Below are 243,793 nucleotides of genomic sequence, written 5' to 3' on the forward strand. Positions count from 1 at the left end.
CAGCCATCAAAAACTTCAGAAACTCAAGCAGGAGCAGGACCATTGTATCTAATGATGGGGAAAGTACTGATCAGCCAGGGAGAATACTTAAAGGAAAGGGTCTACCTTGTTTATGTTGGTGTCCTGGAGGAATTGGCTCTAACAGGGGTAGTGGGATGACAAGGGCTTAGAATGCTACCCTAGTATAAAGCTAAGACTAGCATGGGTGGCCATGAAAAGTGGGGTATCATGTGGTAAAGGGGCTGGCAAACATGGCCATCTCATTAGAGAATCGAGATAGAAAGCCCCAATTCTATAAGGTTAGTATTCTTTAACCACTAAGCAAAATAAAAGACACAAAAGTTGGAACCAAAAGAGAAATCATAATGGCCTTATAATATAAAGTTAACCACATACAGTTATTGTTATAATTTTATCTGTGTATTTTAATTCAACAAATCAACATATTTCCAAGATTCAGTGAAGGCAGTTATGTAAATTTGCATGAATATAAGATCTAGGGCCAGAGAGTATAGGCTCAAAGACTTCAGTCTGAAAGAATAGTGAATACAAATGTTAATGATGAATGAAAATTATGTGCTGTTAGCCCGAGAAGCATTACTTGACCTTTTGTGCACTCATAGTATGACAGTGATGATGTAACTACCATGGACTGAAGCAGACACACACAGTAGCATTTGACTAGAAGTCTGTTTCACTGCCTGTAACATGCATGGCTGATTACAGGCATTGACATCAGCCGCACTCATGATTTGAATGAGATAAGCAGATTTGATGGCTACAGGAAAAGCACCATGTTTTCCTCCTCTATACGTCGACATCGTCAACTTTGCCTGGTTTCATTTTCCTTATTAGAAAAAAATGAGAAAGTTGTATAATATTATCTCTAGTACCCTTTCAGAAGTAAGGTTCTGATTCTCTGACTCCAAGGACTATCTTTCAATATCCATTAAAATATTGAAAACTCGAGATGCTTGCTGAGCTCTTGACTGAATGAAGTTTGAGAATAGGATGGATTGCTGCAGGTTTTGCAGGCCAACATTTGTGTAGAATGGTAATCTTCAAAATTTTTGATTTTGCACCTCTATTATTAAAAAATTGAGCACAAACTACTAATATATGCATATTCATTTATAAGTTATATACATATATGGTCAGATTTATACTTCATAAAAGAGAGACAGAAAATTGGGAAAGTATGATACAAGAAAAAGAAATCCAAAGCACTCCATGGGATTAGCACATCCCACTTTGGAGATTATTTAGAGAGACAGGTGTTAGCTACCTTACACTAAAGACATAGTAATGTGACTAATAACTTTTACAACTTAGCAATCATTTTATTAGATGAGAAAGTCTTCCTAAAGCCTAAACATCTTAAATTAGGAGATAAAGACAAATTAATAAAGCATAGTTATTCCTTGCTTTTCAAAAAGACAGACTCTTCAAGAAGCATTTTGACAGTAACAATTTGAAGCCTAATCTGATTTTTACCAACATGGTAAATCTGACTTTGGCAACATGAAGTTTGCCCTTATGTTGTCAGCCATCTCTCTGATAAGGCCGTTTACATTTGTGGTTTTAGATTATGTAGAATAGATTTGCATTCTATTTTATTATAGACAGGAAAAATTATGGAGTCTAAGCTATCTAAACTATTAAAGCATCTTCAAATCCTTTTTCTAATTCTACTGTCAGAACCAAAGAGGTAAAAATGACTCTCTGACTAAACAAACACCAACTGTGTATAGCAGAAAAAAGGCTTGTTCTATAGGTCATTTCTTTAAACAAATCTAAATTGAGTAAGCTTATTGCTTACTCAATTCAGAAGTAATTCCTTTCTACTATAACAAATATAGGATGGCGATCTATGCCATCTCAGGAATAGCTTTAACTTGTTGGTCCTTTATTCTAGAAAATAACAGTTTAATATCAGATTTATTAAAATAAATTACTTTTTAGCCAATATTCATCAAGAAATTAAATAAATTCATTCAAGTTATCATTTTTGTTTATTAAGATTCATCCCGGGCCAGGTGCAGTGCCTCACCCCTTGTAATCCCAGCACTTTGGGAGGCTGAGGTGGGCAGATCACAAGGTCAGGAGATCAAGACTGTCCTGGCTAACATGGTGAAACCCCATCTCTACTAAAAATACAAAAAATTAGCTCTGTGTGGTGGTACACGCCTATAGTCCCATCTACTCGGGAGGCTGAGGCAGGAGACTCATTTGAACCCAGGGGCAGAAGTTGCAGTGAGTCGAGATCACGCCACTGCACTCTAGCCTGGGAGACAGAGTGAGATTCTGTCTCAAAAAAAAAAGATTCATCCCTAAAGCATGACACAACTCACTTGCAGCACAACAGAATTGACAAGAGAAACTAGAACTTGGTCTGCTGGTTCCAGGGATCCTGTATTCTGGGCCACAAAGAGAGCAAGGTCAGTTCAGGAACCACAGAGACTTCCAAAGGTCCTATCCTTCATTCTGAACTACCCTGACCCATCCTTACTCACTGCGGTCTATCTTCCTCCTTCTCTTTTAAGAAAGATGATGAGGGCTGGAGTAGTTCAAGTACTTTCTACTTCAGGCAGGATAGATTAAGGAACTGAAGAGGGGACAACCCATAGTACTTAACATTTTCTAGACAAAATAACATCTTCCATATTCTATGAAACAGAACTTAAAGGTCTCAATTGAAGATCCGTCTAAAAACATGAATAGAATTCACTCTCTTTGGAGGAGTATGCTATATACGGTCTTTGGGCATTTGGCATCCATTTATATCTTGCTCTCTCTCTCCCCCTCCCCTATACTGAAAGCCTGGAAGGATAAAATTTTCATTTCTCAGATTCCTTTGCAACTAAGATTCTAGATATATTGTGATAGGTACTTGGAAGAGATTTAAAAAGTGGAAGAAAGTTGAAGGCTGTCTTCCTGCAACAGTGGCAGCTGACAACCAAGATCTGGACTCCACACTTCTCTGTCTATTCAGCAGCATCATAAGTAGAAGGCAGCCATCTTCATGGCAGCAGTAGTATTAGCAGTAGCAATAACTTTCTGAAATCTGGTGCACAGCAGACCTTGAATGCAAAAGACCTGTTGCAATCCCCTGACTTAGGCTTTTCTGGCTCTTCTGCTGATTGTGCAATCACTTAGTTTCCTGCATCAATTCTCTTTCTACGGGAAATACCTAGAATTTCTGCTGCACTATAGCCAGACAGAAACAGAGGGACTTTTGACCCTACACATTGATACCTCTGAAAGTCACCTCTGTGGGTTGGAATGGCTCTCTCTTTGGGCACATATACAAGCTTCCCAGACAAAATATCAATTTCACCACTTCGGGTCTTCATTGGGAAGTTAAAACTTTGAATGCATGTTGTCCAGCACCTATTAAAAGCCAATTTACAAAACAGATATTGAAAAAAGATATGTTAACTCTTCCTTCCTCTGCATATTTTAAGCTCTATTTCTGCAATATAATTTTAGTTGAAGTTATTGAAAGTTGCATATGAGTTTTTCAAATGACCCTTATATAAGAATCCAAGAGACCAATTTCTACTAGCATTTATTGCCAGAAAAATAACATTTTCTTTTTGCTCAGTAATCTTGATAATAGGAATAATGTAATCCATTTTCTTTCCTTGGTTTTGTTCTGATTTTCAGAAGCTCAAAGTTATATTAGGAATTAAGTATAGCATCTTTCTGGACAAATTATTTTTTATCTTCTTTCCTCTTGGTTTCTGATCATTTATTTCTATTTTAATTATGTACATTAGAAAATGTGTACATAGAATTTACTTTGAAATAAGGGATATCTGTACAATACATAAATAAAAATGGACCCACTTCCTCCCTACTTTGTATCAATAATTGCTATTAGCCTCAGTGCTGTTATCTATGTATTCTATTCCAAAAAATATCTCTCATTTTATATTTCTTAGTCATTGATGCAAAAGCCTCTTGGATTGTTTGTCTTATACACAAAATAATAGCTTCAAAGAAAATCTTTTAAATTAATTATTTTCTCAATGCTCTATAATAGTTCGAAAGCTGATTCACAAAAATCAATGAGCCAAAGTGAAGCAAGCAAGAATACTGTAAACAGCAAAGAGTTAACTTTAAAAGTGTGAGTAAAAACAAAACACAAAAATTGCTCTCCGCTTTTTTCCTTCTAATATTCTCCTCACGCAATTTCCTGTTAGGCTCTCTGACTTTTCTAAGAGATATTATTTTCCTTTCCAGTACCAATTTCAGCAGTGATGGCCTAAAAGGTTCTGGTGCCCCAAGTGAGACTAGATTACAGGACTCCATATGGGGTCAAAGATAGGAGGGTTCTTAAAGATTTTTACCAACAAAATAAAAGCGGTGGGGTTTCACTTCACTTCAAAGTAAGGATACCAATAGAAGCAAATTCTCTTCTTGTCATATTGATAGAGATGCAGAAAGATCCCTTCTGTCATGTCAGTGGGAACACTGATGGCCTGAGTGGGGAATTGAACTATAAACTGGAGTGTTTTGTGAAATTCTGCATCATACACATACACACACACAGAGTGGAGAATGTATACATATACATACACACACAAATATCTATCTATCTATATATATAGACACACCCACAGCAACCACAGATATTTGAGGTTGAGAAAGAGATTTTTATGTATTAGCAGTACACGTCTTTCCCTCTAGTAAGTTTTCTTTACATCCAATAGATCTCCAGAAGATGTAACATAAACACAGAGGCTTCCAGGATGAGTTTGACATCAACCTTAGGTTTCCCACGTGCTAAGAGAAAGGAGTCAAACGATCTTACTGGGGAGGTCAGAAGCAGTGAGAAACCCAGTCTCTCCTATCTTTTTTTTTTTTTTAAGAAGTCCTTATCTGGGAGTCCCAGTATCCTGTTGTCTGGGGACCAGGAAGCAAACGGGGATAGATTTCTTGTGACTTTGTCTTAGTACCTATTGTCTGAATACTTACAAACTACTTCTAATGATTGTTAGTGATGTCGTTCATAGGACAATTGTAGTTTTGAAGGAAGGAGTAAATAATTAATGCTTTTTAGGATGCTGGAGAAGTACCACAGAATATTTGTATTCAGTTTTCCATGTTGATGTCCTGAAAGTCACATAAGAGTTCCAATAACTTAAGAACTTTCACTTTCACCTAATAGTATGCTTCTCAATTCCATGATGGGTAGAATCAACACTGATTCAGAGAAGACTTACTTTCTTTAGAAAATGCAATGTTATTTCTTTGAAACCAGAGGAAATGATGCTTAGGGTTGTGACCAGAGTCTTTCTGGCTGTGCTCTTAGGCAGCACAGCCAGGCTTTGCATTGTAATCACAGATACTTGGTTGGAGTTCTGGCCACTTCCCATTCTAAACCTCAATATTCTCATATGAGAAATAGGTGCAATAAGAGAATTTATCTCATATGACTGTGAGGATTAAATAAAATGATGCATGTGAAGTGTTCAACCCAAGGCCTGGATGTAAAGGGCTCATTAATTACGAGGTTCTAAGGCAGCTTTAGAAACAAACTCTCCTGTTTTTAAACATCCTCCCAGGGGCTCTCTCCTGGTGTCACAAAGGGGAAAGTAATATGAGAATCCATTTATTACAAGATACTTTATTCCAGGACATTTAGGAATGACAGTCATTATGAATACTTCTGTATCTTCCTATTCAATTAGAGTAGTTTTGCATATTGAGGACTTAGATTAGGATGGTAATTTGCACACTTAGATCATTTTTAAAGACAGTCTAAGAAAATCCTGTTTCCACCTGGTCGTATCTAATTTCAGTGACAATTACAATGCTCTTCGTTGAGGCTAACACAGCCAAACTCAATCCATGAGTATCAATTATTTTGTAAACTTCAACATATTCTCTCTTTAGAACTAGCTGTAGCCCAACACTTGAAGGGGAACAATGCCAGACTCTGCTTCCTAATCGTGTGTAATTTCTAATTAGCTGCAGAAAATTTTCCACTCCAAATGGCCCCAAGCACCCAACAACAACAGCAATCCAAACTAGCTTTTAATTTTTTGGAAGTTATGTTAGTAAAGTTCTTGTCATGTCATGTGAAATTCTACCCAGCTGTTTGCCAGAGATGTTTAAAGGGAGCCTGCTACTTTTTGGGTGGTTAATACCTGCGGCAAAATTTAGAAAAGAAACATGAAAGTTCTTGTACTACTTGAGGTTAATTAGCTGTGTGGTGAGGCTTAAGTATTCAGCTTATGTACAATACTGATCTGTTCATTTCTCCATCTTGAAGGGTGTAACTTGAACTGAAGGTATGTTCTTTTCAGTGGAGTTTTGGGTGCAGATTTCTATGAGTGCATATGAATGAATGAAATTTTATTTTATTTTAAAAATGCATTTTTGTATAACACAACAGCCAAGAAATCAAATACGAGTCAGTGAAATTTCACATAGGTGAGAAAATCCAAAGCATCTTTATGCTAGTGTCAGGATAATTTCCATTTATCTGAAAGTAAAAAACCCAAAACACAATTTTCTTAATGTACTTAATGTCTAAATGTAACATATTTAAAGGAATTATGGAAACATATAATAGTCATTTTAATTGCCATTAACTGCTCTTGATTTTTACTTGAGATAGGCATTTTTTTGCTGTTGCATTTATGAATTTAAAGTTGAAGTGGCTACATTTTAGCTTTAGTTTGGGGTCAGGAGTTAAAACATAGCTGGATAACTATGCAATCAATTTAAGATAATTTATCAGGTTACAGGATAATTATGAAACCAATGAATATTTTCATAAAACAGATACAGAATATAAGCTCCTGTAGAAAGTTATATGTAAATATTATCAGGAAGGTTCTGAGTTATCTACAGAGAAAGTATTAACCAAATCAGCACAAAAAGGTCTTGTTTGTTCGCCTTTTCTTAGGATGGAGAACTGAACCAGGAATGGGAGCTATGTGGGCACAAACTGGTCCCCCTACTTCCTCCTACCCTGTGGCTAACAATTTATGGACGATACGATAGTCACATGAAAACTAATACAAGTGATAGTGATTATGTCTCATACCTTTGCTGAAACTCAGTCAATTTTGAGTAAAATGGTTCATATATTGACTTTGTGAAGAAGCAGCAGTGATCACAGAACTGATGACAATTAGGATTATGCCAAGTGTTCAGAGCTTTCTAGGATTCTTCCTGGAGTATGTTGATTTTACAGAAGGGTGTGCCATGCCATTTGAGTTGGATTTTAAATGTATAGTTTGAAATATTCAGAATCAACTGGGTATGATGTTTCATGTCTTAATACCAGCACTTTGGGAGGCCAAGGCAGGAGGATCTCTTGAGGCCAAGAGTTCAAGGCAGCCTGGACAATATGCAAGACCCCATCCCTAAAAAGAAAAAATTAACTGGGCATGGTGGTGCATGTCTGTAGTCTCAGCTAATCAGAAGGCTGATGTGAGAGGATCACTTAAGCCCAGAAAGTTGAGGCTGCAATGAGCGGTGATTGCCCCACTGCATTCCAGCCTGGGGCAGCAGAGTAAGACCCTGTCTCTAAAATAAAAAAAAAGAAGAAGAAAAAGAAAGAAATATTCAGAGTCCTCTTTAGTCTGGATATGGTCTGTGAGAATGTCTCTGATTTGAATAAGAGATGGGTAAATACCTGCTCTATTGTTTCATGTTTATGGCAGGTGAACACAGTAACTTCTTAGCTAAGTAGGTAGAGGGCTGAACACAATTTGGTGAAATCCCACTGCTGTTCTCTATGGACATTGGTATCACCAAAACAGTAGTGCTCAGCTGAAGCAACTGGGGAAAATAGCCAGTGCTACCTAAGGAGTAGGCCTTGGTCAGGAGGGACAGGAGAGCATAATTGAATTTGTTCCTGTGACCTCCAGAAATCCCAGTAACCTGAGGTCTTTAGTGTTAACTTTTCCATTTTCTCTCTCAAGATATCAAACCTGAGAAGAACCAATTTACAGATGCTCCCATTAGTACTGATTCCTTTGGCGAAATGTATAAGGTTTTCGGATATAAAAGAGCCTGCCCAGCATGGAATTGGGTGGAAGGGTAGGAGAGGGCAGGGAAATTGTTAGGTATGTTCTTCTGATTCTTCCTGAGTGTTATGAAATAGTCATTTGGATAGAAATAGTGACAGGCAAGCCTAACAGAGAAACCCAACTGAACCCAAAATAATATACATAAACACACAGTACCCAATAATCCATTTTTTTCTACTGTGTTTAAAAGAGATATGAAACAAGAAGTTACACAGTCTGATTGTATTTTAAAAAATGAAGCAGAAGAAAAAAACCACAAACATATCCTAACGAACAAACTAAAAATAAAATACATGGGAAACCCACAGGAATTAGTACAGATTTTCCTGCTTATCTTTTCTGTGTCTCTTCCAGCTTCCAGAAAAATGAGGACTATCTAGTCTGAGAATCTGACTAGACAGATAGCTTGGCAGTAACGATCTATATCACAAAAAGGAAAGTCTTTCTAGTCTGTCTGTGCATCTATTTTAATTCTCTTAGCAGAGAAGGAGCATAGGAGAGCCAACTGTTCTACACTGTTCACCATTATCACTTGATAGTGCTTTTTGAACACCCTCCGTGTGTATGAGGCTCTACTAGGACTTGGTAGAGGTCAGCTTTTTCAGAATCTTTTTTTGTGTGTGGGCTAGGGGTCTTACAGAATTTACGTTCTGAAAAGTGCACATTAACTAGAATGCAGTATCAACCCAATTCCTCTTCTCCTCCCTTCTGCCTTTGCTTTCTCCAGAAAATACTCCCATCAGCATATGGTTGTCTCCACCTACTCCAGTTCCCCAGTCTATCCTCACCAAGGTAGGGATTATAGCAGCAGCTCTTTAGTGGAAGAGGGAGGCTTTGTAACAGTAACTTGCACCAGGATCTTGTGGCACAGACTTCAGCCGTAGTTGTTATCAACCAAGCTCCCTGGTACCCCCTGCTGTCCAAAACACACCGAGATTGTGGTCTTTGAGCCTCCTCCCTGACAATTAGATACAGCTGATGTTCTTCTAGGCCTGGGGCCTCATCTGGACTCCATCCATCTCATCTTGAAACTCTACTACTTAAGAATACATTGCCTATGGAAACCTGCCTGTCCTCCTGACTCCTGACCACAGAGCTCGGGATAAAATTCCCTTTCTCTGAATAACAAGGGCACTTGATCTTTTTCTTTATCATTGAATTTATCACATTATGCCTTGTAACTATTCAAATTTTAAGATGTCAGTTACTTAATAGCAATACTTTTTTCATCTTTGGTTTACATGCAGTACCACAAAGAAAGGAGCTAAAATTCTCTTGAGTCTTCTCCAGACCTAATCTGAACCTTGCATGAGTAGAGATGCAAAAAATAATTGTTAAATAAATTATTTATTGTGTCCTAGCATTCTTTCAGCCTCTGACCTTCAAGCCTTGCTAGTAGGTGTAAGATAGTCCTATATGCAGGGTTGTAAGGAAATAATTAGATGTTTGAATGCATGCTATGGAAATGAAATGTATTTTCAGACTCTTCAACCAGCTACCATATTGGAGGATTCAAGAGTGAATAGTTGAATGCAGTCAAATCTTCATGCTTTTTTTGTTTTTGTTTTTGCAAGAAAAAGTAAAAACACTATAAAATTCATTGTGGTATATAGGCATGCATTCATTCACTCAATTACTCATGATAAATGACATTCACAAGCTACTCATGAAAAATAATATTAGATGGTATTATATAATATATTCATCACAAGTTTAGTTTAGTACTTCAAGAAATCCAAGAGTTATTAAATGATTCACCCTGTGCTCCATGTAACAGTTATTTTTCCTAGAAAAGTACTTTCAAACTTTAATATGCATACACATTATCTGGGGCATCTGGTTAAAAATGCAGACTCTGATTCCATTATTTGGGATGAGGCCTGAGATACTGTATTTTTGACAAATTCCCGGTGATCCTGATGGCCCACAGATCACACTATAAGAGTGAAGGCATTAGGAGACCTTGTTCTTGCTCTGAATGCCTGTGCTTAAGAGGTCATGTTTAACTGAAAGAAGACCTATGCATAATCTAGATTCTTTCTTCTCCATGTCGTGCCTTGGGTAAAGGAGCGTCAACATTGTGAGCATTTTTAAAACGAGATTATAATATCAACTCCACCTCTTTTAAATGGGTTGTTAAGATCATATGAGATGCACGTGAGAGAACTCTACAAATAAAAAGCAACATGATTAATATTGATAATGATAATTACTAATTTCACACTTTAGTTGAAATGTGGAGTCTTGAGTAATAGTAATCTCAAATGAGAAAAGGAGAAAAGCTTTTAAAACATATATATCTCACTGGTCTGATTTCTTAACCTACAGAAGAGTTGGGTGGCATCTGACTGAGGGTGGCATCTGGGTGAGAGAGATATTAAACATGGTTTCCAAGATGGGAACAATACATACTTGAAGGGAGAGAGAGGGAAACTACCTATTAGGTACTATGTTTGCTATCTGGGTAACATGATCATTTGAAGCCCAGCCTCAGAGTTATGCAATTCACCCATATATCAAACCTGCACATGTAACCCCTGAATGTAAAATAAAAATTGAAATTAAACAAAGAAAAAAAAATACCGTCTACAGAAAGCTTTGCCGTGTGTTGAGTGGGAGCGATGCTCCTTTGCTGCCCTTTAAATGGGACTTCGTAAAGAAACAAATCCATGCAAAAGCTTTGGTATCTAATTTACATTTGCATTTTTACCTCATTTGACTTGCACATTCACCCTAAGCATTGGCATTATTTATTCCCATCTTAAAGATAAGGTCCTAGGAGCTCCATGAAGGCAAAACCTGCATTGTTGTGCTCAGCATAGCATTCTCAGCAGTAGTACAATGCTGAAACAGAGTAGGCACCCTGTACCATTTGTTTAATGAATGAATCAAACATGAGGTGTCTTGCTTAAGGTCCCATCCTATTAAGTGGTGGAGCAAGGCATTGTCCCAGATCTATTTGGCTTCTAAGCCAAATACTGTAAATAGCTTGATCCCAAGTTTCACCTGAAGTCTTTGTTAGAAATACAGCTCCTTGGCTTCTCCAGACCCCTGGAGTTTCTCACTCAGCTGCCTACGCTAAGCCCAGTGATTTATATTTTTAATAAGTGACCCATGGGATCCCTTTGACTAATTTATGTATTGAACATATATTTATGATGCATACAATATATGTCAGTCATTGTTCTAGGTGCTGGGGTGCTTTCAGCAAACAAAACAGATCAGAAAACTTGCTGTGGAACATCAAGCCAGTTTATGCAATCCTGCATTAAACCGTGATGACACTGGATTCTGTAATTTAGTTAAAATTAGGATCTAATGGTGATTTCCTTCATCCTTTCACTCAGATTTGTTGTAAGCAGTAAGAGCATCTTGAGCAGATGAAAGCAATTTCAAAAGGTCGTCTTTTGAGAAGGAGCCTGGGCTTTTTGGGTGGGGTGATTTTTCATCGTATGAGCTTGTTTAGCATCCCTGACCCTTTGCACTAAATATCATGAGCACTACCTCACTGGGACAAATGAAAATGTCCCAGCTCCCCCATCCCTTCTTTTCCTGTTGAGAAACGCTGAAGAGACTGAGGTAGACACATGCCGGTAAGAGGATGCTCTGCTGAGCCTCAGCTCCACCATTTGAGGGCTTTTTAGCCAGCAGAGAGGATTTCTTGATTCCTTCTTCTGAGGATCAGGCCCTATTTAATTACATAGAGATATTTTATCAAGACAACGTTGTATTTTAATTATCTATGATGCTTTCAGAAATCATTCGTTTTAAATTTTTAAACTATTGCATGAAGAATCTTGATTGCTATCATTTAACATGCATTGCTCCTCTTTTTTTTTTTTTTTAACATGAATAGAAATTTCAGGTAGTTCAAGGAAGTAGGTGAATGACTCTCTGTGTTTAAAATGTCTGCTACTTTAAAAACCTGTAGTTACTTATTCACTTAAATGAGTAACCTGCATAATTGCCATATTTTTAGTTCTTAAAAATCTGTTTCTGTAATGGGAATCTTCATGCAATCAGTATAATCAATTGCAAAATTAATAAACTAGAGCGATCTATAACACAGCTTTTTCTGCTTTGAGAAATGAGAGGAAAAATACCTCCATGTGTGGTTTAGTCCTGAAAGACTTTTAGTAACAAATTCTCAATTGTATGGCCTTACTTTGAAGTTGCTGATGACGCTCATTTTTCTGTCATTTTCTTAAACGTTTTCTGTGCCAAACTCGGCATTTAAAATGGGCGGAAGGCAGTAACTTAGGGAACCTCTTAAGGGGACAAATTTTTCTCAAAGAATTTTGCATTAAATATCTGTAAGCAATTCCCTATTTTAGAAAAATAGCGAAGCTACTTACATGTTCATGGAAACATGTAGAGACGTGGAAAATAAACCATTTATCTCAAAACTTTCATCTTGTTAGATAAGAAGTGTACTCCATTTGTTATCAAAATATCAGGAACAAAGTTAACACAGTTGCCATACAACAATCCAGCAGGCTCAGATTGTCAAGAATTGTGGCTTTTCTATTTGCAATTTGAGAAAGCATTTAGTGGGGTTTGTGCTGGATGGGCAACTTATATTGCTCTAAGAAATGCAGTTAGTTGTTGAAGTATGCCTGTTCTAATATTCACAATAAAAACTACCGCAATATTTTTTTTAGGAGGACAATCTTTAATTGATGTTATTAGTAATGTCATAAAAGGGGCAAGAAATATAAATGCTTAGTCCTTGTTAGGAATTGTCTGTTTTGTGACTATTTATTTTTCATTGCATAATATAAAATGAGCCAAGTGTCCCTTATTGAGTGCTTCCTCATCATGTTCCACTGAATTTGCTAGCTATCATCCTGGAGAGCTTGCTTTTGAGTAGATCTACCCCACTTGAAACCATCCTAGGTAAGCCAAGTTCAGTAATTTCTAACAGTCCATGTGTGGTCTGAAATCAAAGCCTGCAGAAAATTTTAGACATCTAAATATTACAAATCCAATCAAAATCTATAATATTTTGATTAACAAAATATTTTTAAACATCTTTTTTATCAAGTAACCAACAAAGCATGGTGCACAAATGAACTTTAATTTTTTTTAAGCTTTTGTTGACTTTTAGTCACTCTAAATGCAAATATAAAACTAAATAGGGAGAGCTACATTTTCTGTTCATAATAAGCCTCATTTTGTTTTGTAAAGCACAGAACTTCCCCCAGTTTAGATTTTGTTCGTGAAAAATAGAGAAGTATAAAAAGGCAAACTCAGGAATAGTTTGCTATGGCAAAACCAAATTAAAATGGGTTATATACAAAAAGGAGTTGTTTGTATTTTTCTTGGATAGTGAAAGAAAGAGAAAAAAATTAATAACACAACTCTTAAGCTCAGTTGCTGTTAATATTGGTATCATAAAAGTTAATTACCTAAGTAGAAGTTTGCAATACATATGCATGTAGTTATGATATGTTTTACATAGTTGAGATTTAATTTTGAATTATTTTTCTATTTTGTGCCAAATAAAAAACACAGCACATTAATGGACAATAACTTTAAAGAAAATTGTCCTGTGGATTTAAAAAAACCTGTTCATACCATTGACAATGTAAGAGTAAAAATATGGTATTTTATAGTTTGTTTCTTTATTTCTTTCATATCCTTGAAAGTGAAATTGTTTTTTCATGAGCAGCAAAGTCATAGGACACAATGAAATACAAGCACTGTGTAAAGACAGACACACTCATTTAACAACTAGCTGCTATAAAAATAAATTACACGTATGACTCAGAGAAGTTGTTAATAATTCTACTTTGTTTACATTATGCTTAGAAAGTAACATCACTTAATGAGATCAGATATGGTATATCTTGGAATCATAATGTTTTCAAGCTCTGCCAAAACCGTAGGCAGATTGAATGTGGGTAGTTTACACTGATAGTGCTTTCAAAAGAGGAAATGAATAAGGCCCTGTTCAGGATAGAAGCTATGCATTCATTACCTAAGAAAGAATATTAAGTACACATAAATTACTGAGTTGCTTTGAAAGGACACAGCTCAAATAACAAAAATGGGGAATAGCTCAAGAATCTTGGAGGGATATTTAAGAACTGTGGATAATAATAATAATAGTAAACCCATAGAAAACCCATAATAACAAGTGACCAAGTTTCCAAAAAATCATGTGGTCACATTCTAAAGCAGGTGAACAGTGTTTAGAATTCCAGTTTTCTAAAAAACCAAGTTTCTTCCTACTCCCTAAAATCTTTGAATGGGTTATTTACAATGAAGTGAGACATACTCAGTTTTACATTTTTATGACTGAAAAAAACATTAAACTTCTTAACCTTAGCCTACTTGATTTTTAAAACAATATGATATTCAAGTAGGTAATGCTCACACTTATCCACCCTTTTTAAAGGGCACAGCTGATTGTTAACATGCTACAGCAATTTCTCCTCATCTTAGTGAAAAATATAAAAGCAAAAGTTGTAGATTGTGGTTTTACTTGCCACAAACTTGGATGGCAACAACATATAACAGGCAATGAGCACCAACACCGTGGCACAGAACATCTAAGAGCAGATTCTTTGCTCAACTGTCTGCAGGCTTGTTTTTGTCCTTTCAAAATCAACTTAGTATTGCTTGCTCTCTTGTCCTACACCCAAGCTTTGCAAAATGCCTGAAGAAAAAAAAAAAGAAGAAGAAGCACTCCCAAATCCCCACTTTGCCAAATTACCCAGAAGGCAGGATCTGGAAAATTTAGAAATTATCTGTTTTGCATCAGTAAAACACAACACTGCCATTTCAAGCATATGTACTTTTTCTAAGGGAAAGGTACAGCATGTGTCAGAACATTCAACTTTATGTAAAAATAAATACATTTCAAAAGACATAAGACAAGGGTAACAAGAGAAACATATTTTGCAAAGTTTACTGCTAACTAGTGAGAAGATGACATGATGCTATTTTGTTCTTACATCCAGAAAGTGGCACTATTTCTAAGGGTAGAGGGAATGCATTTGGTATAATTAGAGCTAGATCCAATATTGAAAGCATTACATACCTTGAAGATGATGGCTATCAGGTAAACATAAGCCAACAAGATCTTATGCCAAAATAATATGGTTCAATGGGTAGATTATTGAGCCATATTATTTCCCAATTCTTTCTATGAAACCAACTCAAATTAAAGGAGCAAAATGAAGTGAGCATTATAATGGTCAGTTCTTTATTCCTTCAATTTTTGTCTTGCCATTGATTATAGACGTCTCAGGGAAACAAATCGACAGGCTGTTTTTTTTTCTATGTCATAGGGAATGGTTCCTGGTTATAACTGCTGCATAACAAATCACCCCAAAAGTTAGTAGCTTTAAAAAACATTAATCATTATTGTAGTTTCTGTGGATAAGAATTTGGGACAGATTCAGGTAGATCTGCCTTGGGGTCTTTTACATAGTTGTAGACAAATAGCAGCTGGTGCTAAAACAGTGATCTGGAGCAGCTGGAAACTGGCCAGGCATATCTATCAATCTATCATCTATCATCTATCTATCTATCTATCTATCTAACATCTATCTCTATCTAGACATCATCTATTTACCTCTATCATCTATTTATCTCTGTGTATCTTTCTATGTATCTATCTACCTATCTATGTACTATCTATCTATCTATGCGTCTGTCCACCCACCTACCTATCCATCTATCTGTGTATCATCTTCATATTGTCTCAGGCTTCTCCATGTGGTCTCTCCTGGTGGACTAGTTTGGGTTTTCTCATAACACGGTGGCCTCAGGACAGTCTGACTGCTTATGTGGCGGCTCAGTACTCCACTATGAATGTTCCATCAAGCAAGGTAGAAGATATAACTTTTTGTCTGACTTAGGCTTAGTAGTCACACATATTGTCATTACATCTTATTGGAAACAAGGAAAGAGAAGAATTAGACCGAACTGACTCTTTTTTTTTTTTTTTTTTATTGCATTTTAGGTTTTGGGGTACATGTGAAAAACATGCAGGGTTTGTTGCATAGGTACATATGTGGCAGTGTGATTTGCTGCCTTCCTCCCCTTCACCTATATCTGGCATTTCTCCCCATGCTATCCCTCCCCAACTCCCCACCCCCCTCTATCCCCCCCTCTCCCCCCAACAGACCCCAGTGTATAGTGCTCCCCTCCCTGTGTCCATGTGTTCTCATTGTTCAACACCCACCTATGAGTGAGAACATGTGGTGTTTGATTTTCTGTTCTTGTGTCAGTTTGCTGAGAATGATGGTTTCCAGGTTCATCCATGTCCCTACAAAGGACGCGAACTCATCGTTTTTGATGGCTGCATAATATTCCATGGTGTATATGTGCCACATTTTTCCTGTCCAGTCTATCATCGATGGGCATTTGGGTTGGTTCCAGGTCTTTGCTATTGTAAACTATGCTGCAATGAACATTCGTGTGCATGTGTCCTTATAGTAGAACGATTTATAATCCTTTGGATATATACCCAGTAATGGGATTGCTGGGTCGAATGGAATTTCTATTTCTAGGTCCTTGAGGAATCGCCACACTGTTTTCCACAATGGTTGAACTAATTTACACTCCCACCAACAGTGTAAAAGTGTTCCTATTTCTCCACATCCTCTCCAGCATCTGTTGTCTCCAGATTTTTTAATGATCGCCATTCTAACTGGCGTGAGATGGTATCTCAACGTAGTTTTGATTTGCATTTCCCTAATGACCAGTGATGATGAGCATTTTTTCATATGTTTGTTGGCCTCATGTATGTCTTCTTTTGTAAAGTACCTGTTCATATCCTTTGCCCATTTTTGAATGGGCTTGTTTGTTTTTCTCTTGTAAATCTTTTTTAGCTCGTTGTAAATTCTGGATATCAGCCCTTTGTCTGACGGGTAGGCTGCAAAAATTTTTTCCCATTCTGTTGGTTGCCGATTCACTCTATTGACTGTTTCTTTCGCCGTGCAGAAGCTGTGGAGTTTGATCAGGTCCCATTTGTCTATTTTGGCTTTTGTTGCCAATGCTTTTGGTGTTTTGGTCATAAAGTCCTTGCCTACGCCTATGTCCTGAATGGTTTTGCCTAGGTTTTCTTCTAGGGTTTTTATGGTGTTAGGTCTTATGTTTAAGTCTTTAATCCATCTGGAGTCAATTTTAGTGTAAGGTGTCAGGAAGGGGTCAAGTTTCTGCTTTCTGTATATGGCTAGCCAGTTTTCCCAACACCACTTATTGAACAGGGATTCCTTTCCCCATTGCTTGTTTTTGTCAGGTTTGTCAAAGATCGGGTGGTTGTAGATATGTTGTGTCACCTCCGACGCCTCATGATTATCTCAGTTGATGCAGAGAAGGCCTTCGACAAAATTCAACAGCCCTTTATGCTAAAAACTCTCAATAAACTAGGTATCGACGGAACGTATCTCAAAATAATAAAAGCTATTTATGACAAACCGACAGCCAATATCATACTGAATGGGCAAAAACTGGAAGCATTCCCTCTGAAATCAGGCACTAGACAAGGATGCCCTCTCTCACCACTCCTATTCAATATAGTACTGGAAGTTCTAGCCAGAGCAATCAGGCAAGAAAAGGAAATAAAGGGTATTCAATTAGGAAAGGAGGAAGTCAAATTGTCTCTATTTGCAGACGACATGATTGTATATCTAGAAGACCCTATTGTCTCAGCCCAAAATCTCCTGAAACTGATAAGCAACTTCAGCAAAGTCTCAGGATACAAAATCAATGTGCAAAAATCACAAGCATTCCTATACACTAATAACAGACTTAAAGAGAGCCAAATCAAGAACGAACTGCCATTCACAATTGCTACAAAGAGAATAAAATACCTAGGAATACAACTAACAAGGAATGTAAAGGACCTCTTCAAGGAGAACTACAAACCACTGCTCAACGAAATAAGAGAGGACACAAACAGATGGAGAAACATTCCATGTTCATGGTTAGGAAGAATCAATATTGTGAAACTGGCCATACTGCCCAAAGTAATTTACAGATTCAACGCTATCCCCATCAAGCTACCAATGACCTTCTTCACAGAACTGGAAAAAACCACCTTAAACTTCATATGGAACCAAAAGAGAGCCCGCATAGCCAAGTCAATTCTAAGCAAAAAGAACAAAGCAGGAGGCATCACACTACCCAACATCAAACTATACTACAAGGCTACAGTAATCAAAACAGCATGGTACTGGTACCAAAACAGAGACATAGATCAATCGAACTGACTCTTAATATGGGAGGTTTAGAAGATCTTATGGAACTACAGATATTGTCAATGGTCATTTTTGGAATATATTGTCACAGTGCCTTTAACTCTGAGATGGTTTGTCAGATTGGTGATGTGATATTTTGGGTAAAAAATAGATGTTTCCTTTGTTAGTAGATGACTGATGATGACCTATTATGCTAAAAAAAAAAACTAATAATCTTTTGACTTCTTAAATCAAGATATCTCCTTTGTCAATGACATCTCCAATCCATGGAAACTCCAGTAATTTCCCGCAGCATTAGTAGGCCTTTGTTGTTTCTTTAACCTCAGGCCTTCCAGAAGGTCTGGGATTATACTTTTAGTTGAAACAGATTCATTTTTATTATAAAAATCCAGTGACAGTGGGAATAACAGAAAAGTGGAGGTCATTTGGCTCAGTTAGGTGAGAAAAGAGGAGAAATGTGATGCCAACATTGAACTGACAGAAGGGATGGGGTATTTTATGCTGCCCTGGTAATCTCTCCTGGTATTACTTTCCCCTTCTATAAAATAGAGAGCAGCACTTCTACCTTGCCTCACAGCAAAGTGAAGCAAAGCTAAGGAAAAAGGTTGGGAAGCAATTTTCAAATACATGGTTCTATCTGGATGCCAACTGGGAGCTGCAATTATGGTACCTGGATTGACTTGCCCTCATGTTTATGGCATGATGGCATGGCCTCCGTCTTCAGAAGGTAAGACTGTAGACCTATCAGTCAGACATTTGCTTTGAATGTTTTTTTTTTTTCCTCTAGTAGGGATGGATTTCTGTTGAGCTACCCACATTCCTACCTGGTCTTTCTGTCCAATAGTGGAATGTCCTTGCTTAGTGGCTGGCAGGGTTAGCTAAACCTCTGCTAAAAGAAATAAAATACATTAATTTGTAGTATTTTGATGTATTAAAAGCAAATTATAGCCAAGAGACAAAAACAAGTCTGATCTCAAAGGTCTGCAAAACCTCTTAGGCGAATATTTATTGAAATCTGACATAAATTCTTGAGAATCTGCAATAAATAATAAATTTTGTGCCCTTGAAAATAGAAGCAACACTCTGATAGTGTAAGCAAGATTTTTAGTCAACTGGCATCAGAAGTTGACCTTAAAAGGGTAATCCCAAGGGACAAAGATTGTTTTACAATGGAGAGTCAGGATAAGCTCATCTTCTGCTAAAGATTTCTGTGGTGCCCAGTGACAGGGTCACCTCACTGGTTTAGTGCTACAGAGTGTTTGATTTTGAAGTAATTTCTTCAAGATCAATAGGGCTGACAAACTGAAGCCCTTCTGAACATGATCTTCTGAGATGAACATCACTGCAAAATTCCAAACCTATGGGATATTTAAGGCGTGTTTATTGCAAGACATCAGGAGCAGGTTTTGGTTGTGGACAGCTCCACACTGCAAGGGTAGAAAAGGTAATATCTCTTGGTGTTTGAATGGTGATGACTATTTATTTTTGGTACTCTCACCTACCTTCCTATTCCTTTTGAACAATTCCTGACTGTTTAGATACTGGGAAGAAATTAACCCCCAACTGATTTTTAAAAAGCATATTAGAAATATAGCAATTATTCCCTGGATAAAGAGATAAGAAAAGTTTCTAACAATCCTTTAAGTCAAATTATTTACTTGTGAGTGGCTCACCTGTATGGCAAGCACAGCTTGATGCTTTTGCAAAGTCCTCTAACTCCCTTCTGAAAGAAGCCGTATTTAAGTAATCATCCATTTATACCATTTATACCGGCAGATAACTGCACACCAAGCAACACTTTGTACTTCTCAGAGAAAATTTGAAAGAAACAGATTTTCCTAAAATGGGAGTTCAGTGATATTTTGGGTTAAACACAGTTGCTTCTATTGTTTCTGTAATTTAGAGTCTTTACTACCAGTGAGCAAAGAAAAGCAACGATTCCAGAGACTTCTGTAAGGCAGATAATATAGACGGTATTTCACACTATGGCATTGTTCTTGGTGAATAACTTCCACTGGGCTAATTAGTCTTGGAAAGAATTTCAAATGTCTGTGTACCACACTGTTGAAAACTGGGCCTAACAAGAAGCAAACTACCCCTTGAATAAAATAACATTTCATGAATTCTAGGTACATCAAGGAAGCATAACCCCAGACTGAAAGACTGAGTTGCTCTGGATGGAAAATTGATATAAATGTAGGACTTTGTAACCAAAAACCTGTCTGACTTTTGCTTAGCAATTGCTTACTGTGGTTTCTTAATGTGAGCTTTGTATAAACAGATTAACATTGCTTTCTAAGTGTTTCCAAAGGGCCTGGAAACTAAGAATTAAGCATTGCTTCTGTCCATCCCTCAAAAACCAACAAACTCTTCCCCAAGCTCAACACCTGTAACCATACAGTGGCCTTCACCTTCTGTGCCAACAGATGTGAAGATGCCGAGAGGTCCTTCAGATGTTTGTGCTTCTGGGTCTCATGGGGGCACCAGCAAGGGGAGGGAAAATGATCCCGGAATTCTAAAGGTCACTGCTCGACTGAAATAATGAAAATTGCCCACATGTTGGGAAAAATACAGATGTGATTACTGGAAAGTCTGGCAATCAGACCAAGAGAAACTAACAGGGCTAGAATTTCAGAGAGAGAGAAAGAGAGAGAGAGAGAGAGAGAGAGAGAGAGAGAAAGCAAGGTGTACCAGAGTGAGAGAGAAATAATTATACTCCTCAGCCTTTAGGCTACCACAATCAACTTCAAACATAAAATGGAAGAAATATTTACTTGTGCCAAAAGCAATACAATGTCAACTGTCACCTAAACAAGCACTCACTTCTGAAAACAAATCTAAAAATTTAAGTAATTAAAGAAAGTGAAAATCACAGTTTTGTTTTAAACAAGAGAAGAATGGGATATACATATATTTGAACTTTATTTTAAAGCACCGATTGTGTCTAACTACCGTTTCCTAACAACTATTTTATTCTAAGGACAGCTTTTCTTTCTGATGTATCTCTTCCCACTCTTCACTTGAAGGTATTGAAACTCTCTGTATGGTGATGCTAATATGATTATATTTGTAAAAAGATGCACTTTGTGCCCTAAATAATCTTGACAATTATATGTCACAACCTCTGCTTTGTACTCTTTTTACTTTGGGTGATTTAGTAGGAGACCTAGAGGCCGCATGGGGTAGTAGAGAGCTCAAGGGGTTTAGAGGTTGAGTCAGAGCTCAGCTCCAACCCCAGCTGTATGGTCTGGGGTCATTTATTTTCATTATTTATGTATTCCTTCACACCTGGGGAGCAATAGGCTCCACATATGTACTGAAATTAGAGAATACACCCTACCCAGGTGGAGCTTTTAGGTGGAGAGTCCCCTACCTGAGTCCTGTGGGTAGGATGAGGGGTGGAGGAGGTCAGGAAACGCTCCCCAGAAGGTGTAAAGGCTGGCACCAGAGGCTCTTGTAGGAGTTAGCCAGTGGAAGGGCAGGGGGTGTTGTAGAGAGAGTGCTGTAGACAGAGATAACCCCATATGTAAAGGCCCAGAAGCACTGGATCTGCAAAGACTCATTCCAGTGGTCTTTCAGCCCCATATATATTAATTTTGAGACAAAGAAAGATGAAGGGTTTTGTCTAGAGCTAGAATCTTTAAAGACAAACTTCTGAGATAACATTACCAATGGTGTTTGTCATAGTTATCAGTGGGTCTCATTCAAATTTTCTCTTTTTAGCCCAAAGGGTTTCTGGTAACGTACACAGGTGGAAGCCTAAGGCTTTACTTAGAGTAATGAGGAGGAACTTCTTGGGTTACATCAGCACCCTTGAAGCTACTGAGGTTGCAAACCTGGGCTTCCCCAACATCAGATGCATGTTCCAAAATAAACACGTATTTTAGCGTGATGCATCTAGAATGCTGATATGCATAAAAATCACCTGGGGATTTTATTAAAATGCAGATTTTGATTCAGTAGGTCACGGTGGTCCTGAGATATGTCATTTAAAGCAATCCCAGGTGATTGCTGTGGTCTGAGGACCCCACTTTAAATAGTAAGGTCTCAAAGCAGGTAAAGAAGTCTCGATTCAGGGAGATCAACTTCTTGAAAGTTTCAGCATTTTAAATAATTTACTTAAAACACATTCTCTGATTCTCTCTTTGTCTCTATGACTCTGTCTCACCATCTGTCCCTCTCTCTGTCACACACAAAAACAGGTGTATATAGTTTAAATTCATTCTGCTGGCTATACACAGATGTGTAACAACTCACCAACCAATGGAGAATGAGGCAAGTATTCTGGTTATTATTGTCAGTCTTAAAAATGGATTAAACAAATATCCCATCCACTATCACACTTTTTAATGAGCTTATGCACTTTTATTCTTTCTGGTGTGTTCTAGAATAGTAATGAAGTGTCAGAGTAACACACTCAGATACATGTGGCCTCAGATACACAATCCAAGAAAACCTACCTGGTGTTGTTTCTCTTTCTTGTTTCTCCTACTCAAATACGTGTGGCCTCAGATACACAATCCAAGAAAACCAGGTTTTCTTGGATTGTGTATCTGAGGCCACACGTATTTGAGTGTGTTACTCTGACATACTCAAATACACAATCCAAGAAAACCTACCTGGTGGTGTTTCTCTTTCTTCAAGGTGGGAAGCCTAAGGTTCAGCAATATGTCTCTCTTCTTTAGCAGGAATATCACAATATGCTCCAGAACACTGGTCTCATAGAAACTTCCCCATGGAGCAGGGCCCTGAAACTTTCCTGGCTTTATTTTTCTCTCTCCAACACACGTATCTCATTAAGGCATTTGAGGTTCTTGCTTTTGCTCACTCATCAGATCCAATTAGTATAACATCACAAGGTAATGAATCAGGGTGATGTTCTGTGGAAAAACAATTCAATCAAGATTCCTGTGAAAGTAATTCAGAGATATCTGGGGATTCAAAGCTACCAGCCTTGCCTGTGTGTGTCCAAATATCTCACCCCAATCATCAGAAGGCAAATTCTTTTTAACCTGTCTCCAATCTTAGTAAACAGAGATCTGGTGGTTGGTATATTTAAATGAAGTGCAATTCCAACTCTTACAACCAAGCCTTGGCCTGATTCTCAGTCACATCTGCCTGAAGCTACAGAGATAAGGAAATCTGTAAAGCACCACAGAAGATCTCTGGTTCTCCCCCTTTTGTGCTAGACCCTTATTGACTCCAATAGGGATGGCACCAGGTTTGAGAAGCCAAATAAGAGACCCAGAGCTAGCCAACAAGACATGGGGTTTGTTGAGGGAAACCTACATATAGCGTGGTCCAGTGACAGCAGACTGGACAGGAGAACTGCTGCCACTTGTAAAAAGCATGCGAATATCTTGTCTCCTGTCACACTTTATGTAGCAGTTTATAAAGCACAATCACTTAGCACTCTCCTCCTAATAAACTCCACCTGGCAACCTACATTCAGCCAAAAATAAAGGACCCTGATCCCCATACAAACTGCGTTCCACAGGCCAGGCCAGGGTGAAGTGTGGCGGGTTGTATGTTCCTCATGGATAGGAAATACATCTCTAGCTTGGCCATGGTCTGTACTCTGAAGACATATTCAGGTGCATCTGCCATACAGGGTCATTCTCAGTGCATGCTTAAATCATTGCCATCAGGTGCATCTACCCTACCATACAAACTTAACCCTTAGGTTGGAAATTCAAGCCTTTATGCTTATATTTTTCTTTAAATACACTTTCAAGGCATTCCACTCTATCATTTTTAGTAATCACCATTGTCGCCATAGCAAATTAAGAGCCACCCTGTCTGCTAGTGACTTGGTCTCTACATTCACTTGATGCCACCTCTGGTGACTATCTGAATGACCATGATGCTACTATATGCCATGGATTACCAGAGTTTGCTGTCTTCCTGGCAAGGAGGTTTTCTGTGTACTATTTAAATAGGAGAAACTCAATCCCAGAATCTCATTTCAAGTATCTACTTGTCATATCTCATTCCTGATATCAATTACTGATTTAGTCAAAGTCCCAGCAGAAATCAGGGCATAAGCACTTCTAAATTAAAACAAGATCAATCCAGTTGTTTTAAGAGCTGCCCATCAATGTGTGCTGGCTAGAAAGAACTTATATTTTCTTGTATTCAACCATATAATATTACCTTTCACAGGCAAGTTTTATAAGCCACCTGGAATTCACCTTTCATTTCAGACAAATTTATTTTTGTGCATAAAATAAGCTGGTTTGCTATTAAGTTTGCTAAAAATTCGTTACTTCCCCACCCATTTGTAATGCTACCTTTATCATATGTCGCATTCCCACTATTTCTAGACTCTGTATTGTATTCCGTTGGTCTATTTGTCTGTACCTACATTGCTTTTATTAATCTGGCTGTGTAGTATGACTTAATATCTGGTAGGCTATTCATGCACCTTATGTTCATCCATATACATGCAGATTCAGTATATTAAGTCCTTCAAGCAGTCCAGCATGCTCAATTACCAAAGACTGCTACCCTAGGAGAATCAGTCTCGTTATCTCCAGCACTTCTGTTTTGCTGAGCAAGGTGCACATTTTGAAGATAAGTTGAATGACTCATTTGTCCCTGGCAGTTTTCCTTCTCCACTCATTCCTATACAGTGCTCCATGTCTCCTCCCAATAAATATTGACTGGTGTTATGGGCCGACTTGTGTCCCTTCCAAAATTTATTTGTTGACATCGAACCTCCAAATATCTCAAAATAAAACTATATTTGTCTATTGGATTTTAAAATATGTAACTAAGTTAAAATGAAGTTATTGAGGTTGGTCCTAATTCAGTATGACTGGTATCCTTATAAGAAGAGAATATTTGAACACAGGATCTAGAGGGAGGACCATGTGAAGACACAAGGAGAAGACAGACAGCCATGAGCCAAAGAGAGAGGCCTTAGAAGAAGTTAACACCTTGATCTTGACTTCTAGCATCTAGCATTGTGAGAAAATAAGTTTCTGTTATTTAAGCCACTCAGTCTGTGGTACTTTGTTATGACAGCCCTAGAAAGCTAATACAATCAGGCATTAAAAGAATATTGATTTAAAGGAATGTATCACATTTTAGCTTAGTTCTCATGCCTAAATTCCTTAATCTAGCCCTTCCAAATCTATGGCTACAATTTTGGTCTTTTTTTTCTTTTTTCTGGAGAACAGGCCTGCTTGTCAACTGTATTTTTGCCATTACCTATGTATATCTAACTGGCATCTGGAGTTCAAGTGCTCCAATCTAAGTTGTGATGTTTTCCTTCAAGTCTATCAATCTATAGTGATCTCTACTTTATATAATGGCTATGGAGAGACCTAGGAATCACCCTAGACCTCTGCACCCCCGATGCATCCCTTTTAATACACATTGAGAGTGTCCATTTATCCTGATTATTTCAGTTTCCCGAATGTTTCTTGCCCTGACCTGTTCCCAGCTGATTACCATTATGCTGGTTCAGGCCAGCATTGCTCCTTGCCTGAACTTTGCTAAAGATGTCTTTTAATTTTGCTACGATTTGCTAAAGATAATTTCTAATTCCTTTGCAGGACATTCAGGGCCTTTAATAATCTGGACTAACCTGCTAGCTGCACTTCTTTATTACTACACCTTGCTCATGCCAACCACCCTTTGTTCCTGCCACATCAATCATTTTATACTTCCTCCAATACGAAACATATTTTCACACTTTCATGGTTTTGGTCATATTAGTCTCTGTCTGCAATGTCTTTTACCCACTATTTTACTGTTAAAAACTCAGCACATCTTTAATTCCCAAATAAACTGATATTTTTCTCTAGGAAACTGCCATTGGTACCCCCAATTGTGATTGGTAGTTTTATACATGTGAGCTCAGCCCCGCAACGGAAACTTTTGGATCCTATTTCTTTCACACTCATCACATTTTGTCTTAGTTTTGTATCACTGGCCTTCTCCAACAGGTGGTAATCTCTGCGGAAAAAAAGAAAGACAGTATTTTTGTTGATTTTTCTGTACCCACCCAGTATATTAGCATAGGGCTTTGTACATTCTAGGTGATTTTAAAACACTTGGATGAATAAGGTGAGTTTTCTAAGTATCAATTCTTTTTTTTTTTTCTTTTTTTTTTTTTTTTTGCTAAGTATCAATTCTATAAGTATTTTGAGTTTGGAAGCATGTCACCAAGTTTACTTAATTTTAGTATATTCATTTTGTGGAAAATATGACTTATTCACTTGCAGACCCAAAATATTAAAAGGCTTATTTTTTTCTCGGCTATAAAATAGCTCTTAGAAAATATTATGAAAGGTGAAGCACTCTTTTAGTTGTGGTTTAAAAAAATCCAACCAGAAAATTTGACAGGAGAAGATGAAATATTAGGCATCATCCATTTACTCATCGCTGGAGGATTCCACTTCATCACCCTGAACCCATAACTGTAGAAAGAATAAGGAAAATCTTGTTGATGAGAGAAAATTCAAATAATGCTTATTTCACATAATCCTTACAATATCCCAGTGGGGTAAATATTAATCGGTAAAACTATATAAAATTTCCATTGTATAAGTCAAATATGGTTCATACCAACAATTTCACATGGTTTAAACTTTATTCTATCTTTATTTTACAGAAGAGAATTCTGAAGTTTAGAGATCAAATATCTTACTGAAGTTTACAAAACTGTTAAGTAGCAGAGCTAGACCTGGAATCTAGAAACCTAGGTATGTCTGCCTGTAAAGGCTTGTTCTCTATTTTACATTGCTAGGGGTAGAAAGCAAGTAGATGAAGAGAAAAAGAAGCATGCCTTTTTTCCCCTTGTTCATTGATATAGCAGAGAGATGGGTAGCTTTTTTTGCTGTAGTCATACTTGAGTCATTAAAACAGATCCAGACTTATGCAAGTATATACATTCCAGGTTCCTCTCCTATAAGCTTTAACTGTGCTAAATAAACAATGGTGTTACAACTCCATTGTATAATGGGGATAAAATGACTAAGACATGGATAGCAATGATTCTAAAATACAGAATGTATTAAGTCATCAAGGCTGCAAGTAGCTGGAAGACTCTCACATTGCCTTTGGGTTGTCACATCTGTTCTCTCCCTTAGACTGTAAGCTGCTGAAGCACAGGTTATCTTTTTTCCATCGAGATCTCCCTCCATTAGCATAAATAAATAATTACTAACCTTCAAGACAATGGTATCAGGCTGGAAGCAGCCATGGGCCAACTACAGACAAAAATATTGCTGCCTAGATAGAACTGCTCAATTAAAAAGTTATACGCATGTAGCCTAATAATGCCCTTGCTCCAAGTAGGGCCTACTAGTATACTTCATTTCACTAGTTTTGCTTTATTTCTTCCAGGGTTGCTTATTTCTTTCTCTTTTAGTTTGGCAGCTTTGTAGCTGCAGTCAATTCTCTCTACGCCTGTCCGAGTTCTACTAGAATAAGGGCAATTGTTTTATGCACCAAAAATCTGATAGTATATAAAGGTTATTCATGGAGAACTAAGAGGTCTGTTTAAACAGTGGTGGTCATGCAAATTAGTGTGATTGCTGGCCCATGTCCTAAAAGAAATTAAATTAAACTGAATAGAAACTAAGCTATGAAAGAATATGATTTAAAATAAGGTTTGAAAGTATACATTCCCACCCTGGCACTAGATTTTTTTCATGTCACTTGGGCATTTCTACCAGTTGCATGGCATTAATAAATATGTATAACAGAACTACAGAGATTGGTTCAGGTTGGGGAGACTGATAGATGTTTTGTTGATAGATAGATAGATGTTGTTGACTGAGAGATGCATTGTTGGCAGACTGATAGATGTTTTGAATTTATCTTCACTGTTTTATTAGACAACATGAAATAACTTTGAGATGTAACTTTATTTTTTTTTTAAATTCTCCTGCATCAGCTTCTCCCCTTCTCCCACTTCATAAGGAACCCTGACATCAAGAGAAGGAGCATTAGGGGAAGCCCTCTCTGGGGCCAGGATCCCTGTGGCCATGTCTCTCTGTGATGGTTTGACCAGAGTTCTTTTTAAAGGTGGTGGATTATTTCCTTTTAAACTGATCTTCCTCTGCCTTTGGCTGTTTTGCCCTACCTATTCCAATAATGAACAACTTGGGCATATGATAGGGCGAAGCTCAAGAAGTTCTGGAGTTGAGTAGTGAATAACAGGAAGTGGTACAAGACACCTTCTGATAATCCCTTCTGATAATGAAGTCTCAGCTCTATTCTATTAATTTCCTTGTCTCATTTCTACTTGGCAGTCACTGCTCAGCTTTACCAGGGAGATGGTAGTTGGATTTCATGGGACTTCCCTAAATCTCAGTATCATGGTATCATTAAGCTCTCTGAATTTTATTTCCACTTATACTTACCCTTCATTTTCAGTGTAGGATGAAATTAATTAATAACACTACAGGGATCTCTGTTTTGGATCAGCTACGGAGGACAGGAGGAAAAACAACAGCCATTAAGTTCCTACCAAACGGATGGCCCCCTTTTGTAAGGTGACTTAATTTTTAAAATATATGAAGAGTGCATACAATGTAAATGTACAATAAAAATAAAAAAAAACAGCTATGTACCCACTGCTCTGCTAAGAAGATAGACTATAGCCATTCCTTGAAATTTCCTGATATAGTAAGCCTATTCTCAATCCCATCTCTTGCCTCTCAGAGGTAATCACAATACTGAATATTGTGTTATTAATTTCTTATTTTCCTTTTTAGTTATACCACATATTATATGTATCCTTAAGTAATAAATCCCCTAGTTTTGTGAGCTTATAAACTTGACATAAACTATATCTTCATGGATGCTTCTGTGACTTGCTTTTTTTGGGGATCAACCTTATGTTTTTTGTTTTGTTTTGTTTTTTCTGTCAGCCTTTTCAGGTTGAAAGTTGGTGTATGTTGAATTTGTGATAATAATTGCTGTTAATTGTTATGCTGTTAATTATTTAAATGTATCACAAACATTTGAATTTATTAAATTTTCTAATGTAAGTGATGGACTGGTAATCAGCAGTTTTGACTTTTTATCCAATTTGCCAGTCTCTGTCTTTTGATTGGGGCATTTAGCCCATTTACATTTAAGGTTAATATTGTTATGTGTGAATTTGATCCTGCCATTTTGATGCTAGCTGGTTGCTTTGCCCATTAGTTGAAGCAGTTTCACCATGTGTTGATACTCTTTACCATTTGGTATGTTTTGGGAGTGGCTGGTACTAGTTGTTCCTTTCTATGTTTAGTGCTTCTTTCAGGAGCTCTTGTAAGGCAGGCCTGGTGGTGACGAAATCTCTGAGCAGTTGCTTGTTCGTAAGGGATGTTATTTCTCCTTCACTTATGAAGCTTAGTTTGGCTGGATATGACATTCTAGGCTGAAAGTTCTTTTCTTTAAGGATGTTGAGTATTGGCCCCCACTCTCTTCTGGCTTGTAGGGTTTCTGCCAAGAGATCCACTGTGAGTCTGATGGGCTTCCCTTTGTGGGTAGCCTGACCTTTCTCTCTGGCTGCCCTTAGCATTTTTTCCTTAATTTCAACCCTGGTGAATCATTTCAACCCTGGTGATTATGTGCCTTGGGATTGCTCTTGAGGAATATCTTTGTGGTGTTCTTTGTATTTGCTGGACTTGAATATTGGCCTGCTTTGGTAGGCTGGGGAAGTTTTCCTGGATAATATCCTAAAGAGTGTTTTCCAGCTTGGAGTCATTCTCTATGTCACATTCAGGTATACCTATCAAATGTAGATTAGGTCTTTTCACATAATCCCATATTTCCTAGAGGCTTTGCTCATTTCTTTTCACTCTTTTTTTCTCTAATCTTGCCTTCTCATTTTATTTCATTGAGTTGATCTTCAATCTCTGATATCCTTTCTTCTGCTTGGTCGATTCGGCTATTGAAACTTGTATATGCTTCGTCAAGTTCTTGTGTTGTGTTTTTCAGCTCCATCAATTAATTTATATTCTTCTCTAAGCTGTTTATTCTCATTAGCATTTTGTCAAACATTTTTTCAAGGTTCTTAGTTTCTTTGCATTGGGTTAGAACATGTTCTTTTAGCTTAGAGAAGTTTGTTATTACCCACTTTCTGAAGCCCGTTTCTGTCAATTCATCTGACTCATTCTCCATACAGCTTTGTTCCCTTGCTGGTGAGGAATTGTGATCCCTTGGTGGAGGAGAGGCATTCTGGTTTTGGGTGTTTTCATCCTTTTTGTGCTGGTTTCCTCCCATCTTTGTGGATTTATCTCCTGGTGGTCTTTGTAGTTGGTGTATTTCGGATGGATTCTCTGAGTGGAAATCCTTTTTGTTGGATGATGAAGTTATTTCTTTCTGTTTTTTAGTGTTCCTTCTAACAGTCAGGCCCCTCTGCTGTAGGACTGCTGGAGGTCCACTCCAGACCCTGCTTGCCTGCAGTGGCTAGAGAATAGTAAGGGTTGCTGCCAGTTTCTTCTTCGGTTATCTTTGTCCCAGAAGGATACCTGCCAGATGTCAGCCTGAGCTCTCCTTTATGAGGTATCTCTTTGGATATACAGGGGTTGGGGAGCTGCTTGAGGAGACAGTCTGTCCCTTATAGGAGCTCAAGTGCTGAGCTGTGAGCTCTGTTGTTCTGTTCAGAGTTGCTGGGCATGTACATTTAAGTCTGCTGCAGTGGAACTCATAACTGCCTTTTCTCCCAGGTGCTCTGTCCTGGGAAGGTGGGGCTTTATTTATAAGTTCCTGATGTGCTGATGCCTTTTTTCAGAGATGCCTTGCCCAGCAAGGAGGTAGCTTAGTCACAGTCTGCCAGCAGAGGTGTTGCTGAGCTGCCATGGGCTCTTCCCAGCTGCTGTGTGAACTTCCTTGCAGTTTTGTTTATAGAGGTATAGTTAGAACTGTCTCGGTAATGGTGGTCTGCCTCAGTAATGGCAGACTGCCTCTGTAATGGCGGACTTCTTGGTAATGGCAGACTGCCTTGGTAATGACAGACGCCCTTCCCCCCACAGAGCTGGACCGTCCCGGATCCAGCTGCGCTTGCTGCGAAACTCTCAATCCAGAGCATTTCAGATTGCTGGTCTTTCTGCGGGTGGGACCCACCAAGCCAGATCACCTGGCTCCCTGTTTCAGCCACCTTTTTCTCAGTTGAATGGGCGGCTCTGTCTCCCAGGTGTTCCACGTGCCAGTTGAAACAGCTGACCAGTTTTGTTTGAGTTTTAGTGAGGAGACCTGCTGCGCCAGCTGAACAGCCATGCTGGAAACTTGTGGCACTTTTCAGCCCAGGAATCTCCTGGTCTGTGGGCAGTAAAAACTCATTTGGAAATGTGGTGATCACTCACCTGTGTTGTTCTTGCTGGGAACTACAATCCAGAGCTGTTCCTATTCAGCCATCTTGGATCCCTGACCTTATGTTTTTAAGACTAATTTGTGTTGCTGTGTATAGCTGAGATTCATTTATTTTTTATTGTGTATAGTATTCTATTATTTGACCTCATTTTTTCTCCTGTTGATAAATATCTGGATTGTTTCCAGTTTTTTTTTAAATATTAGAAACAATGCTACTATAAATATTCACATGCTCTCAATTTCTGGGGCACACACACAAGTATTTCTTAAATGTATATTCCTAAGAGTGGAATTACTGGGTTATAAAGTATGCACATTATAAATTTGAGCCAAATATTTTTAATACTGTTTATATTATTTTACATTCCCACCAATAGTTATAGATTTGCTGTTGTCCACATCCTCACCAACATACCTTTTGATTTTATCCTTCCATTTAGTGTGAAATGGTATCTATTTGTGGTTCAAATTTGCATTTTCCTGATTAGTAACAATGCTAAGTGTTTTTTCATGTTCATGCGTCATTCATACTTCTTTTTTGAGATGCCTATTCATGTATTTTGCTCATTTTTAATTGGGCTGCTCATTTTATCTTTATTACTTTGTAATAAAGATTACATTTTATCTTTATTTTTTTGGATATAATCCTTTGTTGATTACATGTTTTACAAATCTCTTGGCCTAGTTTGTGGCTTATATTTTCATTTACTTTATAGGTGTCTTTTGATGAAAAGTATTCTTAATTTTATTATGGGAAAATTTATTATTTTTCCTTATGGGTTTGAGCTTTTTTTAAAATTGATATATTATAGTTGTACATATTTTGGGAGTACATGTGAGTTTTTGTGAATCTAATAAACATATTGTGCATCCTTAAGAATTTAATCCATCTGAAACTATTTTTTGTGGCCAGCTTGAGTTAAATCTGTTTCCATTTTTTGCATTTTGTTAACTGTTTTCCCAGAATAATATGTTTTGTAGAACCCTGTTTCTTCAGTTATCTGCAATGCCAACTCGGTTGTATGCTAATTTCTATTTATCCATGAGTCTATTTCTGGAATCCTATTCAATGCTGTTTATGAATTTGTCTATCCCTGTATTAATATATCCTCTAATAATTACTGTAGATATAATAAGTCTTACATGGTAGAACAAGCCCTTCAATCTGGTTCTTCCTCAGAAATACCTTGATTATTCTTTGCCCCTTGACCTTCTACATACATTTTGGAATCAGTTATGCCTAGTTTCATAAAAATTCATGTTGGAATTTTTATTAGAATTATGTTACATTTATAGATTAACTTTGAGATTTGAGGTTTGCCATCTTTATGATATTGAGATTTCCTTTACATGATTATGGTATATTTCTCTATGTATTTAAACCTTTTAAAATATTTTTAATTTAGGTTTTATAATTTTCTCCATGAAGATTTTTTGGTGGGTCTATTCCTGGACATTTTACTTTTTATTGTTTTTGTAAAAGTCACATGCAAGTACATACATAGACACTCACATATTATGCAACACTAAATAATTTGGAGATACATTGTTTTAAGATAGCTCTGTACCTGCTTCTTCCAACCTCATAAGGAAGCTTGAGACAAAGAAACGTAAGCAATTACTATGTTTTGTAGTAGTCAGGTCAAGATTTATATTCTATATATATCTACAAATGTATATACAGTCATCCCTTGGTATCCAAATGGTTCCAAAAACCCTGAGAATACCAACATCGACAGATGTTCAAGTTCCCTATATGAAATGGGGCAGTATTTGCATATCACCTTCATATGTCCCTGGCATACTTTAAATCATGTATGAATAACTTATAATACCTAATGCAATATAAATTCTTTGTAAATAGTTGTTTTACTATATTGTTTTGGGAATAATGTCAAGAAAAAAAGTCTGCCCATGTTCAGTGTAGATGAAAACAATTTTTTCCCATTATAAATTTTTATGGGTACATAGTAAGTGTTCATATTTATGGGTCATTTGAGCTATTTGGTACAATATGTAATAATCGTATTAAGGTAAAAGGGGGTATTTATCACCTCAAGTATTTATTACTTCTTTGCATTACAAACATTATAATTATACTCCTTTAATTATTTTAAAATGTATAATAAATTATTGTTGACTGTAATCACCCTGTTGTGCTGTCAAATACTAGCTTTTTCTTTTCTTTGTTGAGATAGTCTTGCTCTGTCACTCAGGCTGCAGTGTAGTGGTGCAATTTTGGCTCTTTGCAATCACTGTCTCCTGGGTTCAAGTGATTCTCCTGTCTCAGCCTTTGGAGTAGCTGGGATTACAGGTGTGCACCACCACATCTGGCTAATTTTTGTATTTTTAGTAGAGGTGGGGTTTCACCATGTTGGCCATGCTGGTCTCAAATTCCTGACCTTAGGTGATCCGCCCTCCTTGACCTCTCAAAGTACTGGTATTACAGGCATAAGCCACCACGCCCTGCCCTAGGTCTTATTCATTCTATGTAATTGTATTTTTACACCCATTAACTGTCCTCCCAAGCCCATTACTCTTCCCAGCCTCTGGTAACTATCATTCTACTCTATCTCCATGAGTTCAACTGTTTTAGATTTTTAGCTCCCACATATAAGTGTGAACATGCAGTCTATCTTTCTGAACCTAGCTTATTTGACTTAACATAATGTCCTCTAATTCCAGCTATGTTGTTGCAAATGACAGGATCCCATTCTGTTTTATGGATGACTAGTACTCTATTGTGTATATGTACATTTTCTTTATCCATTCATTTGTTGATGGTTGCTTGAGTTGCTTTCAAACCTTGGATACTGCGAATAGTGCTGCAATGAACCTGAGAGTGCAGATATCTCTTTAATATACTGATTTCCTTCTCTTTTTTCTTTTTCTTCCTTTCTTTTTCTCTTTTCTCCCTTTCTCCTTCCTTCCTTCCTTCCTTCCTTCCTTCCTTCCTCCCCTCCTCCCTCCTTCCCACCCTCCCTCCTTTCTTTTAAATTTCTTTATTGACCCTGGGTTATTCAGTAGCACATTGTTTAACTTCAATGTGTTCATATAGTTTCCAAAGTTCCTCTTGTTATTGATTTCTAATTTTAATCCATTGTGGTCAGAAAAGATACTTGATGTAATTTCAACTCTTTTGAATCTTTCAAAGATTTCTTTTTTGTGGGCTAACATATGGTCTATCCTTGAGAACTATCCATGTGCCAAGGAGAATAATGTGTATTCTGTAGCCATTGGATAAAATGTTCTGTTAGTATCTATTAGGTCCATTTGATCTATAGTGCAGATTGAATCTCATATTTCTTTGTTGATTTTCTATCTGGATGATCTGTCCAATGCTGAAAGCAGGGTGTTAAAGCTTCCAGCTATTATTTTACTGGGGTCTATCTCTCTCTTTAGCTCTAATAATATATATCTGGGTGCCACAGTGTTGGGTGCATACATGCTTACAATGTTATATATTCTTGCTGAAATGATCCTTGTCATATAGTGACCTTCCTTTTCTCTTTTTATAGTTTTGTCTTGAAATGTATTTTGTCTGATATAAGCATAGTCACTTCTTTTTTGGTTTATGTTCGCATGGGATATATTTTTCCATCCCTTTATTTTCAGTCTATGTATGTCTTTATAGGTGAAGTGTGTTTCTTGCAGGCAACAAAGCACTGAGTCTTGCTTCTTCTTTTTTTTTTTTAATTCATCTGCCACTCTACATTTTTTCACTGGAGAGTTTAGTCCATTTACATTTAATGATATTATTGATAAGTAAGGACTTACTTCTGCCATTTATTATTTGTTTTCTGGTTGTTTTGGAGTCTTCTCTTCCTTACTTCCTTCCTTTTTGTGAAGCTGATGTTCTTTGGTGGTGTGTTTTAATTTCTTGCCTTTTATTTTTTGTGTATCTGTTGTGTGCTTTTTGATTTGAGGTTACCATGAGGTTTATAAATAACATCTTAAAACCCATTATTTTAAATGAATGACAACTTAACAGTGGTTCCAAAAACAAATAAGAAAAGAAAAAACTAATAAAAACTCTATAACCTCATTCCTCTGCTTTTTAACATTTTGTTATTTCTATTTATATCTTCTAATACTGCCTATGTCTTGAAAAGTTGTTGTAGTAATTATTTTTTTGTAGGTTCATCTCTTAGTCTTTCTACTCAAGATATAGTTTATATACCACAATTACAGTGTTACAATATTCTATATTTGTGTAGTTATTATTACCAGTGAGTTTTCTAACTTCAGATAATTTCTTATTGCCCATTAACATCCTTTTCTTTCAGACTGAAGCACTCCCTTTAGCATTTCTTGTACGACAGATCTCATGTTTAGGAAATCCTCAGTTTTTATTTGTCTGGGGAATTCTTTATTTCTGTTTCATGACTGAAGTATATTTTCACTGGATATACTAAGATGAAAGTTGTTTTTCTTTCTGCACTTTAAACAAACATTTGAAAAAATGCTCAAGGCTGGGCGTGGTGGTTCACACCCATAATCCCAGCACTTTGGAGGGCCGAGATGGATGAATCATTTGACCCCAGGAGTTTCAGAACAGCCTGGGAAACATAATGAAACCCCATTTCTACCAAAAAATGCAAAACTTATCTGGGCATGATGGCATATGCCTGTAGTTCCAGCTACTTGTGTGGCTGAGGTAGGAGGATCATCTGAGCCTTCAGAGGTCAAGGCTGCAGTAAGCTGTGATTGAGCCACTGTACTCCATCCTGGGCTACAGAGCGAGACCTTGTCTCAAAAACAAACAAACAAACTCAACATCACTAATCACCAGAGAAATACAAATCAAAAGTACATTGAGATATAATTTCACACCAGTCAGAATGTCTATTATTGAAAAGTCAAAAACAACAGATGCTGGCAAGGGTGTGGAGTAAAGGGAACGCTTATACACTGTTGGTGTGAATGTAAATTGGTTTAGCCACTGTGGAAGCAGTTTGGGGATTTTTCAAGGAACTTAACACAGATTTATAATTTGATCTAGCAATTCCATTACTGGAAAAAAGAAAATAAATCATTCTGCCAAAGCACACATGCACTCATATGTTCATTGTAGCACTATTCACAATAGCAAAGACATGGAATCTACCTTGATGACCATCAACACTGTGGAATACTACACAATCATAAAAAGGAATGAAATCATGTCCTTTGCAGCAACATGGATATGGCTGGAGGTCATTATCCTAAGCAAATTAACACAGGAACATAAAACCAAATACTGCATGTTCTCACTTACAAGTGGGAGCTAAATGTTGAGTAGTCATGGACATAAAGACAGCAAAAATAGTCACTGAGGGCTAATAGATAGGGGAGGGAGAGAGAGGGGCAAGGGTTGAAAAACTAACTGTTGGGTACTATGCTCACTGCCTGGGTGATTAGATCATTTGTATTCCAAACCTCAGCATCATGCAATATACCCATGTAAGAATCTTGCATATGTACCCCCTGAGTCTAAAATGCAAGTTGAAATTTAAAAAAAATACGTAAAATAAAACCAAAAATAAAATAAGTACGTCATGTTACTCTCTCTTGGCCTATACACTTTTCACTGAAAATTCTGCCGCAAGACGTATTGGAGCTCCATTGTATATTATTTGTTTCTTTTCTCTTGCTGCTATTAGGATCCTTTCTTTATCTTTGAATTTTGGGAGTTTCATTATTAAATGTCTTGAGGTAGTCTTATTTGGTTTAAATTGGCTTGGTGTTTTATAACCTTCTTGTACTTGAATATTGATATCTTTAGCTAGGTTTGGAAAGTTCTCTGTTACTATATCTTTGAATAAACTTTCTACCTTTAGCTCTCTCTCTCTCCCTCCTCTTTAAGGCTAGTAACTCTTGCATATGCACTTTTGAGGCTATTTTCTAGCTTTTTTTTTAATAGTCTTTCTTCAAGCTAACTAATTCTTTCTGCTGCTTAATCAGTTCTGCTGTTGAGACACTCTAGATGCGTTCTTCAGTATGTCAATTCCTGTTTTCAGCTCCAGAATTTCTGCCTGATTCTTTTTAGTTATTTTAATCTCTTCGTTACATTTATCTGTTAGGATTCTGAATTTCTTCTCTGTATTATCTTGAATTTCACTGAGCTTCCTCAGAGCATCTATTTTGAATGCTCTGTGTGAAAGGTCTCATATCACTGTCACTCAGGAATCTGTCATTGGTGCCTTATTTAGTTTGTTTGGTGAGGTCATGTTTTTCTGGATGGTCTTGATGCTTGTGGATGTTCATCAATGTCTGGGCATTAAAGAGATATGTATTTATTGTAATCTTCACAGTCTGGGCTTGTTTGCACCTGTCTTTCTTGGGAAGACTTTTCAAGTTTTCAAAGGGAATTGAGTGTTGTGATCTAAGTCTTTGTTCACTGCACTCATATCTGCATTAGGGGGCACCCCAAGTCCAGTAGCACTGTGTCTCTTGCAGACTCATAGAGGTCCTGACTTACTGATCTTGGGTAAAATCCACAAAAATACTCTGGATTACCAGACAGAGACTCTTGTTCTCTCTCCTTAATTTCCCCCAAATAGAGTTCCTTTCTCCATGCAGAGCTGCCTAGAACTAGGGGAGTGGTGACACAAGCACTCCTGTGGCTGCTACCAGTGAGATTACACTGGGCCAGTCATAATGCCAACATGGCACTGGGTCTCACCCAAGGCCTGCAGTGACCACTGTCTGTCTACTGCCAATGTTCACTCAGGACCCATGTTGCTCTTTGGTCAGCAGATGACAAATCTGTCCAGGCTTGTGTCCTTCCTTTCAGAGTGGCAAGCTCCATGCCCTGGCTCAAGGTGAGTGCCGAAATGCCATCTGGGAGCAAAGGCCTGGAGTCAGGAATCTTAGGAATCTACTTGGTGCTCTATTCTACTGCACTGAGATGACACTCAGCCCACAAGACAAACTCTTTTCCACTCTTTTCTCTCCTTTCCTCAAGCAGGAGTCTGCTTTTATGGCCACCACTATCCAGGCCCACAGTAAATACTTCCCGTCTACCCCCAATGTTCACTCAAGGTGCAAAGGCTCTTCAGTTTGTGGTAAATGCTGCCAGCCTTAGGTTTCTGTCTTCAGGACAGTGTTTTCCCACCCCACCTGGCTCAGGGAAGGTCCAGGAATGCCATCCAAGGGCCAAATCCTGAAATCAGGGGCCCCAGAAACCTGCTGGGTGCTCTACCCCACTATGGCCAAGCTAACGCTCAAGCTGTAACACAAAGTCCCCTTTACTATTCCCTCTCCTTTCCTCAAGCAGAAAGAGCCTCTCTTTACAGCCACCACAGCTACGGATGTGCTGGGTCCCATCTGGAGCCACCATAGAACTGTGTCTCACCCAAGGTCCATAGTGACTACTGCCTGGCTATTGATGTTTATTTAAGGCCCAAGAGCTCTCTTGTCAGCATGTGATGGACCTTACCAGGACTGGATCCTTTCCTTCAAGGGAGCAGGTACTCTTCTGGCACAAAGTTTGTCTAGAAATATTACCTGGGAGCTAGGGTCTGGAATGGGGGCCTCAGGACTTTCCCTAGGGACCTATTCTCCTATGGCTGGGCTGGTATTCAAGTTGCAAGAGAAAGTCTTCTTTACTCTTCCCTATCCTCTCTTCAGAGGGAAGGAGTCTCTCCCAGAGGTGTGAGCTGCACTTCCTGGGGTAAGGGGAAGGGTAATGCAAGCACTTCCTTAGCCGCACCAGCTGATATCTCACTAGGCCACCTGCAATCCAAGTCCACTGGCTCCAAGCCCCACACAGCACTAGTACTTGCCCAGGAATTATAGTCATTGTGGTCTAGACTGCCTTTCAGGCTTACTTAGGACCCCAGAGCACTTTAGCCTGAGGTGGTGGGGCTAGCTGGAAAACAGATTCTTTCTGTGTGCCATGTGGCTGCTGCCAAGGGATAGGGGAATAGGGGTGTGGGAAATTCAAGACTGTCTTTCCTACCTCTTCAGTATCTCTTTCAGTTATATGATGTATAACCTGGTACTGTGCTGGCTTGTCTGGTTTTCTTATGAAGGTGCTTTCTTGTGTGGATAGTTGTTCAGTTTGGTGTTCCTTAGGGCGGTACAGTTGCTGGAGGGTTCTATATAGCCTCCTGTTCCACCTCCTCTCCCAAATATGTTTGATCTGCTGTTGGTTGAATCTCTGAAAGTGGAATCCATGGATGTGGAACCCACAGATATGGAGGGCTGACTATATATTTGTGTGTATGTGATATAAACACTTTATATATGTAATAATTTTCTCACTGTTGTATAGAAAGTCACTTGCATTTTATGGTTATCTTTTAATAGCAACCTTCTAAATTTATTTATTCTAATAAACTATGCATGATTTGCTATTGTCTCATCATTTGCAAACAGCGGCATTTGATTCCTTCCTGTACCATCTTTCTACTTTTTGTTTCTTTTTCTAGTGTTATTGTGCTGGTCTAGACTTCTAAAAAATGGTGAATAGAAATGGTGATAGTAGCCAACTTATTTTACACTTGGTCTTAAGAGAATGCTTGATAGGACTGTACCATGAGTCAGATGCTTACTTTTATTTTTTTGTGCATACCCTATTGCAGGTAAAAGAAACCACAATGGGTGAAAAAAAAAAAGCACATTCTATTTTTAATTTACTGAGAGTCTTTTTTTCAATTCATGAATACATGTTAAATTTTATCAAATGTATTATTTTGCATTTATTGAAATAACATTTTTCTCTTTCAACCTGCTGGTGTGATAATGATGTATTATATTAATACATTTTATTATGGTAAACCAACCTTACATTCCTGGAATAAATTTTACATTATTATTACACATCATCATTTAAATTATATCATTGCCTTTGATTTACAAATATTTTGTTGAGAATTTTTTTCATCTTTGCTCATGAATGAGATTGGCTTATTATTTCCTTTCTAGTGTCTATCCTTGTTTGGTATCAGGTTTTTATTAATTTGACAAAACATTTTGGGACAGTGTTCACTCTTTCCTCTATTCACTGAAAAATTTCATGTGAGATAAGTATTATCTACCCCTTTGACATTTATAAACATTCCCTTTAAAATAATTTAGTTCTGATATTTTCTTTGTCAAAAGATTTTTCCTTTTACTACTGATTCATTTTCCTTAATGGTTGTAACAGCACTTTATAACTTTTTCATGTTGTAGTAACTGGGTACAGACAAGCCCAGACTGTGAATACTACAATAAATATCTATCTCTTTAATGCCCAAACATTGATGAACATCCAGAAGCATCAAGACCATGCAGGGAAACATGACCCACCAAACAAACTAAGAAAGGCACCAATGACTAATGAAAATGACATTATCTATACAACATATTGGAGAAAACTGGTGGGAATTTGGTAATATCCATATGTACTCATTGTAAACACTCATTATAATTAAGTTAGATAGTTATAAGTATAAAACAGAGAATTTAAAAATATCTAAAATATTAAATTTTATATTAACATTACCTTAAAATATTAAATAGAAAATTTCTAGACAAAATATTTTCAAATTGTTTTAATCTGATTTTCCTTTTTATTGAAATGATTATATGCAATTCCTAATCAGGACTTTCAAATTATAATCTCTTAAAATTCTTGATAATCATATTTAACAAGAAACTTTTAAATATAATTTAGTGATAAAAGCTTTTCAACCATTTTTTAAAAATGATATTATTTAAAAACCTGATCACTATTATTTTTTTTTTCATGGACAAGTGTTTAACATTGAAGTTTTTGTTATTTTGCGGAAGTGCAAAAAGAATTCTAGTTCAGTCAAACTTTTCTCTAGTTTGTAGACTGCTTGGGCATTATCATAGGAGCCACTTTGAAAGGATAGCCGTGATGTGCCACAAAAATGGCATGTCAGCCAAAGACAGACAGAAGTACACTCCATAGTGGGCTAAGTATCTCCCCCAAAATCCATGTTCACTTGGAACCTTAGAATATGACTTCGTTTATAAATAGGGTCTTCACAAATAAATTAGTTAAGATGAGGTCGTACTGATTACAGTGGGCCCTAAATCAAATAACTGGGTTTCTATAAAATGAGAGGACACAGAGAAATATATAGCCATATAGGGAAGAAGTGATGATGGGGTCAGTGATTAGAGTGATACAGTTACAAGCCAAGAACACTAAGGATTGCTGAGAGCCACCAGAAGCGAGGAAGAGGCAAAGAAGTATTCTTCCCTACATGTTTCAACAGAAGCATAGCCTGTTAATTGCATAATTTCAAATTTCTAACCCCCAGAATTATGAGAGAATAAATTTTTGTTGTTTTAAGCCACATAGTTTGTGATGATTTGGGACAGCAGCCCAGGAAGACTAAAACACCCTCTCTGAATGAAGATGGATGAGACACACTTTGCGGAGCTTTGTCTTTCAGGAGAACTTGCCTGGTTTTCCACCTTCCACACCCTCAAGCAACTACATATTGGTTGCATACTGCTATAGTTTGGATATATGACCTTTCAAAATTCATGTTGCAATTTGATCCCCAGTGTTGGAGGTGGGGCCTAATTGGAGGTGTTTGGGTCATGGGAGCAGATTCCTCATGAATAGTTTCCTGTCAGCCTCCTGGTAATGAGTGAATTATTGCTCGATTAGGTCCTGTGAGAGCTGGTTGTTAAAAAGAGCTTGGCACCTTCCCCCTTTCTCTTGTTTCTCTTGCCATGTGATCTGTGTACACACCGGCTTCCCTTCATTGTCCGCTAGGTGGAAGCAGCCTGAGGCCCTCACAGGATGCAGATGCCTGATCTGTCTAGAATCATAGACCAAATTAATAATTTTTCTTTATAAATTATCCAGCCTGAGGTATTCCATTACAGCAACACACACGGAGAAAGATACATGCCATGTTCCTTGGGCATCAAGCTTAAGATCTCCTCCATCAACTCCACAGGCTGATTATTATCCACAATGGTCAGTCTGCAGTTGGCTGCTGGAGTGGATGTTCAGGTTGTGGAGTTCCTGCTGGGCTGCACTCAGTGACTTTAGGCAGTGGAGAGGGCATGATAACATTCACAGGGCTCATCCTCCACAAGAACTGTAGGACCACCACCACTCTGTCTGAGGCGTCCTCCTCAGAGTCCTGAGAGAGACCGTGTTTGGACAGAGGTGATTAGCCAGGTGGAAGCCTTGATTGCCCCAGGCCCAGCTGATCACCCCAAGGGCTGACGCAATCCTCACACTGGTTGGGGAACTCAGATCTCACTAGCAAGCCTCAGCATGTACCTGTAGGTCAAAAGTTGCCTCCGGTGCTTGCTTACCACTGTAGATTTTTGTTTTCTCTTCTCTGGCCCTTGAGAGAAGGGATCCCTTTCTCACTTTTGCTACAGATTTAAAAATTATTACATATTTTATTCAGCTTATTTACTTGTTCTGTACTGGACGGTTTTCTATGAAAATTCAGTCCATCTTTTTGGGGGAAATGGAATGAGGCTGACTTTTATTTTATCACAGTCTAGGTCTTCATGTGTTGCTGTGCCTTGATATAGGATGTTAGTATATCCTCCTTGTGAAATAGGCTTGTGAAAGCACAGGAAGCTTATGTCCTTGATTTATCGGAACCTTACATTGACTACATTTTCAGAATCCTAAATTAGGATATATGGGCAGACAAATATGACCATATATTTACGGACAAAAGGATAGAATCTTTGAAATTTAAACTTTTATGGGAAAAGCAACTAATTATCCAGTCTATCATTAGACTCTCTTACTTTCAAGTCCCCAACCAGCCATTATTTATCAGCAGTGTGACATGAACAAGTCGTTTACATCCCTTACCTTCAACATCCTTATCTGTAAAATAATACTACTTGCTTCATGGAACTGTGGTGAGAATTAAATAACATAATCCATATAAAGCACTAGATCCATAAAAATCCATGTTATATTGAGCAATACAACCCTTGCTCAACAAACAGCTCTTGCTGTTATTGTTACTGGTGCTGTTTTGCTACTCATGTCAGGACTAGCCTTTGGTAAAATTAGTAGGAAAAGAAGGGTTGGGTGGACCCTCTCTTTCTCCTGTTACATGTTGTCCTCTCTCTACTTCACATGCTCCTCTCTCTTAGGCTTGCTGGGGCTTCCCAGTGAGATCTAATTCCTGGTACTCCCCATCCCTCCATGACAACAGTCTGCACTTTGTCTCCCATTTCTGCCTGCTTTGGTTACAACGTAGCTGGGTTTGCCTCATCCTCAACAGATCTTTATTTTTCCAAACTATTCTGAAAACAATGAAAGCCAAGGTAAAAATAGAGGAAAGGGTACTTAATGATAATTCGCCATGCAGAATGAAACAGTGGTTGTGAGTGTGTCCATTTAAAAAGTACTTAATAGGACGGTTATGGGTATGTAGCCAAGCCCTTGCACTGTGAATTTTTAGGCAAGAAAGTTTTTAGTATCATATAGACATTATCCACAGAAGATTAGCAAAGGTGAGTTAGGGTATGAAAAAGTAAATATATAATGTCATTATTCCCATTTTGCAAATGAGAAAACTGTTGCTTAAAGGCACATATGCAATTTGCTTAGGTCACACACATATTCAATGGGAAAGATCTGCGTCAGCTCTTTCTAAATATAGAGTTATGGCTCTTACGCACAAAGCCAGTGAGCATAAATCAGTGAGTAAGGTGTGTATGGCAGTCCAAATCCAGACAAGTATAATAGGAAGAAAAGGGTAACAGCAGCAATCATGGCAGAAAAATTTGAACAATAAAAAATGGACTTCCAGAAATTTAGAAGGTGTTTGCAAAGCCATTGACTAACATGCTATCCACAAGTAATGCTTTACTATGTAAGGCCAATTGTAGAACCCAAGAATAACACATAAGAGAGTTAATGTCACCACTGAGTCCTTGAGCCTAGCCACAGGGACTAGAATAATTTAGCTGTCTTTTGCAAGGAAGTTAGTGGTTAACTAAGAATCACACTTCTTCTAAAGAAATATATATGGATTGTAATTTGCTGGCTGTCCATATTCATTCTTTAGTTTACTAGTCACGTGTCTAGGTAAACCAGTAATGCTGTTTGAAATCCAATAATAATAGAATTGGCTTAAGTGCAGCAGACTATATATCAATCAGCTATCTGGCAAATTTGTTTATAGTTTATCCCGACCTCATTCTGTGTATTAGTCTCTTTGACTACAAATTTCAAAAATAAATAATTTCTTTCAATTGTTGATAAAGAAGAAACACTTATACCTGACTGAAGGTTTAATTGATTTCAATGTATAAATTTAGGATTATGCATGAATTAATCTACCAGTTAAAAAATATCTGTAACAGAGAATGTCCCTACTTTAAGTATAGTCAGGTAGCCTAATTTCATGAAGGCAGATTTCTTTTTTTGTTTGCAGAAAACGTAAGTGCTGGCTCCTTTGTTCCTTCTGAATATTTTGTCAAAGACTATTTATAACGAGGTGCACCATTATTTAGTTGCTTTAACAATAAAGAGCAAAGTTGTCACTAACCTCACAGAAATAAGGGCTAAGTTAAGACTCTTGTTTTCTGAACTCAAGTAGCCAACTTGATTAGAAAATGAAAACTAAAGGCTCCACTTCTTTCTCCTCCTATTTCTCATCACAGCTGTTCAAAATCCTTTCTCCCATACAACCCACCGAGGTGGACTGATTTGCATGAAATTGTATAGTGAGTGATTAAGAGGTGAATCTCTGATGTTTAAGACCTAGCTGTGAAACTTACTAGCTGTGTTACTATGGCATGTTATTTTACCTCTTTAAGATGAGATTCTCTCATGTATAAAGTGGGTACAGTACTAAGTTTTACAGGATTGGAGTAAAAACTAAATGGAATTAAATGAGATAATACATAAAAAGTGATTAATATATTACATGGCATTAGTTTAGTGTTAAATCACTGTTGATATGAAGCTGTGACCATGTGGCCCAGTCTTATATAGCAGTATAGCAATCAAAAAAACATGTCCTGGAAATTTTTTTAAAAATCCAATTTGCTCAGGTTCTTTACTTAACATACATTTAACAAGCCCCTTGAAGAGGATACACGGCCTTCAGCAATGCTTCTTAAACCCTCTTTACTCTCACACCCACTCAGTCAGTTACTTGACTCCTCCTTCAAAATCTATACTTAAACTTCTTCTGTAGCCATAGACAAAGAGCCTCTCCTCCCTTCAGTCTTCCCCCGTCTCCCAATTTCAAATCACAAAATCCCAAGGGAGGACACTTACTTGAAGAAATCCAGGGCAGAAATTGAGTGGGCAGAGTAAAAACTCTCTTACTGTGTTACTACCCACTGTTTGATGGTGGGAAAATAGTCAGCACACTAATACACTAAAAACACTTTCTCTCACAGTGTTACCTAATTTTCTCCATTCTGGTGCCCTTTTAAATATTATCATTCATTCACATTGTAAGGTTCTGCAGCTGGATAACTGAATCACTGACAAATCAAATTCAAAGGGATGGCAGTTTGGATGGTTCTGAGGGCAGATCATTTTGGAGTAAGATGCCTCAAACACCGAGTAACAATGATAAGAACGATACCATTTAAATCATGATCTATATTTGTACTGCACTTGGTAATTTTATAAGGGTTCTCACATGTAATCTATCTAATTCCCCACAAAAGTACAAGAGTCCTGTGAGGTTGGTAGATGAACGGAATTATCTCCTGTTTAAAAGATGAGGAAATGGGAGCTACGAAGACTGGTACCTCGTGAGGTGCTGTCGGGGCTGGGATTTCAGACGCCCAGAGTGCTGTGAGAGCCCTAGTCACTTGCGGGGAGATAGACCAACTAGAGGTGTCAGAGGGGCACAGAAAGTGAAGGACCCTCTCAGCTTCCCTTGCCATTGACCCCGGGGAGGGGCACAGAAAGTGAAGGACCCTCTCGGCTTCCCTTGCCATTGACCCCGGGGAGGACATCATCTCATTTGGTACTGATGCCTTAGCTTGTTGACTCTTTCCATAAATCCTTTCAGTCACTTTATGCTATGATGTTGTTGACACCATAAAGAAGTATACTCTGCAAAACTCATTAGTCTAAGAAAATTCTATTGATGCTGCCTTCCTTCTGCTATGACATAAAAAATACAAATGAGTAAATCAAAGAAAAACTATGTCTCTTTTATAAGAAACAGGAAAGAATTTGTTAGGTTGATTTTTAATAACAAAGGATTGTTAAATATGTCTGTTGTGGTTTGAGAGCACAGGAACACTATAGCCAAGTAGGACCTTTTATCCCTATGTACAGAGCAGTGGTACATTTCATTCAATACATTAAATTACACAGACATTAGCCACAACATGTTGATTCAGCTTCACAGGAAACGAAAATCAATACCATCTGTGTGCATAACCACTCCACATCACCATAGCACACACGGTAATGTGTTCATCAGCTCCAAAACCTCACTCCATTAGAATGACATTATTGTAAATTTCTTAAAAGTTACTTAAAAAATATATATATATACACACACACACACACACACAATATATATATACACACACATATACAATCTAGGTCAAGAAGTTAAATAATTTTGAATCTAAATTTTAGCAGCAATATTCTCTAGCTGTTTTAATTTGTCTAGCGTTTGATAAATTCTGAAATTGTCCTGGGATATATATCTTCAAGCACTGTGAGACATGACCCAAGTACCCAGCACAGAGCCTGGTACATAGCAGGTACTCAGAAAATACATGTTGCTCTTTTGATAAATGACTAGCTTTCAGCATTCACTTTGTTAGAATTCGCTCAGGCTTCCAAATAACTCTGATTTGGGAAGAGAAGAGGTACCCCGGTTGATTTGGGGGCAATTGGCATCTAATATTTAATTTGGGATCCCTTATTTAGCAAGGAGGGTTAGTAAAGTGGATGATATACTATTTTTGGAAGATAAGCATGGAGAGTTTTAAAATATTAAGTTTGGGCACTTTTGAATCCTTAAAAAACACTTGCTCCTTAAAGTAAATCAAGGGGAACAGAAAAGTCTGCTTTCCAGCATTAAAAAGTTCTGAATGATTTGTGAACTGTTTAGACATGCAAATTCTCATGCATCACCACAGAGTCACATCTTAAGTACCATTAGAGTAATAGATTGCTCAGTTGGCCAGCTGCCCACTGAAATTTATACGGAATTCTAGAAGGCATGCCATATGGGCAGGTCTATTAAGACAGTGTGGTCCTTTCACCTAGGAGGCCCAGAGACTCTTCCAGGTGCCTATGAGGTCAAAACTTGTCATAATGACATTGGATATTACTTAGCCTTTTTCATCATTTTCAAATAAACAGCAGAGTTTCCAAGTAACTATGTGACTGGTACACAAAAGAATGAATAGAATATAGAATGCATCAGAATCTAGATGCCATTTATTAAAGACTTCTGTGTCAGTTTTAATTTTTAATGCAAATATTGATAATTCACATAAAACTCTTTGAAGTCTTTAGTTTTTCTGAAAACAAACTGAAATCCACCTAGATTAGCATATTAAACAAATGTATTTATAAATTGAAATAAAGATGACAATAAAAATAATTTGTTGAATTAATGAATCAGAGCAAGATCCATCATCAATTTAATGACATATTCTCGGGCAAAAAGAAACCTTAAAGTAAACTTACTTTAAGTTGATTGCAAGACGCATGTTTATATTTGAAATGTGAAAAGACTATACGTTAGAATCTAAGAAAATCAGTAATTGTTCTTGGAGAAGCAGATATAAAGTGCTCTGGAAGTTTGTAGGAGAAAATAGTTATTTTCAGGCAGATAATTTTATCTGGAGGGACTGTTCTTTGAGAGCCATAGAATTTCTGTGTAAGAGGGGCTTGGAGGTTACAATCTGGTTGGAAAGAAGTTGGGTGAGTTACTAAGGGACCTGCCTTGCAAATGCTTTGTTTAGCCAGAATACTGATTTTATTTAGATCATATGTTTATTTGGAAAGGCTTGGTCTAGGCTGAGGGTGGGGAAAGATTGACGGCAATTATGTAGAATTTTAAAATTTCCCATTTGGGGTATATAGGAATTTATGTCTAGATACATTTCTCTATCTGTATATACTATGTTTGCTTGCCTATCTCTCTCTCTTTTCTTGAAAGCAGTAGTCTCTAATTGTTGTCTGTTCTTATTGAAAATAACCCCTTTGTTTATACCTATCCTATGTTATTTTACTTCATTAGTTTTTCTCATATTCAAGAAATTTTCCAAGGAAGCATTTTTGTCTTATCCATATCCATAGCCACAGCATCAGATAGAGCCTAAGTTTCAGTAGATGTGAAAGTTACTTATTGAAATGAATGTCCTCAAAAGGTGCAGATGGGAGGGTTAATGCTTTTCAGCACACTAGCATACCAGGTCAGCCTCCATTTTGTGGAGAGGATATTAAAGCAAGATTAAAGGCTCAACCTGGAGTCCTAAGTAAAAGTCAGAAGAAAACCTGAGGTAGAATCCAGAGGATCCCACTCCCAGTACTGCCTTTGCATCATCTTCTCCAAATTCTGGCAAGTCACGTGGATGTTATTATGTACCTTTTAATGTTTCATATGTGCTTCGTGAATTAACATGTACCATTTACATGTCCCCTTTGTGGGCTTGGGAGTTGGGGCCGTTTACTATTTCATGCCTTTAAAAGTCAGTGTACACTTTAAAATTATTTTGGGGGGTAGCTTTTGATCTTTCTTTAAGGTTTTGACCTTTCTTTCCTCACACTCGCCTTGTGATTATTGTCACAGGCACATGCACGATGGCTGTGAGAGAGAGGTGTGCATCTGCCTCCATGTAATTACATGCTACGGAGTCTCATCATTTCTGGTTCTTCAATCCAAATTTCTTAACCAACTATTTTAATTGGATCTTCAGTACATTTATGTCAATACTATAGCTTTAAAACAAAATCTTTTTTTAAAGCAATTTGAACATGGAAAAAAAAATGAACAATTTCTGAAAGCAACAGCAGGTATTTTCTTCAAACTCAAGTAACTGAAATAACTGAAGAGATTTAGTACAAATTGCAAATAAATTCGCCTTTGGATTGAGATGAAGGCAAGAGAAATATCAGACTCAAAGGTCAAAAGGAACATTTTGGAGTAAGTTATAGACCAGAAAATAGGGATTTAAAATGGAAACATTGAACTCAACAATAAGATTAGGTCATGACACTTTGGCAAGTATTTTTTTATTATTATTTTTGACTGTGTTAACTCAGAACTTTATTTCCAATGACTCTAATTGATAGTATTTTAGCGATTTTTTCCTGTATGTATACATATGTATTTTTAAGGATGGGAAGTGATACTTTGTATTTATTATGTCTTGGTTCTGAGAAATTTAAAGCATATAGAAATCTTAGGTCAGTTATTGTCTATATTCCCTGCCCTTCCCTAGAACATGTATTTCAAAAATAACCATTTCTTGGTGGGATTATTCTATGGCTGTATGGTCTCAAACTCCCAGGGAGAAATAACTATTTAGAGGAACTAATTTTCCAAGTGCCCAAATTTCCCCAGCCTCAACCAATTTTGATGTAAATAAATCAAAATTGCAAACTTAAAAAAATAGGTAAGATGATGTATCTGCCCATAAGTAATTAACAAAAGCACATTTAAGATTTATTAGAAAGTGCAAGAGCAATTGGTCCAAATTTTGTTACCCAACAGTTCTACATTGGAGTTAAATTTTGTGTTCTCTGGAGTGAAAAAATTCTGTAGTATGATATTCATCATTGTTTCAAATAATTTTATTGTGTGGGAGTCCTCTAATTAGGGATTTGTCCTCATTTCAGTTGATGCTGATATCTTAGTCCATTTGAACTGCTATAACACAACACTAAAGACTGGATAATTTATCAACAACAGAATTTATTACTCACAGTTCTGGAGGCTGGGAAGTCTAAGATCAAGGTGCCTGCAGATTTGGTGTCTATGAGAGCCTGTGCCTCAGTCTTCTTGCTGCATGTATCCTCACATGATGAAGGTGGCAAGTGGGCTCCCTCAGGCCTCTTTAATTAGGACACTAATCCCATTCATGATGTCTCCACCCTCATGACCTAATTACCTCTCAAAGGCCGCACCTCTTCATATTATTGCACTGAAGATTAGGTTTCAATATATAAATTTTGGTAGGACACATTCAGACCATGACAACCGAGTTAAAATTTACTCTTTCACCAGTTTCTTAAAAAGTGTTTCTAAACCCATTTAGCAGTATAAAAAAGACTTAGGAGAACATTGAAAAATATCTTTTGATTGAGTGAATGAAGAGGGTTGGGTCAGAACATACAGTGAGTTCACTATTCTTTCAACTCAATGGGTCTACATTATGTCAGGATTATACGTTATCTCCCTGCACTGGAAGTGGTGTAGCTCTTCTCACACTATAGTTATTGGCCACTTTGGCCTGATTGGCCAATCTCATTTTCCAATATATTTCCACAATTGTACTCTAGGTTCTAGCAATATCAAGTGGCTTATCTTTCTAGTACCTGTCTCCGTGCCTGTGACCTGCTGTTCTTTATCTGCCTAAAATATTCTGCTCATTAATCTCCCAGAAAAGTCTTATCCAGTTTCAAGTCAGGACTTAAAAACTACTTCCTAAGTAAAGGCTTAACTGAGTGTCCTGGGTAATCACTTTTCTCTTACCCTTCGGTGAAGGCAGGTAAGGCAATCTTCTATTATACTTACTGGTTGGTTGTGTACCTTCTTCCTCAATGGACTGAAAGATCTTGGAGGGTGAGTGCTTTGTGTGCCTGCAATTTTGTAACCCTAATACCAGGCAGAGTGCTTTACACACAGTACATAACCTTCAAATATTTACTGGGAGCATGAGTACATTCTTTGGTATAAATCATAAAAAACTTATACTTGGTTATGTGTCTTATTAGACTCCTCATGACTATCCCTTTCAGGTATAATTTTCTTGACAGAGGTGACCTATGCCTAAACACATATTTTTAATTTGGGGGATTTAATCACAAAAGTAAACAACAGAATTATCAACAACAGAATTTATTACTCACAGTTCTGGAGGCTGGGCAGTCTAAGATGAAGGTGCCAGCAGATTTGGTGTCTGTGAGGGCCTGTGCCTCATGGATGTGTCTTCTTGCTGCATGTATCCTCACATGATGAAGGTGGCACATTGATCCCTGCCACATTGTCCAATATGATAGCCATTAGCCACCTGTGGCTATTTAAACTTAAAGCAATAAAAATGAAACAAAATTAAAAATTCAGTTTTCTAGTAGCACTAACCACATTTTAAGTGTTTAATAGCCACATGAGGTTGGTGGCTACTGTCTTAGTTGGCACAGACAGAGAACATTTCTGTCATTGCAAAAAGTTCTGTTGGACAGAACTGTCTTAGAGAAACTAGCTAACTTTGGTAACATTTCAAATTCTTTTGCAAATCAAATAATCACATTCAAACTAATTACCTTTGAAAATATGGATACTAACATAGCCACGTTATTTAAATGTTATGCTATCTGGTACAGCCTGCCACTTCACAAATATTTTAAATATATTGAAATATAATTTTAATATATTGAAATGTAACATATACTTAGAATGAAATATTGAGACTAATAAATCAATGTGCTATCTTAGGCATACCATTTTATTACCTCTCTCTCCTGAGGTATCAGTAAAATCATAGCAAACAAAATGTTTTCAGTGCTGTAACGCCACAAAATAAAGAGAATGGACAAAGGCCATCCATAGACAGGCAGAAATCTAAAAAATTCTGGGATACAAAAAAAGTGATTACATTAATTGGAGAAAGCAGCAGCCTATATATGTGTGTATATTTATATTATATCTATAACATACATATTACATATTATATATATGATCCTGTACACACACACACACACACACAATCCTGTATATTGTGCCTGGAGAGGTAGAAGGCTTCAGTCTTTATACTTATAAACAACAGATACAAAGAAGGTCAGGAGTAACCTGTGCAACAAAACAGAGGGTTTTATTAAAAATCTCTATATAGAATTCTCAGTTTGAGAGGGTCCACTGCATACTTGGCACAGTAAAGAAAAAAATTACCTATCTCTATGTCATTGAGACATTTTAGAACATCAGGGTAAAGAGAATATTGAGAGAGAAAGGGTCACCTAAAAAAAGAGCAAGAAGCAGCCTGATAAGAAACTTATCAGCAACGTGGGATGCTATTATAGAAGAGCATGGAGCAAGGGTCTCAATGATATTTGTCAGGTATGAGGGCAGAATAAAGACGTTTATAGACACATATAATTCAGAAAGTTTACCTACCATACCCCCTCCTTAGGAAGTTATTAGAGGATGCTCTCCAACAAAACAAGGTAGTAGTGAGTAAAATATAAGTTCCTGTGGTGGATTAGATGATTGTTCCTTATTGTTCTCCTCTCCCCTGTTGTCAACATACACATCCATGCCTTTGCCAAGTGACTTGGTCTGCCTCCCCCTAGAGTAGGTGAAATATTTTCTCCCACTCATTTGGTGTTGGGTTGGACATGTGATTTGCTTCACATGATTGCTTCAGCTAGTGGACTATAATGGATGCAACATGAATAGAGGCTTTACATATGCTTATTTGGCTTGTCTTGGTCTCTCTCTGTCTTCTCTCATTTTCCACAAGAGAAACATGCTCCAGACAGCTGCTGGCACTAAATAAAAGATACATGAAGTAGGCTTGAACTCAACCCATAGTATGAAGCAGGGTAGAAAATGTTTGTTGGCACTGAGATTTCAGGTTGCTTGTTATATAGCATTATGGTTACACAGCATTTTTGTAGCAATAAGTAACCAAGAAGTTTTCAGGAACAATCAGTACAATCTACAAGAGCAGTGACATCTTGTTCCAGAATGATAGCTGTGCAGTAGACCTAAAAGTGACTGGTCCACTTTGGAATATGAGGATGAATGGCTCTGGGAGAAGGATCTCCAGGCAGTGAGAATTAATAGAATAGAAATCATGATAGAGAACTTCAGAATGTAGTAAAGGCAACTGCAAGAGCACAAAACCAAGAAAGGAAATCCATCCCACTGGATTCTAGGAGTACAGCAGTCATGACACTGGAACTTGTAGAAAGTTATCTTGATCTTATTTTACTAGCCCTGCAGTGAACTATATTTATATAGGTATAATTAAGCTCCACTTACAGTTTTTTTCCTTTTAGAATTAAATATTAGACAAATCACAAACCAGAATGTAAAGGTTTACAAAAGATTACTATGAAAGTATCACTGAGAGAACTTACAGGAGTGGGGAGGATGGGGGAAGGATGAGAGTTCTAACACCAATTTTACAGAGTGAGAGTCAAGGTGGTAGTACAGAAATGGAGATGTAGGTATGTCTTAGGAGATTGTGATTATGGAGGCAACCAAAGGAGGAATGAGAATAGTGCTACCTTCCAAAATTGTGAAAGACCTAAATTTTCATCAATTGTGACAGAACTCCAATAGCCAATACCTAAAATTGCTAATTCAAGAAAGAATGATATAACATTTTATTTAAAGAAGTAGCCACAGGCCAGGCGCAGTGGCTCACACCTATAATCCCAGCACTTTGGGAGGCAGAGGCAGGCGGATCACAAGGTTAGGAGTTCAAGACCAGACTGGCCAACATGGCAAAACCCCATCTCCACTAAAAATACAAAAATTAGCCAGGCATGGTGGTGGGCACCTTTAATCCCAGCTACTCAGGAGGCTGAGGCGGGAAAATCACTTGAACCTGGGAGGTGGAGGTTGCAGTGAACCAAGACTGGTCCATGGCACTCCAGCCTAGGAGACAGAGCGAGATTCCGTCTCAAAAATCTCATTTTTGGCTTCAAGAACACTATAGTCTTAGGAAAAAAGAAGGTGAGGAGGGATCTCAAATAGCTTTTTGTTTATATGAGTCATAGCAATTAATATTTACCATATTAAAAATTAAGGCCAGGCACAGATGGCTCATTCCTGCAATCCCAGCACTTTGGGAGGCCAAGGCAGGTAGATCACTTGAGACCAGGAGTTCAAGACCAGCCTGGCCAACGTGATGAAACCTGTCTCTACTAAAAATACAAAAATTAGCCAGGTGTGGTGGTGTACACCTGTAATCCCAGCTATCCGGGAGGCTGAGGCATAAGAAATCTCTTGAACTGAAGAGGCAGAGGCCTCATTGAGCTGAGATCATGCCACTACACTTTAGCCTGGGTGACAGTGGGAGACTCTGTCTCAAAAAAATAAAAATAAAAATATAGAAAAATAAAAATAAATTGTAACCTGTAGGTGCTTCAGTAGCCTTTTTATTTCTAGTTTGAGAAGCTACAATAACTTTTGACTTTTAACAGGCTCATAATGTTTACACTTACAATATTTAATTCCCTTTTAAAAAAAAATTCTCAATGATTGGTCTCAAAATGATGCCACAACTTAACTGGCATCATGATACTATATGAAAATTTTCCATCATATAACACAGTATGGATTATTATTAACATCTATAAAAGCTGAGAGGAAGACGTTTTCATCATTTTTCTTACTTACGGTTTTGTCAAATTTCTTTGGAATATTTCTCCCTTCCACAAGCCAGATAATTTGCTATGTCCTTTTTGGTATCTTTAAATGTGGAGGTTGTGGCTGTGGATGGGGAAAGCAAGTCTTCTACTCCTTTTTAAGCCAACAATCTATCATGTTGAGTGTCTGTATTATTCACTTTGGGTGGGGTTCTGAGAGCTGGGCATGGCACCAGCACCCAGAGGAGGGAACTGAGAATGCCTTTCATTTATTCCTTCTTCAACACTCTGCCTTTGTAAATGTAGGTCTATGTTTCTGATCTATATAATTTCCTTCTCTCTAAAGGATTTCTTTTAATGTTTTTTTGCCAAGCAGATCTACTGGTAACAAATTCTCTTAACTTTGGTTTGTCTGTGGAAATTTTTATTTCTCCTTTACTTTTGAAGGGTAATTTTACTGGATGTAGAATTCTAGGTTGGGTTTTATTTTTCTTGCTTGCTTGCATCGTTTCTGAAAGGAAGTTTGTTTCTCTCCAGATAAGGTACTTTTGCCCCTCTGGCCTCTCTCAAGATTTTCTCTTTGTCTTTGACTGTCTGCAGTTTGAATATGATATGGCCAGGTATAGTTTTTTTAGTATTTGCCTGCATAGTTTTCTGGGATCTTCCTGGATCTATGGTTTTGTTTCTATTATTATATTGCTTTTTATTATAAAATGTTTTATCAGATTTAACTTTAAAAAATATAACATATACAACTTATATATTTTAAAAATAACTCTGGCACTTTCTCACCCAATAATCCTCTGTAACCTCTTTTCATATTTAGCATTCTTTTGCAGTCTTTTAAATGATCCCTTACATACAAATATCTACATCAACACCTAATTGCTTTCTTATTTCTTAAAAAAAGGACAGTCTGTTCAAACTCTCACAGTAATTGAGTCTGAGTCAGCATTTCTATTACAAAACAACTTTTAGCTTTTTTGCAACAGCTAGCAACAACAACAACAACTCTCCAGGATAAACCTTGACTTAACTTTATTTTAGTTGCAAAAGAGTAGAAGAGAAATTATGCCGTTTGTTTGTCAGCAAATGACATATTCATTAAAATCAAATTATTCTTTTGGTTTTAAAAACAATTGTTTTCAGTGTTTCAAAAGATAGATGATGGGCATCTCATGGGAGCAGGCATCTGGATGGGAGATAGGCTCTTACTTAGGTCTGTTCAAATGGAAGTCTCCTTCTCTCTAAGGTTTTCTGTCTGTAAAATATGTATAGTTTTCTCTGACTTCTTGGCAGAGAAAGAAAAGCAAAATCCAAGATTTGGGGAGTCGAAGTAGCTTTGAGAGATCATTTTGTCTTTTATGACAAGAAGACAGAGGCAAAAGTGGGCTGAAAAACTTGTTCAAGGTCATATATCGGAGGGACACATAGAATTACTGTATTTACATTTGGCATTGACAGTACAAAGCTAATATTTTTATTTTTATAACTCCAGTGAGTCCTGTGTAAACTCATAACAGCATGAGCTTTGTGGACCACTTACATTACAATATCATATTTCTAGGACAGAAGTCTCCTGCTGGTATGGAAAATGCTTGCTTTTTAAGTGAAATCAATCCCCATTTACATAAACTGTCCAATAACTGTATTATCAGTTCCTACATCTTGCCTTTTCTGATGTTGCCAAGTTCTTTGAGCATATTCTTTATAAGAATTATAAGCTGAGTCAGGATCTGTGAGCTGAAACTTAAAGTAGCAGTTAGCAAGATGGAAAAGAAAGGTATTCAGGACAAAACAAACACAGTGGACGTAACTTACCACGGTGTAAGAGTGGTGTTTGCAACATTACAAGTAATTTACCACTGGAATCTTTGCCAAAGCCATTCATCTGCGCTTGCCTTCCCAGAGTCACAAAGAGAATCTGGCAGGTGGCTGGGATGGGATAGGGGAGCATTCTCGATTTCTAATCTTTCTCACATTTCAGTAGAAGTCCTGGTGACTCTGCTAAACATTTCTGAAATGTGCCCTCTGTGTTGTTAACAAGGCCAAAGTCTTAGTTCAGGTCATCATCATTTTTGGCTTAGATAACTAGTTACTAGATTCTAATCAGCCTAACTAACTAACTCACTGCCCTTACTCAATTTACTGTCCACATTGGGGCTGAGTTATCTTCATGCAACACAAATATGATCATGTTTCTCAGATCTTAACAGCTTTTAACCTAAAGGTGAAGCCCAAATTCCTTAGCATGGCATTTAAAGCTGATTCCTGCTTCCCTCCCTGTATCAGCACTCTTCCTGCACCTCTGTACTCTTGCCCTCTGAGCATGCACACGGCTCCAGTTTAAGGCTCTGCAGAGTCACCAGCTCTTCCATGACACCCTCCTCATCCTCGCCTCTTGCTCACTTGGCTAATGACAAATTAACCTTTTCCTCCCTACCTCCCTGCTTCACTTTCTTCATTCCATAAATATTTATCGAGAATCTTCCATGTGTCAGTCACTGAAGATACATTAATGAACAGGCAAGAGCTCTGCCCTTATAGACCTTATATTTGTGTGTATGTTGGGGGAACAGAAAACAAATGTAATACAAATGCTATGGTCTGAATGTGTCCTCCAAACTTAATTGACAATGTGATAGTATTATGATGTGGGGTCTTTAGGAGTTGATTAAGTTATGAGGGCAGAGTCCTCAGGGAATGGGGATTAGTATTATTATAAAATAGATTTCAAAAATCTATTTTTGTTTGCCCTTTTTTCATCCTTCCATTTCTTCCACCATGTGAGGACACAACATTCCTCCCCACTCTGGTACTATCTCGGAAGCAAAGACTAGACTCTTACTAGACATTGAATACCAGCATCTTGATCTTGACTTCCCAGCCTCCAGAACTGTGAGAAATTAATCTCTGGTGTTTATAAATTACCCAGTCTCAGGCATTTTGCTATAGCAGCACAAATGGACTAAGACACATAAGTAACAGAGCATGTTAGAAGATGACAAATGCCGTGAAGAAAAATAAATGATAAGTAGGAGTGGGGAATGCAGAAAGAGATGCAGTTTTTAAATAGTGGTCAGGGTAGGTTCCACAGAGAAGATGAAGTTAAAGCAAAGAGTTCAATGAGGTTGGTGAGGAAACCACTGACTTATTTGAAGGAAGGCTGTTCCAGGAAGAGGGAACAGCCAGTGCAAAGGCCCAGCATGTTCACACAGCAGCAAGCCAGTTTAGTGCAGCTGGAGCACAGTGAGTAAGGAAAAATCACAGAAAAAGAGACCAGAGAGGTTCCTGCGGGATCTCACTACTGTCAAGCCATGGTGAGAACTTCAGTTTTAATGCTGTGTGAGAGCCAGTAGAGGCTCTTGAGCAGGAGAGTAACATTATTCAGCTTATATTTTCAAAGGATCACTCTGCTGAGAATTGAATGTGTAGTAGAGAGGAAGTAGAGAGACCAATTAAGAGGCTATTATAATAATGTAGATGAGAAATATGGAGACCTGGACCAGGGTGGCAGTAGAGGGTGATGAGGATTGATCAGATTCTGGGAGTGTATTTTTTTGTTTTGAATTTTAAATAATTTTAAACAAATTATTGTATGGTAAAATTGACTCTTTTTGGTATATAGATCTACAAATATTAATGCATGCATTGATTTATGTAGTCACTCCCACAATAAAAATATAAAACAGTTTCCCAAATTCCTAAAAGTTGGGCTGCCACTTTGTGGCCACATCCCTCCTTCCAACCCTAACTCTCATCAAACACTTTGACAAGTTTTGTATTTTCGAGAATGTCTTATAAATGAAGCCATATAGTATGTAATGTTTTGAGACTGGCTTCTTTCCCTTAATACAGTGCCTTTAAGTTTCATCTAAGTTGGTGTGTCAATAGTTTGTTCCTTTTAATCAATGAGTAGTATTTGATTACATGGCTGTACCATAGTTTGTTTAGCCATTTGCCTGTTACAAAAAAACAGGTGTTTTTTTTTCTGTTTCTTGGTGATTATGAATAGTGTATAGGTTTTTGAGTGAACCCGCATTTTTATTTTTATGAGATAAATCCTCAAGAATACAAAAATGCTGGGCCATATGATAATTGAATGTTTAACTTTATAAGAAACTACCCAACTATTTTCCAGAGTGGCTGTACCATTTTGCATTCCCTTCAACAGTGTATGACAGTTCCAGTTGCTTTGTGTCCTTGTTAGCATTTGGTGTTGTCAGTATTATTTTATTTTAGCTATTCTAATAGGTGCATAGTAGTGTTCATCATGATTAAAATTTGCATTTTTCTAATATCAAATAATATTGAACATCTCTTTATGTGCTTATATACCATTTGTATATCATCTTTGTTGAAGTGTCTATTCAAGTCTTTTCCCCATTTTTCACAAATTGAGTTTTTCCTTTTACTACTGTTGAGCTTTGAGATTCATCACATATTCTGGATATAATTGTCAGATCGTTTTTGCAAATATTTTCTCTCAGTCTTCAGCCTGCATGTTCATTCTCTCAACTTTGCAGAGCAAAAGACTTTTGGAATTAATTTTTTTATTATAGATAACTGTAGATTTACATACAGTTCTAAGAAACTATACAGAAGGGTCTCATACCCTTTTATGTTGTGTCCCTCAATGGTAACATCTTACAGAATGTTGACATAGAAACAGTCAGGATACAGAGCTGTTCCATCTCCATAAAGTTTCCCTTTTATGGCCACACTCACCTCCCTCCCATTCCAACCTCCTCCTTAACCCTGGCAATTGCTAATCTGCTATTTCTATAATTTCATTATCTTAGAATGTTATATAAATGGAATCATACAACAGGTAATCTTTGGGATTTGCTTCTTTTCACTCAGCATAATTCTCTGGTGAGAATTATCAATAGTTTGTTCCTTTTCATTGCTGAGTAGTATTCCATGATGTGCATGTACCATCATTTAACTATTCATCTTTTGGAGGACATAGTGGTTGTTTTCAATTTTTAGATACATGAACAAAGTTACTATGAATACTTAGGTCCAGGTGTTTATGTGAACATAAGTTTTCATTTCTCTGGGACAGATAAATGCTCAAGAATGTGATTGCTGTACAGCACAGGAGCTGCATATTTAATTTTATAAGAAACTGCCAAACTGCTTTCCAAACTGGTTGTACCACTTTACATTCTTAACAACAGTATATGAATGATCCATCTCTCTGCATACTTGTTAATATTTTATGTTTTCACTATTTTTTTTAAATTTTAGCCATTCTGGTAGGTATGTAGCGATACCTCTTTGTGCTTATAATTTGAATTTACTAACTGGCTAATGTTGCTGTGCATTTTTACATTTGTATATCCTTTTTGGTAAAATGTCTATTCATGTCTTTTCTCTTTCTCTAATTGGTTTGTTTTTTTACTGTTGAATTTTGAGAAGTTTTAATAAATTCTAAATACTAGTTCTTTGACAGATATACGGTTTGCAAATATTGTCTTTAAGATTTTAACTTATGATTTCATCTTCTTAATAGTATTTCATAGAACATTTTTTTTACTTTGATGAGACTCAATTTATCTATTTCTTTATGAATTATGCTTTTGGTGTCATGTTTAAAGCTTACTGCTTAACCTCTGGTTATGAGGACTTCTAAAATTTTTATAGTTTTATATTTCACATTTATGTCTATGGTGAATTTTGAATTAATTTTTATGTACACTGTGAGGTTTAGATTGAGGTTCATTTTCGAGCATATGGATATTCAAGGATTCAACACAATTTGTTGAACATTCTTTTTTCATCCAATTGTCCTTGTGACTTTGTCAAAAATCATTTATTTGACCACTTGTGTGTGTGTGTGTGTGGCACCTAGTTTTATGTTCTCTATTCTGTTTCATTGATCTATGTGTCTATGATCAATCTCTTCATTAATACTATACTGTCTTAATTACTATAGCTATACAGTGTCTTAAAATTGAATTGTGTGATATTTCTAAGTTTATTCTACTTTTCGGAAGTAGATTTGCCTACTCTATTTGCTTTGCTGTTCCAAATAAATTTTAGTGTCAGCTTTTCTATATCTACAAAAAATTTTCTGGAATTTTGACTGGATTTTCATTAAATCTCTAGATTAGTTTGGGGAGAATTGACAGTGTTAGCAAATGAAGTCCTTTTTCATAGCTCCAAGAAAAATGAAAAAATGCCTAGGTATAAATCTAACAAAACATGACAGAACCTATATGCTGAAAATTACAAAAAGCTGATGAAAAAAAATCAAAGAAGAACCAAAATAAATGTAAAAACATACCATGTACATATATTGGAAGAATTAATATACTAACAGTGTCAGTTCTCCCCAAATTAATGTGGAGGTTTAAGTAAATTTCAATCAAAATTCTAGAACTTTTTTTAGATATAGAAAAATTGACTTTAAAATTTATTTGAAAAAGCAAAGGAAGCTTAATCCAATTTTGAAAAAAATAAACAGAAGGAATCACACTACCCAATATGTTATTCTACAATTTTAGTTTCTAATTGTGCATTGCTAGTATATAGAATATTGATTTTTGTGTGTTGAACTTAAAGTCACTTATAGTTTCAGGAAGTCATTTTGTTTTGTTTTTAACATCTTAGAATTTTTACAGAGACAATCATGTCATATTGTAATAGGAATAATTTTATTTCTTTATTTGTAATGTGTAGAAATACACATTTATTTCTTGCCTTATTCCAAGGCGATATGAGTGGTGAAAGTTGATATCCTTGCCTTGTTCCCGATCTTAGTGAAAAAGTATTGTCTTTTACCATTAAATATGATATTAGCTGTAGGTTTTTGTAGATGCCTCTAATAATGTTGAGAAAATTCCTTTGTAGTCCCTATTTGCTGAAAGATTTTTGTCATAAAAAGATGTTGAATTTTGTCACATGCCTTTTCTATATCTATTGATATGATCACATGGGTTTTCTTCTTTGGACTGTAAATATGGTGGATCACATTGATTGATTCTTAAACCAGCCTTAAACCAGCCTTGCATTCCCGGTTTAAAACCTACTTGTTCAAACCAGAGGTATCCATCACATTACATGACTTTAAACTATACTGTAAGGCTACAGTAACCAAAACATCTTGCATGGTACTGGTACAAAAACAGACCTATAAACCAATGGAACACAATAAAGAATTCAGAAATAAAGCTGCACACCTACATCTGATCTTCAACAAAGTCAACAAAAATTTAAGCAATGGGGAAAGGACTCACTATTGAATAAATGGTGCTGGAATAGCTGGCTAGCCATATGCAGAAGAATGAAACTGCCTCCTATGTTTCATCGTATACAAAAATTAACTCAAGATGGATTACAGATTAAAGTGTAAGACTTCAAACTACAAAAATCCTAGAAGAAAACTTAGACAATACCATTCTGGACATTAACCTTGGCAAACAATTTATGACCAAGTCTCAAAAGCAATTGCAACAAAATCAAAAATTGACAAGTGAGACCTAATTAAATTAAAGAGCTGCTGCACAACAAAAGAGACTGTCAGCAGAGTAAACAGACAACCTAGAGAATAAGAAAAAAAATATGCATTTGACAAAGATCTAATCTCCAGAACCCATAAGGAACTTCAACAAGCAAAAAAATGGATAACCCCATTAACAAGTGGCCAAAGGAGATGAACAGACACTTATCAAAAAAAGACATTTAAGTGGCTAACAAACATGAAAAAAATGCTCATCACTAATCATCAGAGAAATGCAAATCAAGACCACCATGAGATACCCTTTCAAATCAGTCAGAATGACTATTATTAAAAAGTCAAAAAAACAACAGATGCTGGTAAGGCTGTGGAGAAAAAGGGAATGCTTATACACTGTTGATGGGAATGGAAACTAGTTTGGCCACTGTAGAAAGTGGTTTGGAGATTTCTCAAAGTTCTTGAAACAGAACTATCATTTGACCAAGTAATCCCCTTACTGGGTATATATCCAAAGGAAAAATAAATCGTTCTACCAAAAAGACACGTGCCCTTGTATATCTGTATATGTATTGCAGCACTATTCGCCATCACAAAAATATGGAATCAACCTAGGTGCACATCAACAGTGGATTGGATAAAGAAAAGATGGTACATATACACCATGGCATACTACATAACCATAAAAAGGAATAAAATCATGTTCTTTGCAGCAACATGGATGCAGCCATTATCCTAACTGAAAACCAAATACTGCATGTTCTCACTTGTAAGTGGGAGCTAAACATTGAGTACACATGGACATAAAGATGAGAACAATAGACAATTAGGGCTTTTGTGAGGGGAGAGAGAGATGTGGGCAAGGACTGAAACACTGCCTATAGGGTACTATGCTCAGTACCTGGGTCATGAGATCAACATACCCCAAACCTCAGCATCATGCAATATACCCATGTAACAAACCTGCACATGTATGCCCGGAATCTAAAATTAAAGTTGGAATTATTTTTTAAAAATGTACTTGTGTGTATTGCATTATTATTTTTACCTATTGATGGATTCGATGTTCTAACATTTTGTTGATGATTTTGTGTCTATATTTATGAGAAGGTAACTTAGGAAGCCATTTACTATTTCTGAATTTCAGGTTCCTCTGTTCTAAAGTAAATTTTGTTGTCCTTAATTAAGTTACAGAGTAATTGTAGAGACAAAATAGGGACCAGCTAAATGATGACATGCTTTGTAATGTGTAAAGCACTACATAAACGCAAGGAATGAGAAGGGCTTGTTCAGTTTTTGTGCTGTCTCCTCAGCTACATAATTTGTCCCTCCTTTTTGCCTTCTTAGGTGTAGTCTTATTTGCTTTCATGGAAAGGAACCTATGGAAGTGATAATATGCATGAACTTCTCAGAAAACTTGGCACATTAAGTCAGGTCATCCAATATCACAAATTAGTGTAGAGTTTTTTTTTTTTTTTTTTCCCCAATTACTTTGGAACTCTTCCAAGACCAGGAATAATACTCCCAAATGAAGAGGGAATTCTGTGGCCCAGCCTGTCCTTTAGAATACTGTGTCACTGCTAATGCAGAAAACCTACCTAAAGGTAAGAGAAAGCCAAAAACAAATACTTTAATGTGGTACCTTGTCTGGCTCCCAACAGGGAAAAACTTGGTCAATGCGACACTGGGCAGTGTCTCTCAGATACCTGCAGTCCAGTCTTTGTAGCTAGAACTCATTTCTAGATCTTTATTCAAATGGATTATTCAAATTAACAAGAACTAGGATTTGATTTGAGCCCAAAAGAGTTTAATCATCATGGGGGCATGGACACAGGTCAGTGTAATAGTGGAAACTGCTCACATTAAAAAAATCTCTATATTCCTTCTTTCACCAAAATCAAAGCTTTCAGGAAATCAATGCAGAAAAATAAACTCTTCTAAGACTTGCACCACTGCAGTTGATGGGCTCTAGAAGCTGCTGCAGCAGGAACCTTTGCTAATAACACTTCACTACAAGCTGTTTTAAAGAGTGGCAGAATGTATATTATATTTACCAGAGTTTGTACATTATTATTGTTCCTTCTCTCTCTGAAATGATTCTAAATTGGCACTTTGATGTCCATGCCAGTTCCTTCATTAACCTGACTGGGAGGACTGGTATACAGTCTTTGCAACATCATTAGCCACAGCATGACCAGGAATTAAAAATCGACTATCATTAGAAATAAAAATGATCAACAAAATAATGCAAGACATAAATTCTCAAGCTTATGGGATAAGGTAAAAGAAGATAAAAATATAAGTTAAATTTGCCAAAAGATTTGTTGGGATATGCCTCTTTTTGGTGAAAATAAATAATCCTAAAGAAAACTAGTGCTTGCAAAATAAAATTGAATTTAATATTATTATAATTGTTATTGGTTGGGGGAAAATGTTTCCTCTTGCTAGAAAAAAACACTTTATCTTCTTAGCTTCATGATAAATCTGGTTTTATATTTCACTATGTATAAATAAGGGAATTTTGAGAAGAGGATATGAATTTTTTCTAACTTCCCTAACTGATTACTAGCTAGAATCTATATCTAGGTCTGAGTATCTTTCTTTTTAAAAACATTTCTATCTTCTTATGTCTTCCATTTTTAATTAAATTTTACCTTTTTCCCTTGCAAATTGGCAAAAAAGATACAACATCAACAAGTTTATTGGCCAGGTGCGGTGGCTTAGGCCTGTAATGCAGCACTTTGGGAGTCCGAGGAGGGCAGATCATGAAGTCAAGAAATCGAGACCATCCTGACCAACATGGTGAAACCCCATCTTTAAAATAATAATAATAATAATAATAATAAAACAAGTTTATCAAAATTATCTTTGAGAAACCAAGATCCAACAGGGAGGCAGAGTGATTAAATTAATTGATCAGAGTTTGATAGAAGAAGGGATGTTTCCAGATTCACCTCATATGAGAATGCCAACCAACATGGCCATCCACCTAAGAAATATTTTGCAAAAAATTTCTTTTTTAAAGCCCTATCTTAATGCATAGCAACTTGGTCATTTTTTGGTTATAAAGAGTAGAATGACTTCTTCAGTATGAAAGAGTATGAAAACTACATGCTCTGATGCCAACTCCCTTGTAAAGCAATTCCATGTTGGAGGATGGAACCATCATTGTTCAAGGGAGCCAGGTATATGTGGTTGCGGGGAGCCTTTGGAATGTCAGGCCTACAATCAGTTTCTTGTCAGGTGTGAGGGGGTTCAGGCAGATCGTGACAATACACAAAGTAGAGAGTGAGTAAGTGGCAAAGTGAGGACAACATTTTTTTGTACTCTTGATTGGAACTACAAAAAATGTGACAGAATGTGCAACTAAGGTTTTAAAATTCAAGTAAGTTGGAAAGAGTTCAAAGGAAAAACAAGAAGTTGATAAAGGTTTTATATGTCAGCCTCTAAATAAAGGGTGCGGAGGGCTGGGAATGTTCACTTGAAAGGAAAAATAAAACTAAAATGAGGCATAACAGTCTCTAAACACGTAAAAGGATGTTAAACAAGGGAAATCTCAATTACTCTTATTAGTTATTAATGGGATTAAGCTTTGGGAAAGTCACAAAATGTATAATATTTGAAAATCATTCTCTTCTACAGACTCAAAAGTCAAAAAATAATTTCTGTGGCTCTCCAATCAAATTACCAAAGTGAGAAGCTACACATACAGTATTGGATGTTTTCAACACATATGTGATGAAGAATATTTACATTTATGCCTCATGCCTAAATAACCTATTTGAGTAAATAGGCATTGTGTTGCTAAAAACCACACTTTGGAGAAAGGAGAAATACAAATTAATCATCCATGGTACTGACTTAAAATCTTAGAAAGAGGCATAGATCATTAAAAATGAGGCAAGTGCATTGATATATTAGTACAAATCAATGATAAGATGGTTAAGAAATAGGAATAAATGAAATAGGCTGGAAACCATAGGATCTTGAGTACCCCCATAAAGGACAAAAGAATTTATTCATTGTAGAGAAGAGAACCCTTTATAAATTCACTAAGGTGACTTAAAAGTTAATGATGCAAAAATCTTAGACCTTTGCAAGAGTTCTGAAACCTGGTGATGGCTGTGAAAACCATGATGAGAAAACTGCACTAATTATCTACAGTACCCTAGATTGTCGGGAAAGTCAAGAAAGATGAACAAATCACAATGAAACAGTCGAAATGAATCTTAGAAGCCAAGCAGAAAGTGCATCAAAAAATTGATCTTAACAGATGTGTCAATCAGATTGGAAGTATCTAAACAAGTGCAAAATGAAACCATAAGAACGTCACAAAGGAAAAACTAAAAATCAAAAAGTTTTGAAAACCCTACAGGATGCTATAGAAACGAAAAGATATTAATACAGACCATTACAAAGGACAAGTCTGTAAAGCTGACCAAGATTACAAAGAAAATCTCTCTGGAGTGGTAACGGTGAAAAAGGGAAACAAAGATGTGAGGATATGGGCTCAGGGTGGGTAGGCAGGAAACTTTAAGCAAGCTCACCACATGCAGAGAATTAAAGAGAGGGTGGTTGACAGAAAAGAATAAAATGTTATTAGGGAATGTGTCTCTTTGTGCCAAGTGCTATCTCCTGAATCCAAACAAGTAGATGAGTGAAGGGAAGATTTGTGGTTGGATGAAGAGCCTTTAAAAGGTACATCCCTGAATCACAGAAATCAGGCCCTGGCAAATGCCTGTTGGGTGACGGAGTTCACTGTCTCGCTGCACTGTTACTCCCAGCAGGTGGCTGGCAAATGCTGTGTCCAGTTGGGTTCCAGGCTAGCAGGACAGTCTTGTTGTGCACAGCAGGCAACCTTTCAATTGCTATATAAAAAACTGGACGTTAATACTCATGCATTAACCATGTTTGACAGACAGAATAGAAGTTTAGACCCTTTGGAATAGTAGTCAAGAGTCTCTGGGAAAAGAGCTCAGGGAGACAGTGTATACTCACTGTGACTGGAAGTGAAGACAGATAAAAGACTAAAAGCTAGGAACAGGGGAAAATATGTGAAGGAATGGGAAGAACTAAGGGCTTGACAGTAGGTGCCTTAGTGAAACTAAAGGTAGATAGATGCTCAGTACAGCAGAAATCACTCAATCAACATTGACACTAACTCAAATGAAAGACTTAGGCATATAAAATCTAATCTGGGATGCTGATGAGTTCTATTATAGCTAGTCCATGTTCATTTAATATTGTTACAGAGAAAGTATCATAATATAGTGCTTACTGAAAATGATAGTGGGACAGAGTGGGATCCTGATGTATATTTGTAGAATTCCAGTTTTCTTCTGGTACCAGTAACCACTTCTATTCTGCACAGAGAGAACACAGAAGGAACTGGTTACACAGTGCTCAAATAAAACTTAAGGCAACAAATAAGAGAGGGCAGGCATTTCCAGTCTCTTATATAACTAGGGGCAGAATTTTCTGAGGAAGCTGGGAAGAAGCAAACATCTTAAAAATACTATTAATAGATAATCCCTGCGTCAAAGGCACTTTGAGCAACTGCAGCTTGAATGACTAAGAAAACCCACCAATAGTCATAAGAGCCCTGATAGAAGAAAGAGATCAGCAAAACCCAGAGGAAAAGAGAACTCAGATTTAAGAGTAACTCCTTAATTACATCTAGCTAAGAGTTTCACCATTTCCTTGGTGGTGAGAACTGAAATGATCAGAATCTCTTTCAGAGTAAAGGGAAAGTAATTATTCATAACCATACACTGTAGTACATGTGTAGTTCTCATGCCTTAAGGACACTTTTGTTGCCTTCACAACGAAGTCACCTATTGCTGCAAATAAATATCCAAACTGGAGAGACTGATGATAGCAGTTAAAATTGTAATACGTAAAGGTGGAAGAGCTTACATAGGGGTGAGGTTACAAGTTATGCAGTGACAAACAAACCATGACTAAACTCACAATCTTGCCAATGTGAGAGTTTTTAAGCAGAGGAGAGCATAGGTTTCTTGGGGCTTTATTTTCACTTTTAGCTATATTAAAAATCACGTGAGAATAATTTAGAGACACAAAATTTCTCCAATTAGAATTGAGTTTGTAGCAGAATTCTTCTGTTGGTTATACCTTTATGTATTTATCTTGTGAGGTCTAATTGACCATTATTTGCCACACCTTTCCAGGAGACAATGATCACAGCCTATTGTCTGTTTTTTTGTTTGTTTGTTTTGAGATGGAGTCTGGCTCTGTTGCCTAGGCTGGAGTGCAGTGGCACAATCTTGGCTCACTGCAACCTCCACCTCCTGGGTTCAAGCAATTTTCCTACAAACTCCACCTCCCAAGTTCAAGCGATTCTCCTGCCTCAGCCTCCCTAGTAGCTGTGATTACAGGCATGTGCCACCATGCCGAGATAATTTTTGTATTTTCAGTAGAGACAGGGTTTCACCATGTTGGCCAAGCTGGTCTCAAACTTCTGATCTGAGGTGATCTGCCAGCCTTGGCCTCCCAAGTGCTGGTATTACAGGAGTGAGCCACCACACCTGGCCTACAGCCAATTGTCTTGACTTATACAGTCACAGACTTTATTCTTAGCGATAGACCATACTAGCTAGATAATGGGTTAAAAAAGAATCTAAATATGTGACTTAGTTTATGTATTTGTTAACTAGATATAAGAAATTGAATATTTCCTAAACTTGGAAAGCTGCAGTGAAGATTAACAGGTATATGTAAAGCACTTTTAAATATAAAATCAGCAATCATAATAACTGAAATGGCAATGTGCCAAAATAAAACCGAAACCAAAAAGAATATTGTAACATTATATTTTTTAAAACTACAATGGAGAGAAAAAAATCTCTTTTATTTGTTTAAGGGAAGGGGTGTATTTCACCCTTAAAACCATGAATGTTTTCCCTGAGAGATGTCCCATGGCTCATTGATATGAGTCATCGAAATGTAATGGCAGCATCATGATTCGATGTTCTTCACTTTTGTACAGTGTTTATCAACTTCAGGTTTCTAGATATACCCGTTCATAATATCTTGAGTATTATAATATTAGGCAACACAGAATCCAATGGCTTTTGACTGGTGAATTCATCCTCAACTGGGAAGTAAACATCTAAGATCAGATTAGTTGACAATTCTGATCTTTGGTATTCTATCACATTAAGTCATGGTACTATTTATATTCATTCAACAAACTTTTCATTTTATTAGTTTTCCCATTTATAAAGTCATCTAAAATTTATGAAAGGTGATGAGGAAAAGCATGTTTTCACAAAGAACCAAAATGTTAATTAACAGTCTTCTTTTTTTCCCAAGAAGTTTAAGGAGGATCACAAAAACAGGTAACATCAAGATAATACAGGTTAGTGAGAAACCTGTAACAAAAGGAAAAGATAGGAACAATAAACAAATCCAAGGACAAAATAGAAGCAAATGCATGTACTATTAAGCCCAATCTTATTGTCAAAAATGGGTTTCAGATTAAGTTTCGTGCTTTTTAGTGGCCAACGCAAAGGAGTAAAAGTCCTCAGTTACATGCACCTTAGAATCTTTATGACAATATAAATATACTGTCTCAGAGAAGCACAATTATTCTTGATACTAAGACTACAAAGAAGTTTCTCAAAGTGTCCTCATGGAAATTGTCCTGAACAGCATGCTTACTTCAATCCCAGGGACAAGTTTCACAGGGCTTTTCCTTAAAGCTCCCAGTGGAATCAATTTAGTAAAAGCAATTTTGTAGAGAAGATGAAGAGTGAGGGTCAGTTTACTGAGGTCTACTTTCTCAGTGCCATGAAGAGTCACAAAAAATTGCTATATAAAGATATGAATTTTTGCCAATGAAATCTTATAATAGTAACAACTTCTATATACAAATGGCCAACAAGCATATGGAAAAATGCTCAACATCACTAATCATCAGGGAAATGCAAATCAAAACCACAATGTGATTAACACCTCACTTCTGCAAGAATGGCCATAATAAAAAATAATAATAATAATAGATGTTGATGTGGATGTGGTAAAAAGGGAAAAGTTTTACTCTCTTGGTGGTAAACTACTGTGGAAAACAGTGTGGAGTTTCCTTAAAGAACTAAAAGTAGATCTACCATTTGATCCAGCAATCCCATTACCAGGTATCTACCCAGAGGAAAAGAAGTCATTATATAAAAAAGGTACTTGTACACGCATGTTTATATCAGCACAATTTGCAATTACAAAAATACGGAACCAGCCCAAATTCCCATCAATCAAGTAATGGATAAAGAAAATGTGGTATGTATATAGATGTATATACATGTGTATATATATATGGGTGTATGTGTATATATATATACACACACATATATAGATGTATGTATATCTATAAACACATATATATAGATGTGTGTGTGTGTATTCCATGGAATACTGCTCAGCCATAAAAAGGAGCGAAATAATGGCATTCACAGCAACCTAGATGGAATTGGAGACTATTACTCTAAGTGATGTAACTCAGGAATGGAAAACCAAACACTATGTTCTCAGTCACAAGTGGGAGCTAAACTATGAGGACGAAAAGGCATAAGAATGATACAATGATCTTTGTGGACTGGTGCAGGGGAAGGATGGGAGGAGGTGAGTGATAAATGACTACACATTGAATACAGTGTATACTGCTTGGGTGATGGGTGCACCAAAATCTCAGATTCACACTAAAGAACTTATTCATGTAACCGAATACCACCTGTTCCCCTCAAACCTATTGAAATAAAAAAAAATAAATTAAAAAACAACAAAACTAATAGTATAACAACTTCTTATGCATATGGATTATATTTAATATTCATTTTAAAATGGAAAGTACTATCACTGTCTTCTTGAAAATCTCAAATATGAGTTTTTGGCTTTTTTATATATTGTCTGCTTTTAAAGAATTGTTCATAAATGCATTAAAAAAGAATAAACAGAGGTCTTGTGACTCTGCTTGATTAAAAAAATAATTCCCTTTTCCCAGATAAAGAGAATAAAGTTAGGATAAATAATCTTTAAGATATTTTACTTCATATACTTAATGGTTTTAATGTATGTCACGATAATACCTTGTTTTTAAAGCAAATAAACTTTGTTTTCTCAGAAGCCTCAAAAGGCAAAGGAAAAATCAGTGTATTGATCCCTACAATGGGATTTCAATGTTATTCTAGCTTCAGAAGGTGTCCAGTTACAGAGAAACATTTTAGTAATCATAAGGTTCAGACAGACCTTATGTGACCCTATTCATTCCTGACCAACAAATAGTTTTTGTTTAACTTCGAAATAAAGCAGACAAACCCTGCAAGGTTACTTGTAATCATGACACCATTCTTAGAATTGCCATGTGCTGGGAACATGCCTTCTTGCTTCCTCCTTCTATCTACGGTATAAATCTGAAGGACTTTGTTATGGCTCTTATACTTGGCACATCTTAGGCCTATTTAGAACATCAACACCATCAATCACATAATATGGGGCCGACCAGCTGGATGAACCCTGGCTATCATTCAGGGGTTATTTGTCATCTGGGCATGTCTGTTTGGTATATAACACTCCTTCAGTCCCAGAACAATTTTCCTCCTCCAAAAGTATTCTCTTTGATTCAGGAAACACGTGATTAATAAAGGACAAGGGTTTAAAGCCTGAGGTCAAGGCTAAAAGTCTTAACCAAACAAGTGCATTGCTTACTAACGTTTGCATCAACAGTCAAAAATTCCCTTGAAGAGCTCCCACACTGAAGAAACACACATCTATTCATAAATGCCATAAATTTCAGGGGACTTCAGTAACTATGATCATCTTGAGAGATTTATTTTAAAATAATGTTGTGCATCTAGAAATGTTTTGCTGCAGAATAATAACACTGCATCAAGCATTTAAAAGCCTCATTACAAACATTTACAATTTAATATAAAAAATTAAAAGACAGTTTTACCAATATGATATGCAAAGAAAATTTGTACTATAACATTAGGACAATTTACATTAAAAATAAATTGTTTTCTAAGATGTCTATATACACTAAAATGGATTTAAAAGCAATATTTCTTTCCTCATATTGTTTGGCTTGTTTATATGCCAGTCTACAATACTTTATAGTACTTTTCCATTAGACAGTTTTTCTTTTATACTTGTTTCCCTTTCTTTTACCAAAAGAAGCTTATTTCATATTTTTATAATATTTTCTTCCTTCTAAGCAACTTATAGTTCCACCCCGTAATAGTATTTATCTGATATTATGAATTGTTTGGGTGTATGTATAATGACAGAAAAAAAGCAAATTTTGAAAACATACATTTAAAAAGTAATTGTTGGTTAAGGTTTTAAATTGTCCTAACATTGACTTAACTGGAACTGACTTCATTTCTTAATCTAAAAAAATTGATTTAATAGTGTTTATTTCATTGGAATTATAAAGGGAGTCACAAACTCCCAGTGGAATTCTAACAGAGTTTCTCAGAAAGTGATAAGTAGATTATATTACAGCATTGATGATGTTGCAAGGCCTAAGGAGCTCACGTCAGTTATTACTTTATCCAACTTGTAGAGACTTCTAAGTTCCTGAACACAGGCCACTTTAGGTAATCAGACTTGCTAGAGTTCATCTTTCTTTACCTCCTACCTCTCTGCCAAATACCAAAGGAATAAAAATAGAAGTTCAGTGCAAAACACACTGTATTAAAAAATAAGTTATCATTGAAATTCATACAGGCAATGCATTTATCCTGTAGACTGCCTTAGAATCACAGATTTGCAAGCAAAAAGGGGTTTCCATGTCATCTGGTCAGATTGCTCATCCTACTGCTGTGGAAACTGAGCCTTCAGGAAGGAACTGGCAGAGGTGAGCCTAGAACATTGGTCTCCCATGGCCTTGTCCAGTGTTAGAATCATAAGACACAAAGCCCTCTTATGGCTCAATGGCTAGCAGAGAATCTTTGGGTTAATCTGACTTGCTTACAGCTTGGCCATCTGTTGCTCCACTACTTATGCTAATACGTTAACATTATATACGTGACTGTTGATGGGGCCTTCTTGGCACTGTACATGCATAATGCTCTCAGTTAACTCAGTTGACCCTGTTAAACAATGACAATGTGTGTGAGGCCCGAGTTTGTTCATATTCCTTGTTACAAAAACAGGGTTACTGACCTTGTCATATTTAACAGTGTTGAGCAGACACAGCAATGTGGATCCTGAGGGCAAATAAGGAATTTCACTGGTGATGTAAGAACTATGCTAATTAGTTTCCCCTTCCATTCTGCTTCCAGACACTGTATAGTTTAGCTAGAAGGCTCACTGAGCCCTAACTAATAAAACCCAATAATTATTATAAATAATAATTTAAAATAATTTAAAAAATGTGTTTGAAAATGCATTTCTTTTAGAAATGTGTTCATATGTGTTTCTCTTAGAAACAGTGGCTTTTGCAGAGCAGTGTGCCTGGGGAGAGTTATTAATCTATTTTTGCTGTTGCATCTCTACTGCATAGAAATGAAACAACGATGTAGACTGGTTTTTTAAAAAAGACATAAAATGGAGCCGGGTGTGGTGGCATGTGCCTGAGTATAGTCCCAGATACTCAGGAGGCTGAGGAGGACTGCTTGAGCCCAAGGCTGTGGTTCTCTGTGATCATGCCTGTGAATAGCCACTGCACTCCAGGCTGGGCAATATAGAGACACTCCATCTCTAAAAGAAATAAAAAATGAAAATACAATCATCTGTTTATATTCTCTAAGAACCATTTTCTTAGCTTAAGGTAAAAAAAAAAAAAATGCTGCCACGCAATGACTAAGGAATTATATGTGGGGCTGGTTCACATATCTAAGCACTGGATATGAGCATTCTTACCTTAGTAGAAAAACAAACTAAGTTAATTTTTCAACAATGCAATATTACCTTGGTACATCTTGTTCTGTCTTTCCCTCGGGGTCTTATATGAATGAATCAGAAAATTGTTCCCTTATGTGAAGCCGGAGTCTGCACCTGTGTTAAATTCACATGGAACTGAAATGGGGGGTGTGGGGGTGGGGATAAATGTCAGCAAAGCTAATGGGATGATATATCTAAGTTTGAATTCTGAAGTTGACTAGCATCCAACACAAAAAGCATTGATGAGGATATTTTTATGGGCACATTGTTTCACATTTAGAACTGAAATTAAGAACATAATCATGTTGACCAGTTGTCCTCGAGTTTATGATTAGAAGCATCTGGCTCTAGATTTTAGGAAACTCGGATAACTGGGTCTTCTGAAAATCTTGGCATGCAAAGTTTTTTACTTTACCTTCTTTGGGTCCTGGATCACCTTTCAAGTAATAAAACAATTTCTATGTCATAGACATTGTAAGAGAACTCATGAAAGGTAAGAAAGTCATTGAAGCAAAATATAGAAAACAACGAAGAGTTGAAGAAAGAGGAGATTAATGACTTCTAGATTTCCAAAAGCAAGCAGAATTGTTGATGTGCTGGACAGGTGACTGGGTGGAAGGTGGAGAGAGGATGAGTCAGTGTAAAAGTAAGAGGAGTTAAATGAGGAAAACAGATATGGAGAGAGAGTTTTGTCTATGTTTTAAGTCTGCTCTTCGTCCATGAATGGAAGTGGTTGGGAAAAGTCAGTTTCCCTCACAACGAAGTAAACTTGTTAATGGAATTTCTCATTTGCTTGATTTATTGCTTGATTTGGTTTTTAGACAAAATTAGACAGTGTATGAGATGCATTCTGGATGAAGACATCTCTCTGAAAGATTTTGCTATCAGAGGAAAGAAGGAAATGAGAGAGAAGTTTGGGGGTCTGAGAATAAGACACCTCAGTTTTATCAGCTGTGAAGTCTACACTGAAGAGGACAATTATTTGCATATTGCAATGGGGGCTGGTTAAAATCCAATCAATTGAATCCAGATGTGAGTTACATGTGTGTGTTTGTGTGTGTGTGTATGTATGTGTGTGTTTGTGTTTAATGGAGAGTTGCCAAAACGTCTTGGGAGTAAAGACCACAAGCTAATATAAGCCAAAGGATTGACAAAATACAAGGAACATTTTTGGCTTATAAAAATCCTTTTTAAGCATGGTGACTGGAATAATAAAATAAAAAGGTCTATGATAAATTAGTTAGTGGATATTTGCAAACGGCTGGCCCTTGTCTAAACAAAATCTTCCAAAATAACTCTACAAAAAAGTGTTCCTCATATGGTGATGTCCAATCACATGTTTAGGGAACACCATAACTGGTAGTTTATGCTCTTTTGGCAGGAGGTAAACTCCAAAAAAGCAATCCATGAGGAACCACCTCCTGTCACAAGAGGATCATGAATGGAATTTTGATAAAATGCAAAGATGTGTTTAAGTTCTGGGCTGCATGTGCAGAATGTATAGATTTGTTACATAGGTAAATGTGTACCATGGTGATTTGCTACACCTATCAACCCATTACCTAGGTATGAAGTCCAGCATGCATTAGCTATTTTTCCTTATACTCTCCCTCCCCTACCCAGTATGTGTTGTTCCCCTCTCTTTGTCTATGTGTTCACATTGTTCAGCTCCCACTTACAAGTGAGAACATGTGGTGTTTGGTTTTCTGTTCTTGTGTTAGTTTGCTAAGGATAATGGCTTCCAGCTCCATCCATGTCCCTGCAAAGGACATGATCTCATTCCTTTTTATGGCTGCATAGTATCCCATGGTGTATATATACTACATTTTCTTTATCCAGCTATCAATGATGGGCATTTTTGGGTTAATTCCATGTCTTCTTTATTGTGATAGTGCTGCAAAAAACATACAAATGAATGTATCTTTATGATATTAATAGAATGATTTATGTTCCACAAAGGTGTGTTTTTAAAGAGGTATAAATGTCCATAGAAACCCCAGTTCTCTTAAGAAACTAACAATAAAATCTTTTATCTTATAAGTTGATTAATTATAAGAATATTAGGAAATAATTCTGTAGGATAGTTTTGTTGCTCCTATGTTTTCTTTTCAAATGAGACTAATTTTGATTAGTCAAAACCTAACCTTTCCCTTGGAACCAGTATTCTTGAAATAACTGCTTTGGGATTAGAGTAACTACCACTATGATACAAACATTTTGTTTTAGTTTATTTTCTGAATGTATGAACACTTAAAAGTAGATAAAAGGAATAATTTCTCCACAACTTCATTCCCTTGGCAAATCAACCTGTTTTCATATATCTGGGTTCTCATCAAGTCTATATGCATGCATATTTCTTTTTACAAAGTTACAGGTGTGCTAAAATGAATACATTTTTGGAAATAATAAATTAATAGAAGCCTTATTGTTTGAATAGTTAAATATCATTCAATGTCTTACAATGATGGAGTTTAATTTATGTTTTTATTAATGTGGCTAATCATTATTTGTTAAGAAAAAATTTTGTTTGTGTTAGACTAGAACTTTTTTCCTGAAATCTTAAATAGAACCCAGAATTTGTTTAAACTAGCGCTTTTCTAGAGCTTTGACTTTTTCCTGTATTTGTTTTAGACTGCTTCATGTTACTTTAAAAATATATAACCAAACTTGGGAATGAAAGTTTATAAATGGGAAAAATGCTTACTTGGAATAAACTGGATCCATTTCAACTTCACTGAATTTAATTCAACCCCAAACTTATTTTCTATGTGCTAGATATTATAAAGGAAATACCATCAGATGAGACCTACCTGTCTGCTAGGGCCTTCTAATGTATTGCATAGACATATTTATGGGTTGCGCTTAAGGCAGGGTTTAGAGTAGGAACAAGCAAAGTTCTTGGAGAACTTCTATACAAGGGCATGGAAAAGCTATTCCAACAGTGAGGGCTTCTTAGAGTAAACAGAACTTTAACTGGGCCTGGAAAAATGGGAGGATATGCTTTACTTTTGTTTGGATCCTTTGATAAACTCATCTTGATAAATGATAAGGTGCTCTGAAGGCAGTAGATTATGCATGGGTGATTTTAAGCATCTTTTAATGAATGAGAATGGAGAAAGAACAAACTCTTTTTCTAAACTCATACCATGTATGAGTCAGTGAATCAAGTAAGTCTTTCTTAGGCTACTTCGCAATGAGCAGGGGTAGCTTCATGGGTGCATGATCAGCACAATGGAACAAGACCCTGTGCTCAGAAGAACCTTACACGCCGGGTCTAAATGCACTGCAGTTACCCTCTCAAGATTCTTAATAATTGTTTTGTAAGTGAAGGCTAGTAAGACAATGGAGCATGCATGGGAGGCTTGGAGCCTTGGCTTGCTTGCTATTTCATCTCTGAATCCCTCACTACCACCTCTACTGCCTGCTCCTGTGGAAAGATTCTCAGCCTCCCACTCCACGTCCCGGCCCTGTATATAGAAAATAAAGGCATCCTCTTCCTGGGGTGCCTGCTGAATTGTGTCAGCAGGGGGAGATCTGTGTTCCATCATTGCCCTCAGTTTTTGCCAGGGTCCTAACCATGAGCATGAGGAAGGACAGTGACCTCAGAATTAATGTGGAAAGTGTGGAGAGGGTTAGGGTCAGGCGTCCAGTCCCCATGGCATGTCAGCTATAAGCAAGGCGGTATCTGGCAGCACAATAGTGATCCAGGTACCACACTTTTCTCAGAACAGAGCTTGTAATTTTTTGGGGGTTGACAATTTGCTGTGGTTTAGTAGATTGACTTTCCTGCCCCAGCCAGGGCCCCACATTTTTATTTTGCACTGGGTTTTGCAAATCCTGTGGCTGACCCTGACCGTAAGGCAGGTGTTATTGACCTTCTATTACAGATGGGAAACTGGAGCCTAGAGAAGGGCTGGTAAGTGGCAGAGCAAAGGAGTCTCACTTCAAAGCCCATCCCTTTTCCACTTTGATGTCTGGCACCATCTCCCTTGAGAAACAGTGGGGTGAGGGAGAGGCACCTTGGGGTGCTGAGTGCTGTGGGTGTCCTCTCCTCTGGAGTGGCCTGGAAGTGACTGATAGCCATTTCTTAACAAGATGAACCGGAGCTTAATTGACTCTATGGTTTCTTATAGTGGACAAGTAGGAAAATTTTAAGCTCCAGGCCGACTATTATGACTGAGTTATGGCCCCCAAATTCAGAATTTAAAGCTATACCCCCCAGCACATCAGAATGTGAGTATATCCCAGGGCCAGGAGTATGCAGTAGGCCACAGAGGATAGTTCAAGCTGTTGAGTTTAACACATAACATCTCTGTGGTTGGAGGTGAAGAGACAATAAAGCTATGAACTAGGGCATGACTCAGTGCCAGAAGACATCTGTGTACCCAGGATGGGGGTGCCAACTCAGAATGACTCTTGGGATTCTCTCTGGGATGGATATGTGTGGTATAATCTTCAATATGGAGGTGTAGGAATACCCTGATAAAGGCTGAGTGTTTCATCCCAATTTCCATGTTTCAATTCAAGGAGTTCCTGCCCAGTGAATGATGGCACCTTATGTTATGGCTGCATAAAGCAACTGCTGAGACTTGCCTAAGAATAGCCAAGTTAATTTTATATTGACCTAGTAAATACTGGTTTTTGGTTTAAAAAATAAACACTTGGCATGATTTATTCTAATAGTCAAATGGATGAAGAGGTGGACACATTAAAGAACAATATTTTAAAATTGTAAGCATTTAAAAATGGGTTAAATATATACTATCACTAGACTTTAATCCTTCATCCTTAAGTCTAAAAACCAATGATTCTGAATCCCTTCCTATGTTTTGAAACCTTCCAGTCTCTGTTCTCTTTGGCAAAACTTCATGCCTCTTGGCTTCAGGCAGGCAATTTGTCAAGAAAGCTTGCCATTTTGGCTTTCTTCTCCTTTATTTCTTGTTTCCACCATCCATTCAGCCTTCAAAATCCTCAAATAAGCTGTTTACCTTAATTATTCCAGTTAGGACTTCATCTGGTCTCAGGTTCTCCCACTTCTGAGGATCCAAAGTGTCTGTGCCTTCCCTATTAGGAGAATCTTCCTACTTTTCTGAAAAATGCATTCCCACCCTGCTTGCTCTGTGTCTAGTGGTTTCCATAGTCAAGGCGGGCGGGGCGGGGGGGGAGGGGAGGGGAAGAAAACCGGCAGTAGTCTTAAACATCTGATTCTGAGCCACATCTGTCCCATTTTAGAGAAAATAAAAATTTTTTACATAGCCCAAGCAGAACCCAGGGTTTGAGCTCAGACCAGAATTTGCAGACTAGTTACTAAGAACAAGACCTCAGCACAATCTGGGCTTTGTTCACCACTAGAATCGATGAGACATTGGAGGAATGGTGAGTTGGAGTACTTTTTCTTTACCAGACCTCCTTATCTACCATCTCTTTTGCCTCATGAGCACATAACGTCAAATTAAGCACCATGTAACTTGAGGATGATGTCTAGCAGTTTTGAAACTGGTTCAGGTCAAGGCACTATCAACCTTATGAAGGAGAGGTAGAGATTCCCTGGGTGACCATGTTGCTACACGCCAAATAATTAAACGTGTGATTTTGGGTTTCCCTAGGCTATGCATGGAAACCAGACTCATTTTACAGATGTATTTAATTACTAATGAACTAACTCTTAGAACCTTGATAAATAACATTCTTTGTATTTAAATTTTTACTTATGAACATGTGTTGGCAAAAAGATATTGTCACTAGTTAGGTGCTTGATTAACCCCAGAAACTATCTTCCTCATTAGGTATAATCATTAGGGTTGACACAGCCTGAACATTCACCAAATGGAATCTACCATGAAGCTTTTGAGTGCGTTGGTATTACATTTGAACTTGGAATTGACTAAGCCTTAAGCTTTCCAAGCCTCAGAAAATAAACTATAAAATACATCACTTAGACCTCTTCAGGTGTCATGGACCAGGAGTCTTATTTGCCACCTTTAAAACAGAGTTCCCTTCTTGGTCCACTGTGAGACTGTTCAGCTGGGGCAATCTGAAGGGTGGCCTGTCAATCACACACAAAGGAAAGACTGAAGATTATTTTAAGTGTGATGGTTTATTTTACTTGGAGGTTTTAATCCACTAAGTTCATTAAAAATCCTCATATATTTTTAAATTTATTTAAAATTCAGATTCTCTATTTCTCATTTTATCACCACTTTAATTAGGCATAACAGATTGAAATTAGGTATCATAGAATAACTTTGCATGTTGAGACTAACAATACTGCAATTTATTCCATGTGATGATTCATCCCCTCCCTTGATACTTGTCTGAGTCACAGGCATAAATGAATATGCAAAGAACAGACCTTCGTACTTCTGGATTTTCAGATTCTGAAATAAGAAAACCAGTCATCTGTTTCTGAAACTTGTGAACTAACCCTAAGTGTAGAAATCTTCACTTTGTGCCTAATGACTGAAAAGCAGGTTCTGATGTGCTTCTTCAGAAGCACTTCATAAAATAACTGGTGCATATAAAAAATAAATAAATAAAAGGGTAAAATATGCCACAAACTATTTGCATATGATAATTTCATGAAACATTCCCCTTGAGAAATACCTGAGTAAAATTAATTCACAATCAGTAGAAACCCAGTGGGAATGTGTTCATCGAAATAAATAACCCAAAATTATTCTTGGGCTGTGAAGTTTGTTTGCTGCCTTAATGGAAGTGTGTATCAAACATAAGTACATTAGCATTGGCTGTGGGTTGGGGGAGTCAGGCACATCCTTCACCTCGTGTTTTTCATCCATTCTGCTGTTTATATTTTTTGGCAACAGGTTCAAACCACAGGGGGTTTGTTCCAGTATTTTGTGTGTGTGTGTGTGTATCTGTGTGCATTGTGATGGGCATAGCACCTTTTCAAGGGGAGTCTCCAAGGTGTGGTTGAATTATTGAAAGCTGCATAAGAGTTTGCTAATTAAAAAAATTACTTTAAAACTTAATTCCATTATAGGCAAAGAGCAATGAGCATTCTCAGTCAAAGAAATAAAGAGTGTTTCTTCGCACTCAGAATTCTCAGGGCTGACTACTACTCCACTCCTGTTCAGCTCTCTGTTGTCACCTCCTAATACTGCTTGGTGGTTGTTGCTGCAATGTTGCTGTAAATGTTTAAATGAAATAATACACTGTAAATTCTTAGTTCCTGGCATATATTGGTGTCAAAAGATGTTAGTCATTGTCAACAAAGTTTTGCCAGCATCAGGAAAATCTGGGCAGGGTAAGGCACTGGTTACTTTTGGGTCATCCTTGGGAGAACTTTGGTGAAGGATGAGCTGAAGCTGATTACTAAAATAACAATACATTAGTTGTAGCTTTGATCATGAAGATCAGCAACAATTCTGTTTTTTTCTGATGCATATGAGATGTCACAGTGGCAGCAAACACATTAATCTTGTTCTTACTTAAGAGCAAATATTCACTGTCCTCAACCATGAAAGGTGCATAATTACTTCTCAGTTATTTACCTTCCCATGTGTGGGCAATTCAGATAATATCTTCAGGATTTGGACTTCTGTAGATAAGGAAGAGTGAGCTGGGCAGTTTTTGGGTTGGAACTGAATTTTTATGCAGGACAGAGAATATTGGGAGTTAGAAGAGAAAGACAGTGACCATAATTTGTATATATTTCTAAGATTTCTATTCAGTAATGGTCATTTCTATTCAGTCATGGTCATTTGTATTGCTAGCTGTGATAAACCTATGTGTAGGCATGTCTTGTTTATATAAACTTCTTGTGCCTGGTGTTGGGCTACAAATAACTTGACAGACATTGTTTTGCAATGGTGTTGCAGCTTTGAAGAGGATTTGAACCTAGGTCTGTCTGGATTCTAGAGCCAGTATTTGTAACCATGATGCACTTCTTTCCTCATATTCTTCTCAGGCTGCATAATTCTCCTTGCAGAAATCTTTCACCTTGTTTGACCTTTTCCCCTTCAAGACTTCCTTCAATGTCCATTCTTTTATATATATATAAAAGTGTATATATACACTTAAGTATGTAAGAGAGAGTGTGTGTGTGTATGTATATATGTGTGTGTATATATATACAGTCCTAGGACACAAGTGCAGAACGTGCAGGTTTGTTACATAGGTATACGTGTACCATGGTGGTTTGCTGCATCTATCAACCCATCATCTAGGGTTTAAGCCCCACATGCATTAGGTATTTCTCCTAATGCTATCCCTCCCTCTTCCCCCACCCATTACAGGCCCTGGTGTGCATTGTTCTACTCCCTGTGTCCATGTGTTCTCATTGTTCAACTCCCACTTATGAGTGAGAACATGCAGTAATTGGTTTTCTGTTCCTGTATTAGTTTGCTGAGAATGATGGTTTCCAGCTTTAATGATGTCCCTGCAAAGGATATGGACTCATTCTTTTTTAATGGCTGCATAGTATTCCATGGTATATATGTGCCACATTTTCTTTATCCAGTCTATCATTGATGGGCATTTAGGTTGGTTCCAAGGCTTTGCTACTTCAATGTCCATTTAACCATACCTGGCCTGTATAGAAAGGTTGCTGGGTAGGATTCATACCCATAGTGAGACTTATGTGGATCTTACAGCCAGATGGATAGATAGAAGGACGAATGGGTGCATGAGTGGCCACACTTATTTTTTTGAAACAAAGTGGCCTAGGAGATGTGTAGGCATAATGCCACATTCATAACATGTACTGACTAGTCATGGTAGATAACACACTGCTCCTTCAAGATGTCAATGCCATCAACAATAGGTAGTCCCAATAAAAGATACTGAACTAGATGAAACGAGTCTCCAGAAAGACTGTAGTGGTTAATAGGATGGAGTTTGACGCCGGAATGCCTGAGTATACATCCTATACTGATGTGTAATCTTGGGCACGTTATTAATTTTTTTCTGTGCCCTCATTTCCTAATGTATAAAATGGGCATAATGATTGTACTTGCCTCATAGGATTGTTGTAAGGAATATGAATATATAGATTCAGTTCCTAGCATATAATATGTGCTATTCAGTGTTTTCATTTTTTCTTTTCTTTTTTTTTTTGAGACAGAGTCTTGCTCTGTCACCAGGCTGGAGTGTAGTGGCACAATCTCGGCTCACCGCAACCTCTGCCTACTGTGTTCAAGCGATTCCCCTGCCTCAGCCTCCTGAGTAGTTGGGACTACAGGCGTGTGCCACCACACCCAGCTAATTTTTGTATTTTTAGTAGAGATGGTTTAGTAGAGGGGTTTCACCATAGTGGCCAGAATTGTCTTGATCTCTTGACCTTGTGATCCGCCCACCTTAGCCTCCCAAAGTGCTGAGATTACAAGGGTGCGCCACCACGCCCAGCCCATATTTTCTAGTATTACTAGTAGTATGATGCCTTGTATTTCATAATTTCTCCTTCTGCTATTTGACTGTGGCCCCAGGTACCTGAACTCAACTGACATATAACTCTTGGTATATCCTTAGCGCTTTTGGTTTACTTTGTACCCAATTTCCCTACTATCAGCCCATAACCCAAACATTCCTGAATTTGTGGATGATTTTAAAATATGTGGTAATGAGTCATTTCTCCATCCCCAAACTAAGAGTAAAAGCTTGGCTTCAAAATACCTTCAGGGCTGGCATATTTCTACCCTATGAAAAGTAAAGCCAAAAAAATTTAATTAAAAAAGAAGGAAAAAAGGAAGGAAAGAGAGAAACAGAGAAACAGAGGGAGGGGAAGAGGAAGGGAGGAAGGAATAAAAAAAAGAAAGAAAAAACAATGTCAGGGCAATATACTAGGGAAGTCAAAGACAGAGGAGAGCGTAATGCTTGGTTAAGTTTCTATAACAGTCTTTGATGTAAGATGCTCAGAAACAAGAACTATTTGTAAATGAGATTACCTGTATTTTTCCATGATGGTGCCCTCCAAGTTGGTGGAAAAGGGAAGAGTTTGAAGGGGAAACCAACTCTCGGTGATGCAAGATGTCAGTTTTTCTTCTCGGTTATTCCTTGCAGATTCTTCCCTAAATCATAAACTTCCATTCAATCTAATCACAAGAACTGTAGATTTTATTGAATAAACCTGATTTCACAAATTTAAGGAGCTATCTGAATTTGCAGTTTGGAAGTCCTGGAAGTATCAGAAAATTTATTCCAGGTGTCTTATTCTTATTGACATTCAGTTAATTTCAACACTGTGAAAAGGCTCTCTAAGGAAATTCCATAATATATTTTTTACAAATATGATTGCCCACAGTCTCAGTGGATAACTACATTCAGAACAACTGTTCCACTAAATGGTTCTCTTTTCTGCTACTGTTCATAAAAAAATCTAAGCAGCAAAAATGGAAGAAAAAAATGATGAAGGAATAGTTTCTTTTTATGACAACTGCATGACTAGACTTTACACTTAATTTCTATAAAATTGCACAAAGGAGCTTTCTTAGTTAATTCATGTCTCTGTATTGTAGCTTACTCAATCATGTAAAAAAGAAACATCATGAATTACACAAGTGAGGGGTGGCATTGAAAATAGAACACATCCTTTCATTAACTTACAAAAATACAATTAGTAATTATTAGTGATTTCCTGGAGAAAGTCCAGAGCTGAATTAAAAATATCACTAACCACAAAGATTTTGAATGGTCCCTTAGAGGAAAAAATACACAGTTATGAGGCTTATCTATTGTACTTGCTTTGGAAACATAAAAGGACTAATTCATAAAGCAACCACACAACATTTGTAATGTGTTTTACTTCTTTTGCATTCTCTGGGAAATGCAAAGAATGTTTCTTTTTCTAAATAAAATGCCCTATAGCATTTTGTCTAGAATGAGAATGGTTATGTTTTCATTCAGAAGTCATGGATATTCTGCCAAAAATGAGATCATTTTCTAAAAAGGCATATTTTTCAGTTTTGGCATATTCTTTTCTAATGAGCAACATGTTTATGCTGATTCCAAAAGGACGAAATCAAATCTAAAATATCTAGAATCTCTAGGACCAATCTTACTCGTTGTGTCAAATATTATTCAGAATCATGTGATCTAAATATATTAAAATTATTTTAAACCATATCTAAATATGTTTAAATTATTTTAAAAGAGGATTATGTAATCCCATTAAAAAGGGGGCAAATGGCGTGAAGAGACATTTCTCAAAAGAAGATATAAAAATGGCTAACAAGCATATGACAAAAAAATGCTCAGTATCACTAATCATTCAGGAAATGCAAATTAAAACCACAATGAGATACCACTTTGCCCCAGCCAGAATTATTAAAAAGCCAAAAAACAACAGATGTTGGTGTGGACATGTTGGAAAGGGAATGCTTATACACTGTTTACGGGACTGTAAAGGCTCCAGGTATCAAGTAGATCCTTACCTGTTGATATTTTGGACTCTTCTTCCTTGCATCCAAGTTTAGAGAAACACATGGTATCAGCCTTCTTCTGGGTATGGAGGGGAATGAACTCTTCCTGTGAAACATATGGCTCTTTGAAGACAGGTGTGTTTTGACTGGACAGAAATAGGGTCAGCAGAGCTCTCAGCTGCATCAGGAAGAAAGGGAAGGAGGCCTGGTATGAGGAGCATTTGGAGCAGGACCCCAGAGGATTCTCCTACTTTCATTCATCTGCTTGCTATTTATGCAAAATTTCAATCTGCTTGATGGTTGCTTTTTTTCCCTCTCTCTATTGCCTTTTAGAAAAGCAAGAAACTTAGTGCTGAGAAACTGCTGAATGAACTGTAAAATTCAATCAACTCCTGATTTTTCAAAATGCAGATTACCTGATTTGCTGTCTCTCGGGCATCAGGTTTTGTTCTCAGTTTATATTCTGATGTCAGCCAGCTTCCCTGATCCATCTCTCCTCTTGAAGGTGGAACACTTAATTTAAGGTTAGACCAGGAGTTGCCAGGAACTTAAAATGTTTATCATAAAAAAAAAAAAAGGATGTGACAGGATGTTCCCCTGATGCCCCTTCACTCATTCTCATCCTGACCTCTGTGAGATGGGGTCATTTTGTTTTATGATGTTAATCCAGGAAAGCCCATCATTGTGAATCCTATGAGAGCCCATCAGTGTTAGTAAGAAAACTCCATCTCATAAATCCTTCACTCAGTAATTTGAAGGTTCCAGGACCACTGCCCACAACACTATGTGGCGACATCATCCCCCTCCAAAAAGGAATCAGAAACACTGCTCCCCATGGTCTTGAGTATGTGAGACAGTTGCAGGAAGAGATAGGGGCCTAACCCAGTGATGGTGCAGGGCAGAGGGATAGGAAAGAGAAGAGGGAAGGCGACCAGGGGCCACAGGGTGCCTGGAAGCCTGCCTGAGGCCAACTTGGTATGAAACAAAACATAAACAGATGGGAGGTTTTACACTGTCCGCTGAACCTTTGGTGCATTTGGAATTGGGTAGCAGAAAGATTTCCTTTTTGGAAAAGGACTGCACTTTAATGTACCTCTAAGCATTTAAAGGCATTAATGTAAGTGCAGATATATTTTCAGCCTGGAATTTGAAACTAAATATTTGGGATTATCTGTTTTACATGCACCTTTGTGGGCAAGGAATTTAATAGTTAAAAGTTAAATCTATGCTAAGGTACACTATACATACAGTAAACAAAATAAAACAGAGCATTGGGTGGTCATGGGTGAGATTCCATAGTCATAGCTGAAAAGCCAGGTATTACCTTTTGAGAAGGAGTGCCTCACTGGTCTAGACACAGCCACTGGCAAATGAACAGGAGAGGAGTTAGAGACTGTGTTTAGAACAAAGGCCTTTCTGAAACTGCAAGTGTTTTTGGCTTTTTGTTTTTATTTTTGTTTTTGTTTTAATTCTAGGGACCAAAATTAAGGTTTTCTTAGAGTAGTTTTACAATTTTGAAAGAAAGGATTGTTCTAAAGCCACACCTGGGTTACTTTCTCGGCAATCATTACAATGAGAGATTATCATCAGATGCATGTTCAGGAGACATTCTCAGATTGTAGTTAACTTGGATCACAAGAAGGGATGGGGGCACTGGTGTCCTGGGACAGCATACTTTAGGATCTCAGGCACAGTCCCCTTGGGCATGCCCCCAATACGGCTGCATGCCCAGACAGAACAGATCCCTAGTGTCCCAAGCAAGAGATTTCCAATTTCAGTTTCAGAAATGAGAAGGTAGGTCAGGGGGAGCTTAGTCATTTTTGTGTTTCTCTCTCTCTCTCTGTCACACACACACACACACACACACACACACACACCCCCCACATTCAGAAATCTGCAGTTGCTTTGAGTGGGGAAAACATTTTATTTTTATCATGTAGACATGGCTAAAATGTTCTGAACCCATTAAAAACTTGGAAGAAGATGTAGCCTCTGTTCCAGAAGTACCTGTTCTTTTTATTCCTCCATGGAGATAACTGTATACAAGGGTCCTTAAAATGATATGACTGTTTCTCCTTAGAATAACTACCTGTTTTAAGGAAAAGGAAGAAATATTATATAAGGAAAGCAGCTTCAAGATTCCTGTGTGGATTGTTATGAAAAAAAAGTGCCTGAAGAGGACACATCTATTCTAGGTAATAAGAGACTTCAGTTTAAGTTCCAGTTCCACAATGCACTGGCTGTGAATGGATATTCAAAAAAAAAAAATCTTTCTTAAACTGTTTCCTTATCTATAAAGTGGGCACACCAAAGCCATTTGGCTGCTTCCCAAAATTGTCATGAGAATCAAATGTAGAGCACTATACAAGAAACATGAAAGTAAAGTACAAGTATATAAAACTATCTAGGGTGAATTACAAAGAAGTCTGTGCCCAGTTATATCTTAATAATACATAAAAATTGTTGAAAAGCAAAACTGGCATTTTGCTCTACCACAATGAGCTAAAACCTTGAATCATGCAATGTAGTTATAGGGAAACAAACTTTATACCTTAAGATAAACATACAAAAAATTTCTTCAAACTGGGTTACTTGTCTACCACTAGTCTACAAAATAGATAAAAAAAAAAACTTTTTCTGTGAGTTACTGACTGTCTAGTAAAACAACTTTATTCCTGATTTTACAATCCAGATATATGATGAGCCCTGTAGGTACTAGTGTAGAAATTATGTATTTTATTATTATTATTATTATACTGTAAGTTCTGGGATACATGTGCAGAACGTGCAGGTTTTTACATAGGTATATATGTGTCATGGTGGTTTACTGCATCCATCAACCCATCATCTAGGTTTTAATCCCCGCATGCACCAGGTATTTGTCCTAATGCTTTTCCCACCACCCTGACAGGCCCCAGTGTATGATGTTCCCTTCCCTGTGTCCATGTGCTCTCATTGTTCAATTCCCACTTACAAGTGAGAACACGCAGTGTTTGGTTTTCTGTTCCTGTGTTAGTACGCTGAGAATGATGGTTTCCAGCTTTATCCATATCTGTTCAAAAAACATTAACTCATTCTTTTTTATGGCTGCATAGTATTCCATGGTGTATATGTGCCACATTTGTTTTATCCAGTCTATCATTGATGGGTTGGTTCCATGTCTTTGCTATTGTAAATAGTGCTGCAATAAACATATGTGTGCATGTGTCTTTATAACAGAATGATTTATAATCCTTTGTGTATATACTCAGTAATGGGATAGCTGGGTCAAATGGTATTTTTATTTTTAGATCCTTGAGGAATCACCACACTGTCTTCCACAATGGTTGAACTAATTTATACTCCCACCATCAGTGTAAAACTGTTCCTATTTCTCTACATCCTCTCCAGCATTTGTTGTTTCCTGACATTTTAATGATCACCATTCTAACTGGTGTGAGATAGTATCTCATTGTGGTTTTGATTGCATTTCTCTAATGACCAGTGATGATGAGCTTTTTTTCATATGTTTGTTGGCCACATAAATGTCTTCTTTGGAGAAGTGTCTGTTCATATCCTTCACCCACTTATTGATGGGGTTGTTTTTTTCTTGTAAATTTGTTTAAGTTCCTTATGATTCTGGATATTAGTCCTTTGTCAGATGGATAGATTGAACAAATTTTCTCCTATTCTGTAGGTTCCCTGTTCACTCTGATGCTAGTTTCTTTTGCTGTGCAGATGCTCTTTAGTTTAGTTAGATCCCATTTGCCAATTTTGGTTTTTCTTGCCATTGCTTTTGGTGTTTTAGTCATAAAGTCTTTGCCCATGCCTATGTCTTAATGGTATTGCATAGGTTTTTATGATTTTAGATTTGACATTTAAATCTTTAATTCATCTTGAGTTAATTTCTGTATAAGGTATAAGGAAGGGGTCTAGTTTCAGTTTTCTGCATATGGCTAGTAAGTGTTCTCAGCACCAATCATTAAATAGGGAATTCTTCCCCATTGCTTGTTTTTGTCAGGTTTGTTGAAGATTAGATGGTTGTAGATGTGTGGCATTATTTCTGAGGCCTCTATTCTGTTCCATTGGTCTATATTTCTGTTTTGGTACTGGTATCATGCTGTTTTTATTAGTGAGGCCTTGTAGTATAGTTTGAAGTTAGGTAGCATGATGCCTCCAGCTTTTTTCTTTTTGGTTACATATGAAATTTAAAATAGATTTTTTTTTAGTTCTGTGAAGAAAGCTTGATGGGAATAGCATTGAATCTATAACTTACTTTGGGCACTATGGCCATTTTCACAATATTGATTCTTCCTATCCATGAGCATGGAATGTTTTTCCATTTGTTTGTGTCCTCTCTTATTTCCTTGTGAAGTGGTTTGTAGTTCTCCTTCAAGAGCTTGTTCATGTCTCTTGTAAATTGTATTCCTAGGTATTTTATTCTCTTTGTAGCAATTGTAAATGGGAGTTCACTCATGATTTGGCTCTCTGTTTGTCTATTATTGGTGTATAGGAATGTTTGTGATTTTTGCACATTGATTTTGTATCCTGAGACTTTGCTGAAGTTACTTATCAGCTTAGGAGTTTTTGGGCTAAGAAAATGGGGTCTTCCAAATATACAATCATGTCATCTGCAAACAGAGACAATTTGATTTCCTCTCTTCTTATTTGAATACCCTTTATTTCTTTCTCTTGTCTGACTGCTCTGGCCAGAACTTCCAATACTACGTTGAGTAGGAGTGGTGAGAAAGGGCATCCTTGTCTTGTGCTAGTTTTCAAAGGGAATGCTTCCATCTTTTGCCCATTCAGTATGATACTGGCTGTGGGTTTGTCATAAATAGCTATCATTTTGAGATACTTTCCATCAATACCTAGTTTATTGAGTGTTTTTCGCATGAAGGGGTGTTGAATTTTGTCAAAGGCCTTGTCTGCATCTATTGAGATAATCATGTGGTTTTTGTTATTGGTTCTGTTTTTGTGATGGATTATGTTTAATGATTTGCGTATGTTGAACCAGCCTTGCATCCCAGGGATGAAGCCCACTTGATCGTGGTGGAGAAGCTTTTTGATATGCTGCTGGATTTGGTTTGCCAGTATTTTATTGAGGATTTTCGCATCAATGTTCATCAGGGATATTGGCCTGAAATTTTCTTTTGTTGTGTCTCTGCCAGGTTTTGTTATCAGAATAATGCTGCCTCCATAAAATGAGTTAAAGAGGAATCCCTCTTTTTCTGTTGTTTGGAATAGTTTCAGAAGGAATGGTACCAGGTCCTCTTTTTATCTTTGGTAGAATTTGGCTGTGAATCCATCTGGTCCTGGACTTTTTTTGGTTGGTAGACTATAATTACTGCCTCAATTCAGAACTTGTTTTTGGTCTTTTGAGGGATTCCACTTCTTCCTGGTTTAGTCTTGGGAGGGTATATGTGTACCAGAATTTATCCATTTCTTCTAGATTTTCTAGTTTATTTGTGTAGAGGTGTTCATAGTATTCTCTGGTGGTAGTTTGTATTTCTGTGGGGTCAGTGGTGATATCCCTTATATCATTTTTTATTGTGTCTATTTGATTCTTCTCTATTTTCTTCTTTATTAGTTTGGCTAATGGTCTATCTATCTTTTTAATCTTTTCAAAAAAAACCAGCTCCTGGATTCATTAATTTTTTGAATGGTTTTTCGTGTCTCTGGTCCGCTTCAGTTCTGCTCTGATCTTAGTTATTTCTTGTTAGCTTCTGCATTTGTTTGCTCTTGCTTCTCTATTTCTTTTAATTGTGATGTTAGTTTGTCGATTTTAGATCTATGTATTCTTTTAATTCAGTGATCCAGTCCTTGAGAAATGTCCCAAGTTGGGGTAAGGAAGGCACTCTTTGTGTCCTTTGCATTGACCACCACCATAGGTAGGCTTCTTCCAGGGAGCAGGCATGGTTCAAGGTAAAGCAGCTCCCTTCTGTGGAGGAAAAATCCCCAAGGAGAGACACAGTCGTGGGGCATCAGCATGCAAGGCTTCTGGCAGCTGAGCGAACTTGTGCTTTAGTGCTTGAGTGGGATTCCAGAGGCATATCACAGTGACCACAGTAAACAGTTTCCCGAAAGTTGGATTACTGATGAAAGTATGAGTTTACATTGCAGTACAGGTTAGCAAATTGTTTTTAAAATGTTGTATAATGTGCACTTCCATCAGCAACATATGAGAATGTCTGTTTCCCTCAATACTCCCCAGTACTTGGTATTATTACTTTTCCAAATATTTAACAATCACATACTCTTGTTATTTTAAGCATTTCCCTGATTATGACTAATGCTGAATATCTCTTTATTGGTCATACTTACTTCTGCTTTGGTAATATTTTTGTGTATGTATGTGTATGCCCTATACTCATTTTTCTGTTGTGTTATTTCTTTGTATACAAATGCCATTAGTTCATGTGAAGTGTTGTGGGAGAGTCTCTTAAAATCTGTTCTCCATTTTGTTACCCGGGCACATGGCTAGAGCACAGTCAGTCCTCAGTCTCTTTTGCAGTTAAGTGTGGTTATATAACTAAGTTCTGAACAGTGGGTTTTCAGCAGAAATGCCTTTGTTATGCCTCCTATTTGCCTTTTATCCTCTTCTTCAGTGGACACAGTAATGGCTATGGTGGAGCTTTGAGGTAGCAGGAGACTGGATGCCTGAATCACCATGTTGGGTAGCTGTCTGCAAACTGTGAACTCCTACTCTGGACTATTAGATGAACAAGAAACAGACCTCTGTTATATTTGAGTTACTGTACATTTTTGGGATGCACTATTTGTTTTAGCAGTTTAGCCCACCCTAATAGAGCTGTATTGTCTAATTTCTTCTTAGTTCATCATATGTATTTGACCACATATCACGATGTCTTTAAAGGCTGTTTAGAGAAAAATGCACATGCAAAGGAATAAGCAGGAGGGACAATAGGATATGCAACATTGTGGAAGCCAAAGAAAAAAGTATTTCAAGAAACAAGCCACGATCAGTCATGTATCATACTGTTGAGAGGCTAGGCAGAGGCTAACAAGTTCTTGATGATTGGTTCAGTGCAAAGATGCCTCTGGAGTCAGGATTCCATGACAGAAGTATTAGAAAGCTTTCCTGTGATGAAGGCACCTAAATATCTAAAAAGTGAATGATCTACTGAATGTCTATCTTCTGCCAATGAATGTGCCAAATCTGCAAACAGTCTGGAAGTTGCCCACCCATGCCCTTGAACAGCAGTAAGAGCACTGTTCAATCTGAAGTGTTGATCCACACATCTCTGCAGGCCTAGATTATCTGGGCGATTCCAGCTCAGCCCACTAGAATTCATCTGCAGGCAAGTCCTATGAACCACCATTAATACTCTTAGAAAGCCGCGCTGGCCATTCACACCGGAACTGGCTGTACCCTTCACAGAAGTCACAACATTCATGAGTAGCAAGTTCTTACCTACTACTCCCTGCTGTCTGACTGTGATATGTCAACTTTCAATTTTTCACCTATACTTTATTCAACTCTCTTATTTTCTCAGATGAGACTCTAAAAATTACTTCTAGGGACAGAACATTCTGGGTTACAGAATCTCAGGACACAAATAAACTCTCTCATTTACAAGAAAAAAACACGGTAAAATTTTATTGCACATCCCAGTTAAGGAGTTAAAATAAGACAAAATATATTTTGTCATTTTCTTCCTCTCTCCCAGGCTGGAGTGCAGTGGTGCAATCCTCAACCTCCCGGCCTCAGGGGATTCTCTCATCTCAGCCTCTCGAGGAACTGGGACTATTGGCACACACCACCACACCCAGCTAATTTTTGTATTTTTAATAGACATAAGGTGTTGCCATATTGCCCAGACTGTTCTTGAACTCCTGGACTCAAGCAGTCCACCCACCTTGGCCTACCAGAGTGTTGGGATTACAGGCGTGAGCCACTGCACCTGGCAGTGAAAATTAATCTTTTAAATTAAATGACCATGGAGACAATTTATCCACCATAAAAGTGAGAGATGAAAAGAGATTCAGACATGTCAAAAGACATCAATACATGTGCTTATTAAAAGTATATGGTGCTGTGCTTTAAAAACCTGAAACTGAAGGTGACTTTTATAATTACCTATGACATGTGAAGTCAGTTGTCCTTAATACATTCAGAATGACACATTACGAATGAATAGATATTAGAGCTTTCTGCTCTGCTGCTTATAGAAATATTTGATGAAGGACAAGCACTTGGGTATGTCACCTATGTCTTAAGAAAAAAATAATGAAAAGACAATAGGAAAAGGTAGCATTATTCTATGTTTCATGTTTTTAGTAATTCTGAGCATGAAATTATTTTTTGAAGAAAATTTCATGTTTCTTAATTTAAAATATGTAACAAGTTTAAGCTACAGAGTTTTAAGAAGCTTCAGTCTTACTTGATTCAAAATACTTATTAGTTCCTGGCAATTAAACAGCATACATGCTATCCATTTTAAAGTAATTTATCTCTAGTTCCTTCTTAGGAAATTATTTAGAAAGCCAAATGGAATTTAGCAGTAGAAATGGAAATAGGGCCTATTCTTTTATTTCTGCCTGCCCATTATATAGTATTAAGGTTTTAAGGCATCTATTTTCTTTCATAATCAATTTTATAAAGTACTCCTATTAATTAGCAAAGAAATTAAGGGAATATTCACATTCTGAACAATGGAAATTAACCAGAATTCCAAGACACTAATTTATTCCATATAATTTTGAATGGATTACATATGAAGTTGTTTTGTTTTTGCACCTACAGCATGAAAACATAAAGATCCTTAATGTTATCAAGGATGTCTTCAATGTGTAAAAAAATATTATTTATCTTTTCAGATTTTATTGCTGTCCTGAACATTTAAGTAGACCTTTGTGTCTGCCGAGTAGAATGTCATGGAAGGGGAACCCATGATAGCCTGCTGAGTCTAGATCTGACACATGTATTACGTTGGTAAATAAATACCATCCTCAGAAATCCATTGCACTTAGTCTCTCCTTCTCTTGCAGTGATTGCCACAGACTACTTTGTTTTCTTGTTACTGCTGAATGTTTTCTCTACTTCTTTGGAGCATGAGTTCTTCCAGACAAACCTGTTTTTTAGTCTTCACTGCATCCCCCAAGTGCCCTGCATGTAGTTGGCTCTCAGCACAATTTTGATGAATAAATGACTTCCAAGTGATCTAAAGCATGTTCCACTTGGCTTTTCTTTAAAAAAGTTAACCCAGCCGGGAGTGGTGGCTCACACCTGTAATCCCAACACTCTGGGAGGCTGAGACAGGTAGATCACAAGGTCAGGAGTTCGAGACCAGCCTGGCCAGCATGGTGATACCTTGTCTCTGCCAAAAATACAAAAAATTAGCCGAGCATGGTGGCACATGCCTGTAGTCCCAGCTACTCAGGAGGCTGAGGCAGAAGAATTGCTTGAACCCAACAAGCAGAGGTTGCAGTGAGCCATGATTGCACCACTGCACTCCAGCCTGGGTGACAGAGTGAGACTCTATCTCAAACAAACAAACAAACAAAAACCATACAAAATAGTTTTGTATATGAATGATTTCCCTAACAGATGTAGTAAAACGCTGCTTCCAGCCCTAATTAATAGACTAGGAGCAAGGCAGAAAACCCTGGTAAATAGGCATTATTAGCTTTGCCACCACAGTGGAGGGCAGTTTACTTAGGACTGTAGGGAAACCTAACTCATGGAGCTGATTATTGGTCAATACATTTCTACATTGGTCTTTAGAAAAATCATAATCAGACCTGCACAGTATGCAGAATTACTCTTCATGATTTGTGGTATTTTCTCTAAATACTCTGCTAAAATATTACTGGTGTTATACACATACAAAATAAAAATGCAGTATTTTTTAATTTAATATAATTCTTTCACATTTTTCTACTCTCTTCTTGGTCAAAATATATCTCTGTCTCTATCAGTATCTCCACATACTTGACTTTGTAAGCTCTCTTCCATGCCCAAATCTGGCATATTTCCGTGTATGTACTTCCTGAAGGCCTTCTATAAATATTGCAACTAGCTGATTAACTATGCAAGAAGGCTTCCCAGATGTTGCTAGTCTGAAATTTTACTCCCCTTATGCCTTAAATGCTCATTGTAACACCACTTTTTGTGGAATAGAATCACGTGTGATGATGTCTTGACAGACCAATAAAGAACCAATAAGGTTCTTTCTAGCACTTCTTATAAATAAATGCCATTGGCTGGGTGATATTGTTTGGCTCTGTGTCCCAACCTAAATCTCATCTCAAATTATAATCCCCATGTGTCAAAGGAGTGACCTGTAATCTCCATGTGTCGAGGAAGGGAGGTGATTGAATCGCTGGGGTGTTTTCTCCCATGCTGTTCTCCTGAGAGAGAGTGAGTTCTCATAAGATCTGCTGGTTTTATAAGAGGTTCTTCCCCCTTCACTTTCTCCTTTCTCTCCTGCCACCATGTAAGATGTGCCTGCTTCTCCTTCCACTATGATTTTAAGTTTCCTGAGGCCTCCGCAGCCATGCAGAACTGTGTCAATGACACCTATTTCCTTTATAAATTACCCAGTCTTGGGAGTATTTTTATAGCAGTGTGAAAGCAGTTTAATGCAATGTGTCCTAATAAAAATGTTGCCATTTTACTTCATGACAAATTATGGTATAGTAAGGCTTTGGTTCTTTCATCATAAAGTAATTGAGATTCTTTCTGTTTGACTGAAAAACAGTGTTGTGTTGATGGCCTTAAAACTATTTTTCTTCAGTTGCATTTATTACATTTATAAGTTGTGAGGACATTTCATGGAATTCCAAGCTGTATGAATTTAGAGGTGAGCCTCTGGGAAGATAACTGGTCACCAGTGGCAGTGAACCATTCCTTTGTGCATCTTTAACAGCTCAAAAGCTTATAGTTTCAGGCCTGGATGGAAGCCTGAAGGTAGAGTCACCCCACCTGCTGCTTGAATAATCCAGTTTTCACTTGACAGTCCCAACTTTCAAATATTTAAAGACATCATCACATCGTGCCTCCTCTCCCCAGAAACTCCTCCAAATCAGACTAAGCTAAAATTAAGTTAGAATGATTGATTTTTCCTCATGTGATATAGTTTTAAACCTCCTCACCCATCTGAGTTACTGTCTTGGAGCTGGATTTGAATGCTAGCTGCATTAATGTATTATGTATGTAAAGCTGGACATGTTTTAAAAACATTTTGAACTTCAGCATTTTTTTAACCTGTAAAATGGGGATAATAATACTAATAGAACTGTTAGGATGATTAACTGAAATAATCAATGCACATGGCTGGTGCTTAGTAACTATTCACTTCCTTCTTATTTTTAAAGTGATTTGTGGAATGGTCATATTCCATGAAGAAAGGTGTTGTGATTAAATCAGTCAGAAAAATAAATAGGGTTAAGCAAAGTTACTTAGATTTTCTAATTACAAGGTTTTCAGAGCCTTTAACAGGTTGACATGCTTTGTGAATCTCCAAATAAATATAGTTTGAAGCACTTCCCAAGTTTATTTGACCACAAAACCCTTTTTGAGTAGTACACAGAATAACATCTTGTGTTTTTCTGAATATGATGTGAGAAAGGTTGTCGTAGTGGGATCTTTGGATGTGTTGCTTTGCCCTCTGGGCATGTCTGGAAGTATGATTGTCCCTCTGGGTCCTAGGAGTGGCCCATGCAGGGAAATTTATTCTGAGCAAACACAAAGAGGGAAAATATTTTCCGTCTGCTTCAAGTAAGAAAATAGAGTCAGCAATGAGCTAAGGGCTTAGGTCTTTTTGTTTCATCTATGATGTTGAGGTACAGTCCTCAGGTTTGGGAAACTCTGAGGGTAATGAAAATACTATGAGAAATAAATTACTAGGAAGGAGGAAAAACTGAAAATATTGTGTGGTGGGCTAGGCAGAATCCAGCACGCTGTCCCCTTGCATGAAATTAAGTATTTCTGTTTATATGATGGAAAATCTGTGCTGATTCATTCTCATTAAGGCTTTACCAAGTTCATCAGAAAAAGTTTATAGAGACCTTGGGGAAAACTTAACAGGGGGGAATTTCCTGTTGGGGGCTGGAGGTGGGGAGCCAGTATTTTCCCTTTATTGGGGTTTGCTTTGTTAATTGGTGTTTGAAGAAACCCCATTTCTTTCATAGTTGAAGCTAAGCAGAATTAATGTTAATTAAAAAATCATGTTAGCATTCCCAGAGCACATTCAAGCCATTAGCTGGGAAAAGGCTTGTCTAAAACACTTCTCTCATGGCTTTGTTTGCATGGGGAACTGACCAGTGAGAAGTTTCACCAGGACAAGAGAGGGAGCTGCCAGTTTATTTCTGGAACATAGAAGGATGTGTTTCAAAAGACATTCAAAATAAAGAACACACCAAAATGTACCAAAAGTGGTTTGGTTTTCTGTTTTTTTAAAGCAAGGATGGAGCCACGCTTGAAACCTGTAAAACAGGATGCTTTACACAAGTGTGTGGGATGGAAATGGGTGGGGAAGCGTGAGCCTGAGCCTGTGATTGTCAGTATTCTATAGAATGCACAGTTTTTAAACTTTACTATTTGAAGCAGACTATTTTTTTACTTGCTTGTATAAATCTGTACTGGGGTCTTTCCATTTTATCTTTTTTAAGGACTATTTTACTTCACACACAGAGGACCTCAATAAATAGATACATTGCCATCAAATCCCTGAGGTCTGTGTATTTCCTTTGGGTATAATTAACTTTAGTAGCTCACTAGACCTAAACAACCACCTCAGACAGTACAGTGGGGGAAAAGCAAAATCCTGAATATATTTTTCTGTGGATTCTGGAGCCCACTAATTATTTTTGTTAAGGTATGAGTTACATGTTATAGAATAAGAATGTCTAATATTGAGTTACATTTAGGTAGAAGTCAACTGTCACTAACAGCCATTCTGAAATGTGAAATGACTTTCCAACTCAATGAAAATAATCATTTGATTGTTTATCCATTGATGTATTCCTCATTTCTTTTTAAAAACATCTGAAGAGGCTTATAACGAAGATTATATAGAAAATTAGTTTGATAATGTAAACCTAGAAAATTGCAAATGGGATCTGTAGAAAGAGGTGGTAGCAAACCTGCTAACCTGGCAGGCTAGTGCGGCTGCTCCAACTGAGTGTCCATTTTGATTCTGGGCTTCCTGAAAGGCAGAATTAAAAGGGAAACATTCTTGAATTATTTCCATTAGAATTGAAGAAAAACAAACAAATTCTTATTTGAATGCAAGTTTTTCTGGCACTAAATTCTAAAGAAAAGAAATTTCGTCATGTGCTTTTATAAGCACGTGATTTCTCTTTTTTAGGCACACAAATGATTTATGAATACATTTAAACAACACAGAAGTATGTAGATTAAAAAGTTCAGGTTCTCCTTCATCCTTGCAACTTCACCCTCCCACCAAGAGTCTGGTGTGTGACATCTCTGAACTTTTTCTAAGACCCCCTTCATTTCCTACCACTTGCCCCATGTGTACCAAATACAGCATATAAAGGGATCATATATATGGATTATTCTTCAGCTTACTTTTATTTATTTATCTATGTCTTGATGATCATTCATATCAATATAAATAGTGCAATCTTGTTTTGTAAAACTACTATGTGAATATTCTAAGATTTACCCAAACATTCTCATATGTTTGAGTTGTATGCAATTTTTCTTCATTTGTTTGTTTATTTTTTGAGACAGGGTTTGCTCTGTTGCCCAGGCTTGAGTTCAGTGGCATGAACACAGCTCACTGCAGTCTTGACCTCTGAGGCTCAAGTGGTCCTCCCACCTCAGCCTCCCGAGCAGCTAAGGGTGGCTAACTTTTAAATTTTTTGTAGAGACCAAGGTCTCACCATGTTTCTCAGAATGGTCTTGAACTCCTGGGTTCAAGTGATCCTTCCACCTTGGCCTCCCAAAGTGCTGGGATCGCAGGTATGAGCCACAGTACCTGACCACAATTTTTAAATATTAAAAACAATGCTATAATAAACATCTTGTGCATGTATTTAAAATTTTTTTGTTCAGTGGATATAATAGACAGAAGTCAGAAAACTGGGTCAGAGGGCATATGCATAACAAAAATGACAAAGGGAGACCTTGTGATTAAGGGCAATGAGTTCTCAAAATCAGTAATTCTCAAATTCTTGGTATGAGTGTGCTCCTGTAGGTGCTCATGATCCTTGGAGAACATTCTTACCTACTGCTGATGATAATTGTATCATAGGAACACTTCTCCTATCATATCAGGTGACATTTGACTTACGCAATATGATGAAGAATCATAATTTCACATCTCAAAGAAGCCAACTTGGCACACCAGGATCAGCTGCTCCTAAGGATGTTTGTTTTCAATATCTTGTGACTTTTTCATTTTGTTCTTGACTATCAGCATTTATGAGCAGATAAATAATACCTGTAAATAAACAAAAAAGTACTTGAGGTTTTTTTTATTATTATTCAGAGTGAAAAAATATCTGTTGCTGGATTTTAGAAGTTGAAAAATCTAAGTTTGGCATGTTGCAAAGGAAAATTGTTTGAGAAACACTGCTCTAGATTAAGTCAATGGCAAAAATAAGAAATGAGTTGTTATATATAACATCACCACTGAAAGACCAATGTTATATATAATACCACCACTGAAAGACCCATGTTAAATTTTTAGCCAGTATTCCTTCAAAAAGATATGCTGTCCAAAAGGACTTTATAACAAATTTTAGGTGAATTCCAGGCTGATAATATTTTTAAGCTTTTCTAACTTATTTATATAGTTCTGAAATTTACTTCCTGCTTCCAAATCAGTTCATTTGAACATATACAATCAGGTTTTTCTTCTGTTTGAAAAAACTCATGTCTTTAGTTGATATTTCTGACATTTTTTAAAATATTATCTGAGAAGCAGAATGACTCCTTCCAGACAGGGATCTTAACAATTCTAAAGCAATACTGAATAAACAGAGAGCCGCAGAAGCAGACTACAGTGTGTTTAAAAATTCTGAGGTTGTTCCTGGTACAACATGAGCATAAAGGAAACAGAACTTCAGTCTTAAGGTAAACACTGGCATCTATCAAATGCACACATCTTATCCTCTCTGAATTTTATGCCTTCTGAAAGGGAAGATTTAAAGTGAGTTGTATTCTCCAGAAGGCTTTGAGATTTAAGGCACTCAACAATTCCACTGATCTAATGCCCCTCTTTCAGCCCCCTTTTACCAGCTTCCTAGATTAGCCTCATTCATTAATTATTCTGGTCATAATTTAAGTAAAAGAGGAGAAAATGCAATGGCAGCCAATCACTTCAGAACTATAGATTTTACAAAACAGACAAATGATGAGTACCCCCAATAAACATGTTTATTTACAATACCCATAACTATAGAATACCTACAAAAATATGCCTTTGGTCTTTTTGTTTTCTAAGTGGGCATGCAGTTGATTAGATGCTTTTAAGGATGTTAATATGTATGAACACTTCTGTCATCCTTTACCCTATTCATATGTCCACATGATATTTTCAGAGATTCTGACTTGGGGGATCTGAGGTGGGGAAATTCTGATGCAGGGTCATTGACTTAGAGAGTACCTTCATTCTCAGATCTCTGATTTCTTATAGAAATCATACTCCTCATCTGGCCAGTCTTGTAAGACCAGAATCTAGTGATGATCACCAAGAATGAACAAGAGAGAACTGTGTCACTAAATCCCTGTCTTCCCAGTTTTCCTTGGATTTGCACTCTCACTTGGTAATTTGAACCCTATGGCATGGCATTGCATTCCTGAAAACTGACTTTCATATCTGTATGCTGTTATTAATATTATCTATTTCTGGGCACAATGATGCAGGCTTGTAGTCCAAGCTACTTGTGAGGCTGAAGGGGAATGATTGCTTGAGCCCAGGAGTTCAAGGTCAGCCTGGGCAAAGTTGCAAGACCCTGTCTCTTTTTTTTTTTAACTTTTTATTTTACTTTAGGTATATACTATATCCAGCATTTCTCCCCATGTTATCCCTCCCCACCCCCCCCCACCCCCTGCTTACCCTCCCCTACCCCACCTCAACTGCCCCCAGTGTGTGATGCTCCTCTTCCTGAGTCCACAGGTTCTCACTGTTCAACACCCACCTATGAGCGAGAACGTACAGTGTTTGGTTTTCTGTTCTTGTGTCAGTTTGTACAGAATGCTGGCTTCCAGATTCATCCAAGTCTCTACAAAGGACACAAACTCATTTTTTATGGCTGTGTAGTATTCCATGGTGTATATGTATCACATTTTCTTTGCCCAGTCTATCATTGATGGGCATTTGGGTTGGTTCCAGGTCTTTGCTATGGTACACAGGGCTGCAATGAACATACGTGTGCATGCGTCTTTATAGCAGAACGATTTATAGTTCTTTGGGTATATACCTAATAATGGGATTGCTGGGCCAAATGGAATTTCTATTTCTAGATCCTTAAGAAATCGCCACACTGTCTTCCACAATGGTTGAACTAATTTACACTTCCACCAACTGTGTAGGAGTGTTCCTATTTCTCCACATCCTCTCTGGCATCTGTTGTGTGCAGATTTTTTAATGATCACCATTCTAACTGGCATGAGATGGTATCTCAATGTGGTTTTGATTTGCATTACTCTAATGACTAGTGATGATGAGCATTTTTTCATATGTTTGTTGGCCTCTTATATGTCTTGAAAAGTGTCTGTTCATATCCTTCGTCCACTTTTGAATGGGGTTGTTTGTTTTTTTCTTGTATATCTGTTTTAGTTCTTTGTAGATCCTGGATATTAGCCCCTTGTCAGATGGGTAGATTGCAAAAATTTTTTGCCATTCTGTTGGTTGCTGGTTAACTCTAATGATGGTTTCTTTTGCTGTACAGAAGCTCTGAATTTTAATTAGATCCCATTTGTCTATCTTGGTTTTTGTTGCCATTGCTTTTGGTGTTTTAGTCATGACGTCCTTGCCTATGACTATGTCCTGGATGGTTTTGCCTACAATTTTCTTCTAGTGTTTTTATGGTGTTAAGTTTTACGTTTAAATCTTTAATCCATCCGGAGTTAATTTTAGGGTAAGGTGTCAGGAAGGAGTCCAGTTTCTGCTTTCTGCACATTGCTAGCCAGTTTTCTCAACACCATTTATTAAACATGGAGTCCTTTCCCCACTGCTTGTTTTTGTGAGGTTTGTCAAAGATGAGATGGTTGTAGATGTGTGGTGTTGCTTCTGGGGCCTCTGTTCTGTTCCATTGGTCTATGTCTCTGTTTTGGTACCAGTACCATGCTCTTTTGATTACTGTAGCCTTGTAGTATAGTTTGAAGTCCGGCAGTGTGATGCCTCCGACTTTGTTCTTTTTGCTTAGGATTGTCTTGGGTATGCAGGCTCTCTTGTGATTCCATATGAAGTTTAAAGTGGCTTTTTCCAGTTCTGTGAAGAAGGTCATTGGTAGCTTGATGGGGATAGCATTCAATCTATAGATTACTTTGGGCAGTATGGCCATTTTCACAATATTAATTCTTCCTAACCATAAGCATGGAATGTTTTTCCATCTGTTTGTGTCCTCTCTTATTTCCTTGAGCAGTGGTTTGTAGTTCTCCTTGAAGAGGTCCTTTACATCCTTTGTTAGTTGTATTCCTAGGTATTTTATTCTCTTTGTAGTAATTGTGAATAGAGTTCGCCCTTGATTTGACTCTCTGTTTTTCTGTTACTGGTATATGGGAATTCTTGTGATTTCTGCACATTGATTTTATATCCTGAGACTTTGCTGAAGTTGCTTATCAGTTTGAGAAGGTTTTGGGCTGAGACGATGGGAGTTTTCTAGATATACAATCATGTCATCTGCAAATAGAGACAGTATGACTTTCTCCTTTCCTATTTGAATACTCTTTATTTCTTTTTCTTGCCTGATTGCTGTGGCTAGAACTTCCAATACAATATTGAATAGGAGTGGTGAGAGAGGGCATCCTTGTCTAGTGCCAGATTTCAAAGGGAATGCTTCCAGTTTTTGCCCATTCAGTATGATATTGGCTGTAGGTCTGTCATAAATGGCTTTTATCATTTTATGATATGTTCCATCGATACCTAGTTTATTGAGAGTTTTTAGCATGAAGGGCTGTTGAATTTTGTTGAAGGCCTTCTCTGCATCTATTGAGATAATCATGTGGTTTTTGTCTTTGGTTCCATTTATGTGATGGATTACGTTTATGGATTTGCGTATGTTGAACCAGCCTTGCATCCCCAGGATGAAGCCTACTTGATCGTGATGGATAAACTTTTTGATGTGCTGTTGCAATCGGTTTGCCAGTATTTAATTGATTTTTCCATCAATGCTCATCATGGATATCTGCCTGAAGTTTTCTTTTTTAGTTGAGTCTCTGCCTGGTTTTGGTATCAATCAGGATGATGTTGGTTTCATAAAATGAGTTAGGGAGGATTCCCTCCTTTTGTATTGTTTGATACAGTTTTAGAAGGAATGGAGCCAACTCCTCTTTGTACATCTGGTAGAATTTGCCTGTGAACCCGTCTGGACCTGGACGTTTTCTGGTTGGTAGGCTACTGATTGCTGCCTCTACTTCACCCCTTGTTATAGGCCTATAGAGTTTCAACTTCCTCCCAGTTTAGTCTTGGTAGAGTACAAGTGTCCAGGAATGTATCCATTTCTTCCTGGTTTACTGGTTTATGTGCATAGAGCTATTTTTAGTAATCTCTGATGGTGGTTTGTATTTCTGTGGGATCAGTGGTGATATCCCCTTTATCTTTTTTTAATTGCATCTATTTGATTCTTCTCTCTTTCCTTTTTTATTAGTCTGGCTAGTGGTCTATTTTGTTGATCTTTTCAAAAAACGAGCTCCTGGATTTATTGATTTTTTTGAAGGGTTTTTTTGTGTCTCTATCTCCTTCATTTCGGCTCCGATCTTAGTTGTTTCTTGCCTTCTGCTAGCTTTTGAGTTTTTTTGATCTTCCTCCTGTAGTTCTTTCAATTTTGATGATAGGGTGTCAATTTTAGATCTTTCCTTATTTCTCATGTGGGCATTTATTGCTATAAATTTCCCTCTTGACACTGCTTTAAAGGTGTCCCAGAGATTCCGGTAAGTTGTGTCTTCATTCTGATTGGTTTCAAAGAGCATCTTTATTTCTGCCTTCATTTCATTGTTTATCCAGTCGACACTCAGTAGCAAGTTGTTCAGCTTCCAAGTGCTTGTGTGGGTTTGAGTGTGTTTCTTAATCCTGAGTTCTAGTCTGATTGTGCTGTGGTCTGATAGACTGTTTGTGATGATTTCTATTCTTCTGCATTTGCTGAGGAGTGATTTGTTTCCAATGATGTGGTCAGTTTTAGAGTAAGTGCAATGTGGTTCTGAGAAAAATGCATATTCTATGGATTTGGGGTGGAGCGTTCTGTATATGTCTATTAGGTCCACTTGGTCCAGCTCTGCATTCGAGTCCTGGATGTCCTTGTTAATTTTCTGTCTCATTGATCTGTCTAATATTGACAGTGGAGTGTTGAAGTCTCCCACTATTATTGTGTGGGAGTCTAAATCTCGTTTTATGTCATTAAGAACTTGCTTTATGTATCTGGGTGCTCTGTGTTGGGTGCGTATATATTTAGGGTAGTTAGCTCTTCTTGTTGGATTGATCTTTTACCATTATGCAGTGTCCTTCTTTGTCTCTTTTGATCTTTGTTGGTTTGAAGTCCATTTTATCAGAGATTAGGATTGCAACCTCTGATTTTTTTTGTTCTCCATTTGTTTTGTAAATCTTTTTCCATCCCTTTATTTTGAGTCTTTGTGTCTTTGTATGTGAGATGGGTTTCCTGAATACAGCACATGATGTGTCTTGACTTTTTATCCAATTTGCCAGTCTGTGTCTTTTGATTGAGGCGTTTAGGCTGTTTACATTCAATGTTAATATTGTTATGTGTGAATTTGATCCTGCCATTTTGTTACTGGCTGGTTTCCTTTCCCGTTAGTTGACTCATTTTCTTCATTGCATTTTTGGTCTTTGCGAACTGGTTTGCTTTTGCAGTGGCTGGTACTTGTTCCTTTCCATGTTTAGTGTTTCTTTCAGGAGCTCTTGTAGGGCAGGTCTGGTGGTGACAAAATCTCTCAGTAATTGCTTGTCCATAAAGGGTTTTATTTCTCCTTCACTTATGAAGCTTAGTTTGGCTGGATATGAAATTCTGGGTTGAAAGTTCTTTTCCTTAAGGATGTTGAATATTGGCCCCACTGTCTTCTGGCTTGTAGGGTTTCTGCCGAGAGATCTGCTGTGATTCTGATTGGCTTCCCTCTGTGGGTAACCTGACCTTTCTCTCTGGCTGCCCTTAGCATTTTTTCCTTCATTTCAACCCTGGTGAATCTGACGATTATGTGCCTTGAGGTTGCTCTTCTTGAGGAATATCTTTGTGGAGCTCTCTGTATTTCTTGAATTTGAATGTTGGACTATCTTGCTAGGCTTGGGAAGTTCTCCTGGATAATATCCTGGAGCATGTTTTCCAGGTTGGATTCATTCTCCCCATCATATTCAGGTACACTGATCAAGTGCAGATTAGGTCTTTTCACATAATCCCATATTTCTTGGAGGCTTTGTTCACTTCTTTTCCCTCTTTTTTCTCTTGTCTTGCATTGTCCTTTTATTTCATTGAGCTGATCTTCAATCTCTGATATCCTTTCTTCTGCTTGGTTGATTTGACTATTAAAACTTGTGTTTGCTTCACCTAGTTCTCGTGCTGTGTTTTTCAACTCCATCAAATCGTTTACATTCTTCTCTAAGCTGGTTATTCTAGTTAGCATTTCGTCTAACCTTTTTTCAAGTTTTTTGGTTTCTTTGCATTGAGTTAGAACGTGTTCCTTTAGCTCAGAAAAGTTTGTTATTATCCACCTTCTGAAGCCTGTTTCTATCAATTCATCGCACTCATTCTCGGTCACATTGTGTTCCTATGTTGTTGAGGAGTTGTGATCCCTTGAAGGAGAAGAGGTGTTCTGGTCTTTGATGGTTTCCTCTTTTTTGCACTGTTTTTTTCCCATCTTTGTGGATTTACCTGGCTGTGGTGTCAGGGAGCTGCTTGATGAGGTCGCTTTTCTGCCTGTCGAGGCGCTACTGTGTTTCTAGGGACTCCTTCAGGTTACTAGGGAAGCGTCCTGTGTCTTTTTTGTTTATACTGGGAGATCAGACCCACCTCTTCCGCTGACCTGTAGGCACTGCTGGTTGGTCAAGAATGCTGTCCTGTTGCTACGTAGGCTTCCTGTGTTTTTTGTTAAAACATGTAGCCCAGTCCCGCCCTTCTGATGGTGGGTTGTGCCCTTCCTCCACTAGGCTGGATCATTCAGGGTTCAGTTCAGACTGTGGCACTGGTTGCATAACCCACTAGAGTCAGAGCTTCAGCCCTCTGGAGTTTGTGGGGGAGGGTAGGGACCCGCCCAGCCACACCCAGCTGTCTCCCCCTTTCAGCTTCCTCTCTCTCCGCTCATGGGGTAGGGGCCCACCAAGCTGCTCTGTCTGTCCTCCTGCTTACAGCTCCCTCTCTCTCCGGGCAGGGGGAGGGGGCAATAGCTCGGTCTACAGGCTCTCCTGGCCGCCTTTTGGGCTTATCCGTCTGTTTAGGTCTATGTGCCAATCTGGGACACCATCCTGATTATTCAACTCCACGCTTGTAATTCCTGGCACTTGACTGGCAAAGATCCCCTGTTCTGTGTATTGCTGAGGTTTTGGGGGAAGTGCTGTAACCAGACTGGAGTGCCAGAGGGGGAGCCTCCGACTCACCAGTCAGGTGCACTTTCTGGGTGAAGCAGTACCCATCCCCACCTCGCTCTGCCTTGCCTGGGCTTTGCTCACCCTAAGACCAGACCCACTGTAATGCCCTTGGTACCTCGGTTGGAGCTAGGAGATCTCTGGATTTCTGTGTCTCTCTCGCTGGGTGTTGTGCACCAGAGTTGTGTCTATTCGGCCATCTTGGAGATTCCCCTGGACCCTGTCTCTTAAAAAAATTACCCATGATTACCCTCCTACCCCAGCTCTTACTGATCCATCTATACAGGCAAAAGCTGGTCTGGGATTTATTCTGGATTCATTTTGAATTCTAGGTCATGTTTTCCATATGACCTAGTACCATAGTACCACAACCATAGTACCAAGATTGATAGGGATCCTAGCATATCTTTTATATCTCCTTATGAAACTGACTCTATGGCCAATTAGCAAATTCCAAAGTTTCCTCATCTATATAGTGGAGCCACTACTGACACTTCTCAGAGATGTATTGTGAAGATTAAATGAGGTAATATATACAAAAAGCTTAGCATAATTCTGTAAGCCAGGGTAAATATCTGGTAGTTATCTAGGAGGAAAAAAAGCCATATACAAAACAAGTCTTGAAGTTCATTGAAGCAGACTTACAATGAAGGCTTATTTGCTCTTCTCTCTCCCCTCCTTTGGTTTTAATTCTTCTTATGTAATATAAAAGTGGGAAAATGAGGTTACAAAAAGGCTAACAGTTCTCAACACTATCACTATCTATAAATGCTCCCCAGTTTATAAGATGAATAATGTACATTAAGCATCTACACCAAACAACTTCTGCAAGGCACACAAACTAGTTGGAATCCAGTGTGAGAGTGAAAAAGCAAAGCTACCTTTGCAGAGTGTACAGTTATTGTGGTTAGAATGACATTAGGAATGATACAATAGACTGACCTCCCTCCATCAATTTATAAAGGATCCCTTTAATATTATCTTGATTTACTTTCAGGACCTGGCCCAATATATTGTGCATGTCTACATGGTTTTGGTTAACCCTCAGTAGTACAAGCAGTACAAGACAGGCTGGAGAAGTATTTACCCAACCAGTTAAAAGTCCAGTTTCTGAAACACAGCATCGGCCTGCTGGGCATCCAATTAGACCCCACAAGACCTCTACCCTCCGATGACTTAAAGCCTAAGGTGGTCCAGTACATTCTAGACTCATTGATTAACTCAAACAGTTCTTATCCTACTTCTCCATTATGACTGCATTCCCCAGCATCAGAATTACAACGTTTTTTGGTAGTCCAAGGCTGCTAACATCTGAAGATCTTTAAATAACCTGTTTGCCTCTGGTTCATTCCCTCTCTACCAGGATCTACAATGTTTATTCTTGGTAAATGTTGATACTTCTAACATTGTAACACGGGCAGTCTTACCACTGAATTGAACCGAGTTTCAATCTTCAAAGTTCTTTATTTATCATACATTCTTGAATAACAGAAAAATGCCCTGGAAAAATACTTTTTGGCAACTGAGATTGTATTAGAAGCTGATATAAACCATTCCATGCTTATGTCCACTAAATAGCTTAATAGTCTATCCAGTGGGTGTTAAATATGCTGCTCCTCAACCTTACCTAATTGTACTTTCAGATCCTGTACCTCTCAAGCTTCTGCAATCAATAATTTTGTGTCTTTCACAGGCTACTCACTGGGACAATGTGAGTAGCACAGATGAGGCACAGAATGGAGAAAAGATTCCAAGGGCTTCTGGATCAGGAGTAGGTCTATAAGATCCTGTAAGATCAGGAGACACCTTCATTGTATAATCTGTCCAGAGGCAATGTTTAAAGGACTGAACTATTTACTCAACACATTCGTTTAACAAATAGTTCTGGAGAGTTTATAATACACAAGATACCATATTGAAAACTGAAGATGAATGAGTACAACTAGACATAATTCCTTATCTTCATATATCACAGAGTCAGGAACACATATATTAATCAAATACAGCTTAAACATGTAAATGCAGACTTGTGATAAGAGCTTCAAAGAAAAGATATATGGGACAATGAGAATTCAGTCTTCTTCAATTTCTATTTCTATCAGACATCTAATGACAACAGACCACCATCATCACAGACTTTTTATTATCAAAATGCCTTCTTTTCAGTTAGCCCTAACTAGCTACTTCAGTGATACTTCTCTTTTGGGTATTTAAACAGGTTTTTGTTTGCTTGTTTATTCATTGCTTTTTTTTTTTTTTTTTTTGAAACAGGGTCTCATTCTGTTGCCCAGGCTGGAGTGCAGTGGCATAATCACAGCTTATTGTAGCCTCTACTTTCTGGTCTCAAGTAATCCTCTCACCTCAGCCTCCTGAATAGCTGGGACCACAGCTGCATGCCATCACACATCGCTAGATTTATTATTATTTTTTAATTTTTTAATTTTTGAAACTGAGTTTTGCTCATCACCCAAGCTGGAGTGCAATGGTGTGATCTTGGCTCACTGCAACCTCTGCCTCCTGGCTGGGATTACAGGCATCCACCACCACACTGTGCTAATTTTTGTATTTGTAGAGAGATGGGGTTTCACCATGTTGGCCAGGCTGGTCTTGAACTCCTGACCTCAGATGATCCACCCACCTCGGCCTCCCAAAGTGCTGGGATTACAGGTGTGAGCCACTGTGCCCGGTCTGGTTTTTTATTTTTTGTAGAGACGAGGTCTCACTATGTTGTCCAGGCTGGTCTTGAACTCCTGGACTCAAGCTATTCTCCCACTTCAGGCCCTTAAGGTGCTGAGATTACAGGCGTGAGCCACTGCATATGGACTAAACAGGTTTTAATGCATTCACTAAATACTTTATTTTGTACCATGGTAAGCATGATCTCAGGTAACCATAATTACTTGAATATTTATAAGAACATCTTCTATTTTTATGAAGGTTTGTATCCCTTGGTATGACAGGGTTGTGAAATAAAATATTCTGGTAAAATGAGGAAAGTCCCAACTTAAAGACCCATTCTGAAAAACTAAAAGCTACATTAGTCTCAGGCATTGGTGTAAAGAAATGCCTGAGACTGGGTAATTTATAAAGAAAGGAGGTTTAGTTGTCTCATGGTTCCACAGGCTATATAGGAAGCACAGCTGTGGAGGCCTCAGGAAACTTATAATCATGGTAGAATGCAAAGGGGAAGCAGGCATGTCTTACACAACCGGAGCAGGAGGAAGCAGGGGAGGTGCTACACACTTTTAAACAACCAGCTCTCGTGAGAACTCACTCAATATCATGAAAACGGCACCCAGGGGGATGGTGTTAAACCATTAGAAACTGCCCCCATGATCCAATCACCTCCCACCAGGCCCCACCTCTGACACTGAGGATTACAATTGAACACGAGATTTGGGTAAAAACAGATCCAAACCACATCCAAACACAACTGATTTCTGCTAGAGTAAGTAGATAAACCAATTATCTTCTGCACCAATGCCCACTAGTGTTACCTCTTGGCAAGAGAATAACTATTACAACTTCCTTAGCTTAATTTGTCTAAACCAATATGATCTCTCCCTCTGAGCAAAATATTCTCTTCCTAAATGTTTCCCTACTCCCATACTTTCCACCTTTTATTGCCCTTTTAGCCATGGAGACCAAGTTCGTGGATTGAATTTCAGTTATTCTTCCAGAAGACAAATTCATTTATTTATTTCCTTGTTTTCCCATTAATTCACTCAACACTTGAGGGCTCAATATACATTTGATATTTTGCTAGTGGCTAAGATTGCAGAAGTAAGACTTAGAACTTCTCTCAAGGATTTCATCATCTAGGTGACACAAACCCTTACAACATTTTATCAAGCAGCAGGATGGGCCTTAATAAAAATATTTATAAAGCACAGAGGTGATAGGACAGCAGAAGTGGAAGTAGGGGTTAGGAAGATTTCTTGGCAAAGAAGGAATGTGAAATACTGTAGGAAGCCAAAGGTTACATTTAGGGAGGGACTTACTAGGCAAAGGCACAGCAGCATCTGCAAAGACTGAGGCTGAAAATAGCATGGTGAACTATGGATGAAGAATGAAGTCTACAGAACAAGTGCACCAGAAGAAACAGTCAAGAAGGAGGCAAGGGCTAAACTATGGAGAGTCCTATTTGTCATGTGACCAGTCCAGAAGTTACTTTGTAGGCAAAAGGGGAGACATGGAAGGGGGTGAAAGGGGTTTAAGCAGGAGAGTAAAACATTGACACTTGTGTATTTAAAGGATTATTTTGGTGGCAACTTGAAAATGAATTGGAAGTGAGGAAGGCTACAAACAAGAGGTCCATTTAGGCTGCTGTCAGAATCCCAGGCAGGAAATGGTAAGCATGAACTAAGGCAGTGGCCAAAGGAATGCAGAGAGAAGGTACATTTGAGAAAAGTTTATAGAATCAAGAAAACTCAGCTACTGATTTGATGTGGGAGATGAGGAAGAGATAACTAGGACTATCCTGTGTTTGGGACAAAGATGGATATGAGTTCTAAAACACAAAAGGTAGCTCTGAAAGAACCTTGTCAGAAACCAGCTGTAATTTTCTACCTAATAATTTAATAACTTTTCTTCTACATGACCTTGTAAGAAGCTGAGTGAACCCACGATAGACTCCTTATCACCCAGACCAGCACCTAGTTCAAGTTTTCAACTTGACTGCATACTGGACACCTTTAAAAAAATACTTATACCTGGATCTGTACCCAATTTATGCAGGTGCAATCTAGACATTGGTGTTCATTAAGATCTCTGTGACTGTAAAATGTGCTTGCTGCTTGGAGGTTTCCCTAGATTTAAAGCACCTCCTACTTATTAAATGCTTACTCTTCTAATTGGCCAAACACCATACCCTTCTCTTACAGTAGTAAGCTATGAAAGAATTTGAAATGTAGGTATTTGTGGGCCCTTGGCTCTGAAGGAGAAAAATCTCGGCCCTTAGAACCCAGAAAAGATGTGTCCCAGAAGGCCAGGCCTGAAGTCTCTGGTCATGCTAGAGTCTCTGAGGACCAGCACTCTCACCAAACTGATCCGTGGCCTGGTGGGATCGAAGGGTGAGGCTTGAGGGGAGTGTCTTGCCAGCGACATGGATTGAGGACGTGGACTGTGAAAGTCTGCATCTCAGTTGACTCATAAACCTGGCAACCACACAGCTGAAAGTCCTTCAGACAGCAAGGTGTATTGGGTTCCTAGTGCCACCATAACAAATTACTACAATCTGGTTGGCTTAAAACAACAGAAATTTATTTCCTTACAGTTCTACAGGTTGTAGTAGAAGGTTGTGGTAGTCTACAGGTTGTAGTCTAGAGGTTCAAAATCACAGTTTTGGAAATGCCATGTGTCCTCATCAGGTTCTAGGGATGAATCTATCTTTGCCTCTTCCTAGTTTCTGGTGATTGCTTGCCAGGAGCGTTCCTTGAAGCCGTGTATTCCAGCCTCTGCCTCTAACTTCATGTGACCTTATTCCTTGGGTATATCTGTGTGTCCAAGTTTTACACTTCTTCTTATAAGGATACCTTAGAAGCCCTAATCCATTATTACTTCATCTTAAGTTAATTACATCAGCAAATACCCTATTTCCAAAAACAGTCACATTCAGAGGTACTGAGGGTTAGGAGTTGAACATATTCTAGGGGTCAAAATTTACCCACAACACAAAAAGACTATTTGTGTTATCTGTTTCCTGGGAGAAATTCCTCCTGCTGCCTCTCACTGACATCTTGACTTTTCAGGTTTTGACCTCAGCTTGCTGACTACATAATTGTCTATCCTGCCATCCCTCAAACCCCTACCAGCACCTCCATATCTCAGGTCAACAGAGATAGATTTTTTTCAGAAGCAGAAATAATATTATAAAGGATGTCCACTGTGTACATGAATTTACAATAGATGCATTTTATGAACAGGGAGAGTTCTGGAACTCTTTCCCCCACAAGTCTGTCTACTCAGGAAGTGAGTCTCTGACTTTATTCTTGTTCTAACTTCTGACCTGAGCATACCACAGATATCTCTGACTCAAATTCTTACCCCTTTGACCACCTCTCTCTTCTTTTCTACTTTGTCTTCTCACTTCTCCTTCTCTTTGGTTGCTTTTCACCAATACACCAGCCTCACTTCTGAACCAGCAAAGCTTCTTAAACCCTAAGATGGAAGTCTTGGCCCACCTTAAACTCTGACTTAAACCCTGATTTTTCCATAATGAATATAAACAGAGAATCACAAAGATAAAAATTAAACCATATCTCTTTTCCTATTTGGTGACCCTTTATGCTGTCATCTTACTTTTCTGCACAGACATAAAAACGTACCTCGAGGATGTGGATCCATCCCATAATTTGTATTGTTACTTTCCTTGAATCCAGATAGGATCCCTCCAAGCCAATCACACTTCTTCCTTAATCTGAGAACCTCTCCTCCAGTTGCTGTGCAGAATTTGATTGGAGAACTTGGTACTAACTATGCGAAAAGCAGTCTTCTATTTTTATATTTGTTCTTTTGCATTAGAAATCCTAAGGGATGGTTTGTTCATGTCTCACTGGGCCCATAACTGAAATACTACTGGGAGATTTCCCCATGTTTACTGACCATTAGATTAACTTCTGTCTATTTCTGGCCCTGAGGTAATTTTTTTTCTATGACTTGAACAAATAACCTCTATTTTCCTTTCCTTATAAAATGATATACTTATTGCCTACGCATGTTGTTAGGCTTAACAAGGTTGTTACCAAGTGATTACATATGAAGCTGAATCATAAAAAATTTTATGCTTATTTTTATTGGCTATACTACAGTACACTTCAGAAGGCATTTATTTATTGCTTACCTACAATGTACCTAACGTTGTGCTACATGTTATTGGTAGTCTACAGCTTGTTAGGAAAATAGTAATGTTCAATGCGGACCTGACTGATGAACATGTAAGATATGGCCCCTGTTTTCAAGTAATTGACAAATTCTATGGTCAGGAGTACTTTGTATTTTGAGGAAAAAGTAATTAGTTAAATAAAATGTACTTAGACAAGTGTAGGCATTCACAATGGTAAGAGCTAAAAAAAGGAGAAAGCACTTAATATGTATTCAATATTTTACCAACATTATTCTACTTTATCCTCACCACAAACTTGTAAGGTATCATCCCCATTGCCAGAAGAAGAAACTGAGGCTCAGAGAGGTGTGGTGATTTGCCCAACTTTACACCTACTAAGTGGGGAATGAAAGTTTAATGGCAAATGCATTGAGTGTATGTCAGTTTAACTATAAAGTTTGTGTGTTCATTGCTACATTAGTTTGCTAAGGGTAGATGCCAAACCCTGGAGCATGATTCCTTGGTTCAGTCCTCTTTTCTTTGTTGCTGTTGAATTAGAAGTCTTCAGATTCTTCTGCCAAAACATGACATGTCTCTGGGAGGAAGAGCTTAGCGTGCCTACAGCATGATCCAACTTCTTAGCTGTCCAGTGAAATCTTCCTTTCTCATTTTACAGACTGCTTTTTGCCTGCGTTATCTACTCCAGTTGTTATCTCTATGCTGCTTCTTCCCATAGCTCCCTTCTGGACATCTCTACCTGGAGAGGTTTCAAAGTTAGCACATCCCAAATCAAACTCATTATCTTCTCACCTCTCCTCCTTTCACTCCTAAGGTTGAGGAAACCTTGCTTCTTCTCCATCTTCTATATTACCTTCTAGGTCAGTGTCATCATCAGCCAAAGTCATTTAAGATAAGAACCTTGTATAGTCCCACAGTCATCAAGTCCCATAGAGTCTACCTGGACACCACCCACTCCTGCCCCAGGCTCTTATAACCTCTCACTTAGACAATTATAAGGCCATGGGTCTCCCTAGCTGTGTTCTCATTCATTCTCCCCTCTGGCTTTGCCCCCTCACATCCCCAAAACACACACACACACGCTTGGATGGCAGAACTTTGCCTTAGTCAACTCTAATCTGTTTCATCAGCTATTCCCTCTACCCTGTCAGCTCTAGACTCCAATGAAGTCTCTCACTCTTTCTACAAACTGTCTTCTTAGTCTCCAATAAATATCACTGTTTTTCTCCCAACTAAACTTCTACATATCCGTAGAAAATGCACTTGAGTGTAACTATCTGGTGAAGTCTTCCTTGGCTCCTCCTGACTCTTTGAGACAGGGTTAGTTCCATCTTCCTCTATTTTCCTTCCCACCTCATACACCCCATGCCCCTATTAACACTTTTAATATATTATTGCCATTTTTACTGTACTTATAATGCCCCTATAATCTGAGTGCTTCTTAGCAGGAGGGCCATTCATCTGCATCCTTTTTATCATGAAGTATTTCAACTATTCATAAAAGTATAGCAAAGAATATAATGAACACCAATGGATCCACTTTCTGGTTCTGTCATATAAAAAAGACCTTTTTTAATAATAGAATATTGCAGATGGGTTGAAAACCTCTGTGTCCCTTTTCCCATTCCATTCCCTCTCTTTCCAGAAGTATCCATCACCAGGGATGTGCTGTCCCTTCACCCATGTGTGTTTTTACATTTATTACATACATATGCATCTATAAACAATAATGCAGGGTTTTTAAAATAAGTTTTTAAAAATGATGATATCATCCTGTGTATATCGTTCTGCAACTGAAATTTTCTTTTTGCTTGCTATTGTTTCTGGAATTTAGCCACATAGGTAGATGCGGGACTCATTCATTAATTTTAACTATTGCATAGTATTGTTTTATGAGCATAGCTCAATTTATCTCTTCCTTCATTGCTTGATAGGCCTTTTCTGATTTTGCATGTCCATGCTTCCTTGAGCAGCTATGAGAGTTTCTCTAGAGTATACACTGGGTCAAAGGATATGAACATCTTTCACCTCAAGACATCCCGTCACCTTCTTTCTTGCAGGAGTTATACTTATTGATACTCCTACCAGCAGGGTAGAGCATTCCCGTTGCTCCCTACTACCCAATTGCCTAGCAAGAATCTAGCACACAAGAGATGGAGAATACCTCCTAACAGCGACTGAAGGAATGAGTGACTAGTGCTTGAACTTAAGAAAGTGAGCCAGAAGAAGCAGAAATACAAGTACTTTTACTGAAATCACCAACAATAGGAAGTCTAGACCTGTGCTATTTAAATGTAAGTTAGTTAAAATCAAATTAAGTTAAAAATTCAGTTCCTTAGCACATGAGCCACATTTCATGTGCTCAACAGCCACTTGTGGCTAGTGGCTCCTGGCTGCTACACTGCACAGCACAGATGTAGACCATTTCCACCATGGCAGGAAGTTCCAGTGGACTATGCTGGTTTAGATAATAGGCCTTTCTCATTTCTTCTCTTCGGCCTCTTCCCACCTACCTTAAGCACCTAGTATTTTCATAGTACCTTCTAGATGCCTAGAATTCCCATCAAGTGTGCTTTCCTCAGCTGGAATTCATAATTCATGATTCCTCATCTGATTTCTTTAAAACATGGTGATAAAACATACATAACATAAAACTTAACATTTTAACCATTTTTAAGTGTACAGTTCAGGGGCAATAAGTACAATCACCTTGTTGTGCAACCATCACCGCTATCCATCTCCAGGACATTTTCATCTTCCAAACTGAAACTCTGTTCCAATTAAACACTAAACTTACCATGGCTGCCATCCTCCAACTCCTGACAACTACCATGCAACTTCCTTTCCCTATCAATGTGATTCCTATAGGTACCTCATATCAGTGTAATCATACAATACTGTCATTTCGTATCTGGCTTAGTGTAATGTCATCGAGGTTCATTCATGTTGCATCAGAATTTCATTCTTTTTAAGGCTGAATAATAATCCATTGTATGTGTATACCACTCCTCACCGGATTCTATATTTTCTTTTCCACTCAGGTACCAGTTGGGTGACTGCCTAGCTAAATGAATCCAATCCATAGCATTAACAAAGGCTACAGGCTTAAATTGATGGCCCCTAGATAATAACATTACAGTGTGGAGCGTTGGGCAGAACAATGGGACAGGAATGAGAATTTCTGGATTCTGGTTCCCAGACTGCTGGGTGACAGTGGTTCCCAGACTGCTAGGCTTCCAAAGTTACCTTAATTTTCCAAGTGTCAGTTTCCTTATCTAATAAGACTTTGTTATTCTAAAATCCTGTGGTTTTTGTAGTACTCTTCAATGCATTGACTCAAGTCAATAAGGAAAGTGGATATGAGGTCAACAGCAAAATGAGTAAGGGAAATATTTTAGGGAAGAGTGGCCTCTAAAACTCTCCAATTCTATACACACACAAAAAGGAGGCAGCTTACGCTAAGAGTAAGGCCATATGCATCAAACATTTCTGTGCCTAATGTCTCCCTGTCTCGAGTCAAGGCCAGAGTCTTAGAAAATTCTTACCTATTTTACTTAATATTCAACTTTCTATTAGGCCTCTGGGATATTCAAAATCTTGTTTGACTTTGTTTTGTTTTACAAACTTGGTTTCACAGAATATTTCAAAATAGAAATTAAATTCAATTATTTTTCGTATTAACTACTGAGCATCTTCTATGTTCTTATTCTCTAGTTTATTTCCTTAGTGCAATTTATTTATTTGTTCTTCTGTTGATGGTTAGGCTGTTTTCAATTTGTCATTGTATATTTCTACACAAACAGATATAAGGGTACTCTCAAAACCTCACTGCTTGACCCAGGTTTAGGAAATTTGCTTGCCTTACTTTTTTGGGACAAAATTTCTATGAACTCCAAAAAGTTCATTCATTGAACAGATTAAAACTGAGTATCTATAGAGTACAGAGATAAGAAAAAGCAAAGATAAAATCCCTATTCTCAAGAAAGGACCATTGGAATGGATAATAATCAAATAATAGAAAAAAATAAGTATAATATTACAAAGGTAATAAATAATTTGAAGAAAAGGTCCATCATCTTGTAAGAGCATAGAACAGGGAGACCTTCTTGATTCAGGGCATCAGTGTTGGTTTTCCCACAGTCATGTTTGGTCTGAAAGGGGAAAGAGGAATGAGTAAGACTTGGCCTGGTAAGAAATATGGGGTCTGGGCTGGGCTGGGATGGGAAAGCATCAGAAGTAGAGGGAACAGCAAGCAGACACGCCTTGGGCTGGAGGAGGAAGTAGATAATCTGGAGAGAAGGCCCATTTGGCTGGAACAAAGAGTAGAAGAAAAAGCGATGTGAGAAAAACTCAAGAATTAGATGGGAGAGAGAACACAGGACATTTGACTCATCCCCTAAAATGAGGGAATGCCATGAGCTGGTTTTAAGCTGGGAAGATACACTAGCAGATTTGGGTTTCAAAACAACAAACTCACTGGCTCCTGTATGGTGAAGGCTTTCTTGGGATCTCTGTTCCAGTTTATGCTGAAGCCATATGGCTGAAGCTAAGCCTCTTGTAGTCACTGGCAGGACTTAACCATTTCCTCGAAGATTGATCTGAAATGAGGGAATGCTTTTAAGTAGGAGCATCATCTTTTACAGCATGATGCACAGCGGAGTGAGAAGAGGGTTGACATCATTTATAAAGTGGTGAGAATCTTTAGCAAAAAAGAAAATGTATAAGAGAGGTCAAAGTAAGGATGAGTCTGTTCACAGAAGAGAAAAAGGATGGGGAGAGAGGAAGTAGCAGCTGAGAGCCTAGCTCCACGAGAAGCCTCTTGGTCATGCCAGTGAGTAAAGAGATCAGACTATCAGAATAAACCAGGCAAAACACAGGGATAAGGCAGTAGCAGAGACTTCAGTTAAAATCTGGAGGGAAAACATAGCTCTCTAGGCTGTCCAAAGTGTACCAAATAGCCCACAAATTGCACAACACAGCAACTAAAATCCTACAGTCTCTTGGAGGCCTGAGTGTCCCTACACTCAGCCCACAATTAATCCTCCTCCTTCTTAGAAAATCAAAGTCATGATCTGTGACTTGTGGTACCAACATTGTCATGGCTCCTGCTAAGTAACTCATGGGCACCATTCTATGCTCCCCAGGCTCCAGCCCCTGTCTCAGCTTGAAAAACACTCTTGACAACACTATCATGACTCTTGAAGAACCAACGTTTACTTCCCCTATTGTTTAACAATGTGTTTTCCCTTCTCATGCTTTGAGTAGATGTTTAGTTTCTAAGACAAGGGGAAAAAAAAAGAATTCTGAGTTTCAGTTTGCAGTGGGGGAAATGCTTTACAATATGAGGGGAGGGAAGAACTTTTCTGGAAAACAATGGTTTTTATTTGGCTGTTTCAAAAAGTACATATTATCATAAGAAAGACTTAGATGCTAACAAAAATACAGTCTCAGAGAAGAGCCTGATTGAAGCATAACTTGATTATGTTGGACAATTACAAATGCCCTTATTAAATAATTGCATTCAAACCACGATAGTTTTATAACTGACTTATAAAAACAAAATTGTAAAAGTTTAAGTGACATAATTGTTCTCAGTATCACTACAATTTTCAAATGAAGCAATTTAGCCTTAGAAGCAATTTTACTTTTCATTCTGATATTATTTTGGTGTCAGGCTGCAAGCTTTTGTTCCACTCCAGAGTTCTAGGAATGATGATTAACCCCTCTCTCTCCTTAGCTGAGACAATGATACATTTTTCTAATGTACTAGTCCTTCACATTTTGCTGCAGACTCAGCAGGTTCTGAAAAGAATGGTTTGTAGGCCTCCACTTATTTATATGGTTTCTATTTAATGAAAATGCAGTAGTTTCTGTAGGGGTATGGATAATGTAAATCTTTCTTAGATTAGGTATCTATGTGAACTCAGAATAAAAATGGCACATAAAAATGGCACAAACAATACCCTCTTGTGTTTGAGGATATTGATAAATAATGGTAAGACTTTGCACAGTTTTCTTTCAAAATTGCATCCACACTGGAAACAACGTGGCAAATGGCCTGGTATCTCAGGCACATCTCCATAGAATGTTAATCAAAGGTCTATATTTTCAGGTATATGAATAAAGGATCTTCGAACATTCAATGGATAAAAGCCAAAACCATTAACATTCCTATATTTAGTTTCTGTGAATTAAAGGGTTTTATGCAACTACTGTCTCTATATTACACACAAAACTTGCAAGGCATGTTTTACACTGGTAATAAGAGCTAAACCTGCTGTATTTCATTTCAGTCTTGCTGATAGCATTTATCAGCAAAATCTGGCTAAAAACACAATATGCAACTTAAGCCTGATCATAACTGGGCTGCAGAGGAGGAAAGTGGGGGATTATCTGGAGACTGGGAGCACAAATATAAGATTGTATTGTCATTGTGTGCTATAGGCCTTTTGGCAAACTGTAGTGTAAGCCCCAGCTGACAGGCCTTTTCACAACTGACAGAGGAAAATATGAAACTTAAATTCTTCATGACAGATAAATCTGCTGAATGAAAGGAAGACCAATAGGATAACAGTGGGACAAAAAAAAATTGCTTCTGGGTAACTCCCTTAAATCTACCTCTTTTGTAAATATACAAAATAGGCATTCAATGAATATCTTCTAAACTCCTACCTATCAACTTTGCTAAGCAAGCTGTTAAATTGGAATGATAAAATAAGCATCTTTTCTTCAGCAGATGAATACAAAGTCTTATAAAACAGGGGTGGCAGATTAAATTTAATATGTGGGTATGAAAGACATTTCCTGGATGACTATCAACTGGAGTGGATTTCTTGAACCAGGTTGACATGTTACTATTGTAGAGGGCTTATTAATTGAGATATTAAATGTACCTAATCCATCATGATTGGGATCTTTGTCAAATTTTTAAAAAATATGACTATAAGTAATTGCTCTTTTCTGTCAGTGGGCCCTGCGTCCCTGAAATGTAATTAGAGACTATTTCTTAGGATTAATATCATTGGCCTTTCCACTGCCAATACATACCTTTTACCCTTGTCAAAGGCACTAGGGCCTCCAGGGGTCTAGGGTTCTTTGCTTTTCCCCTGCTGGTTTGGCACTGGCATTTTTTTCATCCTGGGACAATTTCATTCTGGTTGGCTCTACCAATTCTATCCAATTCCAGTGGCAGCCTATGGAAAACTACCTCAAACTATGAGTGGCCAGATTGAACTGAAAAAGTAAGGTTTCTTGTTGTCTAATGTTGAAAAAAAAAACAACTCCTATAACTATTTACTATTAACCTCCTTGCTCTTTTGGCATCTCCTGGAGCAGCATACTTCTGTGGGGAAAGGAGGGATTCGTATGGGCTCCTTAAACAGGCTGCCTCTTTTATTTGTGAATGGCTGGACTGCCTTGGCAAACCCCAGGTCAAGTTGATAGACACTGTCTTGTTGATAAAGCAAATTTCAGGACCCAAGAGCAGATCTATCTTGAACTGTCATTTTCCCTGGTTGCCATGGCAATTCTTGGCTAATCTCCAGCACAAAAATCAAAATGAGAAAGAGAAAGAGAGAGAGAGAAAATGAGAATGAATGAGAGGAAGGAAAGATGAAACAGATAAGAGGGCTTTGGGTCATTTTTTATTTATTTATTTATTTATTTTCTGAGACTTCATGTTCCCACCAGTGTGGGTTCGTTCCCCAGCCAGCCAGTCCCAGAATGTTGGCGGCAGGACAAGGCCAGAGTCTCAGGCCATGGGAATCTCTGACCAAGTTGCAGGGAGGAAGAAGAAAGGCAGTTAGAGAGTTAGAGAGACTATGAAAAGGAGGTGGAGGAGGAGGGGAGCCAGCCTGGAGTCTGAGAGAAGAATCCAGGCGCCACAGTGTAACAGCTGCCTCAGGTATGCTAGCCAGTTTCAGCTCGTTCCCAGCTCTTTCTGGCAAGCCCCAGGCTTAGGCATGTGTGCACGCACACATACACAGACACACACACACATACACAGACACACACACACATGCACAGACACACACACACATGCACATACACACACATGCGCCCATACGTGCACAACTGAGTTGTATCTGTTGGGAAGAAATTGCTAGGCTGTCCCCAATAATGTCTTTCAGATATTTGCTGTAGAGCTGGGCTTGCTGGGCACCACTTTTCATAATTGTGGTGAAACTGCCTAAGACCTTGGTAAATAACAAAATCTACTCAAATACAAACGGATTTAACTTACTCTAAAGATTATTCTGTTTTGTTCTGCTGGATTAAAATTGCTTCCAGAGTTATTAGAGAAACTTAACATTAGCACTTGCCTTTCTATAAAGAAACAAACCACACACACACAAAGGTGCAGCATTATACGGTAATTATCCAAAATGCTACCGCTTGGAATAATAAGGATGTTGTGTGTTTACACAGCATCTTTCTTTTCCAAAGAATTTAAATAGCGACACCACCCGCATCCCATTATCCCTATAAACAGTCTTCTATGAGCCATGCGGGTGGTGAGGAAGATTATCTACCTTACATAGGAGGGGTAACTGAAGCACAGAGAGGCTTTCAAGATTCCACAGTAAGGAAACAGCAATTCTAGATTTACCATGTAAAACACTTATTTGGAAGAGTTTTGCTGTTTAAACAAAATACATATTCTTTTCCATCTTGATTCTGTAAAAGCAATTTGCAAAGAGTTGTTCCTCTTTAGGGACTCTCCCCTGATGCCTTCCTTGCATATAGTCTTTATCTTAGCACTTATCAGTGTCTTGTAATACTTCATTGATTTGCCTGCCTTTTTCCTGAGATTATACTGTTCTTGAGGGATGAGATTTACTCATCTTTCTGGCTCCAGTGCTTGCAACATGGTTGATGTCTCTTAAATGTCTCTTGCTTGAGTGAATGAAAGAAAAAAGAATGAATGAATTTTTGGACAGTCTTCTAAGAAGGATTTCTAATGAAGTAACAGTAAGTGCAAATTTGGACTTTAAAGATGTCTCATCTCATTTTATCTTTGCTGTGACAAATATGTCCACCTTACAAACCTTCTTTTAAGAATCCAGTGAATACATTAAGAGCTAATTCCTTCCCTGCCTGGGCTGTTGGGTTTATTGTTTGGAACAATAAACTTAAACTTGTGGAAATACTAGGGCTCCAGGTAGTCTACTGTAATTATTTTCCTCATAGCCTTCTTTATATATGGGAAAGCATTTAGGTGTGGAGGTTTTGGGAAGTGTTAATACATGGTTATTATGCTGTATCCAAAACCCTTTCCTGTATGCACTGAATCTTAAAACTAGACTATTATTTGTGGGGAGGAGGTGTAGACCCCAAAATAACAATAGGAACAATGATTGCTGTTCAAGGAGACTACAAATTTAACTCTCTTTTATACATTTTTCAGTGATCAATACAAAAAAAGGCAAGGTAATATATGTTAATCTTTACTAGATGTACTTTATGTATCCCCTTACATTGGAAGCCTAGCAGGAGTAGAATGTCACAACAGACACTTACTGAAATACCTGGGGAAATGTAACAAAAAGTGTTAGAGGAAAATGGTCTTTCAGCTAAATTACCTAATATATTTGCTAATGGTATCTGATTTAAAAGCCGTAAAAATACCAAGTTAAAAGCACATTAGAAGATGTGTTATATTTATAAGTGTTTGTCACCTTGGCAACAAAAGCTATATTCCAAATCTAACACTAGCTATGATGGGCCAAGACCTTTTAAAATTGGTAAATACTTCTTTATGGCAATGATCTGCTTTCAGCTACTGAATGTTAGAACTAGAAAAGGCAAGTTCTTCATTGCTTAGCAATTTTTTTGCCAGCTTTCTACGATAGATAAGCTTTTGCTTTTTTTTTTTCTATTAGTTACTATGGTTTATTCTTAATGAAAAATATAATGCATTTTCAAATAAAGTATCGGTCTTCATGGATAAATACTATAGTTATATGCTATAAAATCAACTGTATGCTACAAATACCTATCCTCCTAAACAGCTGGATGGAATATGTTCAGTTTAGTAGGAGGTCATACATGAGGAAAATTTTCACATATTTTTACCTCCCCAGTGAGCTGCATGAGGACTGAAAATTATCCTTTACTATGTCTCACTTCAATTCTGCTTTGTGCTGTTGCATCTAGTAAAGATGAACACTTTCGTGGTGGGAACCCATGCTTGAAAAGGTAGATTTTAGGTGGACCTCAAAGAGGTTTAGATTTGGACTCTTACAGTTCTTTCCTCATTTTCTAAGCTCCAATCTGATTTTCAAATTCTATAAAAAAATGCTTGGGTCATGTACCAGTCAAAGATTATAATTCCAAGAGTCTAACTAGATTCCCATGTGGTTGAACCAATTTTCAGAAGTAAACTGTGGAAAAGGTCTGGGTAAACACACATTCTCTGTGGGCTGTGGCTGTTCACTGGGAGCCTAGACAAGTTGTCTCTGCAGCCAGCTTGGGAAAACCCAAGCCCAACTCGTGATCTGTAATCATGCTCAGCAGGTTCTCAGATACAGGGGCAACTTGAAGGGCCTAAGATCATCATTTCCAAGTAACCTTCTCACACAAGGAAATTATGTCTTTCACCTAAAAAAATTCAATGAAAATTCCCTACCATGCCAGACCACACTAAACGTTGCCACAAAGTACATCTTAGCTTCCTTTATATTTTCTCAGAAACAAGGTTTTCTTAGTGAGTATTAAAAATAAGGTTTAGTCTACAAGACAGGGAAATTAATGGTATACAAGGAGAATGTTCTAGAAGAGTACAAGATAAGCCTCCACCCACAACTAATAAATTAAGGTAGCAGCTTTGAATTCAAATATAAACCATGTGAACAAGGCTGACATCATGTATTAAAACATAGTTAAACCAGATTTACCTTCCATTGACTGAAGACAAAGAATCACATGGATTGACATGTATTCTAGTACTTAAATACACAGTTTTCGTGTGATTGATAAATGTAACTCATCTCTTAAGAATGTTCTGGCTATATCACGTTACCACTAAGTCCTTTGTTTAACTCCTAATTAATCAATTACCCAGTCACAATCTGTTGGAAAATTTTAAAAATGCTGTTTATTTTTGCCTCAACATGACTTTTATTTTTATTTATTTATTTATTTTTTGAGACAGAGTCTCACTCTGTCACCCAGGCTGGAGTGCAGTAGGGTGATCTTGGCTCAGTGCAACCTCTGTCACCCTAGTTTAAGTGATTCTCCTGCCTCAGCCTTCTGAGTAGCTAGGATTATAGGTGCCTGCCACTGCGCCTGGCTAATTTTTGTAGTTTTAGTGGAGTTGGGATTTCACCATCTTGGCTAGGCTGGTCTTGAACTCCTGACCTAGTGATCTACTTGCCTTAGCCTCCCCAAGTGTTGGGATTATAGGTGTGAGCCACCATGCCCGGCCTCAATATGAATTTTTAATAGCATAGATGGAAAATTATAGCATCATGTTTAAAAATCGTCATATACCATATTATTTAAAGTATTAAAATTCCATAATTTCATTTCACTATCCAAAAAATACAAGCAAAAGGCTAACTGTAGCCTGAATTTCACCACATATAAAGACACAGGATACTTCATAAAAACTACCTTAAATGAGTGAAAAATAAAACATGCAGTATCACTAAATTATTTTTCTAAAAGAATAAAGGGCTGATGGGGAAAGAGATTGACTCTTTTTCAACTTTATATCTTCTGCATAGGAGCTAAGTAACAAAATATTTGTAGAAATTGAAAATGAATTTTCATTAAGTCTATTTCATATGTTATTCATAATATGCACAAATTAAGGAATGGCTATCTACCTAAATATGCAGCCAAGAAAAAATGTTGAAGAGTAAAATAAAAGAACATGATTCACTTCCATTTTGTTGAAATTTACCTGAAGATATATTTGCCTTATATACCTAAAAGATGAGCAGAAATTCAACAAAGAGATGGAGCCACAGTAACATAACTAAAGGCAGAAAGTGAGAATTAGCATGGCAGGAACTTTCAGCAGGCTTGCTTTGTTGAGTGCAAGTTGTAGGTTCAGAGGCAGGAAATGTGTTTAGGTCAGGTGGGGCCAGTTGTAGATCAGGAAAGGAAGCTAACATTTGCTGAGTGCCAGGTCTTGCACAGAGGTTCCCTGGGGTCACTCCTCATGACAACGTGGTGACGTAGATGTGATTATCCTTACTTACAGATTGAAAGAGAGTCTCAGAAAGTTTAAATGACTGACGCAGTGGCTCTCTGCAAGTATGTGGCAAACATGAGGCATAGTCCAATGTTCTTTTAAACACACTATGTTGTATTAAAAACCAGGCAGAGAGATGTAGAGATTAACTTACATGGAAAGCAACAACACATAAACCAAGTCCAGAGAGGTGGAATCTAAACAAACAATTTAAAAACACAAATGGCCTAATATGACCCCTAACTGCTTTGGGAGTTTCCCATGTGTAAAACGAGCAATATCATCACATAATTATGTTCTTATTCTGATCAGGACCAACTAACTGATTAATTTTCAGTTACGAATTTCAAAGTAGTACCGATTAAGAATTCGTTGCTTAGGGTATTACTGTTCATTATTCCAGAAAACCCCAGGTGCGATTTGGAAAACATAAAATATTCTAAAAGTGCAGGAATTTAGACATTGCCTTTTACTGGAGACCCTACAGATCTGCCACTATACTCTTCCCTTTGTGGTTTACATGCTGCTTCCCCATATACGATACTGGCATCCTATTCGGAAGTTGATTGTTGTGTTTTGGTTTATGTTTCATACAACAACAGCCTTGAGCCACTTCTAAGAGAGGATAATAATGACAAATTTGAAAATTTCTTCCCAGGAAAGGAGGCTGTGGTGAAAACAAGAAATGGCATTTAAGCAGCTACCATTAAAGGCATCTTAATTTTCTGTTGACAAACACGAATTCCCAAAAGATTTGCAGGGAGGTTTCTGGGCTGACTGCCATAAAGTCTGTCTAGGACAATGTTTTCTGGTTCTACAGAAGTGCTAATGAAATCTTCATTCTTCTGTTGATTACTTTCAGTGGGAGTCTTTATGTCTTAAAAACCACAGCACTCTAGATTGCTGGTTCCCCAGCTCTTCTCACATTCTTACAGAGTCTCTTGACCTCCTCTCCTGGACCAGGCTCTCCTAATCTCAAACACCAGTGTAGACTTGAGACAGGAGTGCCGGAAGGAGCTCTGTGCTTTAAGGAGCATTGACTCCACAAGTAGCACATCCATTCTTTCAGCAGAAGCAGACTTGTTTTTAGGCCCCATTTCTGCAAACTGGAATTTTAAATTGGTCAGAAGGCTTAATCTCCACTAATTGACTTTAGTGAACATATTTTTGTCTTAGATGCCACCTGTCACTTTAGCTTTCCAGAGCACTGTAGGCTTGTAGTTGCTAGATAGATATGTAGTCACTCTTAAGAGTGAAGCTCAGTCATCATCTTAAATTTGTCCTTCCTGGACTCCTATTATACTCAGGGTTTGGAACTTTCTTGGTGCTTAATGCCTGCCTTTCTGTCTCTGGGTTTTTCAGTTTTGTTTTGCCAGACTGTATCATTTTATACAATACCCTTATTTTACAAGCAAGAAAATAAAAATGTAAGAAAGTTGGGAGATTTGCCGAAGGCTTCAATGCTAATTAGTGGACCTCAGGTTTACTAACTTTGAAACCTATATGCTTTTAGATAGTTGGGCTAAGGTTATTAGATTCCTCTTTTAAAGAGATTTTTTCCCTGGGGTGGTGTGCGGAAGGGAGCAATGTCCTGAATGCACCTGTTTTATTCTTAGCTGTGCAGATAACACAAGCCTTCTGGCCTGGAGAGGTTCATAGCAGAGCTGTGTCATAGACAAATGCAATAGGCATCATTTTTTTGTTACTCTACAATGACATAACTTTTATTTTAAATATATTTTATTTATCCTTATTTGGGGGAACTTCTCCAATTTTATGGACATTATTGTTTCTCTTGACATGTATCTGGCAACTTTGGGCAGTTAAGCACCATACTTCTACTATAATCAACTAGAAATTACATTGGTTTACCTAAGAATCTTAACAAAAATCTCCCTTTTCCATGATATCAGTTCTCTTTTCTTTTTCTTCTCTTCTCTGGCATGTTTTCTCTTTTCTTTTTTTTTTTCCCCCTCTCTGTATAAAAAAGCCAATCTGCCAGAAGTTTTAAGGTGGCCAGGTTTATTGAGGAAGGATTTACATACAACAAAACGCATTCTTTCTAGGTATAGTGTTGCATTTGACTGGTCTGTTTTGGGGTTCCAGGTTAGCCTTTTTCACGATGTCCTATACATGGAATCATACAGTGTACAACTCTCTCCATCTGACTTCTTTCACTCAGGATAGTGCATTTGAGACTCATTTATGTTGTTCCACATATGGGTTCCCTGATATGAGTAGAGTCCATTGTGTGGATATGCCACCATGTATTTAACCACTGACAGGCATTTGAGTTGTTTCCAGTTTTTTGAATTTGTGAATAAAGTGGCTATGAATATTTATATTAAAAAAGAGAGACTATTCCCCTTTATTTGGATTTTTATCTACGATGTCAAGAAATATTTGGGAGAGCAAATTGTCCTCCAACTTTTAAAAAAGGTTAAAATAAAAAGCAAAATACCTACCCTTTTTCAAGAATATTAGCCTATGGGTGGTCTTCTTTATAAAGTTTTAAGAAACACTTCTTTTTTTAACATGAGCTTGTTTTATCAATCATTCTGTTTTCAAACTGTTGTTATGATAGACCTCTATTTTATTAAGATAGTCTATTTTCTTTTAGGAGAGATTTTGCTACAATATAAAAAGTGAGAAATTGATTGGCATTTCAAACACTTGGGTTTTGTTTGCTATTTTGGTCTATGAATTCTAGCTGAGTCTTTGCCCATCTTTATTTCTCCACTTCTGTGTCTTAAATCTTCTAACATATAACAGTTCTTTCATTCCAAGGAAAGATTTTTTTTCATCAATTTCTTCCCTAAGCCCTTAAAACGTCAATAGGGTCTTTTGCCAATCCATTATACTTTAAGACATCTTATATTACATTAAAATACAATTAACTCCTGGGGATTTAAAAAATCAATAGTTATTTTGCTGTTTTAAATGTCAACAGGTATGGATGCTAGAGCTGTCCTGTGCTCTACAAGGGTTTTTATCAAACAGAATTTATAGTAAGTTAAGCAATAAAGCTCTACCACTGAGTATTATCTGATGAAACACAGAGATAAGATGTGACAGTGAGATCTGAAGTAATGAGAGTGTGTTGAGTTTTATGCTTGCCACCATTCCACCCACGCATACAGGCCTGGTCTATACATTACATCTTAACTGTGTTCCATTACATCCCAGTCATTTAGATGTGACTCTGCTGCCCCATGATTACCTGGAAGGACAAATCTCCAAGACACCTGACATTTTTATCTGACTAGACCTCTGAATATTCTAGGAACTAACTACAGTCAAAGTCAATGGTATGTTTTTTTATTTTTATTTTTGTGTCTTCTTTAAGAATTTTCTACCCAGGCTCGCCCAGAAGCCTTAAAGATATTTAATTGTTTTGTCTTCTCAAGGTTTTAAAATTTTGAAGTTTTGCTATTGATGGTCAAATCACTAAACCATTTTGAATGGTGTGTGTGTGTGTGTGTGTGTGTGTGTGTGTGTGTGAATAAAGTACGGCTATTCCCCCCGACGTGGATAACTAGTTTTCTCAGCATGTAGAAGTAACTCGTTCACTCTTTCCCCTTTGATCCTTATTACCAGACTTGCTATATACAAAATTTCCATATTGTGTTAGTCTCTTCCTGGACATTCCATTCTTTTCTATTGGTTTCCTAAAAGTGATAATATCATTTTACCTTATTTATCATTACTTTAGAATAAATTGCTATCTAGTAAAGTATGTCCCCTCATCTGGTTCTACTATCTCTTCTGTTATACTTGGCTGTAATTAATTCATTGTTCTTGCTAACGTATTTTAGAATCGGCTTTTCAATGTAAAGAAAACTGTCTGTTGTAACTATATTAATAGCAAACAAAAATATAAGAATATTTCATTAACTACTTCGTAAAATTCAAATTGTTTTTTAATCCATCATTTATCTATGTCTTACAAATTTTACAGTTCCTATAGTCTTGACTACCTAATAACATATCTGTTGATGATGATACAGAGGAAATTCAAGCACAACATTATTTGACCACTTTTGTACTATATTGCTTTTATTTGCAACTTTCTAACTGGCTCATATGTCCTTTTCTATATCACTTATAAATTTTTATCAGTTACAGTTCTATATTAGTCAGAATTCAATGCAAAAGGAGAACACTTCAGGTATTACTGGCAGGAAAATTTTTTATTTTTATTTTTAACTTTTTTTTCTTCTTTGAGGCAGAGTTTCGCTCTGTGGCCCAGGCTAGAGTGCAAACAGAATTGCATGAACTCAGCTCACGGCAACTTCTGCCTCCCAGGTTCAAGCAATTCTCCTGCCTCAGCCTCCTGAGTAGCTATGATTACAGGGGTGCACCACCACACCTGGCTAATTTTTATATTTTTAGTAGAGACAGCGTTTCACCATGTTGACCAGACTAGTCTCAAACTCTTGCCCTCAAGTGATCCACCTGCCTTGGCCTCTCAAAGTGCTGGGATTACAGGCATGAGCCACCATCCTGGGCCTTTAGCAGGAAGAATTTAATACAAAGAATGATACTTACAAAATCATTAGATGTGTCAAAGGATCAGGCTGTAGTCTGGGTCTCTAAAAGTGACTGCAGAATGATACAGAACCCATCTACCAGCTACCTCCACTGAGGCACTAGGAGAGCTGTGCCTGGGTCAAGAACCTGCCACCTCTCTGCTGCCACTGCTTCTGGGTATCAAATGAGGTATAATGCAGGGATTAGGAAATCTAATCAAGTAATCTTAATGAGTAAAGGCTGCCACAACTTCTTTTACTCATCACCAAGAAAGCCTTAGTGTGGACACTGGGATATTCCCACAGAGAAATCTCAGGTTTTCACAGCCATGTTTTTCAGCAGACACAGCCAAAAAGGAACAGGAAAATGGCCATGCCTCACTTCAGGTTTCTAAATCTTATATATTGTGTTGAACTGATGGAACTTAGTTTGCATCTAGAACCCTAGCTGTGAGGAAGTATGAGAAATGAGGATGTTGGCTTCCAAGTTGCCCAAGTTGCCCATAGTGCCCAGCATTTGTTTTTTGTTTGGGTTTGTTTGTTTTGTTTTTGTTTTTTATTTTTTTTGCTTGTAAAAAAAATAAAACTATGGCCAACATAAGCAAAAAAGCAATTTATTGGAAAGAGAGAGTGGTTACATAGACAAAGAACGAACATTTAAGTCTTAGAAAAGGTGGAATGGAGGGCAAGTCTGAGAACTTAGGTAATGGAACCTAAGAACTAATTCTCAATCTCTCTCTCTCTCTCTCTCTCTCTCTCTCTCTCTACCATTGTATGGCTCAGCTCTAACTGCTTCATGTCTGTTCACAGGATTCTATCCCTAGGAATCACCACTTAAGATATAAATTTCCAGGAGGAAGAGTCTCATTGCCCCAGTTAGGGTCAAATGATCGCTTCAGCGGTGGTGATACTGGTGGGAAGGTAGACTCTCCCAGTTGACAATTTCCTCAGAATCTCCTACAGTCCAGAAGTAGCACATGTACAGAAAAAAAAAGAGGCTGGACAGACAAAATATACCAGTTGTCTCTTCCAGTGAGCCAGTCTGATAGTGGCATTGCCTCGAAGTCACATACCTATTGAAATAGATTCTTATACCACAAAATTTTTGTAAAACACATTGAGCCTTTACATTCAAAATGTAAATATAAAAGTCAAAATTATAGACTTGAATATTTTAGTGTTGATCTTTTAGTTATATAGGTAAGTTTTATTACATGGTTGAAATATTTCATTTTGTGGATATAGAAAATGAGATCCCTCAAGGAGTATAAAGGGTTTCCTTTGCATAAAGTCACACAAATAGGTATAGAACCAGATACAGAGGCCGCTTTTCCGGAAATGTTCCTATACATGCCTTAATGGTGAAAGTGCTCTTTGTCTTTAACTGGCTTTGTTATATAGGAGGTATATTTTGGGTTCTCATCCATATATAGCACTTATGCACAGTACATTTCAGAGAGCAACCTGACTTACACCTACCTGCCTTATCTCATGTTTGCATCTGTAAGGCCCCTGAGCTGTCACGATGACAGCATGATTCAAAAATTAATGACACATGGAAATTCACAGGCCCCCAGAAAAGAAACTTTCTCCCACACTGCTAAGGAAAAAAAAAAAAAAAAAACACTCCATGCCAATATACTGAAAAGAAAGTTGCTGCAAACCATGGGATTATGACCCACAACAGAATGTGTACTGTAGAGTTACCGTGTTACTGGCAAGAATCTTCCCAAATAAATTATAATGAAGCCCCAAGCTGCAGAAACAATCAGATTTTGAAGTGTTGAAACCATTACCAATATGAGTTTCTCATTTGCATGGCTGTGAGTTGGGGAATAACTGAAGGAGATTATTAGTCTCTAGGTGCCTCAGTCTCTTGCCTGTCTTTCTCATTCTATTCTCCCTCTTCTGTCTCCCTATCATGATGGACTGATAAGTTCTTTCTCCTAATAATATCATGCACACTCTCACTAGGGTCTCATAGTTCTCTTTCCTACTAACTCTGAGGGGAAAGTGGGGGATGAGCACTTGATGAGCTTGTGAGATGGAGTTTGCCCTCTTGCATCTCTACGTTTGCCCTAAGAAGAACATACCCTAGGTAGGTGCCTGGTCTGAGGAAGATGAGGAACAGAGCCTCCTGGCTGACTTGCAGACCTGCATCTTGAGGCAGAGAAGCTCAGTAGATCCCAGTCAGCCCAGGGTAACTGACCTCTAGCTAGTCTGCATATCATACATATGCATGAGAAGCCTCCCAGAGATCCATCGAGCTGACCCATAGATGCGTGATAAATGCATGCTTCTTCTTGTATGCTGCTAAGAGCTTGTGATTGTTGTTTGGTGTTACTGCAGCAGTGGCTAAGAGATTCACTCCTAATTCCCCTTCTCCTCTCTCCCCTTGTCTCTTGCTCCATCTTCCTCATCCTTGAAAAGTCTCCCTCCTCAGCTAGTGCTGGTCCCTTAGGTTAATTACCTGCCTGCTAAATAGTAAGTCGCAAGTAATCTACTTTCAAAGTTTATCACAACAAAGGAAAGGAGTCCATATAAAAGGATATATGCAGACAATACTTAGATGAGTTAGCAATGTCTTTTTTCTAAGAGGCATTTTGGAAGTGTTTTCACATTTGCTGGTGTATGTCACTATTAATTTGAGTAATTGTCACTGTAACACCATATATTATGAATTGAAGCACAGAAACAAATGGTGTTGAGGGTAACTCTGTCTTGCAAGCCATTCATCATCCCATAGCATGGGATTTCTTCAGGAGAAAATAAATAGCGAGAGGAATCTCAATTCTCCTCCACCCCTAGTCCTATCCCCAGCTACCACCCCCACAAAATATATAACATCTTTTCTTCCTTAGTCTCCTGTTGGCCTTTTTTTCTTTTCTTTTTTCCCAGACTGTCTATTATGGAGTGATATACTAGGCAGAGTCACCATCCCTTTTTCTTCTTTACTGTGTAAATGTCAGTTGAAAGTATGCCAAGTTCCAGACACAATATAATCATAATACTACCACTGTGTTTCTGGATTAATTAATCATAATGAATGAAATTTTTCTTGATTCTGTATGCCAAGCCTGGAAGCATAATTAAATTTCATCTTTGACTTCTGTAGCCTGAAGCAACCACTTAAACTCAGCTGTCATAAGGCTTTTGGAGGGTGATCAAAAAACACTAAAGAGAAAAAAAAAGATCCAACTTGCAAAAAGCCATAGAAGGAAACAGAAAACATTCTTTTAATATACCAAAAGAAAGGCATCTACATATATATTAAAAGGGCAAATAAAATATTGCTATTTTCCAAATATGATTATAAAATGTGATGACACTGCCTTTCAAAATCCTTGTTTTCTCTCCTAAACCATGTGAAAATAGTATTGGACATGAGCAAAACACACATTGGAACAGTGAATGGGGACATTGAAAGTCTCAGTGAAAACTAAACTAATTTGGAATCTATCAGAACTTGATTTCAGCTTTAGAACCACTAAATCATTAAGAAAACATCTAAGTTACTGTTTTTGAAATCATATAACAAGGACTTTCTGTTTTGTTTGTTTCTAATATGGATCCCATCCCCTTGGGGACCCTTTATATGTGAAGGCAAATTGCTTGTAGTTTAATTTAGAATATATGACATTCATTGTTTTCATTCACTGTGAAAATAAAGCTGACCATAAGGAACAATATCATTCTTCTGTAATCTTAGCACTCAGAGGTATCCCCAGCTAATATTTTAATGTATATAATTTTATTCTTTGTTCCCTGTTTGTGTGTCTGGCATAGTGTAACAAAATGATAAATACACAGTGTATTTACCTTTAACAAGATAGCAGGAACATCCTTTCTTGTCATAATGTTCACATCTCTCTTTTGAATGGCTATATATTTCAATAATTTTCATAGGACCCAAAACTGAGATCACTCCAGAGAGGCCATATTTATGATACTGATAGACATCTAGCAGAGAAGAGGAAACTACAATGGCTTCAGAGACGACTTAAGTTTATGCTTGCATTTTTATTGAGAATGTATCTTAGCTCTTCAGTAGTTTTTGAATGACATCTACACCATCTTAAACTTCATGTTCATTCACCATGATTACAAACTGCTGGGCACTAGAAATTAGGAAGCCTGGTGTTTCTGGGAAAATGGTTCCTTTGACTCTGAGGATGCTTTTTCTGTACCCTCTGATGAGGGTATTTCTGTATTCTTTGCCACCTTGCTGCTGACACAGTTAAACATGACCTTCATTATGACTCAAAGCATCCACACATCCCAGGCATCCATTCCATTGTGACATGACAAAAGCCCTAGTTATTGAAATGAACAATCTTCATCCTTCTTAGTGGCAAAGACCTGAAAAGAGGCAGTAATAAAGCTGCTGACAGTACATGCAAAACATATTGAACAGTCAACACCTTCTATTCACATGCAGAATCATTCCTGAGCAGACTTACTAAGGAAGAGAGAAGAGGCAGTGCATGCAAGTTTAAATCTGCAACAAAAGAAACGATGCAGAAGGAGATGAGCAAGATGGGATGGGAATAATTATTCAATCAGAATGATGAAAAAATAACACAAAAGCCACAGGAATCTGTTGAGGTTGAAGGGGAAAAATGTGAAAGAACCAAATGAATTGCATTACAGGAAAGGGCCTCAATCCAGAGATTACAGGTGCTTTGTTACTAACTGGGAATCCCCAGTAAAGCAAATCCACTTAATCTTTGATTAGCACCTCTAACCACAATAAAGTCATGGTGGATTTGATTTTAGGTTGGATATGCAACTTCAGGACAAGTTTTAGTTTTAAATTTTTACCCGATAAAAATTTTCAATAATCATTTTTTAAAATGGTATTAACCTTGCCTAAACCCATTATCCACTGATGCTGGCACACAGGGCACTGAATATAGTAGACATTTACTCATACTTTTTTTAAAACATGAAAAATAAACATAAGGCTAATCATAGCTACGTATGTGTCCAATTTTCCAAGAAAAGAAAATTCCTACTGGTTTATAAATTGGGAGACAACCATTGTGATGACATTTCCTATGCATCAACCCCAAAGTAGCTGTGAACTAATTCATTGTCCACTGATGTTGCAATTTTCATTATACAGAATCCTGTGGAAATCTGGAACTGATTCCCAGTTATACCCACCTTATGACTCCATATGAAACTCCAAAACAAGCCCCACACTGAGGACTAGGAAAGTCTTTCTCTGCCTCTGAATGAGATTATTTACTTACACTGAGGTTTCGATCTGTTTCCAGCAGAAAACAGCAGCCAACAGTGTCTTTAACTGACTAGTTCATCGTTGTATGCGAGCTCTTCCTGCTATAGCACATTTACAGGCATTTCTGAGAGACTGCATCCATAATTGAATGGAAAGCTTGGGACCCTATTTTGCCCCATAGTGAATGCCTGGTAGCAACTCTGGTTTTGTGGTCCAACCAGACTCAGCACCAAGGTCTGCCAATAGAAATGCACTCTGATCTCACACATAGTTTCAGGGGCTGTATCTTCCCCATGAATAAACCTACAGGGGGCTCTGTCTTTGGAACATCCAGAGAATTGGACTTTTTATTTGATTTCACTTGAAATGGAATTTCACTCTTCAGTTCTTCAAGGACGGGTGCCATAGAATAGATTTTCCAGCCACAATGGTTGGCGTGGGCTGACTTACAATGTACTCATTGTGGTTACTCAAGACTTACGAGCCATGCCTTCCTTTAACATCCCTTTCTCAGCCCATCCTGGGAAAAAAAATGCTTGCTAGATTCTAGATAAGTCACTCTTTACTGTTTCTGTCAGATGTCATTCACTGGGGGACAGTAATGTGCCTTATGGAGATAAGGTGAATTGCCTGTTTCATGGCACTAATCTGAAAGCATCCTTGAATTCAATTCAACAGTCTGACTGCCAGACAGCTCCTGAAATCATGTAAGATGAAAAGAAAGAATGGGATTCTTATCTGGAAGTGCCCTACTGTAAAACTATAAGCATGATGTTCTGACTGACTGATGAGTGATGGGATGGTAGATTACATTAACACACAAAAAGCAGAAACAGATTTGTTGGAAGGAAAGAAAATCACCTTATTCATTAAATTTGCCTACTTTTATGTTTTCTACTTTTTTAATAGGATTTTTCCACTTTTGTTAATGAGGTAAATGGTTTTATCACAAACAAAACTGTAAAGCAGTTGAATTGATTTCTGTTATTCACCCTTTATCTACTAACCCACTCTCCCTGATCAGAGAAGCCACTAGTCCACATCATGTTTTGTGTGTCTCTCCAACTTTATCTATCTTCCTCTGAGTTAAATATCACCTGAGGGGGCTAGGCACGATGGCTCACACCTGTAATCCCAGCACTTTGGGAGGCTGAGGCGAGAGGATCACAAGGTCAGGAGTTTGAGACAAGTCTGGCCAACATAGTGAAAGATCGTCTCTGCTAAAAATACAGAAAATTAGCCTGGTGTTGTGGTGTGCACTTGTAATCCTAGTTACTCAGGAGGCAGAGGCAGGAGAATCACATGAACTTGGGAGGCAGAGGTTGCAGTGAGCCAAGATTGTGCCATTGCACTCCAGCCCAGGAGACAGTGCGAGATTCCATCTCAAAAGAAAATAAATAAATTTAAAAAATAAAAAAAATCAAATGAGGAAAGCAACTGATACTTTCATTCATGCTGGATGTAACAGGCTTCTAGAATGTGATCTTCACTAGTGCAGAGTTTCTTTTGTTGTTGTTGTCTATTTCATTCATTGGTGCAATACGAGCACCTAGAACAGTGCCTGGCACATAGTAGATATTCAATAAATACTTGTTTTTGAATGATAAAGCTCAATGTTTTACTGACACAAAGGTAAATGTACTTTAAAAATTATATGGATTATATATATGTCCTCCTATTGGGGGTATAGGGAGAGGTCACTTCTATCATTTGACCATTTGTCCTTCTGTTCTTTGAAGAAAGAAGTCATAGGATAATTACTGAGCAAAACCTCTGCTTCCCCCTCCATTTAACCCTCATTTATTCTCATCTCTCTAAGAGGAGAAGGGCAGTACAAGAAATAAGTTTCTATTCAGAGCAAATTTTCAGAGACTGAGGCAAAGGCTGAAGTGCTATCCTCGTTACTCCCTAAAATATCCACATATTGGATGCAATTCATATTTATAGGACAGAAAAATAAGCTACTGAGAACCAGAGTCGAGAGAGGTGAGGAGCCTGCACATCTGACAAGCAAGTCAACTCCAATTTTAGAGAAGATACATGCAGATTTAACATAAGTCTCTGTTAAGCTTCAGTACATAACATTGTATAGAATATTGTGATTTGATCAGTGTACTAGTCAGGGTACTCCAGAGAGAAAGAACTAATAGGATGTATAGAGAGACAAATAGAGAGACGAGACAAGGTTTATCAGGGGAATTGACTCACATCATTTTGAAGGCTGAGAAGTCCCACAATAGGCTATCAGTAAGCTGGAGACCCAGTGAAGTTGGTAGCATGGCTCAGTCTTAAGTTAAAGGTCTCAGACCTAGGGAATCCCATTGTGTAATTTTCTGTATTAGTCTGTTCTCACACTACTATAAAGAACTACCTGAGACTGGGTAATTTATTTAGAAAAGAGGTTTAATTGACTCACAGATCTGCAGGCTATACAGGAAGCATGTTTGAGAGGTTTCAGGAAACAATCATGGCAGAAGGCAAAGGGGAAGCAAGCATATCTTACCATGATGGAGCAGGAGAGACAGAGTGTGAAGGGGGAAGGGCTACACACTTTCAAATAACCACATCTCATGAGAACTCACTCACTATCATGAGACCTGCAAGGGGGAAATCCACCCTCATGATCCAATCACCTTCCACCAGGTCCTTCCCCCAACACTGGGAATTGCAATTCGACATGAGATTGAGGTGGGGACACAGAGCCAAACCATATCACTGTTCACCCAAGTCTGAAAGACTGAGAACCCCAGGGCCTACTGGTGCAAGTCCAGGAGTTCAAAGGCCAGAAAACCTGGAGTTCTAATGTCCAAGGGCAGAGAAGGAAAGAGGAAAAATCAAAACGAAAGAGAGAGAGAGAGAGAGCACAAATTCACCTTTCCTCTGCCTTTTTGCTATATCTGGTCCCTTAGCCAATTGGACGATGCCTGCCCACACTGGACCATGCCTGCTTACATCTTACTCAGCCCACACATTCAAATGCCAATCTTCCAGAAATACTCAGAAATAATACTTTATCAACTATCTAGGTATCCCTTAATCCAATCAAGTTGACATCTAAAATTAACTATCACAGTCAGTCAGCTGAGTAACTTTTTTATTCTAGGGAGAGACAGAGATGAGACAAAAAGTAACACCATCCACCTGATAAATTCTAACCTCTTTTATTCTTAATCTAATTTTTTAAGAACATTGCCCTCATCTCTGAAAATTCCCAAACCCAAACCTCAGTTCTCTTTCCGCAGAAATACCATCCAATTGAACTTTCTAGATTCTCCCAATTTTAATGAATGAAGAAGGCAAACTTCTTGGGTTGTTCTTAGTTTTGGGATGAGGAACCATGGCTTTTTCATCTTAGTATTTTTCCTTACCCATAATAGATACTCAATAAATGTCTGACAGATGAATCACAATGCTTTCCATTTAGTTACAAGGCCTCTTGCACTATCAATGATTTATTGAACCATTTTAACAATCATCCCATTTGTCTTATTTTTATAAACTTAATACATTTATTCATCATAAAGGCAGCTAACATTTGGGGACTCTAGAACAAAAATGTGCTATCTCTGCCAGATAGAGAAGGGACTTGAAATTGGAGGTTTGCAGTTACAAACCAACACATGCCTCTTGGTGTTGAAATGCATTTACACTTGGCAAATCATTGCTTCTTGTTTGTAGACTAAAAGTCTCTTTAAAAGGCTCGAAAAGCTTCTTTGACATCAACTAACTTGTAAAAAACACCATTTTGATTATTTAAATTTAATTAAATAAAAAACACGTGGGTTAAATTTCTCTCAAAACAAATGATTTTTAGAATGAGAGAAAATGAAAAAAAAAAAATGAAAAAAAAATGAAAAAAAAAAAAAAGAATGAGAGAAAATGGTGCTTGGCAAAAGACAGCTTGGGTTTTATTGAACCCAGAACTTTAAAAAAATAGTTTATGCTGCTTAATGAGCCCAAACCATGGTTATTTAAAATACAATTTTTAACACTGAAGTCCAAAAGAGATATTTAATAAAAATACTCAAATTCTAACTTTCTATAAAATACTGCTAATAAACATCCATATTTCAATTGCCAAAGTAAGTTACCAGGCCAAGCTGACATCAACCTACATAGGGAGGAAATCAATGGACTAGTGATATATCTGCCACACCATATGTAGACTCAGTATGGCATCAGAATAAAAATGTGTTATATCCTAGGTCTATTCTTCAAAGAGGTGGCTAATCTATATCTAAAATTTATATGAAAATCTCCTTTCAGGGTTGACTGAATGAAGTGCTATTGAGCTGGTACTTGGACACCTTTGTTTAGGGAAATATTTCTTCTTGGGTAGATGCTTTTCCACTAGTATCTCAATTGTTCCTCAACGCAATGTTGAGGTGTGAGATTTTCTATTTGTCATCTACAGTACCTTATATCAGCACTAATTTTTCTCTTAAGAAGCTTATATTTAATTAATACAGTCAACAAAAAACCCTATAAAAAAAGACTGCTTTTCCAATCTTTCCAATTTAAATTTTCTCTTTGAGAATCATTGTTATGCTCAAGCTGAACTTACTTTATGTTTACATTATTTTTTAGATATTTCTGTGAGGTTTTTTTTCTAAAGCAACGAAAAATATTCTTTTTTTCTTTTCCCATAACTTAACAGGCTTTAACTGATTTTGTTCATTTGCTTTGAAAAAAAATCATCTTTTGGCTTAAGCCAGGCATGGAAAATTTTAGCCCCAAAGGAACATTTTGGAAGACAGTTGTATAAACAAAAGAAAAAAGGACTTGGATTAGAAAGGCTTTTTTCACATTTAGTACAATGCCAGCTAATTTAGGGCCACAAAATAAATATAGAGGATATTAGTTTGTTCTCAGTGATAATAAAAATAGCTAGCAATATAAGTAATGATAATAATAATAAAGTAGCTAAATTTTATTTCATATTATATGCCAATACTGGGCACATTATATCATTTAATCATCACATCAATCATGTGAAGTAAGTACCATTATTATCCCCATTTTGCCAAAAACAATACCAAATGAAACAAGAATTGAGGTTTTGAAAGGCTAAGAAATGCAACCAAGATAATGAAGTTAGTAAATGGCTAAGTAGGTCTAACTGATTCTATAGTCTAAAACCAAACACTGTCCTAGTCATTCTCAAATGTGATCCCTGTAGTAGCAGCAGCAGCAGCAGCTGGGAACTTGCCAGAAATCTACATTCTGAGCCTCCCCTCAACTAACCTAGCAATCAGGAACTCTAAGGGTTGGGCCTAGTAATCTGTGTTTTAACAAGATCAGCATTCCAAGTAATTCTGCAGGTTTGATAAGCATTGTATTATCCCATGCTTGTTTCAGCATTTTTTTTCATTAAACTGCTGTCTGTCCTCTTTTTCTTTTTACTTTTTAATTAAAGTACGGCATACATTTAGTAAAAAGTATAAACTGCACTATCTTTTGATTTGGGGTTGTCTAGGAATTTCTGTTTACTTGCCCATTATTGTGGATGTTATGTTGTTTAATGCTGGATTTTGTTGTCTTTCTTCAAAGAATGTTGAATTAGATCTGACAGGTATAATCTGCATTTTAGTGAGATTCTTATGAGACTGGTTTTTAAGGGGTTTTAGAGTATATCTAGAGTAGCCATTAATGTAGAAATAGTTTAGCCCTACTTCAAGAAACGTGACCCTTCTGTGATCTCTAGTGAATGTCCTGATCAACCAATGAGGAATCTCCAGTTTTGCTGCTGGGAACTCGATACCAAGCCCTGTGTGAATTCTGAGTAGTTTAGCTCATGGATCTTGATCAGTTGTTTTTTCTTGAGCATGAAGAGTTCTTATTCTACGTATGTAGGTCTTAGTATTCCTCAAAACTCCAAGGTGAACCCTATGGAAATTCCTGAAACTCTTTTTTCTGTTTAGCTACCTCTTTTCTGAAACTCTTCACTATAACATACCACCAACTCAGATTCCCTGAACTCTCATCTCTGTCTCCTCAGCAAGGCTGCTGTGCTCTTTATGACATCTTTCCTCCTGTTTCACAATTTAGAATGGGCATCAAAGCAGTCAGTTGAGGTGGCCAGTTTGTTTATTTTCCTTCTCTTGGGGACCACAGATATGCACTACTTGTTGTCCAGTGCTGAAAAAAATGTGTCCAGATTTCCATGTACTTTAGGAAATCTAGCCCCCGTTACTCCATCATGGGCAGTAGTAAACTTTCACCACCCTTTTTTTAAATTGACAAACTGATTCTAAAACTTATTTTAAAAGCAAAAAATATAGAATAGTAAATATAATGTTGAAAAAAGAAGAACAAAGTTGGAGGACTTACACTATCTCATTTCAAAATGTACTACAAAGCTACAATGTGGTATTAGCATAAGAACAGATTATGTGTTCTCAATAGGAGTGATGGCACTCCCAAGGGGATGGAAACTGGTTCTTGGAGGGGAAAACTCTTTTTTTTTTTAATGTATGAAGCACATATATACATGTAACACATAAACAGATATATATCTCTAATATCAAAATTCATAAAGGAATGGGGAAAAGATAGTCATATCAAGAAGTGTTGCTAGGAAAACTAGATATCCACATGCAAAAGAATGAAGCTGGGTTCTTATGTAACAACATACACAAACATTAACTCAAAATGGATCTGTGACCTAAATATAAGATCTCAAACTCTCAAATTCTTAGACAAAAATATAGGACAAATTTTCGTAACACTGAATTTGGCAATGATTTATTGGATGTGACACCAAAGGCACAGGCAACAAAAGTAAAAATAAACGAATTGGACTTCATGAAAACTTAAAAAAAAATAGTACATCAAAGACATTAACAATAGAGTAAAAAAACAACCTCCAGGATGGGAGAAAATATTTGCAAATTATGTATCTGATAAAAGATAAATAGCCAGAACACAGAGAGTATTAAATCTCAACAACAAAAAATAAGCAACTCAATTCAAAAATGGACAAAGTACAAAAATAGATGTTCCTCCAAAGAGGATATACAAATGAGCCAAAATCACATGAAAAGATACTTAACATCACTGATCATAAAGGAAATGCTAATCAAAACTACAATGAGATATCATCTCACATCAATTAGGATGGCTATGATTTAAAAAAAAAAAACAGAAAATAACAAGTGTAAGCAAGAATGTGGAGAAACTGGAATCACTGTGCACTACTGATGGGAATGTAAAATGGTACAGCCACTGTCGAAAACAATATAGCGGCTCCTCAAAAAAGATTAAAAATAGAATTACCAGCTAAGTGTGGTAGTATGTGCCTGTAGTCCCAAATACTCAGGAGTCTAAGGTGAGAGGATAGCTTGAGGCCAGGAGTTCCAGTCTGTAGTGCTCTGTGATCACACCTATGATTAGTCACTGCACTCCAGCCCGGATAACATAGACCAAGTTTCTAAAAAAATTAAAAAGCAATTAAAAAAATAAATCTAGCAATTCAACTTCTCTGCATATACTCAAAAGAATTGAAAGTGGAGTCTTGAAGAGATACTTGTACACACATATGCACAGCAGCATTATTCACAGAAGCTAAAATGTGGAAGCAAACCATTTTCCATAGATGACGGATAAGCAAAACGTGGTATAAACATACAATAAAATATACTCCTGTCTCAAAAAGGATGGACATATGTTACAACATAGGTAAACCTCAAGGGCATTATGCTAAGTGAAGTAAGACAGTCACAAAAAGACAATCACTATGTGATTCCACTCGTATGAGGTAGCTGGAGTAGTCAAAATCATAGAGGCAGAAGTTAGGATGGTGGTTGCTGGAGGATAGTGAGAAGGGAAAATGAGTAGTTATTATTTAATGAATATAGAGTTTTAGTTTTGCAAGATTAAAACAGTTCTGGAGATGGGTGGTAGTGATGGTATTATATGTTATACAATATTAATATATTTAAAAATGGTTAAGATGATAAATTTTATGTTATGTGTATTTTACCACGATAAAAAACATTGGAAAAAATGTTCATGGAGGAGAGGGGAAAATAGGAATAAAAATGTCTAGAAAGGCTCCTCAGGAGAGTGATAATAAGAAAGGTTGAGATATATTAGAATAGGCAGTTAGATAAATGGAACAGAACAAAGAGTCTAGAAATACACCCACACATAGCAGTCAATTGAGTTTTGTCAAACCAACTATGAGGAAAATATTTTTAACAAATAGTGATATAACAACTTGATATTCAAAAGGAAGAAAATGAACCTCAACATCTATCTTGCTCCACTCACAAAAATATACTCACAATGGATCATAGTTCAAAACATAAAACCTCCCAAAGCTTCTCTACGATAACGCTAGAGAATATCTTACAAGCTTGGGAAGATAAAAACAAATTTTTTTTTATAACTCAGAAGTACTAACTATTTGGGATGACAGATCATCCTGGCAGAAGGGAGGCAGCACTAGATTGCAGCTCTGACTCAGACGGACAGAGCAGCATGCCGAGGATCGCATAGTGAATTTTAGCTCCAGAACGACTGCACGAACAAATAAAAAAATTCTGAGAGAACTCACAGACCTTCTGAAGGAAGCAGACTGCACCTGCAGGACCCAAGAGACACCCCAAATACTCTGGGAGGTGGGTAGCCTGGGGCAAATTCTCAATTCCTGCACGCCCACTGCCAGGAAATAGACTTAGTGCTGTTAGGTCAGGAATGATGGGAGTGAGACAGGCCCATCGGCCCATCAGATTGCATGGGAGCTGGGTGAGACCTGTGACTGCCAGCTTTCCCCTGCTTCCCTGACAACCTACATGACTTAGCAGAAGCAGCCATAATCCTCCTAGGTACCCAACTCCAATGACCTGGGAACATCAGCCCCAACCCCCACAGCAGCTGCAGCAAGACCCACCCAAAGAGAGTCTGAGCTCAAACATGCCTAGCCCTGCCCCCACCTGATGGGCCTTTCCTACCCATCCTGGTAGCTGAAGGCAAAGGGCATACATATACTCTTGGAGGTTCTAGGGCTCCATCCACTGCCAGTTCCTCTCCAATCTACCACAGCTGATGCTCTCTGGAAAGCGCCACATCCCATAGGAGGCCAACTAGCACAAAAATATAATTTTAAACCACCAAAGCTAAGAACTCTCACAGAGCCCTGCTACCTTCACTGGAACAGGTGCTGGTATCCATGGCTGAGAGACCTAGAGATGGTTCACATCACAAGACTCTGTGCAGACAACCCCCAGTACCAGCCCGGAGCCTTGGTAGACTTTCTGGGTGGCCAGACCCAGAAGAGAGATAACAATTACTGCAGCTCAGCTCTCAGGAAGCCACATCCATAGGAAAAGAGGTAGAGTACTACATCAAGAGAACATCCCACGGGACAAACGAATCTGAACAACAGCCTTTAGTCTTTGATTTTTCCCTCTGAAAGAGGCTACCCAAATGACAAGGAACCAGAAAACCAACTATGGTAATATGATAAAACAGGCTCTTTACCACCCCCCAGAAAATCATACTAGCTCACCAGAAGGAATCCAAACCAAGAAGAATCCCTGATTTACCTAAAAAAAAAAAAAAAAAAAATCCAGGAGGTTGTTTATTAAGCTAATCAGAGAGGCACCAGAGAAAGGCAAAGCCCAATGCAAGGAAATCCCAAAAACAATACAAGAAGGAAATGGAGAAATATCAGGAAATAGATAGCATAAAGAAAAAACAATCAAAACTTCATGAAACACTGGACACACTTAGAGTAATGGAAAATTCTCTGGCAAGTCTCAGCATTAGAATTGAACAAGTAGAAGAATGAAATACAGAGCTTAAAGACAAGGTCTTCGAATTAGCCCAATTCAACAAAAACAAACAAAAAAGAATAAGAAAATATAAACGAAGTGTCCAAGAAGTCTGGGATTAATGTTAAATGACCAAACCTAAGATTAATTGGTATTCCTGAGGAAGAAGAGAAATCTGAAAGTTTGGAAAACACATTTGGGGAAATAATTGAGGAAAACTTCCCCAGCCTTGCAAGAGACCCAGACATCCAAATACAAGAAGCACAAAGAACACCTGGAAAATTCATTGCAAAAAGATCATCACCTAGGCTCATTGTCATCAGGTTATATCTAAAATTAAGATGAAGGCAAAAATCCTAAGAGCTGTGAGACAAAAGCACCAGGTAGGTAACCTATAAAGGAAAACCTATCAGATTAACAGCAGTTTTCTCAGCAGAAACCCTATAAACCAGAAGGAAATGGGGCCCTATCTTCAGCCTCCTTAAACACAACAATTATCAGCCAAGAATTTTGTATCCAGTGAAACTCAGCATCATCATACAGGAAGGAAAGAAAAAGTCTTTTTCAAACAAACAAATGCTTAGAGAATTTGCCATTAACAAGCCACTGCTACAAGAACTGCTAAAAGGAGCTCCACATCTTGAAACAAATCCTGGAAATACATCAAAACAGAACCTCTTTAAAGGAAAAATCACACAGGACCTATAAAACAAAAATACAAGTTAAAAAGCAAAAACAAAAACAAAAAAACCATGGTACACAGGCAACAAATAGCAAAATGAATGGAATGGTACCTCGCATCTCAATACTAACATTAAATGTAAATTGCCTAAATGCTTTACTTAAAAGATACAGAACTGCAGAATGGATAAGAACTCACCAACCAACTATCTGCTGCCTTCAGGAGACTCACCTAACACATCAATGTTCACATAACCTTAAAGTAAAGGGGTGAGAAAAGGTATTTCTTGCAAATGGACACCAAAAGTGAGCAGGGGCAGCTATTCTTATATCAGACAAAACAAACTTTAAAGCAACAGCAGTTAAAAGAGACAAAGAGGGGAATTACATAATGGTAAAAGACTGTCCAACAGCAAAATATCACAATCCTAAACATATATGCACCTAATACTGTGAGCTCCCAAATTTATAAAAACAATTACTACTAGACCTAAGAAATGAGATAGACAGCAACACAATAATAGTGGGGGACTTCAATACTCCACTGATAGCACTAGACAAGTCATCAAGACAGAAAGCCAACAAAGAAACAATGGATTTAAACTATACCTTGGAACAAATGGACTTAACACATATACACAGAAAATTTCATATGACAACTGCAGAATACACATTCTATTCAACAGCACATGGAACTTTCTCCAAAATAGAGCATAAAATAGACCATAAAATGAGCCTCAATAAATTTAAGAAACTTGAAATTATATCAAGCACTCTCTCAGACCACAGTGAAATAAAATGAAATCAACTCCAAAAGAAACCTTCAAAACCATGCAAATACATGGAAATTAAATAACCTGCTCCTAAATGATCATTAGTTCAAAAATGAAGTCAAGATGGAAATTTAAAAATGCTTCAAACTAAATGACAATGACACAACCTATCAAAACCTCTGATATAGCAAAGACAGTGCTAAGAGGAAAGTTCATAGCCCTAAATGACTACATCAAAAAGACTGAAAGAGCACAAACTGACATTCTAAGGTCACCTCAAGGAACTAGAGAAAAAATAACAATCCAAACCCAAACCTAGCAGAAGAAAGGACATAACAAAGATCTGAGCAGAACTAAATGACACTAAAACAAACAAACAAGATGAATTTTAAAAAAATGTGATTCTTTAAAAAGATAAATAAAATTGATAGACCATTAGCAAGATTAACCAAGAAAAGAAGAGAGAAAATCCCAAATAATCTCACTAAGAAATGAAACAGGAGATATTACCACTGATACCTCTGAAATACAAAAGATTATTCAAGGCTACTATGAATACCTTTACACAAATAAACTAGAAAACCTAGAAACAATGGATAAATTCCTGGAAAATATAGCCTTCCTAGCTTAAATCAGGAAGAATTAGATACCCTGAACAGACTAATAATAAGCAGTGAGATTTAAATGGTAATTTAAAAATTACCAATAATAACAACAAAATCCAGTACCAGACAGATTCACAGCAGAATTCTACCAGACATTCAAAGAAGAATTGGCACCAATCCTTCTGACACTATTCCACAAGATAGAGAAAGAGGGAAACCTCTCTAATTCATTCTGTGAAGCCAGCATCACCCTAATACCAAAACCAGGAAAGGACATAATCAAAAAACAAAACTACAGACTGACATCCCCGATGAACATAGACACTAAAATCCATAATAAAATACTAGCTAACTGAATCCAACATCATATCAAAAAGATAATCTGCCATGATCAAGTGGGTTTCATACCAGGGATGTAGGGATGGTTTAACATACACAAGTCAATAAATGTAATATACCATATAAACAGAATTAAAAACAAAAATAACATGATCATCTCAATAGATGCAGGAAAAGCATTTGACAAAATCCAGCATCCCTGTATAATTAAAACTCTCAGCAAAATAGGCATATAAGTGACATACCTCAATGTAATAAAAGCCATCTATGACAAACCCACAGCCAAAAGGACACTGAATGGGGAAAGCTGAAGGCATTCCCTCTGAAAACTGGAACAAGACAAGGATGCCTACTCTCATCACTCCTCTACAACATAGTACTGGAAGTCCTAGCCAGAGCAATCAGACAAGAGAAAGAAAGAAAGGGCATCCAAATTAGTAAAGAGGAAGTCAAACTTTCACTGTTTCCTGACCATATGATTGTCTACCTCGAAAACCCTAAAGATTCCTCCAGAATACTCCTAGAACTGATAAAAGAATTCAGCAAAGTTTCTGGATACAAGATTAATGTACACAAATCAGTAGCTCTTCTATACACCAACAGTGACCAAGCAGAGAATCAAATCAAGAACTCAAACCCTTTTACAATAGCTGCAAAAAGTAAAATGCTTAGGAAAATACCTAACCAAGGAGGTAAAAGACCTCTACAAGGAAAACTACAAAACACTGCCAAAAGAAATCATAGATGACACAAACAAATGGAAACACATCCTATCCTCATGGATGGGTAGAATCAATATTGTGAAAATGACCATAATGCCAAAAGCAATCTACAAATTCAATGAAATTTCCATCAAATACCAGCATCATTCTTCACAGAATTAGAAAAAACAATTCTAACATTCATATGGAACCAAAAAAGAGCCCCCATAGCCAAAGCAAGACTGAGCCTAAAGAACAAATCTGGAGGCATCACACTACCTGACTTCAAACTATACTATAAGGCCACAGTCACCAAAACAGTGGTACTGGTATGAAAATAGGCACATAGACCAATAAAACAAAATAGAGAACCCAGAATTAAATCCACATACTTACAGCCACCTGACAAAGCAAACAAAAACATAAAGTGGAGAAAAGACGGCCTTTTCAACAAATGGTGCTGAGATAATTGGCTAGCCACCTGTAGGAGAATGAAACTGGATCCTTATCTCTCACCTTATACAAAAATCAACTCAAGATGGATTAAGGACTTAAATCTAAGACCTGAAACTATAAAAATTCTAGAAGATAATATTGGAAAAACCCTTCTAGACATTGGCTTAGCAAGGATTTCATGATCAAGAACCCAAAAGCAAATACAATAAAAACAAAGATAAATAGCTGGGACTTAATTAAGCTAAGAACCTTTTGCATGGTAAACAAACAAAAAACAGCAGAGTAAACAGATAATTCACAGAGTGGGAGAAAATCTTCACAATCTATACATCTGATAAAGGACTAATATCCAGAATCTACGATGAACTCAAACAGATCAGTAAGAAAAAAAACAACAACAATCCCATCAAAAAGTGGGCTAAGGACATGAATAGACAATCCTCAAAGGAAGGTACACAAATGGCCAACAAACATGAAAAAATGCTCAACATCACTAATGATCAGGGAAATGCATATCAAAACCACAATGTGATAACCATCTTACTCCTGCAAGAATGGCCATAATTAAAAAATAAAAAAACAGTAGATGTTAGCATGGATGTGGTGATCAGGGAACACTTCTATACTGTGGTGGTGGTGGGGGAATGTAAACTAGTACAGCCTTTATGGAAAGCAGTGTGGAGATTCCTTAAAGAACTAAAAGTAGAACTACCATTTGATTCAGCCATCCCACTACTGGGTATCAACCAGAGGAAAAGAAGTCATTATATGAAAAAGATACTTGTACATTCATGCATGTTTATAGCAGCACAATTTGCAGTTCGCAGTTATGTAATTATGAAACCAATCCTAATGCCCATCAATCAATGAGTGGATAAAGAAACTGTGATATATATATCACACACACAGACATACACATCACATATATGGTATGTACATATACAACTGAGGAGGGTATTCCATCATATATATATATCAGCAGATGCCACTGCCTTCCTGGGAAATCGTCAGCCAATGACTAAGTATGGCAGGGTACTAAGGCATGGTCACTTCTGCCCAGTAAGGACTCCTGTAACCAATTATCTCTGCTCCAGAGCTCCCTGTTGAGTCAGCCAAGAGTTTGTTGGATAGTGATCATGGTCTGCAGCACTTCCTGATGAATTCTGCTTCCCCAGGCTCCTTTTTTTTGCAGAGGTCAGAACCACAATTCAGTCTGCAAGCTTTCCCTGTGCAATTCTCCTTCTTCCCTCCATTACCTTTCACAGGCACATCTCTTCCACTCCCCGGCCCCAATTAGCCATGCATACTCAATTCGACCTCAGCACTTACTTCCTGAAGGACACAACTGACAATTTCAGAATATGTTTGAAGAAATTAGAATCTTTTCCTCGGCGACCCTTGCTGTCATCCCCACCAAATATTAACATTCCTCTCATAGTCAGAAGTGGACTTTCTCTTCTTTGAAAAGTGAAAGCTCTCCACTTCTTAAGTATTTGTATACAGCCATAGCACATTCTACCTCTATTATGAGGGCTTCTGTGTGAGACTCTGCCTTTTTCCAAAAGGGTGTTCTGAAGGGTCCTTATGCTGAGATTACAAATCTCATCCAATGTCTTTCTCCTGCACACGAATCCTCTTCCCGAAGACCACATTGTATTTTACCCATGAGTCAATTTACCACTGTATAGCCTCCAAATTAATATATTTGCTCATTATGCTGCAAACCACTCTCTTGTTGGCTGGGAACACTGTTGAGTTCTTAGTCTTTCATTGTAGGAAGGCTTTATTTTAAAAAAAAAAAAGTACACACACACACACACAAACCAAAATAACCTGCCAATTCTTCATGCTTGGTTTGAGTTGCAAGGCTGATATTAGGAAAGAAGAAAACATACTACTTTTCTCTTCAGACATTCTTTCTTTAATGGAATATGTTGTTTAAAGGCTTTTGTCCAAGTCTTTGGGGTCTATAGCAAAAAAGAATTTCTGGATTTCTCATCTCTCATTGGTTTTCTGAAAATGCAGAGACATATAGTGGTACTTATTTAGACTCTAACAACATTGCCTTGCTCTACTTCCATTTCTGTGTGGTCTTTTCAGGAAAAGGATAATTGTCCTGTGGCTTCCCCAATACCATTCATTCATCCAACGAATATTTATTGAACGCCTACCATGTGCCAGGCATTTTGATGTATATTTCATTTTAATAGACAAAACAAAACTAAAGAGCAAAATTAAACCAAAGTAGAATCATCATGTGAATTTTAAAATGTTGAATATAAGAGATTTTTGTTTTAATTTTATAGCAATAGGTCAATGGGAGGTTGTATAAAGTGGGTGATAGGGAAAGCAAGTAGTTGAGTTAGATTATATGTTGTTCTCTTAAAGCTTTGTCATGTAATAGAGGCATCTACATCAAGCTGCATCTCAGACGTCACCTGTCCAAAGCAAGCTTCTGCTATGTACATCCCAAGCCTCCTTCCTCACAAAATCCCCCATTTTAGTCCATTTCAATCCCATTCTTTCAGTTGCTAGGGTAAAACTGCTTGGAGTTTCTCTCAACTCCTCTTTTTACATCCATATTCAATCCATCAGGAAATTCTCTGACTCCCTCTTCAAAAACTATCCAGAATCCAACCAGTGCTCAATATATTTCCAACACTCTAGTCCAAATCACTGCCATTTCTCACCTGGGTTACTGCAATACTCTGTTAGTCAGGGTTCTAAGACAGAAACAACAGGATACATATATAGACACATATGAGAGAGGATTTGTTAGGGGAATTGATTCATGTATTATGGAGGCTGAGAAGTCCCACAATAGGATATCTTCCAGCTAGAGAATCTGGGAAGCTGAGAGCATGTCTCAGTCCAAGTCCAAAGGCTTCAGAACCAGGGAAGCCCATGTTATAATCCTCAGTCCAAGGGCAAAGGCCTGAGAGCCTGGGGTAGGGATGGGGGACCCTAGTGGAAGTCCTGAACTTCGACGGTGAGAGAATCTGGACTTTTGATGTCCAAGAGCAAGAGAGGGTGTCACAGCTCCAAGAGAGAGTGAGAGCATTTTCCTTTCCTCTATTTTTTGTTCTATTCAGGCCCAGCCATTTAATGGTGCCCATCTACATTGAGGACAGATGTTCCCCACTCAGTTCACTGACTCACATGCAAATCTCTTCCAGAAACACCCTCACAGACACACAAAGAAATAACGCTGTACCAGCTATCTAGGTGTTCCTTAATCCTGTCAAGGTGACAGAAGATTACCTATCACATTGTCTAAATGGGTTTCCTACTTCAGCTACTGGCCTTATAGTCTCTTGCCAGGACAATCTAGAGTGCTCCAGGGCCATACTTCTGCTTAAAATCCATTGCCTCCCATCTCTAAATAAAAACCAGAATCAAAGCCCTTCCAATGACATTGAAGGTTCTACATGATCTGTCCTTACTATCTCCGATCTTCTACTACTCTTCTACTCATTCTCTTCCCTCTTCCACAGTGACCAGCTTATACCTGCCTCAGGGCCTTTGCACCTGCTAATTTCTCTGCCTAGAATGCTCCCCCCGCCAGAGATATCCATAGCTTCTTCCCTTAACTTTCAGGCTTTACTCAAATTTTTCCTTTTCAATGATGCCTTCATTAGCCACTCTGTCTAAACTTGTACACATCTTCACACTTGCCCTTGCCCTGATCTTCATACTTGCCCTTGCTCCCATATATATACATCCTATCTTTGTTTCTTTTTAAATTTTTCTCTTTAGCAGTGATTTTTAATCTTGGTTCAGTCTTATTAAGCCCGGCACCTAGAACAGTTTTAGATAAAAACATTTATTGATTGAATCAATCTAAGATAATATCAGCAAAATTCCAGAATAGCATGTATTTTGCTTTTTGTTTTTGCTATACTTCAAACACAAATTTTTTTTTTGTTTTTAAACAAAATCAAAAGCAATGCTTTAGCTTATATACATAGTCCCTTAATTTATACCTCCATCTTTTAAAGGGTCTTACTTCAATTATAGTTACAAATCCTACTTTTAAAAATCTCTGTAGGAAGAGATTCCATAATTCTATCAGTAACTCCAATATTCAATTCTAATCAACAAAACTTATTTATTTTTATTGTTTTTTATTGCATTTTAGGTTTTGGAGTACATGTGAAAAACATGCAAGGTTGTTGCATAGGTGCATACGTGGCAGTGTGATTTGCTGCCTTCCTCCCCTTCACCCATATCTGGCATTTCTCCCCATGCTATCCCTCCCCAACTCCCCACACCCCCGCTGTCCCCCCATTCCCCCCAACAGACCCCAGTGTATAGTGCTCCCCTCCCTGTGTCCATGTGTTCTCATTGTTCAACACCCGCCTATGAGTGAGAACATGTGGTGTTTGATTTTGTGTTCTTGTGTCAGTTTGCTGAGAATGATGGTTTCCAGGTTCATCCATGTCCCTACAAAGGACGCGAACTCCTCGTTTTTAATGGCTGCATAATATTCCATGGTGTATATGTGCCACATTTTTCCTGTCCAGTCTATCATCGATGGGCATTTGGCTTGGTTCCAGGTCTTTGCTATTGTAAACTGTGCTGCAATGAACATTCGTGTGCATGTGTCCTTATAGTAGAATGATTTATAATCCTTTGGATATATGTCCAGTAATGGGATTGCTGGGTCAAATGGAATTTCTATTTCTAGGTCCTTGAGGAATCGCCACACTGTTTTCCACAATGGTTGAACTAATTTACACTCCCACCAACAGTGTAAAAGTGTTCCTATTTCTCCACATCCTCTCCAGCATCTGTTGTCTCCAGATATTTTAATGATCGCCATTCTAACTGGCATGAGATGGTATCTCAATGCAATTTTGATTTGCATTTCTCTAATGACCAGTGATGATGAGCATTTTTTCATATGTTTGTTGGCCTCATGTATGTCTTCTTTTGTAAAGTATCTGTTCCTATCCTTCGCCCATTTCTGAATGGGCTTGTTTTTCTTGTAAATCTGTTTTAGCTCGTTGTAAATTCTGGATATCAGCCCTTTGTCAGACGGGTATGCTGCAAAAATTTTTTCCCATTCTGTTGGTTGCCGATTCACTCTATTGACTGTTTCTTTTGCTGTGCAGAACCTGTGGAGTTTGATTAGGTCCCATTTGTCTATTTTGGCTTTTGTTGCCAATGCTTTTAGTGTTTTGGTCATAAAGTCCTTGCCTACGCCTGTGTCCTGAATGGTTTTGCCTAGGTATCCTTCTAGTGTTTTTATGGTGTTAGGTCTTATGTTTAGATCTTTAATCCATCTGGAGTCAATTTTAGTGTAAGGTGTCAGGAAGGGGTCGAGTTTCTGCTTTCTGCATATGGCTAGCCAGTTTTCCCAACACCACTTATTGAACAGGGAATCCTTTCCCCATTGCTTGTTTTTATCAGGTTTGTCAAAGATTGGGTGGTTGTAGATATGTTGTGTCGCCTCCGACGCCTCTGTTCTGTTCCATTGGTCTATATCTCTGTTTTGGTACCAGTACCATGCTGTTTTGATTACTATAGCCTTGTAGTAGAGTTTGATGTCCGGTAGTGTGATGCCTCCTGCTTTGTTCTTTTTGCTTAGAATTGACTTGGCTATGCGGGCTCTCTTTTGGTTCCATATGAAGTTTAAGGTGGATTTTTCCAGTTCTGTGAAGAAGGTCATTGGTAGCTTGATGGGGATAGCATTAAATCTGTAAATTACTTTGGGCAGTATGGCCATTTTCACGATATTAATTCTCCCTAACCATGAACATGGAATTTTTCTCCATCTGTTTGTGTCCTCTCTTATTTCGTTGAGCAGTGGTTTGCAGTTCTCCTTGAAGAGGTCCTTTACGTTCCTTGTTAGTTGTATTCCTAGGTATTTTATTCTCTTTGTAGCAATTGTGAATGGCAGTTCGTTCTTGATTTGGCTCTCTTTAAGTCTGTTATCGGTGTATAGGAATGCTTGTGATTTTTGCACATTGATTTTGTATCCTGAGACTTTGCTGAAGTTGCTTATCAGTTTCAGGAGATTTTGGGCTGAGATGATAGGGTCTTCTAGATATACAATCATGTCGTCTGCAAATAGAGACAATTTGACTTCCTCCTTTCCTATTTGAATACCCTTTATTTCTTTTTCTTGCCTGATTGCTCTGGCTAGAACTTCCAGTACTATATTGAATAGGAGTGGTGAGAGAGGGCATCCTTGTCTAGTGCCAGATTTCAAAGGGAATGCTTCCAGTTTTTGCCCATTCAGTATGATATTGGCTGTTGGTTTGTCATAAATAGCTTTTATTATTTTGAGATACGTTCCGTCGATACCTAGTTTATTGAGAGTTTTTAGCATAAAGGGCTGTTGAATTTTGTCGAATGCCTTCTCTGCATCAATTGAGATAATCATGTGGTTTTTGTCTTTGGTTCTATTTATGTGGTGAATTACATTTATAGACTTGCGTATATTGAACCAGCCTTGCATCCCCGGGATGAATCCTACTTGATCATGGTGGATAAGCTTTTTGAAGTGCTGTTGCAATCGGCTTGCCAGTATTTTATTGAAGATTTTTGCATCTATGTTCATCATGGATATTGGCCTGTAGTTTTCTTTTCTTGTTGAGTCTCTGCTGGGTTTTGGTATCAGGATAATGTTGGTCTCATAAAATGATTTGGGAAGGATTCCCTCTTTTTGGATTATTTGGAATAGTTTCAGTAGGAATGGTACCAGTTCCTCTTTGTATGTCTGGTAGAATTCGGCTGTGAACCCATCTGGACCTGGGCTTTTTTTGGGTGGTAGGCGCTTAATTGCTGCCTCAACTTCAGACCTTGTTATTGGTCTATTCAGGGTTTCAACTTATTCCTGGTTTAGGCTTGGGAGGAGGCAACTGTCCAGGAATTTATCCATTTCTTCCAGGTTTTCTAGTTTATGTGCATAGAGTTGTTTGTAATAATCTCTGATGATGGTTCGAATTTCTGTGGAATCTGTGGTGATATCCCCTTTATCATTTTTTATTGCAACTATTTGGTTATTCTCTCTTTTCTTTTTTATTAGTCTGGCTAGTGGTCTATTTTGTTGATCTTTTCAAAAAACCAGCTCCTGGATTTATTGATTTTTTGTAGGGTTTTTCGTGCCTCTATCTCCTTCAATTCTGCTTTGATCTTAGTTATTTCTTGTCTTCTGCTAGATTTTGAGTTTTTTTGATCTTGCTCCTCTAGCTCTTTCAATTTTGATGATAGGGTGTCAATTTTAGATCTCTCCTTTCTTCTCATGTGGGCACTTATTGCTATATATTTTCTTCTAGAGACTGCTTTAAATGTGTCCCAGAGATTCTGGTATGTGGTGTCTTCGTTCTTGTTGGTTTCGAAGAACATCTTTCTTTCTGCCTTCATTTCAGTGTTTATCCAGTCAACATTCAGGAGAAAGTTGTTCATTTTCCATGAGGCTGTGCGGTTCTGGGTTGGCTTCTGAATTCTGAGTTCTAACTTGATTGCACTGTGGTCTGAGAGACTGTTCGTTATGATTTCCGTTCTTTTGCATTTGCTGAGGAGTGATTTACTTCCAATTATGTGGTCAATTTTAGAGTAGGTGTGATGTGGTGCTGAGAAGAATGTATATTCTGTGGATTTGGGGTGGAGAGTTCTGTAAATGTCTATTAGGTTTGCTTGTTCCAGGTCTGAGTTCAAGTCCTGGATATCCTTGTTAATTTTTTGTCTCGTTGATCTGTCTAATATTGACAATGGTGTGTTGAAGTCTCCCACTATTATTGTGTAGGAGTCTAGGTCTCTTTGTAAGTCTTTAAGAACTTGCCTTATGTATCTGGGTGCTCCTGTATTAGGTGCATATATATTTAGGATCGTTAGCTCTTCTTGTCGCATTGATCCTTTTACCATTATGTAATGTCCTTGTCTCTTTTGATCTTTGTTGTTTAAAGTCTATTTTATCAGAGATGAGAATTGCAACTCCTGCTTTTTTTTGCTCTCCATTTGCTTGGTAAATCTTCCTCCATCGCTTTATTTTGAGCCTTTGTGTATCCTTGCATGTGAGGTGGGTTTCCTGGATACAGCACACTGATGGGTTTTGGCTTTTTATCCAATTTTCCAGTCTGTGTCTTTTGATTGGGGCATTTAGTCCGTTTACATTTAGGGTTAATATTGTTATGTGTGAATTTGATCCTGTCATTTTGATGCTAGCTGGCTGTTTTTCCCATTGGTGGATGCAGATTCTTCATTGTGATCAACAAAACTTTTTAAATTTAAGCCCATGTAAGACCTTTGGGCCTTTGTTTAAACCTATTCTGTGCGTCTGTCTTCAGCAAAAATGGGTATAGTTGATATTATACCTTTGTGAACTATTCTCACATCCAAATTGAATCATTCCAGATTCCTTAATTCTTCCTCCAAGGTAAAGTTTGCTAACTCTTGAATCAGCAACTCTGGGACTCTTCTGTCAATCATGCTCAAGGTCTGTATCCTTTTTAATGAATGATTATCTGTTGGGTGCAATCTTTGATAACTCAAAGACCACTTCAGGGAGATAAATGGATAAAAACACCAAAGAAGATTCCTATCCCCTCCATTATTATTTGCCACCACAAACCTACCTAATAATCAACAGAATGAGTGAAGTTTGCTCTATATGAATTAGCAACAAAATTGAAGCCATGTTAAAAGTACATGCATAAACATCATATAAACAGCTCCATCTATACCATCACCCTCTAATCTAGCCAAAGGCCCCAACCTGTCTTGACCTGACTCCTGTAGCAGCTACCCTAGTAGACCCCTTATCTCACTGCAACCCCTTCAAGTTCTCCACACTGACCCACAATTGCCTCTGAAAAAACAACAACAATAACTCGATTCCTCAATGTGGCGTAAGAGGCCTTCTTGGCTCTAGCTTCTGCCTCCCTATCCAGCCTAATTCAACACCTACTACTCCCAGGTTAATTTAGACCAAGTTTTTCCAACCCGTGGCCCACAGGCCACATGCGGCCCAGAATGGCTTTGAATGTGGCCCAACACAAATTTGTAAACTTTCTTCAAACATTATGAAAAATTTTTTGTGATTTTTCTTTAGCTCATCAGTTATTGTTAGTGTTAATTTACTTTATGTGTAACCCAAGACAATTCTTCTTCTTCTTCTTCCAGTGTGGCCCAGGGAAACCAAAAAATTGGACATCCCTGATTGAGACTCCACTCAATGAACTAATTTGAGTTTCCTGAGTACACCAAAACCTCATAATTCCTTGTTTCTGTTTATGATGTTTCCTTTGCCTAGACTATCCTCTCTCAACTTACCTACCTACCTTTTAATCATCTCTTGGAGGGAGTGTCTTTGAAGGGACTCATTATACAATATCCTCTTCTCTATCTTAATTCTCAATGAATTGAAAAATAAGGAATGATGGGGTCGAGATATCTAAATAGCACTTAGATCATGGCATGAGCCCAGATAGGAGGTCATGTCTTTAGGTCTGTGAATCCAGAGTGGATGCTAATAAAGATCCTGGGTTGGGCCACTCACCTGCCAACCGAAGCAGCACTGGGTGTAATTTAACCCTCTCCAATGACCAAGAGAAACCTGAAGAAGCCCTGCTGCATGTGGTTCCGTCAAGCAGCAGATCCCAAGAGGAGCAAGAGAGAAACTCAGCCTGGAAAGCTCTTTCATGATGTTTCATGATGGAATAACTTTCCATCATGAAAGGATTACCTGTGATTCAAACTCATTAACCCAAATTTAGGAACTGCAAGTGCTTGTTATTATACCAGAGCCCCCTACTTTTGACTTTTTTATTGTCCTGTTATCCTTCATGACTCTTAAGTCACATTTGCTATGCCAACACATAGGTAGTCTTCATATATTGTATCTTGAGCATTTCCTTAGTAAATGCTCTTTTGCAAACTTACCAGTTAGGCAATCATTTAATTTTCACTGGGAAGGAGCAAGTAAAAGGGAAGAGAGAAGCCAGGAATGTGCTTTTAAAAATCCTTCCATATGGATGCCAGAAGTGGGAGTATGGAAGTTCAGCATTCTTCAGGCCTCTTGCTTGCTGCTTTATGTATCCTCCCCTACTTTATGCTGAGAGATTCAGAGGCTCTTTCCCCTGGTCAGTGGCCCTCAAGTAGGGGCGATTTTCCCCCAGAGAACATCTGATAATGTCGGGAGATATTTTGGGTGTCTCAGCTGTGAAAGAGGGTGATATGGTTTGGCTTTGTGTCCTCACCCAAATTTCATCTTGAATTTTAATTTCCCACATGTTTAGGGAGAGACCTGGTAGGAAGTGATTGGATTATGGGGGTGGTTCCTTTATGCTGTTCTCATCATAGTGAATGAATTCTTACAAAATCTGACAGTTTTATAAATGGTAGTTTTTCCTGTGCTGACACATACTCACTCTCGCCTGCTGCCATGTAAAACCATGGCTTTGCTTCTTCTTTGCCTTCAGCCATGATTGTAAGTTTCCTGAGGCCTCCCCAGCCATGCAGAACCGAGTCAATTAAACCTTTTTCCTTTATAAATTACCCAGTCTCAGGCAATTCTTTGTAGCAGTGTGAGAACAGACTAATACAGTAAATTTGTACCACAGAGAGTGGGGTACTGCTATAAAGATACCCAAAAATGTGGCAGTGGCTTTGGAACTGGGTAACAGGCAGAGGTGGGAACAGTTTGGAGGGTTCAGCAAGAAGACAGGGAGATGTAGGAAAGTTTGGAATTTCCTAGAGATTTATTAATGGTTCAAGCCAAAATGCTGATAGTGATATGGACAATGAAGCCCAGGCTGAAGTGGTTTCAGATGGAGATGAGGAACTTATTGGAAACTGGAGTAAAGATCACTCTTGCTATGCTTTAGCAAAGAGACTAGTGGCATTGTGCCCCTGCCCTAGAGACCCGTGGAACTTTGAAATTCAGAGAGATGATTTAGAGTATCTGGTGGAAGAAATTTCTTAGCAGCAAAGAATTCAAGAGTTGACCCAGGTGCCTTTAAAAGCATTCACCTTTATGCATTTACAAAGAGATGGTTTGAAATTGGAACTTATGTTTAAAAGGGAAGCAAAGCATAAATGTTTGGGAAATTTGCAGTCTGATGATGCGATAGGAAAGAAAAACCCATTTTCTGGGGATAAAGTCAAGCCAGCTGCATAAATGTGCATAAGTAAAGAGGAGCCTAAAGTTAATCACCAAGACAATGAGAAAAATGTCTCCAGCGCATGTCAGAGATCTTGGCAGCAGCCCCTCCCATCACAGGCCCAAAGGCCTAGGAGGAAAAATGGTTTCATGGCCCAGGATCCCCGCTTTGTGTAGCCTTGGGACATGGTACCCTGTATCTCAGCTGTTTCACCTCCAGTTATGGCTAAAAGGTACCGAGGTACAGCTTGGGCCATGGCTTCAGAGGGTGCAAGCCTCAAGCCTTGGCAGCTCACATGGTGTTAGGCCTGTTGGTACACAGAAGTCAAGAACTGAGGTTTGGGTATCTCCACCTTGATTTCTCCAGATGTATGAAAATGCCTGGATGTGTAGGCAGAAGCTTGCTGCAGGAGTGGAGCCCTCATGGAGAACCTCTGCTAGGGCAGTGCAGAAGGGAAATGTGGGGTTGGAGCCCCCACACAGAGTCCGCACTAGGGCACTGCCTAATGGAGCTGTGAGAAGGGAGCCATCATCCTCCAGACCCCAGAATGGTATATCCACCAACAGTTTGCACTGTGTGCCTGGAAAAACTGCAGACACTCAACATCAGCCTGTGAAAGCAGTCAAGAAGGGGGCTGTACCCTGCAAAGCCACAGGGGTGGAATTGTCCAAGACCATGGGAGCCTATTTAAGATTTAATGGCTGTCCTGCTGGGTTTTGGACTTCCATGGGGGCTGTAGCCCCTTTATTTGGCCAATTCATCCCATTTGGAATAGGTGTACCCAATGGCTGTACCCCCATTGTATCTTGGAAGTAACTAATTTGCTTTTGATTTTACAAGTTTCTTGGTGGAAGGGACTTGCCTTGTTTTAGACGAGACTTTGGACTTGGACTTTTTGAGTTAATGCTGAAATGAGTTAAGACTTGGGAATGTTGAGAGGCATGATTGGTTTTGAAGTGCAAGGATGTGAGATATGGGAGGTGCCAGGGGTGGGATGACATGGTTTGGCTTTGTGTCCCCACCCAAATCTAAACTTGAATTTTAATCCTGAGGTATTAAGAGAAACACCTGGTGGGAGGTGACTGGCTTAATGGTGGCAGTTTCCCTTATGCTGTTCTCATGAAAATGAGTGAATTCTCACAAGATATGATGGTTTTATAAATGATAGTTTTACCTGTGCTGACACATACTCACTCTTGCCTGCCATCATGTAAGACTGTGCCTTTGCTGCTTCTTTGTTTTCTGCCATGATTGTAAGTTTTCTGAGGCTTCCCAGCCATGTGGAACTGTGAGTCAATTAAATCTCTTTCCTTTATAAATTACCCAGTCTCAGGTATTTATAGCAGTGTGAGAACAGATTAATGCATTTGTGGTACTACTGGCATTTAGTGGGTGGAGGCCAGGGATGCTTCTAAATCTCTCAATGCACAGGACAGACCCCAAAATAATGAATCATCTGGCCCAACATTTTAATAGTGCAAAGGCTGAGAAATCTTGTTTTAGGTGTACAATGTTCCAGTTGATACTCTCCCACCCTTACCTCAAAGTCCTAACAGGCAGGGATTGTGTATTTCAATTCTGGATTTCCAGTGCCTACAATCAATACACATTTGTTGAAAGATTTAATGAATGAATGAATGAATGAGTTGGCTCATAAATATTTAAACAACACAATAAACAGGTAACCAACCCTCTGGATGACATAAAGACCTTTAAAACTTTGGGATGCTACCTTGGAGGCTAAATTTATGAAATTTACAAACTTCTAAACTTCCATGTAAAACAAAGTACGTTCATAGTTGCATTTTTCTGAGGAGAAGGCCTAGGTTTTATCAGATTCTCTAAGAGGTCTATCACTCCAATAATGCTAAAACCACATTTAAGACACCAGGTAAAAATTCTTGGGAGTTAGAGCATCAGCTCCTCTTTCTAGAGAAGTTATGGCCACAACTGTCCATCATGAATGGTTTACCTTGTAACTCAAACTTATTAACCCAAATTTAAGAGCCACAAGTGCTTATAATTATGCCCAGAGCCTCCTGCCTTTAACTTTCTCATTGTCCTGTTATCCTTCATGACCTTTAGGTCACATTTGCTGTGCTGACATATAGATAGCCTTCATATATTGTATCCTGAACATTTTCTTAGTTGATCTCATCCATTTTGTTTCAAATTATGCATTCAACTGGCCAGGACCACATTAAATTTTTATAGGGACATCAGAAATCATTTGTCCAATACATTCATCTTACAGATGGCAAAACAGAGGTTCAAAAGGGTTAAGTCAATTGCTGAATATCAGAGAAACTGCAAGGGGGTTAAGAATAGGTTTCTTATTTCCTACTTTAGCATTTTTTGTTGTTTTTATTTTTTAGTATATACACTAATGTTTTAACTATCATGACTTCCTGCTTATTTTTCATAGGCCATCTTGCTTCTTAAGAAAGTTTAGTTCATATATAGAATAGAAACTCCCTGCCCTGTCTTGAGATTTGATGGCTGGCTGGAAGGAAGGCAGGAAGGAAGGAAAAAAGGAAGGAAGGACAATAAAAGAACAACAAAAGAAAGAGAATAATGGACTATCATTTCTGAGTAAGAGTTACTGACCTTGGAAACAGATGCCAAAGAATTTCTTGCACAATGTGTTTTGACAGATACTTCTTGGAAGGTAAGTCACTGAAGATGTTCTCTTTTCTCTTAAGTGAAAACAAAACTTAGTACTGGAACCACAACAGGTCCTCCAGGCTCACTGTGCATCAGTGTCTGATTTGGACAGCAAATGAACTGACGTATTATACTATGAGTTCCAGGGAACAGAAAAAGTATATATTATCTAGGCCAAAAATATCAGGTAGGTAAGCAAGTACATCAGAGAGTAGCACCTTTCCTATTACCAGGAAAAGGTGTGTCTCATCACATCACCCATTTTCTACCTGGTGTTAACCCTTGAAATTCAGAATCTACCCATCTGCCTCATTACAAATGTATACAAAGCATTTCCTATGAGAAAAAGGAAATATCTCTTAAACCTGGTCTTGTTTTTATCATTTTGGCCATTTAGTTGCTATATAATTTTCAACTAAATACTTTCCATCTTTAAAACTTGGTTTCCTCACTTGAAAAAAGGAAACCAAGGAAATAATACCACCTTGTGAGATGTATGTGAGATGCTTAGCTACTGTATGGAACTTAGTAAATTCTTAATAAATATTAGCTATTATCATTTGAATATTTTTAATGGGATTATTTGGAGGGTAGCAGTACTCCAGCTAATCATTATGTTTTTTCAATTTCTTGGGAAGTTAAATTTTGCTTGGAAACTGAGCTTTCTCTTTCTATAATATAGATGGAACATATTCTTGACATTTCAGATGAGAATTTTAACACTGAGCAAGAGGAGAAGTTTGGAGTTTAATTTCATGTTGGCAATCCACTAGTCAAAATTGCTGCTTGATCTTCAATTAGCCTATGCAAAAAAGGTTTGATACATGAAGTGGATACATTTTGACTAAATTAATTTGAATTATATCTGGGTTTTGCAAGCTACTTTTCAGCATTTGATGTTACTGATTCTCTAAAGTTATGGAAGGGAGTAAAGTGATGGAATGGGGTGCTTACTGTGCAGATTTCCGGAGGAGAAGTAGCAAATAAAAACATAAGCCACTTTTCAATTCCTTAATTGATTTGACAAATGGTTAAATATAACAATAAACACTTCCCGTTAAGGCTTTAAAAACAATTTTGCTTGCCTTGGCTCTTTCAGAGAGAGAGAGAGAGAGAGTGTGTGTATATATCTTATATTTGGGGATTATGGGATAATTTGTATGAACAATTGGACAACTAGGCATTGGGAATTTTGTTTCCCTTTTGGACTCTGGAAACATAGTTATGTGCACGACACTTTTGGGTCCTTATTTCTAGGTAGGTCTTCTATCTTGATTTACTTCTAATTTTCCCTCTTTCAACCCCAATGCCACTCCACCAATAGACAGCCACTCTAATAGCCACTCTTAATTATGTCCTTTGATATGCACATTATCTTTGAAAACTGTGTTAATATATCCATTGCTTTGGTCACCCAACACAATTTTTAAAAAATCTGTCCAGTTGCTGTTTGTACATCTAGTGTATTGCTTCTAACTACTGTATGGAATTCCAAATAATATGCATCTATTATATTTTATTGATACATTTCCTATGGATTGGATCTAGGTTGCCTCTAAGTCACTTTTATGCATACCACCTCACATGAATATCCTCATATATGACTATGGGTCTGTAAAAATATTTTCTGGGGTATAAGCTCAAGACTGAGACTGATAGGTCACCAAATAGAGAAAATACATGTATATAATTTATATGTTTATATACATATACATGTGTATGTGTACAAATACATAGTTTTTTTCCTAATGTAAGTGGTGACAGATTCCTTTCCCAAATGGCAATTATTGTTTCCGTCCCTACTAGCAGCACTCTAGGATTCCTGTTTCCTCCCAGATTTCACCAACACTTGGTTTTATCCTGTTTAATGTTTACCTCTCTGATCAGTAAAACAAGATACAATTTGCTTCTTCACCCCCTCCCCACCACCCTGATTATTAGTGAGGTTGACATCTCTTCACATACCCATTAACTATTTGGATTTTCCATTTCATGCATCACTTCTGTAGCCATGGTTCTTTTTCTCTGTGATTTCATTTTTGTAATTTCTAGGAAGTATTTGTTTATTCCAGTTTTGGGGCTAGCAAATATTTTCTTCCAATGACCTCTGTTAGCCTTGCCTATGGTGCCCTTCAATGAAGATACACTCTTAAATTTTACATATTTATAGCCATCAGTTTGGGTCAGTATTGTTTGTGCATCTTTGATTTAAGAAGTTGTTCCTCAAGATTAAATTAGAAAATATTTTAAATTTCATTTTATTAGTTTTATTAAATATTCTTTTTTTTTTTTTTTCTTCAGTGCTGTTCTTAAGGGCCATATAAAAGCAGGTGGCAGGCAGGATTTGGCCCACTGGCCATAGTTTGCCTTGCAGAACAACCATTGTTATATGGCATTTAACTATAAGGGTTTCCTAGGCTAGACTGCCTAGAATTGAATGAATCTTAGTTGTAACCCTTAATTAAACTTGGTGACCTTGGTTAAGTTTCTTTCTTTAGAAAGAAAGAAAAAAAGAATGAAGAAGAGGAAGAAAAAGGAAGAGAAAGAGAAAGGGAGAATGGGAGTATTGCTTTCTTGCCCAGGCTAGAATGCAGTTTAGTAATGGGTATTGAAAACCTCTTTTATACCAATAATTATACTTAATGATGTAGACAGGAAGGAATAAGGGAAGAAAATAACAAACAAGCAGCCAACCAATATTTCATTTAAACCTATGAAATGCTATGCGATTACTGAGGAGTGATTTACTTCCAATTATGTAGTCACTTTTGGAATAGGTGTGAGGTGGTAATGTATGTTTTGTGTATTTGAAGTGGAGAGTTCTATAAATGTTTATTAAGTTTACTTGTTCCGGGTCTGAGTTCAAGTCCTGGATGTCCTTGTTAATATTCTGTCTGGTTGATCTATAGAATCGTTAGCTCTTCTTGTTACATTGATCCTTTTGCCATTATGCAATGTCCTTCTTTGCCTCTTTTGATCTTTGTTGCTTTAAAGTCTACTTTATCAGAGGCGAGAATTGCATCTCCTGCTTTTTGTTTATTTGTTTATTTTTACTCTCTGATTGGTTGATAAATCTTCCTCCTTCTCTTTGTTTTGAGTCTTTGTGTATCGTTGCATGTGAGATGGGTCTGGATGCAGCATACCGATGGGTTTTGGCTTTTTATCCAACTAGAATATATATAAGTTTAATACTGGCATTTGATGCTAGCTGGCTGTTTTGCCCATTAGTTGGTGTAAATTTTTCATTGTGTTAATGCTCTTTGCTTTTTGATATATTTTTGGAAAGGCTGATACTGGTTGTTCCTTTATATGTGTAGTGCTTCTTTCAGAAGCTCTTGTAAAGCAGGCCTGGTGGTGGTGAAGTCTCTAAGTACTTGTTTGTTTGCAAAAGATTTAATTTTTCCTTCGCTCATAAAGCTTAGTTTGGCTGGATAGGAAATTCTGGGTTGAAAGTTCCTTTCTTTAAGGATGTTAAATATTGGTCCCCACTCTTTTCTGGCTTGCAGGGTTTCTGCTGACAGATCTGCTGTAAGTCTGATAGGTTTCCCTTTATGGGTAACCTGACCTTTCTCTCTGGCTGCCCTTAGTATTTTCTCCTTCATTTCAACCCTAATAAATCTGGCGATTATGTGCCTTGGGGTTGGACTTCTTGAAGAATATCTTTGTGGTGTTCTCTGTATTACCTGGAGTTGAATATTGCCCTGCCTTGCTAGATTGGGAAAGTTTTCCTCAATGATATCCTGAAGAGTATTTTCCAACTTGGATTCATTCTCTTCGTCACATTCAGGTACACCTATCAAACGTAAATTAGCTCTTTTCACATAGTCCCATATTTCCTGGAGACTTTGCTCATTCCTTTTTATCCTTTTTTCTCCAATCTTGCATTCTCGTTTCATTTCACTGAGCTGGTCCTCGACTTCTGATATCCTTTCTTCTGCTTGATCAATTCGACTGTTTAAACTTGTGCATACTTCGCGGAGTTCTCATGTTGTGTTTTTCAGCTCCATCAATTCACTTATATTCCTCTCTAAATTGTCCATTCTCGTCAGCATTTCGTCAAACCTTTTTTCAAGGTTCTTAGTTTCTTTGCATTGGGTTAGAACAAGTTCTTTTAATTTACAGAAGTTTCCTATCACCCACATTTTGAAACCTGCTTCTGTTATTGGAACACATTCGTTCTCCATTAAGCCTTGTTCTGTTACTGATGAGGAATTGCGATCCCCTGTAGAGGGAGAGGCATTCTGATTTTGAGTATTCTCTGCCTTTTTAGGCTGATTTCTTCTCTTCATTATATATTTATCCCTCTGTTGTCTTTGTAATTATTGACTTTCTAACTAGGTCTCTGAGCGGACGTCCAACTTTTGATTCCCAGCACCGAAATCTGAGCAATCCACTGAGCCGGCCAAAATAGCAGTGTTAAGACTGATGGTGCTTTTCTGCCCAGGAATCTCCGGACTCTGCACCAAGAACTGCTGCGCTAAGGTGCCAGCAAAACTGCCGCGCCAGCCACAAGAGTCGCTCTGGCGACCCGTGGGGCTCCTCCGCTGGGAATCTCCTGGTCCGTGAGCAACAAATATTTGTCTGAAAGTGTGGCGTCCTCTCGTTCTTTGCACTTTCACTGGGAACTATGAGCCCAAGCTGCTAGTGATCAGCCATCTTGGATCTCTCTCTCCCTAAATATTCTTTTAAATTTCATATTTATTAGTTTTGCCTTGTACTTTTTCAACTTTAATTCATTTGGAGTTCACCTTTTACATATGGTATAAAATATAGTTACTTTATTTTTCTCTATATAGTAAACCAGCATAGCCAGCATCATATATTAAAAATCTATTTTTATCCACCTATTTGTGATGCTTTGCAATCATATACCAGGTTTCATATGTACAGGAGTCTGTTTATAAACACTCTGTCCAATTACACTGGTCTATTTGTCAACCTTTGTGCAAATACCATGTTGTCTCTATTACTAAGAGTCAAAGGTATGTCAAAGTCTAAGATTAATCAACCTGCTTTGCTCTTCTTTTTAAAAATTGTTATAGCAATTTGGGGACTTTTATTCTTCCACAAACATCTTATATTAAGTTGGTTAAATTTCTAAAAACATCCTGCTAGAATCTTATTAACATTTTCAAATCAATAGTAAGAGAAAAAATGTTACACTGTCATGCAACAAACATTTCATCTTTCTATTTACTCAGACTTTTTTCTTCTTTTTTAATGGAGTTTTAAAATTTTTCATGAAGGTTTGTGTATTAATACACAAACTACCTCCTAGGCATCAGGGTTTTGTTGTTACTATGAATGATGTCTTCTTTCCATTACTGTTTTTTGCTAATTACTACTGGTTGAAATTTTTAAACTGATTTTGTTTGGCAAACTTGCTAAACTCTCTTAATACTTCTAATATTTTGTCTACTAATCCCTTTGAGTTTTTCTTTTAGATGAGAAATGGCAGTTGTTTGATTCGTTCTAATCCCACATCTCTTATTTTGTGTTTTAACATTGTTTGGTCAGGACTTTTGATATTATATCAAACAATGGTGATTATAGCAACCAATCGTCAAAGTTTATTACATACAATGTTGACTATAAATTTTTAATAGACAGGTTTCATCTAGGGAAAAAAGTTTCTTTCAATTAACAGGTTTTTTTAGTAGTTTTTATCAAATTCTATTTCCATAGCTATTTGAATAATATAGACTTTTCTCTTTTAGTCTCTTAATATATAGATTTTTAAATGTTAAATCATCTTTGCATTCCCAAGATAAAACTTGCTTATGATTTTTTTTAATATACACTCTTTGATTCCATTAGCTAATAGTTTTATTTATAATTTTCTTATCTATGTTCATAAGTGAAATAGACCTATTTTTTTTTTTCTTGCACTGCTTTCATCTGGATTTGAAATCAAGGTTTTACTGGCTTTACAAAATTACTTAGGCAGCTTTTCCTCTTTTTCTATTTTCTGGAATAATTCATATAAAATTTAACAGTTCTGTAATAATTTGGTAAAACTCAACTCCAAAATTGTAAAAATGCTTTGATTACCATAAAAATTTATTGCATTGGTTTATTAAACTTTTCTATTTCTTCTTGTGCCAATTATACATTTTATGTTTTTTCTCAAAATTTATATATTTTGCCTAGGTTTTATTGTTGTTACTCTCTATTTCATTAGGTTTTTTTTTCTCTTTCTCCATTATTTTTTCTCCTTTTTCTTTGAGTTTATTCTCTTGCCCCTTTTCTTGGTTTCTCAGTTGAATTCTTAACTCATTTGTTTTCAGAGCTTCTTGGTGTTTATAACAAATGCATGTAAATTTTTAAAATTTCCTCTATATTCCATATTAGCTATACTTTGATGGCCTCCTACTCACTTTGTTGGTGAGGGAAGGATTCCCCTGCCCTAAATAGCGTGAGACAGCCAAACACAGGACGCCTGACACTGGAGAGATGAGATTGACAGCAGTATGTCAGTCACATGTCATCACAACCCAGGAGAGAACACCACATATCATGCAGAGCCAAGAGAGTTACACTACGGGACAGAGTGAACAAGCAGGGACGTGGGAGGTAGGGTTTGTAGCAGCGAGAGGGTAAAGTGACTCCTGGTTCCCACAGGAAGATGTGATTGGCTTGAGTAACTTCATGGGCTGGTAGGGGAGTGAAACCCATTTGATTAAAGACTAGGTGGGTGCAGGATCTATCTGCTGGTCTAGCTGACTGATGAACTGGCTAGTTGGGGAGTCTCTCACATTGGGTGGTACAGCATATCTGGTGAAAGCAGGAAAACTCATGTTTAGGCTTTTGAGGTCCTCTTGTTTTGGATGTCAAGGCAGCATATATTGAATATTAATTTCAGGCCTCACACCATAAGCTATATCCCAGAAATTTTGATATGTGCTGCTTTCTATGTATTTTATAAATTCTGTTATAATTAAATCTTTAACCTAAGAGTTATTTAGTTATATGTGTATATAGGTAGGTATATATATATGCATGTATGTATGCATGTTATATATGTATGTATTTAGTTATATATATAAATATATGTATGTATGTAGTTATATATGTTTGGTTTCTACACATAAGTCATTGCTAGAGTGATTCTTTTGCATTTTTTAACACCTAAATTTATTTCATTATGGGCAGCAAATGTAGTCTGTGTGATGCTGAATTTTTGGAATTTGTTGAAGAATTTGCTTCCTTTGTGGCATAATCAATTTTTGTGAGTGTTCCATTTGTACTTTAAAAGAACATGCATTTTTGTTTGTTTGATGGGTATAAAATTCTATAAATATTAGTTCAAATTTATTATGTTGCTTAAATCTTTTAAATCATTGCTTACTTTAGACTCTTTGTGGGTCAATTACTTAGAATCATCTTAGAAACTCCAGCTTCCTCGTCCAACTTTCAGTGCTTTTCTATTTGCCTGACAGGTCTTATCTTTTATTTTTAACTTTTGTGAATCTTTTTATTTTAAATCTACTTTTTGTTTTTTTTGAGACAGAGTTACTCTGTCGCCCAGTCTGGAGTGCAATGGTGCAATCTTGGCTAACTGCACCCTCTGCCTCCTGGGTCCAAGTGATTCTCCTGCCTCAGCCTCCTAAGTAGCTGGGATTACAGGTGTGCACCACCATGCCTAACTAATTTTTGTATTTTCAGTAGAGACGGGGTTTCACCATATTGGTTAGGCTGGTCTCAAACTCCCGACCTCGTGAGCCAACTGCCTCAACCTCCCAAAGTGCTGGGATTATAGGCGTGAGCCACCACACTTGATCTAAATCTATCTTTTTAAAAGACACATTGTTCAGTTGTGTTCTGTTACCCAGCCTGAATATTTATGTCTTTTGATTTGTGAATATTTATTGTAATTATTATTCTTTTAGGATATATTTCTACTATACCATTTTATGTGTTCTCTTATCATTCTTTCTGCATTTTCTTTCTTCTTTCTTCTCTATTGTATCAGCTATCTCTTGTGCTCTGCACGCACTCATCCTTCCTCTTACTCCAGTCCTTCCTGCAGTGGTCAAGTTTTCATTGGTATAATCTGACAGTACTGCCTCACCTGCATCTTACAGCTCTTGCTTCTTGCTTTTTATCCAATATGCTTCCGTTTATCCAACTCTTGGGAAGCAGAGTGTGAGAAACATTTTCCACAGTTCCTTAATGCATCCTTGTGTTAGATTTTCCTCCTTTCCTTTCCTGTTTCATTCACTCTGTCCTCCGCACCTGTTCACTGGGATCGCTTTCCAAAATAAACTATCTATATAAAAGCGCTTCCCTCAGATTCTGCTTTTAAAGAGATTTGCAGGCTACGACTCCCAAGTTCCTCAGAAATACTGGATTTTCTCCAGCTGATTTGATAGTTATGTAGTTTTATTTTTTGTTAACTTTATTAAAATGGATGCTTTTGTGATCAATTCGTATATCTATAACTGCCATCCTCTCCCTTCCAAAAAAAAAATAGGTAACTTAACATGACCTCACTATTCTCTGGTCACTCTGTTTCTGGCCATTTTAATATCACATAGAATTTTAGTTTGGAATTATACCAATTAGATGTATCTTCTTTCTCTTCCTGATTCTTGAATTTTGGTAGGAAATCAAACTTTACTCCTTGTATATCTCTTAGCATCCTCCAAGAGAGATTTCTCTTTCTGCTAGAAATATTTGTCCAAGGGTGTCTTAAAGATAATCTTATGTTATAGACTTTTTTCAGCCATATATCACTGAGAATATCATAAAACACTAATTTCAAAGACCTTTTCCTTGAACACTTTGTGTTAGCCAGTAATACAAATATTATTCTATTACTTTATTCCACCTAGGGTAGCTGTTGAGAAGTTTGATAATGACAGTTAACACTTAACAGAATGCTTAATATGTAAAAGGGAGTGTTCTAATAATTTACAGATACTAATTTATTTGTAGTTAGAATCCCCTATTCCATTGTACCCCCAAGCCTATTTTGAAAGCTTGTACACTTTTTCTTTCCTTATTGATGGTCTTATATGTTAGTTTATTGAGCATGGGTGTGATTTCATTTTTTCATCTATTCTATTTTACCAGTTCCTGAGTCTTTTTAATCTAAGGTTTTTTATGCTTCTTTAAGTCTGAAAAATTATTGTTCCTTGATGCATTCCTCCCTCTTACTATCACTATCTCCTGAAATATTTCTTTTCCTCTATTTTTTTTGTTCTCTCAAGACTCTTACACAAATCCCAGCTTTTTAAAAACTTCTATCTTCTATATCTCTTGCCTTTCCTTTTGCATTTTCCTGCCTGCTGCTTCCTGACAGAGTTCTCTTAACTGATCCATTAGTTCACGAATTCATCTTCAGATATAATCAGTTCTTTATTTCAACTCTCATATTTTATGTCTAGTGTCTTTCACTGATTCATTCTTATAATGATTTGTGTCTCTTTCTTGTTCCCAATAATCTCCCCTATTTTCTTGAGAATTTTTTATTAGGATTAAACATTTTGCTCTATCTGATTCATTATTAGTGCTTCATTTAGTACAGATTGTTCAGTTTATCTTCTTTCATGGTGCTTGTACCTCAAAGAATTGCTGCCTTGGCTGGTAATATTTCCAAGCAGAAGCAGCAAACACCTAGACCCTATCTGTACCCATCAGAGTATATTTGGCCTTGGGGAGAAAACGTTTTTCAAAGAATATCTCTAGTGTTTTAATTCCTGCTCTATCACTCTTGTTATCTTTGTTATCTTTACCACCAACTAGAGTACCTGCTACAAAATCTTCCAACAGCTTGGCCAATGAAACTGCTATTTGTCAAAAGCTGCCTCTCTGAATTGTAATCACCTATCCCGTGGTATTGAAAAGAGAAGGGGAGAGGGAGAAAAGAAGGCTTGAGGGCTTGTTTTGCACATGTGTTTCTACTGCTCTCCACCCAAGCTAGCGAGCTCTTCCCAGGTGGCTCTGACGCAGAACACAGGAGGGCCCTCTGCTCTAGGCTGCACTCTCACACCAAGCCTAACCCACTCTGTCACCCCAGGAGCTTCTCACAGTTTCTGTATCAGGTTCTCACATTCCTCAACCTTTCCCCCTCCCGTTTGGCATTCCCAGGGGTGGGTTAGGGGGAAGTCAGGATGTAGAGCTAGTTCTTAACAGGGTCAGTGATGTACTTTCTGGGAACTCCTAACTGCACACCAGTCCTCACTTATAAAATGTGCCTGAGAAAACATGTTTGCCCAGAAGTATGCTCAGGCTGAGTGTTTCATCCAGAAAGTTCAGTCCTGCAATGGTAGAAGACAGTATTTTACAAACTTGAGGTGGCAGTTTTGTGCCAAGATATGTAGCTTTTAGAAGGAACATAGCTAGGGCAAAACAGCATAATGTGCCTTGACCAATTCATATCCCTCAGCCATATTTGTGGCCTCTAGTAACCCTACAAAGAATTTTTCATTCTTCCCATCTTTCTTTCTTTCTTTTCTTCTCTTTCTCTCCTTGACTCTCTCCCTCACTCTTTGCGTGTAAAATAATCAGAAGCTGGCTGGGCGAGGTAGCTCATGCCTGTAATTACAGCACTTTGGGAGACTGAGGAGAGTGGATCACTTGAGGTCAAGGGTTCAAGACCAGCCTGGCCAACATGGTATAACCCCCATCTCTATTAAAAATACAAAAAAATTACCCGGGTGTAGTGGCGTGTGCCTGTAATCCCAGCTACTCCTACACCGAGGCAGGAGAATTGCTTGAACCTGGGAGACGGAGGTTGCAGTGAGCAGAGATCGCACCACTGCACTCCAGCCTGGGTGACACAGTAAGACTGTCTAAAAAAAAAGTCTGAGCTTGTTTAAACCTGTTTAAAAAAAAAAAAGCAAAGAAAATAATCAGAAGCTGTTTGCTCACAGCACTGTGAATCCACACAGTGGGGTGCGAGCAAAAGCAGATTTGCAGCAGAAACTTGGTGAAAGAGCAAAGAGAAACACTTCTCCTATGGTCAGTGGGGAAAATAGAATTGTCCATCTACAACTCATAATGTGACTCTCCCTGTGCTTCAAAATGTACCAAATAGCAGGGATGGCTCCAGGAGGCAGACAAGGAATCATCTGTCAAGATGGAATAAACAGAATGACTGATTTGACTCTGAAGTTAAAATGGCACAATGCAATTTTTCCAACAACAATGGGTGATTTTTACAAGCAAAACACTCTATGGTTCTTCTTTGCTCTTCTAATTATAATACCCCCTCCAATTTCTATCATAAATGTGCCTCTTGCCAGAAGCAAGCCAAATAATTGAGTAAAGACACTCAGATTAGTTACTCCAAATTATCTCTACTGTACAGAAGAAGAAAATTACCAGAAATCTACAGTCAATTTTTATTTTCTTCCTAAGTGAAAATGTGCAGGGAACTATTCAGAAAATGTTATTTTATTTGCATTCTGCATTTATGTAAATATACAAGAATAAACAGTTTTCAATGACATCATCCTCTCTCCTTTCTAAGTAGATAATAACCGACAGTACACTTTCCAAAAGGAGGATTTCACCAAATAAGGGGCTTTGCGAATGCAAATGCACAAAGCAGCATGCACAATGAATAGTATACTTACATCACTTTCATTTCTATTTTGCCTACAACCTCCTTATTTTCTGCAAACTAATTTCCTTTCCTCCTCCTTTCCCATACCTTCACCTTCACATACATGGGCAGACTTAAGCCTACAGTACTGAAACACTCAAAGGTCACTAAAGATTCCTCTGTGATAGAATCTAATGGCAAGTACTTCATCCTCTTTTACATCTATCTATCTGTAACATTTGATACTATTGACCACACACCATACTTCCTGAAATGATACTTGCCATTTAGTAAGAGTTACTATAGCTAATACTGTGTCATGCACAATGATAAGCACTTTACATGCATAAATCTTTGTATTTTTCAAATGCCCACCTAAGGTAAGGACCATTATTATCTTCATTTAAAAAATAAAGTAGGGAGGTCTAGAGGGGTTAAGTAGTTGCTCAAGGTTACCAAGTAGTAGAGGAAGATTCAATCCTAGGTCCTGCTGACTCTAAGCCCATGCTCTGCTTATCACACTGATACCACTTCCCACGATGTGTTTTACCCCTTTACATTTACAACCCCATTTTTCTCTGGATCATCTTCCATGACCCACTTACTTTTAGGCATTTTCTCGCCCCATCCTTGGCTTTCTGCTCTTCTTCCTCTCTACTTAGGCTCTTCCTAGAGTGCTATTAGTCATCTTAAACTGCCACAACAAAATACCATAGACTTCTTAAGGGAAGGTGGGGAGAGGTGGAGAGGAGGGCAGGACAGGATGAACAGGTACATGATGGGGGATGGGGGCATGTCACACCTTAACACTCATTAAAGAATGAGACTGGTTTCTGATATCACCAAGCAGGCAAGTAAGGAGGATCTTTTGGCACCCCTGAAATAGCATAATCATATGGTGGTATAACCAATATATCATTATTTTCTCACAGTTCTGAAGTTTGGAATTCTGAAATCAGGGTGCCAGTAAGGTCAGGGAGAGGGCTTCCTGGCTCACAGACCATCATCTTGTCACTGTGTCCTGACATAGCCTTTTCTTCAGGGTATGTGTGTGGAGAGAGTGCGCACTCTGGTGTCTCTTCGTCATCTTGGAAGGCCGCCAACCCTGTAGGATTAAGACCCCACCCTTGTGACCCCATTTAACTTTACCTCCTAAATGTTCTATTTCCAAATACAGTCACATTGAGGGTTAGAACCTCAACATATGAATTTGGGCAGAACACAATTCAATCCCAAAAAAATCATGACTTAAAACATCCTCTTCATCCCTCTAATTCATGTTCCCTCTCCTTAGCTCTAATTTCCTACTATGCCTTTCCCTTTGAATCTTCCACCAGTACTTCAAATTTAGAAAGTCCAAAATTCAGTTTCTCATTTTCACTGTCATGGAAATGTCAGCCCTCTTTGCTTACTTCAGGGTTAAAAACTTGGAACTAAACTTTGAACTCTCTCTCTCTTTCAACCTTAGTATCTGTTATTATCAAAGAACTGTGAATTTGTCCTTCAAAGAATGTCTCAGAATCATTCTCTTTTCGTTCTATGCCAGGATCACATCCTTATCCTCTGTATGAGTTACTACTGCTGTATAATAAAACACCCAAAACTCAATCTTAGAACAATGATTTAGTATTAAGCATGTATTTGCAGCTGGCTGGGGGTTAGCTGATCTAGGTTGGGCTTAGCTGGTGCTCATCTGCTCCTCAGTTCTCTTCATAGGCTAGCCAAGACATGTTCTCTTCTTGGTGATTACAGAAGCAAGCTCAATCACACAAGTGCTTCTCAAGTTTTGTTCACATTATATCCACTAGTCACAGGGTCAAGTTCAGAGCCAAGGTGTGGAATGCACGGGGTGGGAGAAAAAGGGAGTGAATATTTGGAAGAGTAATTTAACCTATCATATCCTCTTATTCATGTATTACAGCACAACAATCTTTTAGCTGCTTGTGATGACTATAATAGCATTCTTGTCCAATGTTTCCTGCACACAATTCCCAGATTAATCTTCCTTAAACACCACTTTTATCATGTCACTCATCTGTTCTAAAATCATGCATGGGTCGCTATTTCTAACTATACTATATCTAAAGTACTTTTTCTGTCTTTTAAAACCCTTCATCATTTGACCATTCTTCATTTCCTAAACATACGTCCTTCATTCTAATCAAGCCAGACTCTTCACTGTTTCATGAATATTCTTTATCAATTCGCATCTTGGTACCACTGTTCAGACAATTCCTCTTGCTGCAGATACTCCCTCCTCTCCCTCGCCTAATTACATCTCCTCCACAAAATTTCCCTAGGCAATTTTCCCCAACTTATATCCTTTTTATGCTAGTGAATCAACATGTTACTTCTCCTGGAGAAGACTTGTTTGTTTATTTATTCAACATTATTCATTGTTGTTTATTCATTCAATGAAGTTTTATTTAGTATGTACTAGGTCCCAGCATTGTACTAAATGTTAGTGATAACAGTGAACAGGACCCCAGTCTGTGACCACATGCTAGCTGACAATCTCTTGGGGGAAATTATGGCATGATCATGCTGCATAGGGATGCACATAGAGTACACAGTAGTGGTTTAATCCTTAGTGGACTATGAAAATAACTTGTCTTTGGCAAAATTTGTGTGATGAAGAAGAGCTATTCAGATGAAAAGGGATTACTGAGAAGCATTCAGGTAGAAGGGACTAAGGCAAGAAAGAAAGAGGCAGCATGTTTGGAGAGCTGCCCATAATTCAGAATGGCTGGAGAATTCAGTGTGTGACAGAGATGAGGGAGATAAGGCTGAAGAAGAAAGCCTCTTATAGGGAATCTGAAACACACATTGAGAGCAGGAGAATAGTACATTTGTATGTTTAACCATGGGCATGACATGATCTGATAGTGTTTTAAAAGATCACCTGTAAACAACGGATTGAGGGGAGTCAAGAGGAGAAACAAGAAGACCAGTTCAGAGGCTGTTGTAATAATCCAGGAGAGATATAAATATGGATCATACTAAAGTAGTAGAGAAAAGTAGATTTCAGAGGCATTGGAAGTGGATGTAACAGGAGGTGGCTATTAGATTAAATAAGACTATGAGAGAGAAAAGTGTCAAAGTTGTGCCAAGTTTCTGGTAGAGGCAAAGTAAACAGTGGTGCAACTAAGTCAAGGAGCCTAAAAGAAGGTAGAGAGAAGTGGAGAGGAGGGCAGGACAGGATGAACAGGTAGACGATGGGGGATGGGAGCATGTCACATCTTAACGCTCATTAAAGAATGAGACTGGTTTCTGATATCACCAAGCAGGCAAGTAAGGAAGATCTTCTGGCACCCCTGAAATCACTCTAATTTGGTGGCCACCTATCCTGATCATGAGTGGAAGTAGGTTCAAATTAGAATAGGCCTAGGATGAGTGCTATGGTCCAGTGTTGCCTGAGATCCAGATCAGTCAGGCTGTAGTTCCTACAGGTGGGGCGCAAAGTCACTGAAGATAAGACTGTGGGTCTCTGGATTCCCTTTACTGGATTTAGAATAGTGATGGTTCCAACAATTCCCCATTCTACCACATCCATTGGTGGGGTTCCTGAGAGATGCAGCTCATCTCTACTCATTTGATGATGCCAAACTAACAGTGCTTTTACTAAGCAAGAAATAAAAGACAAGTCCAACAAAGTTACAGCTGGTTTTGCATTTTAACAAATTTTATATTCCTTTTGAGGAAACTGAAATTAAATATTTATTTTTTATATCTTGAGAAACAAAATGTCCTTTGCTGGGAAAACAATCTGGATATATGTTGGATCTTTAAAATGAAAGCAGACTTTCAGGGTTTTTATACTAATATCAGGGATATTGGACATTTGCCCCCAAAGAAAGCAGTGCCCAGAGAAATAAGAGCTACATTCTCAAGCAAGAGAACTATGTACTTCCGTGATGGTTTGCAAAGTATTCAATTACTGGGTAGCTCAGCGATCAAGGGCCTTAGCAGTGCAAAAGGCTTTTAGATTATCTACCACTACTCCAAGCAGGGTGGAATTCTTCTTTCTAGTATGTTCCTAAGGACTCTGTTCAGTCTAGTTTAAAGCTTGGAGGCTTTAATCACCTTCTTTAGAAGACTCTTCCCTATGTCCTTAGGGGAAATTCACTGATACTTAACCCATATTTTACCTGTTATAATTTCCTATTACCCTAATTAATACCTTCTCTGAGCCTTTCCTTTTGACTCATCCACCATGTATCACGTTTTCCTCTGCGGTGTTTTTGCCATTCAGAATCCTTGCATGTGGACAGTTAACCTGTGTCTCTAGTCAGTCCTAATAGTTAGGAAATGTTTAAGCCTGTAGTACTAATAAATCAGCTCAAGGTATAATTAGAAGCTTAACTCTGTGAAGAGAAGATATAACCCATTTGAATAATATCACTTAGGCCTTTTGAAAACATTCTTGCCTAAAATAACTGAGTTGAATTGGGAACCAGTCTTAAACAACTGAGAAAATAGTTGCCTTCTATGACATTATGAACCCAGTTCCTCCACCAACAGTGCAGAGCTAAGAATGCTCTGTAGTTTTCTGTCAATTATTCCAGAGGCAAGTAGACTATTAGCTTCCAAAAAGTTGATTAAAATTCAGATTTATAGTTGGGCATGTGGTATGAATCTGTAGACCTAGCTACTCAGTTGGCTAAGGTGGGAGGATCTCTTGAGCTCAGGAGTTAGAGGCTGCAGTGAGCTGTGATTGCAACACTGCACTCAGCCTGGGTGACAAAGTGAGAGCCAGTCTCACAAAAAAAAAAAAAAAAAAAAAAAAAAAAAATTCAGATTTAATTAAAATCGTCGATATGGTAGATGCTTTTATTTAATCCACTGCATTATAGTCATTGTATAGATGGCTACACCAAGGCAAAGAGAAGTTAACAAACATGCCCAGCACCACACAGTGGAAAGTGACAGATGCAGAATATGTACCTGCGTCTTCTGACTCCCAATCCTGAGCTCTTGAAATGTCATTCACCTGACTGAAGACAGTAAGATGATTACTTTGTGGGCTTGAGTATCTCTACCACTCCGCAAAAACTTAGCAGAATATCTGTTTTTTATTTTCTATTGTACCATCAAGAATATGGGCATGATGTTCCTTCTAATACCTTCATCAGACAAGCAATTTTGTGAGCATTTTGATAGAAAATTGTTGGGCATCCACCTTAAAGCCTTGATCTGGTTTTGACTTCTTTTCGTTTCTAATTTTTAAAAAATCTTTAAAGGGGAGCTTTTTATCTTTAGTTAATAATGTAAAAGAGATTATATTGGCATAGATCAATTTCCAGGACCCTCAGTAATTTAGGATTGGACTGCATGACCAGTATCATCATTTACAATGGTGTCTTGAGAATGATGGCCTTTTGGAGGATGCTTTAGGATTGGAGGTTAAGGGGAAGTAGAAGGAGCCAAGCCAGGATTCTAGGGTGAATGCCTGATGATTTCCCACTAAAATGTTCATAAAATATATTGTTTGGTAAGAGAAATGAACAGAAACAAGTCCTTCTCAAATAAATAGAGCTTAAATTGAGAAATAAATTTTTCATTTAAAAAAAAAGGAACATAGGCATGAGAACAAGCATGCTCACAGATGTAAAAAAGCCATGGAATGGCTCTTATGAATAAGAAGTAGTCCATGCCTCCCCACTCAATTTATTTCATAGTACTCCTTTGTATGTCACTGTACATGTGGCCATTTCCTCCCCTGGTCCTATCACAAACACCTAACTGGGTATCCCATTTATGTACTAACCTGGGACAAGAAGATATGAATTAAGACAAGATAGGAATGAGCTCTTAGCTCTTTCTCCATCACCATTTCTGGTTTCAGCCTTTTCTGGGGTCAAGAAGAAGGAGAACACAACTACTTACTCATGCAGGGCAAAAGAGAATGGTTCTTCTTTACCCATCCCACATAACTTCCACAAAACTATCTATCATTCTCAGACTCCCAATAGAGCAAAGAACTGTTCACATCAACCTTCCTTACATTAATGCAGGAAGAAAAGAAAGGTAGGGGGCCGGGCACAGTAGCTCACACCTGTAATCCCAGCACACTGGGAGGCCAAGGTGGGTGGATCACCTGAGGTCAGTAGTTCAAGACCAGCCTAGCCAATATGGCAAAACCCTGTCTCTACTAAAAATACAAAAATTAGCTGGGCATGGTGGCCTGCACCTGTAGTCTCAGTTGTGGAGGTTGCAGTGAGCCGAGATTACACCACTGCACTCCAGCCTAGGCGACAGAGACTCTGTCTCAAAAAAAAAAGTAGGGTCCTGAGAGCTCTTTTGGAGCTCACATTGGATCTGGGGTAGAGGCTCAGAATCAGTATGGTGCTGCTACTTCCCCCTTAGCCTTGTCAGGAAAGCGCTTAGAACCAGATCTAGGGGTGCATAAGTCTAATGAACTAAACTATGTGCCCCATGACAAATGGGGAGGGAATGGAGCAAGCCCAGCCAGGGAAAATCAGTCATTGCTGCCTGAGTACCTGTAACCAAATGGGCTACAGGGTCTGCCTCAAGTCAGCTAGATATTTTCTTATCGAACATCACCTCCCCCCCAAAATCATGTTATGAATCATTTGGTATTCAAATATACATTAATTATAGAAATAATGGAGTTATACAGGGACTAGCTCCTAAGGTAAAAAGCACAATTACAATAGTCACTTCTTATTCACAGTTTTTGCTTTTCATGGTTTCAATTACCTGCAGTCAATCTCAGTCCAAATATATGAAATGGAATTATCTCAGAAATAAACAATTCTTATGCTTTAAGTTGTACATTGTTCTGAGTAGTCTGATGAAATCTCTTTCTGTCCTGCTCCGTCTCACCTGGATTTATCCCTGCTGTCTACACTACACACACTTCAATCACTTGGTAACAATCTTGGTAATAAGATTGACTGTGGTGGTATCACAGTGCTTGTGCTTATTTTACTTTTGTTACAGTCTGTTGTGAAAGTGGTAAAATGGTTCTATCTTATTATTAGTTATTGTTGTTAATCTCTTACTCTAATTTATAAATTAAACTTTATCATAGGCATATATACACAGAAGTCATAGCAATCTAGGGTTCAGTACTATCGGTGGTTTCATACACATACTAGGGGTCTTGGAACATATTCCCATGGATAAGAGGGGACTACTGTAGTCAAAATTGGCCATTAAAATATTAACACCTTCAGAGGGTCCACATTGGAGATCAAGAGTTCCAGTGTAGACTTTCCCTTTATCTTTGGATTCTATTCCAATTTCTTTAATATCATAGCCAGAAGAAATTGGGTTACATCTAGGGACCCTATTATGTGAAAAATACATACCTTTAAAAACTAGAATCACACTTGGTGTGCCAAGACTTCAGAATTATAAGAGGTATAAAAGAAATGAGGCAGCCTGAGTGAAGAATGTGATCATGGTTCCATCTCATGCTTACTCTAAGGCTTACACTCAGTGAAGAGAATGACACATACAACTGCTGTTTCTCCATCCCTTTCTCTCAGTATATTTACTTTTGTCCTGAGTATGTAGAGTTGCCTTATTTTCAGTTGCCTTTTTATCAGTTATATGCACACGTGATGCAACCTCCCTACATATAAGTTCACATTATTGTTGATCACCAATCTACCACATTAGGGTAACCCCAACAATGTAACAATATTAACAATCAATATTCAAACACTGTGGTGACTGAAGCTCTATCATTTCATTTTTTTTACTATTCTTTTTTTTTTTTTTTTGACATGGAGTCTTGCTCTGTTGCCAGGCTGGAGTGCAGTGGCGCAATCTCAGCTCACTGCAGCCTCCACCTCCCAGGTTCAAGCAATTCTTCTGCCTCAGCCTCCCAAGTAGCTGGGACCACAGGCACATGCCACCACGCTCAGCTAATTTTTGTATTTTTGGTAGAGAAGGGGTTTCACCATGTTGGCCAGGATGGTCTCAATCTCTTGACCTCGTGATCTGCCCACCTCAGCCTCCCAAAGTGCTGGGATTACAGGCGTGAACCACCGCGCCCGGCCTTTTTTACTATTCTTAAGGAAGCGAGGAACTGTAAGTAGAACATAGAACATGGGAGTTGTAGAATTATGATGAAAAGTACTACTGGAAATCATGGTTCTCAGGACTGTGGTGCTGGGATTCTATTGATATCTGGGTAGGAATTGTGTTAGTCCACTCTCATAAGATTTCCATAGCATTAGTCTAAAGCTGTTTTACATTTGCTGAAATTTACATGATTAATTAAAATTGATGGTCAGTTTTAATACTAAAACTGCATCCTTATAACACCCAGATCCTGAAGTCTTTATTTATAACTTTGGAGATTTGGAAAAGGGAAAGTGAGGATGAGAAAGAACCTCCCTTCTTTCTCATCCTCTTTCTGGAACAAAAATTGATTGAATGAATGTCTCGTATGTATCTGAGATGCTTGATTGAAATATTCTATGTATTTCTTCCCTATAAGGTTTGTATTATTATGCCTATTTTACAGACTAGGTGCTCTCAGAAATTTTCTCCAAGGGTGATTCAGATAGAAAGTGGGGCTAAGCTCAAAACTAAACACAAGTATCTCTGACTACAAGCCTGCCACTGAAAGTAAAGGCAGGCAGCTCTACTTTGCTTCTGCATAGGAATGTTGAAAAAAAAAAAACTAGAGTGATATTGCAACATGTTTTGCAAAGCAAAATATGCTAAGGAAGAGCTTACAGTATTAAACTTCTCCACAGGACTTGTACAGATGATGAACTTTAAGACTTACTAAACCAGTTTTACTGTTGTGTAATTCCTTCTCCTGTCACTCTCTAAATGTGCAATGTCATCTCCTATGTATTATAACCTGTACAACTGATAGCTAGTTCTAGTGCTACTACTGCTTGGCTAAATGATGTTTAAAATTAAACTTTATAAATCTTTTAATGAAGAGATCATTCTATATAATAAATAAAATTTTAAAAGAGCATGTAACTGACAAACAAACTACCTCAGCCAGATAATCAAGGTCAACATCAAAAGTAATAAGTCATGTTGACAGTACCCTTGATATAATGTGATGAAAATGGCACTTTACTTCAGTGGTCCTACTCCCCAAACACATAAACCCAGTATAATTATGAGAAAAACAGAAGAGTATCAAGAGAGGGACATTCTGCAAAATCCAAGTATTCCTCAAAACCGTCAAAGTCATCAAAACCAAGAAAGTCTGAGAAGTGCTATAGTCAAGGGAAGCCTACAGGGACGTGATGACTAAATGTGATGTGGTATCCTAGATGGGAAGCTGGAACAGAAAAAGGTAAAAATGTTAGGTAAAAATTAAGAAAATTTGAATAAAATATTAACTTTAATAATAATGTATATCATAATACTGGTTCCTTCATTGTGGAAGACTAGGTCTATAGTATATGGGAGTCTCTGTAGTATTTTCATAATTTCTTTAAAAATCTAAAACTGCTGTAAGTAAGAAAGTTTAAGAATAAAACAAAAGAGCACGTAGATAGGATTTTGCTTCAAAAAATTTCTAAAATATGTATTCTCCTTTCTGTGTTCTCATGTTTCTCCAAAGATCAGAAGGACAGACCAAGACAGCATTTTTAAAAACTCACATGAAATGTGTTTATCAGGGAAAAGTGTCATAAGTTAGACTTGTCCATCTTGTCCAAATAAATAAAGATTAAGAAACTCAGGGCTGTTTTTCTTTAACTTTGTTATTGATTAATTATGGTATTTTTAAAGTCGTATTACATTTCTAAAATAGATAAAACTCTACCTTGTGGGAGGCTTATAAAGTTTAATGAAATGAATCAGATAAATAATATATAAAAAGAATTGCTTTAGGACTAACATTATAATAACAGAGCTTTTTAAAATAATCAATTTGAATTCATTTCAAATGCTGACCAGATTTGACTTTCCTGTCGATACAGAGGCCTATAATGATTGCATTCCTTTGTTGGATTCTTCTTCACACAAATGAGCACGTACTTAAACTTCGCTTAAATACCTGGACATGCTGACACAAGTTGGGGGCAGAATTGCATAGACAGCCCACACCCTGGCTCTTGGCTAGTTTGTAAAATCCAGGACACACTGTGACCCAACTGTGCAAGTCACTGTTTCATGAATCAGCCCCTCCATGCAAGGGAAAATATTCTTGGTAACCTGGCTATACCATTCTAAGGTGAGAAAAGTGATTACCTGGGAAGAAGATGTAAAGGCCACCGCATGCACAGATTTGTTTTGCTCAGGACATGGGGAGTTTCAGTTTGTTTGGAATTAACCCCAGAATTCAGAATTAAGCTAACTACAGCTTATTTTTCTAATATTCTAAAAATGTATGCTTTTCATAAGAACCTAGGTGGTGGCTTTCCTATTTGTGCATGCTTTGCCTCTGTTTACCATCCCTGAGCCCTTGGCATTAACACAGCATTGCTTGATCTCTTCAGGTGATGTGAGGTAGAGATTAATTAGTCAGAGGTGTATGTGTAGAAGCTACCCAACATATAATCAGAAGGAGGCAGAAGACCATGAGGGTAACTGCAGGTTCTGAAAGGATAGCTGATGGAGTCTGTGCCAGAAACTAGGCAGAGAGAGTGCAGTACGGTCAGCACATCTGTGATGTTGTTTTCCTTTTGCTTTCTGCTTTTGGTGCTTAATTCAAGAGACCGTCATCCAATGAGAGCAACAGGAGACAGGCAGTCTATTCTATGAACCTGCTGGGTCCAGTCTCTGGTTCAAGGTAATTTATAACGGCTTTTGTTCTTCCTTCATGTAGGCCCTAGGAACTCATCATGATGAAGATTTATGACTCGTGGTAACTACTGATAGGAATTTTATGAAACATAGTATCACCAAGCCCTGTGGCTTAATTTCTAATACTATGTGACTTGTAAGTTGTAAGACAAATTCCATAGGCTGCATTCCTTTTCTCTTCAAGACTGCCCCTACTGCATCTATCTCTAGAGATTTCTTTCTCTCCTCATCTCCAAGACTTGCTTTGAGTGGATAATATACTTCCTAATTTCTTGCTAATTATATTGACATGCACACCATTTCTGCTTTAGAAGTTTAGACTAAGTACTATAAGAATGCTGACACCAGAAAAGGACATAAGAAGCATGGGAGGAATTGTAAAAGCCTAATAAATTATATAAAATAAAACTCTTTAGTCATAGTCCCTAGCCTGAAAAGGGATGACACCCTTTGGCTTTTTCATAAGAGTGAAGTTCAGAATAAACAATAAGATGAAATATCAACATCCTATTTGTGGGTAATATTTATGTTTCAGGAACTTTCAGGTACGTGTTACCAAATTCAGTGGACATTTTCACAATACAGAAGTCAACTCTCACAAATATACTGTTGGGATAATTATATCCCTATTCAGAATTATCTGAGTACCAAGGAGTTCTTCAATCAATATACTGAAAAAGGAGAATTTGACTTCACATATTATTTCTATCATTTGACTCATGAGAATAACCAGAATTTCACTGAATATAAATGAGAGTCTGAAACACATTTACAAGACCCCGCGACTTGGTTTCTAATTTCATTATCACTTTACTTAGCAATGTTGCTTGGGCTGAACACTAGTCCAAAATTTCTTTCCTCACTCAGTCCTCAGATCTAGAAGCTCATCTAACTGAATTCATGCCTATGTTCCATAAAGTCACCAGAAAAGTATTAATTTACACTGCAAAGTATTTACACAGAGTGTTAACTTTTTTTCTCTAGATATCTACTTCAGAAATGAGCTAAGGATAGCAGTGGGTTAAATGACAATGGAGCCAGGAAATAAAGGAAAAAGAATACTTTTAGGTTGAAACAGCTTGCTAAAATTTCCTCCTGTAATTAGGCACTGCAGAGTTATACCTAACCAGGAACCTAAATATTCCTGTCACAAGTCTGGGCACTATTTGGGGAAATACCAAAAAATTCTTACTTTATCATTCTCATTTTTCTGGATGCCATATGCACTGATGCCTTTCAGATTCTACATTTCACCTCCCATTACAACTCTCTCACAATATTTGGAGAGCATCTGCATTGTGTTTCACATTCCATTTATCTAACTTCCTACGAAAAGGAAGCATCCATGTATGTAAGGTACTAATTGCTATCAGTCCCAATTAGGTAAAAAATTTGCCTCTTTTCCCACATTTTTGTTTATTTTCTAGCATTCACCTTATTTTGGTCTGCTCTCTATATTCAATTATTATAACAGTATATAGAAATAACACACCACATTTCAAATTTGTATTTATAACATCAGTTGAATGGGTGCTATAGGCATAAACAACAGTAAAATGGTATTACAAAATCATAAAGGAACATTATATAGGATAAATATTCCTTTGTTTCTCATCCTATATGTGTGAATGAAAGAATTAACATAGGATGATATAATAATGGTAAGGGTCTTGGTACAACAGTAAATGATGAGGTGCAATTGATTGAACAAGTCCACCTTGTGGTCAATCATTACTGACGTGGGGTTTTAATTCCAAGGACATTCATTTTGTTCTAATTGTAAAAGCCTTTTGCTCTAATTGTCAAAGGCAGCTTTGACAGCATAGCAGGCAAGCACCCAGAAAAGAAAAAAAAACATACTGTAATTAATATTAATAAAAATATTATAATTAATGCAGACTATAAAACATTCTTTTTTGTTTGTTTGTTCTTCAGAAAATGTCTTTATTCTGTTTCCATATTTGTTGTTTTCTTTTTAATTTTTTAATTTTTTTTTATTGCATTTTAGGTTTCGGGGTACATGTGAAAATCATGCAAGGTTGTTGCATAGGTGTACGTGGCAGTGTGATTTGCTGCCTTCCTCCCCTTCACCTATATCTGGCATTTCTCCCTATGCTATCTCTCCCCAACTCCCCATCCCCTGCTGTCCCCCCCCACTCCCCCCCAACAGACCCCAGTGTATAGTGCTCCCCTCCCTGTGTCCATGTGTTCTCATTGTTCAACACCCATCTATGAGTGAGAACATGCGATGTTTGATTTTGTGTTCTTGTGTCAGTTTGCTGAGAATGATGATTTCCAGGTTCATCCATGTCCCTACAAAGGACGCAAACTCATCATTTTTGATGGCTGCATAATATTCCATGGTGTATATGTGCCACATTTTTCCTGTCCAGTCTATCATTGATGGGCATTTGGCTTGGTTCCAGGTCTTTGCTATTGTAAACTGTGCTGCAATGAACATTCGTGTGCATGTGTCCTTATAGTAGAACGATTTATAATCCTTTGGGTATATACCCAGTAATGGGATTGCTGGGTCAAATGGAATTTCTATTTCTAGGTCCTTGAGGAATCGCTACACTGTCTTCCACAATGGTTGAACTAACTTACACTCCCACCAACAGTGTAAAAGTGTTCCTATTTCTCCACATCCTCTCCAGCATCTGTTATCTCCAGATTTTTTAATGATCACCGTTCTAACTGGCGTGAGATGGTATCTCAATGTAGTTTTGATTTGCATTTCTCTAATGACAAGTGATGATGAGCATTTTTTCATATGCTTGTTGGCCTCATGTATGTCTTCTTTTGTAAAGTATCTGTTCATATCCTTCGCCCATTTTTGAATGGGCTTTTTTGTTTTTTTCTTGTAAATCTGTTTTAGTTCTTTGTAAATTCTGGATATCAGCCCTTTGTCAGATGGGTAGGCTGCAAAATTTTTTTCCCATTCTGTTGCCAATGCTTTTGGTGTTTTGGTCATGAAGTCCTTGCCTACGCCTATGTCCTGAATGGTTTTGCCTAGATTTTCTTCTAGGGTTTTTATGGTGTTAGGTCTTATGTTTAGATCTTTAATCCATCTGGAGTTAATTTTAGTGTAAGGTGTCAGGAACGGGTCCAGTTTCTGCTTTCTGCATATGGCTAGCCAGTTTTCCCAACACCACTTATTAAACAGGGAATCCTTTCCCCATTGCTTGTTTTTATCAGGTTTGTCAAAGATCGGATGGTTGTAGATATGTTGTGTTGCCTCCGACGCCTCTGTTCTGTTCCATTGGTCTATATCTCTGTTTTGGTACCAGTACCATGGAGTTCCATTCATATCTCACACCATAGACAAAAATTAATGCAAAATGGATCACAGCCTTAGATGTAAGAATTATGTTTTCTTAGAAGAAAGCAAAGGAGTAAATCTTCATGACCTTGGATTAGCAATGATTTCTAGATGTGACCCAAGAGTGCAAGTGATAAAAGAAAATTTAGACAAATTGAACTTCATAAATATTAAAAACATTGTGCTTCAGTGGACCATCAAAACAACAAAAAAGCAACATACAGAATAGGAGAAATTATTTGCAAATCATACATCTGGTAAAGGACTTCTAGGCAGAATATTAAAGAACTCTTATGACTCACCAATAAAAAGATAAATAAACCAATTTAAAAATAAAGCTAGTTGTGGTCATTCACACCTGTAATCCCAGCACTTTGGGAGGCTAACATGGGAGGATCACTTGAGACCACAAGTTTAAGACCATTCTGGGCAATATAGCAAGACCTGGTCTCTATAAAAAAATTTAAAAATCAGCATATGATGGCATATTCTTGTAGTCCCAGCTACTCAGTTGAGGCAGGAGGATGCCTTGAGCCCAGATCAAGGTTGCAGTGAACCGTGATCGTGCCACTGCACTCCAGCCTGGGTGACTGAGTGAGCTCTGTCTCTTGAAAGATCAAAGGCTTTCAATAGACATCTTTTCAAACAAACAAGATACACAAATGTCCAATAAGCACATAAAACAATATGCAATATCATTAGATATTAGGAAAATGCAAATCAAAACCACAATAAAATAACACTTCACACTCATTAGGATAGCTATGGTAAAAAGATGAGCAATGGCAAGTACTGCTAAGCTTGTGGAAAAACTAGAAGTCTCATACATTTCTGATGGGGATGTACAATGGAGCAGCATTTTGATAACAGTTTGGCAGTTCCTCAAAAAGTTAAACAGAATTACCATAAAAGCCAGCACTTCCACTCCTACTGGACCCAATCATACTTAGGAGAAATAAAAATATATGTTCATACAAATTCATAATAGCCCAAAAAAGTACACTATCCAAAATGTGCATCAACTGTTAAGGTATGACCATGCAAGTGTATATTATTCATTCAAAAAAATGAAGTATTGATACATACTACAGGATGAACCTTGAACACATGATGCTAGGAAAATAAGTCAGACACAAAAAGCCATGTTATATGACTCCCTCTATATGAAATGTCCAAAATAGGCAAATCCATAGAGATAGAAAATAGATCAGTTGTTTCCTGGGTTGGGGGAGACAAGAGTCTGGAGTGACTCCTAATGGGTATTTCATGTCTTTTAGGAGTGTTGGAAATGTTCTGGGATTAATGATGATAGTTGCAGAGCTTTGAAGATAGCAAAAAATACTGAGTTGTACTCTTTAAGATGGTGAATTTTATAGCATATGAGGTAAATATAAGAACTACAGTTATGATTCAGAAAGGCTGAGGACTTTATTAAGATTGGAGAGAGGTGGTGTAGTGCACTGATTAGGCCAACAGTTCTCAAAATGTGGTCCGTGAGTCAGCAGCATCAACATCACCTGAAAATTTGGTAGAGATGCACAGTCTGAGATTATGCCCCATCTACTGAGTCAAAACCCCTGGGGTTGGGGCTCAGGGATTTGTGTTTTAACAAGCCCTGCAGGTGACTGATGAACATGTAGGTTTGAGAGCTACTGGGTTAGTTACAGCTTTAAAAGCCTAACTGCTTTTCTACTCACCAGATCTATAGCCTTTGGCAAGTTTCTTGATAGTTCTGTGTCTCAAATTATTCATCTGGAAAAATGATTCCTCACAGGGTTTTCTGTGAGGATTAAATGTTTTACCGTAGGTAACGTGCTTAGGAGAGGGCTTGCCACTTAATGCGTACTCCAAGTGTTAGCCATTATTATGCAACAGTACTGAGCTAACATGAGAATCAAAAGCAGACCTTCAGACTCAATAGAATGTCAACCACATAAATGTAAGTATATTTTTTTAGTATACACATTTTTAAAAAAAAGTTTAACAAAGAGAAATTCATTTTAATAGTATACTTGATTTATCCAGTGCATCAAAAGTATAATTTCAACATGCAATAAATGTAAAACATCTAAAAATATACATATTCTCTTTTTTACACCAAGTCATCAAAATGAAGTGTATTTTATACTTAGAGTACTTCTCTATTTGGAATGGCCACATTTTACTAGCTTAATAGCCATACGTCGCTATTATATCAGACAACACAGTTCTAATTCAAATATGATCTTCCTTCCTTTCTTCCTTCTTTCCTTCCTTCCTTCCTTCCATTTTTATTATTCTTTAAGTTCTGAGACATGTGCAGAAGGTGCAAGTTTGTTACATAGGTATACATGTGCCATGGTGGTTTGCTGCACCCATCAACCCATCATCTACATTTGGTATTTGTCCTAATGCTATTCCTCCCCTAACCCCCCACCTCCCTACAGGCTCTGGTGTGTCATGTTCCCTTCCCTGTGCCCATATATTCTCATTGTTCAACTCCCAATTATGAGTGAGAACATTCAGTGTTTGGTTTTCTGTTCCTGTGTTAGTTTGCTGAGAATGATGGTTTCCAGCTTCATCCATGTCCCTGCAAAGGACATATGACTGCATAGTATTTCATGGAGTATATATGCCACATTTGCTTTATCCAGTACATCATCACTGGTCATTAGAGAAATGCAAACCAAAACCATATTGAGATATCTTCTCATGCCAGTTAGAATACCAATCATTAAAAAGTCAGGAAACAAAAGAGACAAAGAAGGACATTACATAATGGTAAAAGGATCAATGCAACAAGAAGAGCTAAAGATCCTAAATATATATGCACCCAATACAGGAGCACCCAGACACATAAGGCAAGTTCTTAATGACTTACAAAGAGACTTAGACTCCCACACAATAATAGTGGGAGACTTTAACACCCCATTGTCAATATTAGACAGATCAACCAGACAGAAAATTAACAAGGATATCCAGGACTTGAACTCAGACCTGGAACAAGCAAACCTAATAGACATTTACAGAACTCTCCACCCCAAATCCACAGAATATACATTCTTCTCAGCACCACATCACACCTACTCTAAAATTGACCACATAATTGGAAGTAAATCACTCCTCAGCAAATGCAAAAGAACGGAAATCATAACAAACAGTCTCTCAGACCACAGTGCAATCAAGTTAGAACTCAGAATTCAGAAACTAACTCAGAACCACACAGCTTCATGGAAACTGAACAACTGGCTCTTGAATGTTGACTGGATAAACAATGAAATGAAGGCAGAAATAAAGATGTTCTTTGAAACCAATGAGAACGAAGACATAACATACCAGAATCTCTGGGATACATTTAAAGCAGTCGCTAGAGGAAAATATATAGCAATAAGTGCCCACATGAGAAGCAAGGAGAGATCTAAAACTGACACCCTATCGTCAAAATTGAAAGAGCTAGAGGAGCAAGATCAAAAAAACTCAAAACCTAGCAGAAGACAAGAAATAACTAAGATCAGAGCAGAACTGAAGGAGATAGAGACACAAAAAACCCTTCAAAAAATCAATAAATCCAGGAGCTGGTTTTTTGAAAAGATCAACAAAATAGACCACTAGCCAGACTAATAAAAAAGAAAAGAGAGAATAACCAAATAGATGCAATAAAAAATGATAAAGGGGATATCACCACAGATTCCACAGAAATTCGAACCATCATCAGAGATTATTACAAACAACTCTATGCACATAAACTAGAAAACCTGGAAGAAATGGATAAATTCCTGGACAGTTGCCTCCTCCCAAGCCTAAACCAGGAAGAAGTTGAAACCCTGAATAGACCAATAACAAGGTCTGAAGTCGAGGTAGCAATTAAGCGCCTACCACCCAAAAAAAGCCCAGGTCCAGGTGGGTTCACAGCCGAATTCTACCAGACATACAAAGAGGAACTGATACCATTCCTACTGAAACTATTCCAAATAATCCAAAAAGAGGGAATCCTTCCCAAATCATTTTATGAGACCAACATTATCCTGATACCAAAACCCGGCAGAGACTCAACAAGAAAAGAAAACTACAGGCCAATATCCATGATGAACATAGATGCAAAAATCTTCAATAAAATACTGGCAAGCCGATTGCAACAGCACTTCAAAAAGCTTATCCACCATGATCAAGTAGGATTCACCCCGGGGATGCAAGGCTGGTTCAATATACGCAAGTCTATAAATGTAATTCACCACATAAACAGAAACAAAGACAAAAACCACATGATTATCTCAATTGATGCAGAGAAGGCCTTTGACAAAATTCAACAGCCCTTTATGCTAAAAACTCTCAATAAACTAAGTATTGATGGAACGTATCTCAAAATAATAAAAGCTATTTACGACATACCAACAGCCAATATCATACTGAATGGGCAAAAACTGGAAGCATTCCCTTTGAAATCTGGCACTAGACAAGGATGCCCTCTCTCACCACTCCTATTCAATATAGTACTGGAAGTTCTAGCCAGAGCAATCAGGCAAGATTCAAATAGGGTATTCAAATAGGAAAGGAGGAAGTCAAATTGTCTCTATTTGCAGACGACATGATTGTATATCTGGAAGACCCCATCATCTCAGCCCAAAATCTCCTGAAACTGATAAGCAACTTCAGCAAAGTCTCAGGATACAAAATCAATGTGCAAAAATCACAAGCATTCCTATACACCGATAACAGACTTAAAAAGAGCCAAATCAAGAACTAACTGCCATTCACAATTGCTACAAAGAGAATAAAATACCTAGGAATACAACTAACAAGAACGTCAAGGACCTCTTCAAGGAGAACTACAAACCACTGCTCAACGAAATAAGAGAGGACACAAACAGATGGAAAAACATTCCATGTTCGTGGTTAGGAAGAATCAATATTGTGAAAATGGCCATACTGCCCAAAGTAATTTACAGTTTCAACGCTATCCCCATCAAGCTACCAATGACCTTCACAGAACTGGAAAAAACCACCTTAAACTTCATATGGAACAAAAGAGAGCCCTCATAGCCAAGTCAATTCTAAGCAAAAAGAACAAAGTGGGAGGCATCACACTACTGGACTTCAAACTATACTACAAGGCTACAGTAATCAAAACAGCATGGTACTGGTACCAAAACAGAGATATAGATCCATGGAACAGAACAGAGGCCTCGGAGGCAACACAACATATCTACAACCATCTGATCTTTGACAAACCTGACAAAAACAAGCAATGGGGAAAGGATTCTCTGTTTAATAAATGGTGTTGGGAAAACTGGCTAGCCATGTGCAGAAAGCAGAAACTGGACCCGTTCCTGACACCTTACACTAAAATTAATTCCAGATTGATTAAAGACTTAAACATAAGACCTAACACCATAAAAACCCTAGAAGAAAATCTAGGCAAAACCATTCAGGACGTAGGCGTAGGCAAGGACTTTATGACCAAAACACCAACAGCATTGACAACAAAAGCCAAAATAGACAAATGGGACCTAATCCAACTCCACAGCTTCTGCACGGCAAAAGAAACAGTCATTAGAGTGAATCGGCAACCAACAGAATGGGAAAAAATTTTTGCAGTTTACCCATCTGACAAAGGGCTGATATCCAGAATTTACAAAGAACTAAAACAGATTTACAAGAAAAAAGCAAACAAGTCCATTCAAAAGTGGGCGAAGGATATGAACAGATACTTTACAAAAGAAGACATACATGAGTCCAACAAACATATGGAAAAATGCTCATCATCACTGGTGATCAGAGAAATGAAAATCAAAACTACATTGAGATACGATCTCATGCCAGTTAGAATGGCAATCGTTAAAAAATCTGGAGACAATAGATGCTGGAGAGGATGTGGAGAAATAGGAATGTTTTCACACTGTTGGTGGGAGTGTAAATTAGTTCAACCATTGTGGAAGACAGTGTGGCGATTCCTCAAGGACCTAGAAACAGAAATTCCATTTGACCCAGCAATCCCATTACTGGGTATATACCCAAAGGATTATAAATCGTTCTACTATAAGGACACATGCACACGAATGTTCATTGCAGCACAGTTTACAATAGCAACGACCTGGAACCAAGCTAAATGCCCATCGATGATAGACTGGACAGGGAAAATGTGGCACAGATACACCATGGAATATTATACAGTCATCAAAAACGATGAGTTTGCATCCTTTGTAGGGACATGGATGAACCTGGAAATCATCATTCTCAGCAAACTGACACAAGAACACAAAATCAAACACTGCATGTTCTCAGTCATAGGTGGGTGTTGAACAATGAGAACACATGGACACAGGGAGGGGAGCACTACACACTGGGCCCTGTTGGGGGGAAATAGGGGAGGGACAGCAGGGGATGGGGAGTTAGGGAGAGATAGCATGGGGAGAAATGCCAGATATAGGTGAAGGGGAGGAAGGCAGCAAATCACACTGCCACGTATGCACCTATGCAACAATCTTGCATGTTCTTCACACGTACCCCAAAACCCAAAATGCAATTAAAAAAAAAATGTCAGGAAACAACAGATGCTGGAGAGGATGTGAAGATATAGGAACACTTTTATACTGTTGGTGGAATGTAAATTAGTTCAACCATTGTGGAAGACAGTGTGGTGATTCCTCAAGGATCTAGAACTAGAAATACTGTTTGACCCAGCAATCCCATTACTGGGTATATATGCAAAGGATTTTGACCCACCAATCCCATGACTGGGTATATACCCAAAGGATTATACATCATTCTAACATAAAGACACATGTACATGTATGTTTATTGCAGCACTATTCACAATAGCAAAGACTTGGAACCAACCCAAATCCTCTCTTCTCTTTCTTAAAGTTCCTGAACATTCAGAGATGTAGTCTCTGCCTGAGGATTTCCAAAGAGTAGATGACCAGATGGGCCAGGTCATGAAGCATAATTTCCTAGCCACGTCCCATCGTAACAGGTGATGCTGGGTTCCAGATGAGTCTCCCATTGACCCACCTCCTCAGCTACGTATTGTTATAATAGTACTGGTAAGCTGCCTGAAGAGAATCTTAATAGAGGAATGTATTAGATTTCAGGCTCTTATGTGTTGTTCGCTGTTGTATCCATAGGGTCTAGAAAATGTGCCTGGCATATAGCAGGTACTGAACACACTTTTTTTAAATCATAAATAAACATTAACAGTGTTTTTCTAACTTAGCCTTTCATTTTCTAATATTTTCAAATATTCAGAAACATAAAAAAATTTCTTTAATATTGTCATTCCTGGCCAGGCATGGTGGCTCACGCCTGTAATCCTAGCACTTTGGGAGGCTGATGCAGATGGATCACCTGAGGTCAAGAGTTCGATATCAGCCTGGCCAACATGGTGAAACCTTGTCTCTACTAAAAATACAAAAAAAGAAAAAATAGCTGGGCATGGTGGTGCATGCCTGTAGTACCAGCTACACGGGGAGGCTGAGGCAGGAGAATCACTTGAACCCAGGAGGCAGAGGTTGCAGTGAGCCAAGACAGCGCCACTGCACTGCATGCAGCGGGTGGCAGAGGGAGACTCCATCTCAAAAAAAAATTGTCGTTCCTTTTCACAAGTAGATCCATCTTTGTCTTCTAACATTAAGCTCCTAGTTACCTTTAAATATTTATCAAGACCTTAGTAAAGATCAGGTTTCATAGAATATAAACCTACAATACAATTGCTGATATTTAGGTTTATTTTCTGTGACAGATTATATATTTCATATATGTACAAACATCATATAAAGATCATGAGTATAATTTTTAAAAAATGTTTATTGCTGGTCTAAGAAAAAAATGAAAGCAAATATCCAGAGTTATACGATTTATGATTTTCCCTGCATTCTCAGTAACAGTAGTTACAGGACATATTTTTATGTTAAAGGCCCATGCCGCTGGAAGATGCTGACATTCTTAAAACTTACCACCTGAACAAGCCAAAAGAGCACAATGAAACACCATTGACGTATGGGTGAATAGTTTCTTAAGGAGGCTGGCACCTCAAGTGCATTAGTTTCTTCACTGAGGTCCTAAGATTCTCATAGCAAGATGAGAGCAGTTTATTCAGAGTAAAAGACAAGGTCTTATAGGCCTACAAGGCCTCTCTGACTTCATCCCACTGGAGGCAAGTGAGTGTGGGAAAGAATACTCCTTCCTATTCCTCAAACACACCAGGTTTGCTCCATCATTCCTGCTATTCTCTGTAAGTTCTTTCTGCCTGCGATGTTCCTTCCCCAGTACCAACTTGGCTAACTACTCTCACTGCCTTTGTCTTGCTCAAATGTCTCTCCTTCTCCAGGAGTTCTACTCTGATTGCATTATTAAACGCAGCCATCTGCCCCTATTCCACCACACCCCCACTCATGCCTGCCATATTCCTTAGCCTGCTTTCTACTCCCTTTAGCACTTCCCATATTGAAGATACGGCATACTGTGTTCTTTACTCTTCCTCACACTACAACATAAACTCCATAAGGGCAGATCTCTTCACTGTTTGGTTCACTGAGGTACCTTACCCTATAATAGTAGCTGGCAGACAGTAGGCACTCCATAATAACTCCTTGAAGAATGAATAGAGGAATTAGTTCACTCATAGACCAAGCTCTTTAATATATCACTTTTCCTTTTCAATTTTAGTCTGCTCTAATATTAATATCAGCTGAGAGGTTTTGCAGTCTGAGAAGTTGAACTCTCCCAACCTGTTGGTTGGGCTTACTCAGTGAAGGATCTCATCTCTGGAATTTATCCTTCTGGGCAGGCTGCCAGAAACTGAATTTGTCATCTTTGGGATATGATGCAAGATTTAGGGTTTTTTGTCATTCTAAGGGGTGTGTTTCAATTTTGGCTGACTTTATTGTTTTGTCTGGGACTTTATTCTTGTGTTGAGTTTCATTTGTCTGAGTTGATCAAGCAATTTAGCAACTATTCTTCACAGAGCTATGGAATACTAGAAATTAGAGCTGAAAAACACCTCATGGTTGATCCAAACCAACCCCCGCCATTAAGTCTTCTTGCTCACTACATTACATTGTCCATGGCTTTGTTCAGTTTTAAATGTCCTTAGAGATTCTTTTGGGCCCTCACTCAACTAACCTAATTCTCCTGACAATTAACAAGAATTCCCAATGTTTTGTCTAAACTTTCCCTTTCTTATTTTCATTTTATTTCTCCTATTTACAGTCCAAGGTCAATCCTTTTTCTTTTGGAATTTTATACCTTTCAGAGAGGTGTGGGCTTACATTTCTGCTCTATTAGTTCTTTAACCAAATTATGTGTTCCTACCTTAATCTTTCTGCATTCTCTTTGTTTAATTTTGGTTTTGGTTATTGAATTCCTTCCAACTCGTCACCTTAGTTTGCAGTATGTATAGTTTCACTGTACACTCACTGAACAACTATCACAATGCTTTTCCTTCAGAAACCTTAAGACAAAGCACTGCCATCTGCCATATATAATTGCAAATATGTTGAATTTGATGCCATAATCAACCTAGGGTATTTTTATTTTATTTATCAGAATATTAAATAAGTTCAGTGCAATGCTGTTTAGTTAACTTGATTTTAAATTCTGATGTTAATTGCGTAATCTCAGACATCTCACTTAAGCCCTTTGTACTTTTGTTTTTGTATCTGCAAAAGGAGAGAACAGTATCAGCTTCAGCCTCCTTTGCTGTAATCTTATGAAAATAAATATGTTATTCTAGGGCTAGAAAGAGATCTTTCAGAGAGAAAAACACCTCACTTCCCAGCTTTCAGACAGAATCACACAGGATAAATTATTCTCAATATATGAAGTTTCAATACTCTTTTCTGCTTACAGTAATTTATGCTAAATCAATCCATCTCCATTTGTAGTAAAGGGAAAATTTTTAAAATTCAAAAATGCCATAAGCTGATTTTTGTAAAATACTAAATCACGGGGTTGGATGAAGTGGTAGTGTCAAACTGCTCTAAGAGTTTCTAAGTGTTCATGCTCACTTTCTGTAGTTGTATTTTACAGGCACTGGTCCAGGGAGCCCACTTTGAGTAGCTCTGTGCTAGACAATTATATTCCTCACCTTCAGATTCAGATACTTTTTAAGATAACTCTTTCTCTTCTAATGATTAACATTAGACTTGATTTTACGTTTTAGTTTTTGTACTTCTATTCACAATCAACTTTAAAAGAAATAGAATAGCCAATTAATCATTCCCCCCAAAACATTTTATTACATATTTCTCATTTATTTGTCATCACCTTTTTTCAAAATGTGGCAATCCTTAATTTATATGATAAAATCAAATCTGAATGAAAAATACTTTTAAGAAAGAAGAAGAAGAAGAAAAACAATTCCATGGAGCTTACACCAGATCCCTGAGTTATAGAATGATCTCTTGGTCACAGCAATGCCAGCAGCTCCACTTTTCAAACTGTCACTAGTCTCTGGCAGCCTACGGTCAGGGATAGGCTGAGAGCAAGCAAACACATTCCAATCAAAAAGATGGCAAAATCACCCAGTGCTAATTCTACCCCGCCTGGCAGTCTGCCATTAACCCGTACTCTTCGGATTTAAGACACAGATCATATGTCAGAAATAACTGGAGTAGCTAGTATGTAAGTTGGTTATGGGATGCCATGTGCTTTCAACTAGCATCTTTTATAGTTTGGGTATGAAAAAAATTTTGAGTTTAAGCACTCTTTTCTGAAATAGGCTTCTCTTATTTTTAGTGGGTTTTAATTATGTTGAAAGGGAATTAAATAACAATATTTTGAAGTTTCATTTTTCCAGGGAATTAAAAAAATAAAGTGAATTGAAAAACATGAAATGAGAGGAAATATAAAATATAGTAAACTGAACAAATGTAATGCATAAGTTACACATTGGGCTTTTTATGATTTAAAAATTTCTTCCAAGAAAAAGAAAAAATGGAAATTTAAAGACTTATGAGCTTGTTTCAAAAAATAGTAAAACTAAGTTCCAGCTGGGTCTAAGAACATGGATAAAGTCCCAACTCATGGTCAAGGTAACAACATGGTACCAGGGTAAATAATAGCACAGGATGACTGAGGTATTAGCAGAGAAGAAACTTTAAATGCAGAACATTTTATACTACTTTAAGGGATTTTTATAAAACTAAGGAAACATATATATGTATATGTATGTATTAACAGCAGAGAAAATGTATTAAAACAATAGATCATATGAAATTTTTCTTTACACAATTTTGTAAGAGCAAGCAAATGGCCAATGTAGATTAATTATTAATAAATTTAATAAAGTGAACAGATCATTAGCTCCTAAAGCTATTTTGTTTTTTTGAAATGTTTCAAATGTGCCAGATGTTTCATAAAAATAGTTTTTATTATTTAAAATGATTTATGAAGCTAGAATGCCCAACTTTTATTTCCGTGTTAAAATCTAAGTGTTAAAAACCGTTAGCAGACAAACAGAATTTACAGTTCAGTTAGCAGTCACTGAATGTGAAAAGAGTTTTTAAAATGCTCCTCTTCAGAGCCATTCTTGTTCCCATAGAAACCAATGTGAGATCCTGGAAAACAAGGTAAGTTCTAAAATAATCACCATTATAAATACCCATTATATAAATGTAAATACAGGCAATTGAAATGATTTAGATGATTTTGAAATTGCATATCATTTCCCAAACCATAATGATTCCTTCAGAGTGGTTCTTGTCTATCATATAAATACAGCATTTACAAAATTTTAAAAATTCTTATGATTTACCGGTGAGACCATAATCGCCTTTTCAAACAAGTCTTGGGCATGCAAATATCGATTTTTGAACAGGTAGTTTGGTCCAAGATGAGTCTTTTTGGACTGGGCTTTCATGCTGTGGTAGATTAAGTACTTCTCATTATTAGCATTTAGATTTTAAATAACTGTATCTTTATTCATTACTAATTGTTCTACAATGAGATGTAAATATTTTAGAGAGTTGTTTTACAATTATAATTTTTCACATTTTCATTTGTCCAATATGACAAGAGAGCCAAAAAACCTCCTTCTGTTTGGGATTGTAATTCTTCCCGAAGTCCAGAATCGATCACTGGATACAGAGTACTCATAATACTAATAAAGATATGTGTGAGTTGTTCGCAGGTATATATACACCTTCTACAAAGAGCTGAGCCCCATAAACCAACCCATTAAATATATCACACACGCAAATCAACTCAAAGTGGATTAAAGGCTTAAATATAAGACAGGACACTGTAAAACTCCTAAAGGAAAACAGGGGGAAGGCTTCCTGATATTGGTCTAATTTCTTGAATATGATCCCAAAACCAAATTAGACAACTGGGACTGCGTGAAATTCAAAACTTCTGCACAGCCAAGGAAACAACAGAATGAAAGGGCAACCTATGGAATGGGAAAAAATATTTGCAAACTATTTATCTGATAAGGGGTAAATATCAAACACACAGAAGGAACTTCTATAACACAAAAGCCAACAAAACAAAGCAAAACAAAAACCTAAACGTCCCAATTAAATAATTGGCAAATGATTGGAATAAACATTTATCCAAAGGAGACATACAAATGCCCAAAAAGTATATGAAAAAATCTTCTACATCACTACCCATCAGGAAAATGTAAATCAAAACAACAATGAGATATTATGTCATACCTGTTAGAATGGCTATTATCAAAAAAGTAAGTGTTGGTAAGGTTGTGGAGAAATTGGAACCCTTGTGTGATGTTGATGGAAGTCTAAAAATAAATGGTGCAGCCTCTATGGAAAACAGTATAGAGTTCCCTTAAAAAATTACAAATAGAACAATCATATGATTGAATTATCCCACTTCGGGGTATATATCCAAAGGAATTGAAATCAGGTTCTCGAAGAAATACCTGTACTTGCATGAATATGCAGTATTATTGTAGTATTATTTGCAATCAGAATGTCCATCAACTAATGAATGGAAAGAAAATGTAGTATATACACACAGTGGAACATTATTCAGCCTCAAAAAAGGAAATCCTGCTATATGCAACAATATGGATGAATCTGGAGGACATTATGCTAAGTGAAATAAGCCAGTCACAGAAAGTCAAATAATGCATGATCTCACTTAAAAGAGGAATCCAAAATAGTCCAAGTCATAGAAACAGAGAATAGAATGGTGGTTGCCAGGGATTAAAGGAGGGGGAAATAGGGAATTGCTGTTTAATGTTTTTAAAGCTACAGTTACACAAAATGAATAAGTTCCAGAGATCTACTGTACAATAGGGTGCCTATAGTTAACAATACTGTACTGTGCATTTAAAAATGTAAGAGGGTAGATATTATGTTAAGTCTTCTTACCACAATGATAAAAATAACCCCAAACATGTATTACAATGGGGTTTAGAGCTAGCTGCAAGTATCCAGAATCTGCCTGCATTGTTAGAGTCCACTTTTCTTAAATATCCTCAAAATCTGTTTCAGGAGAATCCCTAATGAAACTTTTAGGGGAAAAAAATTTAGAGGCTGGGCATGGTAGCATATGTTTGTAATCCCAGCACTCTGGGAGGCCAAAGCAGGAGGATCACTTGAGCCTGGGAGTTCCAGACCAGCCTGGGCAACATGGTGAGAACCCATCTTTACAAAAAAATTAGCTGGGCATGGTGGCCTGAACCTGCAGTCCCAGCTACCAGGGATGCTGAGGAGGGAGGCTTACCTGAGCTCAGGAGGTCGAGGCTTCAGTGAACTATGATCACACCAGTGCACTCCAGCCTGTGGAACAGAGTGAGACACTGCTTAAAAAAAAATTCACTTGAGACAAACAGAATCATCTACTACAAAATACACTGCTAACTTGTTTTCCTACCTATAAAGTTAAAACTATTCAATCAATTACAGATATAATATGTAAGTGAAGACATAGTTTTGACTACAAATGCTTCTCTTAAGATTGTTAAGAGTTTCTTAGTCATTGAGAGTTAATCCTAGAGTTTGATTTTCTTTTTCATTCTACCTCTTGCCTTCTGCACTTCTGCCTACATTTATGCATAAGAAAAAAATAATTCTAGGGGTTAACTGTCTGCCTCTCTGCACATGGGATGGTTTGTTTCCTATCCTTTAAGAAAGTCCTTAAATAATAGCTCCATCATGTCTTAGCACTATGATCTTGGCCACATTACCAACCTCTCTGAGTCTCAAGTATAAAGTGGATTTAAATTGTATGCAATAGGTGTATTAATCTGTTCTCATGCTGCTAATAAAGACATACCTGAGACTAATTTATAAAGGAAGGAGGTTTAATTGACTCACAGTGCCACATAGCTGGGGAAGCCTCACAATAATGGCTGAAGGCAACTAAAGAGGAAAGTCATGTCTTAAATGCTGGCAGGCAAAAGAGCAGGTGCAGGGGAACTCCCCTTTATAAAACCATCAGATCTTGTGAGACGTAGTCACTATCATGAGAACAGCACAGGAAAGACTTGTCACCATGACTTAATTACCTCCCACTGGGTCCCTCCCACAACATATGGGAATTATGGAAGCTACAATTCAAGATGAGATTTGTGTAGGTAAACAGTCAAACCATATCATTCTATCCCTGCTCCTTCTCAAATCTCATGTCCTCCCATTTCAAAACCAGTCATGCCTCCCAACAGTCCCCCAAAGTCTTAACTCATTTCAGCATTAATTCAAAAGTCCACAAAGTCTCATCTGAGAAAAGGCAAGTTCCCTCCACCTATGAGCCTGTAAAATCAAAAGCAAGTTAGTTACTTCCTAGCTACAGTGGAGGTACAGGCATTGGGTAAATACACCCATTCCAAATGGGAGAAATTGGCCAAAATGAAGCAGCTACAGGCCCCATGAAAGTTCAAAATCCTGCAGGACAGTCAAATCTTAAAGCTCCAAAATGATCTCCTTTGACTCCATGTCTCACATTCAGGTCACGCTAATGCAAGAGGTGAGTTCCAGTGGTCTTGGCCAGTTCCACCCCTGTAGCTTGGCAGGGTACAGCCTCCCTCCTGGCTGCTTTCACAGGGTGGAGTCAAGTGTCTGTGGCTTTTCCAGGCTCATGGTACAAGCTGCCAGTGGGTCTACCATTCTGGGCTCTGGAGGAAGGTGGCCCTCTTCTCATAGCTCCACTAGGTGGTACCCCAGTAGGAACTCTGTGTGGGGGTTCCAACCACACATTTCCCTTCTGTACTGTTCTAGCAGATGTTCTCTATGAAGGCTACACTCCTACAGCAAACTTCTGCCTGGAAATCCAGGCATTTTCATACATCCTCTGAAATCTAGGTGGAGGTTCCCAAACCTCAATTCTTGACTTCTGTGCATCTGCAGGCCCAATACCATATGGAAGCTGCCAAGGCTTGGGGCTTGCACCCTCTGAAGCCATGGCCTAAGCTGTATCTTGGCCTCTTTTAGCCATGAAGTCTGCATTCAACAGGGAGGCTCTGGGCCCAGCCTATGAAACAATTTTTCCCTCCTAGGTCTCTAGATCTGTGATGGGTGTGGCTGCCATGAAGGTTTCTGACATGTCCTGAAGACATTTTCCTGGTTTTAGCAATTAACATTTGGCTCCTCTTACGCACATTTCTGCAGCCAGCTTGAATTTCTCCCCAGAAAATGGGTTTTTCTTTTCTACTGCATCATCAGGCTGCAAATTTTCCAAACTTTTATGCTCTGTCACCTCTTGAATGCTTTGCTGCTTAAAAATTTCTTCTGCCAGATAACCCTAAATCATCTCTCTCAAGTTCAAAGTACCACAGTTCTCTAGGGCAGGGGCAAAATACCAGCAGTCTCTTTGCATAGCAAGAGAGACCTTTACTCCAGTTTCCAACAAGTTCCTCATCTCCATCTGAGACCACCTCAGCCTGGACTTTATTGTTCATATCACTATCAGCATTTTGGTCAATGCCATTCAACAAGTCTCTAGGAAGTTCTGAACTTTCATGTCTTCCTGTCTTCTGAACCCTTCAAGTCTCTTGGAAGTTCTAAACTTTCCTACATTTTTCTGTCTTCTTCTGAGCCCTTCAAACTGTTCCATCCTCTACCTGTTACCCAGTTCCAAAGTCGCTTCCACATTTTCAGGTATCTTTACAGCAGTGCCCTACTACCCTGTAACCAACTGGACTGTATTAGTTTGTTCTCACATTGCTAATAAAGACCTGCCTAAGACTGGGTAATTTATATAGGAAAGAGGTTTAATTGACTCATAGTTCCACATGGCCAGGGAGGCCTCACAATCATGGCTGAAAGTGAATGAAGAACAAAGTCATGTCTTAGATGGTGGCAAGCAAGAGTGCCTGTATAAGGGAACTCTCCTTTATAAAACCAACAGATCTTGTGAGACTTATTCACTATCACCAGAACAGCATGGGAAAGACCCACCCCCATGACTCAATTACCTCCCACCAAGTTCCTCCCACAACATGTGGGAATTAGGGGAGCTATAATTCAGGATGAGATTTAGGTGGGGACAGAGCCAAACCATATCAATAGGGCTGTTGTGAGGAAGATTAAACAAGTAAATACACAAAATGGCTTTAGCCCAGTGCCTAATACAAAGTAAACACTAAATATACATTATTATTAATTATTATTATAATTGGAGAGGGACTGACTTCCTCATAAAGTGTTAAAAAAGATATCAAGAAACAAAACACACACTTAGAGACTTTTAGGGGTTGACAAGGAAAATCAGAGATATTTTAAAATATAAGTTCCTTACTTAATAATAGCTAACCTGTATTGATCACTTATTATATGCCAATTATGTGCCAGGCATTGGACTATGCACATTATATATATAATCTCATTTAATCTTAACTGTAACTGCAAATAACTAAAATGTACTACAGAGAAATTAAGTAATTTCTCCAAACTCCCCTTTAGAAGAAATTGAGCCTGGATTTATAATACAAACTGGTCTGCAAATATATATTTATAGTATCATTTTCCAAAATTATTCCATGTGCCATGACCATTGAAACGTGAAGTTGCTCATTGTGCTATGTGCCATGACATTTAAAATGAGAAGTTATTGTCTATGGCCATACCACCCTGAACATGTCCCATCTCATCTGAAATGAGAAGTTATTTAAGTTTCAGCATTCCAGATTTCATGAACCAGTAAAATGGAAGAAAGGGCAGGGGTGGTGGAACTTAACATAAGATTGTTGATTTTTAAATCAACCACCTCTTTTTAAATTGAATAAACACAGTTTTAGGGGTAAAAAAATCACCAAATATTGCTGTTGATTTTTTTCTTTTGCTAAGGATTGATACAAACTTCATTATATATCAAATGAACTAAATAACAGGTCCAGGAACTAGAATTTGTGTTTTCTGACTCCTTGGCAAAAACCTTTTTTACATTCTTTAAAAAGTTAGTTTAATTGACAAATAAAAATTGCATATATTTATGGAGCACAACATATTTTAAAATACATATACATTGTATAATGACTAAGTCAAACTGATTAAGATATGCATTACCTGGCATAATTTTTTGTGGTAGTAAGATACCACTATTTTCAGTAATCTATACAAATCAAAATAGTATTATAAAAAATACATTTAAAAAAAATTACACCAATTGTAGTTCTCATCCAAGTTTGTTCTACATTTAATTATTCCATTTTCTGTATTCCCCCTCTTAAGATGGAGATTCAACTGGATTACTGTATTTCATTGTGATTTATCTGTTTACATGTCTCTGAGTAGACTATGAGATCCTTGAGGAAAGGTACCTTGTCTATACGTTTGATGTACAGCTCCTGGTAAGCAGTATGACCTAAAGTTGCTGAATAAAGGAATGGAATTTATAGATATAATCTGGAACATGTATCAAATTTATAATAACACTCAATTTGTGTATGTATATTACAAAATATTCATCCATATACATCTCTATATTATATGTAGAGTTCCATGCAGTTCACTACTGTATTCAAAATGATATTCAAACGCTATTCAAACAATTCTAAATGACATATTTTAAATACCATCAAATGTTACACAAATCCATTTTTAAATATTATTATTGTATAATAACCTGTAAACTAGAGTTACTGCACACACACGCACGCACGCACGCCCCACAAATTCTACTTAACAAGCTATTTACCACAAAGTAATTCTAAGACCTTATATATACTGCCTAATGGAAAAGCCTGGAGATTGGAGCCAGGCAAAAATATATGCATTTCGGTTGTCTGGCACTACCTGAGTGACTTCGGCTGTTTCCTTCTGAAATTGAACTTTCTGCGATGTGGAGACATTTAATACCATGCTCAGGGAACTGGTTTAAGGACTGGAGGTAATAATGTATATGAAGGGCTGATGAATGTTAGTTCCTTCCTCGGTTGCAAACTAAGTCAAGGTTTTTTGTTTGTTTGTTTGTTTTACACATTATGAGTCTTTTATAGTCAAGAAAACTACACGAATCTCAACTTTGGCAATTCAGAGAGTCGGAATAACATAGTAGAGACAAAAAAAAAGTTACCTCTGGAACTCGGAAAAAGCGCTAAGCCCGCAGGAAGCGCTGGGCCGACCTCCAGTATCCCAGCATTCCTCGCGCGACTCCCGTAGTTCTTTCCCCGAGTCTCTATGGTAGCGTCAGCTTCTGAGGCGGCAGCGACGGTGGCGTTTCCTTGAGGAAGCGTGAGGGTTTCAACTTTTCTGCTGATCTGGGAGGTATTGGGCGCGGAGGGTCGCGATGTCAGAGAAAAAGCAGCCGGTAGACTTAGGTCTCTTAGAGGAAGACGACGAGTTTGAAGAGTTCCCTGCCGAAGGTAACCTCTGGGCCCCGGCTTCTGGCCCGCGCGGACAGTGATTCAGGCCTCTGTGTGAAAGCGGCTTGGGCGCTCGGGCCGGCTTGGTGCACCGGCGGGAAGTTTGGACCCCCGGGGCCGGCAATGGAGGCGCTGAGGCTGACCCCTTAGTGGTGCCCTGGCTTCGGGTTTGGGGTGTCGCGCTGGGACTCACTGGTGAGGCCCAATGGCTTCGGCCTCCTCACTGGGAGGAGCCGCCGTGAGCCCAGACCCATACCCCCGTGTCTGGGATAGTTGATGCCTTTACTGTTCCTCTGGGTTACCCACCACTTAAATATAGTTCAAGTCTACATAACCTCCCTTTCTCTTATTTTTATTTTATTTTATTTTTGTTTCAGCCGTCTTTTTTTGCCTTTAAACCTTTCTAGAATAGAATTGTCTGTAGTTACGCCAATGCTGCTAAACTTTAGGACGTTACAAGTGAAGGCTGATTAAGTAGGATAGGAGGAGAAGATGTTGGGTGCTTAATACACGTTATTGCCTTACTCGTGTTCCTCACCATTTTGATCACTTAACTGTGAACTAACTTAAAGCTTTATAAGACCCTAAAACTTGCCGGGTATGGTGGCTCACGACTGTAATCCCAGCACTAAAGGAGGGCGAGGCAGGAAGATCGCATGAGGTCAGGAGTTCAAGACCAGCCTGGGCAACATAGCGAGACCCTTTCTCTACAAAAATAAAGTATTTTTAAAAAGAACCTAAGTCTTATACATTTTTGTTAGCTTAAAAACTAAAGGCCTTTAGTTTTTTCATTGTAGGTAATAGCAAATTGCTAGCATTTACTGAGTGGCTGCTGTTTTTAAGAACTTGCCTAAGTGCTTTACTTGTAATAGCATATTCCACTTTCATAAATACAGGAAGTAGGCCCTGGTATTGCCATTCTTCAGGTAAACTGAAGTGTGGAATGGTTAAGAGACGTTCCTGATGTCTCACAACTGGTTAGAAATAATAGAACTGAAATTGGGACACCTGGCCTGATTGACACCAAAGCTCTTAACTTTAGCTGTACTACTTCTTTTTGTGAGATCACTGTTGCCTGTTAGGTTTTCAAAATAGGCTGCTTTATTGGCTAATTGTTATGAGTAGATTTGTAAATATTTACCTTATAAGAAAAGGAAATTACTTTCTAAAGGTGGTAGAAAGAGAATTGTGGTTAATGGTGTACACATCCTGTTGCATCAAGTAATTACTACTTCACTAAGATTGTCCCAAGTTGTATACCCTATCATGATCCCGTTGTGCATAAAACCACATAGCTGGAACATTTGTTCTTTTTATTTATAGTGTACTTTTATTTTGTTTAGTGGAAGAGAACATTAGTGTACATGTTACACAAACTCATAAACTAACCCTAAGCATATTTCTTTTCAGTTCTGGAATTTATTATGTGTTGTAGGCAGTCTTAGTTTTTTTGTTTTGGTAGTGGATTTATCTGTTCAGTCATGTTTTCTTTACGTCACTTTCAAGTTGCTTCATAATCTGCCAACATAGAGCTATGTAGTAGAAAGCTGGCCTATTGAAGGTAGAATCTACTTCTGACTCTAACTTCGTACTTCAAATAGCATTCTTCATTATCATATACAGAGTGGAATATTAGGCACTTATTTACATTATATAATCTATCACTATCACCTTGAGAAAATGGAGGCTTAGAGACAAAACGAAAAAAAAAACAATGCCACAATTTGCCATTATGTCCAAGTCAGGATCTGAAAGATCTGAGTCCCTGATCCAAACTTTATCCCTAACATTTAGCAAAGTGCCTGACACATAGTAGGTGGTCAATAAATGCTGATTGAATGAATGAACCCACATTTACAATGAGTAGTTAGTTGAGAATTGACTGCTTAAAAACGATCTAGAGATAACTATATGCCTGATGCTACACTTGATTTTTTTTCAGCAACTTTAATCAGCTTTTGCAGAGTGTAGTTTGTTCTTGTTCTAAGTTTATGTTGTGAGCAGCAATTTTTCAAAGTGTCAGTAGTTATATAGCAGTGAAACCAAACAAAAAGGTAAAAGGAAAAGCAAAGAAAATATTTTTTCTAAAGACAAAGGACTCGCAACAGACTGGTTTATTAACATTAAGTAATTCACCATTTGTCGGTCTCCTTACAGAATATTTGTTGTCCTCAGGTATAAATGTGTAGAACCTAATTCATTCAGGAAACTTTCCATCTTAGAATGAGAAACATTGTTAATGCCTTTATTTTGTTCAACTTTCTCCTGTTCTCTGGTTTATGATTTGAAGAAGTTTTTCTTAATTTGCATTAGTGAAAAAATCAGCCTACAAGCTGAAACCACTCAATATTTACTCATGAAAATTGTTCTGATAAATAATAAAACCAAAAGAAAAGCAAACTTGGAAAAATATCACCAAAGAATTATTTCTTTTCTGAGAATCTTACATTTCTGTCATGTTTTAGCCTAAGTCAAGGTTTAGAGTCTGTTGCTACTCAAAATGTGATCCATGAAACAGACTAGGCATTGCCTGGGATCAGATTGAAATCACAGCATCTCATCATTCCTTAACCTAGACCTATTTAATTAGCATGAGCTTTATGAAGATTCCTGAGAGGTTTGTTTGCACATTAAAGTTTGAAAATATTACTTTAAAACAGTGACCTATTTTGAATCTTTTGGTATTTGAGTTTTCACTTCAATTATTAATGCCCTGATTTACTTTCAAGTTCTTTCTGTACTTTGGAAAATTATTTTTCTTGTAAATATGTCATTGACAAATTCACTAACAGATACAAATTAAAATTGCTGTTGTTAAGGCAGCCTATGAACATCTCTGCAGTCTATAAGAGATCTTACTTTCAAAGGCTTTGTTGAGTCTCAGTGCTCCAGAAAGTGGATTTTATCCACTGTCTTGGGTAACTTGGAGTATAGAGGTTGCCACATGAAAGTCATTACTGATGGTTCGACTAATAGATTGTCCTTCTTTTGGAAGTGGTTTTGTTACATTTAATCTTGTATAAGAATCTGTTTAGTAGAATGTCCACTTAATCATTTTAAGGAAAGGGAATTTTTATTTTAAAAAGGAAACTAAGTAACATGTTTTCATGGAGGCCTCATTGTTTCTCTCAATCGCCCTTCAGTGTAAAGTGTAACATCTGGAAGGAGTCTCTGAAGGTACAAATGCTCCTTTTATTTTTACCCGCTTCTGTAGCCTGTGAATCTGTGCTACTTTGGCAGTTCCTCACAATTTATTCTAATTGGTGGGTGTGTAATCTACTGGTTATTAAGCAGGAGCTGTTAAAAAATCATGTTTAGGATCTTTATGATATACAGTCTCCAACTTCTTGACTACTTAAACTGATTGTGAACAACCTTTATTAGGAAGACATTCAGGGTCCTGGGTGTGATTGATTTTAATATGATTTTGGAAGCTTTGAAATGGTTGGAATTTTAGGACCAGAGAGCAACTTAAAAGTCTAGAGAAGATTTCATTTTTCAACTCATACGTTTAGGTTGGTGGTAATAGAGTCAAAAATTGAAGTAGTCTATAATTTATTTAAAACTTTGACTACTTTTTCATATCAAATTATTGAAAGAGTTTTAAAAAATATTTTTATTAGTTTCTCTGACAATTAGATGTGGATGAGAGTAAAAGTGGGAAGAAAACAAGTGGTCCTTTAGATTCTTTTATTCTCTTCCTATGCCAGAATTGAGAGGTTTTTGTTGTTGTTGTTGTTTGTTGTTTTTTTTTTTTGAGCGAGAAGCTTTCTTAGAATATTTAGAATGAAATTGAATTTGCCTGCAGCAGCAATAGCATTTGCAAGAGTGATTTATACTAAGTGTTCTACACTTTTTCTGTAACAGGTAAAATTGCTATATAGTCTTGAAGAAATCAGGAGCAGAATACTACCCACCTCTCCACCCTGTGGCCCCTTGAGAAATTTTTGGAAAGACACTGTTATCATGGGAATCTGTCTGTTGAGGCAGACAACAGACTAGTGATCCCCTAATGCTGCCAGCATTCTGGAATAACTGAGGCACTATCACTTGTGCCTTATAAAGTATGAGATCTTACAGTGGTTCTTAATCAAGGGAGTGATTTTGGATGTTATATTCACTTGATGGGTAGGAGTGTAGAAAAACTACCAGAATTTAGTGGGTAGAGGTCAATGATAATAAATTTGTGCCTGGATACAGAAGAACTGCCCTGAGAAAAATGCTATTGAGAAATATTTATGTGAACATCACATGCCAACAGAACTAAATATTCAATGGGAGCATTCTTTAGAATCTTAAATGTAGAAGATAGATGTGACCAGTATTGATACCATCACACACCATGCTAGTCAGTTTACCTAGTGCCAGAAAGGGCTTTTGCTGTTTTGCATTATTAAATGTAATGTAGTGGACATGACCATCAAACATTTAAATTAGTTACATGGTAGTAGCAAGAAATGGAAAACTCATGTTACTAAAAATTTTTAAGAAAAAATATGTAATCTATATAATGATTGGCAAAGTACCTGTTGAATGTCCATTTTTGATAATTATATGCAGTAAGAAAATTTTTGAACCCCAGGATAGAATAAGCATGATGAATCTAGGATTAGGCCCAGGTTGAAATCCAACATACATAAACTTTCAGCTTGTCACCTCATGCTAGTTACTTAACTTCCTCTTTAAAATATTTTTGTAGTACATTACATAGGACAATTGTATATGTAACTGCTTATGGTAAAAATTTAAGCTTATGAGAGTATAAATTAAAAAGTAAAAACACAGTTTCCCTCCACCATTCCCCAAAAAAGTTTTTTATGCCCCAGTGGTAACCAACATTAAATATTTTTTCTTTAGTATCCTTCCAGAATGTATATATAAATTGCACTTGTTTGTAAATATCCTTTAATTACACACACAGAAGACATACTATATGTACTAAATCCTCCTATTTGATTTTTATTATTTAATGTAGCTCAGGCACATTTTCGCATTGATATAAAAATCTACCTCATGTTCTTATGTGCATCTTGAATAGTCTATTTAACTGTCCCTTCTTGATAGATATTACCGTTTTTGTTTTTGTTTTTTTTGCTTCTTTTATGTGTGTGTGTTTGTGTGTGTGTTTGTGTGTGTGTGTGTGTGTGTGTATTTTTTTTTTTTTTAAAGAGACAAGGTCTTGCTCTGGTGCTGTCATCCTGGCTGGAGTGCAGTGATGCTGTCACAGATTATTGCAGTCTTGAACTCCTGGGATTGAGTGATCCTCTGTCTCAGCCTCCCTAGTAGCTGGGATTACAGGCATGTGCCACCTCATCTGACTAATTTGTTTTTTCAAATTTTTTGTAGAGATGTGGTCTCACTATGTTGCCCAGGCCGGTACTGAACTCATGGCCTCAGCAGTCTTCCCACCACAGTCTTCCAAAGTGCTGGGATTACAGGTGTGAGCCACTGTACCTGGCCTTTTTTTAAAAAAATGGAATATGCTGCAGTGAATAACCTTATAGCTTTAGGGTTTTTTTTGTTGCTTGGAGTTTTTTTGTTTGTTTGTTTTCTGTTACAAATAGTGAATATGTTTATGTCTTTGTTTGTGTGTGTGTGCTAATCTATAAGATAAACTTCTAGAGAGAAAATTACCAAATCAAATTGGCAGACTCATTTTTATTTTTTATAATTTTTATTTCGAAATAATCTCAAACTTACAGAATAGTTGAAAGTACAGTACAAACATTTTTCTCTAAACCATTTGAGAATAAGTTGCCAACCTGATGGCCATTACTCCTGAGTATTTTAATGTGTATTTCCTACAAGGACGTAGTCACATGACCACCATAAAAATCAGGAGATTAATACACTGATGCCTTACCATAGGTTGAGCATCCTAAATCTGAAATCCTCCAGAATCTCAAGCTTTCTGAGTGCCAATGTGAGATTTCAGGTTTGGGGATTTGGGATGCTAAATTGTAAATATATAATGCAAATATTCCAAAATTCAAAAAAATACAAAATTTGAAACACTAATGGTCTCAAGCATTACGAATAAGGGATACTCAGCCTGTATGATCTAACCCACAGATCCCTTTCAGCTTTCTCCCATTATCTCATTAGAGTTTTAATATGGAGTTATTACATTCTCTTGTCATGTCTCTTTAGTCTTCCTTAGTCTAGAGCATTTCCTCAGTTCGTCTTTAACTTTAATGGTTTTGATACTTTAGAAGACTGCAGGCCAGATATTTTGTAGAATGTTCCTTAACTTTGCCTGTTTCCTCATGATTAAAGGTCTACATTGTAGTCTTGGTGCTCTGTTCTTGTGACGTCCTTTTAGATGGAACATTATTCTCACTTGTTTCATTATTGGGGATGTTCACTTTGATCACTCTATTAAGGTGGTGTTTGTTAGGCTTTTTCATTGTTGGATTACTAATTTTCCCTTTGTATTAGGCATTTTGAGGGGAGGAACTTTGAAACTGTAAATACAGTATTCCTGTGATCATCAAACTTGTAATTTGTTCATTTTTAAAGAAACATATAGCAGTGCATTTGATACTTCCTTCTCCAATAGTGAGAAACTTGGCTTCCATTATCTTATATATATTGTCTATTTGTTCATCACCCTTCCTAACCAATGTTTTCTGCCCCCAAAACATGCCCTTCTTGCCCTACTTAGGCTCCGCATTTTATGCTAGGCCACCCTCCCCTCCTTTAGTGTGGGTGACTTCTTCATTCTGTCCAGGCTCTGACACACCAGCCATACCATGCTGCCCCTCTACAGGAATGCCCTCCTTGCTCTGCTTGGGCTTAGACATCTCATCTTAGACCAGGCATGTCTTAAATTTTGACAGGTACCCTCAAATTGCCTTTGAGAAGGGTTATGCCATTTATGTTTCCATCTACAGTTCCCCTTTTCCCTCATAAGCTTGCTACATTAAATAGTAAACATGTTTGTCATAGCTGACCTCATGAATGAAAAGTAAAATTGTATCATTTTGATTTGGGTTGATTTTTTTAAGTGAGATTAACCATTATGTCTCTGAGCTGTTACCATCTTAATCCTCAATTTCATTATCTGTAATTTATGACTAATAATATTTATTAGAGTCATGAAAGGATTACATTATTGTATTCATCGGCCTGAGCTGCCATAACAAAATACTATAGACTGAGTGGCTTAAACATCAGAGGTTTATTTTCTCATCCATTCTAGAGGCTGGGGAGTCCAAGATTAAAGCATAGGTTGATACAGTTCTTGGTGAAGCCACTCTTTCCTTGCAGACGGCTGCCTTTATGCTGTGTTCTCTTGTGGCGAGTGAAAGAGTGTATGCTCTCTGGTATCTCTTCTTATAAAGGCACTAATCCCATCATGAGAGCCTTACCCTCAAGACCTCATTCAATCCTGATTACCTCCTGAATACCATCATATTGAGGATGAGGACTTCAACAGAAGAATTTGGGTAGGGGGGCGGGGATACAAAGATTTAGTTCAGAACAATGATAGATATGTAAAAGTGCGTGACAGAGTCTGGCACAAAGTTGGTATTCAGTAAACATTAGTTTCCTCTCTTCTCGCCCCTCTAATGTACTTAGGAGGTTGAATTTTGGATGATGTTTAATATTTATTTAGAATTTGAGCTATTTCTGACATGTATTTAGTAATTTTGAATATATTCAAAATTAAGCTTGTTGAATTTGTGAGTTATTTTATTGGTTTATTTCAGAGTATTAGAAACTTGTAAATTAAAAAAAAAAAAGCCACTAAATGTTTTTCCACAAGTATGTAAACAGTAGTGTGGTTATTCATAGAAAGACACACAGAATAATAACATACATTGTTTAGGGGTATATACAGATTGGAATGAAAAATCCCCAAATCCAGATGGTGATGCTTGGGAGGGGTTAGCAAGAGTTGTGAACCAGGATATTAAACACTGAAAAACTATTTGAAAGTTAGCTATTTCATTGGTTCTATGTAATGAGCAAGCAGTAAAGCAATTGTGGCTTAAGTAGTGTTTAATGTTGCTACTTGGTTGTTAAACATTACTCATTGAAAGATGTGGTGAACTGTGAAAACACTGAAAGGAAAATAAAAGTTTCAAAAACTGTATAGCTGATCCTTTAACAGCATGGCTTGAAGTGTGAAGGTCCATTTATACACAGATTTTTTTCAACCAAACAGGAAAAGGAAATAAAATATTTGCGGGATATGAAACCCGCCTGTACAGTGGGCTGACTACCACTTGGCTGACTGTGGGATCTGAGTATGCATAGATTTGGCTGACCGTGGGATCTGAGTATGCATAGATTTGGGTATACTTGGGCTGTCCTGGAACAAGTACCCTGAGTATACCAAGGGACAACTGTACTCTTCTTCAGAAGTATTTAAAATTTACCAAATATCCTTTATCCTTTGCTGGTTGTGTACTCTGTTGTACATGTAATGTTTGGTAGAAATTGTATTGTTTATATTCTAAGACATGTTTCTCTGCTCACCTCCCTCATCCCACAAGTTACCTTTCCAATGATTAACATGTGATAAAAGATTATTCATTTGACATATATTTACTGAGTGTTTCCTATGAATCTGGTACTGAAAAGTACAGAGAGAATGATACTAGCTGCCATTTATCAGTACTAAGTTCTTTGCATACATAGCGTCATTGAATGTTCATAGCTCTTTGAGGTATAGGTTTTATAGCTAGAGATCAGCAAAATTAAATAATTCATCCAAGTTCACAGTTAATTAGAGGCTGTCCTGGGACAAATTTGACTCCTATAGATATTTGTCTTTGAACTTAGTAGTACTAGTCAAGGGAGAGAGGGATCAGTGGTTTTAACACCAAGCAGGAGTGCTTTATCCTGAGGTGGGACTCCAAGCCCTTTTCTCCCTAATTAAACCAGAGCAACATTGCTTTTGTTTCTCTTACCTGTTGGGCTTCTGGGTAAGATGTAATTTGGTTTCCTTCAACTGATAGTAAAGTGCAACAGCAGTTCAAATGAAACATTACTTCCAGTTACGTACCATGTGAGGTAGTAACATTTGAACAGGTCTTTCAAAAGAAATGAGGAAAGGGGTTTTCAAAAGAATGGAAAAGATGTAGATGCTTTTGATGCGAAAAATAAGTGTGCACATATATTGTATTTGCTTGTGAAATAGTAGTTGCAAATGCAGGTAGTTTGGGGCCTAAGCATGGAAAGCTTTAAGCTGCTGACCATTTTGGACTTAATCCTTAAGTAGATGAGAAGTGGTTTTTAAAATGTTTTGTTTGTTTTGCTCATGAGAGTGATCTGTGTAAGTTTCCTTTAGGCAATAGGCTGAAACATTAATCCAGCAGAATTAATTTGAAAGACAGAAAGACTAGAGTCAGGGAGGATGATTAGCAAATTGTCTAAATAACTCAGATGAGGACTATGGGCTTGAAATAAAGTAGTATTAGGAATGAAGTAAAGAGAATGCTGCCACAATAGTAAGGGAGGCAGAAGTGATGAAGCATTAGCAGCTAGTTTGATATGGGGTGTTGAGAATAAGAAGAAATTTGGGGTTGTGATTTTGCCCTTGTATGTCTAAGAATATGCATGGTGGAGTTGAGATTGGATACCCTTGACTCAGTAATATGAAGGGTAGATCAGAATGAGGGAACCAAGATGAGATGAATCTAGGGCATGAGGGCTTGGAAAAGATGAGAGTAATGGCTTTTGTGAATTTTATGGAATTAAAAATAAAACCACAAATCTACCAGGTTCAGGAGGCCAAAGAAAAAATAAATTTTTAAAAATTTATGTTGGAGAGGATGTGAAGAAATTGGAACGGTTTTAAACTATTGGTGGGAGTGTAAATTACTTTAACCATTGTGGAAGACAGTGTGGCAATTCCTCAAGGATCTAGAACCAGAAATACCATTTGTCCCAGTAGTCCCATTACTGGATATATGCCCAAAGGATTATAAATCATTCTGCTATAAAGACACATGCACATGTATGTTTACTGCAGCACTATTTACAATAGCAAAAACTTGGAACCAACCCAAATTCCCATCAATGACAGACTGAATAAAGAAAATGTGGCACATACACACCACGGAATACAGTATATGCAGCCATAAAAAGGAATGCGTTCGTGTCCTTTGCAGGGACATGATGAAGCTGGAAACCATTATTCTCAACAAACTAAACACAGGAACAGAAAATCAAACACCGCTTGTTCCGATAAATGGGAGTTGAACAGTGAGAACACATGGACACAGGGAGGGGAACATCACACACTGAAGTCTGTTGGGGAGTGGGGGAAGTGGAGGGATAGCATTAGGAGAAATACCTAATGCATGTGGGGTTTAAAACCTAGATGACGGGTTGATGGATGCAGGAAATCACCATGACACATGTATACCTATGTAACCTGCATGTTCTGCACATGTATCCCAAAACTTAAAGTATTAAAAAATCAAAAATCAACGAAGAGAACCAACAAAATGGAACCATTCTGCTAGACTTACATTTTTTTTAATTGTTGGTGAAGATAATTGGGTTTGGATTTCCTTTTTAAAAAATTTAAGTATAGTTATGAATGATTATGAAGTTATTTTGAGCCTTTGTTTCAGATTCTTTTGCACAAATAGCTGAAACCTCACCGATAACCCAGTAATAAAAACATTGCTTATGACTTGATTTTTGTTTGAAATTCTCTACTAACAGTTTTGGTCTTTGTTAGACAAAATAAAGTGGTGCAGTGCTAGGTACTGATTTCTTAGTCACCGACTAGAACATCTATCTGCAGGGTATAGGTGTGTTTGCATCATGATGACCTACAGAAATGAAATTTTGAAAAAAAAAAAAAAATTTGTTTCCTACACCCTGAACAGGAACACGTGAATTATCTTAGAATCACTAGATACGGTGTGGCTTCATTATCATACTCATGAGTATAATGATGCTGTTTGTAAGTATTGCTGTTCTCTTTTACACACACCTATGATGGTGAATGTTAAATTTAGTATTTTTCTTTTCATGTAATGTTCTGTATATACTTGCATATTTTATATTTGAAGAAACTTGGTTGGAGATTAGGTTGTTTATATTCAGAATACCTTTATTGTTATGGAATAAGAATTTGATGCTCTTGAAAATTGGTGTAGAATAGAACATTTGCAACCCTATTTAGTATGAGTGGAATTTCCTTTTTACTTTTCTTAAAAATTCTGTGTTTCATGCCTTTCAGAAAATTGAAAATGTATGGTGAAGGGTAGGGGAAATTAAGTAGTAAAATAATTTTCTAAGTTTAGAGAAAATTCTTTTTGTACTTAAATGTCAAAGTGATACTTAGATGAAGTATATGTGAAATCTTGGGTAACTCAGATATTTGAAATTTCAAACTAGTCACAGATGTAATTCTCAACTAGCCAATATGAAGAAAGCCAAATTTGGGACGAAGTATAAAATAATTTAGAATTGCTAGAAACTTACATATTAGGCATCTGTTATTGGCTATTTCCAATTCTGACTTTTTAAAATGTAGGGTTTTTTTTTTTAACTAGTACACATCTGGAGGCATACACATTGAAATAAATACAGCTGTGATTATTTACATGAATAATCACAGTTCTGGCAATGCATTTAGTGTTTAAGGTAAAGTGTATGCTTTATAAGGCCATCTACATATTGAAGGATAGCATTAGACATGAGGTATCATGTCAGGTATCAGGTATCATAGGTATCATTGGTTTTATTTTGTCCTTTAAAAAGAAAACTATTTCTGAAGTTAACGCTTTAAAACTGAGTGATTAAAATTGCATGGTGATCAGTGTAGTGTTATAACTGAAAATTAAAACACAATTCAGAGATCCAAGAAGATGTCAGCTAAATCCAATTATGGCTCTTTCATGTTACACATTGACTGAGCAAAGTTTTATATGTATTGTAACTTGCATATATTCTAACATTTTTGTATAGTATAGAGAATTTGTAAGTGCTATAAATACTGTTTTGGGCATTATACCCTATCACATAAGCTTTTAACGTACTATAGTTAAGTACATAATGCTAGTTGATAAACTAACTTTAAAAATCTCCATCTAAAACAGATTATAGACTCTGGTTTGTCAGTGTTAGCACTGTTTTTCTTACTAGTGCTTGTTAATTTTTAACTGCTTAATAAGTTGTAATAGAAAAGAGGTTATTTCTCAGATTCCTCATCTATGATAATTGGAAGGATGGTGTGCTATTACGTAGACATCAGTGTTTCTTACTGCTTAGGATAATGGTATTAAGGCTACAGAATTTATCCAGATTTATCAGATGATTAACGAAGAATTTGGCCAGTTCTTTCTTCTTTGTTTACTCAGTAGTGTCATAATTATGTAGTAAGAAATAAAGAACTATTGTCATGAATCTTTTTATATATGTTATTTGGTATTACTATATAGTAATACCAAAGAAATATAGAGCTATTGTCATGAATCTTTTTATATATGTTCTACCTAAAATGTTGCTCACAGTACTCTTTTTCCCCCTCTTCATGAGCCAGTTCCTTTTTCCTGGGTCTTTATTCCTTTCCTTTCTCTGCCATTAAAATAGCATGAGATGGTTGTTAGAGGAGGAAGAGATGCTTTATCCTTGTGCTAAATGATCATCAGAGTTTAACTTGAGAAACTAAAAAACATTGCACCGTTCTTAGTAAATATTTTTCCCCTCTCTATGTTAAAAGAAGTCAACTTGAGGAGATCACTTAATAACTATTGAAATCAACATTTTGAATCAAATCATAATTAGAGGGAAAAAATTTGTTTCTTAAAAGATAGTTGCTTTAAAAGATAAGACTCTACACTATTTTTCAAAGACTAACAAGGTTAGCAGAAAAGTGTCAAAATATTATTTTATATTTCTGGGTTAAATCTTTTGTTACATGATCATTTCCTTTTTAGAGACTAGTGCCAATGGAAATGACCTACTTAACAGTTTAGGATGCTGGTTAGTTGGAAGTGGCTCAGGCTGAGAAGAAGCTTGTTGTCTTAGAACCTTGAAACAGTTCCGTTGTGATTTTTGAGTTATGTCACCCCCTTTACTCAAGAACATAGTATCTAGTCTTTATTTAACTTATTTTTTATAGCTTTATACTCCATTAGATATCTTTATAAAGACTCCTTAAAATAACTATAAAACAGATAATTTCTATTTCCAGAGTTAACCCATATAGCATATTTAGAGCTTGAGATTTGAGGTTAGAGAATAATGGTGATACTTATGTACTTTCTCACCATTCTAAACAAAAGCTGAAATCTCAATCTAAACCGCTCCTCTACCACTACCAAAGGGAGGAAGAAAATTTAGAAAACTAAAAACTACGATATTCTTCTTTATGCATATTTATGTTTATTCTTCCTTTGAAAATCTGAATGTTCTATCAATTATATTAGATACTAGTGGTGGCTTATAGTTTGGTCTACTTTTAAATATTTGTATATGAGTTATCCTTGTGTTTTGCAGTTTTCAATTCCACACTGGTATCTTCCTGCCACTCAACTTGCTTTAGGGTTGTTGGTGTTGTGTTTTGAAAGATTGTGAAGTAGACCTTCTAAAAATACGTTCAAAGAAAAATTAGCAAAGTAAATATCCTCCTGAAATTATAAGTTTTCATTGCAAGTAGAATTTTTGTATTAACTTCTGTTTTAGATTATCTGCAAACTCAAGAATTGAGAGAACTAGACAGCATAAACTAAGATTTAAGGAAGATACCATTTTTCATGGATATGATATTAGCTGTTTTTGAATTGTGAGTGTTCATAAGCAAGCTTTTCAAAGTTTTTGTAATTGTGGAAATGTGTGAGAAATATTTAGACAGCATCTGTTTCTATTTTTAGACTGGGCTGGCTTAGATGAAGATGAAGATGCACATGTCTGGGAGGATAATTGGGATGATGACAATGTAGAGGATGACTTCTCTAATCAGTTACGGTAAGTTTTAAGCCAGATTTTTATTGTAGCTCAGTATTAATTATAAGCATGGAATACGTAATTTACATAGATAATTTCTTAAAAACTACTTAATCTTTGAAATAGGATTTTTGAATTATGTAAAGTAAGACATACCGTCTTCATCTCCTGTGATTCTAAACATGAACACTTTGTGTAATTGCATATCATACAACTTTTGTTCTTTCTAGTCTTTTTACAAAGGTAGTAAAATAGAAGCATATTTGCTATTTCTTACCCTTGGGGATTTTAATTCTGTCATTGTTAATTTTCTACCAATATCAAATAGTTCAGCAGAAATTAGAGTCATAGAGTGCTGGCACCTTGGTGATTCTCAAACTGGAATGGAGATTGAGGTTGTGAGAATGTTCTATGTCATATTCATGTATAAATCTGCCTGATTTCATTTATTTATAACATAAAATTAACCATTTTAAAGTGTACAGTTCAGTGGCTTCTAGTACATCCTCAATATTGTGCAACCATCATCTCTATTTAGTTCCAGTATTTTCAGCATCCCAAAAAGAAACACAGTACCTGTTAAGCAGTCATTCCACATTCTTTCTTCCCCTAACCCCTGGCTGCTGCTGATCTGCTTTCCATCTGTAAGGATTTACCTGTTCTGGATGCTTCATATAAACGAAATCATACAATATTGTGACCTTGGGTGCATACCTTCTTTCACTTAGCATAATGTTTCCAAGGTTAATTCATGTTGTACCATGCGTCAGTACTTCATTCCTTTTTTTGGCTGCAAAATATTCCATATACATGTTCCATATTGTATATTGTATTCCAATTTACAATAATATTGTATGGATATGCTACGTTTTATACATTCATCAGTTGATGGACATTCAGACTGTTTCTACCTTTTGGCTATTGTGAATAGTGCTTCTATGAACATATGTGTACATATATTTGAGTACCTGTTTTCAATTCTTTTGAGCACACACACAGACACACACACAAGTGGAATTATTAGATCACACATTAATTCTATATTTAACTTTTTGAGGAACTGCCAAACTTTTTTCTACAGCAGTTGAACAATTTATGTTCCTACTAGCATTCATACCAGCAGGGTGTGAAGGTTTCAGTCTCTCCATATCTTTGCCAAAACTTATTTTCTTTTTTTGTTTTAAATTATAGCCGTCCTGTAAGTGAAGGATATGAAGTGGTATCTCTTTGCGGCTTTGATTTGCATTTCCCTAATGACTAATCTTTCCATATTCTCGTTCTGTTTGTATACTTCTTTGGAGAAATGTCTATTCAAGTCCTTGCCCATTTTACTACTGAGTTGTTTGTCTTTTTGTTATTATTGTAAGGCTTCCTTACATATTCTGGGCAGTAGGCCTTTATCAGATAAGTGATTTGCAAATATTTTCTCCCATTCTGTTAGGTTGTCTTTCAGTTTCTTCATAGTGTCCTTTTGCACGAAGTTTTTAATTTTGATGAAGTCTATTTTTTCTTTTGTTATTTCAGTATCATATGTAAGAATTAATTGGCAAATTCAAGGTAATGAAGATTTATCTCTATGTTTTCTTCTAAGAACTTTATAATTTTTAACTCTTACATGTTGGTCTTCATCTTGGGTTAATTTTTGTATATGTTATGAAATAGGACTTCAGCTCATTCTTCTGCATGTAGATGTCTAGTTGTTCCAGCACCATTTGTTGAAATGATTTTTTTCTTTCCTAATTTTATTTCGATTCAGCATATATTTATCTGTCTTGGCTGCAAGAATAAATAGACTGTTATATACTTTGCTCAAGTAAAGATATAGAAGGTGTATGTGTTCCAGTCTTCTAATTTACTAGTCTAGTAAGTTTATTCAAAAAAAAAGTGAAATAGTTTATAATCAATTTTTAAAATTTGATTTCTAATAGTGATAAAGTAGCACCAGCTCCTACAATGCATTTTATTTTCTTATTGGCTCAAAACTCTATATTCTAAAGACTTACAGAATTTTGTTGGAGACTGTTAATAATTTTACCCGTCTGTTTTTCTCCTTTTTAGAAATACTACAATTTACCTTTCACTGTTATTCTGATACTTCTACAGTTTTTCATTTCCATTCTCAAGTATTGCTGACTGATTTTTGCCTATATCTTATGGTTCTTCCAGTACCCTTAGATGTAGTTATTCAGAGCCTTGAGACTTTAAACCTTTTTAATGCAGTTATCTTACCTGTCTTAGTTTTCAATTTTGTCTTAATAATGTTGTTTTTCCTATTATAGTTTTATGGATACGATAAAAATGATAGCTATTGAACAATAATCCTACTTTTTCCCTAAAATCTGTTAATGTTGCATCATCTGTCCCAAGCATTGGACCTGCTCTTTCTCATTCTTCATGATCAATGTATGGCTCTTAAAAACCCCTTTTGTTATTTTTACAGATTTCAGTTTTTTCTTGGATCAAATTAATTCTATGTGTACAAGTTTATGCACTTTCTTTTTACATTTGTCTTTGTTTTATGTCCTCACATTAGAGAACACCCTACTACCTTTTGAAAAATATGCATTCCCTTTTGTTCCTCCTTGACATCATTATGCTATTAGACTATTTATTTTCAGGTCTTCCAAATGCTGTTGATCCCTACTCTGTGTTCTTAAACACATGTCAGAGTTTTTTTCCTGATATGCTTTTGACATTTTTAAAGTTGAGGCTATATAAGTTTTCTTCTTTTGACATTCAAAATAGTCAAATTTCTTTAACATTTTGTTTCTTTTGTTTTTCATTAGCACTTTCTCTTAACCTAATTACTATATTATTGAATACTATAATTTTTACCAGGAAACTTTCAGTAGTAAATGTATTGATAATTGGATTTCTCATCATTGCGAGTTGCCTTTTTATTGGTTTAGAAATAGAACATTATATATTTGTGGCTTACTGTTTTTATAATACACCTCTACAGTGCTGTTATGTACTCTGTTGTGTTTCTGCCTTTAGGTTTGTGGATTTCTATAGGTATATACTTTTTTTTTTTTTTTTTTGCCTTAGGTATATAAATCTTGATACTTCCATTAGTGAATAAGATTTTTTTTTTACTTCCCCATTTGAGTCATGAGTTTTTTCCTCACTAAGGTTGTTGCTACATTGCCAGTGGTGTCAAATAGAGCTTACTGTAGTGATGGAAATGTTCAAGAAACTGCTGTATGGAAGCAGTCAGTTACATGTGGCTATTGAGCACATGAAATGCGGCTAGTGCAACTAAGGGACTGAATTTTTTGTTTTATTTAATTAAAATAGCCACATGTGACTACCATATTGAATAACACAGCCTCAGACAATCCTTGCTTTAAAAAATTTGTCTTAATTAATAAGACTCACACAAAGATATTCTTCCTAGTCTTTTCTGTAAAGTACGTGGAAACCCTTAACGTAGTATCATGAGCCATAGTAAAGATGGGTTTCACTGTTTTCTGATGTTATTTGGTTCTAATCCTATTTAACAGTGGAGAGACATCTCAGACTCTGGTGTGAATCAGACTGCTGGGGTTCCAACCCCAGATCTCCCTCCTATTTGGCCATATGAACCTTGGGCAAGTCACTTAGCCTTTCTGTGACTTGCTTTTCTCACACTTTAAATTCAGATGATAATTAGTGCTTTACTGCTAGGGTTACTATTAAGGTTTAAGTGGTTTAGTATGTGTAAAGTGCTTAGACGATGGTAAGTGTGTGTTAAATAAAAACTGTCCATGTAGCAAGCTACCCACTTTCCATGTTCTTCTTTCTCTGTCAGTGTAATTACCTTTGACAGATAGAAGTAGAAAGAATAAACCCAGTTAGTGCTTCCAAGTAACTCAAAGTCAGTCTGTTTTTGCAGCTTCTGATATCATTTGTTTCTTTATATATCAGGAGAAATAGTAATATGATTTTCTCAAACCTATTTCACATCTTACATAAAAACTCTAAGAAGCCAGTATAGTTGCTGATTCACCAAATCAGATATCGCCATTGTCATTAAGCTGAGTAGTTTTTGATTAGTAAGAGGAGTTTTCAAACCTAATAGTGGCCATTGGTCTTTTTTCTGGTTTGTTGCACAAAGAATGCTGCTGCATTTGTTTCAGTTACGGTATGTTTACTGTGTATGTCATGTGATATTCCAGTTGTGCTGGGGTTTTCTGTTTTTGTCTTTGTTGGATTTTTCCGTTCAGTAGCCTCATGATTATTAGTGTTTTTGTTTTGTACTTGGTGGCCTCAATTTTTTTCTTTTGGTTTTTTAAATTCTAGCTGAGAACTTTTCATCTTCTCTAAGACTTTAGCTGATAGAAAAGCATTTCATCATCTGTTTTCTTTCATAAACAATTTATACATGCAGTTGGTGACCAGCCACCTCCCATTAGGAATCCTGCCAATAGACACAAACCTAAAGGACAGATTTGGTGTACTTGTTACTTAAATCATAGGTTGAACTTTGGGGTTTTTTTGTTCATTTGTTTGTTTTTGCTGCTGCTGTTAAAATAAAAATAAATATACTAAGGTTTAAGAAAGTTGTGAAATTATTTTCATTTTAAATAAGGTGTAAAATTTTAGCATGAGATAAAATTCAAAGACAATTACCACATTCCCTAAAGATTGGCAACAAGAGGTTTTGTATGAAACATTTGAGTTTTCTGTGATCATCAGAAATATAATCTCTTAGCTTTTCCTTTCAGCCTTGATTCTTATTTTAAAGTATACTACATTACATTTGTATAACTTTCTCTCATTTAGCTCTCAAAACAATGGAGATAAGTTGTTATAAATGAAGGGCAGACACTATAATCTTCAGTTTCCTGAGTGGCGGGGGAAGGGCCCAAAGGAAGCAATTTAGTTAGCAAAGGAAGGGCCAGAGTCAGAGACTGGCACTGGACTCTTGACTCCTAATCCAGTGTTTATACCACCAGCCCATACTATATACCCTAGCAGAAGACAAGGATGCTTCATTTGAACAATCCGTGGCCTTGACAGAATTCATGGAAATTAGCTCACTATTTGTATTCTGAGTAACTATAAAAATTTTAGGAAAAGATTTTTGAAAAATGAATAATAAATACCATACATTATTCCTGTCATGTGTTTGCATTGAAATAGTGTAGTGGTGTCTAAGCCAAATTTACTTGAGAACAAATATCTTTATCTTATTGGATGTAATGATGTAAAGCATATTAATCATACTTTAAATTTACCCAGTGTTTTATCTTGGATAATAAATTAGCCATCTAATAATTTCATCATAAACTTTTATCTGAATTGTGGCAAATAAGTTCCTGGTGATATTTGGAATGGTAGTTTAAATAGCTGAAGTTGATCATAAAGCTAAACTTTTTTGTACAAATATGTTATTTAAGGCAGATCAACAATTGCAGTTGAAATTCTCAATATATATGACTGAATCTTTTGGTTGGATAAATTATAAAAAAGTATCTTCATGCTTGTGTATTCATGCTAGTATAAACTTTTGAGATTTTCATCCACATTTAAAATCAGGAAAGTAAAGTCTCAGTTAATTAATATTCCATGACTTATTTTATGTATTTATTTTGCCTATATAGTTAATGCAGAAAATTTTCACACACTTATAAATTTGATTAGTAATATATATATATGTATATTACTAATAGATATATGTCAATATGGAAGGCATATTGTTTAGCTATTCTTTCTGCATATACAACAGTAATACCTGTTACGATGATTATAAAATCCCTAAAGGTTTGATAGTGATGTGTACTTTGCCTGAGGTTAATGAATCTCAAAACTTATGTTTATGAACAGAACATTCATATGGCATTTGGAAAGTATTTGAAGGATAGCAATAACTCCCTCACATTTCTTCTACAAATAGACTTACAAGAAAATTAAGGAAGATAAAATATAAGTTAACTAGTGGGAAAAGCAACTTTTTATTAGTATTATATTGACTCATGTCCAGTTTTCTTATGTAGTTTCTTTTTTTTTAGAGACTAAAACTATTGAGTGATATTGTAAACTAGTGTTTACAATAAATGGCTTAGCTCATTTATTTATTGATTATATTATTTCTAAAAGAATGTTTATTATAAAGAATGCCTGGTGATGTTGTTCTTTCTGTTTTATCGTAGAGCTGAACTAGAGAAACATGGTTATAAGATGGAGACTTCATAGCATCCAGAAGAAGTGTTGAAGTAACCTAAACTTGAACTGCTTAATAAATTCTAGGACAGAGAACCCAGGATGGGACACTTAAAAAATGTGTTTATTTCATTATCTGTTTGGATTTATTTTTGTTTTTGTAACACAAAAAATAAATGTTTTGATCTAATTGGTTCAGAAGTTTTAATCTTTTGCCTCTAGTCAATTTTCTTGTCATGATTTTCCAAAACCTTATTATATATAGATAGTAAAATTTTATATTATGAAACTTTTTTTTTTAATGTTAACTGAGTGAGGCTTAGATTAAATGATTTGGAGTAGATTTAAACTGATTCCCAATTCAGTACTTTTCTTAAACCACATCAGTTAATTGTTACTTCTATTCTATAAGGTATTTCTTTTACATCTTGTTGAACCTTAATCTCATCTGTATTTTGATAGCTTAGGCAACATTTGCTGACATTTATAAGGTGACCTTTCAAAACCTGTGTTTTAAAAATATTAATCATTTTAAATTGCTGTAATTTACTTAGTTCCTGAGCCATTAATAATATTATTAATGGTTGTTAGAGTATTATTGGTACTCAGAATCCAAAGTAATTTAATCATAGTTCTAAGAATGGTGTCTTCTATTAAAATTGGGGAAGTGGGCTCAAGATACTTTATCAACAAGTGCATATTTTCAGGTACTACAGGCTCATTTAATACAACTGACTTTTCACAGAGTGATAGCTGTTGCCACACCTACTTTGGTGAATGGGAGATTTAATTTGGTTTGCAAATGATTCTTTCTCATGACTTAGAATGGAGCTAATGTACAGGGTATTTTTTTAGGAATATTTTCAAATGTAAATGTAAAAAGAACTACACTCAATCAGTAGTGTTGAGTAATTTCAAATGTAAAATTTATGTAAACAATGCAGTACAGGTACCAAAATAGGAGTTGGTGACCTGAAATACGAGTTATACTTAAAAACGATTTTGAACATAAATATGTTTCTCCTTCTAAGACAAGCCTAAACCTACCTTGCCTGCCTAACAGAACTGCTAGATGATCAAATGGAATAAGGGACACCGAAGAACTTTGGAAAGTATAAAAGTTTTGGATGGATAAGTAATATTTTTGTAAATATAAGAAAGCACAGGCAGCCATGTTAATGTTGTAACATGCTCAGTATTTTGATGTGCATTTTCTCAATATTTTGGTCTGTGGTTACAGGATGTGGTCAGTCGAACAGTGTCAGATTACTGACACTATTAAGTGATGGCCTGAATGATGGCCACATGATGTGATTAGTTTAAATTATTGAGGTATAATTTTGAAACCTCATGGGAGGTGAGCAGAGGCTTTAATGGGTTATTTGTAGTTATCCAGTATTTTGTCCTTAATTAAATATCAAAATTTGGGTAGTTGCTGTTAAGGATTAGGTACCTGAAAATTGGTATTTGGCATCAGGATAATAAAACATCTGAAGTAGGAAATGAGATTAGGCAGATGGAAAAAATTATTTTTTGAAATTTTACAATTTATGGATTTCTTTCATTTGGTCTTTGCAGTGACCCACCCTGTGAAGCAGGGAGGACAGGCCTGTTTATTGTAAGTATTTTATCGAATAGAAAACAATCTCACAGTAAGTTAGGAAGTAAAAGGGCCCAGGATTGCTAATAGCTAATAGGTGGCAGATATAGAGCTAGAATCTACGTTTCCTGACTCGGGTTTCCTGCTTGGTATTTTGGGAAGTGTATAGGTTGTGATGTTATTTCAAGGTTTGACTCGTAATTAGACCACTTGTTAGTTGTGTTTAAGTTTCAGAACAGCTTGTTAACAGTTTTCTTGTTCTGTAAAGTGAAAAGAATTACTGCAGGGTTGAACTGAAGATTAGCATGTGATAATCAATATGGTGGTAGTAATCAATCTTTTTTTTTTCTGAGCCATGCTACCACTTACATGGAATTTGGAATTTGCCTTATCTCCCCTTAATAACTGATGCTTACTATGTACCAGACATTATTCTCAGCTATTTGTATGTGTTAATCTTCACAACAGCCCTGAGATAGTTAATGTTATCATGTACATTTTACATATGAAGAAAATGAAGCACCAAGATGCTGAATCATTTGCCCATAGTCACTCAGGAAGTGGTTCCAAACAAAACAAAAAATGTCCTCAATGGAAGGGACTATTCTACAGAACTTTGGGTTTCTTTTTCAGTAGTACTTAATATAGTCTCACATACGTGCTCCTTAAATTTTAGTTAAGTAGATATACAGAAAAAATGAAGTTTACAGCAAATTTGCTCCATTGTAGAAGTTTTTATTGATGCAGACATAAATGTTTCTGTTAGTGATGACTCCCTTTTTTCCTCTGTAATTTTTCATAATTATCTTCCAAAATTCAGTTCTGTTTGAAATGAAATTGTAGGTGTAATAATGGTCAGCGTTTATCATTAGGCCCTGGCTTAGAATTACTGTAGGGGATGCCATGTCCATCCTATCCTAAAAGTTTAATTTAGAGGACTATCATAATAAGCCAACTCCCTTTTGAAGGATTGAATGTTATATTAATAATGCTCTTTCTACAGCATGTTGTGGTCTACACTGTATGTTTTCAAACATTTATATCCTTCCTGTTCCACATTTCACATTTTGAGACAGGGAACACATCCCACTCACTTGGCAGAGAGCTGACAATTAGCACCACCCTCATTCCACTCATACACATGATGCTGGGGGACTGGCCTTGGATTTTCCAGCCACCTTAATGGCTCTTGTTGCACTCCACCTTTAAGTCTCCTGAATTTACTTTTTGCTGTATCCATACGTTCTTTTTAGTAATCTCACCAGTGTCAGTTGCTTTTAAACAAATTGCACATGTATGGTTTCAGACTCTATTCTGTTTTGTCCCGTCCCTGAAATTCTAATCTCATATATTCAACTAACAACTTGATTACCTCTCCATGTCTGAGTATCTTAAAATTAACCTGATGAAAACAGAAGCCTTCATTATCCTTCTCAAACCTGATCTTTCCTCCAGTCTTCCCCATCTCGGTAAATACACCCACATTCAACCCAATTGTTGAAGCCAAAAATACAGAAACTTATTGCATCTTCTGTTTTCCTAATATCCAATCCATTGGTGAGCCCTATCAACTCTACCTCATATGCATGTTTCATGTGGTTGGTACACTGCTTGCCTTCTCCATTCTTCCCTTCCCCTTTCCTAATGAATCCTCATCTCCCTCACCACCCCCAACCCTTAGATATACATCCTTTTTTCACATGGGCCATGTGACTCAAGGCAGGCCAACACCGTTCCCAGCTCAGGGTGGGCTCTGCTTCCATCTTAAGCCAATCTTGGTAACTCCATCCCCTGTGCAAGTGATTGGATACAACAATGGACAGCTTTAAGTACATTTGGGGCAATCAAAAAGGGGACTAGGCACATCTGGCAAAGAAAAATCCTACTTCATAAACTAGCACATAAATCCAGCCTCTCCCTCTGAATATAAATAAGGGAGCATCTAGTCTCAATTGCTAGTGACAGTCATATAACAGCTATTCCAGTTTGAGGGTGAAGATTAGAAAGTCTGGAAGAAGATTGATGATGTCATTGAGCTTGCTCTAGGACTAGGCTTCTTGTAAAACAAGCCTACAAATGTTCTTATATAAGACATCCTAGGTTGGGTGTTTAATTACTTGCACCCAGAAACAGCTTAACTGATAAAAACAGAATCTATCTACTCCCACTACTAGTATTAGTACTACCACTTGCTTTCTAGGATTTACTGCAATGATTACCTAACTGCTCTCCCTACTTCTGCTTTTCTGCCCTACAATCCATTCTAGAAAAAAACAGCATAATATTAAAATTTAGATTATGTCACCCTTTTCCTTAAATGCTGTCAGTGCTTTTTAAGCAGCATAAAATCTAAACTACTTATAAAGACCAATGTAGTCTGGCTTCTGCCTATCTTACTGACACACACCACTTGATATTCAGTATTGCCATATTTTGATCACTTCTGAAGAGTAAATCAAAGGTAAATCACCTAAGCAGAAAGTGATTAAACTACATGCAGATGCTTGAACATGCAAAGGCCAGGTGCTTTTGTACCAGTTGTTCCCTGGGATGCTTGCCCTCCTCATCCTTTTAAGTTAGGCCTTCCCTGATCGTTCAAGCTAAGGCATATACTTGGTTGTTCTACAACACGACCTTCTAAGAAATGCTCTCCAATACTGCCTGATTTTTTGTTCATTGCTGTTGCATTGCAATGGCCAACTCCTTGTGTGTTAGAAACTAATGACAAACGATGGCCAGAATATTGATTTCATTTTGCTCTTCACATATTTGCCTTGGAGGTTGATGAGTTGTCAAAAAGGTTGATACAAGGATAAATTCCATTTTCTATCAGCTATAGTTTAAATTCACTGGTCAGGTAGGATCACTGTAATGTTATTCTGATTCCTCTTTAGCTGTCATGGAACTGAAGAAAGCTTATACTCCTACCCTCTTTGTTACCCTTGTAAGATGACTTTCTTAGACTAGGTGACTATTAGAGAAATTCTTACCACTTTTCACCAATGATGATAATATTTGGAATTGCAGGAAGAACCATTGGCTAACATTCCAGTCGTGCACAGAACATTCAAAACTCTAGATTATCATCTTTACCTGGGCTAGCAAACCACTGTTTATAATGTAACATTGTGTATTTCTTCTCTTAGTTATTGCTTTTGTTGTTTGTTGTGTTTATTAATGGTTTTCTGTTATAGATGGAATTCCTTAAAAGTAGAACTATTGTATTCACATTTATATCCCCTTGTCTTAACTGTGGGTTCCTTCTCTTACTGTGGGTTCCCTCAGAAGCAACTTAGAGTAGTGATAAGGATTCAAATGTGAGTATTTTATTACAGAAGTGCTAAGGGAGTGAGAAAATGAGTCAGGAAAGAGATAAGCTAATAAAGAGTGTATACCTAGCAAGATACACGATAGGCAATTAGACATCAGTTCCACCTGGGAACCCTAGGAAGCTATATACAACATATCTTGGAGTTATCCTATCTTGGAGTTATCCTGGCCTAGGGGAGGAGAGACAGTATTTATCAACTTGTCAGTCATTAGTTGAAAATTACTCAGGGAAATCCCCCTGTATCTTCTGGTATAACCCATATGTAGGCAGAGTAGGCTCTGGCTACCATGGAAAGTATTCAGGCAGAATTATAATCGCTGGCAGTAGAAAGTAGAGCCATCCTGCTTGGAAGTGGTAAATGATGAAGAAACAAGGGCATGGCATCAATTGCATCTGCTACATCACTTGGTTTGTCTTAAATATTTGCTACAAAGTGAATCTTGAAGCCATTGAATCAAGAGATCAGAAGAATGATTGGCAGAATCAGCATAGACCAGGAAACAGTAGAGACTATAACAGTGAGAGATGGCCTTTGCCTTCCTTCTTGATTGTCAGGCACAAATCCATGTAATAAGCTATTTCATATCTAATTGTTTGTACCTAGGCAATTTAAACCTTATGTCCTGCCAAAAGAGGTCAATCGGATCACTAATGACGATGAAATATACTTTTTTGTTGCTGATTATGGTGAAATGTCTTTCAGAAAAACCTTCATAGCTTTTTGCTTTGACTAAAAATATGGCATCATTAAAGCTCAGTAACTGTTCCAACAAATTGATCACTTGGAACTTGTATATTTTCAAGATTAATCTCTTATTGAAGGTAAAAAAGATGTGCTTTTATCTACATAAGTGTTTGTAAATACTGATTTAACAAAGGTGTTTGAATTTTTCAAAGTTCATACTCAAAGACTCATGGTTGGTATTTTATGTATAGAAATCCATGGTCCAAGTTAATAGAATGTGTCTTAATGATTCTGATGATGATATTTCGAAGTAATGGAAGGGACAGCACACTGATTTTATGAGAAGAGCAATTGGTTCTTTTTGCTAAAGCTAAGAAGTTCACTACAGTGAGCCACAGAGATGACAGTTTGTGTTTATGTCTTTTACTATCATTCAGCAATTTCTTCTTTGGTGATTAAAAAAGGCATATGCAAATTTACTTTGGTTTCAGAGACATATACATTATTCCTCTTAAGTAAAACAGTAAAACAGTTGAAAAAAATTAAAGCTATTGATTTCTATGTTGAAGTTTCTTCATATTTTATAATTTAACTTGTTAAATAAGTCTTGTTTTGGAAGCTAAGTTTTCACCATTTGAAACAATAGTCTATATAATACTAGTTCATAGTGTAAGGACTAGACCAAGACTATCGTATGAAACTGTGCTGCTAGATTTTATTTTGCTTTACAAATTAAATTTATTGTTGTAGGCTGAAGTCTTTTAACTCATTTGGCTCTGAAAGAGAGCATATATACTTTTATATTTCCATGGAAAGCTTTTTTCTTAATTTTTCATGTCCAAATTAAATTTGATATCTCATTTTAAAACTATTTCAAGGTACAGAAAAATTTAAGGATAGTCAATCAGCAATTAAATGAGTAATGTCAAATGGTGCACCCAGGAAACTGTAGGAAAGGGTGTGAGTATGAGGCTCTAGGCACCCCTCTTTTGTTTCAGTCAGAGTAGTTTGACTTTTATTTGTTTTAGACATTGGAATTCAACATACGATTTCATTTGGAAACTTGATTCTACTGCCTTTCTTTTAAAGTTTGATAACAGTGATCTAGATGTTCTACAATATTGGCAATTTCTCCTAAATACTACCAAGTAAGTTAGTTTTTACTTTCTGTCCAGATTCAGGGTACAACCACTTCATACTGTGAAAATTATAAACATTTTCCCTAAGTTTTCTGAGTCTCTGTCATCTATATATTTGTGACCATGATGTTAGACTTATAGAACTGAATGGATGCTTAAAAAGCATCTACCTCTACCACTTCGTTTTACAGATGAAGAAATAACCTCAAAGCCCTTGTGACCCATCCCCAAGGTCACACTGGGCAGAATCAAGAAATGAATCTAATTGGGTACTCTTCTCATTGCATTGAGCTTTCTCTTTTAAAGGTTCTATTTCACCAATTTTGAATATGGGATATTTACTATATATTAGAAAACATAAATGGCCTAAAGAAAGGATGAGAACAAATAACATTGCAAAAGGAATTTATTCATTCAACAAATAATTGTTGAGCAGCTACCAGTGTCAAGCATTGTATTCACTGAAACTAGTCTGTTGGTTCACATATGAAAAACATACGTGTGCTTTATGTGATGTTTGTTAATGCAAGTTCAGTAGATGGCTCCTGCCCTTTAGGGTGAAAACTTCTTTAATGCCATAGTGGACATTGGTTTTATCTTGGCTACTGGGAACACATTGTCCCTTACGTTGCTAATAATATCTAGATTTTTTGTGAGTAATTAACACCATCACCTCCTTTCCCTACTCCTCTTCCCCACACTCCATCATTTTTCTGCAGTTCTGGTGAAGCCAATTAAGGACTTTCTATCTTAAGCAGAGATAACAGTGGTGAGGAAAACTGTCAATTCTTTCAGCCTAGACCACTGAATAGTTCCTGTTCTGATACCCTCTCCCCACCAGAGCACCTTTGATACTATCTACAAGCATGACTCTTCAATCTCATGATGGATTCTAATAACTCTCTCACTTCCTTTCAAGAAAACCCCTTTCTGCTTAAGTTAATCAAAGTTGTCTTGTGTTGCTCACAACCAATTAACCCTAAATGATACCTATATCTCTTTGTGAGAGATTTTGTAATTATCAGATGTGACAACACAAACTGCTAGAGAAGAACAAGATCTATAAAAGTTAAGGCCTTTTGTCTCAAAGTCCAAAACCTGAGTCACTGTACCAAGAAAAGATGAAGCTAACCCCCAACTGAACCTTTTAGCTCTTTGTTACCTTAACAAGCTCGATATCAGGAGACTTGTTACACAATAAAGATAATACCCTTCTCTTGATTATCTTTTCCCCATTTACAGACGACTCCTGAGAAGCTGTCCTGAGCCTCTTAGGGCTGTGAAGCGCCGTCATCCTTTTCCCAGTCTTCATTTTGATCTGCTAAAGTACCATTGCGCTGGCCCTCTGCTGAGTGCTGTTGACCTTGTTCACTGATTGCTTTTAGTGATTCCCTTTGGTGATTGATGGAACTGACTGGACAGTAATGAAAACAGGACTGATTTGCTTTATCTTAGCAGGATTAAAGCCTAAAAACAAATCTAATTTTCTTTTATGGGGAATGGAAGTAGTAACAAAAGATTTTGATCAGTGTCTTAAAGTAACATGAAAGGAAGACTGGAGGATTTAATACGGTAAAAGGAAACTCTGTAAAGGAAAGGCAGCATAACTGTTAGATTCCTAATGGAAGGAGTGGTGACTCTCTAATTTCCTTCTTAATAAATGCTCTTCACATGCTAGGTATGGTATATTCTAGCCCATAGATCCTCTGTATAAATTTCTGATCTAAAATGAGAGAAAAAGATGTGAAAAATGTTAAACAATCATGGGAAAATTGAAGAGGTTGGCATAGAGCATTGGACAGCAAAATTTGTCATCTTTACCATTCCCTGATATCGCTCAATAAAATTGGCAGAAACGTAGCTTGTAGGAAATTAATGGAAGGTTCTTGAGTCCTTTACTTGTTTTTCTGCCATTGTTAATGAATGTAAAGGGTTAACTATTAAAAACTGTAGTGTAGCACTGAGTATTAAATATTTATAAATATATTTTACTTTTAAAGTTCACCCTTTTAATAACTGTAGGCAAATAATAGGTAAGAGACTGTGGTCAGCCTTATCATAGGAGGACAAGTTGTTGTAGGAACATTCCTTCTCTTTCCCATTTTCCTTGAAGGAATAAAGAGGTGGTTCAGTATTCAGCCTATAGGTAGAGAGAAAGGCAGCAGAAGAGCCCAGTGCAATGTCATTGCATTACTGTAATCATAAAAGTGTCAATGAATTAATCTCTAGGTCTTTATTTCACAACTGGAAAATGGGGATGTATGGGTCAAGGGCAGAGCCACTGCCAGCCTAAACAATGCCTCTGTGTAAACTGGAAAATTTCACCCCTTCCTGCAGGGAAATTTAGCCTCATGAGTTTGGCAAATGGACCTCAGGCTAAATTTCAGCCTCTGTTTTTTTTTTTTTTTTTTTTTTTTTGCTGGGTTCTCTTGTACAGAATACAATCTACGTAGCTGTATTACAGCTCTGGTGTGAGTTCTTGGTTGCAACAGAATCCAACCCTAAATACGTTATGCCAAATAAGAATTTACTGGCAGGATATTGGAGTTCACAAATCAAGAGGAACCTGAGAAAGTAACAGGAGCTAGGACATCTCTGGCATCAGGACCTGAAAGTTGACTGAGGCTTTAACTCAGTAGCTGGCCAATCCTTGGGCCCCACATGCTGCTGCAAAGGATTTGGCATCTGTCCATGTTCTCATCCTTTGCATCACTCAGGATTTACAGTCCCAAGAGTGATCTTTGATTGCCTGGCCCCCTGGTTATAACAGGGAGCTGGTGGAGGAAGGAGCAGGCTCCCCAGCTTCTGAAGTAGGAAATGACGGTGAGAGCTGGCACTTAGTACCCTCCCACTAAGACCACACACCATTTGAGTTATACCCAAGGAGAGACTGGGGTGTTATTAGGAAGCTGTATATGTGTGGAGAGAATTGGGTGCTGGATAACTATAAAATAGTAAATGTCTGTTATATACTTAGCTGTTAATATCACCTAAAGTATTATCTAGTTGTAGCTGCCATACAAAACTGCTCCTAAGATAGAGACATCAAGTGTTAGAACTAAAGGCATTAAGGCGACCAGTTTCCTTATCCAGTGTTTTAGTGCATGTCCTTTTCTCTATACATAGAAATGATGGCAGAAATTGATACCCTGAAAAGGAAAGAGAATATCAAGTGACAGTTTATAGTGAAATACTCAAGACAAAATTCTATGAATTCATTATTCCTCTTCATTCTCTGTACTTTGCCCCATACTGTGTGTAGAAGACAGTTTTCTCCAACAAAAGGAGAAAAGTTCTCAAATTTTATCATGTCTTCTCTCCAAGATAGAAATGCAACTATATTTTCTACCTTTTTCTTTTTTGCTTTTTATTTATTTTGGGGTCGGGTAGGGTGGGGTTGGGGATGATGGCCATGTCCACAAATAACAAAGAAGTGGTCCTCACAATCAACAATACTGCCATGGGGTGGGCTGATGTGCTGTGTCTCCAGGCTCCTAAAAGATCCAAAGCCTTCCATGTCACCCACCCCTGCTCCTTCTTCCTCCATGGGGGACCCTGGTGCTTGTGCACAGCTTTCCAGGATGGAAGAGAGCATAACAGGGATTCTATTTGTTGGCTCTTGCTCAAGAGTCTGCTGATTTTTCTCTTAGATGTGATTTTTAATGCCCATGAGTTTCCTCTGTGCACAAAATTTCTGGCCCAGCACAGGGTTCAGTGGAATTTGTCTTTCCCCCGATTGATCATTCCTATCATGAAACCACAAGCTTCCTGCCATTTTATGCATTGTGTGTATACTTATTTTATTTTATTTTTTTTTATTTTGAGACAGGATCTTGCCCTGTTGCCTAGGCTGGAGGACAGGGGCTAAATTATGGCTCATGGCTGTCTTGACCTCCCAAGCCCAAACCATCCTCCCACATCAACTTCCTAAGCATCTGGGACCACAGGCATGCACCACCATCCTCGGCTAATTTTTTTTTTTTTTTTTTGGTAGAGAAATATTCTTATGTTGCCCAGACTGGTCTAACTCCTGGGCCCAAGTGGTTCTTCTCTGGCCCAGGCCTCTTAAAGCAGTGGGATTACAGGCATGAGCCACCATGCCCAGCCTGTATACTTCTTTGGATGTTTGTTCATTAAAATATATGTATAAGCACTGTTCTATAAGCCCTAGGAATATTCTAAGCCCTGGTTGATTTACCTATTTTGTTGGTAATTAAAGCCTAGATGACCATAATTATAGATTTCTTGTGGATCTTAACAGTCTAGTGGTGGAGACAAGGAGGAGAGAAGTGGACGAATGTGTAAATATATAATTACAAATTATGAGGGAAATAATTTTAAAGAATAGGATTCTGTAATAGAGAATAGCAAGAATGGGACCTACCTAGAAAGAATGACCATTAGGCTTATCTGAGGAACAGATAAATCATGATCTAAAAATTGACAGGAAACCCATCAGGCAAACATATGTGGCTGGTGGGAGTCAGGGAGAGGGGAGGTAGAGTGGGGATGGGAATGCGGCATAAGGGGTGTACATTTTTCAGGATGGGCCAGGCTTATGCTGTGGTCAAGCAGCCCACAGATCACAGGGGCTTGCTACTTAAAAGTTAGTCTCTTGCTCACACAAAGTGTGTTTTCCAGGGCAACTGTACTCTTGATACAGGTTTATGAAACCCCACACAGCTGCTATGTTCTCCACCAAAAGAGAAGGATACACAGTGCTTTCCTTGCTGTTAACAGATCATCAATGTGTATGTGCTCATGGCCCCACCTAACTGTAAAGAGCTGGGATGCACAGGAGTGGAGAGCCATTGTTGAGCACTAGTCAGGTGGATATGTGCACGGAGTAAGTAAAGAGAAAGCAGGGTGGTGCTGTAGCATTTCAGGCAGAGAGAGCAGCCTGGGCAAAGGTCCAGCCTGGCTGAGGTAGGATTAGGTTAGCATACTGCAGTACTGTTGGGTGGTAAGAGATTATGACACTTCCTGTAGCTACATAGCTGGGGGTTACTTGAAAGGTGACCCTATTTATTGTTTCAGTCGCCAGAGTTCAGTGGAAAGTCATGTTTTTTATATAAAAAGAAGGCTAGGCATAGTGGCTCATGCTTGTAATCCCAGCACTTTGGGAGGCCAAGGCAGGTGGATCACCTGAGGTCAGGAGTTAAGAAACCAGCGTGGCCAACATGGTGAAACCCTGTGTCTACTAAAAATACAAAAATTAGCCAGGCATGGTGGTGCATGCCTGTAATCCTAGCTACTCAGGTGACTGAGGCAGGAAAATTGCTTGAATCCAGGAGGTGGAGGTTGCAGTGAGCTTAGATCATGCCACTGCACCCCAGCCTAAGTGATAGAGTGAGACTCAGTCTCAAAAAAATGAATAAAAATAAAAAATAAAATAAAATAAACAATAAGAAGAAATGACTTCTATGTTTTATTTAATAATTATCTGTCTCCTAAAAGATAACTGTTAATAATTATTAATCATATACTATGTGTGAGAAATATTACATATGCATTTTTTCACTTAATTCTAAGCAGTATCATTGTCCCCATTTTACAGATGATAAAACAGACAAACACAGACTAAGTGATTTACTTAAGGTAACACCTCTGGTAAGTGATACCCAGGCAGTCTGACTCAGATGGTTTTTGGCCACTATACTACTCCCATACAGCTGGAAAATATTTTCTTGGTGTTAGCCAAGAAGGGTCCCAGTGACCAGGTGCCTGACCCTGTAGAAGAGAGAGTCTTATTGCATCTTGCAGGGACAGGACAGCGGACAGGAAAAAAGTATGCATATAGTATGCTAATGAGTTATATTTTCTTTTGGAGTTAGTGTATATCCTAAGAATCAGATTTGGGATGCTGAGAAGCCACTACATTGTTAGCTAAACTAGACAGTGTCCTTGCAATGGTGTTATTGTTGTTCTTTCATACTAAGTGCTTTTGGACACTTTGGAGAACCAAGTGCAACAGGCTGAAATGACCAAAAATCCTCCAGTGCCCAAGTCATAGAGGTACTATCCGGGAAGTGATGGTACTTAAAATCAAAGCATGAAAAAGTAGAGTGAGAAAAACTCAGCAGGGATGAAGCTGGAGGTGTTGTACTACTGCCTTTTACTACTTACAGTGTCTTCCCTCAAGACTTATACTTAGGTGGGGCTGCATTTATTGTGATAATGGAGGCTGTTCCCATCAAACTTTTGGGTAGCTACCTGCAACCTTCTACAGCTCGGTGGCCAACAGTGACCTTGAGGCAGAGCAGGCACAACTCTTGGTTTCCTGCTCACCACTGTTCTTTCCTTGTAACAAGTGATTCTGGGATAGAAGTGCAAAGTACCACACAGAAGTCCTGGGAAGAAACACTGGGTGTGCAGGATGCTCAGTAAATAATTTTCAGGGGATTATGTGTGAGAGTTCATTGAGCTTCTGTTTGTCTTACTTGGAGTTACAGCAAACTTTCACCCAACAAGGGCACTGACCTAAGAACAGGCATAGGCCATGTCATCAGCCAGGAAGTACTGTATTTCATTTTCTAAAATTAAACCTATTTGTATAAGAGATATTTCTAGGATCAGATTCTCTATCCTGATATGAGCATCATATAATAACAACAGGTTTCCCCAGTTACAGTTTACACCATGAATCTAAAGCCTTTAATAATGTTGTCCAGATACCCAGTTTTTCCATTTAGGAATAGACATGAATTGGAGTTTTCATGTTAGTAATTCTGCTCTCTGAGAAGCATCTTCTCCAGGCATGCTCCGCAATGTCTTATACCTCTCGACTTTGCTTATTTAGTTTCTCCAGGGTAGGGTGCTTTTTCCTCCGTTCTTCAATTAGCTAAATGTTCATTACCTTTAAGAGTTCATTTTTGGCATCATCCTCTTTTAGAAGCCTTTTTTGGACTCCCAGGTTGAGCCCCCATGCCCCTCTCTCAGTGCCCAATATCTTTATCTTGTTCTTTAGGCTCATTCAAGTAAAATTTATCTATCTTGAGGGTCTTTTTATGGGTTTTTCCACCTCATTAGAGTCTAAAGTCCTCCTGGGTGGGAGTTGTTTTTACTCAGCGTTTTCATCTCTAGATCTAGTAAAGTTCTTAATAAATGTCAGTTAAACCAAATTAAATGGGTAAAAACTGGTTTTCAATAAGAGGTAGTGAGAATTCCATAATTCTACAGTAGCTTTGGAAGTGACTAAACCATCATTGAAGCAATGTCACCAAAATTAAACTCCGTAATCCCAGAAAAGGGGTAGGCTTAAGTCTTATTACTGATTTCTGATTCTAACTTTTTTGAAACAGGTTGTTTTTTCAAGGTGTTTTAATTTGTCTAGCTGCAAAATAGCTGTGGATATTGTGTTCGTTGAAATCTGTGGGGCCTGCTATTCTCACTGAGTCAGCATATTATGAATGCAGTTTATTATTCCCAAAATATAGTGCATGGAACTTAATCAGTGCAGAAGTGAAGACCAAGAGTCTTAGAGCAGTTGTACTGATTTGACATTTTTCTGGAATCAACAAAGAGGATGTATCTCCATGTGGCAAGGTACTGGATTTCTCTCCCTTCCTGTATTTCAAGCTATAAACACAATTTCCCCATTGACATTTATTAGAAAGCAACACAAAGCAGATTGCTGGGTTTGTACTCTGCAGACATTTTGTGTCAGGAATATTGCATGTTCTCTGTAAGGCAGGCATGATGGCATCCTTGTAGGTTAAGCTCTCAAACCCTGTTCTACCATTTTAACAATTTCATTGGCTTAATCTTTATATGAATGAAGTATATGATTTCCTCAAACAATACTTTGCTCCTCTTTGCTTGCTGAAAGAATGCTTCAGCTTCTTTGGTCTGTGATCTGTCAGATGAGGACACAAAAAATTTAACTTAAAGACAAACACTAGGTCACACAGGGACAGGATCCAGATGGTTTTGTATTTGATTACACCACCCTCCATCTCCCTGGCATCTGTATACTTTCTTCTCTTTTCTGCCATCTGTCAATACACCTGAATGAAGAACTTAATCACATATGCTATCAACAGATCAATTTGATGTTTTTTGTTGTTTTTTTTCTACCTTCTCTTTCACTGGGTGGTTAAAAAAGAGTGTATTATAAAGCAGTATCTAGATTTACATTGTAATTTATGTTTTTCCCAAGCTAAGTAAGCATTAAGATTAAGGCTGGGCCATTTGCTTATGTAATTCCAGTATTTGAGACAAATAAATCAAATGTTATATTTGATCTAATTTAATGAGTTAAAATGAAGTATATTTTTCTTCCATCGTTTATTGTTAATATGAATTATAGATGTTGTTATTTATTAGTAATAACCTTATAGATTTTATTAGTAATTGATTCTTAACATTGGAAATTTAGAATCAACCATAACAAGAAATTAACAATAGTATTTAAAGTGGTTTCAATTATATACCTTGGAGTCAGAATCACCTGAGTTACTCTTGGCTCAGATATGTACTAGTCATGTTGCCTCAGGCATGTTACTAAGCCTCATCTGTAAAGGAGATAAAGGACTATGTAACTTGTAAGATTATTGTAGGATTAATAGCATGGTGCCAAATGGAACCCTGTGTCAACAAATAGTGATCATTTTCATTGTTAATATTTATGCTACTATTAAAATAACTTTGAATACTAAAGAAAAGAGATAAAATAATAAAATGGAGTTTAAAAAAACTGCACTATCATGCATTTTGAAATGTGATTCTCAGATGAGTTTATAAAAATATTTTAATTATAGAGAGAGATCACACCGTGAATACAGTTCTCACCCACAGCATGTCAGGCCACTTATCTCATGTGTCCTAAGTAAAAGAGTGCATATTGCTTTTTTGTCATGGTTTCTACCAAGTGGGTCAAGTTTATGTCATTAGCCTGGAACAGGGTTCAACAAGTTGCATCTGCAGACAAAATCTAGCCCCCCTGCCTGTTTTCGTGTGGCCTAAGAGCTAATAATCACGTGTATACTTTTAAGTAGTGGGGAAATTTTTTTCAATACCATCTTCCAATTCAGAAAAGTTATATGAAATTAAAATTTCAGTGTCTATAAATAAAGTCTGATGGAACATAACCACACTCATTGATTTACATATTATCTATGGCAGCTTTTAATCAGCAGAATTATTTATGACAGAGACTACGTAACCT

General features: G+C 37.4%; 1 protein-coding gene and 1 long non-coding RNA gene across 3 annotated transcripts; one reads left to right on the forward strand and one right to left on the reverse strand.

Annotated features, from left to right (window-relative positions):
* Positions 1 to 87,712: 87,712 nt before the first annotated feature.
* On the reverse strand, positions 87,713 to 207,576 carry LOC105716297 (uncharacterized). Of its 2 annotated transcripts, XR_010344021.1 has the most exons (5): positions 207,523 to 207,576; positions 202,735 to 202,790; positions 100,061 to 100,210; positions 98,897 to 98,950; positions 87,713 to 87,888 (listed from the first exon to the last, which is right to left on the reverse strand). It is a non-coding gene; the product is annotated as an uncharacterized LOC105716297 (long non-coding RNA). The 2 variants fall into 2 exon arrangements; XR_010344020.1 differs by lacking the exon at positions 87,713 to 87,888 and having other exon boundaries at positions 98,756 to 98,950.
* Positions 207,577 to 207,616: 40 nt separating this feature from the next.
* SEM1 (SEM1 26S proteasome subunit) lies at positions 207,617 to 228,062 on the forward strand. The gene is made up of 3 exons (XM_012450766.3): positions 207,617 to 207,811; positions 221,656 to 221,749; positions 227,863 to 228,062. The coding sequence occupies exons 1-3, from the start codon at positions 207,736 to 207,738 to the stop codon at positions 227,903 to 227,905; spliced, it is 213 nt and encodes a 70-aa protein (XP_012306189.1). The 5' UTR covers positions 207,617 to 207,735; the 3' UTR covers positions 227,906 to 228,062.
* The last annotated feature ends 15,731 nt before the right edge of the window (positions 228,063 to 243,793 follow it).

The sequence above is a fragment of the Aotus nancymaae genome, unplaced genomic scaffold, assembly GCF_030222135.1.
Source record: "Aotus nancymaae isolate 86718 unplaced genomic scaffold, 86718_ANA_hifiasm-v0.15.2.pri h1tg000025l, whole genome shotgun sequence".
NCBI lineage: Eukaryota > Metazoa > Chordata > Mammalia > Primates > Aotidae > Aotus > Aotus nancymaae.

Excerpts from the sequence above, each read along its gene's own strand:
- SEM1 (XM_012450766.3), top strand. The coding sequence starts at position 207,736 with ATGTCAGAGAAAAAGCAGCCGGTAGACTTAGGTCTCTTAGAGGAAGAC. Across the intron at positions 207,812-221,655 it reads TGAAGAGTTCCCTGCCGAAG|ACTGGGCTGGCTTAGATGAA; the intron begins GTAACCTCTGGG and ends TTCTATTTTTAG. Across the intron at positions 221,750-227,862 it reads GACTTCTCTAATCAGTTACG|AGCTGAACTAGAGAAACATG; the intron begins GTAAGTTTTAAG and ends GTTTTATCGTAG.